Raw genomic sequence first — 243,651 nt, forward strand, 5'->3', positions numbered from 1 at the left:
TTTAGACCACTCATTTCTATATATAAACTAAGGTTTTTGGGTTAATTGATATATACATTTTTATATTCCAAAATGTGCAAGCTTAAAAAGCCTTTATATGGATTAAAGTAGTTTCCACGGCAGTGGTATGAGAAGATGAATGGTTATCTCCTCTCCATCGGTTTTGTGAGTTTCAGCAGATTCTAATGTTTATCTTTGCAAGTCAGGTACGACATATATTTATCTTGCACTCTATGTAGACGATTGTCTACTAGTCGGTCCAACTCGCATAGCTTTGCAGCAGCTCAAGCATGAGCTACAGGCACGATTTAAGATGGCGGATCTTGGATCAGTGAAATATTGTTTGGGGATAAGTTTATATGCAACAGGCAGGCTGGTATCATACAATTATCTCAGCAGAAATATGTTGACGATATCTTGGAGAGGTTTCATCTTGCTGAGTTGAATGAAGGGTCAACTCCTATGGAAGCTGGCCTCCATCTCAGCAAAGATCAAGTCCCACAAACAGTTGAGAAATGCGAGAAGATAAAGCACATACCATGGTTGGCAGCTTGGTCTGCACACAGCCAGATTTGGCTTTTTCAGTGGGAGCAGTGTCCCAGTTTCTCAAGACTCCAGGATTTCCCCATTGGTTGGCAGTCAAACGCATCTTTCGCTACTTGAAGGGGACCTGACATTATGCACTCATGTACTCCAAAGTCCCAGCAGGTATGCAACTGTTTGGCTTCACGGATAGGTGAGGTTGAGCAGCCAGGTTATATTTTTAGTCTCGGCAGCGGCGCTATCACATGGTCCAGTAAGCGACAGTCAACTATAGCGTTATCGTCGACCGAAGCAGAGTGTATGTTGCAGCTACTCAAGCAGCGAAGGAATGTTGCTGGCTACGACAGCTTTTGGACGGCATCGGCTATTCTCAGCTAGCGCCAACGGTTATTTTTGGCGATAACCAGGGTGCTATCGCACTCACCAAGAATCCCAGGTAACATATCCAGGTGCAGTTCCATTATATTCGAGATCAAGTGAACCGAGCTCATCCATTGTGGAACAACAGAGCAGGTTGCAGATATTTTTACCAAGGCATTACCTCCAGGGATTCCAGTGCTGTGGTGCTACTGCAAGCCTTGAGAGCAGCCACGAAGCTCAAGACGTCGTGCTCGCAGCCCTGGGAGTCCAAGCACGAGAAGAGCTCCAGCGCCATCTCTCCCTCTCCACAGTCTGCGTATCCCATCATCAAAGAGTTCCACGAAACCACGTCCCTGTGCCTCATCTCTGATAAGGATGAACAGAGTCTCGTTCATCACAAGAGGCTACAAAGGAACACATACCCCCTTCGATGTCCCCTAACTGCCTACCGCGCCTCTAGAGAGCTCTGGAGAATATGCTATGCCAGCATATTCATATCACTCCCACTCGAGCACTAAGGTGCTCGCTCAAGGAGCTCTCTCACGCCAAGTGCTTCTCAGCTGCGAGGAATCGATCGAGCCAAGCGATCTGTCAGTGGTCAAGAACTGCCTGCTAGATCTCTACGGAAAATGCGGGAGCATGGTCGACGCTCAGATCGTTTTTGATTCGCTGGAGACGAGAAGCTCGCTCAACTGGAGCTCGGTGGTGGCAGGATATGGCCGCAAGGGAGACGCTCACTGGGTTTTAGAGATGTTTGACAATATGAATTGACTGCTTAGGGCTAACTACCTAACTGTTGACCAATATTATTTACAATGAATCAATGTTTTTTTGTTTTCTCCCAACTTTGGAGCACAGACGAGGATGGAGAAGCTACTTCAAACGATCATCCTGGCGAGCCGCGAGAGCTGTCCACCAATTCTCACAAGCTCTTGGATCTCTTCTTGACGATCCGGCGAAGAACCACCAGTCTGGCCCTCCGGATGTCCCTGCTGCAGCGATCGACGTGCTCCTCCAGTTCGTCCAGATCCCGGATGAATGCGCTCTGCCGGCTCTTGAGCTGCTCTACCACCAGATGCATGCCAAAGCCGTCCGCGTGCCTCTGCCCAAACTGTATGCAGTGGACGATCGATTCCATGGAGTTCCTGAGGCTGTTGATGAGCGCTCGTATCGTGTCCATCTCCTTGATCGTCACAAACGTCTTGAAGTTCGCTTCTCTCATCAGATCCCGGCGTGCCTGGAGCTCCTTCTCGTACTTGGTGAGGAAGGACTTGATCCATCTTCCCAGGGTCTCGAGTGGCATCGACGATACCGCTGCCACCGCCCCTACGATCGCTGGGACTGTCATCACCGCCGCCACCACCGCACAGATCACCAGCGCCGCGCAAGTCGCAGCGTAGATGATCGTCGACACCTTCGTCCAGCCGCGGACATACCGCAGCTTCCTGTCCAGCGACTTCTTCTTCGCCTGAAGCTTTCTCTGCAGCTCCATCTGCTTCTGGTAGACGGTCTGGAACTTGTCCATGAACTCGTCCGTGAAGGGGTTGCCGGCGTCCACGTACTGGTTGAGCTCTTTGAGAATTGCCTGGCACTGCTCCTCGTTTGGATCTCCTTCGCTGGGCATCATGTTGATCGCTACCTGGATCGACATCTGGTTCTCCCTGGCCTGTTTGATACACTTGTTGAGCTCCTCGCAAAAGTCTAGCGTAGCCATGCTGTTGTCGAAGTAGTCCTTCACCAGCTCAAACAGCGAGTCGCTTGCCCACACGTCCTTCTTGTAGTTGAGAATTACGTTCACAACCTCCTGGTCGAGCTCTAAAAAGCTGGTGGTCACATCCTTTAACGATTGGAATGAAAGTCCCCTCTCGTCCACCCCGGCCACCATGCTCTGGAGCACCCTCTCTGTTCGTTCCTTGAGCCCATCCCCAAATTTTCTCACGTCTGGATCCATGGCACATACTCTCTCGTACTCGCTGAGATCTATGCTGCTCAAACTTTCTCCCGGCGAGAGTGACCGGCTGCTCTGGTTACCCATTTCTTCTTTTTCCTTGCCCTGTTCTAAATTCCTGTAGGCCTACCAGATTGACAGTTCTAACTACCATCCAATCCCCTCGACTCCAACTCACATTGGCACCTTTTGTGAGAAGGTATGTGCATGAGATTTTCATCCTTACCTCTCACTTTGGTAATAGGCAGGTGCGGCGGTTGATCTCGTGCGCTATGGAATCGGCGCTTGCCACAGCAATGGAATCCCGTTCGATGCAAATGCAGCACCCGATGAGTTGGCCGAGCTTCTGTAAGCTTCTAATTGTTTATTTTTTCTTATTTAAAGCTTGTGTTCTTCACAGCTGGACGGCGAACTCCTGACGAAAGACTCGTAGTATCGAGAACAAAATCATGGACTTGTGCTACCGTTCCTGGTCCATAGCGTTGAGTTGTGTTGTGATCTGGCCCAGATGCTCCTAACTGGATTAAGACTGGTAAGAAGGTTTCCAATATAGTCAGACGAATTTTGAATTTTCTTTTTTTTTTTCCTCTCTCTTTTCCTTTAGATTTTCTTTTTGAGTGACGAGAGCAAACAGTCGCCTTATGGTCTTGGCGACCAGCGAGATTGTCGTAGGGTCGTTGTCCATGGCGATTCTTCCAAACAGAGAACTTCACGTAAGTTTCAATGTTGTTTTCTCATAGTTCTCTCTTTTAAGTTTTACTTTGTCTCACTCGTTTCGGGGAGGATTGCTGTTCTACCCGATCGGATGCTGGATCGTTGAAGCTCCAAAGCTGTAGACCAAGAGCATATGCGCCAAATACCAAGAGTCATGCCTGGCTCACAGGTTCGTCTTTGAGACTTTCACTTGCTAGAATTTCTAGGTGCTGGCAGGACGATCTTTTCAGAACAGTTACGTTGGACGCACAAGTCATCGCCCTCGGAAGTTAGGTCTCGAGAGTTGGAGGGGTTTTGGGAGAGGAAGATCCTTTCGTCGGACTCGAAGCTTTCAGTGTCTTCTCTTCCGGCAAGTTTCTCGGCTGACGCCACGACCAAGTGGCCCGATTTTAGATTCTTTCCAAAGCGGAAGGTGTTTGCGAGAGCATTTTCCGCCGAGGCTCGCGACGTAGCAGTGGAGATGCGAGCGCTCTTGCCGGGAGGCCCAAGCAACTACGATGGTCGAGAGTTCGCCAAGGATATGCTCAAGGGTTTGACAGCGAGGCAATTCGCACAGCTTAGCAAAAGTTTGCGACGACGACGTCTACCACTTCCTCAGCTATGGCGAGCTGGAGGAAGGGCCGGTAAGTCTGGGCGAGCAGCCGCGAGCAGCGCTATCCCAGCACAGCATGGAGTCCCGTGATCAAGAACAGGAGGGATCTCTACTGGCGGAGCTAGACCGAGCATGGCAAGAAGAAAATTTAAGAAGTGGAAGACTGAAAACTTCGCATTCTTCGTCGAGATCCTGGAGAGAACGAGAAAGGACTAAATACTGCTGTGGAACATTCATAAAAGCTTTTGTTCAAGTGTATTGCTCATGCTAGGTGGACTGTCTCAATTAGGGTGTCCCTGCATTCCTCCATGGCTTGAAGGTACTTTGCAACATCTGCAGATGTTGTAAGATCTCCCAGGAAGGTGGGTAAGTAGTGTGTGTGAAAGCTGAGTATTGGGACGTAGACGTGCGATCTTAGACGCTGGTAGACCACGTTGGAGATCTTTGACTTCAAGCCAGCAAAGCTGGTAGAGTTGCTACTCTTGTGGAGTAGACGGTGACTTGACAACATGGAAATGGTGTGCACCAGTTATAGCATAGTGGCACTGTGCGTTTGCATCACTATCCTGTGCTCTGCCTTTGGACCCGTCTATGCATACATGGAAATGCTGAGGGAGAATTGGACATGTGCTGGGACTGATGGCATGGTACAACAGAAGTCCAATTTGTCACTGTAGGTTGATGTGTAGCAAGTATTCTTTAAAACGTGGTTTTACATTGGTCCTCGCAAGCCATCCTTTCAAAGCAAGCTCAAGAGATTGTCATGGCTGGTTGGGCAAGGAGCGCTTCCAAGTGAATTCCCAATCGTGCTGTCTAGGTAATACGGTCGTTCCACCATCTGGTTTAGAGTTCCTTGTGAAGACCAATGGAGTTAGTGATTGCAGTGACCACACATCAGTCCATAGTCTTATGTTTGGTTGTGACTGAATACCTAGTCCCCATGCGTCAAGAGAAGAGTGGTTGTGATCCACATGTTGAAGTGTTGTTTCCTCGCATCCCAACGATAGATGGAGGCATTGTGTGTGCTAGGCAATTGCTTCTCAATGGGTCACATAAGTGGTCCACGTGCACTGGCGGTGGATTTACAGACTCAAATATTTATAGCCCTCAACTTTCTCTCCTCAGTAAAGTTGTGGTGAGAGACCCTTCTTCAAGCCAAAGACAACTATTTGTGTCTTTGCAGTGTTAACAACTAGAAACGTTTATTGACTAACAAGAGCATGCATGGCTTACTCAAATGGAGGCAAAGAGGAGTGGGTCATCCGCATAGAGCAACAGGTGAAGATAAAGGCTAGCCATTTGGATCAAGGAGAGTGATTTGTGTGTAAACAATGTCCTGAGAGTGTTAATGTTAATGCTGACGACACTGGGGGAGAGTGGGCATCCCTGTTTAACTCTTGCATCACTTATGATGGAGACATCTTTGTTAAGCTCTGCTTGGATGTGAGAGTAAAGGTGACAAATGTGAAGCGGTGCTCCAGGGTGTTCAAGGTGTTGGTTAAGCAAATGTCACAACACATTATTGAAAACCTTTTGAAAGTCCACAAAACACGTCGTTTTTTTAGCTCTAGTTTTGTTTAGCAGTGTTCACAAAGTAATCAAGTGATCAATGCAGCTGCATTTGGGCCGAAATCCAGCCTTTCCCCACACTTCTATCCTCATGTCCTCTACCCAAAGTGTAAGGTGGTGCTCGAGAAGCTAAGTGTAGAGTTTTAAAAACACACTACTAACCATGGTACAACATTAGTTGGTAGGTTGAGTTGGATTGCAATACTCCTGTTGATTTTTCTAGTGAGTGATCTTTATTGCAAGATTAGAGTATGACAAGTCTACTTATATCATGAGAGAAAATAACAGTAATAGACGTAAATTGGATCAGTTTCTAGCAATCTTAAGGGCTGTGTAGTATTTAGTTGTACATTGACAAACCATTAACACCTCAAGAAGTAAGCCTTGATGTTAGAGATAGGTTGAGTTGAAATAGTGTTGTCTAAGAAGGCTAGGTAGAGTCGGATCCTTGGCTTGTCATCAGGATGGAGATAGGATGATGGTTCCATGTGTCCCCTTTGGAACAGTTTTTGAAGGGGGAAACTTTTAACCTTTTGTTCTGTTCATCCCTTAAGTGACAGCACTGAAAAATGCTTGAAACCTGTAGAACAAACTAATAAAATAATGCCATGTATAAAAATGGCAATCATCACTACAATTTTATATTAATGACAGCATTTTTCTTAAAATTTTATTAGGGGAGTTTTTTCTTTTAGGGGGAAAAAAGGGGGACACATGGACCCAGATTGAAATTTCATTCTTTTTGATGGTGGTGGGGGTGTTGTAAGCAGGTGGGAGTGGCCTAGGACAGCTTGTGGCAACAACTTGGTGTAGATAAAATGACTAGTCATGAGCCATGGTTGGTGTGATATTGAGTCTAATACGGAAGAGATCATGGTATGGTATGGATCACAGATGGTGATCTCTATAGGAATTGGGATATGAGCAAGGACTTCATATGTAATGTGATAGATAAGCAGGTCTGTTGTGACATAGTGTCTGGCTGGAAGAGATTGTAGAGTGCATCAATGGTCTAACACGATGCATCAACATTTGAGATGCAGCAATGGAGTGAGAAGCATTTTGGCTGTGGTGGCCCTTATTGAGATGGACACTTTGTGGATATGCAAGACATCAACAGCATCATGTGGTCCTGGAGAAAGGCAGAAGTTAGTGTATCCGTATATGGTGTGGAGCATACTTCCAAACCAGGGTAGGGCATGCCTGTAGTAATACAGCCAATGGTGATGAACTGCTATTGGACCGCTCGAATTTCGAATAGATAAGGTGGCGTATCTCCTAATTTAAATGACAGTTGTTGTGTTGTTAACAGTCTTTGTATGTTTGTCCAGAGAGCTCTTGTGGTTGACATTTATCTCTCCCATTGGAAAATATTTATATAAGTTTAAAAAATTATAATCTAAAAGTTATATCAACCGTTTTAGAAAACTAAAACTCCAGTGATCCTTTTCTTCCAAAAGTCTTCAGCCGTATCAGCTAGTAAATGCAGGTTTGTCAGAATATAAAAATACCGAGCATGCTTCTTAATTTTATATTTGTGGGTGGGGTGCCTCCGTGAGGAAGCGTTCCAAAAATTTGGATATGCCGCTATTGTGTGGCCAGCACACGGTATTCTTTAGTAAAAGGCGAAAGAATAATTCGCTTTGCGCTGACCACACGGCCCGTGTATTCAAAAGTTGATCCTTAATCTCTTTATATACACATCCCCAGGCATGAAACCAAGCTCCGGCATGTGGGATATGTCCAAAAGCCCTAGGTCACCGTACACTTTCGTACTGCCCTTATTCTTAGAATTCAAAAGTTTATCAAGTTTGAAATTGCTAGGCCACACAGAACGCGTAGATCGAATCACCGGTCGTGGGAGGCATGTATCCAGATCCAACGAAAGCACACCCGTCGGCCACAGAGAATCCCCCGCCCTGTTTGGCATTTGTCATGCCCCTCCACACAATGCTCCCATTCCTGGCGTCCAGCGCGTAAATGTAACCCGCGTCCTCGAACGATCCAACAAACAACACATCGTTTGCAATGGCCACCGCTCCATAAGCTAGAGCGCCGGTGGGATTTGCCGTGGACCAGCGTATCACTCCAGTGTTGGCATCCATGGCTACCCAGCCGCCCCCCCGAGTGACATTGCTAGATGGGATGAGCGTGAAGTTCAGCCCATCTCTGTTGACGATGTTGGTGTAGATCCTCGTGTTATCAGCGGCAGCTCCCCAGATTGCTCCTCCACTCTTGCTACCAGGTCCAGCAAGCTATAGAACAATCATCGGATTAGTATCATCTCGTATACACTAAGTTTACTTACAGTTTCCCATACGAGTTCTCCAGTTGATCGGTCGTGAGCCCAGACAATGCCGCTCTTCTGGCCCGTGACAACCACATCTCTCCATCTGTTTCTGTGACGAATGGTGACGAGCATTGGAGATTCTCCAAAGTCGTAGTCCGGGCCCGGCTGTGAGGGGCAATTTGGTAGTGGATTTGCCCGGTCGCGGCAAATGAAGGAGAAGACATCGTCGCCACCGAGCCTGTTACACCACCTTATGGCTCCGGTCTCCGTGTCGAGTGCAACCACCGCATCGTCGCAGAGGGTTGCGTTTGATGGAAAGCAACCGGTTCGATTTGCATCGAGGCATGCCTGGACGGACGCTGGAACCGTGTAGAGGTTTCCAGTTGCGATGTAGACGAGGCCTCGCTCTTCGTCAATGGAAGGGCTGCTTCCCCAGATTGCGGCTCCAGAGTAAAGTCCATTTTGCCCGTGGTTGTCCGGAAGCATGCCCGTTTTCCAGATTCGTGCCCCTGTCTTCAGACTGAGCTTTTGAAAGCTCCCTTGGAAGGTGCAGCAAATGGTGTCGTTCACCTCTTGGTCTGACGAGATTCCAACGTAGAAAGCACTGAAAACATATAAACATCAATAGTAATAAGTAATATAAATAGGAAAAATATTTACTCTTTGTTAGCTGTTCCAGACATGGTAATTTTCGCAAGGGGCGTTTCCTCAAGCTCCTGGGAGATCCATACTAGCTTTCCAGTCTCTCTTTCCAACGCGACAACCTTGGCAGGGCCGAGCAATCCAAGGATTACCAGCTCTTTTGTCACTGCCGGAGAAGTTCTCGAGATCACCCCACTCAAGCCTGTGATCTGTGTCAAATTCACCCTCCAGACCAAAGATCCTTGCATAGACACTGCAAAGACAAGCCCACTCCAAGTTGGAACGTAGATCACACCCTTGTAGATGGCTGGAGTCGCCGAGACGAATGGTCCGGTGACAAATCTCCACTTTTGAGCGAGGGTGTGAGCGTTTTGGGGGCTAATCTTGTGCTCCTTCTCCTGGAAGCGCCTGTTGGTGATATCTCCTCCATGGTTTGTCCAATCTCCTTGATCACATTCACATATAGTCTTGAAGAAACACAGTAAGAAATCTAGAAAATCGCTGTGCTACTTACCAGCAGGAAGAAGCAAATCACAAGTGTTATACTAGAACACGCCATTGAACTGATCCATCAAGGAATGGACTTTTATAAAGGAAAATCCAAGTTTGCTACAACCGTCATTGACATTAAAGACGAATAAGATAGAATATAAGTTGACGTTAAAGTCTCATAAACCCTAAATGCATATGCCCTAAAACCCTAAATGCCACTGGATTAGGGTTCTTGGACTATGGCCGCGAAATGGAAGGCGCAGCAGCGGAAGCAGCGATGGCAGCACAGCGCGGTGCTGCTCCCCTCCTCTCTAATCTCTCGCGCCGGCGCGGACGCGAGGATCTCTTCTTTCTGCACGGCTCTGCGCGAGTGGAGCTCGCTGGGAAACACGTTTGATCAGGTATCCGGCGCCAAGCGCCTCGTAGCAGCGCTAGAGGCGGTCGCAGGGGTAGAATCCGAGGCGCTGGCCGTGGCATTGTCGGTGTTCGTGGAGATTTTGTTCCAGGAGGGATCCAGGCCCGTCCACCGCACGATGCTCTCGGCTCTCACGCAATTCCAGCAGTGTCGCGAGGTTCTAGAAGGGATATTCCAGCGGTGTTGTGCGGATTATGGACTGGGGGGCTCGAATGAGAGAAGATTTGCGCTGGTGGCGGTGGGGCTCTCTCTCGCGAGCTTGCCAAAGCCGGGGCTACTCAAGGACGTGGTTCGCAAGTGCTCTACGCTGATAGCTTCCAGCGCAAGCTTCGACGTCCGGGACGTGTTGACGCGGTCGGAGAGTGGTGAGAATGCCACTCCATCGCTCATGGAGGATTGCCAGGACGCCATGTCCACGGTCTACTACATGCTCCAGAACTCGTCCCAGGACTTTGGAAGCCAGGCTTTTGGGGACGTGGTGGTGACTTCGCTGGATGTTTTGCAAAGCTCGCTCATGTCCCGGGACTGCGTGGTAGCAGCGGGGGTTTGCTTGTGTGCTACCGCCCAGATGTCGAGCTCGCGGTCGAGACTGGCGTTGATGCTCGCCGAGGCTCTCTTCCCAGAGGTGAATTCACAGTGTTGTGCCGTGGAAGAGGAGTTTAGCAGGGATAATAGCGAACAAGGCAAGCTAGAGAGCGTGATTCACAGATTACGTCGCTCGACTATGGCCGAGGAGGCCGAGAAGTTCACGGATTTTGGTCGGCTGTGCGTACTTCGAGGACTTCTCACGGCTGCTCCTCGAGAGGTTTTGAATTACTGCCTGCTCAAAAAGGTGACGGTAGAAGAAGATGGTCGAAGAACCTCCAACTTGGTCGTGTGGACGCTTCTATACGATGGGATCTTGCCGGCTCTCTGTGCCGCAACGGAGAGCTCCTTCGACAGCCACTTCAAGTTCCATGTTATGACTGCGCTCCAGATATGTCTACAACAGATCAAGGCGTCGATCTTGGGCAACGTTACAGCAGCCGCGATTGACGAGCTCCGGAGCGTCAAAGGAGCAGCTTTTACTGCTCCAGCGACGCCATTTTCTCCGACGATGACGAGCAGAGTTATGCAGATCATTTGGAACAACTGGGAAGACCCTCTCAATCAGACCGTCCGGCAGGTCCAGATGGTTTTCGACTTACTTGCGGACTTGCAATCTTCGTCAACAAGTGAAGGCGGTGAAACGGCACAGGCACAAAATGGCACGCAGTCTTTTTTGCATCAGATTGCGAACGATCTCCTCACAGTTGGTGGACACCGGAAAGGAAGATATGTTCCTCTGGCTACGTTGGCGTTGCGACTTGGAGCTCAGACGCTGTTGGAGATGTGCCCGGGCCTTCTTTTCCAGACCATTCACGCCATGTCCGATGATGGAGTTTGCTGCGCAGCAAGCTCGTTTTTAAAGTTGTTCCTGGAGCGGCTTCGCGACGAGTGCTGGAACAACGAAGGCGTTACGCAGGGAAGCATACGATTTCGGCAACTTTGGGTTCCTCCGATGGTGGCTGGCGTCGTTGCTGGAAACCCAAGACTTCGGATCAACTTACACACGTACGCACTTTCGGTGGGACTGGAGATTGACAGCGATAGCCTTTTACAGATGCTGGGGTTCGTTTTAGATGGCTTGGCTGTTCGTGAGGTGCCATCATGGGAGGACTTGCGGGGTGCTGCTGGAATGCCAGATTTTTTGACGCAGAACCAACGGGTGGCCTTGTTTGTGTCTCTTATCAAGGTCGCTCGGGGATTAGCTCTGATGGAAAACGAAATCAGGACGTCTGGAAGTGCGTCGGAGATGACGTTTCTGGTGAAAGGTGTGGCCGTTTACGCACCAATATCTCTTCTAGAGCTCGCGCTTACTCATCTCGAAGAAGGTTTACGGGTGGATTCTGCGGAGCTTATTTGCTTGAATCCCAAGACAGCGGTGATGCCTTCACCTTTCGAGCTGCATCTTTTGAGGGTGGCAATGCCTTTGAACATGAGGTGCTCTTCGACAGCTTTCCGGATGAAATGGACGAGTTTGCTCAAGAAGTTTTTCAGCAGAGTTCGGGTGGCGACTGACAGGCAGATGAAACTGGAATCATCAAAGGGTGGCTACAGAAATGGAGAACAGGCTTCTGGAGCTATTCAGAGGAAGCTCGACAGCTCAGTGGTGACGCTCGCAGAGATGCAGGCGTTCATGCAATGGTTGACGCGGCTGCTGGTTTCATCCTTATACCCGTCAGCTCCTTACGAGCGGAAGTACATGGCGATGGAAATACTCAACGTACTACTCGACGTTTGGCCCACGACGGATCAGCTGCAGTCCAAGAAAAACTTCTCGCCGTATGGAAAGGAGCTCTTCTCGGCAGACTACACGATGGTTCTTCTCGGTGCTGTCGTGGATAGCTGGGACCGTCTCAGAGAGAGCGCCTACAAGATACTTTTACGCTATCCGACTCCATTACCGGGCTTAGAAGCACAAGAGAAGGTGGCGGAGGTGTTACAATGGGGAAAAGTTCTTGCGAATAGTCCTCGTGTCAGAGAAAGCGATGCAGGAGCGCTTGTGTTGAGGCTCATATTTCGAAAGTACGTCTGCGAGCTCGGATGGAGAGTTTCACTACATCCAGAAGCTGAGGCTGTGCAGACGAAGCCTGTTTCTGGGGATCAGATTGTTCGCTACATCGAGTCACTCAACGATTGGCTCGAGGCTGGGGTTTTGGAAGGTGAAAGGAACCTCGTAACGGCTTGCAAGCACAGCTTTGTACACGGGGTTCTACTCACGCTCCGTTACACTTTCAGCGAGCTGGATTGGATTTCTGATGGAGTGAGGACCAATGTCGCCGGACTTCGCACGGCCTGTGAAAGGCTTTTTAAGCTCCTGTTGAAGGTTACGTCTCTAGCTCTCTGGGTTGTATCAGTTGATGCTCTCAACCTCAAGGAGAAAGAGTATGAAGGCTTGGACGAAGACGTTGAGGATCTACATGTGTCTGATTCTGATGATATTGAAGGTGATGATGATGGCATTGGTGGAGATGACGATGCTAGCCTTTTGGCTCCACTGGAACAGATGGTTATGGTAGGCTGCTGGCTATCCATGAAAGAGGTACGTGAAAGTTTTTTCTTTCTATTTTTCTTTGCTTAACGTTTTTCAGGTCAGCTTGCTCCTAGGGACTGTTGCACGAGGGGCACCACTACCCGGTTGTAGCTACAACGCTAGGACTGGAAATGGTGTTCTCCAGTCTTTAGAAGAATCGAAGTTTATTATGTTGGAGTCTGCACAGCTTGAAGAAATCGGTCAGCATTTTTTGCAAGTGCTTCTTGCTATGAAGCATAATGGCGCTATTGACAAAACTCGAGTTGGCTTTGTCGCTCTGTGCAATCGTTTACTGCTCTCAAGCGACACAAGGTTAGGTGGTTCGTTCTTCATCAAACTCGGACTAATCTGTGTTTTTACAGGTTAAGCAAGATGCCTGAGATTTGGATGCAGCAACTTATGAAACGGACTGTTCTTAAGGACCAATCGCTCGATGATCTGCTGAGAAGGAGCGCAGGAATTCCGGCGTCGTTTCTCGCGTTGTTTCTTTCGGAACACGACGGTGCGCCGAGAAAGCTTCTTCCCATGGGCTTAAGGTGGCTGATTGACAACATCAAACAATTTCTCAACTCCTCGACCAGTAAAGATGTGGTGCCTGTCGTGCACGCCTTCAACACTCTCAGAGTAACTTTCAACGACACGAACTTATCAACTGATACGTCTGGATTTTGCGCTGAAGCTTTGATAGTTGCCATTAAAGCATTTGCTTCTCCTTATTGGCAAGTCCGGAACAGTGCCACACTCGCTTTCACTGCGCTACTACATCGTATCGTTGGATTTCTAAACGTACACAAGCAGGCTACAGCACGTCGTGCTATTACTGGTTTTGAGTTCTTTAACAGGTATGGTTAGGCTCGTTTCTTGATCTATTACATGTTTCGATTTCAGGTATCCCGCTCTACATCCGTTCCTTCTGGAGGAACTAGAATGTGCTACCATGAACTTACAACAGGGGGTGACGCAAAGCCGGCTTCATCCGAGCCTTGCACCAATTCTGGTGATTCTTTCGCGTCTGAGGCCATCGATTGTCAACACAAGGACGGACGACTGGCTGAGCCCTTCAGCATTCATGCCGTCCGTCGTGCGGTGTGCAACTCAGTGCAATTTAAAGCTCCGAGTTCTCGCATCTCGTGCGTTAGCACCGCTTGTCACCGCGGAGAACCTTTTGAACGTTCTGCTGGAGCTCTGTAGCCAGTTATCGAAGAAGCCAGTGCGTTACAACACCATCCACGGCGTTTTACTGCAGCTATCATCGCTTCTTAAATCCAACTGTACGGAGGTATCCCAGCAGGAACAGCAGGGACAGATCGTGGTGCAGGTTTTCAACAGGATCAAAGAGTGCACACTACTTGGCACGATAAACCGGACATCTTGTTTTATAGTGGTTGCGGCATTTCTTGGAGTTTTACAAGATCTTCTGGAACTGGCTTATCAGTGCCAACAGGTGCCATCAGTGCGGGAAAGCATGCAACAACTCCAGCCGGTACTCTTGCACCTCAGCAGCGAAAGTGTCAGCCATAGCGACAGTTCCGCAAAGCCGTGGGACTCGACGCTTGTGGATTTGAAAGGACTAGCTGCGGATATCTACTTCAGCACAATTCTGCGAGGTTGGCAAACTTCCAACGCTGATATCGCTTCGGGTCAGACGACGGTCTCGAAAACTTTTTATACGACTTTACGAGAAGCGCTGGCTGACAAGATGTACGAGGTTAGACTGGCAACACTGAAGGCGCTAAAGTCATTCTCGACACAAGATTTCGCTGTTGCTTTCACGCAGTTGGACGCGAGAATACTGCATGGCCTGTTAACAGAGCGTTTATATACGGAGCTTCATCCCAGATGCGTGAAGCGCTTATTACAGGTTTTTCTGAGATGGAACCTTCTCGCAGTTGACAACGATCCTCAGCAGGACCCTTTCAAGATATGGAACACGTTACTCGGAATTTACAACACCTCCAAGGTCTCCAAGACAAGGGAATCTGCAGTACGTTGTCTCGGCAATTGCATGCAACACCTTCTCGTCTCAATGAAGGCCGACATGGTGGACAGGGACTTGGACGACTCCGACTGGGAAGTCTTTCGCGGGGTGCTCGAGACATGGAACGATCTGATACGACGCCACAGTGCGGCCAGCGAGCCTGTAAACTTGAGGAGAGCGATTTCTTCGGCAATAATCTCCTCGAGGTGCTTGGAGGAGTCTAAGTGGCTCAGGGAGAATACCAGGATGGTGGCAGTGTCTCCGAGGTTGAAGTGGTACAGGAAAATAGTTCTGAGCGTCTGGTCTGTAACCATCAACCTTTTGGAGGACGAAGACATTGTTCTACGCCAGCAGCTTGCGTTGGCCCTCCAGGACGTCATGGTACCCGTTTTCAAAGCTCCGCATGCTAGCGTTCCAGCTCAAGTGGAGAGGGTGCTGGAAACGAGCCTCGCATTCCTGAGGTTCCAGTTCCAGGAATGCGATTTCTTCTACGACTTTCTTGCTGGGTGGATACTGGGCGACAACAGCTCTCGTTTTGGAGGCCTCCAGAACACAGACCTGGTCCGTAAGCTGTTCGACAAAGAGCTCGATAACCACCACGAGGAGCAGCTACTGGTGGTCCAACTTTGCTGCTCGCACATCGAAAGCTTCCTCGACTCGCCGGAACACTCGACCGAGTTTGTCACAAAATGGCGAGGCAAATTCCTGGACCAGGCAGTGGCTTGTGCAAAGTGGTGTTTGGAGCTCCAGCGATCAACGCACTGGGTCGGAGGCATAACAAACCACCAGGACGTGTTCAAGCACCTATACAGGACCTTGCTCGGATTATTAGTGCTATCAACACCAAAAACCACAGGAAACTCGTCTTTAAGCTCCCTGCAAGCTCTAAAAGGGAGTCTTTTGGAGCTGACATCGCTAAGCGAGGTACCTCTAAGTCCCATGATTTCTAACTTGCTCTCCAGATTACTCCAAGCGGTCGAGCACAGCACCGGCATGAACTTGGTTGCCGATTCTTTCCGAGCTTCCATGCATGACAGCTACTGCCCGGACTTTGAGCCGTTTTTCTTGCTCAAATAGAAGTTTAAGCAACTGTCCAACTTTGTCATCGTGATCCATGTGGGACTGCCAAATTTTTTGACTACGATACAGCTGTGGCAATTTGCCGCTCGCCACGTTTTTGGGATATATCCACTCGTCGTGTCGGCATCATATTACTTCCGTCAAGTTTTATCACACTCGTCGAAAAGTGTGATAAACAGTCGCTTAAGAGCGTCTAAAGATACGCTTATCACGTTACAGTGACGCTATATCTATCTTTTCGTGTCACAGGAGGAGCGAGCGAGCTTGGGACACTACTCGCAGAGTAAGTCCTTCGGCTCTTAATGCGCTGATTGCCGAGTTTTTGTTCTTTTCCAGGTCGATTGATCGAAAAGCCACCATGGTCTATCACAGGAACTTGCTCCAAGTGCAGCCTTCGGAGGCTATATACCAAGATCTGAGGGCCATTGGCACCGCGTCCCGTGATATCGGGATCCAGCTCGCCGCTACCGTTTCTGCGGGGCATTTCGGATTCCTGAGATGGCTTGCAACCATAGCTGCCATGTAAGTCACAAAGGTGTTTTTTCCCTGAGTTCTCACTTGCTTGGATGATCTTGGCTTGCGCAGATTCCTCATTGTTGTGGATAGAACCCACTGGAAGACTGATCTCCTGACCGGGCTGCTGGTGCCTTACATCTGGCTCAACCTTCCTCCAATCCTCTTCGGCTTCTTCAGGTGCTAGTTTTCCAAGTTCTTCTACTTCGGTTCCACGATTTAGTGTGACAGGGGCGAGGTCGGCAAGTGGATTTCCCTCATCACTGTTATTGTCCGTCTCTTCATCCCCCGAAAGTTCCCAGGTACTTGAACCAGAAAAGCTTTCAAGTTTCTCGAGTTTAGAGGGGTTTTTTTTTTTTTTTCTTGTATCCTTCGCAGAGGAAGCGGAGCTGCCCGTGTCACTCATCCTCCTCATCGTCGTTGCTCCAAACCTCCTGGCCGACTCGGTGAGAAACAGCTTAGCTGGGATAATCGTGAGCTTGGCAATCGGCTGCTACCTCCTCGTCCAGCACATCAACAATGCCGGTGGCTTCCGCAAGGCGTTCGCCGCGCAAAACGGCATCCCAAACACCATTGGCATCCTCCTCCTCTTCGTCTCGCCGCTCTGGGAGATCTTCCACCACTACCTCTGAGCTTTGTGTATATAGCCCAGCAAGAGCTCCTCTTGGCTATGCAATAAGCTCTTTGGGTCGATCACTTGATCTCTTTTCTAGCCATCGTTGCTCGAGAGCTTTGATCTGGAAGTATTGCTCGAGACCGGCATGAGCTTCGTTCTCAAAAAAGTCAAACTTGCAAGTTCTTAGCCTCCCACGTTTTAAATGGTTTATGCTCGGGGGTGGAGGAGGGCTCCGTGATTTCGAGTGGCAGAGGCTCTTGAGGCTTGTTGGTGGCTCCAGGGATTTGGAAAGAGCGAGAGAGCTCCATGGCGCCATTCTCGCCTCTCGCAGCGAGCATGATGACAGCAGCCGGGGCACTTTTCTCTCGAATCTGGTGCTCCAAATGTATGGCAAGTGTGGAAGTGTGGAAGACGCGAAGGTGGTGTTCGAGAACACGGCCGCGCGGAACAGCTTCTCGTGGACAATGCTCGTTACTGCATATGCCCAGAATGGGTATGCGTGGGATGCGTATAGATTGCTGGAATTGATGCCGGAGAGAAATGTTTTGAGCTCCACTGCTGTGTTGAAAGCTTTCTCTGGACGCGGGCTTTGGCTTGAAAGCAAGGCCCTCTTTGATCATATGCCCGAAAGGAACGAAATCGCCTGGACTGTCATGGTGGAGGCAAATGCCCAAATGGGGCATTTTCTGGAAGCGAAGAAAGCGTTTGATTTCATGCCACTCCATTGCGTTGTGTCTGCGACAACAATGGTAGCTGCTTTTAGCAAGCACGGTAATGTACCTTCTTGCAAAATGGTTTTCGATGTAATGCGCGAGAGAAACTGCCTGAGCTGGATCACTCTCTCGGATGCATTTGCCGAGAACGGGTATTTTGAGGAATCTCTTTCGGTATTCACAAGCATGCCAGTGTGGGACAAAGTGTCATCAACTGCAATGCTCAAGTCGTGTGTTAAGCACTCTGAGCACGATCTGGCGAAGATGATCTTCGAAACCATGCTCTACAAGGATCACGTTGCGTGGACCACGATGATCATAGCAAATGCCCAAGCGGGGCAAATGCTTGCCGCGAAACACGCTTTCGATTCCATGGAGAAGCGTGATCTTGTCTCGTGGACAGCAATGGTGGCGGCGTTTTGCTCCAACGAAGACATCTCCACCGCGAAAAATCACTTTGATCGAATGCCCAAACACAGTGTCGTTGCGTGGAACGAGCTTGTCAAAGCGACAATCACCGCAGGCATGATCGAGGAGGGGCGGGCGCTCTTCCACCGGATCCCACAGCCGGATTCCTTCTCCTGGACCTCTGCCATCGCCTCGCTCGCGCAGCGCCGCCACTTTGCCGCCGCGGAGGAGCTCTTCGCCGCCATGCCCGAGCAGCTTAAGGATACTGTCGCCCACACGGCGATGCTTCGAGCGCTGCTCTCTTCCGACGCGATCGATCGAGCAAAGGCCGTGTTTGATGCCATGGAGAGGAGAGATGGGGTGGCCTGGGCGACGATGCTCCAGGGATTCGCGCAGAGAGGGGGTGGTAGATTTCTGGAAGATGCCCAGAGAGTGTTCTTGGCGATGCCTTGCAGGAATTCTTTCTCCTACACGACGATGGTGGCGGGGTTTTGCGAGGCCGACCGGATCGAGCAAGCGCAGAGCCTCTTCTGGGCGATGCCGGAGAGGGACGTGGTGGCCTGGACGGTGCTCCTGGCGGCGGTTGGGCAGGCGGATCATCTGCCTCTCTCGCGGGCGATGGAGCTCTTCGATTCCATGCCGGAGAGGAACGTCCTCTCGTGGAATGCTCTGCTGGGCGCTTGCTCGCGCGGCGAGAGGGACCTCGATTGCGCCAGGAGCGTCTTCCTCGCGATGCCGCAACGCGATCGGGGCTCGTGGGTCGCGATGATCGCTGCCGTCGCGCAGCTCGGCGATCTCGAGGAGGCGCGCTCGATCTTCGACGAGGCTCCGGAGCAGGCGTCGGGGGCCTGGGCGGCGATTGTCCAGGGCTACGCGAATCGGGGGCAGCTGAAAGAGGCGAGGAGGATCTTCGAGCAAAGCGCTGCTAGCGATCGATCGCCCATAGCCTGGAACGCCTTGATCGCGGCCTACGCAGAGAATGGCAACCTTGGCGAGGCGAGGGCCCTCTTCGACGAGATGCCGTCGGATTCCCGCGACGCGGCCACGTGGACGGCCATGATCGGCGGGTACGCCCAGCGCGGGAATCTTGAAATGGCGGAAGAGCTCTTGGAGAATATACCGCCGGGGTTTGAAACAATTGGCGCCAAGAACGCAGTGCTCGCCGGGCACGCCCAGATCGGCGCGATGGAGCGAGCTCTGGAAATCTTCCAATCCATGGAAGAGAAGGACGCAGCTAGCTACACGGCAATGGTGGCTGGATTCGCCCGCGCGTCCAATCTCGTCCCCGCGCGCGAGCTCTTCGATCAAACACCCCACAAAGACATCGTCGCCTGGAACACGATCCTCGCAGCTTTTGCCCAGGCTGGGCATCTCTCGCAAGCGCTGGAGATCTTCGACAACATCCCGCGTCCCAATCTCACGTCTTGGAACGCGATCATCGCCGGTTTCGCTCACTCTCACCGCGGCCAATCTGCGCTCCAGCACTTCCACTCAATGCTTCTCCACGGGATCAAAGCCGACGCCACCACCTTCTCGGGAGTTCTTCGCGCTTGCAGCCACACTGGCTTGCTCGAGGAGGCCTCGAGCTACTTCGTGCTACTGGCGAGAGATCTGGGGGTGAGGCCCGGCCGCGAGCAGTACCAGTGGATGGTTGATATCGTGTCGAGGTTGGGCCAGCTCGAGCTCGCGGAGGAGCTCATCAAAGCCATGCCTTTCTTTCCAAACGACGTTGCGTGGGGGTCGCTTCTGACTGCCTGTGGAACCCAGGGGGATTTGGAGCGAGCCAAGAGGATTTCCAGCCACGCTGTGGCTGCCGCCGCGAAGAACTCTGGGAGGTATGTCGCCTTTGCAAACGTTGTTGCCGACCAGAGCTGCTACGCGAATGGAGGTGACTAGAAGCAAAATCCATTTTCTCGTTCGATCTTCGCAGAGACTGGCAAAACGCTTCCATTGTTCTTTAGGCGGTCATTTGGATGATCAGACTCTTGTCTTGGAACTTCGCTCCCTTAACTTTGCCGTGCATTTGCGGCGGGAGCTTGATCACTCTCTTCTGATCTCCGGCATCCAGCAGCAGCTCCGATCGTTTCAGCTGGAAAACAAACCGTTTTCTTTTTCCTTCAGGAAGGAACAGTGGCTTACTTGGGAGAGCTTGACGTCGGCTTTGTCAAATCCTGGCAAGAAACAAGTGACTGTCCCAGACGAGTGATCTAGCGAAACTGGCGGGTTTGAAACCGAGGAGCCATCTCCCCGCAATACTTCGCAAGTTTGTTTGTCGAGGCTCGAAAGAATTTGTTCCCAGCTGGGTGGACTCTCACCGAAGGTTAGTTCTGGAATGGAAGCCACGGCCAGAGAAGAGAAACCTTCTTTCCAAGTTTGAGCTCTGGAGTTCTGGTGGTGGACGACTCCGGCAACGTGAACTCCGGCTTGCACAGCACAACCCCAGTAGCGGAGAGCCGTTTTTTCTGTCAGTTTGCTCCTTGGATCGGTCACAATGTAGCTGGAGAATGTGTTGGGATTGGCAAAGTTCTGCTCAACTCCCTGGAAAACAAAGAAACGAGAAACTTTTAGCTGAAAAGAAATAGAAGATGTGTGTTTTACGTGGAGAACAGTGTTTGCTAGCTCCCAAAGCTCCGAAGTTGATCTTTCAGTCGACAAATCTTCGAGCAGTGAAGCTTCGGCGAGTCTCAAAATGGAAGGAAGTACGACTCTTCCAATATCAGTCTTCTCGGCAATGCTTCTAAACCGATTCATGTACCACCTGCGGATCAAAAGTACGTGAAGGAAAAACTTCCAAAGTTTGGAAAGCTTTTGGCTTACCTTAGTCTTTCAGCACATCCAAACATTCTTAGAGTCTCATCGCTGTTTGGGCCGTCGTAGACGACAACGTCGTACTCGGGCTTGAAAACTTTCGAGCGTTTTGGAAAAAACCGGCGAGCAAAGCCACACAGCTGGTCCAGAACGAACAAAGCCATGATCGAATCCATGCCCGGCAACACGCTCAGCTCCTCACCAGCAACCTTCTCTGTTCCAAACACTTCTCATCATCTCCAGAAAAACAAAAAAACATAACAAGTTCTCGAAAACACAAACAAACCTCCGTCTGAAGAGCTCCTTGGCTGAAACTTATTCGACCGTCCGCTTTCTTGACTTGCTCCAAAGGCTGTGCTAAAATCTGCAAGCGAAAGACCAAAGCCACCTCGACTGAGAAAAACAAAACTATAGAACGCAAACCTTGGTAGTCTCGAGTCGAAGTGCTGTGAGAGATCCATTCTCAAGAATTTTCGTAGGCTGGTGCTTGAGCTGATGACCCAGAAGAAAATCAGCAGTAACATCCTGGGACTGGATCACTAAACACGTCCGAAGGCCAATGCTGGCGTAGAACTAGATAGAGTTCCAAGAGTTACGAGAATTCATGGAAAAGCTATGGTAGTACCTGAGCAGCCAAGACGCTACAAGTTGTCTTGCCAGTTCCTCCTTTCCCAATGAAAGTCACCAGCTTGGGATTTTTCTCCTCCTTTCTCTGCTGCTCTTGTGCCACTGCCCTGCATTGTATCTTTCTCTCTTTTCCTCGCCACACCCAACTCGGGGCCATGGCACAAGCCATGCTATCTTTTCTATCTATCAAATGGACAAAGCTTTAGGTAAGAAGAACTTTATGGCGATGCTTCTTCTCCAGCGGACGAGTCTTTCTCGGTTCCACTTTGCTCCTCCTCCTCGATCATCCATTGGGCGATCCAGATTCAAGGCGTTTGCTGCTGTAAGTTCTTCATTTTCCATCGAGGTGTAGTTTCTTGACGATTTTTTCATTCACTACAGGCAGGAACAAACGTAAAAAAAGCTGATAAGCTGGAGCTCGCGTGTCCTGTTTGCCGCAAATCTTTCAAGAACGATGACCAACCGAAGAACTTTCCAAGATTTGTCTGTGATTGCTGCAAAAAGTCGTACACCAGTACCTCGAGTGGGATCATCGACTTGACAATATCACCGACAACAGTAGCTCCACTCGGAGCTTCGTTTTTCCAGTAAGTTCGTTGCGTTTCTTTTTGTCCAAGTACTAACAGCAGTAGCATAGCGAGTGAAACAGGAACCCGTTGCTGGCATTCGCGTACGACAGAGGCTACCGCGACCTTTTCTGGATCTGGAACTTCCCCGGCTACGATCAAGAGGTTTGTCTCTTCATGCATGGACGTTTATAAGTTTTCTTTGTTCTTTCCTTGGTTTCCTGTTCTCCAGTTTAGAATGGCACAGAAACTCATAGAGCCCGTCGCGCGTGGAGAAACCATCATGGACCTCAGCTGTGCCGGAGGCTGTTTTACTCGACGCTTCCTCGCAAGCAAGAGTTACAAGCGTGTCATCGCGGCCGACTACTCTCAGGAAATGCTCGAGCAATGCCGGGGCTTTCTGGAGAGCGATAGCTTTCTAGACACGAGGTTTGCTATTCATTCCAAAAGTTTCCTTCTTCGTGCTCTTTGGAAAGCGAGTTTCTTAACATTTTTCATGAACAGCGAGTTTGTTCTTTTGAGAGCCGACGCAGGCAGGCTTCCACTTGCAAACTCCAGCGTAGCAGCCGTGCATTCCGGGGCAGCAATCCACTGCTGGCCCGAGCCAATCATAGCGGTACGCACTCCACTTCTCTCATGGTATTGATCTTACATATAAATCATGAAGGTGGCAGAAATATCTCGAGTGCTCCGGCCACAAGGCCTGTTTGTTGGGAGTACTTTCGTGTTTCCAGAACCTCCTCCGCCGATAGATGGAATTATCAATCCTGTTCGCGAGGTGACGAACGACGATATTTTTCTTTCTTTTCGAGCTCTTTCTTCATTTTTTTATTTTTTATTTTGCTTTTTCTTTGTTACTCGTCCGTGGCTTATGGGTGGGATGATACTTCTTTGCAGGCAATCATGCAGCTCCAGGTCCCCTTTAAAGCCTGGACACAAAAGGAGTTGCAGCAACTTGTAGAGGCCAGTGGCTTAATTGATTGGAAGAGCCAGACAAGCGGCCGATACATTCTCTTCTCTGCAACGAAACCAGCCTAAGGTAAATCCAAAACATCTCTTTCTCACTCGCTTGACGCTGTTTCCGGTCGTGTGTGTGAATTCACAGGATTTTCTTCTTTCGTAATCTAGGCTTTTCTTGTTCTTTGTTTCTGTCGAGTTCCTCCGTTGTGAATTTTGCTCGATCTCTCAGAAGGAATGGCACTCGTCCTCCTTAGGAGAAGGATAATAATCAGGCGAGTGTATGGTTTCAAGCAACAAGAACTTTGGTCCTCTAATCATCATTTCGGCTTACATCGTCACACGAGGTTCATAACTACAGGTGCTCGAGAGATGTACCAAGAACAGGAGAATGAACAAGAAGACGATGCGAGGACAACTTTAAAGAGCCTGGCGTGTCCTATATGCTTGCAGCCACTCTGGACATCCAGCAATGAAAGTGTGAGCGTTGAGTACGTGTTCTTCGTCTCTAAATCTCTTGTATCTTTGACGAGAAATCTTCCTTCCAGGAACGCTGCAAGCACTTCCTTCCGGTGTAATGGCTGCCGGAGGAGCTACCACTCCAGCTCCCGCGGGATCATAAACTTGACGATTCCGGGAGCTTGCGGTGTTCCACTCTCAGCGTCGGTGTTTGAGTAAGAGAAGCTAAACCCATCCCGCTCATATCTCTCGTCTCGTGTCTTCTTCTTTTCTCAAGGAATCCGATCGTAGCACGCTTTTACGACAAGAGCTACCGTGACCAGGTCTTTCAGCTCGTTGGATTCCCAGGCTTTGACGAGGAGGTAGAAAGATTACTTCGGGAGAAACGAGATCTGACCTCTTGGTTTTTGCAGTTTACTATGGCACAGGAGATCTTGAGACCATGTTTCGGGAAAGCCATCATGGACTTGAGCTGTGCCGGGGGCACTTTGACGCGAAAGTTCGCAGCCAGCAACGCGTACAAGCTCGTGATTGCGTCGGACTACTCAGAAGCCATGCTCAACGAGTCCTTCCACCTCCTCGCAGGCGATCCAGACATCAACGTCAGGTACTCTTTAAACTCCCTGGCCGTGAAAGCGAGACCGCCATTTGGACTCACGCTCGCCTTTCTCTTTCGAACTTTGATAGCAAAGTCGTGCTCGTCAAGGCCGACGCTGGAAGGCTGCCTTTCACATCCTCCAGCTTAGCGGCTGTTCACACCAGTGCGGCAATTCATTGCTGGCCTCAGCCTCTCCATGCCGTAAGTAGCGATCTAAGTGAGAAAGGAAAAGCTCTCCTTTATTTTCAAGTTCTACTACTTAGTTCTACTCAATGCAGGTGGCCGAGATCGCGAGGCTGCTCCAACCGGGAGGGATCTTCGTAGCGAGCACCTTTCTATTCCCTCTGCCGCCTCCACCGATCGACAAGCTGCTGGAGCCTTTAAGACAGGTTCTTTCGAGTGGTTTCTTTCAAGTTTTTGATCGCAGCAAGCAGGCACTGGGGAGAATGCAATGCCCTCTACGCCTGTGGACGGAGCTGGATTTGCGAGAGATCGCCACAGCCAATGGGCTCATCAACTGGAAGAGCACGCGCCAAGGAGCCTTCGTCTTGTTCTCGGCAACAAAGCCGCTGTAAAAGACATTGGAAACCATAGAATATCCTCGCGCTTTTTAGGGTTCCTCGATTTTTAGGGTTCTTATTAAAGAAGGGGGAAATGCCCAACGGGATTTCGCTGATCGCTGCCAGTCCCGCCGGGGCTGCCACGGCGTCCACTTCCGCGCTGGCCTCCTCTGCGGATCGCGCCAACTCGCGGCTACGGAAGCCATCGCCAGCCCAGGTACTGTCGGATGATTATGATTTCTGCGGTCCCACGGCGGAGGAAGTGGAGGCAGCGTCCAAGGAGCTCGGGAATGTGTTTGCTGGCACGTAAGGATTTCGCAAACTCTTTTTGCGCTTTGCCTTTTACCTTTTGGATAATCTCTTTCGAGCTTACGGACTTTTTCTTGGGTTGATCCAGGAATCCCCATGCTGCGAGCGCTCCAAAAGAAGTCGTGGTCAGCGAAATTGTCCTGAGAGACAACGCTAAAGGATCTTCCTCTTCCAAAGAGGTAGTTTTCAGTGCTGAGAGTGAAAGCCACGCAGAGCAGCAGCGATCAGGAGCTACGGTTGCGCAGTGCGTGGATTTATTTCAACGTAATTCGGATGTACAGGTATCCACCTCTCGCTCATTCTTTCCACTTTCCCATGATTTAATCTTCTTTCTTTTGTGATCCAGGCAGCAGTGATGTCTCTGAGCCGGGACCCCGCGCTGTGGAACGCTTTCGTACGAAACGAGAGAGTCCAAGAGCTGTTACGGGGCAATAGGGAGCGTTTCCTAGCTTTCGCTGGTAAGATTTCCTCTCAGCTTTTGCACTGGGAAGAAGAACTAAGGTTTTCATCTTTGTATTACTTATAGGCGCGGGGCGATCGCTCGAGTTCCTCCATCACCACGAGCAACAGACTAATCCTTTCCTGGTCGCGTTCCACTGGCTCAGGAAGACGCTCTACGATTTGCTAGACTCCTTGGTGGACGTTGTCCACGAGGTGTTTGCATTCGCGGACAGGAAACTCTTTGGTGGTCGCGAGAGTGAGCCTTTGGACAGGAGTCTCAAAGCTTGCATGGTTCTCACGATTCTTCTTTTCTCGCTCGTACTCCTCAACCGGCGGAAGGGATCATGACAAACAGGAACAAAGAAGAAGAAAGTGGAGATTTTCTCTGAAGTTGCATCTTGGTGGGCGTGATGAGATTCTGATATCCTGGTGTTCCAATCATATCTACAACTGGATTGGCTATGTGGATCGATTCTTCCACCCAGCGAAGTTTCTCTGGAAACAACTGGATGATCAATCAGAGCTATTGTCCTTCCCGTTGTGTTGTCCAAAAGAAACTCTATGGAATGGCGTGGAGAAAAAAAACTCCGGCTTGGATGGATCCTAACCGTCAAAACTTTAACCCTTTTTTTTCTCAGGAATTAATCACGCCAATGGCCATGCATGCATCATGGCCGACAATATCAGACGGCCATGATGATGTACCCGGCTGACGGTTGTGATCGAATCGGATCCCCTGCGTATCGTCGGCGCACGTCGGCCTGTCGGGGCTGTAGCCGACATGTGCTGCCCGCGTCAATGATTGCGCTGCCCCCCTGCTACCTGCTGCCCGCCGTGGGATACGCCACGCTACGCTGTACGCCGCGGCGCCAAAATACTTTCCTTTGAGTTTAGAGAATGTGGCAATGGGAATGGAACTCGAGATTGTCTCCTCTTTTGTTTTTTTTTTTCTTGCTTTCATCACTGTTGGTCGTGTGAGCATTTTGAAAAGCACTGGACAGTCGCTATAGATTTTTTCTCGTTCACACAGAGCACGATGCTTTTCCTCGATGACTTTGCCATCCCGCAAAACACTTTGATCTGACAGTAAGCAAAGACAAAGTGGTAGTGAGCACCACAAACACTTTCCCAAGCATCCCGGAAAGCCCCTCCCAGAGTCAATCAATCAATTGAGTTCTTATTAAACACCTTATACTTTCGTGTCACTCGATTCGAGTCAAAGAGCAGTGCCGAGCACCAAGCGCTTCCTCGCTGATTGATTGACAAATCTCTCGATCGATCACTTGGTGTTTATAAAACAAGCTTAGTTTGCTACACGTGGGACGCGGATCGACCCCAATTTGCTATCATGGATCGCCGGATTCCACCGCGCAATAACAAGATTCCTTTTTTTCGCGCAAACAAAATGCAAAACAAGGTTGACCGCAACGTCAACCTCATGCACGTGTGCGATAGCAGCGGATATTCCCGCCACCATGTTTTTAAACGCAAAATTCTCACGGGATATCCGCTCCTAGACGGGGGAGAATGATTGGCGATGGCCCCATTCTTGACCCGGCCATAGCTAAAACACGTGGAATCGTTAAGTTTAGCAATGTGTTTGACTTTATCGGGAGGGTCCGCCGCCAGTTGGCCACCACCGCCACCTTTTCCCATCAATCAATTATAATGGAACAGTGGCTCAAGGGCGGTGGTGGTGGCGCTGTGGTGGTGATCTGGTGGTGGCGCTCTTGAAAGGACAAACGTATTCCTATTGTTATCGCTACTATTACCATGCCTTTTACGGTGTGGATAATTGTGGACAACGACAATGTAGAAATTATTGGACGTCCCAACAAACCTCAATCAAGTCCGCCACGTCAGCAAGGATGGATGGACTTGATGATGCCTAAGGTAGTGGTGGTGATGGATCCATGCAGGGAAGGTATTGTCCCTATCTTTTTTATCACTGCTTTTGCCTCACTCCCTTTGGCTCCAAGCAGCAAAAGATTTAGATAGAGGGCTTTGTAATTCCTTGATTTTCTCCTTCTTACTCGGCCAAGCATTGTCCAAGGTCCCCTATCATCATGAGTGAGATGCTGCAACAATCATTAAACTCATAGGTCAACTTCACTCCATGATATGTTTCTCTATTCCCTTCTATTCGCAAACACTTCAGATTTTCACACTTGTATATATATAGGTGAAGCCCAGAGAAGTTTCCAAGTTTGTTTTTTATTTTGCCCTGACTCCAGGATCAAAAGGAGAGGGGGGAGATGTGAGACTAGTTTGCCCCACACACCAAAACTGTGGCTTGAAATGTGGAGAAGGTTAGGTGCTGGCAAGTGTGGCATCATATTTGTCACCTCACATAAAAGGTGACAAGGGGACCCTTCATAGTTCCTTTAGTGCACCAATCATCCTTACTTGAGAGAGGCCAAATGCATTGCAACTTGCCTGGTGGAAAATCCAGGAAATGTTTCATTTTTCTAATTTACAGAAGCATTATTTATTATAAACCCACCAACGAGCGAGAGCCATGGTTTTCTACCAATCACGACTTTTGTGGAGTCCCTTGGACGTCATACTGGGTTCATGCTCATGCAAGCAAGGGGCAGTGCTTTTACTGGTAAGATTATCCTGTCCTATGATAGATTATAAGCATGGAGTCTCTTTCCTAGGTTGGTTAGATTGATGAGAATTTCGCCAATTAATAGTGTGCCTAATTATCAATCTCCAGGGGATCTAATCAACCAACCGACACTCAGGACTTTGATATATGAATTGAAAGATTAATACGAAGTTAACTCCTCACACGTCAAGAAAAAAAAAGAAAAACGTGGGGCCCAGCAAGAATTTGATCACTGATAAGATTTTAAAGGCTGGATTGGATTGATGCTCTCCGCGTTTAGCGATTGTTGTTGGATGTTGTTGTTGTTGATGGTGGTGGTGGTGTGATCTCAAAGGAACAATCTGGATGTAAGATAATTATATATCAAAATTCTTAACCAGTTTGGAAATATTCGACTCCACCATCATCACGAATAATCACCAACATTTTCCTTCCTTTATTTTCTTTTTCTTTTGGGTCCGCACGTACACCGGACGCGCTCGTATGACGGTCCCCACACGCGCGACAAGACTTTTTATGAATCCCGCCCGTCACGGCGACGTCCTGGTGACGGGCTAGCTATGGTGGTGGTGGTCATCACTACTCATCCATGTATGCCTATGTATATTAGCAAAGCCACGGGGGAGAGAGAGGGTGAGAGAGAGAGAGAGAGAGAGGAGGGCTTTCATTCCTTTCTCTTATACGCAGCACGCTCTTCCCGCTCTTGATCAGTCCCTCTTCTAGACAGATTTTGGTGCTCGAATCTTTCATCTAGATTTGAGCGATCGCGTCGGGCGTGTCTTAGCCCCGATTTGATCCATAGCTTGGAGCGTGTGGAGCAATGAAGCCGGATCATCCAAGCTTGGGATTGAGCATAGATCTGAGCATAAGCGTCCAATCACAGCAGCAGCAAAATGGCTACTTCCCCATGAGGTCAGCGCCCGATGTGGAGGACGCGGAGGGGGAGCGGCGAGGATCCACCATGGATCTCCTCCCCCGCCCCGTGGCCAACAAGCAAAACGCCGGCCTCTTGTGGCAATCCCTCTTCACCAAGTCGAGAAGCGACTCCATCGATTCAAATGGTATACTCATCTTGGGTCTCTAGATGGCTCTCTTGCTCTTACAAGTTCTTGACTTTCCTGGTCTTTGTGATTGATGGCTTTGAACAAACTCTTCGATCATGATACCAAGTTTCTTTGGAACTGTGCTTGCAGGGACAGAGGCTCCTCTTAATTGCAAAGGCCTGGACATGAACCGGGTGCCTTGCTCGGGCGAGAACGAGGATCAAGGTGGTGGTGGTGGTGGTGTGTCTACGTCGTTTCAACTCATGGCGGCCGCGGAGCCGGCCTCGTCGTCGGCGGCGGCGAGGGTGGCGAACCATCAGCAAACCAAGCGGGAGAGGGAGGCGGACGAGGCGGAGCAAATGACTTCTTCCCGCGCCGCCAGCGACGAGGAGGAAGGGGGAACCCGCAAGAAGTTGAGGCTGTCCAAGGAGCAATCAGCGCTGCTCGAGGATAGCTTCCGCGAGCACAGCACTCTCAATCCGGTAAGAGTCTGCATCTTTTCGATCGGGATCACGAAAACTGATGATATCTCTTGTTTTGCTTCCAGAAACAAAAGAACGCACTGGCGAAGCAGCTCAACCTCCGGCCCAGACAAGTGGAAGTTTGGTTCCAAAACCGGAGAGCAAGGTAGGCTTTTGGTTTCTTCTTGATCGCTAGATCTTCGTCTTACATTCGTTTTCACTCGGACAGGACCAAGCTCAAGCAGACCGAGGTGGATTGCGAGCTTCTCAAGAAGTACTGCGAGGGGCTGAGCGAGGAGAACCGGAGGCTTCAGAAGGAGCTCCAGGAGCTTCGAGCCCTCAAAATCTCTCCACCTTGTGTCATCACTCACGACTTTTACATGCCTCTCCCCGCCACCACGCTCACCATGTGTCCCTCCTGCGAGAGACTGGCGTCGTCCATGGACAACGGCAACAACACCGGCAATACCACAACCAAGGTTCCAAGCAAGCCATTGTCAACGAACTTCCAAAGCACAGCAGCCACCACCATGGCCAGATTTGCACAGTCCAGGCCTACACCTTCTCTCTTGCAACCCGTGTGAAACTTCTGACACAACTTTTGGTGTTCAAGAAAAAGGAGAGTCTAGAGCTAGAGTCTACAGCCTCAAGCTTGTGTCTATGTTAGTGTACAGGGATCCAGGAAGAGAGAATTTTTAGAGGAAGAAGGTGCCAGGGAAGATCATATCAATGGTCATCTTGGCTGGTTGGAGGAGATGAACAGTGAAGAGCAAGCCCTTTGGCTTTTCTGTACATTTTTCTTGGCATGAGTCTCCACCTGGGATATTGTGTTATAGTTGCAATTTTGACTAGGCATGGCAACTTCTGCAACTGCAAATGCTAATCTGGAGTGGGAGTGTGAATGAGCTAAAAGGAAAAACAGTTGTGAAGCCCTGCATACACACACACCCCATGCTGGAAGTGTCCTTCGGTTCTTTTTTTTCTGAGTCTTCATTGTATACAGGTGAGATATGTTGTGTGTGTAGACAAACAAGGCCAGCAACCATAATGGCTCATGTCTTGCAAGCAAGATTAGAGCAAAGCAAAGCAAGCAGACAGCAGGATCTCAATCAACCCTTTTCTTTTTTAATTTCTCCAATTTTTTTCTATTCTTGAAAGAATGTATGGGTGCCATTATTGATTGAGTATTTTTGTGTTCAGAGCTACTTGCTGCTGTTGCTGTTGTTCCTGTTTTGTGCATCCTTTCTTTTTGTGGACATGGTTTTTAAACAAGGAGTGATTGGAATAGAAGTGAGTGAGATGTTGAAAGTGATGGCGGCAAGGGGAGCCCTTCCAGCCACACAAGCTGGACTGAGAAAGAGGCAAGAGGCAAGGTCACTGTTCCACCTCTCAAGAGGTGGATCTTCACTGGAGCATTGCATGATTACATAAAACTATGTATTCTAAAGAACCGTATGTATACTTTTAAAACATCAAAACCAACTAGCCAGCCACCTTCTGAATTCTGAAATCTGCTTTTTGCATTCTGCACCTGCACCTGCTGTCTGAAGCAATCTCTCCTCCCCCTGACACATGCACTAGATTGCCCTCATAATTGGCAAAGCATGCATCATGGAGGTGTGGCTACTAGTGTCCTTGCCTGGCCACAGTGCTCACTGGTCACCAGCACCAACAGCAAACATGCATTATTGCACTGCTGCTACCCTTGCTACAGTAGTGATGGGCTCCTCTGGGCGAGTGAGCAGCGTCCGCATCAAAACAGTGCTGCTCGCTTGCTTTTTGCCTGTGGGATTGGCTGCTGGAATTCCTGGGGGAATCTCCCTCACCTTTTTTCCTCTTTCAGCTTGGCTTGACTGGTTGGCTGCTCTTAAATCACTCCAGCACAGCCAGTAGTAGCAGCCCCAGCCTTTGATTGCAATCTGGACTGAATTGGCAAGTGTGCAGGGCGGTGCCAATGTAACCACCGGGATGAGATGTTCTTCTTCTTTCCCCTTGGGCCTGAAAGAGATGTGATGAGATGAAAGGCCTACCAAAATGACAAAAGGATCACTTACTTGGACCCGACGCTCCATCAGCCGGGCCTTGTACCGCAGGGAGTTAAGTGTGAGCATCGTACTGCTCCCCTCCAGCCGCCCCCCTCAGTTACACACGGTGCCTCGTGCAGATTGGATATGATTTCTCGTGGGGCCTCAGCTTTTGGACGGCTCCTCCCTGCACAGATACGACGTGCATGCACCTCCGCTCGCTCGTTAGCAACACCCAGGGCCCAGTGTGTTCCCGCTTCGCGTTCGTCAACTGGCTCGAAAAAAGATCTCTCACAAATCATGGCTGCTATTGCGGGACAATGTACGACTGCCAATGGGTAAGCTCGAACCACTGCACTGAGTGCTCGCTTTGAAAGAACTAGATGCGAAGTGTTACCTCGTGTTTTACTTTTTAGCTGCGTCCGCCGAGGTTGCTTTAGCCTTCCGGCCCTCCAGTACTCCACTATCGACGAGCGAGTTAATTTCGGATTTTGCAACTCGCCGCACGGCTGGATCTTCGCTGTCTCTAAAGGCCGCTACCACTTTTGCACTGCCAGAGAGAATCAAACAGCGTCGATCAGGTCAAACTCAAAATTCAAAATCGATTCCAACCAAAAGGTCCAATCCAAATACCTGTGACCTCGCGCCCATGTTGTGCACCTCCCTTGCAGTGCGAGGCTCCACAGCATTTGCGCAAAAGACTCCGAGCTCCCATCCAACTTATGACAGCTGCTATCCAGAACCAGCCTCCGGATCGTGCGGCTAGCATGGTAGTGCTCCAGCACGTGTTCCTCTTCTGTTTTCTTGTCTTTTGGTAATGCAGCTAGGTCCGCTATTGCTTTATGCACTGATGATATTCCTTCCGGCGTAGCTTTCAACATTATTCCGTCAACGCCACCGCGTGCTACCTGCACCAAGCGCATATACTCAAAAGAAATCGATGACTTCAAAAGCTTACCTCGTAGATGACGTCCTTCCCGAGAGGCGATCGTAACAGCTCCCCTGCGTTGGTCGCACATGCTTCCACTAGCTTCTACACAAGCCGAAAGCCAAGAGCAAACTGAGATACAGTGCATGCCCTCAGCTCTAAAAGAGAAAGTACCTGCGCAAATCCACTTTTCGAAAGCAGCTCGGTTCTTCGTAAGAATGGATCCTTTTTGCTAATGCGCGCACTCTCCGTATTGTCGTCACCATCGTTTACGTCCCCGCATTCATCATCTCCTTTTTCGCTAGTATCGACTGTCGTTTTCGAACTTGAAACTGCACATGCAACCACCTCATCATACAACGCCATCAAAATGAGTTAAGTGGACTTACTAAACTCGACTGGAGACTTGAGTGTCTTCAGCAGCTCCGCAGGAAAATATCTCGGTATATTTGGTGCGAGAAGATGTAGAATTAATCGCTGGCCATACTTTTGCGAACGACAAATATCCCACAAGAAATTTTAAGATGAAGCCTACCTTGTTCACACTTAACTCCCTGATTTCTGTTGCCAATTCTGACATGATAACCTGCACCCACAGAAATTCAAGGTGTGAAAAAACTTCACAACTTGCATACTTGCCTTGGTCACAAGTTCAGTATCGTCAACAACGTCAATTACACTCAGAAGGACCTGCCGATGGAGCCTGTCAAGGACGTACGGCGGATAATAACGAGAAAAACTTACAGCATAACCATGATCGTCGCGAGCAACCTTTAAGACTTGACCCTTCAACGCTTTAATAATCTTCTTCCTTTGCTGTGCACGTGATTTACCAGTCAACAGATTATACAAAGAAAAAGGAACCAAGCTACACGTACTTTTGCAGATCCATGGCGCACACACAGAACACCAAGTTTCGCACCATCTGCTGTGTGGAGCATACGCACGAGAAGAGGTCCCGAAAGTTGGTCAACAATATTACTAACCATACTCTGAACAAAATCGTCATAAGCATGAACAAAAAAGAAGAAAGTTGTTACCATTGGAGCTATACTCAAATATTCGACAAGTACTCGGTGAATAATTGAGTGGTCGACTATTCCTTTCTCTAGTATCGGTTGAATACTTAGTGTCATGTGTTCCAGAACTGTTTTACGTTTGGCAGCCGGTTCATCGGAAAGCATCTCCTTGATCCTGCATATTGAAAGTTTATAGTTCCACACTATGAAAATAGTTCTCTTACCTTCCTTTTGTAATGTTTCTAAACAAGCGGAACTCGGGAGAAAAAAATTCCGATACAAGCTCTTGTTTTTGAGAACCACTGGCAGCGTGATAGGCATGCTCGACAACTACAAAGTCCCACTCTATTATTTCATAGAGTATGTTCCTGAAGCACGTACCAGCTGAGCCAGTCGGATGCCTAAGAAGACGCACAACATTCCCATGCAGAATTGAAAGAAGTTGTTGAAGCTGATCCTTTTTAGCTGCAAATCGACATAGTTGGAAGAAAACACCGTTGATGAAAGTACTCACCATTGTCAATCATCCTCAGTGCAAGGTGACAAGCGTAAGTGTTCAAACACAAATCTAGGAAGCTGGGCCTGAGCTCTTGGAAAACCTCGTTTTTTTCTGCCTCTTGAGAATGTTTGACACAAGACTGCAAAACGCAATCACACAATCACCAGGTACAGAAAATTTTCAAACAATCTACTCACTTGCAAAACACGTGAGCAACTATGAGACATGGCCATTTGCACCATTTTCCCTTTCATCTTCGCCAATGTTTCTGAAACAATCCTGACAAAACAGAGATAATTTTTTCAGCACACTCCAAGCTACCTCGAAACTTTATTATACCTTGATCGATCTTCGGCCTTTATGTTTCTCTGCCTCATTTTCTCCCATAGAGAGACAACGTCCTGAATGCACGCCCAACATTTAATTCGTTTCGCATTGTTTACTACAATGGATCACCTTTTCAATGTCGAAATTTGGTTTTCGCTTCCTTTTCCGGGACTCCAGAAGCTCCTATCAAGATAAGATAAATACATTGAAACATGTATAGAAGGAAGAAAACCTTCTTAGCTTTGCGATCCACAGGTTTCTTCTTGTCGAATTTCTTGTGAATGTCCGAAGGCTTTGCAGCGTCTTCGTTTACCCCCTCGTCTTTCTTAAACGATAGTTTTCGCTTCTTTCTGGAAAAAAGAACTCTTCTAATGAAACAGAACGAAGTTAGCAGCGTACTCACTCTTGCGGTGTTCGTGATTGATCCCCTCCACCGCTACGCTTCTTCTGAAAATGCCCTGATTTTGCAATCGCGACCTTGCTGCCCTTGTTCTTCTCGCCAAATCCCTTGCTCTTCCCTGAATCGCCGCGCTTCTTCTTGCCAGCCGCATTTCTCGGCTTCAATGCCGCAGAAGAAGAAGAAGCGCCATCCTTCTTCTTGTGCGCTGGCTTCGCCATGGCGGCAATCTAAACCTCGCTAGAACCCTAACCCTAACTTTCTGTTGGGGGCAGTTTGGATGTATGAAGAAGAATGCTTGGCAGATCGCTCTGTGTGCTCTGGCGTCGCCTCCAATCCTCCCTCTTTCTTCATGAATCAGGGACGGAATCTCTTCGTTCGGGCCTCCAAAGCCGATCAAGAGAAGGCAGTTCCGTCAGCCGGGAGGACTGGATCCGGCACAGGAGCAGCCGCCGTGACATCCGCCACATCCTCGCGATCGCCTCGTCGCGAGTAATCCGGTCCCTAGGGCCAGCGATCCTCGGCAATCTCGGCCTACAACCAGGCGATGATCTCCGAAATATTTTCCTATTCCTCGATCCACATCTCGCCGATTCCATTCCAGCTCACGGCGCCCGCGCTGGCGCTGCTCCTCGTCTTCCGCACGAATTCTTCGGGCAGGAAAGTGTTTGGATCGAACGTGAACAGGTGTGTGCTTCATCATTGATCGCGGCGATCGGGCCAGGCGAACAGCGCTGCTATTGTAAGAGGGCTTTGGGGTCAACGTTTGGTCAACGTAATGGTCAATGGTGGTCAATGCCACGTTTCTATTTTGCTTGAAGGCCCACATCGACACTGACAAGGCTCTCCAGGAGGAGCTCAAGGGCGTGCTCGATCGGGAAGATCCAGCGCTTGTTTTAGCTGCGACGCATCGACCAATTCTTGTGCTGCTGAGGATCGCCGAGACGATTGGAGCGTGCCAGGGGATGAGCGCTCACAACAAGGCGATCATGGTAAGCAAGTTCTTTCTTTTTTATGATCAATGGCTTCATACTCCCTGGTTGCAGGATCTCAATACCACGCAGCTCCACGACAATCTTGGCGCCTGCGAACGCATTCTACGAACTCCAATTCCGCCATCTTACTCGCACCTCACTTCCAGGATGCTCATCATTTGGCACCTCACGCTGGCGCTGGCGCTGTGGGATTTCTGCCACTGGCTCACCATTCCGGCCACGGGATTTAGCGCCACTGCACTCTTTTGCATCGACGAGGTATGGATTTCTACGCTCTTAACGGTAGGAGTGATAATCGAAGAGCCTTTCTCAATCCTTCCTCTGGGAAGCATTTGCGAGCTGGTCCAGAAAAATGTGGCTGAAATGATTGAAGCTCACGAAGGTATACTGTGGTTCTTGATTTATTCTTCGTGATGACCTTTCTAAGTGCAGAGTGTGATGCCCGGAACGGGCATAGTGCGTAGTCGAAGTTTTCAGCCTGACATACATAGGTACGCTTTTTTATTTTTCTTCCTTCGCCAAGGGACGCGTCGTTTCAGCTGGCATGATGTGCCTTTTCAACCTCATCTAGAAGGCTGGCAGACTTGACAGAAGAAGGAAGAACAAGAACTTTCATGGAAGATTTGTGGAAGCGTTAACACTTTATATTTCCGTCTCCGCACTGCAGAAGCAGTACTTCTCGATGGGGAACGAAAAGAAGCACACGCATTTTGATTGCCTTCTTTTTGGTATGCTGTTTTACAACTACTACAATCCCTTGGATTCGACTTAACAGGCATGGTTGCTTACAGATCTGGATGATACTTTGTATCCTTTCAGCCTCGGTATCGCAGAAGCATGCAGGCAAAATATCGAAGGTATGGTGCTTTAGTAGGCTCTGCTACGTCTCATTGAGCGTGCCATGATACCAGATTTCGTGTCGAGCGTCAAGCCAAGAATGTTTTCTAGTCTGGTAGATTTTTTACCATACGAGTTCAAAATACTTCATTCTCCTTCCTGACGCTATTGCCTTTATTTTTCGTTCCAGAATACATGGTGGATAAACTTGGCATTGATAAGAGTATTGCAACTGATTTGGGCCAGACTTTGTACAGATGCCATGGAACTACAATGGCTGGACTAAGGGTACTGTATTGTAAGCTTGAAATTTACCTCATGACAGGACTTTTACCAGGCAACAGGCTATAACTTTGATTACGATGACTTTCACAAGTGAGAATCGTTTTTGTTTCCGACATAGTTTTACACGGTGTATTTCATATGCAGTTACGTACACGGCAGGCTACCTTATGATCTTTTGAAGCCCAATCCCGAGTTACGAGAGATGCTTCTGAGCATGCCGCAACGCAAATATGTGAGCTTTTAAAAATCTGGTTATTCGTTTCATGTCCTTCGTTACAGGTCTTCACTAACGCGGACAAGAATCATGCGTCTAAAGCTCTACACCGAATGGGCTTAGAAGACTGTTTTGACACCGTCATATGTTTTGAAACAATCATGGGTCACGAGGGGACGGATATGATAAAGAAAGCAACAGGCAAAGATAAGCGCGTTGGGAGGCAGAGCTTGAAAATGGTCGAAAGCTCGACCAGCGTGGCTGTGGTCTGTAAACCCGAAGCAAACAACACGGTGGCCGCGATTATCTGCAAGCCATCGCCAGAGGCTATGAAACGAGCTGTTGAGATCATCAACGTGGACGCTAAACGAGCTGTAAGTCATTTCATAGCTCACTGCGCCTTCTAACGTCTCTGTGAAACCATGCAGCTATTCTTTGATGATTCCCCGCGAAACATTGCAGCAGGAAAAGCTGTGGGTCTTCATACTGTGCTGGTAAGAAAACTTCTTTCCTTTCATTCTGGCTCGAGATATCTGGCTCTCGACTTATCTCGAGCGTTACCTCAGGTTGGCAATGTCACCAAGTGTGAAGGAGCAGACTACGCCATTGCGAACATCGTTGAAGCAAGGAAAGAGGTTCCAATCATCTGGGACTGACTCGCCCTGCTATGAATTCACAGTCTCGAGACTCACAGGAAAACTGTTACAAACTGCAACAGCGTCCCTGTCACGGTCTTATTTCGTCCAAGGACAAACCATAGGGGTTTTACAGATTTCTGGGATGGCTCATCCAGTCTCCACCATGGACAGGCATAGAACGATCCACCTGGGGGCAGTGATAGACAAACGCAGCTACTCGCTTTCCAGCTTCCGTCACGACTTCCACAACATCACGGTCGAATCCTTGGTGCTCCTCGGAGCTGTCACAGTGGTGGAGCAAGCTAGAGAGATCACTGGGGTCGCTAGCAGACACTACGTATCCTTTGACGGCATTTCCAGGCTCGTCCAGGCTTACCGCAGCTTGCCTGATGGAAGAGGCTCCTCTTCCTCGTGAATTGACACAGAACAATCGACCGCCGAGGAGCCAGGCCGCCTCGCCGCGGCTGCTGCTTCCTAGTCGGAGGCGTTGCGGGCCTCCAGCATCGGGGCGGAGGTTGCCGTAGACGAAAACGTGCTGGACCTCCTCGTCCGCCATAGCTAAAACTTATGGCTATAGACAAAACCACTTTATACGCACAAGACTGTTATTATATTTTTTGAAAGGGAGAAGATGCTTAACATACTTAAGTGTCATGCTAGGCTAGGTGGCAAAATTTGGGAACCTTTGGATATGATTAATGGGAGAATGCAAAAGTTATTATTGCTTATGTAAATAGTAAAATAAATCAAATTTCTGTTTATTTATTTTAGAGTTTATGAAACTTCAACATAACAAAGGTTTTGACTAATTATAATTCTCTAAAATTTTAACGATAAATCTTGAACATATAAATCGCAATTTCTTGTAAAATTAAACATACTATTTTTTAAACCTTGTCCTTAATGATAAATAATAGAAAATAATTTTTTATTATTCATAAATTATTAAACATCACCACAATATAATCTACATTTCTGTATATTAATCCTTATTTTTATCAATTTTATGAAAGTCTACATAAATTCTTATAAAATATTTTTATATCATTTAATTTTTTGCTTCACATTTAACAATGATAACCAAAAATATAGTTGCATTTTTCTATAAATATTATAATATTTTACAATCTTTAACTTTCATCTAAATAAATTCATAACACTATCAAATCCTCATATTCAATAAATGATGTCAAACACATTATACTCAATTACTTCAGTTATAGGTTCACTTATATGGAAATAAAACAAATATTTTAGTCACACTTAAATTAAATAATTTAGTTATTTTATAAATTTAAATTTAAAATTTAAAATATTTAGTTGTATAATCTTAATAAATTATAATAAGTTCCTTTTATTTTACTAAAAATGCTTACACACCATTTTTGTCAATAAAATACCTTCTTTATTTTTATTGCTATTAAATTGTTGAAGGCTTGCAAGAATGATGTCATATTTATATCTATAATTTAAATCAATATTTATAATATAAATAAAATATATACATGTTTATATTTATTTTGTATCATTTAAGTATAGTATTAATGATATTGTTGGATAGTATATCATAACAATATAAAATTTATATTTATATATAATTTAATTTTACTTATTGCAACCTTCATATGAAAATTATATCATACTCTACATATGACAAATGAATTTGATAATGGTCTATACTTGAATTTTAATTTAAATCTCATAGCCATGAAACAGGAGAGGGAGGTGATCATCAAAGACTTGCACCATCTCAAATACTATTTAGTATGGGACTCGTCACAGCTAGCTTGTGTCTCGTTTGGGAGTGTTAACGAGCTTAAGGCTTAAACATTTGAACTATAAATTTTGAGATGGAAAAGTAATTTTTATAAATTTTTCCTCTATAATTTATTTAATGTTTGATTATTGAAAATTTAATGTTAAAATAAATTAAATTAATAAAAAAAAACCTTTTCATTATTTTTAAAGTTCATAAGCTTTAAAATAGAAATTAAGTGATAAGATCCAATAAAATAGTTATGTATGACCCAATAATATTAAATTTATTTATGGATAATTTCATAAATTATGGTAGATCATTTTTATTGCCACTATAAGTGCATAATGTGCATATTAATTAGCTCAAAAATCCTAGCTTATATATAAGAGTGAGTGGTTCAAATTGAAATCAGGAAGGATGGAAAGTAATCAGGGTTCTTTGGTGAATGAGTTGAGATCTAAAGGAACATCAAGAAAAGGCACTAGTGGATCTATAGGTAATGCTACTTATTCATTATCTCTATGCCAAACTTCATAAATTTGTGGTCCAACTTGCCGCAACACTTGATATGGTCTTTTCCATTAAGCAAGGAGCCCCTTAGATAAACTATATACTATAAGATTGGGAAAATGGACTAATATTAATTTGTTCACTTTTTACTTTGCAGATAAATGATGGTGGAGTTGTATCATTGTTATTGTCCCACTTGTATATGGTTCAATAGACTTTACTTGGACAAATGGAAGAATGTTTATTAAATATTAATCCTAAGACATAGCATTGCCAGCTCGTGATAATTGTGAAGGTAAACTTAACTCTGTCATCATTATAAAATCATGATCATATAAGAGTTTATTTAGTGAAGCACCAATGGAACTCTATACCCTTGTGACATACAGATAGTAAAGAGATGATAAATAACTATCCAATCCAAATGTTGAAAGTTCACATACTTCATGATTATCCCTTTGAAGATCTGAACAAACCGTTTCACCAAGCTATCTATTTATGGATGATAAGCATTTATGAAAGTGTAGTATATCCTTAACCAAAACATCAAAATATAAAATGCCTCAGCCATAATTGTAGAACCATTATCTGAAAAAATTCACTTTAAATAAAAATATTAGAACACCACTTGATTAAAGAGGAAATACCTAACAACAATTGTTGATGCATTAGAAATAGCACCAACTTTCACCTAATAAGTCAAATAGTTGGAAGCAATAATGATGTACTTATTGCCTACAATTAACCGTAGAAAAAATCCCATCAAATCAAATGCCACCAACTCAAATAAATAGAAAATTATAATTGACTCTAACCATCCTTCATCAATACAAAGGGGAGTATTACACATATATCAGATAATATCATATTGTATCTTTGGCCAATATAAAGACCTATGCAACTTTTTAATCACATGATAATATCCTATATGCTTACATAGAATAAGAGAATCATGGTAAATATAAAGAGAGCATAGAATAAATATTGAAGGCACCACTAACCATAAATGATCATCAAAATCAATCCCAAAAAAAATAAAAAATGTCATCCTCAAAGTGATATTGAAAATGTAAATGCCAAAATGGCAAGTTATCAATAAGTGAGGTAGAATTCTTAACCTTTTACAAAGCTTTTAGATCTATGGCTTAACCTTTTGAGCTTCACAAACCTTGTCAACAGAAGTTAAATGTTACTCTACACCTTATGAACGTTAAACATCAAGTATAACAACCGTTGATGGTACGAAATCCTTGTCTAGAAAATACACAAATACTAAAATAATAAACTTGTCAAGAATAGAAAAGAAAGCAAAGAATGGAAAAGCACTCGAGAAACGGCATTAACATTAGCCATAAAACTCATTAGGCAATAAACAACTTCAAAATTATACATTTGAAGCCTTAGAGCCCACTAAGTAGTATGACCAACCAAGTTCTTCCTCTTCAATAATAAAATAATTGCAACATGATCACCTTCTAGCAATGTCTAAAAACTATACAAATATGCATAAAATTTCTTGAAACCCCAAACTATTGCTAAACATTTATTCTTTGTTGTAGAGTAGTTCACTTTTGCTAGTTATAATGTATAGCTGATGTACATAATAAGATGATATTGATCAAGAACACTCATACTGTCTTGCATTAATATATCCAAAGTATCCATACGCAAAATGAAAGGTTGAGTGTTATCAAGATATGTCAAAACTAAACAAGTTGTCAACAACTTTTTGAGATTAATAAATGCCTATTCACAATCTTTAGACCAGATGAAAGATAATATTAATGACTTCAACAATGCTCGCAATAGTGTAGTGCAATCCAAAAGATGATCAACAAAACAACTGAATATTGCATCTTGCCCAAGAAGCATTGCATATCATTCACACACTTTGGAATAAGTAACTTTAGAACAACCATAAATTTGTCAAGATCAACTTTCAAACCTTTATGAGAAATACAATACGCAATATAAATCATGTCCTTAAACCCAAATACATAGTTTGACTACTTTAGTTTTAAACTAACTTCCTACAATTGATTCAACACCTTCCAAACATCACAGATGTATTCCTCCCACATCCATGTGAGACACAAATCTTAGAGCCCCAAAGGTGGAGCCAAAAGAGTGCCACATGGTAGTGGCCGAAGCAGAAGCCAAATGAACATAACATGTTTGGACTAAAACTTCGACTTGAAAAGTTGAGAGTGGGAGTGGAATTCCCAATGAAGGGCTCGAGGAATGGGCTCAAAGCGAGCAATAAGTGAGTCTTTAGAAAAAGGGACACAAGAGGACCAACACATGACATATGGAAGTGTTGAAATGGACCCGAGATGGAATCCGAGATGGAGTCCGAGATGGACCCGAGATGGACCTGAGATGGACCGGAGATGGAGTTCGAGATGGAGTCCAAGATGGAGTTTGAGATGGAGACCGAAATGGACCCAAGATGGAGTATGAGATGGACCCGAGATCGAGATCGAGTCCAAGTTCGAGACTGAGGCTGAGTCTAAGTCCGAGTTCAAGTCTAAATTCGAATACTAATACAGACTGTTGGGAGAAAGCCCAAAGCAAACAATGATGGAGGTGTGGAAGCACCAACAATGAGTTATAGGACTTGGCAATTATGAGGCAACTAAGCAAAAAGTTGCAAAATAATTGATGAAACTGGTAGAAGGTAACTACCTAAAACTTCTTATTGGGATAAAGAAGTTAGACATACCCTTATAGGGAATGAATTGCTTATGTTGTGATATAGTAAGTCAATGTCGTAAAGGGAATACTCATTGTCAAAGATGCTATCGATGGGACACCCAAACACTCTAGAACACCCAGAGATGGTATTTGGTGTTGTGAGGGCAATAGATAAGGCCCAAAGGACTAAGTTCTTAACAAATGATGGATAGAAAGTGCTATCCAAACACCCAAGGTTGCAAAGACAAGAAAAGTCCGTTTACCTGAACTGTAGCGCATCTTATCTCTCTCCCCTTAAGCCAATTGGAAAAGGGGCAATTGCTTGATGAGAGAGCCCTTAGTGGCTATTTTATCCCCATTTATCTCCCAAATGACAGTATATCCAAATCTCATCCCATGATCCAAGGATCCACGGTGACAGTATATCCAAATCTCATCCCATGATCACATGCGCTACACTCACCCCCCCTTTAGAGATGTCAATGTCCTCATTGACTATTGACTAACAACCCCTACTGAGCCAAGGGGAACCAGCACCTCCATTTCCGCACTCAATCTACCAATCCTTCCATTGTGTAGACTAGCTATTCCATGTGAGGCAACTAGTCATCCACCCGTACCGCAGTCCCACGGTGGATACCTTCGTCCGTGGATACTCCACACAAGAGGAAGGACGTACGCATGGATGCCCAATACGTACGATTTCAAATTTAGGGATAGGAATATACCTTGCTCAAGGGTATATTATACTTTTAAGTAGCCACTAATCAATGGGAATCGAACCCGTGCCATTTGCTCCGATACCAACTGTAGCACACCTTATCTCTCTCCCCTTAAGCCAATTGGAAAAGGGGCAATTGCTTGATGAGAGAGCCCTTAGTGGCTATTTTATCCCCATTTATCTCCCAAGGTTCCAAGGATCCACGGTGACAGTATATCCAAATCTCATCCCATGATCACATCCGTTACACTGAATTAGACAAAGCAAAAAATGGAATTTTGGCAAGGCTAGTGACGAGCATATAAAAGCCCATATGTAGCAACATTAATCCTGGTGTGTGGGATTATAAGGTGAACATTCCTGGATTGAGGAACCACTCCCTAGGCTATTGGGTAGCTTCATCCCCAAGAATACTTGTTAAGGTATGGTAGAAAGTGAAAAGCTATTCTCTTAGTTTGGAGGTGAATAACTGAAGGAAATGTATAAAGCCAAAAGCAAATAGTAAGGGGATAGAACTAAACCATAGGAATTGAAAAGCATAACCAAGGGTGGTTATGTTAGTTGGAAGTGAAGAATCAAGTGGGTGCTCAAGTATGTTATTACTAGTAACCATGGTGCCATGAAGAGTCTAAAGCATGGAATTGTCCATGCTAAACCATATGGCAATTAGAAAGCTTACGAAAGGAAAGGCCTTAGCAAGCTAAAGGATAGAGTTCCTTCAAAGTTCCCAAAGGCAATTCTAAGTAGCATAGTACCTAGAAAAACAAGTGTAAATGGTTCATAGAACGTGCAAAATTAGAGTGGTGCAGCAAAAGCGTGGTCTTAAAGCTTGCCATAAGGCAATGCTATCAAGGTTGGGGAAGTAATTCCCAAGTGTTTAAAGGGATGACTTAGAACGAAAGTCGATGGTCAAGGACTTTCACGCTTATGCATGAAACCATGTTATATTGGTCAAATGATTTGAGCGAGAGTGGCAAGTTAGGGGAACGAATCCCCTAGTTGAAGGTGCTAACTTCAAAAGGGGTGGCCTATGGGGCCAAGCATGGAGGAGTCCATACATGATCATAGACTTGTCAAGTGAGAGGACTTGGCAATTTGGAGGGACTAAGTTCCTAAGTTATGATCTATAGTGCATTTTGGATATAAATTGGTGCACTAGCGTGGGGAGTCACGTCAGGCATCTAGGGTGATGCCGTCCGTAGATATATATATGGAGGTTGAGTTCGAGTCCCAACCCTCTAGTGCTTGGGTTCAAATCCCAAATCACTAGGGCGTGGTGATGGTTTGGAATATGAGGACACTCATTTTTCGGTGGTCATGGACTCTCAGTGAGGAGACTGGTTTGGGCACACCGCCAAGTGAAGGATGCCTTGAAGTCGTGATGCACAGTTAGATTGCTTAGTGTGGCTCGGCATATCTAACTTGAACACTTGGTGCAAGTGGCACTAAGGACATGGTGAATGAGATGGGGACACCCAGTCTCAATTGCTATAGACCCTTAGCCAGAAGGGCTGGCTTGGGTGCACCGCCAAGTGTGGGGGATGCCCCCGGGGTTATGGTGAACAACTTAAAAATCTAGAAGACCTAATACCTATTGGCAAACCTGTTAAGGTGCCAAGGTGTGATCACTAAAACAAGGACAAGGTCCTTGTGAGGTTAAGGGATAAAGTTCCTAGTTCAAAGTGTTCGTTTGAACTATTGATAATGGTGTGGAATGGTCAAGGTGACCAAGTGGGAAGAACACCTAAGGGAAATCATTTGTGACTATGCGATGGCATAGTGAGTCTGAAGAAGGTAGTTTTTATAAGAGACTTAGGGGAGGGTCACAAAGTTGGGCCAGAGATAGAGCCCACAGTAGAAAATCCTAAAGAGACGTACTAGGGGTGAACACCCTCTGGACTTGGCAAAACAAAGTCTTTGCTATGGAACTGAAATGATACTTCGAGAATGGAGGTAGTGATCCGATATTGCTAGGTGCAACAATCAAGGATAGGAGCAAAAGACTAGTGGCTAAAAAAAGAGCCATGAGAATCATGGGAAAGAATCCAAAACGCAAAGTTAGGCCAAGAACACTAATGTGTTAGGTGCTAATGACTTGTGGGAAAAGCAATGTGTTTCCAAGGATGGATCCCCAATTGCTCCGATTTGGCGAAAATGGTAGCTCTAAAGCAAGGAGTAGTAAAGTAGCCAAATGATAGGGATGTGGCAGCCCTAGCACGAATTAGGATAACTAGAACTTAGTGCCAAAGGTCACACAAAATGGGAAAGAGGATGATGGTGCCCTCAAATAGAAAACTTCCAAAGATGGGGAAGTGGAGTTGCACAATATGTGCAATGCAAGGTGTCAGAGACACTTAAGAAATTGACTCTGACAAGTCAAATTTAAAAGTTCCAGAGTGCAAGTTTATATCAATGGGAATTGAGGCTACTCAGGAATGAGTAGTGGAATTGAGTTAGAGAGGGTGTTTCTAACGGGTTTAGCGAGAACTAAACTAATAAAAGTGAGCAAACCACCACAGATGGTTGAGGGAGTCTCTATGTTGGAGAGACTATGCTCCTTAGAGGATGGACAAGGAATGGTGAGCCTTCGGTGTCAAACCATAAACAAATATTGGCTGGGTGCCAAGGATGGAAGTGGTAATACATGCATGTGTTACTTTATAAAGGGGTTTACCGTTCGATGAGGACATCGAACTTCGTCTATAGGTGGTGGAGTTGTGAGATAAAAATCCCTAAGCCCCAAAGTGGAGCTGAAAGGGTGCCATGTGGTAGTGGCTGAAGCAAATGCCAAACAAGCGTAACATGTTTGGACTAAAAGCTCCGACTTGAAAGGTCGAGAGCGAGAGTGGAACTCCCAATGAAATGCTCAAGGAACAAGCACAAAGCGAGCAATAAATGAGTTCGAGATGGACCGAGATGGAGTCCGAGATGGAGTCCAAGATGGACTTGAGATGGAGTCCGAGATGGACCCGAGATGGACTTGAGATGGACCCGAAATGGAGTCCAAGATGGAGTCCGAGATGGACCGAGATGGTGTCTGAAATGGAGTCTGAGCTGGACCCGAGATGGAATCCGAGATGGAGTGCGAGAAGGACCCGAGGTGGAGTCTGAAGTCGAGATCGAGAATGAGACCGAGACCAAGACCGGGACTGAGACCGAGACCGAGGCCGAGGCTGAGACCAAGCCCAAGCCCGAGTCCAAGTTCGAGTTCGAGTCTAAGTCTAAGTCCGAGTTTGAGTCTGAGAGGGTGAAAGCCCAAAGCGTTCGTCTCTCAGACCCTGGGGGGTTTGGTGATCTCCAAAAATATAGTAGGGGGAGGACTCTAGTGGAGCCAATTTGGCCAGGAAAGGCTAGTTTGGCCCACTAGTTTGGCTAGTTTCACTGCAATTGAAGCATATGTTATATCCCATGTTACTAGCAAACTTAACCTTCTTATCCGTGGGTTTGTTCCTTTTCGCTTAACTCCCCTACGTACTTGCTCACTGGCCATCGGATCTGCCTTTCAGAAACCTTACAGACTCATTCTTAGAGAAATTCTTCTTAAATTTCCCTTTGCCATATGTCCCTTTTGGTTGGCCTTTTTGCTAAATGTGAACACTGACCTTGTTGTGTTACCCTTTTGTAGGTTATCATTGAAATGCACCTTAATACCTGCATCCAATGCTTCTTTGTAGTTGGTCGGGTTCCAACGCATCACCTCGCCTCAAGCCCAGGTCTGCAAGCCTAATATAAAGGCATGGAATGCATCTATATCGCCCATGTCCATGACAATGATTCTCTTTGCCATAAACACATTCACATACTCTTGGATGGTTCCCACCTGCTTTAGTTTGCTTAGCTTATCCTTTAGGTGTAAAGTAGCATTCAGCAGAACATAGGTTGCACAGATCGTCACTCTCATCATTTCCCAAGTGGCCACTAGTCCTTCGTTAGCCTCTATTATTTTCCACCAAGACTTAACATTATCTGCCAAGTATGGTTTTGCATATGGGACCTTCTCTAAGCTTGATAACTGCAACTCTTGGAAGTAATCCTTCATATTGTAAAACCAATCCTCCACCACCTTATAGTCGTTCACTCCCTTTAAGATTGGTGGGGGCTTTTGTTTGTACTTGGGAACTAAGGGATTGATTCCACTTCAGTTTATTCGACCTTGTTTGGTTCTACCTCAGTCCCCACCACAGGTTCCATGCCTTCCACTACCAGCCTTTGCATTCTTTGGCTTTTTCTTTCGCTTCTCGTCACACTTTAGTTTGTGTATGAGGGTTTTCAATAGGGTATTGGTCTGTGCCAATTGTTCTTTTAGAATATCCAATCAAGCTTTATATGACCAAACCTCTCCACCAGACTCTTGTTTGGAAGATTCCTCACTGGAGTCCTCCTCATGCAAGGATTCTTCATCTATAGGTTCTTGTTCGACCAGAGGCTCCAGCTCCAAAAGAGGTTCTGTCTTTACTTTGGCTCTTTTACGCCCTGCCTTTGCCATCTCCCAGCAATTTGCCTCTATCCTTCGCTAGAACTGAGGAAAAGGCTCCAATACCAAATTGTAAGCCATAAATTTTTTCTTTTCAATTTGCTAGCTTACCTTATCTATCCAACCACCACAGCCTTAGCCTTAGTTATGTTCCCTTGCCAATGTTCCCACCTATTGTATTAACTCCTACTTGGTCCTACTTGGTTTCAACTACTCACTACATGAGCAATAGAGTGTTAGCCATCCATCCACGAATTCCCAAATCTTTCTCAATCCCCCTCCCCGGGTTAGACTAGACTTAAGGTTCGAATACACTCCCCACAGGCACAAGTAGCCAAGCACACCAAGACACCAGGTTCTTAACATCCCTTGGTACAACAAGACTTGATCATGGGACTCTCTAAATCCTGAGCCTTAGGTGCAACACTTGCTCTAGGACGTGGGGGGAAACACTGTGACATAATGGCCCAGTATGGGTACCCCTACTCCCCCACTTCCATCTCGAAGGGATGCCCCAAGCCCCTAAGAAGGGCGAGGATCAATGAGCCACAAGGTACTCAAGTGGGGCACCACTCCACATGAGCAAGGAGCACTATAGTCGGTTTCCCTTTCAAGTGTGGGAGCTATTCTTGAGCACTTCCTTGGGTGGCCTTTCTAGCACCACCCAAGTCCATGCTCACTCCCACCCAAGGCCCCTTAACCCCAATCTTAACCTCAAGTTAGTTTGAAAACACTACTGGAGAGTTCTTCCAAGATTGGTTCCTGAACCTCACTATCCCTACTATACTTTTGGAACCCCCCTCCCCCCACTTGGGAGACACATACTTTGGGCTTTCAACCCTCAACCTGTATTAGTACTTAAGCTCGATCTTAGACTCGACCTCTATAGCGCACGTGGTTTTTACCCTTTATCCTATGGTGATTTACCATAGGATAACACCATGAAGTGGAACCTAAACCCTCTTTGTGCCACATGTTACATGCCACGTGTCTAAAGGACAGTGGTGCAGAACCCGAGTTTCAGAGCCTTGGGCCAGTGAACGAAGGAACGGTGCCAAACTCCCAATCTTGGAGCCAAGGAGTGACGAAACCGAACCACAGAGCAACTCCCAAGCATATAGCCCAAGGAGCAAAGGGACAGGAGCCTGGAGCGACTTGGAACAGTCCTGGAGCAACCAGCATCCTAATGCTAGGACCAGCACGCAAAACGGAGCCAAACAGAATTTGGCACTATTTCGGCATACCGGTGGCTTAACGTGAGGATATGGGTACTCCACTTGCTAGCATGGAATGGAACTTGGGCTTAGACCCAAGCCTGACGTAGAACAAGGATAGGCTCGCAAGCGGGAGCTAGACTATGCCTAAAGTTGGTCGTCCATGCCCGACCTACCCACTATCCCTATTATACATTTGGAACCCCCCTCCCCCCCCCCCCCCCCCCCTTTGAGGAACACACACTTTGGGCTTTCACCCCAAGCCTCCCTTAGTACCAGGAGTTAGTCTTTGGGACAAGCTCAAAACTTCCTAAATATGGACTGGTGTTAGAATGCGAATTTGGACACGAGATGAACACCATTGTGTTCAGGCCCATTTCTACATTCCGCAGATATGCCAAATGAGCAAATCTAGACACTTTCCATAAATAGCATTTGGGACTGAAATAAGACCAACACAAAAGGCATGATAGCGAGGGTGTTTGGCAGACAAGGTAAGCTATCATCCAGCGATATTGAGGGACCAATCTCAATACGCGAGGGTTTTTGTCAAGCCAGTGCAAGACAGAGCAAAAAAGAACTAACAAGCCGGGCCGAGTATGCTCAGCTAAATAAACACTTAGGAATTCCTTCCTTATGCTTATCCGGCTAAGTACAGATACTAAGCCCAGTTTACTAACACTTGAACAAGAGGGGCCAATAAAGGGAACTAGCAATACCAACCTCCTGTGGCAGTAAGGAAAGAGTGTCCGTAAGGACTGGCCGACAGGTAACTTTCGATACCCGAAGTCACATTCGCGACAGTCTCCCCCTCCTTGGGAAGATTGACGTCCTTGTCGATGCATACTCGAGTCTAGAATACCGCCAAGGAAACAACTCCAGAAAAAGTTCACGGTACTCACACTATGTGAGAAATGCATCGACTTAAATGAGTTAGGAGGCAACCTCTTTGTCTAACGCAGATGCACTACCCACTCAGACACCTTCCGGCCATCACTGACAAGGAAATGACTAATGGAGTCAACCACCCTTGCTGCGCTAGGAGTCACCCAACTTACAAAAGTGTGATACGCCCCTACCCGCAGGTGGCATAGAGAGAGAAGCCAGAGGCCCCAACCCTCCTGAGCAAAGAAACCAAACTTGTCGGTAAGGTTTAGATAGACTACTGTCAACATGCAGTTAGAGTTGTTTACATGGTCACGCCCTTTAAATTTAATAAGGAACATCGACAAAGAGGCGGGTTATGTGACTAGTTGACAGTAGCTACCCCATGACTAGAGATTTCACCATGCACACGAAGTGCCAAAGCTAGTCTACCTATACTGGCCCAAACTTAAAGATCAATATATGGACTATATCAAAGTCATAAAAAATGATATCTTAGAAATTTAATTATTAGTGAATAAAGTGTAGATTAGAACACAAAAGTATTCCAAGTAAGTTATCATTAGATAAATTAGTATTATAGTATAGAAACTACCAAGATCACTATAGTTGGTAAATATAAGATTCACCATTCTACAAAATTCAATAGCTAATATATCATCAAGGAAACGCAATGATAAAACTTAACTACCGAAGGTTGTAGATAGTATGCCAAATAATTTACGAAAGATAACTCAAAGAACACTAAGTATCATTGACTGGTAAGCAAAATGCTCGCGAATGTATTACCCGAAAGAAATAACATCCTAATCTATCAGAACTAACTTGAGCAACAACCAACAGAACATAATGAATGTGGTAAGACCAACAAACACTTAGTCATGCCAACCATTGCACCAGCCAATCTGAAAAAATCCCAGTCAACAATACTAAAGAACTCAAGTTGCCTTAGCAAGCATTAGCAACATCGTGTAAGCCACAAATTTTTCCTTTCCACTTTGCCAGCTTACCTCGCCTATCCGTCCAACACTGCCTTGGCTTTTGCTAAGTTCCCTCGCCAAGGTTCTCACCTATGGTACCAGCTCCTACTTGGTTTCAGCTACTCACTGCACGAGCAACGGAGTGTTAGCCATCCTTCCATGGATTCCCAAATCACTCCCAATCCCCCTCCCTGGGTTAGACTGGACTTAAGGTTTGGCTACACTCCCCACAAGCACAAGCAGCCAAGCACACCAAGCTTCCAGGTTCCTAACATCCCTTGGTACCACAAGACTTGATCATGGGACCCTCTAAATCCCAAGTCTTGAGTGCAACACTTGCTTCGGGATGCCGGGGCGAAACACCGTGGCCTAGCGGCCCGGTATGGGTACCTCTCGCCCCCCACTTCCATCCCGAAGGAAGGCCCAAGCCCCTAGGAAGGGCGAGGACCAATGAGCCGCATGGTACTCAAGTGGGGCACCACTCCACATGAGCCGGGAGCACCGCAATCGGTTTCCCTTTCGGGAGTGGGAGCTGCTCTTGAGCACTTCCTTGGATGGCCCCTCCGGCACCAGCCAAGTCTATGCTCACTCCCACCCAAGGCCCCTCGGTCCCAGTCCCAACCTCAAGTCGGTTTGGAAGCCCAACTAGAGAGTCCCTTCAAAACTGGTTCCTGGACCTCACTATCCCTACTATACTTTTGGAACCCCCTGCAGCCCCCCCCCCCCCCCCCCCCTGGGAGACGCACGCTTTGGGCTTTCACCCCTTGACCCGTATTAGTATTTGGACTTAGTCTCTGGCTCGATCTCGGACCCGATTTCGGATCCGACTTCGGATTCGGGTTCTGACTCGATCACGGACTCGATCTCGGACCCGATCTCGGACCCGACCTCAGACTCGACCTCGGACTCGGTCTTGGACCCGATTTCGGATCTCGGACTCCGTCTCGAACTCGGTCTCGAACTCGGACTCGAACTCGGTCCCCGAGTCGGTCTCGGACTCTATTCCGGACTCTATCTCGAACTCGGTCCTAGAGTCGGTCTTGGACTCGATCCTCGACTTGGTCCCATCCGATGAACTCTTTGTCATTTCGGTCAAGCTTTTGGGGATCCTTTAGCCTACGACATCTCGGGGAGTCGGTTCCTTACAACACCACCACCCATAGAAGAAGTTCGAGGCCCACATCGAACGTCTCGTTTTATCCTACGACTTGTTGTCCATGTCTCCGGGGGCATCCCCCCACTTAGCGGTGTGCCTAAGTTAGCCTCCCCGGCCAAGAGCCCATGACAACGGAATATAGGTGTCCCTATACTCCTCACCTCACCACGCCCTAGTATAGGGTTGGAACTTGAACCCAGCCTTGCTTTACTAGGGGGTTGGGACTCGAACCCAACCTCCGTAGAATACGTCTACAGATTCGACATCCCCGCAGGGAGTCGGGCGTAGTGCCCTACGCCTGGTCGACCTATCCAACCCATGCTAATTAGCTTACCTTTGGCGCGCCTTCGGGTCCCAACATATGCCACTTGCTCAACTTTGCAAATTGATATTTTTAATTGAATTTTGCATAAGTACATAAAATTCTGCCTTGCAGAAATTCCTCCACTAAATCTCGTGCGTTCGCTAGGTTCTCCTCCGGTTCCCATGTTGCTTCGCAGTGTGGAAATCCTTTCCACTTCACATGGAACTCTCTCACCTCGCGTCCTTGTCGCTTGCTCTTGCGCGCATTGAGGATGGCCTCGACTTCGTATTCCTCTTCCCCTTGGATAACCTCAGGTAAAGGTCTCACTTGGTCCTTGCGAAGCGGATCCTCAAAGTACGGCTTGAGTAAGTTCACGTGGAACACTGGGTGCATCTTCCCCATCTCTCGAGGAAGTCGGAGTCGGTAAGCCACTTTACCGATTCGTGCCTCAATTTCATAAGGCCCCGCGAACCTGCTTAAGGAACTCAAGATCAATTCATTTACAGGAATACATGCATCTTTACCTTTGGGTCAACTTTTGGCTGATCCAGCTTGGTAGTCTGAGGTTCTTGGTGTTCAGCCACACCTTCTCCCCAGCTTGGAACTCCACATCCCGACGCTTTTGGTTCGCGTACTTAGTTTGCCTTTGTTGAGCCCGTTCCAAGGAATCCCTCACTAGATTCCAAATGTTGAGTCTTTCCGCCGTGAATGCCTCCACTGCGGGTAACTCTCCATGATACTCGGCCACGCCGAGTTCCACAGGACCTTCAATAGCTCGCCCATTGATGACTTCCCATGGACTCACCCCGATGCTTGAGTGTGGTGAGTTGTTATAACACATTTCCGCAAGTCCCAAATGACTTACCCAGTCGGTCTGGTCTCCCGAGACATAGCATCGCAAATAATCCTCCAACTGCCTATTCACCCTTTCCGTTTGTCCGTCTGTCAAGAAGTGTTAGTGCCATCAATCTTGACTTAATACCCATTACCTGTCTGTGGGTGATAGGCTGTGCTGAATTTCAATTTGGTGCGATACTGTTCTAGGAGTGTCCTCCAGAACCTACTAGTGAAGATCTTATCTCGATCTGAGATAATCTCTTCCGGCCTTCCCCGCACTCGAACCACTTGTTCGAAGAACAGCTTCGCCACACCTTCCGCATCCACGTCCGTTGTGGTGGGTATGAAATGTGCCATCTTTGAAAATCGGTCCACCACCACGAATATCGCATCGAACCCCTCGCTTGGGGGTAGTCCCGTGATGAAGTCCATCGTAAGACATTTCCACGGGCGATCTGGAATTGGGATGCTTTGCAACAAGCCCCCACTAGCCTTAGTCACGGCTTTGACCTGCTGACATGTTGGACATGTCTTTACATAGTCTTGGACGTCCTTAGCCATATCTGGCCAATGGTACTTCCTCTTGAGTAAGCCCATCGTCTTGGGCACTCCGCCGTGTCCCACAAGAGGTCCGTCATGACACTCTTCTAAGGCCACCTTCCTTAGTTCCCCTTCTGGAACATACACCCTCGTTTGCTTGTAATAAATGAGTCCGTTGCGTTCCGCATAGCCCGTTTTCTCTTCCGTTGGCAGCTCACCTCTCTGGTGAGCTTCCCGCGCCTCTAGATTCCTCAGCAACACTTCTTGTGCTAGACCATCGTTCTCATATGCTGTCCGCACATCGTCCCAGAAGGTTGCTGTTGCGCTGGATATTGCCAACTTCAAGCTCGCTTTTCGACTTAGCGCATCCGCCACGATGTTGCTCTTCCCAGGCTTGTACAGAATTTCGCAATCAAACTCGGCCAAGGCATTGGCCCACCGACCTTGTTTCCCTCTTAGGTCGGGCTGTGACAAGAAGTGTTTCGTTGCCACATTGTCCGTGTAAACCTTGAAGTGTCTCCCAAGGTAGTGTCGCCACTCCTTGAGTGCCTTGACCACCGCAAACAATTCCTTCTCATGGGCAGGCCACTTCCGTTGAGCCTTGTCCAGCTTCTTCGAGAAGAACGCTACCGGATGGTTGTCTTGCTTCAGAACTGCGCCCAACGCAAAGTCCGAAGCATCCGTTTCTACCTCAAAGTCCTTACCAAAGTCTGGCAATGCCAATACGGGAGCCTTCCTCAACTTCCCTTTGAGGTGGACGAATGCCGCCTCGCATTCTGCTGTCCATACCATCTTCCCTTTTCCTGTTTGGTCCGTTAAGGGCAGGGCTACTCTCGAATAGTGTCTGATAAACTTTCGATAGTAGTTGCATAGCCCCAGGAACGCCCTCAACTCATGTACATTCGATGGTCGCTCCCATTCCTGGATCGCTTGGACCTTCTCCGGGTCCACCTTGAGCCCGTCCTGGCCCACCACATGCCCGAGAAACTTTACCTCTTGTTGAGCAAAGTCACATTTGCTCTCTTTAGCATACAGCTTGTGTTCCCTTAGTTTCTCAAACACCTTCGCCAAGTGTTCGGCATGCTCTTCTAGCGTCTCGCTATAGATCAGGATGTCGTCGATATAGACGACCACGAAGTGATCCAGATAGGGTACAAAGACGTGGTTCATTAGCGCCGAAAACGTTGCCGGCGCATTACATAGCCCGAAGGGCATCACCAGAAACTCAAAGCTCCCATACCTCGTTCGACAGGTTGTTTTCTCAACATCTTCCTCGGCTACCCTGATCTGGTAGTATCCTGACCTTAGGTCAATCCTCGAGAAGTATTTTGCCTTTCCCAACCTATCGATCAGGTCCTCAATCCTTGGCAAAGGGTACTTGTTCTTCTTTGTATACTTGTTGAGCAAGCGGTAGTCTATGCACATGCGCATAGATCCATCTTTCTTTTTCACAAATAACACCGGCGCCCCATACGGCGACTTGCTCAACCTAACATACCCTTTGTCCACCAACTCCTCTAGTTGGCACTTGAGCTCCTTGAGTTCTTTTTCGTTCAAACGATAAGGGGGACGAACCACTGCCTCAGCACCCTCGACCAGCTCAATCTTATGTTCTATTGGTCGTGCTGGGGGCAGCCCCGCCGGTAGCTCCTCCGGCATGGTATCCTGGAATTGGTCCAACACCCGCTGGATCACTAAAGGCACTTCTTCCGTTCTTGTCTTTTTGTCACTCTTCACCGAGAGTAAGCACAAAAAGGCTGCCTTAGTTCCTTTAGTGAGTTGTCCTCTCGTGGACACCAGGTTTAAGCAGGATTCTTTGGCCTTGCTTTGCCCTACCTTTAGATCCTGGGCTTCCACCCTAGATCTTCTTCCTTGGGCATTCGCCAGTACCACAAGGTTCCTACCTTGTCCATGTAGGGCTACCACGAACCGATTGAACCAATCCATTCCGAAGATCACGTCAAATCCCGCCATGTCCAACACGGTGAAATCCATGTCTACCTTCCATGTCCCTACTTCGACTTTCGCTTGTCGAAGTACCTCATCGGTGCTTTGGCTACCTTGAACAAACTCTATAGTCCTTGGTTCGCCTAGCCGCTGCACCGTTAGTCCGGCTTGCCGGACTATGTCTGCAGCCACAAAATTATCCGAAGCACCCGTGTCAATAAGGATCTTAACAAAGCTACCTCCGAGCTTCCCTCGGAGGGCTAGTAGATGTCGCGAACGACTCTCTACCAAAGTTGCTCGCGTAATGAGTAACTTTGAGTTAGGGACTGGATCACATACCTCATTTTGGACTTCGCCCGACTTGATGGCCATATTGGCTCTGGCCTTCTTCGGGTAGGGACATTCCCTCGAAAAGTGTCCCGCTTCACCGCAGTTATAGCATACGTTGTTTCCCACGCTGCTATATGACTTGACCTTCTTATCCGTGGGTTTGTCTCTTTTCGCTTGACTCCCCCACGTACTTGCTCGCTGGCCACCGGATTTGCCTTTCTAAAATCCCGAGGACTCATTCTTAGAGAAACTCTTCTTGAATTTCCCCCTGCTATATGTTCCCCTCGGTTTGGCCCCTTTGTGAAACGTGGATCCCGACCCCGTCGTGTTCCCCTTTCGCAGGTTATCGTTGAAATGCACCTTGATGGCCGCATCCAACGCTTCCTTGTAGTTGGTCGGGTTCCAGCGCATCACCTCACCGCGAGCCCAGGTTTGCAAACCTGATATAAAGGCATGGAACACATCCATATCCCCCATGTCCGTGACAAGTATCCTCTTTGCCATGAACCCATTCACATATTCCTGGATGGTTCCAGTCTGCTTCAGCCTACTCAGCTCATCTCTCAGATGCAGAGTGGCATTCGGAGGAACGTATGTCGCGCGGATCCTCGCCTTCATCATGTCCCAGGTGGCCACCGGTCCTTCGTTGGCCTCCGTTGTTCTCCACCAAGACTTGGCATTATCTGCCAAGTATGGTTTTGCACATGGGACCTTCTCCGAGCTCGGTAACCGTAACGCTCGGAAGTAGTCCTCCATATTGTAAAACCAATCCTCCACAACCTTATAGTCGTTCACTCCCTTGAACACCGGTGGGGGCTTTGGTTTGTACTTGGGAACTGCCTGAGGGACTGATTCCACTTCGGTCTGTTCGACCTTGTCTGGTTTTGCCTCAGTCCCTGCCGAAGGGTCCGCACCTTCTGCGCTGCCAGCATCCGCAGTCTTTCGCCTTTTCTTCCGCTTCTCGTCACGCTTTAGCTTGCGTACGAGAGTCTCCAGCAGGGCATTGGTCTGCGCCAATTGACCTTCTAGAACGTCCAATCGAGCCTTGGACGACCGAACCTCGCCACCGGACTCCTGTTTGGAAGTTTCCTCACTAGAGTCCTCCTCATGCAAGGATTCCTCATCCATAGCCTCTTGTTCGACCAGAGGCTCCAGCTCTGGCGGAGGTTCTGTCTTCGCCTGGGTTCGCTTACGCCCTGCCCTTGCCATCTCCCAGCAATCCGCCTCTATCCTTTGCTAGAACTGAGGAGAAGGCTCCGATACCAAATTGTAAGCCACAAATTTTTCCTTTCCACTTTGCCAGCTTACCTCGCCTATCCGTCCAACACTGCCTTGGCTTTTGCTAAGTTCCCTCGCCAAGGTTCTCACCTATGGTACCAGCTCCTACTTGGTTTCAGCTACTCACTGCACGAGCAACGGAGTGTTAGCCATCCTTCCATGGATTCCCAAATCACTCCCAATCCCCCTCCCCGGGTTAAACTGGACTTAAGGTTCGGCTACACTCCCCGCAAGCACAAGCAGCCAAGCACACCAAGCTTCCAGGTTCCTAACATCCCTTGGTACCACAAGACTTGATCATAGGACCCTCTAAATCCCAAGTCTTGAGTGCAACACTTGCTTCGGGACGCCGGGGCGAAACACCGTGGCCTAGCGGCCCGGTATGGGTACCTCTCGCCCCCCACTTCCATCCCGAAGGAAGGCCCAAGCCCCTAGGAAGGGCGAGGACCAATGAGCTGCATGGTACTCAAGTGGGGCACCACTCCACATGAGCCGGGAGCACCGCAATCGGTTTCCCTTTCGGGAGTGGGAGCTGCTCTTGAGCACTTCCTTGGATGGCCCCTCCGGCACCAGCCAAGTCCATGCTCACTCCCACCCAAGGCCCCTCGGTCCAGTCCCAACCTCAAGTCGGTTTGGAAGCCCAACTGGAGAGTCCCTTCAAAACTGGTTCCTGGACCTCACTATCCCTACTATACTTTTGGAACCCCCTGCAGCCCCCCCCCCTGGGAGACGCACGCTTTGGGCTTTCACCCCTTGACCCGTATTAGTATTTGGACTTAGTCTCTGGCTCGATCTCGGACCCGATTTCGGATCCGACTTCGGATTCGGGTTCGGACTCGATCACGGACTCGATCTCGGACCCGATCTCGGACCCGACCTCGAACTCGACCTCGGACTCGGTCTTGGACCCGATTTCGAATCTCGGACTCCGTCTCGAACTCGGTCTCGAACTCGGACTCGAACTCGGTCCCCGAGTCGGTCTCGGACTCGATTCCGGACTCTATCTCGAACTCGGTCCTAGAGTCGGTCTTGGACTCGATCCTCGACTTGGTCCTATCCGATGAACTCTTTGTCATTTCGGTCAAGCTTTTGGAGATCCTTTAGCCTACGACATCTCGGGGAGTCGGTTCCTTACACATCGTACTGATGTCTCAAACCCAAGAGACCAATCCAGGGCAAACCACAAAGAACATGTGGTATTGCAAAAAGCTATAAGCCATCAAAAAAAATAACTAACCATCATGAAAGATCATCAATCATCCCATCAATAGAGAAATGCATAATCGTCATTGAAGAAAGAATCCACCATCCTGAAGAATGGCAAATCATTCTAGATCAATGATAATCAAGCAAAACCTTCGACAAGGATAATCAACTATCCTAGATGACAGTCAATCATCATCAACGATTGTTAGATGCAAAAACCAACTTCAATATCAAAACTAAGAGCCAAAATGCCTTCCCCAACAACTTCTAACAAATGGTACATTGAGCATGAAAACTCAAGGAACAAAAAGTTCAAAGAAGCCTATAACTAAGTCGTGCCTAACAATGATCACAAGTCTTGCATGAACTAACTTCAATGCTAAAGAAGAAATTATGGTGCAACCCACAATATCCTCCTCAACACATGTATAAGCCAAACTTCATAATGTGAAAGTTAATGAAGAAAATCTTTGCATCAATCCAAAAGCTAAACATAACAAAGCTATGCTTGATAAGTGATCACCAAAGGATCCTCCATGAATCCATCTTTAGCGAGATGTAACTCACTTCATAACAAGCACAAGAAAAATCATTAATGATTGATATATCCCAACTGAAATTCAATAAGGATTCAATCATTCCAATATCAATCACTAATTCTTCCTCTCATAGAGTTAGTATAGTCCATCTAAATCACTTTTCAAGGAAAAGCCAAAACTCAACCTCTACTAAATAATCTCGCCTAGAATATAACTAACTCAACTTGCCACTTAGTTCGTTTGAACGTCAATACAATTGCTAACTAGCAAATGTATGAATGCCAACAACACAAAGAAGCCAAACAATATTGTCAACAACAAGGTATCACTTCAGTGCCACCAACACCATAACAAATCTAGAAGAAAGCATGAGTGATTCACCACTCAAAGCGCTTTAGCAACTAAGCTAACTAAGGTCGAAGATACCTTAATCAGTATCCGAAACCAACCCTTCAGCAAAACTCAGTTACAGATAACACTTCATCAAGGAGTGATTCACCACGTCCAAGACTCAATGACATCCAACACTATAGACTAGATGTAACCAAATGATATCAACAGAGGTAGAGTCGACATGTCAACATGAAAAACTCATATAAGTCTAATGACACGATCCTTTACAACACCATCCAGTAAAGCAAGCCCATCACTGCTAAATCATCATCGAGCAAAGCAAGTGTCAATAGTTCTCGACTAAGTCTACAAGTAATCACTAGTCACAAAGCAATTAACAATCACCCCTCAACTTGCCTTCACAAGACCCAAACACCAACTCTTGTCATCAAGTTATATACTTGTCCAACATGAATGTGATACCCCAGGTATGAGATAAAAGTTCATAGACAAGCACAAACTAAATGACCACTCGAATCCAACTCAACCGCAATAAGCTCACTAATGCATTTAGCCAATAGCTCTGAACATGCCTTGAAGAGGCTAGCTATGCGTAATCAACATTTAGTCGAAACTAAAGTGAAGACCACGAGATGGACTCATATCGGTATACAACCTCTTTATAGATAAAGCTATAGTATGGGTACCAACATCTCAACCTCAAACAACTAAGTTGGACATCACCATCCTCAACCAAGGCGTAGGGCCATCAAGACCAAATCAAGATCAGTGAGAGCTCACTACTCTTATAAAGTATAACGAAATGCAAGATGCAAACTACCACCAAGCACAATGCTATAGAAGAAAGGCACAAATGTCACCTTTCTTAGAAAAGTGCAATGGCCACTTTTCTACACCAACTCCAGACTCTATCCAACTCAATTGCTTTAGCCCCAAATGTCAGTATCCCTTTCGGGCTGCATCATACAAATTACTTACTAAAGTCTAAGCTAACCAAAGTCAACTCCACCCCTTCACTAGTTTGTACTAGCTTACGAAAACGGAATGGTTTTCAGCAAAGTAATCAACAGATCAGCCATTGGAAAAGCTTAAGAAAATTTACGAAAAATTTCCATCCTAGAGAAAGAATGACTCTCAGTCCAGGAATGCAAACTTTCAAGACTCAACCAACTTCCTCTTACTAACAACTTCACATAGATTCACCTCAATACAAATTCTCATGACCCAATAGTATGCTTAAGCATCGAACATCTTTGCCTATCTAACCGATATCCAATACCGACATTCGCAAAGTGCAAAATGAACATCTAAGGCTTGATCACAAAGACCACATCTTCAAATATCCACATTGCACTAGCACTCTTCTTCAACCACCTTCAAGATCTAATGTGAAGCCAAAACATTAACAAGAAAAATGACATGGAAAATCAAGCTTTAAGGAAAAATTCCTCTTCACTCAAAATAACAATGCCACTTCCACCAACACTAGTGTTAGTGATGTCAATGCCTCAACTACACACTGTCTCCATCCAACAATCTACTCCAAGTGCTAACGGATCAATTGATGAGCTATAACAAATGAATGTTACAACCCTTTTCCAACACCTTATGGGCAAACCCTCAAGAACATGGAACCAACTTAAGTTTAGCATAATAGACCACCATCGAGAATCCAGTCAAAGCTACTACAATACTACTATATGCAAGTAGATTAACTTCACTATCAACTACTTTGGGGTTGATTATCATTTGACCAAGCAACTTCGTAAACACATTGCTCACTATCACATGGATATGATACAAGTATCACAATGACTTGATCATCAATTGAGCAACACCACGAGTAATGCCCATGTCACTACTACAAATGTTTATGTGACTATCAAGTGCTAACTCAATTGGACAAAATGCAACATAAATACCACACTCTACCGATAGAGACTTACAACACCCACCACCACTAACTTTTGTTCACAACATAGACAAGCTTATGCCACTCTCTTTTTGACTAAACTCAAAACTAATCTAACACCAAGCTACTCAAGGAGCAATAGCAAGATTCCCTAGAAAAGAATTGAGCATTGCAACCCAAATCTTCCAATAACAAGCCTAGACAAAATGGTTTAGCACTTCACCACTATCCATCCCATGATTCACCACTAGTAAGACCATCACTTCCAACATGCATCAAGGTAGGGACTCTTGATTGCATAATGTGAACACAGGCAATGAGTCACACCTTGTTGCAAATCATTTCTTCAAGAGGAGAAAATAATTTACGTGTTTGATCCTTCGTCCCTGGTGATTCTCTTTTCAGTTTCATCTTTGACTAAACCTCAAGCTTGCTTTCGCACTACTTTCAGTCCAATCCAAAAAAAATTTAGGAGAGAGCACAACAATAATTACTTGAACCAATAGACTAATCCCTATAATCTTGATTGATCCATTTATAATCATGCCTAGGAAGGATCCACTAGTGCTGTGCTAAATAGCTACGGACCAGCCTATTTGCCACTCACAGCAAACCCAGGGAAGGTTTACTTTCACCTGTGGTACATAGAACAACTCATAGAACCATTGGAACAACTCATGGGACCACCAGTAGGCTAACATTAATCCTGCCAACTCAAAGTGTAACCTTGAGTTGCTAATGTGCCTCACTCACGAGCCCAAGCGCAAACTCGTGTAAACGGAACAACTCAGTCCACCTTATAAGCCCAAGAGCAAACTCACACAAGCTCACATAATATGGAACAAAATCCATACCCAAGGAACAAGTGCGGAGCCTTTACACCCAAACGTGTACCCACTTGGATCATCGTTTTCATCTCTGCATATGCAACGAGACTAGTTGCCCAATCTCATTGGATAGTGCTCGGCGAGAACCTCCTCTGATACCAAATGAAGCGCACATGGTTTTTACCCTTTATCCTATGGTGATTTACCATAGGATAACACCACAAAGCGGAACCTAAACCCTCTTTGTGCCATATGTCACATGCCACATGTCCAAAGAACAGTGGTGCGGAACCTGAGTTTTAGGGCCTTGGGCCACTGAATGAAGGAAAGGTGCCAAACTCCCAAGCTTGGAGCCAAGGAGTGACGGAACTGAACCACGGAGCAACTCCCAAGCATACAGCCCAAGGAGTGAAGGGACAGGAGCCCGGAGTGACTTGGAACAGTCCTGGAGCAACCAGCATCCTAATGCCAGAACCAACATGCAAAACGAAGCCAAACAGAGTTTGGCGCTATTTCGACATACTGGTGGCTTAACGTGAGGATATGGGTACTCCACCAGCTAACATGGAATGGAACTTGGGCTTAGACCCAAGCCTGACGCAGAACAAGGATAGGTACGCAAGCGGGAGCTAGACTATGCCTCAAGTTGGTCAGCCATGCCCAACCTACCCACTAAAGAGTTAAAGAAGTACCTGATCCAGAGACATCGGGAGTGAATGTCTGTGCATTGTCGGGGTGATAGCCACTGCCTCCTTGGGTTAGACTGGACTTAAGGTTCGGCTACACTCCCCGTAGGCACATACAGCCAAGCACACTAAGCCTCCAGATTCCTTCCCTACTATACATTTGGAACCCCTTGTAGCCCCTCCCCCCCCCTGTTGAGGAACAGACGCTTTGGGCTTTCACCCCTTAGTACCAGGAGTTAGTCTCTGGGACAAGCTCAAAACTTACTAAATATGGAATGGCACTAGAATGTGAATTTGGACACGGGATGAACATCATTGTGTTCAGGCCGATCTCTACATTCCGTAGATATGCCAAATGAGCAAATCTGAACACTTTCCATAAATAGCATTTAGGACCGAAATGAGACCAACACAAAGGGCATGATAGCGAGGGTGTTTGGCAGACACGGTAAGCTATCATCCAGCGATATTGAGGGACCAATCTCAATACGCGAGGGTTTTGTCAAGCCAGTGCAAGACAGAGCAAAAAAGAACTAACAAGCCGGGCCGAGTATGCTCAGCTAAATAGACATTTAGGAATTCCTTCCTTATACTTATCCGGCTAAGTACATATACTAAGCCCAATTTACTAACACTTGAACAAGAGGGGCCAATAAAGGGAACCAGCAATACCGACCTCCTGCCATTATGGCAGTAAGGAAAGAGTGTCCGTAAGGACTGGCCGATAGGTAACTTTCGATACCCGAAGTCACATTTGCAACAACCTCGGACCCGATCTTGGACTTGACCTCAGACTCGACCTCGAACTCGGTCTCAGACCCGATCTCGGAACTTGGACTTTGTCTTGAACTCAGTCTCGAACTCAGTCTCAGAGTCGGCCTTAGACTCGATCCCGGACTCTATCTCGAACTCAGTCTCAGAGTCGGTCTTGGACTCGATCTTAGACTCAGTCCCATCCGATGAACTCTTTATCATTTCGGTCATGCTTTCGGGGATCCTTTAGCTTACAACACCTCGGGGAGTTGGTTCCTTACACACAGGTCTGACGAGTAAGTCCCATTGTCCTTTGGGACTTCCTCACCACAGGATGGTATCCTTGGTCACTACACCAAAGGATTACTCCTCTTCCTTTCCACAGTCTAAGATTTTGGGACAATATTTCAAAACACCGTAACCCTACATAAGCCTCATGAGTACTCTCCCCACCTTTTGCCTTTGGGTGCTCTAGTCATGAGACTAGAGCAAGGTTCCATTGAGCCACACTAGGTATCTAAAGAAGTAATACCACCCACACTTGGATTGGGAGCATCAACCATTTGATCTCCCGAGGGAGCTAAAGCTAGCTCTTGAACACTTCACCAAGCTACCCCGCTTGTCTATTCATATTCACTCTAGCTTTGGACTCCTCAATGAATATATCATCACCCAACACATAGGCATAACCTTCCTAGGTCACATTGGCCTTTTTTGGCTAAATTGGCTCCACTAAGGCCTAACCCCCACATTCTCCTTACTATACTTTTGAAACCTTATATAGCCCCCCACTCCCCTAAACGCATGCTTTACCACATGCCTTCCAACTTAGGCTATACCATTTCCATTGGGATTCCCTTGGCAAGGGGTTTTCATGAACCCACTAACGTAACTTCAAGGTATTACACCTTGGTACATTTGGTATCTCCATACCATCAGCTCCACGAGCCTACCTTTATGACACTTGCACTCATGTCTAAGTCTTTTTACCAAGACCAACACAGTCATTTCTCATGCCAACTATCTGTTAGCACTTCATTATAGTGTTATCACACAACTCTGCACCAAAGTTGCTTTCTTCTGGGAACACCTTTCCCACGACTTTAGTATGGCACATTCTACCACCCATGAGATACCCACTATTCTCATACTTGGATCTTATGATCCTCCCCAGCCTCTGTGGGGCATAACACACTTCAATCTAAATGCTTCCATTCGTCCTTTAGGGCCATTCTTTGACTCCACTCAAGTCATTCAGCCTTTTGGACTTTTTTTTTTTAATCCCCCGACCTATAAGGTCTTACTTTTGAGGTGTTAGCTCATTGGAATACAATTTCTTGTATTCATGTCCTACTCACAAGGACCACTATTACAAGTGTTATTCCAACACTTGCCTATTTTTTCGTTCTTTGTGAGCTACCTTCACCCGTTAGGACTATCTGTCCATATGATGAGAATATCGATTCATCCTCTAAGCACACCCCCAACTCCTAAGGTTGTTCCAGCATTTATTCAAGGTAACCCCGGCTACCACTTCAAAGACTTATGTCCTCATCCGTATTTGACCTCCCATGGTCATTAATTCTGGTCTCATATTCATGAGCATCAGCCTCAACTTCAAAAGGGTAATCTTGTGACTCCTTTATCGTTTTGGAGTCTATATCTTCCCTGTGATCCCAACTATAGTTGTTTACCACAACTACATTAGCCAGTTTGCTGAGTCAAACACTCATTTGGATCACATCCTCAACTCAATGAGGAAAACCTTACACTATTCCCAAGATCCCAAAGTCGTTCCATTATTAGTCCTTTTCTATCCACCACTTTACCTACAAGTTCACACGTGAACTGTAGTGGAGAGCCATCTCTTCCCGACTTATTACTCCTCACAAATAGGCCCACTTCTAGGACCTTTTGATGCCCACACCAGTGGTGATATACTTGAGCACCAATAAAAGTCAGACTAAGGAATAGCTCTGATACCAAGTTGTAAGTGACTAATTTTTCCATTCTACTTTAGTCACTTAACCACACCTCCGACCACTTGGAGGAGTCTCATTCACAACCTCCTTAAGTCTAATTCGGGACTTGGGACTTGCTAACCCCGAGAATGGCATCCATGCCACTCATCCCTTGCACTTAGTCCAAGTGCTCCACGTGCCCGGTCCCAAGACCGACACCCTAAGGTACCACCGACATACTAGCCTGTTAAGCTAAGGCCATGCCCCTTCACCTTGGTCACACTGGTGGTCCAACACCACTTGCATCGCAGTCCCGTCTCTCAAGGACTAGGCCATCCGTCCAGGAGTGACCATCCAAGATCCATTCTTTAGCATCCTTAAGATACCTGCAGACATGGGGAATAGCCTTCCCCAATATCCCTTTTACAGTCCCCACCAAGTCCCTTTTCTGCCCATGGCCGTGTTCGCCAACACTGCCATTGGGACAGGGCCCAAAGGCCCAACCACTAAGTGCCACTGTCCTCTGGGACTTCCTCACCACATAACCGTATCATTAGTCATTACACCAGAGGACCACTCCTCTTCTTTTCCATAGTTTGGGACTTTGGGACAACATTTCGAAACACCGTGGCCTTACACAAGCCTCATGGGTACTCTCCCCACCTTCCACCTTTTGGTGCTCTAGCCATGGGCTTAGAGCAAGGTTCCGTTGAGCCATGCCAGGTATCCAAGTAAGTAGTGCCACCCACACTTGGACTGGGAGCATCGACCATTCGATCTCCCGGGGGAACTAGAGTTGGTGCTTGAACACTTCGCCAAGCTACCCTACTTGACAATCCGTATTCACTCTAGCCTTGGACCTCCCAGTGGTTATCCCATCACCCAACACCTAGGTACAGCCTTCTTGGGCCAAATTAGCCTTTCCTAGCTAAACTGGCTCCACTAGAGTCCTCCCCCTACTATACTTTTGAAGCTCACCAAACCCCCCAAGGTCTGGGAGATGAACGCTTTGGGCTTTCACCCTCTCAAACTCGAACTCGGAATTGGACTCGAACTTGGACTCGGACTCGGACTCGGGCTTAGGCTTGGTCTCGGCCTCGGCCTCGGTCTCAGTCTCGGTCCCAGTCTCGACTCCGGACTCCATCTCAGGTCCTTCTCGCACTCCATCTCGGATTCCATCTCGGGTCCATCTTGGACTCCATTTCAAACACCATCTCAGTCCATCTTGGATTCCATCTCGGGTCCATCTCGGACTCCATCTTAGGTCCATCTTGGACTCCATCTCGGACTCCATCTCGGTCCATCTCGGACTCACTTATTGCTCTTCCTTGAGCATTTCATTAAGAGTTCCACTCCCGCTCTCAACCTTTCAAGTCGGAGCTTTTAGTCCAAATATGTTACGCTTGTTTGGCATTCGCTTCGGCCACTACCACGTGGCACCCTTTCGGCTCCACTTTGGGGCTTAGGGATTTTTACCTCACGAAACCATTGTACCACTACAATGCTATCTTTTAAAAATATGTGGGAAACTTACGCAATTGCCAAGTATTATCCCAAGAATAATAGGTAATAATCACCATAAAGTGATTAAACTAGTGGTACACATATAGAAGAATTCCAATTGGACGTGAGGATTGGCAATAAGAATAAAAGTTGTACATAGTATTGTGAATGTCACTATCAATTGAGTCTAAGTTTTTTATTTGCAACTATATAGCTTGCACCAATTACTACTCCAGAGTCAAAGAAGGAAGATGCTACTGCAAAAGAAGAAATTGAAAAAGTTATAAAGAGAGTGAAATCTAGAGTATGAAAAATTTAAATTTAAACCAAAATTCTAAATCCAAGAATTTAGGGATAATCAAGATTGCCCCTCATCTTCTCCAATATAAGTGCATGGAATATGAAAAATAAATACAAAAATCTACACATTAATTAGCCCAAAACAACCCTAACCGCCTATGTACCAAATTGAAATCAATCCAACAGCTATCAAAAACCCTCTATAGTAATATTAGTAGACGGTATTATAGCTATACACTTAGACCTCACACCACTAAATTATTTCATTATTATTATGTATATTTATTATTTTATTTTATTTTAATTTGCTAAATTCTAACATAATTCTTATAAAAAATATTTAAAGATCCACTTGTTCTACATAGGGTTATTATTGTTAAATATAATTATATTTCTTAACTTTATTATAAAGTTATTATTAAAATATTAACATAAAATACTAAAGTATATACTGTCAAGAGCTCATTGTGGAGAGAATGAGATATAATAAAATCACAAAAATACGAAATAATAGAGGAGGAGAAATGGATTTATATTAAACACTCTAAGTATAGAGCCTTCAAAACCTTCAACAAATCCTAGGTATGAGTCTATATTAATCTTAGATCCCTTCCATATGAATAACATATCATTAAAGGTTTAAGGCTCAATTCTTACTATTATAAGAAATAGTGAATATAATCTCTAGTAAATACAAAGATATAGTAAATATGTAACATCATCCCCTTTGATGCTGAACACTAAATAGTAACTAAAGTTGTGTGAAATAAGGCTTAAATGCCTGATAAAAATTTATAATTGGCTTAAAAGTATGAGCAAATTGGAAAATAAATTCCTAAATATAATCTCTAAAAGAGTGACTAAGGCCAAATAATAAGTTTATGATATCAATACTAAGTTGAAATATAAATGGGATCAGAAATGATAATATTTTAATAAAGCACAAAATGAAAGCCCATGAATGGTGAAAGATTGAATCAAAAAATCATTTTAGAGATGCAAAAGAGCATAAAAGAAAAAGGACCCAGACATTAATAATCAAATTTAGTACACGGACATATAGCCTTTTAATAAGCTTAACTATTGATCCATTTCAGAAAGAATGACTAAGTTAGAGAAAATTATCAATTGCACATAAATAAGCAGTTTGAACACAAGAAAAATAATGAGGAACTTTCTTATGAAAAGAATCCCAAGTGGTAACATAATCAATAATAAAATCATTTATAAAACTAGATGGTGAAGCAAATGAATATTACTAACAAGGATAAAGACCATAGTTAACAAAAAATTAGAAATTATGTGTTAAAGAGTGCTGGAAATCATTATAATTTAACTCAATAAAAGGAAGGAGTAAAAGCTAATTATCTTATTAAAAGAAAATAAAAAATCAAAAGTTTGAATAGTATACTTCAATTACTTATCAGATTAAGGATGGTGAGAAGTTGATAATTTGCTTTTGATATAAATGAAAGATGAAAATAAACTAAGACTCTTGATCACTTATTATATTGTTCAATAGTCTATAGAGATGAATAATCTTGTAAATAAGTTTAGCCAATTGTTATTCATCAATAATCATTTGTCATTTAGGAAAATTGGTAGACCACAATAAAAACATTATCAAATCCTTGAGGAAGTGGAAGATTAAATAATATAATTCATAAAGCTAGATTTTTTAAAGCACTAGAGTAAATAAAAGAGGTTAAAGGAGTCTATGTAAAACATGTTAAGGCATTTGGTTTGTTAATGCATATTGTACATACAAAAAAAGTTTTTAGCATACTTGAATAAAATTAATTCTAATGTCTTCTAGACACTTAAATTCCCTATTATTAAGGTTTTATAGCACACTTATAGTGAAGATTTACCCCTCTACAAGATCTATAAGATAATTAAAAGGTTGATATAATGACAAGATGTTAAATCTCCTTTATCAAAAATATCCTCAAATTTAGAATAAGTTTAAGGTAAGAGTGGATTTTTTCCTAATAAATGAAGTTTATGCTAAATGAATAGCAATTACAAAGACAGAATCAAAATTTTAATAACTAATATCTCAAAATTTATAAAAAGAAATATGCTAAATTTGAATTAGAAAATCATGAGAATAATACTTAAAGAAATGGAAACTTTTTCAATCATTAAACCACATCTATTCCACTATTAAATTCACGAGATCAAATCAAGAAATATAAAAAATGATAAAGGTCTTTGAGATAGAGATAATATTTAAGAAAATATTGCAATGAGTCTAAAATGTTATCATTTTTTACCAATTTAATTCATGTTTGATGAGCCCAAAAGAGATTTATTGACCATCCACCACTTCAACACAAGTTAAACGATGTAAAAAAGGATGCCACAATAAAGTGTAAATTTTTAGTCAATGAAATTTTGATTAGAGAAGTTAAACTTAATGAATTCAAATTGATTAATGACCTTTAATCAATTAAAAAGGGAATGCACTTTTGCTTATGACCACTTTCCTTCTATATTTGTTATCCTTAATGCATTTCTTCTTTATGAATCTCTAAATATTTTATTCTTTATGAATCTTTAAACTTTAATTCAAAAGATTGTAGATGATTTGAACTTTTATGGATCATCTATTAAATTTTTAAATTTTTTTTCTGCTTACAATTCATCATGCTTCTTTACAAGTTCATACCCTTGTGAACAAAAGCTGAGAATTGCAGCTCTCCCAAAAGCTTTAACTTTTTTACACCTTACCCCTTAGGTTGAACCCAATTGGAGCAAATTAGATATATTATATATCAATTTTACCATATAATGTGATTCCTTTAATTAATCAATAAAGTCAAATCTAAGACCTCTGTAATATCAAATATAAACTTTTGAATTTGAACTTCTTGTGAGGTCACTCAACTTGGGTACTACTCAAATGTAAAAATAATTAACTCTAAGTATTCTAAAACTTCTAACCAATTGGAAAAGAGAATACAGTTTTTTATAGGTCCTCTCCCTCTAAACCCTTATAGATTGTTTTTCAAATTATTTTCTTTAATTGAATTGAATATTTTCATTCTCTATAAGCCTAATAGCAAGTGCAAGGATAAGGACATTACTCCTATAAGTGATCTATATTGCTATAATATATCCAAAGGTAGTTCTTGATTAGATATTGTTGTTTAGCATTAGAAAGATACTATTAATATGTGACTTCAATCTTGATTGCAATAACATATTACTCATGTGTTGGTTGCTCCAAGACTATGGTCATTAGATGAGGAACAAAAGTTTAATGATGATGTCTCAATCAATATTCTTCTTATTATCAAAATAAATAACAAAAACATTGGTAATCATGAAAGATATTAGATTTAGATAATAAAGCATGAGATCTTTGATATCCTCACAAAGGACAAGGTGGAAATATCCCTTATGAACTACATTGTATTATGAAATATTAATGGTGACCATTTAGAACTCTGATGTTAAACATAGTGCAATTGTTACAAGTTATTAATGGTGATGTGCTCTTGATCAGTATTGTTGAACATGCTAGTGAAGTGTTAAACAAAGAGATCAAAGGTTCTAAAGAATATAGAAAACCAAGAAAGAGGTATCCTAGTAAAATTAATCCCATGAGTTAAAGTAGAAAATTAGTGCTTTGAAGTCTAACTTGGTTGAGGAAGCCACAAAAGTTAGATCATATGTTATTAAATTTTGCTAGCATACTAAAATTTAATTTGAAACCAAGAAGTAGTTGGTGTTCAATAATTTATTGGAGTTATGAGTGAAGTGTTATATTATATTGCTCTAACACTTGATATGACTTCCACACAGTATTAAAATCTGATTGGAGCTAAAAAAAAAGAACCCATTTCTATCTTAAGAAATTTTAAAGTAAATACACAAGTGAAATTAATATACCACAATAACAAAAAATATTTTAATCATAAATAAAATATCTACATGAAAGAGAAGATAATTAATGGAGAAGAAAATACCAAAATAATAATCAAGTAAAATGATAATAAATTATATAATGCTATACAAAAAATATATTTTATGGTACTACATCGTTCTCCCATTTTACTGAAAATTTTAAAAAGATTGAGATTATATATCATGAAAGGATTTACATAGAAGCAACGGTAAGAGTATCAACAAGAGAAAATAAGAAGAAAACAGGATAGAACAGATATTGATATTTTAATTATGATTAAAATCTTTTTTGTTGTATATTAATTTTATTTGTGTATTTACTTTTAAAAGTAAAAGAGAAAGCATCATTTTCAGCTGAATGTCTAATTTGACATCGACAAAATTGTGTTAGACATCAATACATATGGAGCTGACTGCTCTTCTTTGATTAAATGACTGCCCATCTCAAACACTCGGGCTGCTCTGACCGTGTCCCGATGCATTTTACATGCACCGAGTAGAGTTGACCACGCCGTACTATCTGCCTCGTATGGCATATAGTTGACCAAGTCCTCCGCCTCCTCAAGACGTCCACTCCGTCCAAGGAGGTCAACCATGCACACATAGTGGTCCAAGATAGGGAAAAGGTGGTAGTCACCACATATAGAAACGAAGTGATTGATTCCAGTTTTCAGTAATCCCACCGCACTACACGAAGAGAGGATGCTCATAAAAGTGACTTCGTCCGGATGGATGCCCTCTATGTCCATCTTTCCAAAGAAATCAAGGGCTTTCTTGCCCCACCCAGCCTGGGCAAATGCTGAGAGCATGGTGTTCCAAGTAACAAGGTCTCTATCTCCAGCCATCTTCTCAAACATTTCGAGCGCTGCATCCAAATTTCCACACTTGCCATACATGTTGATGATCGAGTTTCCAGCCAGAGTTCCAGCCTCGAGCCTGACTTGGATCATCTCTCCGTGGATCAAGGTGCCCTCTTCCAGCACGGAGCGAGTCGTGCAAGCTTCAAGGATTGCGAGGAAAGTTTGCTGGTTTGCTCGAAACCCTTCCAAGTCCATTGTTGCGAAGAGCCTCATTGATTCCTTTTGTTGATCACGCCGAGCATAAGCTTCGATCATCGCGTTCCAAGACACCACGTCTCTCTCGAGCATCCTATCAAATAAGTGCCGGGCTTCGACTAGATCCCCGCTTTGGGCGTAGGCCGTCACCATGCTCGTCCATGCAACCACGTCCTGGTGGGGCATTTTATCAAACATGGCTCTAGCTTCCACAAGCCGGTCACTTTGAGCGTAGGCCACGACCATCACCGTCCAAGTTACTGTGTCTTTGGAAGGCATTGCGGAAAACACACTTCCAGCCATTTCCAAGTCGCCACGCTCAGCATAACCGGCGATGAGCGTGTTCCAGGACATGTTATTTCTTTGTGGCATTGAATCAAACGTTTCTTTGGCTTGATCTAAATCGCCACTTTGAGCGTATGCTCCCACCATTGTCGTCCATGAGATCACATCTTTCTTGGGCATTTTATTGAAGAACCTTTCCACCGCCTTTATATCTTCTTGTTGGGCATACGCTCCAAGCATAGTGTTCCATGATGCTTCGTCACGAATGGGATTTTTCTCAAAGAAGAGACTTGCCTCTTTGACGAGCCCGTGCTGGACATACCCGGCTAGCATTGCATTCCAAGAAACGGAATCTCTCCGAGGCATTTCATCAAACATCTTTCTTGCCTTGACGAGGCCACCACTTTGGGCATAAGCTGTGATCATAGTGTTCCATGAAGTTACATCCGGCTTTGGCATTTTGTCAAAAAAATCTTGTGCTTGCTCCAGCTTTTTGTGATGAACATAGGCTCCAATGATCGAGTTCCAAGCCATGGTGTTTCGATTTGGCATGGAGTCGAACAACAGCCTTGCTTGATCCAAATCACCTTTCTCCGCGTAAGCAGTAAACATTGCCGTCCACGAGACTGTGTCTTTTACTGGCATCTCATCAAAAACTTTTCGAGCTTCTAAAATATCCCCGTTCTTTGCATATGCTGTGATCATGGTGTTCCACGAGACAACATCCTTGCACGGGTTTAGATCAAACAACTTTCTCGATTCGCAAATATCTCCTTTCTGGGCATATGCAAAGATCATGAAGTTCCAAGAAACTTGGTCTCTCTCCTCCATCTTGTCGAAATAAGTTCTAGCTTCTTGCAGATTTCTTCTTCTCGCAAATGCCTGTACCATGATGTTCCAGGTGACAATGTTCTTTTCCGGCAGGGTTTCAAATATAAAAACCGCTTCCAAAACATACCCATTCCGGGCAACTGCTGCAAGGGCAATGTTCCAAGTAAAAACATTCGGATCCGGCATGTTGGAGACAACAGAACAAGCTTCTTCGAGATTCCCACACCGCCCATACATGTCAACAAGGAGATTGCAAAGATATCTGCTGCCATCTAGTCCCTGGAGAAGGATTTCCCGGTGGAGCTGTGTGGCTTGCGAGAGATTCTTGGAGACTCCACACAATTTTATCACCCGTGCGTAGCGATCGACCACTTCCTTCTCTACATAGGGCCGCTGGGCCTCTTGGCTTCTCGCGCGTCCACTAAGCTTGAGCAGCATATCATGATTTTTTAAAAAGTCGAATATGCCGCCAGTACCTTTAAGATTCTGCCACGTCGGCGAAGTTTTTAGGGCAGACGCATTCCACTGTGAGAGTGAGCTCGGCAAGGCGCGAGGAATTTTGATTTGGGAGGCGCCATTTCTCCATCCAGGTATAGATCCGCGCGCGCTTGAATCCCCAGCGCTCGCGATCGAAATGGGGGCGCTGGCGGTCTCCGGGACCGCGCAGATCAAGCAGCTGTTCGAGGAGCAGCACAAGTACCTGGATTTCTTCTTCGCCAATCTCGACTACGCCCAGATCCAGGCCTTCACGGACCTGTGCCTGGCCGCCGAGGGCGTCGTCTTCTTCTCCGGCGTGGGCAAGAGCGGCTACATCGCCCAGAAAATCTCCCAGACGCTCGTCTCCACGGGCACTAAGTCGGTGTTCCTCAACCCCACGGATGCCTTGCACGGCGACATTGGCATGGTGGGATCCAAGGACTTGGTGGTGTTGCTGAGCAAGAGTGGCGCTACCGAGGAGCTCTTGAGGCTGGTGCCGTGCTTGAGAGCCAGAGGGGCGTTCGTGGTGGGGATCTCTTCGCTGCTAAACTCGCAGCTTAGCCGGGTGTGTGACATGCACGTCCATTTGCCGCTCGAGAGGGAGCTCTGCCCGTTTGATCTCGCGCCGGTGACTTCCACCGCCATCCAGATGCTCTTAGGCGATACGGTGGCGATTGCGCTCATGCAAGCGAAGAATCTGACTAGGGAGGAGTATGCTCTCAATCATCCGGCTGGTCGCATTGGCAAGAGACTCATCTTTCGAGTACGTGATTTCTTCCTTTTCTTTCTCTTTTCTCTTGTTGCTTGGTTTGTAAGTTTGTTTTCGTATCTCGGCTTTCAAAGTTGTTTTTTTTCTCCTCCAAGACTTGGTCTGATTTGTTCGTAGCGTAGCTACTTGGTTACCGGATTTTTATTTGTTTCTGTTTTCTTTTGTCTCTTTTCTCTTTGTTTTGTTGCTTTTTCTCTTCGTTTTTCTGCGTGTTTTTCTTGTTTATATCTTTACCATCGTAGATTGACGGTTTTTTTCCATCATCCATCTCAAGGTTCGAGATGTCATGAAGAAAGGAGACGAACTTCCACTATGCAAGGAAAACGATCTGATAATGGAGCAGCTCTTGGAACTCTCTGCAAAGGGCTGTGGTTGTCTTCTCGTCGTCGACGACAACAGGCAGCTTCTTGGTACCTTTACCGATGGTGATCTCCGTCGAGCACTCAAGTCCAAGAGGGAGGAGGTTTTCAAGCTGACTGTCGGGGAGATGTGCAACAGGTATGCAGGAAACCTCCACGTTGTCATAGCTGTTTTCTTTTTCTTTCTCCAGATCTCCGCGAAAAACAACGGCAAATGCGATGGCTGTCGATGCCATGCAGATAATGGAAGGGCCTCCATCCCCCGTCACATTTCTTCCCGTGGTGGACGAAACTGGCATTGTAATCGGCATCGTTAAGCTTCATGACTTGGTTTCCGCTGGCCTGTGACTTATATACCTTCACACACACACACACACACAGGTTATTTCTCGGTGGCTTCTAGATACTGAGTTTCGAAACTGTGGTTCTCTAGGAAAAGTGCTGCCGGACAATAACACTTGTACTCCATACAACTTCGCTTCTCGGTTTGTAAGTTTTTCTCAGGCGAAGGCGTTTATTCGCTATCATATGGACCACTTCTTAGTACTTACCGGTAAATGAATTTAACTATCCTTCTGCCCTGTTGGCATATTGTTTTCGGCACTCAGATCTGCTGTGGTATGACTTCCGTGTGCCTTCTGATGTTTGTTTTAAAGCTCTCAGGGGCTGCATAACCAGCATGGATTACTCTGGTCGGGAAAGCTCAGTTTCTTTCATTTCCTTTTTTTATTTTCTAAGGCGTGCTGAGAATTCGTGCAGGCAGGCAAGGAAAGAAAAGTCGAAAAGAAAAACTCTCGTGAGAATCTCGTGTTACTTCAGACAAACAAGAGCATGGTGCTCCTGCAAGTTCTTTCAGCTTCACTGGTAAAGCAAGCTAGGTACTCATCAGTTAAATGCTTCAGAACTGATCACTTTCCTCACACAAGAGACAGGGAAGGCGATCAGTTCTCACAATCGGGCTGCTCCCAGGAAGAAAAAGAGAAAAACAAAAACAAAAATAGCAAAACGAAAACGTTGATCCTTCGCAGAAGCGTAAACTGGCGAACGCTCCCCGTTGTAAGGTTTGCAAGAGCTTTTCGCTCCTCGCTCTCTAGCTCTCTACAGTAAATGGACAGCGAGGAAGATCAGTATCGCCAACAGGGTTTTGTGTCATTCTGGACGTACATCAGGATCACCGCTGTCTCGAGTCGCTGTCAACGAGACCTACCAATTGCTCGGCTCAATTCAGGGGGCTGATTGCGATGGAGCTCCGCATTTGTTAATTTGTGAAGACAATGCCAGGTAGTTTGCTCTGGCTCCTGCTGCTGCTGGTTTTAATTCGATTTTTTCTTCCTCTCTTTCACTCTCTTTGTTGCGCTTGCAGTACGATATCAGATTGGTGATCTGTGCCCGGCTAGATCTCCTCCCGAGGACCTGTGCTCGTCGCTCCGCTTTAGCTTTTCTTATAAGATTGTTCTCGGACACTGATCGTGAGGTTTACAGATAAAAAGCCACCGGAGTCGAGAGATTCGCTACGAGAAAGCAAGCTGGTTTCCAGTACCCCTCTCTCAAGATCTCTTTTGGAAGGGACTGTGGAGATATAGCCGTCCATATTCCCATGTTTCAAAGCTTTGGACGCTAGAAACACACACGACGGACAAACAAGCTGTGGCTTAAAAGGGTGGCCTTTTGCATTTTGTACCACCCTCAGAGTAATGGTGAACATGTGCTCGCTGGCTTTCTAAAGTTTTCTCAACACTGACTGGGTGATCGATCGCCCCTCCTTCACACTCCATCGAATTCTTATTTTCATCATCTTCACCATCGGCTTTAGAACAATTCACAATGATTTTGCCTTGTGGGTCGAGGGAGCGAATCATGTTTTGTCTGCTTTATCGCAAAGTATTTTTGATCTCCAGCAGCTGCAGTGTAAAAAGTAAAAACGAAAAACATGCGGGTGAAAAACTTGGATGGTGCACGCGTGTGCTGGAAACGAATCATCAGGACCATTCTCTGCTCTTGGTGTTTTCTTTGTATTGCTTCTTGGGCAGTCAGCCAGGCAGGACCAGCTGCTCCCAGCAATCATTTACTCCCAAAGCAGAGCCAAAGAGAAAATTTGCCAGGTATTGTTTCCTGGGTGATTTGGGAAACTTCAGAGGAGAATTAAGCACACACCAGGACTTCATGAACCAGGTCCCATTCTACAACCTTACACCAGCCAGCAGAAGCAGCTAGCAACTGCGAAACTGACCACTCAGCCCAGATGTTACTGCCATCCAGGAAAACAGAGAAAAAATATGAAAAAATTATGAGGAAGATGAAAAATTGCAGCTTTTCGAGGTGAATGGAGAATTGGCAGCTTTGCCCATAATTTTTTAATCCAATATCTCTGCCTGCTGTCTCTGCAAATTAGTTAGATCACTGTTGCATGCTGTGAAAATTTTGTCTGACCATTTTTCTTGGCTGTGGACTATGACCAGGCCACCTCCATCCCTCTTTATTCCTTGGACAGGATTGAGCTAGCTATGCGGTGGGGCACCAAGCAAGCAATTGCACCATGAGGAGGGAGGAGCAAAAGATTTCCAGAGACAGGCCCAAATTGGCTGTCCAAGGAAAACAAATCTCAACACTCACAAACAAGGTCAACTGTTTTTTATTCACAAACACAACAATGGATGATCTCAAGTCTGGGCTCACACCACCACACCAGCACATTTGAATTGATTTGGTTTTGGGATCTTGTCCCTTTGTGTACTTTTTGTAGAGGATTATATAGTTTGAGAGAAAGCCTAGCTCTAGCTATGCATGTCTTTTCAGACAAATTACTTTGTTTTCCCTAGGGGATGTTTGGAAGCTACCATACCCAAAACATTAGCCTTGATTCAAGGCCAAGAAATGCAAAAACTAAGTGTAAACTTCTCACAACCATGTGGTTGCATATGCCTTGTTTTTAAGGAGAGGATGTAAAATTTTCATGTAAGATTCAATGCGTTTGTTTTGCATGGCTACAAGAAATTTTAATATGCTCTTTGAGAGTGATGGGATTCGATCCCCGGTCGGATCACAAACTAATTAAGTTCGTTACGGGTACTGGGAATCGAACCTCCGAGCTGTTCTCAACGGTCATCTGGTGGCGCCGACCGCCGGTCTGAAGATCCGGTCGGCAAGATTACCCACCGGTCAGCGGCGGCGGGGTTGCCACGCGGGAGAGGTGAAAGGTAAAAAAGAAAAAAAGCAAACCAAAGCAAAGCGAGGAAAGCAAAGCGTGCCCTGGCTTGCTCTAGCACGGGGAGGAAAGCAAACGGGCATATTTCTCTTGCGCTCTAGGCTAGCTCGAGCTCGCGATCTTGATCTTGATCGATATTTCGAGCGCTAATCAGGCGCCGTTGCGCCGATAGATCTGAATTGCGGGGGAAATTCCCGGCTATCGATCGATCCGCGGAGATGCTGAGCTGCGTCGTCGGCCAATGCAGGTGATGGAAGTGCGAGCACGGCGAGTGGAGGAGGCTATGCCGCCCGCCGGCGGTGATCGTAAATGTAAGCGTGAGAGGTTTCTATCATCTCCTTTCCTCTCTTTTCTTGATTTCTTGCTTTCATTCCTCTATCGGTTTCCGATTCATTCATCGCTGTGCCGTGTACTCTGTCCCTCTTTCTCCCAAAGGCGTGAACGAATGTGAAAAAGATTGGAGGCAGTACCAGTGATTATAGCGTAGCTCCTCGTCCTGGTTGCGTATATCCTGTTTCTCGAGAATTTGGTCGAAGTGATCGCTTGATTCTTTCTTTCCTTTTCTTCCTTGCTGGAGCTAAGAACTGGACAAATCCTTTGATTATTCCACCGACAGATTTCCCTCTACGGTACGAAGAGATCGCAAATTTGGGGCATTCGCGCAAGCGGCAGGGGCAGCTGCGGCGGCGATCCTCGTAGCGTCTGGCCAGAAAGTAATGGATGGAACAACACGGTGCTGATTTTCATTGAGTTTGAAGATGCTAAGGAGAAGCCTTGTCGCAAGCGAAGAATACGAATTCGCGAATGGGGGTTCGCGCAGCAGCGGCGTGGAGTGCTGTCCAGGGCCTGGGTTCTTCTGATATAAAATTGGGATTCACGGATTTTCGCCAAGAAAGGTGAGTTCTTCTTCTTGCCGCAAATTTAAAGCTTCTCAATTGTTTCCATCGTGATCTTTCAGAGCAGCTTATGCACCGGAGAGAGTGTCAATGCTGCAAGGTAGAAGTAGGCACACCAGAGTCGGGAGCAAAAACGATGTAAGCTTCTTTTCTTGCTCCTTGCGCGTTTTGCTAGTACTTTTTTTTTTTTTCTCTCTTTTCCTTTTTTTCTTGTTGCCTTCCCGTGATCAGTCGAGATCTGATAATTTTTTCTGTTCGAAGGTCGTTGTCGGGCGAAGGAATGGGCTTAGGGAGCGGAGAATTGAGCTGGAGCAAGATGTATGTCTACGTTCTGGATTCATATGGTTGATATCTTTTGTCGTGTGTTTGTCAGGTCGCAGGGTTGCGAAGGAAGCTGATCCAGGAGGAAAATGTCCACAAGGCACTGCAGCGAGCTTTCAATCGACCAATCGGGGCGATACCCAGAGTTCCACAGTATCTTCCGGCTAAGGTATGCTTCTAGAGTTAAATTTGAGCAAAGGCATTAATATGTTCATTTATTTGCTGCAGACCCGGAAGCTCCTGGCCGAAGTAGCAGTTCTAGAAGAAGAGGTGGTGCGGCTGGAGGACCGTGTACTGTGCTTACAACAGGATTTAACCGATGAAGCCGTCTACACGTCAATGTTCTCTGCACAACAGAAAGCCGATGCAGCGGCCAGCTTGAGGAAAGCCAAGCTGTTTTCGGCCGGAGATAAGCGAGCAGCAGCAGGGAAGAAGGACGTTTTGATCGCACAGCTACTGCCGTCGGTAAGAAAGGATGACCAACAACACCAGCAACAAAAGCAACAGCAGGAAGTGGCTACTGAAAGCGTGAAGAAGAAAGGCTTGCAAGTTCAAAAGGCGTCTATAGCCAACGAGGTATCCAATCCGGATCAAGCCGCGGCCAGGAATTTACACAAGTCTCAGCTGCTCAACTCGAATGGATTCGTGAAAGGTGTCAGGGAGAAGTACTTTGGGATCGGCCCGAACGTTAAGCTATCCGTCATTCAAGAGGAAGAACGTGAGAAGGAGAATCTGCAGCAGCAACAGCTCAAGAAAGCCAATCAGGACGTTGAGACTGTTACATTTTCCAGAGAAGAGACGGACAAGGAACTATTACCAGCAAGCACCACAGCGAAGGTACGTAATTTGTAAGTTTATTCAGGCTCTTTGGTTGAGTGACACGAGTATGGTTTTATTTACAGACCGAACTTCATACAAGTTTTAAGGCTCCAACAGTCTCAGCAAAACCTCCCACTCCTACTGCTTCTGCTGAGAAGTCGAAGCTGAGCGGACCAAACAGGGTCTCTGAAGAGCTGGTGAAGTGCCTGATGGGAATCTACGGAATGATGACGAGACTGTACTCGCTCTCCGATTCGGACGCCTCGTCCGTTATTTCCAGGTCCACATTCTCGAGCTTTAGCTCGCAGACAAAGAGCTCGTCCTCGAGCAGCTACACGACGGCCAAGAACGCCTCGGATTTCTCACTCGAGCTCGACCGTGATCCATATGGAGTCTGCTGCCAAGGATGTCAGTCTCGGGACGTCGGTCCCTACAGGCACTTCCAGAACATTGGTGCCGATTCCTTTGACTACAGCAGGATACCAAACTCGGCATCCTTGTTCCGGAGACTGAGGTGAGGTTGTGATTGTATCTTTTCCAGATACTTAAGTTTTTTTCTTTCTTGCAATCGATGCAGAGTTTTGATAGGCAAGCTGGCGGGGGTCGATCTACAACATATGACTCGACAGCAGAAGCTGGCATTTTGGATTAACGTATACAACGCATGCATGATGCATGTAAGTTTTTGTCCGGCTTCGTGTTTGTCTTGTTTTTAATTCTCGCTTTACACCCGACTCCACTCGCTCACACTTCCGTCATGCTTGTGTAGGCTTTTCTCGAATACGGGATCCCTTGTGGTCCTCATCAAGTTGTTGGGCTTATGCGGAAGGTATGCTTATAGATGTGTGTCTGATCTGCTAATCCCATTTTCATTCATCTCCAGGCAACGCTAAATGTCGGAGGATACACACTCAACGCTCTTGCAATCGAGCACTTTATCCTCCGCCTTCCCTCCCACTCAAAACAAGTAAGCTATTCTCTTTTCTATACCAATCAAGTCACGGCTGATGGATGGATCTTTCTGCTTTGCCAGGCTTTTGTAAAGCTAACAAGTAAAGATAAGGCACACATCCAGAACAACTTGGGACTTGAGTGGCCCGAGCCACTTGTCTGCTTCGCACTTTGCTGCGGTAGCAAGTCTTCACCAGCTGTAAGTTTGTCTTTGTTTTTCTGTCTTAGAAAAAAGGAAAGAAATCACGGAACGTTCTTCCAGGTCCGCGTGTACACGGCTGGCGACGTGGAGAACGAGCTGGAGGCCGCAAAGAAGGAGTACCTCCAGGCGGCGGTGGGAGTGAGCCAGAGCAAAGGCAAAGTCCTCATCCCAAAGCTGCTCGACTGGAACCTGCGGGTGTTTGCGAAGGACAGGGAGTCCCTGGTGGAGTGGATCTGCGACCAGCTCCCGGGCGACCTCCAGCGCGAGCTCCAGAGATGCATCGGCCGCTGCTCGCCATCGCCGCCCCTCCAGGTGATGCCATATGACTTCAACTTTCGTTACTTGTTGACAGCGTAGAAGCAAAAGCCCAGTCCAACGAGAGAGAATCAAACCGGGGAAAGCTCGAGGATTGATCAGCCTGATCAAGTCACTGTGACACAGGACAGAGAAAAAGAAGGAGAGAACCATCGCCGCCGCTGCCTCGCTGCCACCGTCGCCGCCACCTTTGTGTATCTGTACAATATAAATTACTTACTGATCGCCAATATAATGGAGTGAAAAGAGCACTCATTTACTGTCGCGAAGACGAAGAAGTTGCCGTTGCTATCGCCAAAACTGTTAGTGGCATTCATTCAAGAGGGGTCTCGATCGATCTTTCTCACTGGGCATTGACGTTTGTGCTCGGGCAAGGGCCTCATGCTTGCAGCCGAGGCCAGAACATCAAAACAGGGACGTTTTGGGACCTTTTAAAGTGTGATGGTCACCCTGAAGAAATAGAAGCCCAGTACGTAAATCTCACATTGATGGAGAAAAATTGACATTGGGAAGATCCTGGAAGGAATAAAAGCACGACTTACCCCACCGTACGAGTTGAACCACATTTTCCATACATTTCCTCTTGGGACATCTTTTCCAACACACAGTCAGTGATAATAAAATCAATTTGCATCCATTGCATTGTGGTCTCCTCCAGCCCAAAAACATGTAATAATTAGAAGATATTGAGAAATTTGAAGGCCTTCTAGCTAGAAGAGAACATAACCACGATCCACACTAAAGAGTGTCTTGCAATTGAGTGACCTCTCACATCGCGTTTCATACAAAAAACAAAAATTCTAGAACATCAATCTCATCCTCTTTACTTCTCGGACGAATTGGGGCCGCGCTTCTTGCCAAATCCAACAACTGGAAACGAGAGAAGCGTGAGCAAAAGCAAGGAGAAAGAATGAAAGAATGGAGGCTTTTCCAGCTCTCGAGAATGCGATTCTCACTCACCCGCCGTGACGAAGCGCCTGTTGTACTGCTCCCGCTTGTGCGCCCGGCCCTTGGGCTTCTTCTTCTTGTCCTGCTTCTGGACCTTGGGCGTTTGTCCGCGCACCTTGCCCGCCCGGGCCAAAGATCCGTGCACCTTACCTGCGACAAACCACACCAAACTATAGCACCACAGCTCTCAAACCGGCGGCCACTTACTCATCCTCTTCGCGCACGCAAAACCCTCCCTGCCCTAAATTAGCCCTAAGTTTGTGTCCCCGATCGACGGTCCTTATGGAATTGGATTATCGAACGGCCCCTCAATTAATCACATTAGTGTAACCCTAAACCAGAAACCTTTATGAAAATTTCAAACTAAAATATTTGGACCGTCCGGATGGGGAAAGATCTGACGGTGAAACGGCCATAAGGTATAAAAGGTGCTTCATTTAGACCCTAGAAACCCTAATATAAAGGCGAGTTTTGAGCTAGAAGCGGTGAGTTCCATTTTTCTCTCTGGTAAGACGCTAGCGCTATGGCTCGCCACATCGCCGCCACTCCGCCACCGGCGCCGTCGCATCATCAGGCACACAACAGGAGGAGGAGCGCGCCGCCGCCCAAGAGCGAAAAACCATCGCCAAGGAGGGCGTCATCTCCGCCGCCGCCACCGCCGCCGCCTCCAGCAAAGACGGTCAAGCCCAAGTCCCCACCAGCGAAGCCGAGGCACAGCAGCGGCCATCCTCCAGCTACAGGGCCGCCACCTTCTTCCGATACAATCACTTGGCGTCCAAGGAGGTTTGGGCCGCCGCCACCTCCCGCTCACGACACGATAGTATGGCAACCAAGGCCGCCATCGCCGCCTTCGTCACTCGGCTGGAGCTCCTCCACTATTGCTCCCCCTCCGGCATCGTTATCGCCATCAGCAGCGGCAGCTGCAGCGTTTGCGACGCCGCCTGGGCTGCTCGTGGCAGGCATCGTCATGTTCCTGCTTGCTATAGTGGCCATCGTCACCAGCATCTGGATACTCTGCAAGAGGAGGAGAGACAAGGTGGCTGACAGCATTTTGGTGGAGTACGTCGGGAGCAGCCATTTTCCTGGCGATGGCAGCAGCAGCAAGCGAGATTGCATCATACCCTTGAGCGAGATCGAGGATGCACGGCTCAGGGACAAGCTCGGTGCCTTCGTCCGAGAGAAGCAGCAGGAGCATCTTCAACCGTCGCAGCTAAATGCCAGTCCTCCAAGGCGCTTGCCTCCTTCGGCATTTTTCGGCGGTGTCCGCCCCGTGGATCCAATCGTTGGGGCTCCAGTTCAACACCACCTGATGGAGGTGCCAACTTATGAGGACGAGATCCGGGGAAGCACGGTGGAGTATCCTCCGATCTTCCATGGCTTCGCTCCCACGCAGCACGTCCACGAGCTTGCAGATGAGCCGCCAAGAACTTCTGTCTGCCGTCGCGATCCAAGTGCTGCACGTCGAAGCGACTACATCGAGCAGCGTTATCAACGAGACCAAGCCAAGGTTGTGGATCCAGTGTGTCGTCCTGACACCGTGTTCGATCCTGGAGATGATTGGGTTGCTCGGCTGGGGGCAGCAATAGAGAAGCGAGAAGAAATGGAGAAACAGATCCAGAGGATCATCGAGTTTGGGATGAAGAAGCCCCGCGTCAAACACGTCCACCGGTAAGTTTTCGTGCTTGATAGAAAGAACAAGCGACTAATGGAGCTGTTTTTAGGAGCCGTGAGGTGTATAAGCACGTGGCTGCGACAGCCAATTCCGGAACTAGTCTTTGCGTACACGATTCGGACGCCCAGGTAAATACCACTTCCTGAGTTTAGAGATTATAACTTTCGTTTGAACTAGCCTTCCACCTCGGAGGCTAACCTTGAGCTCGGAACGTAGGAACGGAAGGAGGTACGCTTTTCAGTCGTTTTGGATTGATGGTTGGTAGGAAGGATCACAAGCAAAACTCTCGTTTTTTAAACCGGAAAAAAGGAAGAAAAGACGGATGCATAAGCAAAAAGCTCTTGGCATTCATCACTTATTTATTTTAAAAGGATGAAACCATGGGGAAACATGGAATTCCCTTCATCCTTCAGAGGAGACATGACAAAAAACACCATGAGGAGATGACAAACAAAAGACACCATATCAAAGCGACTTTGTAGATTATACAAAGGCTTTTGTTTTAAATGTTTGAGAATATTAGATTTATCTTTTATGGTTTTCAATGTTTGAGAATATTGACAGAATAGTGGAGAATGCAGCTTCTTTTTTTATTCTCACACTCATATTGGAAAACTAGAATTAAAAAGATTCAACTTTGGTCTTGGCCTTAATCTCTTGGGACTTAGATGATGGATTGATCATCAGAGTGCTGCAAAAATGCTTTAAATTTGCTCATGGAACATAAAATTGGGTTATGCCAACTAATCATTTTAGGAACACCTTGGTTGATTTGGAATTGCAAATGGTTTAGTGGATCTAAAACTTTTCTCTTATAACATGTAACGAAGGTCTACAGTTATTACAAAACCATAGGGACAGTCTAGTTCTTATAACTCCAATGCACTGAATTGTGTTATTTCATTTCTTCGTTTCTTGTTTAGCAAGAATTATTGTGTCATTAATATCACCATCCTACCATAAAATCCTATGATTTTCTTCTGCTTCATCCTTAAGTAACCCAATTACGCGTTCTCCTAAATCTCGTAAGTTTATCTCGACGTTAAAGTCGTCAACCTCTCCCACGTCCACTGTTAGACAACTGAAAGGGAACCTTGCAATTTGGTCTTTGTCATAAAATAAGCTTCTTTGCTCTTTGCTGAAATGGCTGAAATTTATTACTTATGGTTGAACCCAATACATCGCTATTTGTACCTGTTCTGATTTCTCTATTACTTTTATGTCTTAACCCCAAGAGAAAGAAGGCCCCCGACTTCTTCCAGTCTGATACTTCCTTTACCAGCGTTTCTCTCATTTTTGTAGGTCACTTCCAGAGATAACTGCGGCTGTCTAGGCAGCCTAACTGACTTAGAAGTGTACAGGATATCAAGCTCCTTTGAAGAGCCATCATACAACTATTTTTTGGAATTTCTTATGATAACCAAATCCATACCTAAGGAATGATTGTGAAGTCATTGCACCCAAATGTATACTCATTTGGATTATCGTTTTCATCTCTACATATACAACAAAACTAATTACCCAATCTCATTAAATAGTACTCATTTTTGCAAATCCAAGCCATGAAATGCTGCCTGTGAGGATAACCTGTTTTCTATCCATCCTACAACCCCTATGAACATCACTATGGTCACCGTAAAGGTAGACAGATCCCAACCTACTGTCCCGCACTGTAACAACGAAGTTTACCTGCCATGGCGATTCAATTGGTGTACACCAAGCCTTGTACGAATCTACACAAATGTTATCAACTACCTTGTAAGGACCTCCATCAATGCCCATCTTCATCCCTGACGAGAGCCTGTCAATTTTGGAAGATGAAAAGCAGTCATCCTTCGCCAGCTGCCCAGACCTAAATAGATCGAGACCTTTTAGATTAGGGCTTAGCTTTCAAAATTTGTAAGAATATTATTTAGAAGATAGTTTGTCGCTCAACTTTGCACGGTGTTTGCCATGAGCATATAGCCCGCGCCAGAGGCATCGTCCTTCGCACGATCCGAGAGCTCAAACGCAACCTTGGCCACCTCCACATTCTTGGATCGAGCGCAAGCCCCCAGCACCGACCTCCACGTAACCTCATTCGCCTCGAGTGGCATCCCCCTCACCATCGCCACCGCTTCATCGATCTCCCCCGCGCGCCCCAGCGAATCGGCCATGCAGTGGTAGTGCTCGATCCTGGCCTCCACCCTCTCCTCCCTGCGCATCTCCTCGAACTTCTCCCGGCACTCGTCCACCAGCCCAGCATGACTGCACGCCGTGAGCACCGAGAGGTAGCTCACCGCGTCTCGTCGCACGCCTTCCTCTCGCATCGCTTCCAGGAGGCCGAGAGCTCGGCTGGTCATTCCCTGGTGGCTGTATCCCGCGAGAAGAGCGTTCCAGGTGACCACGCCCCGGCTTGGCATCGCGTCGAATGCCTGCTGCGCGTCGGCCGGGCTCCCACACTTCGCGTAGCAGCTCACCAGGCAAGTCCCGAGCACCGGATCGCTCTCCATCCCCAGCCGGCATATCTCGCAGTGGAGTAGCTTGACAGCGCTCACGTCCGCCATGGCCTCGCAAGCCTTGAGCCCCGCGGCGAGAGCTTTCACGTCGAGGGCGATGCCTGTGGCTTTCATCCGCTGGAGCATCTCCAAAGCCAGTACGCCATCTCCGGCCGCGGCGTGTCCCTGTATGAGCACTGTCCAGGTCACTACCCCGCGGGAGCTCGAGTCGATCGAGAGGAACGCGCTGCTTGCGTCCGCCATGCTGCCGCACTTCGCGTAGAGATCCACCAGGCAATTTGTAACGAAGGCGAGGTCGTCGGGTTTGAGCCCCGCCTTGGTTGCCAAGGTGTGTATCGCCATACCCCGCTCGAGAGCTTTCGCCTTGAGAAGTTTGCCATCCATTGCAGTCCCTGCTTCCTTCTCCGACAAGCTCAAGCACGCCTGCAGAGCAGCAACGAAGACGGGGCCGTCCAACGAAGCACAGCCGTTTCGATCGACGAGCTGCTCGAACAGGCCAAGAGCCAGCTCCCCTCCATCGCTCTCTGCATAGCCAAGCATCAGCTCAGTCCACGAAGCGAGATCGCGAAGCCTCATCCTCTCGAATACCTTGTTAGCGTCAACGAGGCTTCCACACTCCACGTACATGTGAATCAGCGCGTTTCCAAGCACCAAGGCCGAGCCGAAACCATGTCGCACGGCCTCCGAGTGTAAGAACATCCCCATCTCCAGCGCCGCCACCTTTAGAAGCTGCTTGCCATGATCGACTCGAGATCCATCCTCTTTGGCTGCTACGCCCGTGCAAGCCTTGACTGCCGCTACAAAGCTTCTCGCGTCCGGCCGGGAGTTCGACGCGATCATGCTCGGGAAGAGATCCAGTGCAGCCTCGGCCTCGTTGTTTTCAACGTATCCCAGAATCAAGGCGGTCCAGGAAACCACTGTGTGACGAACCATCCGGTCGAAAACCTTCCGAGCATCAAGCATCGTCCCGAGCTTCCCATACAAGTCCACAAGAGTGTTGGCGACGAACACATCCAGATCAAACCCGAACGAAGCAGCTTGCGAGTGAAGAGCCATGCCTTTCTCCAAAGCAGCAAGCCTCTGCCCATCTTCGGCTACCAGGCCGGAGCAAGCCTTGAGAGCAGCAACAAACGTCCGAGCGCTTGGAGCACAATAGCTCTCCCTTCTCTGCATCCTCTCAAACATCTCTAGCGCCACCTTCTCCTCTCCATTCTCCGCGTAGCCCATGATCAACGAGGTCCACGACACCGCATCCGGGAGCTTGATCTTCTCAAACACCTCTCGAGCAAGCAACATGCTTCCACAGTTGGAGTACATATCCACCAGCGCATTTGAAACGAAGATCCCTGTATCCATCCCAGCTTTCCCAGCTCGCAAGTGGACAGCAATCCCTGCCTTAAGTGCTGCTTCTTTTCTCGGAAGCTCTTCCTGTCCATCACCCTCGAGCTCTTCCTGCTTAGCAACGCTGCTGCAAGCCTTGATTCCAGCCACAAAAGTCCGAGCGTTTGGCTTACAGCCTTCCTCTTGGAGCCTGTAGAAGCACTGCAAAGCCAAGCTTCCCTGTCCATTCTCACTGTATCCATAGACCAGCGTCGTCCAAGTCACCACATTCTGGCAAGCAATTCCCTGGAACACCACCTCGGCGTCCCTGACACTTCCACACCTGAAGTACATGTTTAGCAGCGAGCTCGCAACGTAAATGTCTGAATCCTCCCGGCCACATCTCACGGCCGCTGCGTGAAGTCTTTTGCCTCTCTGTAAATCTCGTGAGCTGCCGCAAGCTCTCAGCTGAGAGACCAAGCTTCCTGTCCTGCCTTCCTCGCTTAAGTTCGCAAGGATGTGGGTCTCTCTGGCTTCACTGTTGTTAAGCATGCTAGAATGAAAGAAAAAATTCGAGGCTTACATCTGATAGTGCCGGCTCATCCTTTCTCTTGGAAGAGAGAAAACATACCAAAATGCCGCGCCATACTCACAGAAACTCGCCTCTCTTCTTTTACCTATAAAGGGCCCTAACTTCTCTCTGCAAAAAACATTAAGAAAAGCTATGAACTGGAAAAACACAACACTACTGGGTTAAGTTTTATTGCGAGTGAAATTTACGGATCCAAAAATTTAGATAAAAATCAAAGCCGCGTACCAGATCGTTTTAGAGGTCCAGAACCAAACGAGCTGGGTCTTCAACCACGTCCTTGACTTGCCGCAAGAAAAGAACCGCCTCTCTGCCGTCGATCAGCCTGTGATCGTATGTCAAAGCAATGTACATCATCGGTCGGATGACTATTTCGTTGCCAATCACCACGGGACGCTTCTGGATGGAATGCATTCCGAGAATAGCAGACTGGAAAAACAAAAACAAAATTCAATGAAAACAAGGTCTTCTGAGATGTGAAGGTCCAAACCTGAGGAGGATTGACAATGGGTGTGCTGATCAAACTGCCGTATACTCCACCGTTGGAGATGGTAAAGCTCCCGCCGGCCATATCATCGATAGTAATGGTTCCGTCGTTTGCTTTCTTCGCGAGCTTGGCAATTGTTTTCTCCACATCTGCAAAGTTCATCTTCTCACAACCCCTGACCACGGGCACCACCAGGCCCTGCACAACGTGGAAAAACAAAATTGGTGTTTTTGAGTCTCCGAGAACATGACAATACCTTTGGAGTTCCAACAGCAATGCTGATGTCGACGTAGTCTCTGTAAATGATGTCATCTCCGTCGATCACAGCGTTTACAACGGGCTGCGCCTGCAAAGCGCTAACAGCAGCCTAAAATGACGTCTGTCAGCAAAAAGAAACTCTTGAATTAAGCAATCCACGCCGAATACCTTGACAAACACCGACATGAACCCAAGCTTTGCTCCATGTTTTTCTTGAAACTCGTCCTTGTACTTTGCACGCAAAGCCATTGCATTTGTCCTGTTTTCATAAAGCCTCCTATAAGCGCTCGACTTAAACAAATACTACTCTTACATGTCAACTTCGTTGAAAGTCGTGAGCAACGCCAAGGTGTTTTGAGCATCTTTTAGACGAGTGGCAATTCTTTTCCTGATGCGCGTCATGGGAACCTGTGGAAAAAATACAATAGTTACTGATGTCCCTAGAGACATATGGGAAAACGCTTACTCGTCGCTCCCTTTCTTTGGGAGGTAGTTGTGGTTCTGTTGAAGGCAGCGGCGGTGAGGACGGTGGCGGCGGCGGCGGCGGCGGTTGCGGAGGAGGTGGAGCTGACTTTGCTGTTGCCTCTTTGGGAGGCGGCGACGGCTTTTCTTCAAACTTTGGTGGTGGCGGCGGTGGAGCGGAAGATTTACCAGAAGTATCCCCTTTCGCAACAAAGGCAATCTTATCGCCCGGCTTCACTGTCGTGCCGACTTTGACAACGATCTGTGGAAGAAGAAAAAAGTATATATATATTTCCACTACCCCAGAAGAAACAAAAGCATAGTACCTCTTTCAAAGTGCCAGCAACAGGACTGCGAACATCGATAGTCACCTAGAGTCCCCATAAGAGCTGCAACGTTAACTTGAATGCAAACAAAATCCAAACCTTTTCGCTCTCTATCTGTGCAATCACATCGTCAACGTTAACAGCATCCCCAACCTCTGTGATATTTGTCAAGGAGGTTAGCTTTCGCCTCACGATAAAAAAAGAGGAAAGGAGTAAAAGCAAGACGTGATACTCACGCTTAGAAAAAGAAGCCAAGCTCCCATCTGAGATCGACTCTCCCATTGAAGGGACGATGATATCACCTTCCCCTGTTGTGTGAGAACAATCAACATCGGCAGAAAAGAGGGGCTCGGCTTTGAAGCTTACCCCCAGCAGCAAATCCCCGTCTCGGGATTTTCTGGAACTCCGATTCCAGTCGATCCAACAACACCACTTTCCTGGTAAAATGCCACACTCACACAAAAGCCGCGAGATTTCCATGACCCATACCTGTTCCATACTTGCGATCGCCGCAAATGCAACGGAGAATCTGGCAAAAGACACACAGAAGAAGCACGATTTCCAGTCAAACCACAGCGCAATCGCGGTCATCAAAGGCGGCGGCGGCGGCGGCGTACCTACACACTCCGTGTGGAGGTAGCTCCTCAGGTGGAGCAAGCACAGGCGCTGCTGCAAACACAGACAGCTCGAGAGAGAATTCGGGGGATCGATCGAAATGCGACAAACCTGAGAGGGATCCCTGGAGGCCGCGGAATACCATCGCAGTAGCGGCGAGCGGCTCCGCGCGAGACGAGCTCGACAGCGCTCCATCAATCAAGACCTAGATCCCAGAGTTAGGGCTTATGCCCGGCGCCCCTAATCCTGTTAGGCCACGTGGAACATAAAGACCAAATGATTAGCTTAAATATATTTGTCTTAACATAGTTCCTACCGTACTGTACGAACAGCTTAACAGCAAAACCTATGATACGAATTTGAGCTTATTAGTAAATGTATTAGTACATTTGGTTTAACAGTACTGATTCAAAAATTTATGGGAGTGTGTTGCTACATTAGAGGAATGACTTGGCTTACATTAGCAAAAAACCAAATAACCATTCTCGTTTGAGACAAAATTATCCAAGGGGAACACTACAGAAATATGGTAGCCTGTCTCATTTAAGCAAAGTCCCGAAAGTATTCCGTTGGAATCCACTAAATACTGCTGGCATGTTTTCCAAAAATCACTCCCAAGAACAAGTTTGCCATTGTCGTTGCCTAGTTTAGAACCTATAGGCAAGTTAGTTTGAAACCACCGTGATGGGGCACAAAATGCCCATAAAACACCAACAAAATTGACTGTAGAATTACTACATGATTTAGAAAATCCATTGCAAGCCTATTAAGAATGAAAGGAAAAGAAAGAAAATAAGATAAAAATCTGGATTATATACCTTGAGTGAAAATAACAAAGCGAAAACCAAAATCACTAACATGTAAACTCTAGCTAATGTTTTAGCATCCATGACCAAATCAATACATTACTAAAACAGCAAAGGTTTCTTAAAATAAATACCACTTTCACTGGCAAACAAAGTTAAAGTCGCCTTGTAATAATCTTTCCCACAATTTACTTTAGGTGTCCTACTACAAAAAGAAACTCCTTTACCTTAAAGTTTATTTGAAAAGAATATGCTACTTTTTAAGGTTTTAGATGATCCTAACCGTACAAAAACTCGACATTCGTCGATGCTGAGAAGGAGCTGCCTCTATTATGATCTGTTTTACCCTGTTGGAACTAACGCGATGAAACCTGGCCGAGTTACTCTTAGAATATCGAGAAAAACGCGGCTCCAGCTTTGAACGGCCAGGATGCGATCTAGGGCTACATATATAGTAAGAATCTAGGGCCCTGGCGGCTAGGGTTTTTGTGCGTGTGTGTCGAAAATGGTAAGTGGAATTCCTCACCGCTTCTGTGCTTGAATCGTGTGCTTCTTCCGCCAGGTTCTCTCCAACGACATCGATCTCTTGCATCCGCCGGCGGAGCTGGAGAAGCGCAAGCACAAACTCAAGCGCCTCGTCCCCACTCCCAATTCCTTCTTCATGGTAACCTTGTAGCCCTTTCCCCTTTCTCCCATAGCGCTAATTCTCGTCTCGCCGCAGGACGTGAAATGCCAGGGATGCTTCAACATCACGACTGTCTTCAGTCACTCGCAGACGGTGGTGTTTTGCAGCAATTGCCAAAACGTTCTATGCCAGCCCACCGGAGGAAAGGCTCGTCTCACAGAAGGCTGCTCCTTCCGGAAGAAGAGCGACTAGAACACCAGCAACGAGGCATCAAAACCAAAGTAACGATGCGTAGAGCACTAGCCGTGTGTGTTTGTTCCCTTCACATGTGTAATAGAAAGTAGCCCAATTTTGCTTCAATGGATTGGGATTTTTCTCGAATTCCTTCTTGAGTTTCTTACAACTGCAAGGATTGTATGAGAAATAGCGAGAAGTTCATTGGTAGCTCTCTTCTTTCCAACTCTTTGAAATGCTAAAAGCTTTTCTAGGTCCATGGAGAGGTGACAAACCATGAAAGAAAATCTACAAAACCCCGAGTACCGTCGTGGAAGATGACGAGCGGCGACTGGAAAGCAATCTTTTTCAGGGCGGCTTTGTTCTCAAAGCGAGAACGTCATAAGTAAGTTCTTTGCTTTTATTTGCATTGGATTTTCAATGAGTTTTCAAAAACCACTGATCAAGGTGGAGCAAGAAATAGTTCCTTGGGTACCGACAGTGCTCCTCACGAGAAAAGAGCCAAAACAGCGTCCTACAGTTGTGCTAGAATTTATACTGAGCTCGTCACTCACTCTGTTGGCGGAATCCTGTAGGGCGAAAAGCATTTAAAAATGCAGTCTTCAAATCGTCCCAATCAGTGAAAGCTGCTCTTGCTGCTGCTGCTCACTCTGCAGCAACATCCTTCAGCGTTGCTGGAAAAAGTCTCAGCCGCAAAGTTTGCTCACTATTGGCTGTGCTCACGTTCTCAAACGTGGTGACATGCTTGTCCAGATCACCAAATGTCACATATGTGGGATACTTCATCGGGCTAGTAACTGCTGATGGTGGTATTGCTGCCATCACGATAACTGATTGCTGCTGGTGGTGTAGTGGCGAACTTTAATAAGGTCCCCACTCTTCCTCCTCAGTCTACTGCGACTTTTGTGGTGTTTTGTCTGAAGAAGAAGCTGGATTGTTTTGCTGGCTCTTCTTAAATCTTGCTTCTCTGTCTTTTTTCTGTTTTTCTGATTTCTCCCTTCTAAGAATATCCTCTACGGCTTTTTCTATTTGTTCTTGTTGTTGTCTCTGGCCACACATGCACAACTTACCACTCTGTGGCTGGAGTTTAGCCTTCCATGCTCAACTTCAATGCTCACGAACGTAGCTCCTGGCTAATGCACCAAACATGACAACTAAAAGTCCAATTAGAACCTTGAACTCATATTCCAAGAGCTACGTAAAAACAAAAGCTTTTATTCTTTTAACAATTCAACTAAGACTTCAGCTAGCAGCCTAATTCACTCTTGCCCACAGTGTGGGCACACTGTACTCATTCACTACTCATTAGATAACCTTGCTTATTTCGCATGTTGTTGCACTTAAATATGCTCCATCACCACATCAGCTCTATGCTGTGCTTCATTGTTCTGCCTCTTTGACTCATGCCAAGCTCCACTTGTCATTCTCCTTCCTTCCTTAACTTCTCTTAGCTTCCTTTTTTTGTCACAAACTCTTAGAATATCCTTGTTTTGAATATTCTCTAGAATCTTGTCACTTATTCACTCCATGACTCACCAACTTTTCAAATATTAAAAAAACAAAAGAAAATGCCATACTTTGCCAATATTTTATCACTGACAAAAATATAAAAAAGTATGAGACAAGGGGGAAAAGCTTCAAGGTCATATATAGTATAATTGCGTTGCAATCAATTTATATTAAGGATATGGTCTAAAACACATTATCCATATTGATTAAAATTCAAACTCAAGTTCTCTTATAAGCACACCTAGGTTTGCCTCATCCCATTTAAATACAAGTGTACAACTGTTGCCATAAAAAATAAAAATTAACCCTACTACTTAATGTAATTGTAGATAGTAACATGTCCATATGGCATCGATGGCACACAGGAGAGAGAGGGCTTTGTCCCACGAGCAAAATATTGGAGGATCATTTGAAACACTTGGAGCTGGTGTTTCAGAAGTTGCATGAATATAAACTGTATACTAAGGAAAGTAAATGTGCTTTTAAACAATTGTGCGTGAACGTTTTTGGACATATAGTTGGTGGTGGCGTAATTGAGGTGGATCCAAAGAAAGTGGAAGCAATAAAGTCTTAAGAAATTCTAACCACTATATCAAATGTTCGTTCCTTTCTTGGTTTAGTGGGATACTATTGCAAGTTTGTCCGCAATTTTGCAAAAATTGCTCTTTCATTTATTGAGTTAACAAATAATAGTATACCGTTTTATTGGACACCAGCTTGTTAGTGTGCTTTTATACCGTTGAAAGAGATCTTGACTACAGAATTCTTAAGATTCTGGATCTTGATAAACCCTTCAAAGTGCATTGTGATGCTGTGTTGCAGCAAGATTGTGATAAAGCAGTTGGTGTTACACTAAGGCAACATAGTTGTCCTGTTGCGTTTTATTCCAAAAAATTGGATGAAACCCAACGAAGATGGCCAATGCATGAGAAAGAGATGTTTATTGTAGTGTCAGCACTGGAACACTAGAGACACTACTTGGGTGGATACACCAATGTTTATACAGATAATAACACACTAAACTACTTTGCTATGCAGCCTAAGCTTATGCCAAAGCAGGCTCATTGGCAAGAGAAGCTTGCTAGATATGATATTGAAATCATCTATAAATCTGGTAAAGACAATATTGTTCCAGATGCATTGAGTTGTCAAGCTCAGTTCTGGGCAATATCAGCAATCAGTTTGGATTGGTTGGAAGACATTCGGGCTTCGTATGGAAGTGATCCATTGGCGAAAGCAGTCTTGCACTATGTGGAGTTGTCGAAACAAAACCCTAGTAGCGAAGTAGCAAAAGTTGCTAGTTGTGCCAACGCAAAACTTCACTTCTCAGTTTAGGATGGGCTTATATTCTATAAACAAGAAAGATTGTATCTTCCCTCTAAAGATCTACAACAGTTGTTTCTATGGGAACATCACAATGTTCCGGCAACAGGACATGGTGGAAAATGCAAGACCCTTGCTTCATTGAAAAGGGATTTTTCTGCTCTGGTATGGAAGGTGATGTAGTGGACTATGTCCATTCCTACCTTATATGCTAGCAATGTAAGTGTAGAACTAAGAAGCAGGTTGGAAAGCCACAGTGCATTCTTACACTAACATGGCCATTTCAAAGTGTGACACTTGATTTCGTCACTTGCTTGCCGAAGTCTAAAGGTTATGATACTTTGATGGTGGTTGTGGATTGGTTGTCAAAGATTGCACACTTCATTCCAACTATGGAAATAGTGAATGTGAAGCAAGTAGCAAAGCTTTTTTTCCATGAAGTAGTGCAGGTTCGTGGTCTTCCTAAAGAGATGATCTTGGATAGAGATTCGAGATTTACAGGGAAATTTTGTGGCACACTGTTTCAGTTGTTTGGTACCAGGTTGAAGTTTAGTATGACTTATCATCCTCAAACTGATGGGCAAACTGAATGTGTGAATGCTCAAGTTAAGGATTATCTACGGTACTATGTCTCAGCAGACCAATGCAACTGGGTTGAGAATTTGGATACAACAAAAATCTATTATAACAACACATTTCACAGCACTATTGACTGTTCTCCATAAAAGATACTACAAAGAAATGCTCGTGAAGTGCCTCAACAAATTGTTGTGCCAAAACCAATGTCTAAAGTGTTGAGCCCAGCCATTGAGACTTATGCGAAGCAACTATGCCAAAGTTGGTCTAGAGCTACTGAGGCGATGGGCAAAGCTTAGGATAGGTATCGACATGATAAGGATTAGCATCGTCGGGATATATCCTATCAAGTGAGAGATCAAGTGTGGCTATCTTCCCAAAACTTGAACATTAAGTGATCTTTGTCTCGGAAGCTATTACCATTGTGTTTAGGCCAATCTCAACATTCTGTAGATATGCTAAATGAGTAAATCTAGACACTTTCCATAAATAGTATTTAGGACTGGAATAAGACTAACACAAAGGGCATGATAATGAGGGTGTTTGGCAGACATGGTAAGCTATCATCTAGCAATATTGAGGGACCAATCTTAATATCGCAGGGGTTCTTGATATTAGCAAGTGCAAGCCAATGACAGAGTTTTTTCAAACCAGGCCGAGTATGCTCAGCAAGAAACACATAGGAGTTCTTACCTAATGTTTATCCGATTTAAGTGCATGGTCAGTGACCAATTTCTCAACTAGCTCAAGTAGGAATTGATAACGAATCTAGCAATACCGACTTCCTGCCGTCATGGCAATAAAGAAAGAGTGTCCGTAAGGACTAGCCAACAGGTAACTTTCGATACCCGAAGTCACATTCGCGATAAATATTATCATGCTCTTTGGCTGCCCACTTGAGCTTGTGAGTAATCTATGTACACATTTTATTATTGCAGTCATTGCAACTCTCACAGCCAAGTAAGGCATTGTAGCGCACGTGATTTTTACCCTTTATCCTATGGTGATTTACCATAGGATAACACCACGAAGCAGAACCTAAACCCTTTTTGTGGCACGTGACAAGTGCAATGTGTCACATGCCACGTGTCCAAAGGACAGTGGTGTGGAACCCGAGGTTCAGGGCCTTGGGCCACTGAACGAAAGAACAGTGCCAAAATCCAAGCATGGAGCCAAGGAGTGATGGAACTGAACCACGGAGCAACTCCCAAGCATATAGCCCAAGGAGCGAAGGGACAAGAGCCTAGAGCGACTTGGAACAGTCTTGGAGCAACCAACATCCTATTGCTAGGACCAGCACGCAAAACGGAGCTAAACGGAGTCTGGCGCTATTTCGGCATACCGATGGCCTAACGTGAGGACATAGTACTCCACCAGCTAGCATGGAATGGAACTTAGGCTTAGACCCAAGCCGGATGCAAAACAAGGACAAGCACACAAGTGGGAGCTAGACTATGCCTCAGGTTGGTCGGCCATGCCCGACCTACCCACTATCCCTACTATACATTTGGAACCCCCCACAGCCCCCCCCCCCCCCTTGAGGAACACACGCTTTGGGCTTTCACCCCAAGCCTCCCTTAGTATCAGGAGTTAGTTTCTGGGACAAGCTCGAAACTTACTAAATATGGAATGTCCTTAGATTGCGAATTTGAACATGGGACGAACACCATTGTGTTCAGGCCGATCTCTACATTCTATAGATATGCCAAATGAGCAAATCTGAACACTTTCCATAAATAGCATTTGGGACCAAAATGAGACTAACACAAATGGCATGATAGTGAGGGTGTTTGGCAGACATGGTAAGCTATTATCTAGCGATATTGAGGGATCAAGCTCAATATTGCGGGGGTTCCCAACACTAGCAAGTGCAAGTCAACATCATGAGTTTCTCATCACCATGTCAAGTCTGCTTGACAAATGACAACTTAGGATTTCCTTCCTTAGTGCCCTTCTGGTCTAAGTGCACATGTGATGACCAGTTTCTCAACTAGCTCAGGTGGAGATTGATAACGAGCCCAGCAATACCAACCTCTTGCCATCATGGTAGTAAGGTAAGAGTGTCCGTAAGGATTGGTCGACAATTAACTTTTGATACCCAAAGTCACATTCACGACAGGCATTTCCCATTGAGACACAACGCTATATCATCCAAGAGCAAATGACCAAGTTGAGAGAACCAATAAGACACTATGCGACACTATGACCAAGCTTTGCAATACAAGTGCCAGCGATTGGGATACCAAAATTCTTGATGCACTATGGGCTTACAAGGTTGCCTACAAGGCAACTATACGGTTCTCACCATTCCAATTGGTTCATGGCTAGGAGGTGATTTTTTCGAGTTGGAAATTCCTTCTTTGCGGATAGTGGTAGCTCACAATTATGACTGGGATGGAGCTATTCAGCAGTGGTTGGAGCAATTGGAGAAGCTGGATGAGACTTGCTGTGAGACACAAAATCCCTAGGCCCCAAAGTGGAGTCGGAAAGGGTGCCACGTGGTAGTGGCTGAAGCGAGAGCCAAACAAGCGTAACACGTTTGGACCAAAAGCTCCGACTTGAAAAGTCAAGAGCGGGAGTGGAACTCCCAAAGAAGTGCTCAAGGAACGAGCACGAAGCGAGCAAAAGGACCAACACATGACACGTGGGAGTCCGAGATGGAGTCCGAAGTGGAGTCCGAGATGGACTCGAGTTGGAGTCCGAAGTGGAGTCCGAGATGGACCCGAGATGGAGTCCGAGATGGAGTCCGAGGTGGACCCGAGATGGACCCAAAATGGAGTCCGAGATGGAGTCCGAGATGGACCCGAGATGGAGTCCGAGATGGAGTCCGAGATGGAGTCCGAGATGGAGTCTGAAGTCGAGACCGAGACCGGGACTGAGACTGAGACCGAGACCGAGACCGAGATCGGGACCGAGACCGAGACCGAGGCCGAGACCGAGCCCGAGCCCGAGTCCGAGTCCGAATCCGAGTCCGAGTCCGAGTCCGAGTCCGGAGCCTGAGAGGGTGAAAGCCCAAAGCGTTCGTCTCCCAGACCCTGGGGGGTTTGGTGAGCTCCAAAAGTATAGTAAGGGGGAGGACTGCAGTGGAGCCAGTTTGGCCAGGAAAGGCCAGTTTGGCCCAGGAAGGCCAGACCCAGTGTTGGGTGATGAACTGACCACTGGGAAGTCCAAGACTAGAGTGAATACGGACCGACAAGTGGGGTAGCTTGGTGAAGTGTTCAAGAGCCGGCTCTAGTTCCCCCGGGAGATCGACTGGCCGATGCTCCCAGTCCAAGTGTGGGTGGCACTACCTACTTGGATACCAGGCGTGGCTCAACGGAACCTCACTCTAAGCCCATGGCTAGAGCACCTAAAGGCGAAAGGCGGGGAGAGTACCCAGGTGGCTCGCGTAAGGCCACGGTGTTCCGAAATGTTGTCCCAAAGGCCTAGACTGTGGAAAGGAAGAGGAGCAGTCCTCTGGGGTAGTGACCAAGGACACAGTCGTGTGGTGAGGAAGTCCCAGAGGACCATGGGACTTAGTGGTCGGGCCTGTGGGCCTCGATCCAGTGGCAGTGTTGGCAAACACGGCCAGGGGCAGAAAGGGACTTGGTAGGAACTGACAAAGGGACTTTGGGGAAGGCGATTCCCCCGGTCTGTGGGCATCCTAAGGATGCTAAGGAGTGGATCCAGGATGACCACTCGTGGACAGATGGCCCAGTCTTGGAGAGCCAAGACTGTGATGCAAGTGGTATTGGACTACCAGTGTGGCAAAGGTGATTGGGCATGGCCTTAGTGTAACGGGCGGCTATGTCGGTGGTACCTTTGAGTGTCGGTCATGGGATCGGACACGTGGAGCACTTGGACCAAGTGCAAATGTTGAGTGGCATGGATGCCATTCTCGGGGCTAGCAAGTCCCAAGTCCTAGATTGGACTTATGGAGGTTGTGAATGAGACTCCTCCAAGTGGTCAGAGGTGTGGTTAAGTGACTAAAGTAGAATGGAAAAATTAGTCGCTAACACTTGCCTCCTTGCTTTCCAAGCTTGTGAAGCTCTTCAACATCAACGCAAAAAGTGGTATGATCATCATTTATGGGCTAAGAGTTTTCAGGTAAGAGATCTTGTGTTGCTATATGAGGGCAAGTATTGGAAGTGTCTAGGCAAACTTAAGATCCTCTAGATTGGGCTTTATCATGTGAAGGCTGTGAATATCAATGGCTCAGTCAAGCTAGAGGATTTTGTTGGTAATCCTTTGCTCACACCTGTGAACAAAGCTCAACTACAGCACTACCAAGTTCCATCTGGAGAGGAGTGCAATGGGGACGGAGCATAATTATCACTAGGGTGATATTGAGGGCTAGAGCCAGCTCAAGAATAAGACTTGGTCGAAGTCAAGAGTTTTTTCCTTCTTTTTTTGGTTATAGTGGGGGAATAAGGGAATATTCAGCTAGAAATAGAGTGAATCCCTTGGTGCCAGAGGTTGATGACAAGGGGATGGCCAATTTCTAGAGATAGCATGCATGTAGAAGGAAGGGAGTGAAATAAAAGAAAAGGTTCTTGGAAGGATGTTTCGTCCAATAGCCTTGGAATGTGTGGAGTGGAGGTTGGCAATGCAACAGTGACTACAATTGTTTGGGGAGCACATTATAGTGAGAATCACTCAAGATCAACCAATCTATGTGAGTTGTCCGACTTGTGAGCAGTGTAAGTAACAAAAGCGAACGACTTAAAAGACGATCCATAAAGGTTCAAATATAGAAGGAAAGGGCCTATGAACAAGAGTGCACCTCATTTTCCAATTGGTTAAGGGTCTTGGGATACTTGGGATTAAGTGTCCTTAGGTTTGAATAATACTGGGTTTAGTGACCTCTCAAGAAGTCCAAATCCAAGAGCTTATATTTGGTATTAAAAGGGTCTCGAGTTCAACTCTATTGATTAGCTTAAAAGAATCACCTCACATGTTGATTGACATCTAGTAGGTCTAATTTGCTCCTAGCTAAGCTCGACCCAAGAGGTAGGGCCTCAAGAGAGTGAGGCTCTCAGGGAAGTTATGGCTCTTATTTTTCGTTCACGAGGGCGTGAACTTGCAAGGAAGCATAGTGGATTATAAGCAACTAAAGGGAACGACTCGAGAGACGATCCATAAGGGTTCAAATATAGAGGGAAAGAAAAATGCACCCCTTTTCCAATTAGTTAAATGTTTTAAAATACGTAAGGTTAAATTTCCTTGGGTTTGAATAGTACTGTGTTGGGTGAACTTGAGAAGTTCAAATCTACAAGCAACCCTAGGTTATGATGTTGGTAAAAGTTCTAGCAAAGGTTACATTAGGATGTTGGTAGAAGTTCTAGCAAAGGTTACAAATAGCCCTAGGTTAGGATGTTGTCAGAGGTTCTAGCAAAGGTCACTAACGAGGCCAAGGATGAAGCTAGGCAATAGTGATTCTCCACGTCGCTGATGTGTTGTTGCAAAAAGAAACATTTAACAAGCAGATTTTTTAAAAATTATGTACATGTAGTGATTAAAACAATTACAAAAAGATCAAGAACAACTAACACCACTTATATATCCATTAATGCCTCCTTCTAATGTTTTTTTAGATCTTAATTTGTAAACCAAAAAACCTTAATTGCCTTCCTTCATAGAGGAGGTCTAGTGTACAACACAAACTATTGTTATTATCAAAAGTTACGAAACAAATATTTTAATTTAAATAAGCAAACAATGCTTTTTACCATAATATAATTTGTGTTGGTCAAGAAGAAAATAAGTAGCTAGGGCATCCATGGCGTGGGCGCACGAGGCCATGAGCCTGGAGGAGCTGATCCAGGTAGCGTCCGCGTTTCTCGATATTCTGGTGCTCGCGTCAGGCTACCAGTCTTCCGGTGCGCCCGTTTTTTGGCATCCTCTGGGCGTGGGCAGGGCAATGCGATGGGCGGCGCTCCTAGAGCGAGCAATGCGGGGGTTTCCAGCCACTGACCAGGGGCGCTCGTCCATGGAGATTCTCGACATGGCGCTGCTGGATCTCATGGACGCCACGCCCCATCCGCCGGGCCTGCCTCAGCTCTCATGCGGGCTACTCTCCACTGCGAGAAACGTCCTTGTAAGTTTCTTGATCCAGGCCTTTGGGATTGGCAACGGGCAGCTCGTCTCGCTCGTGGTGGCGGCCCCCGACACCGATCTCGCGGAGTTTCTCCGGGAGAGAAAGGGAGGATCCTCGGCCAGGAAGCGATCCTTCGATGAGTTTCAGGTTCCCGAGGCGATCACTCTGGAGGTATTGTCGAGAGAGAGAGCAAAGTCGGGCTTGGATCGACTGGGTGAAGGGCTCGAGCGCGTCGAAGAGGAGATAAGTTCAAGCAGGTTGGTGAAAACGCGAGCTATTCCCATTTGGAAGGAAGATGGAACTAGTGATCACCCAGACACCAGTAGAGGAAGCTCTTGCCTTTGCGAGAGATGGTGCCAGGAAGCCATCTCCTACTGGACGTCGGCCAAGACGATCTACAAACTCACGGGAGCCATGACGATCTTCGACGCTGAGATGGAGCTGTGGATCCCGGTTTTGGATTCTTTGCACAGAAAGCCAGTGACTTCCGCGACGCAGGGTGACGAAGTTGTGGAGGTTGCCGAGCTCTGCTTGCTCTATCTTGCCTCTACTGCATGGAAGCTCGTTCTCCGCAAGCTCCTGGCTTCGCTCGTCCCTTCTTCTTCGCAAGCTTCTGAAGGAGGAGCGGTGAGCTTTCGAGAGATTCCACAGCAAAAGCGGGAAGAAGTGGAAAACTATTTCCTTGGATTGCTGCAAGCCAGGCGAGCAATCTGGTGGAAAGTCCCGGCCATCCTCGCGGCGGCGGCAGTGGCGATCAAGAACTCGGGCTTGTCCAGGAGCTACGTCGAGTCCATTGCGATTCACGTCCACTCCAAGGAGAGCTCCGGAATTTGCTTCTGCCATGCTTGCTGCTCAAGGCAGCAGTGCGAGCGATGCCAGGATCTAGTCCACGAGCGAACCTGGTGCGTTTTGCTGCTCAACCAGATGGAAGGGGAATTCCTCCAGCAGCTCAAGAGGCTCTACTTGAGAACTTGCGACTACGAAAACATTCGTCCTGGAGGTACCATAGTTTGGTCCGAGCATTCTTTCTTTCGAGTTTAAGCGGCAAGCCACACGATCGAGCACATACAGTAAGTGTTTGTTTTTCAATCGCTAGAGCTCATGAAGTTCTTAGAACTGCAGGTAACACTCGCCGATCTAAATACCAAGCCAGGATCGAGCAAAGTTCGGAAGAAAACGCCTCAAAATACATTTGAGATTTGCAGCCACTGCGTTTTGACATTTCCGTTTTCTCCAGCTCGGGAAAAATGTTCATACTGAGTGTTCCAAGTGATCTTCGCCCCTGGAGTCGAAAATTGCCAGGAAATCCTTGTCGAAATCGACAACCTTTCAATACCTTCGTAGGATAAAACTTGCACAAGCTCGGCGTCGCCAAATCCAACCAGCTTCAAGTTTGTTCTCCCGTCATCCACTCCGACGATCTTGCATTGACTTGCTGGGATTCCCCGCGGAGTGCAGAGGCAACACTTCGGTGTCGCTCAGATCTTCAAGCTTGAATCCCTCGGTCGTCACCGCCTGGCCAACGATCTTGTCAGCGTTCTCGAGCTTGCACCCCCATAGTCGAACTTGTTCTCATGGACTCCAGGATTTGCTCTAGAGATCTGGACGAAGCACCATGCATTGACTCAAACCGGCGTCCATGACGAGAAACAACCTTAGCTCTGGAGCTTGGTCGGGGAGATGCTCAAACCAGGAATCCATTCCTGAATCCCGCAATTGAAGAGAAATTCCGTTTCCTCGATTCGGGTGGCATTTCGAGGCTCTCACGCGATCCCGTGCTCGTCATCTTGGTCGATTTCCACACTTGGTGCTGGACAGGCTCGTCAACTACAAGGAGCTCACCGGAGCTCGGTATGGAGTGGTGGCCAATCTCGCTTCCTCCTGGCTGTGCAAGAGGGCCGCTCCAGCTTTCCTCCTCCTCTCGCGGTCCCTGGACAATCCCCTCCTGGCGTTTGGCTTTGCGATCGACCGGGCTCGCAGTGATCGTAGCAATCGAGCAAGCTCTTTTTCTCCTTGACGGCCTGTGGAACCTTGGGGAACCTCGTCTGCATGCGGCCTTGAGGTTGACGTGAGGGAACTGCTCTCTAAAAAAGCAGATAATTATGTTTAAAATATTATTATTTTAATTAACTATACAATTGAAGTTGAAAGAAGGTTCTTTGTCATTCTTTCTCAAGCTACTTGGCCCGTGAATCTCCTAGTGCAGTTCCATTGGAAAGACATACTTAAACAAGCCAACAAACCGTTGGAACGGATTAGAACGATTGCAGATTTTTTGCTATATAAGTTTGCTCAGATACGATTTAGAGTGGTATCGTGGCCCGTTTACGTTAAACCTGAGAAAAAAATCCTCCGCTATTAGAGATCGTAGAGGAGCATCAATCAAGGCCTACTTGGTCTCATTGTTTATGAAGATTAGCTTGTTCGATACATACTCCACCATTTTTCGACTTCCTCAGCACAAGTGCAAGTAATCTGAAAGAAAGAACTCATTTGAGCTCTCACAAGACGTGGAAAAAAGCCTTGGAGATGGGTTTAGTGTTGTTGAAATATAATTAATCATTGAGATTGTCACACACAAACTTAGCATATTACCAACATTGAAATCACAGCAATCAATAAATTCTATCAAGAGAATCTCTAAATTGTTTAAAAGAGTTCTAAATAATTTTCTGGTTTTTTACTAGTAGCACCATTCATGTTTAGTATTATTTATTAGTCCAATTGATCAATATGTGATTTAATTAAAAAATTTAAAATTGTTTCTAGAAGAGTATGACTAGAGCTTTATATCAAATTTTTCTTCTAGAAAAAAATTACTTAAGAAAATGCAGGAAGTACATTATGAAGTATAATATAATGTCACTAGTAATAATTAAAAAAATGGCCATTTGTGGCTTGCTTTTATGCGCAGAAATTCCCACTCGTTTATTATTTGTGTGACTAGCAAACTAAAAATAAACTAAAACGATATAAAATATAGCTCTTGAAAGCTTATTTTACGGGACAGCAAGATATAAACATAAGGACAAGTATTTGATAATTTAAATACGTAGAAAAAACCGGGCCTTCATGACCATTCCATTCTATTTGTAAATATTTTATTTGAAATGATCCACCATTTTCAACAGTAATTAAATAATCGGATAAGGAATTTCCTTATATGGAATATTTAAAGTGCACAAAGGAACATTTACGAATTGCTTATAGCCATACTCGAGGTAATTAATAGTGTGGGCAAGCAAGGACATCAGCCAAGGAAAGATAGTCCTTGAGGCGGGAGCTGGTGACTAAGCAGCGGGAGACTTCTTTTAAAAGCAGCTTTCTTCTCCTAGCATTCCACTGGGCAATTTCTAGTAATATTGAGTGCCATTGCAATCTCCAACAAAATTTATTTATTTATTATGTAATTTATGATCACAAGTTCTTTAGTTGCCGGTGAAACCACGACTCTGGAATGGCACGCATGAAACAAGAGGAGCATCCATCGCTGTAGCCAGTCCATCGATTCCACCTGCAATTCCATCCGATAAGTCCTTGAAAGCTTTGTGTCCGAGCTTCATCACGTCCTCCACTAGCATGAGCACCAATTCCTTGGTGACATGCTCCATCGCAAAGACGTGTGAATAGAGGCGTTGCACACCATTGACAACTAGCGTCTCGTTGGAGAGGCTGTACTTGAGCACCAGGTCATGGTTGAGCTGCCGGAAACGAACAGTGAGCGAGAGTGGAGATCGTGCAACCCAGAGATCGAGCTTGAGTTTCTTCCCCAGCTCCGTCATGGTTTTGTAGATGAATCGTGCCATCCCCTGGCACTTCACGGCCTTGTCAATCTGCTGCTTGAGTGTATGCTTGGAGATGTAGCTCCAGTAGAAGACCGCCGAAAGGCCATTCCTGGAGCCAGCAAAGGTGGTGTCTGGAGTGAGTGTAGATCGGATTGCTCGGTGGGTTGATTTGGTACCTGGAAGAGCCACAACTTTCGTCAACGTTTTTCATCAGGTGGCGTAAGAACATCACCTTCTCTTGGACATGAAAAGTCCGCATGGAATTGGCGCACCCATCCACTTGTGCCCGCTCATTGAGATGGAATGCACAGCGTCCAGGCTGAAATCAAACTCGGGCGCGACTTCCACAGCGTCACCATCCTCAAACTTGCAGCCCTCTTCCGCGGCCAGCTTCAGATATGGAATGTAAGCAGCACCGAGTGCGCCATCGACGTGGACCCAAAATCCCGTCCGTACACTCTCCTTGCCGCCGGCGTCGATGACCCGCTTGTCGTGGCCGTAGAACTGGAAGATGGGCATGAGCGCGGCCATGGCCTTAACGACGCTATCATAGGCCCCCTTGAAGGTGGTGCCATAGTTGAGGTTAACGAAGATGGGGTGGCCCCTCCGTGCAAAGAAGAGCACTAGCTCCGCGAGAGACTGGGTGTGGATGGTTCCATCCTCGAGGCCCTCCTCGTACGAGGGGACCTCGTCCGGCCACTTCCCATCTTGGGCGATCGGGCACATCCCGGGGTACTTCTCCTCGCCCACCACTCCGAAAGTGGGGATGCCGATGAGCCGGGTCGCCTTTGCGAACGAGTAGTGCGTGTCCTCCGAATAGAACGCAACCGGCGAGAAGTAGTTCTCACAAAACTCGTCGGAGCATTCTGGGAATGGAGCTGCGCTCCTTGCCTGGCTTGGGGCGGGCTTGGCATTTGGAGGCACGGCTGCTTGGCGATAGACAAGCCGCGGAGCCGCCGCCTTCTTTGTGTCTCCGCCGGATTCCATGAGGAGGATTTTGCCACCGAGGTAGTCTCGGGCATTCCACAGTGCGTACATGTTGCCTTCGGTGGATCCCATGGTGAGGAGGAATCCCCAGTAGCTGTTCCCTTCCTCGTCACCCAGGAGGGCCGATTTATGAGGCCAGTTCGCGTTCCACAGCGACGCGTAGTAGTCGAGCACGGCGCGCTCCATGAACTTGGTGTTGGTGGTGCAAGTACCCTCCACAAATGGGTCCCCAATGTTGTTCACCTGGGATCATAGTAACCACAGATAACAATGACCATGATTATCTACTTACATGCACGTTGAGGAAGTCATTCAGTTCGTCGAAGCTCATCTTCTGGTTGGCCTGGAAGCCCATGAAGTGGGACTGCTGCTGCTTGAGATAGTCGAGCGACTTGTTAAGGGCCTCCTTGCGGGCTTGCAGACGGTTGGACGGATGCTCTTGGAGCTTGCTGTCCCTCAAGCTCGACGCAAGATCAAAGTTGACACCCTCGAGAGCTTTGGGAAGTGGAGGATAGACATAATCGTCAGTGGTGGGAGGGGAAACGCGCTGCGCGGGAGATAGATCACTCATGGAACTCGCCATATTGATGGAAGGATTGATCAAGAACCCGATGCTAAGAGAGAAAAAGGACTAGTGTGTGCTGAGCAATGGAAACTGTTTATATGCAAGATCAACCACGAGAAAAGCGTGGAGCAAAGTTCTAGCTTGAAGGGTCAAGTGTCCCTTTCAAGAAATCAGATAAGTAAAGGATTGGGACCATAAAATTCATTCTTTGATGCCAGCGATGGAAGAATACAAAATCGTAAGGTGTCACCGTATATATTCAAATTGGTATTTTATGATGGTGCAAGGATTACTACAAAGTTGCATTGAAAAATAGCGTTGCACAGAAAATGCAATCTTATTATAATGTTGCAAAATATTGTTTATGTTATAGAGGAGGAATCCCCAGTAGCTGTTCCCTTCCTCGTCACCCAGGAGGTCCCATTTGTGAGTTCGTGTTCCACAACGGTGCGTAGTCTCCACAAATGCATAGTGACCACAGCCAATCAATATCCAGCCAATCATACGATATACTTCCATGCACGTCGAGGAAGTCCTGCAATTCGTCAAAGGTCATCTTCTGGTTGGCCATGAAGTGGGACTGCTGCTGCTTGAGATAGGATCATGCAACTCGCCATGTTGATGGATGGATCGAGAGGAGCCGAATGCTAAGAACGGGAAAGAACTTGTGCTGAGCATGGTTATGGAAACTCGGGGACGTTTATATCCAAGAGTAGTACAGTACGGGACCAAGCACAAAATAAAAGCTTTGTTTTCAAATGTCTTGCTCAACCCACATGTATAATTGTAACCGTATAGAATGGCAAGTTCACTGCGGCATTTTCATCTATGTAATGGAATAGATGGAATAGAGAGGTACGGTCATTTTCTTACCTCTCTATCACAGCGTGCTTTTGTTTTGGCGATGCAGGAGATTTGAGAAACGCTTGGCATTCAGCTTTATCTTTTATGGCTTTCAGAATCTGTGTCATTTCAAGTAATGAGAAGCTTTTGTAGTATTACTGACTTCAGTCCTACACAAGGAACTATACATGGTTAAGGATATACACGTAACCATTATTAAACCTGGGAGAAAGTGAACAAAATCTGTAGCAAAATGCATCCTAGTGGACATTTTCCCTCCTGCCTCCCCATCCAGTATCCTTCTAAGTGAAGCAAGCGCACATCAGCAGAGGTTAGATTTCGGACCGATGACAATAGCAACCAATCGGCTTATCTACAAATTAAAAGCTAAAAATGTTGAAAGTTCCATCATGTTGGCCGGTACTCATACGGCTACATACTCCCAGCAAGCTCACAATGAGACATTCTTTATTTAAAATCCTTTCCTAACTCGTCCAAGAAGTGGAGATGGCGCGGTGGGAACCCTTTTCCTCCACGTCCTAGCGACAGTGTCCACGTCTCTCTGAGGGAATCGCGTTGCTACGCAGGGCTATGTTGGTAACCTTGTTAGATTTTAAAGAAGCATTAGACTTGTTTTGTTGTCCAGATAAAGACTTTAACTCTAAGTGTGTGTGTGTGTACGCAAAATCACATCTATTTGAAGCGGCTAGCAACACAACAAGCTTCACCTCGCTGGGTCCTAGGGCTTGTAGCTCCGAAAAGAGAACGATTAAATTATAACATGCTACCTAAATACTTATTGGTTTGCTTAAACAAACCTATACTAGGATGGTAGTGAATATACCTAGAATATGCTTAGATATTTTAGGATATTCTACCATCTAACGGTTGGTATTCATTTAGATTAATTTGGTATTTATAATTTATAAACATGTTTATAATTTATAAACTTTCCTAAACCCTTTCTAGTATATTCTTTTTTATTCTATCATCTTGTGTTTATAAATTACAAACATGCTTATAATTATAAACTTTATTTTATCAATTAAATTAATAAGTAATAATAAAACTACCATTAAGCCAACCAAGCATTGCTATAGCAATTTATTTTAGACCTCGGATGACCCTTGCTGTAAAACTCGCTGCTGAAGATAGAAATCTCAATTATTTTGGCTTGCCAACCAGAAGATGGACAGGCCAAGTCACCGTTTTCACCACCATAGGATCACCGGCCCAGCTCTTCTCAAATGCCGGCCGAAACTCCTCCAATATGGCCACCCCCTTGTCATGGCGGTCTGTACGGCGGACCACGACCGGAAGTAGGCCAAGAGCTGGCCCAAATTGAGCCGCTTGATCGACTCGAACCGTAACGGCCCCGTACTAGCCTGGCCCGCGACCGGCTCAAACGGGAAGTCGATTGTACGGTAGCCGTTGTCCACGAGCTGCCGCTGTGGCGCCCAGTAGGGCGACGTGGCCGCGTAGAACTCGGTGAGGACGGCGTCCACGTCTGCGTCCACGTGGCAGAGCTGGTAGCACCACGCGGCCAGCACGCCCGGGCGGTCGCCGCCACGGCGGAGCATCGCGCCGACGTGGCCGTAGAAGGCGTCCAGGTCGAACCAGTGGAGGGCCTGCGCGACGGTGACGAGGTCGAGCGAGTGGTCGGGGCCGATCACCGAGTGGAGCTCGTCGCGGGTGATCGATTTGGAAGTCACGGCGTATTTGATGTTTGGGCGCTGCGGGGCTTGCTGGAGCTGCTGGGAGCTCACGTCCGTCGCGATCACTCGATCGAAGATCTCTGCGAGCTAAGAAACCCCCAAAAATTCTAGACAAACCCCGGCTTGGCTTACCTTGATCGCAGCTTGCCCATTTCCAGTGCCCACGTCCCACACGCATCCATGGTGCGTAACCGACGCCAGGAATTCGAAGAGGGAATCCGGATAATCGGGGCGCGCAGCCGCGTAGATCTCCGCCTGGGTATCAAACAGCCCCGCCATGAAGAGCCCTAAAAACTGTAGCGACTTTGACAAGATAGCGCGGATATTCGCAAATTCAAAATGTACCGGGAAAAGTTACATTACTTTTCGTTTTCTCTTTGTTCTTCGTTTTTTTCGGTGTTCCCGTTCTTGCTACTTACGGATTGAGCACGGTTCCATTGGGAAGAACCCGCCTTCTAGTCGATCCTCCTCCTCTCGCCGATGCCGGGCTCGTCCACAAGAATCCATCCCAGTCGGTCGAATGCCAAGTGTTCGTGACGATCAAGTCCGCGCAATCGCCTCCACTCGCATTGCTCCCACCGTTTCCATTCCCTCCTTTGTCCCTGAGATGATCCATGGATGGTGGCTTTTGGAGTAGCAGGAGCTCGGCGTCGTGGCGGAAGGACATGCTCGAGGGGACGTTTACGAGCAAGTCCTGCTCGCCACCGCTGTCGTGGCCCTCCTCCATGAGGTTGTTCTTCACGGGTTTTCGCGCTGGAATCGCCGTGGACTCGGGCAGGAAAGAGGAAGTCGTAGCTCGCCGGGGGCCGGATGATTCCTGGCTTGGTTTCGAGCTGCTTGAAGAGACCCCGTGGTTAAGCTCGTGTTGCTTGTGAGTTCCATGGAGTTTTGAGTCGTCCGTCCCTTCAGAGAGAAAGAAAGAAAAAAAAGAGATGGTTTTGAGTCCTCGAGAGAAACCTTTTCTTACTCTCGATCGCGAGCAGCGACGCATTTCCTGCGCAGGGAGGCTTGAGAAGCTTGTGCTCTTTGCCACACGGTGGCTGCTGTAACGTAAATAGGAGAGAGATGAAAAAAGGAAACGCGACAGTTTGGTTTCACCTCAGCCCGGCGCTTGGAAGTTCGAGCTTGATTTTGAAGCTGAGACAAGCTTTCGGCCCATCCGGACGCTGGCAAGTCCGTGACCGATAGAAGTTGCTGGTAGTGCTGCAAAACGCGAGGACTGGATCCAGCCTCGGGCGAGTCGAACATTCCTTCGGAAAGAAGCCGCTGAAAGTTGGACACTGCCCTCTCGAACTGGGAGCTGCTAAACATGCTGCTCAAGCTGCACGAGAGCACTCTCCACTTAGTTTTCTTTCTCAGATACTAAGAAAGAAAGGAGAAAGCTTTTACCTTTGTGGACAATGCGAGATGTCCACCGAGGAGAGGAACTTTAGAAGCTGGAGTTGCTCTTGATCCGTCAATAGCTCGGTAAACGTATCATCATTAATCACATCCTGTTCAATCGTGTCGAAAGAACAGGTTACAGGAAATCCTTTTAAGAGAATAGAGAAAGCTTGCCTTGAGTTCCAGGAAGTTTAGTGGAGACTGCTTGCTTTGCAGCACATTTCTCTTGTTGTAGGGGAAACTTTCTCTGGAAGACAAGAAGCTTCAAATCATTCCAAAGCTTCATAGAGAAATCTAGACTAGAAAGAGAAAATAAAGAGATACTTACAAGAGCGTTCTACTGGGATTGTAATGAGTCTCGGGTCTTTGGTAGCCGATGGCGAGCTTCTCCTTTCCTCTCAACGGGGCCGAATTGTAGAGCCCGGTACTTTGACTAGGAACCTCACCGAGTTCGTGTGCTCCTCCTCCTCCTCCTCCTCTAGTGCCACTATCGATGAGCAACGAGCTCGCCTCGGACTCGTGCTCCTGCTGCTGGGCGATTTGCTGCGCAGGCTGCCGGATAAAAACACTTCCAAGCCCAATCTCCACCGCTACCAGCGGTGACTTTGTCTCGAACAAAACAACGGCGTCACCATTCTCGGGGCACGTCACCGACGACACCTCTTGCTCCTCGAGCGAGACGAGGTTCCTGGCGATTTTGTCCGAGGAGGCCCGGGATCGGAACATGTTTGTGCGCCTGCGAGATGGAACTGGAGTGTCCCAAGGCGTTCCACGCACTGCATGGACGAAATTCACGAGTTCAGCCGAAGAGAAAACGGTGAAAAACGGTGAAAACCAGTTACCAGGAGCAACGGCCGATCTGTAGAAGGGACCATCGAACGTCGAAACCTCAGAGCCGAGGCTCGATCGCGTGCTGGCATCGTCCTCCGCGCTGGTGGAGAAATACGTGCTGGTTTTCGAGAGAGCGCTCTCCGAGTTTCCATCCGATGGTTCCTTTCTCTTGCGCGAGATGATCGTCTTCTCTGGAGCGGTCCGGTTAGAGTTCCATCTCGCTTTGTCACTCCCAACTCCAAATCCGCCCGAGTGCATTGGCATGTAGTTGATGAGCGTGCCTTTAGTCCGCCACCTCGAGCCACAGGCATTGCACAAAACTGGCTTCTCCGGGGGGCCATTCCGCCACAGTGGAGTTGCTGGAAAGATGGCAAAAACAAAAACACGAAGCAGCACACGAGTAAGTTATAGATCAAAGGGAGCAAACTTTGGAGAGGTTTTTCCACAAGACTTTGTTTCTTCGCTGGCATTTTTGGCAATTACAACCGAGTTTGATTCGATTATGAGACCAGGATACACAGAGAGATAAAAACCATGTCATATATCTTTGCCTTCGAGCTGTTTCGTATCAATCATCGCGGTGATACAAACAAGCAGCAAAAGCACAACGTTCATTACAACGAAGGAAACACGTCAAAGTTTGCAAGCAAGCCAAACAAAGAGTATACAAAGGCAAACCTTGTAGCTTAATGGTGATGGATGAGAACTTACTGGTAATTCCACAGTGGTAGCAAGGGCCCTGCTTCCCCATTCCTCTACTGCTGTGGAGGAGCAGCTCCAAGGGGATTAAACACCTCCCATGCAAAGAACCAACCAAGTGAAGAGGCAGAACAAAGAAAAAAAAAAGAATCACGAAGGAAAGAGGAACAACAGTATGGATAAATAATTCTCTCTCGCGCGGACAAGCAAGCAAGGCCGTGACGGAGAGACCTAAGGAGGAACTACTCAGGCAATTGACAAAAAGGGCAAGGAAAAAAAATCTTTTTTTTTGCTGCTGCTGCGTTCTTCTTCTTCTTTCGCTAAAAAGCTCTGAGACAGTAGAGGAGTTACTTAGCTCTCTCTCCCTGGAGAGCTCTCAAGCTCTTGGTTGCCCTAAGAGCTATTCACCTCACGACCCAGACGAAGAGTAGAGGAAAAAAAAAAAAAAAACAAAGGGGACAAAACCAAGGAAAAGGATAGAACTAGGCGAGATGGAGCTTGTTGGAAAGGCGACCTGATGGGCGAGGAAGAAGAGCCCATTGAGCGTCGCCACCGTCGCCCCCAACAGGGCACGAACAGGGGAGCAGATAGGGCAGTGGCGAGTGTGCGTTTTTGTGTGGTTTGAGCTCACAATTGTGTTGTCACTTTTTTTAGGGTTTTGGTGGGGGTGGGGGCGACCACATTTTATATTTCCTTCCTTTTCCGCGCGGAAAAATTCCCCGCCGTTGGATGCGCTCGTAGATGCTTTTGGCATCTTGACGGATTCGTTTCCTGGCCGGGTGAAAGATTTCGCCGTGGGTAAATGGTGATCTGGGCCAATCGTCGCGCGTGACAGCAAGCAGTCGTCGATGGGCACGTGAGGGCGGGGATCCGACGGTCGGGAACCGGATAAGGTCTCTCTACAGGGCTGAATATTCTCTCCGTACGATAGCGATATCTGGCGGGCTGACGTGGCCGGCGGATGGACGCCACGGCGATGGCGGGTAACTGGGTGGACGGCTGCGATCGCAAGATGCTTGGGGGGACATGGTAGGGGTTTAGAGAGAGAGCTTGTTTGTTTCCTCTTCTTTTTCTTCTTCTTCTTCTTGAGAGGGTTTATAGCGTCTTCTCTCTCTCGATCGCTCGTCTTTGATCCACCATGGGGCTTCTTGACAAGCTGTGGGACGATGTGGTGGCCGGGCCTCAGCCGGATCGAGGCCTGGGAATGCTGCGCAACAAGAATGCCAAGGCGGTCGCCAGGGATCTCACTGGCTTGGATGGTCTCTGGCAGCGTTATTGCGATCGTTTTCTTGCTCACACGGTCGATCTTTGTGGCAGGTGATCCGCTCGGCGCCCCTGGCGCGCGAGACCCGAAATATCGGCGCTCCAGCACCATGGTCACGCAGAGCATCAACATCCGCCCCCCGCCGCTGATCCGATCGGCCAGCTTTGGCGACGAGTCCGCGCCGGCTACCCCGACGGGAGCCGCCTCTAGCGTCGGCTCCCCATCTTCTATGGCTGGATCGCCCGGTAATATCTGCAAGATCTTGCTAGTCCTCGCCTTGTCTCCCACGATTCTTTGCTATCTTGTCTAGATTTTGAGGGAGTCTTTGGAATTTAACTGTGCTCTTCTCGTGAACAGGAACCACGCCCAAAGATAACGTTTGGCGATCGGTGTTCCATCCGGGAGGCGGGCGAGCGCGGGCAGTGGAGCGCCAGGGCTCCGCTCGCTACGACAATGTGACACCAAACTCTCCGTCCGTGTACGACTGGTAAGCCGTCTCTCTCATGATCTTGGTTTCTAGCCTTTGTTCGTCCGAGCTCTAGCTGGTTCCTCTTTCTTTATGCTCTAGTTAGTTCTTGCATGGATTGCTTACAAGCTCTATCTCTTCATGCTTTAGTGCTTCTTGCATGGATTTCTTACAAGCTCTAAGGAACTTTTTTGTTTCTCTAGATAAGATAAGAGTTTAGCAGATTTGGTGTCCATAGATCGTAAGAATCGCTACCAATCACTTCTCATACAGGGTAGTGATCAGTGTCTTGGACACCTGAAGAAAGATCAGAGAGAGCTTCTTCCATGTCGATGGTTGTAGTTTCCGAGTCAGAACTTTTTTCTCATCCTTTTTTGTGTTCCTGGATTTTCAGGATGTACAGCCCCGAGAGCAAGAACAAGTGGCACCACCCGTAAATCACCAGGTGCCATGGCTGCATGCAAGAAGAAAATATCTCATCTATTTAAGAGAGGCGATCGAAAGTCTTAAAAGTTTGGAGTGGTGGTGATTACGAGCAAATACCTGAAGATGATAGAGATAAGTGTAGCTGGCCCTGGGAGGTAGGAGTTGTTTGCGTGGCATTTGCTTCCTTCCTTTCTCTTCTATCACTGTTTGTAAGATTTTTGTACAGGTGTGAATAGTATATCATAGCTGTCAGCTTTTCATGATCAGCAAGCTCGTGTGCAAGATCAGATTTCTTATCCCCCAGTATCCTTCCAAAAACTAGTCTTAGCAAAAAAAAAAAAAAAAAGGGTTTTTGATTTTTGTGTTTTAACAAATTTTTCAGGCTTTCAAGATGCATTTGACGAGATAATAGCCTGTGAGAACCGAGGAGGCAGAGAAGGCGAGAAACGCCAGGAAGGCAAAGGTGACGGAGGCAGTGGATCTTGAGCACAGGTTGGTGCCGGACCCGTTCGAACCGCACACCCCGGAAACGTCGATCAGTGTGGCTGTGGCGGATGCGGCCGAGATCAGGAAGTAAGTGCTCATCTGCCAAAGAAAGATCAACCATGAGAATCAATCTCATCCGCATTGCGTTGGTTTGGACCTGGTCGCAGATGAATGTCGCGTATTGGTACAGGGGAGTCACCCCAGACGAAGACGTGGCGCCGCGGATCACGCACCAAAGCGAGAAACTTAGCTGCGCCAAAGCGTACGCGCATGCCAAAACACCGATGGCCACCGTGTAGCTGCAAAGAAGAGCACTCGCAACTTTGAGTCCGTCGTTCGTTGGTGTGTGCGAGATCGCGCGAGAGAGGGGAGGGAATTGGGGCATTCGCAGAGAATTGGGACATACCTCAAGGATTTGATTGATCCTTGGACGTCGTGAAGGAGATCCGCCATGACCGAGAATGCGATGAGCGAGAAGACGAATTGGAGCACCCGGAGCACCACAATCGCGGGCTTCTTCCAGTAGATCTGGGCCAAGTAGACACGCGACGGGACATAGGGCGATGGGGGAGCATCGAATTTGGTGCTTTGCTGCTGTGATTCTTCCATCGATTGGATTACCAAAATTCCCCTAGCTCGGTCGATCCTAGGCTAGGCAGCGCTGCGTATAAAACCCAGATTTCACCAAGGAAACACCCAAGTTGCCGACTTTGTACGTCGCGCATGCACGATTGTGTGTAGCCGCTCTCCAGGACATGATTAACATGGACACTTGCAAAAGTCCACGACGACGCGGGGGAGAAAAGATTAAATTACCAAACCGCGACATTCTTGAAACCTCTTCTATCACGTTGTCATGGTCCAAAACTTTGCCAAAGGCACCTTCCATTGCAGCTCGCTAAAGTACTGTAGAAAGGTGGAAGTTTCGACATTTGATACCCCACTCTCACTGCCAGTATATATCACCATATTTCGTGTTAATGCTACAAATTTCATACACACCGCCAGAAAGCTTAGGTGGAGATCTTCACCTTCAGCTAGTTGTTTCCTCGAGAAAACATTGATCAAACATCATCTGTTTTAAGTGTAATTATGTCAAGCACGGACAAACTTCTCAGAGCTCAGCTGGCCTCACAAGGGTCTACACTTCAAAGGGATCGAAGATTCATCAGTCCCAGTCGCTCGGAAAAGTGTTCCAATTGTGATCGATCCGAGGAAGGAAGCCTGTTGGACGTTGTGGTTAACTCTTGCTCCCACCTACGAGTTGCAAGTTGCGCTGATTGTCAGCTCCTATTTGCGATCTTTCTCACGGTTGCCGTCGTTCTTGCACGTTTCCGCGGTTAATAATAAGTGCCGCAACAGAAAAGGAAGAAAGAATTTTCTCGCTAGCACGTCGAATGGTCTTCCTCCGGACGTGTGGAAAGAGATCAATTCCGTAAAAGCCACTGCTCAAGAGCTACGTACGGTACGTCAGTAGACAAGTTGATCATTGGCAAGAAATGCTAAGTTGGATTTACGATGCCAAATTCGCTAAAGGACAGACAAACTGCATCATAGCACATTATCCCACGCAGCGAGCAAAAAAAAAAAAGAAGAAGAAATCCTCTTCTTCTTCTCTTTTGTCTGGGTGCCAGAGGGATGATCGAGTGAGGGGCATTTAGGTCATGGGCAGAGGGGGCGGATGCATACCCAGCAAATCCAGGAAGAACAAGAGCTCCTCGCCGCTCTCCTCCAAGCCCGATGGCGATCATCCAGGAGACGATCCGCCACAGACCCAATGCGGTCCGGACGAAATCCAGCAAGCCCAAGTCGAGAATGAGGACGATCCAGCGGTGGAAGCGGCGGTAGCACCATCTTCTCCTCCCGAAACCACCATCAAAGTCTACATTATGTGAGTTTTTTTTTCTTCTCCTTCGATCTTTGATCTCGGTCTAAGATAGAGCGCATTCTCACTCGACGCTTGCTTAGATTCTACTCCATGTATGGTCACGTCGAGGCTCTGGCCAAGAAGATCAAGCAAGGCGTGGATAGCGTGGATGGAGCGGAGGGATTTCTCTTTAGAGTGGCGGAGAACTTGTCACAGGCGGTGTTGGACACGATGCACGCGCCGCCGAAGGATGAGTCCATTCCAACCATCACCGCTGCACAGCTCGTAGCCGCCGACGCCTTTCTCTTTGGATTCCCCACGCGTTACGGTGCCATGGCCGCTCAGATGAAAGCTTTCTTCGATTCTACTGGGAGTTTGTGGCAGCAGCAAAAGCTGGCTGGAAAACCAGCCGGATTCTTCGTGAGCACTGGAACCCAAGGTGGTGGCCAAGAAACGACAGCGTAAGTCAGTCCGAGTTATTTCCATCTTTTGCTTCGAGTGATCTTCTGAACTTATGACTTGCTTCTAGATGGACTGCGATCACTCAACTTGCTCATCACGGCATGGTGTTTATCCCGATCGGCTACACATTTGGTGCTGGAATGTTTAAGCTGGATGATTTGAGGGGTGGCTCCCCATATGGAGCTGGAACTTTTGCTGGTGATGGTTCCAGGCTACCAACACAGACCGAGCTTGAGTTGGCTGAGCACCAAGGGAGATATACAGCAGGAATTGCGAAGAGACTTGTTAATGCAGCAGACTAAAGGAAGAACTAATTCATTTTTATGTACAAATTTGGCCATTAAACTTTCATCTTCCCACATTAAATCTATTCTTAACCTAGTTTAGTTCTAAGGTACGTATTTATTTTTGACAATCGTAAGTCAGGCAGAATAACATCTTTCCTTCTTTTTCTCCCCAGTAGTATCCTTTAACAGGTAGTTAAAGAAATATCTAATCATTCAATTGGTACCAACTCTTGAAATTGGACACAAAAAACATTTTACCAGAATTTGTTCCCTAGCACTCAAGAATTAACTAATTATATGAATCAGACACTAAAGCTTCCATGGTATATGCCACCATATTTCTAGAACGTACTTCAAAAGGCATTCAGCGGAAGACTACACGGCTTGTAGCCTATCGCAATTGAAGGTGTAGCGTTTGCACCTACAATCGAGCAAACGTCAAAGCGAATCAGCTCAAAACACTGCGGTGAGAAAGTAATCGAAGAGCAGCGTGTTGCGCTTCCTTGTGTTTTTATGATGCAGGGACCCAAGCTTGACCTCCAAACCGAACCCTGTCCTCGATCTCTCTTCCCCGGCACAAAAAACAATCACACGCGAGAGAGAGAGAGAGAGAGAGAGAGAGGGAGAGAGATACTTCTCTCTATTTCCTTTGAAGATCGATAGCTCTCGCTCGCCGGATCGCTTTCACAGGTGTCAATTGAATCCACCTATCGCGTGGTGGAGGGTAGCTTGGGGCGTAATTGCAGATCGAATGTCAAGTGCGTGGACACAAACACTCCGGAACTTTTTTGCCGACTTGTACATGCGATCGAATTGTGTTCCCACCTCGTGACCTCCTCAACACTCAACAGGATAAAGCGCTAGCGCTTGATTCTATGCTCTCCTGCTGTGCAGAAGAATGGCTCCCTCCCTGTCTTTCGAGGCGGCAATCTATCGGTCAGCTGGTTCTGGTTCTTCCGGTGGTCGGAACTCGATAGCTTGTTCTTCGCGGCTGGAGACGCACCGGGTTTCGTCCACTCGCCGTCGTGCCTTGTGCTGCGCGCTGGACATAACGCGCGACAATGTTGCCACTGCTGCTGCTACTGCTACTGCCTTTCCACGGATTGGCCATGTCGAGCAGCAGCGGCTTGGGATCCTCCCGTTCTTGGAGAACAAACGAATCCTCATCACTGGAGCTACGGGCTTCCTCGGAAAAGGTGGCGCTGGCGTTCTGCTCGAAACGTCGTGTATCATCTGCTCTCTTTGTTTTTTCCAGTGCTTGTTGAGAAGATCCTGCGTGCGCAGCCGAAAGTGAGCAAGATCTACCTTCTCGTGCACGCTGACAGTCACGAGAAGGCTCGGCAGAGACTCGAGAAGGATGTAAGACGCCTCCCTGCCGGAGTTTTTGTTTCTCTGAATCTGAATTTTCCCTGGCAGATACTGGAGTCGAGGCTGTTTGAGCTGATTCGGGAGGAGTATGGGGCCGACTATCGCCAGTTCATGCTTGAGAAGCTCGTTGCCATCCCCGGAAGCGTGGAGAAGAACGATCTGGGACTCGAGAAGCACACCAAGGAGCAGCTCCTCAGCCAGTTGGACGTTGTGGTTAACTCAGCCGCGACCACCAAGTTCTTTGAAAGGTTGGTTCTTCGCGGCTACGTACCATTCCTGCGCTGATTTTGCAAATTCCCTTTCTTGGCTGTAAGATACGACGTAGCTCTGGCCGTCAACACGAAAGGACCGCTAAACCTGTTGGAGTTTGCAAAGAAGTGCTCACGGTTGCAGTTGTTCCTGCACGTCTCCACTGGTAAGTGCCGGAAGTCGCACACGATTCTCGTTTTGATGCATCTGGGTGACAGCATACTCGAACGGGCTCAGACAAGGAAGAATTTTAGAAAAACCTCTCGCCAGCATGTCGAACGGTATAGCTCCTCCTCTGGACGTGTGGAAGGAGATTGACTCTGTAAGAAACATAAAAGCCACTTCTGAGGAACTAAAAGAGCTGGGAATGCAAAGGTACGCGGTCATTGGGAGGTATTGGCCTTGACTTGTAATGCCGCAGAGCTCAGCTTCACGGGTGGCAAGACACTTACGTTTTCACCAAAGCTATGGGCGAAACGCTCGTCACCCAAAGCAGAGGAGACGTCCCCGTGGTCATTCTTCGCCCGTCGGTGGTGGAAGGAACTTCCGCACAGCCATTTGGAGGCTGGATCCAAGGCACAAGGTACGTGGAGTATTCCCACCTGCATAGCGAGCAAACAATGTGAGCTTACACAGGATGATGGACCCAATGCTTCTTGCCTATGGACTTGGCCACCTGACGGGTTTCTATGCTGATCCGGACTGCGTCCTCGATGTCGTGAGTTGCCATTTTGCTTTGTCACTGCTGTCCGCTGACAAGTTCGTTTGTGACTTGCAGATTCCAGCAGACATGGTTGTGAACTCACTTCTAGCAGCCATGAGCGTTCACGCTGGACGGCCCGGCCTCAGTGTCTATCACGTTGGATCTTCAACAGTGAACCCCTTGACGTTCCGGGAACTAGCAGCGTGTACCGAAGAGTATTTCCAGTCCAATCCAGTCTTGGATGAAAGAGGAAATCCTGTCGAGCGCAGGATGACGTTCTACGACAACAAGTTGGCATTCTCCGTCCATAAGTTTCTCTGCTACAGCCTCCCGATCCATGTAAGACCTCCAAACTTTCTTGCCTTAAATTCTTGTTATTCTTTTCAGGTTGCACGGTTATCTGGCAGCCGCAAGCTTCAAAACTCTGCCAAACGAACCGCTATCCTCGCAGAGAGACTTGATCAGCTCGTAGAAACTTATTCCGCTTACACTTTTTACAAAGGACGGTGAGCTATCTTCTCCGAGATTCAACTGTGTTGTAACAGCTTTGAACCTGCTTACAGGTTTGATATAACGAACACCAAAACACTGTACGAGCAAATGCTGCCCGAAGAAAAAGAAGGTTTTGGCTTTGACATCGGGTCAATCAGATGGAATGAATATATAACGAATGTACACCTACCAGGGCTCCGGAAGAACAACCGGAGTACTTTCAACACAAAATTCCGTTTGATCACCATGAAAGAGTCCATCCAAGGATTATTCGCAGTTTAAAGATCTAATTGGCAGAAGATATTGTCAATACTGTAATGTACGTAACACTTACCAGTTCTTGCTCTCAACTTTTCCTCGTACATGACTGTCTCCTGCCTGAACATCAGCTTCCTCGACCTCCTCAACTTCTTTAGCTTGAGCAAGTTCCTTCTTGATCTGTTCCACATAAAGGTCGCCAACCTTGGGATCGTACCGTGCAGCCCGCTCAAGATACTCCAAGGCTGCAAATTTCTGTCCGTCCTGGCTCAACAAGCTGAAAAAAGAAAAGGAAGAAAGAGTTCAGAGATCAGCGTGTTTGAAAGATAGGTACCTTCCCAAAGTCACAAGGGCCACATTATATTTCTTCCGGGAAGCGCCATCCTGAGGTTCTTCCATGCTAGCCACGCACTTGAGCGCAGCTGTGGCCTCGCCTATTTTACCCTGCAAGAAATATAGTGAATTCGGTAGCCATTGATGGAAAACACCAACCTGCTTGTACAGAGCGATTCCAAGCGCCAAGTAGGCTGAAATTTGAAGCTTATTGTCCTTGGCCTGTTGAACAGATAAACACAGTAAATTGAGACAAGCTACACACGCTTCGGATACAACGACACCTTTGAAGCTGCTTGAGCAAGCAAGTCTGTTGCTTCAGCCCATTCACTGGCGTCTGTATGCAACTTTCCCAATGCGAAATAGGCAGTCGCATTTTCCGGATCTTTTTTCAGAGCAGCCCTGCCAGTTCAACGATGAAAGACACGTGATACCAGATGTCAATCACGAACACTCACTTCAAACATTGGACTGCTGCGTCACGATTTTTGCGAACGACATGTTCCGCAGCGAGCTGCGCAAATTATAAAAGTTCACCACATTCGAACTAAGATAAACTTACCTTTATAAGAGTCTCGCTTTGAGAGGCGCGAGGATCAGCAGAAGCTTTAGGTGCAACCATCACGGGCAAGCCTAATCTTTTTCGAAAATAGCTGCTTCTCAAACATAGTGTCTGAAATCATAAACGTCAAGCGCGAAGAAGCTGAATAAGAATTGCTCGGCTTATACCTGTGCAAGAGAGAACAAAGTGTTCGGGAGCCAGTACATGAAAACACCCTGCAATAAAGCTTGAAGATCAGAACCAAACCAAGCTATAAATACCTGAGGGAAATAAAAACCCGAGATACAGATTGGAATCACACAGAAACGCAGCCACCAGCTGTAGAACTGTTTGAAACATAAGTACGCTGCTCGACAAATAGTTTTCTTACCGAAAGCAAAGATCCCACAATGCCGGGCTTTGGCTCAATACCTTTCAAAGACACCTACTGCACAATCGCTAGATTTGACAATAGCTCCAGTCAAAAATTACCTCGATATGACAAATGTATGCAACGGAAAGTGATATCGGTAAGAGAGCTCCTAAATCTCCACTGACAGGAACAGTTAAGTCTGTAAACCATAGAGCACCACCCTGTGCGGAGAAGGATCAGAAATATTTACAAAGCCAAAGTTGTTACTGACTGTTTCAAATCCAGGGTACTTGTTTATGGCCATGTTTCTGATCGCTAAAGTCCAGGATATGAAAATAGGCACCTGGTGGAGAAAAGAATAAACGTAAATCTTTTTGTTTTCATGAAAATCCTACTAATCTTACTTGAACGAAAAGAGAAGCAAAACACCATGCAGGACTGGGAACTCCAAGCTCCTTTCGTTTCTGAGAATAGAGCTTGAATTGCTCTAACTGCGTGACACCACTCCCAGGAGGAGGAACTGGCGAGGGCACTGGACGTGAAGTGTGAGAAGTGAGATCTCAAAAGGCCAAAATGGAGCTTACATTTTCCAGAGAGTTGCGCGAGCTGGGCAGTCTTTCGTAGCTGGATCACTGTAACAGGGAAAAGGGCCGCCCTCACAGCAATTGTTGATCCCGCAAGGACAATCCACCTGATCAAAAGAAAAGACGTAAAAACGAAATATTTGAAACAAGCACGAGACATTGTCAAGCACATACCAGGGAGCTCCAGTTGCAACGTGAATGCTGTCCAGGAATGTAGCCACAAGGCACACCGGACCTCTAAAGATCGTCCACAAATTACTTGTATCCAGATGAAATGCGTCGCCAATAGCCGGATCCCTCAAGATTTCGGGCGCTACCTGGAATTCCTCATCGGCGCCTGACGAGAACGACCGCATTGGATTCGTAATCGCGGAGGAAGTCGCGATCGGCATCATCCATTGGCGCCTTCGCACCAGCGCGCTCGCCAGGCACCTCGCAGCCATAGCCTAAAACCCTAATCGAAAATTTTGTAAAACCCTAGGATGGGAGAGAGCTACGACGGCACCGCATTGCTACTCGCCATTCTTGGATCTGCCGCTGCCGGATGCGCATGCGCTGTGGTGATTCGCTTCACCGCTGGATTTGTGCTGGCTGTGTGGAGATCAGTAGCATGGATCTTGATCAGGAAGAAATCCAGTGTCGCGAGTCAAGCGAAGAAGCAGCAGCAGCAGCACCATTCTCCTCCGCCGGCTAGAAAGCGGCGAGTTTCTCCCCCTCCCCCTTCTCCTCCTCCTCCTCGTCCTCCAGCGATCCCCGATCAGGAGCTTGGGAAGAAGAAGGCAGCGCCACAGGTGAAGCCCAAGGTAATGTCCAAGAGCTAAGCTATTGAATTTACTTGTAGGATCTTTGGAGAAGGTTTTATTTCTCTTTAGTTAGTGTAGAGACTAATGTCCTTGATTCTCATTTTGCGCAGGCACGGCCTACTCCTCGGCATCGTTTGGAACTCAACGCTATCAAAGGGCATGTCGATGCTATCACAGGCATTGCATTCTCGTCCAACAGTCGTGGCCTTGCTACAGGTAGAAAAAAAAATTCAGTTTTTTCGATGTCTGGAGTATTTGGCATGATTGTTTGATCTTTTTCCAACCAGCCTGTGCTGACAGAGTGGTGCGCATTTTCAAGCTGGATGATCCCACCAGCAAAAACTTGCAGTATGTACCGTTTGGTTTTCCGGTTTTCTTTGTTCTATCTTGCCTTTCGTTTTGCAGTGTTTTGAGGCTCAATGTGCCCCTTGGAACAGTTCCTACTGGGGTAGCCTTTGGAGATGGACAAGGTGCTGCGCAAATTGTGGTGGCTACTCAGGACATCAACGGGTCCGGGCTTCTCATGTTTGGTGCTCCCGAAGGAAAGGGTGCTGCGCAAGCAAGAGAGCAGGGAAAGGTCCCGCCGCCGGAAATAAAATGGAGGAAAACGCAAATCCATGACCGAAGAAACGTGCTAACTTGTGTTGGCGCTCGTTGCGAATATGGAAGTGGTGATGGCGAGAGTGTCTTGATCGCCACTTGTTCTGAAGGTGCGTTTTTTTCTATCTGTGCTGTGGTTGGTTTTCTCACGCTTTTGCATGTTTTTTCCAGGCACCGACATCAAGATTTGGTCAGCAGGGAATGGCACCTGCGTGAAGACTGTAGACACGAACCAGCTTCAGAACACAATGGCTACGATTTCTCCGGACGGCCGCTTCCTTGCCGCTGCCGCTTTCACTGCTGATGTGAAGGTAGGCTTTGTTTCGATTCTGTACGAGGCTCTATTGAACCTTTTCCGGTTTTAGATTTGGGAGATCGTCTATGGAAAAGATGGCCAGGTTCGAGATGTGGTGAAGGTCATGCTGCTGAAGGGCCATAAGGTAACGACGTTATCGTAAACTACGTAATTTGATTCATGGTTTCGTGTGTAGAGCGCTGTCACTTGGACGTGCTTCACATGGGATTCACAGAAGATAATCACAGCGTCGAAAGATGGTTTCATAAGAATTTGGAACATTAACGGTACTAGCAGATCTTTCCATTCTCGTGTTGTACTGAAAGCCTTTTATGCAGTGAGATACCAGATGGATGAAGATCCCAAATGTATCAAAGTCTTCCCGATTCTATCGAGCGACAATGGCTTGTACGAGAAGATCGCCGTGTCCCCGGACGATAAAATTCTCGCTGCCACGCACGGGACAACTCTGACGTGGTTAAGCACTGCCGACGGCCAAGTTCTTGATACAGCAGAGAACGCACACGATGGTAAGTGCGAAGTTCTCGTGAACTCTAGTCGAGATCACTGATTTCTCGAAAACTTTCCAGGTGAAATCACTTGCATTACCTGGGCTCCTCAAAGCGTCTCCACAGGTATATGAATCAATTTGTTAGAGAGGAACGTTTTGTGACGCCTTTCTTTCTTGTTTTCTTGCTAGATCAAGGCAAAGTTTTGATCTTGGCAACCGCGAGCGTGGACAAGAAACTTAAACTCTGGTCGCAGCCCCTTTAAAATTTTGAGCCCGCGAAATTCAAACTGACAGTTGAAATTGACGGCTGAGATTTATAAACTGGTGGCTTTAGCGTTCTCGCTAGGGTTTTTCGATCCCCGGCATGTTCTTGGGCCCTTCCGGCGATTGATCGGCGATTATAGAGGCCGCGGCGGCTTGCGCCTCGAATCCAGGGGGCCGGATGGACGAATCGAAGCTAGGTGAGAAGCTAGACATGCTGGATCATCTAGCTGAGAAGAGGAATGCGCTGCTCAAGGAGAAGCACAAGTGCCTGAGGGACGAAGTATTGCAGCTCAAGGAGCTCTTCACGGCGATGAAGGAGCACAGTGGATCGGATTATGCCGGCATGGGCAAGCGCTTGACAGAGGCCGAGTGCCGTCTAGAAAGGAATGTAGAGATCGGCAGCAACTGCAACGAAGAAGGAATTCGACCGAGTTCCAACAGTGGTGCCGAGAATGGGAATTTCAGCGGGTAAAAATGTTTGCCTCGAGAAAAGTAGGAAAGTCTTACGAGGAGATTGGATGAACAGCTCAAGACTTTGTGATATGCCAGGGCTTTCTGGGTGAAAAAGAAGATGAAAGAGATGGACGAGAACTTGGCACAATTCCAACAATCTCACCATCAGGTTGATTTTTTTTCTCCTCCTTTTTTTTCTTTTCTTGTTTCGACTTTGCATATATGACCTTGTTCTCAGGTTGTCAAGGAAAACAACCTCATAATCGAAGAGCTGGAAATTGCAAAGTGTTTCAATGTCAAGCGGTATGTTATTAGAGTTGTCGTCGATTTTTGTGTAAACTAGTTGTTTTGCAGTTCAGCTGACGCTGCGGACACGAGAGCTCTCGAGCACATTCTCAAGAGCGCCAAGAAAGCATTGCAAGGAAGTGCGAAGGGAAATGATGAAAAAAATGATACAGCCGAAGCTCAACTCCTTGTTGGTGACGCTGTGGCAACAGTGAATGAGTTGAGGAATGAGCTACAGCAGACTGAGCCGCTAAAGCAGGTTGTCGACACAGCTAACGGACATTCTAACGCGACGATTGAGAGATTAAACCACAGGATCAAAGACCTCGAAAGTGAACAGAGCAGGGCGTTTTCCTATGGTATGCTGCTGGTTTAATCTCTTGACTCACGTCTGATGGGTCTTTTTGTGCAGAATTGCGACTAAAAGATGCGCTGCAAACAGTTTCACGACTGTCTGACGAAAATGACGGACTTAAACAGGACCTTAAGTCAGCAGCAAGCAGATACATTGCTGCTGAGAAACAGTTGTTTGAGTCCTTGGACTCTATCAAGGAACTGAAACACGTTGTGAGCGACTTATCAAATCGTCTACGACGACCACAAGGTTGGTTTTTAAGAGTTTGGACATCTGAACGCTTGCTGCTGATAGGATAGGAGGCGATTTATTAGAAGACCGCAAGTCCAGCTCTCTTTTGTGGAAAAAGATTACCGAACTCGAGCGAGAGGTTTCTACAGGTTTATGTCTTATAGTTTTTATGCTCATGAGGTTTGTACTCACCATTTTTACAGGTCAAGACAAGCTGCAAGATGCCATGTCGACGATTGCGCAACTTAAGGCGTCGAAGGCCTCGCTGCTGCGAGCTTTGAACGAGGCAGAGTTGATGAGGCAAATGTACGTGACAGCGAATGACCAGCTGAAACAAGCAAACCAGATAATCGAACAGCTCACAGAAAGACTGAATGAGATTGAGAGCGATCTCAACTCGGAAAGGGACAAAACACGTAATACGCTTCGAGACACAGTGGCCAGCATCGACAGGGTAAACTTTCGACTTAAAAGTTCTCACGCGCTGAGGCTCAAGAACAGCACTGAAATGCCTCCGGAAGCTTCGACGGACATTCTATCCATGATCACCATTCTAAACAGCAGACTCTGTGTCCTCGAGCAGGAGCTGAGCGAGCAAGACTTGAGAAGGAAGGTTGAGAGTCCGACGAGACACAGCAAGCAATATCCCGACTGCTTTATGAAGATCGATGGCTCGCTCGTCCGTCGAGCTCGGGAAGAGTACAAGCTTTTGTGTTCAGGTAAACCAGTTCTCGCATCTTTATTGTTTGTTTTTCAAGTTTTTTCTCTTGCAGAAATAGCTGAGATTGAGTCGAAGAAACAGGCTGCCGCTGCAACACTGAAATCTCTCGACGAAAGTATATATGAAAAACGGAAGGCTCTGCGACAAAGCCAGCGTTCTGTGGAGGTTCACGCTTGTGCTTATCAGTTATGCCATATCACTTCGTTGTCTCTCTTCAGAGGACGCTCTCGGGTCTAGAAAACAACGCAGATGATTCCAAAAAGCTGCCAGAGAGCAAACCAAGCAGCAGTGAAAGAAAACTTCTTGCTGGAGAATCCTCGGGAGCTAAGGTAGTCTGTTGAACCCTCTATACACACGCCTGTGATGCATGGTTTCGTTCCAGGCTAGCAATGCTTGCAAGAGCATACAAACCGAGCATTCACCCCCGGAGAAGGAGCGCCACCTTTCTGGCCATGGCCTTGTGTGGGAGTTTGATCAGAATCGCAAGAGGGTGCAAGTGCCGAGAAAGAAGAAAAGGGACGTTTGTGTCTAATCTAGGGTTGGTGAGTTGTAGCTATGCACGGATAGTTGAAAGCTTATTAAAATACATGCCATACGGCTGGCCTGGCTCGTGCTCCACGCGAAGTGACAGAGTCACTCTTATCGCAGTTGATTGCCACTAACTAATTGGTTTACAAGCTGGTTGGCGACGTGCTGATCCAGTCCGTTCCAAAATGACAGCTCCCAAGTCGATATTAGTGCACTAGTGTAACGCAGCATTTTATATTGTCCCCATAGTTGACAAGAGGAAATCACAAGAGAGCAGAGAGCACAGAGCGGGCGAGAATGGGAGGCGCAGTGTCGAGCGACGCTCAGATCAACGAGGCGTACAAGCGCATGAGCTTCAAGCACCGGATCATTTTCAGAGTGGGAAAGACTTCGTTGCGATTATGGATTTCTCAAAAGACTAATTAGCTTTGCTCTTGTGGTCTTCCTCCTTTGTGATTGATGATACCAGATCGTCCATTTCGTCGACAAACACACGGCGTGGCACAAGCTCCCGCTTGTGTTCTCGCTGTTTTATCTCGACATCCGGAGGACACTCCACCAAAACTACAACTTGAAGTACGTCGGACCTCCAATCTCAGAAGAAGAGAAAAAAGCCGCGCAGGATGACTGCATAGCTCCGCCTTTCCGGAAGAAAAAATCCAGTGGCGAGCACGTCAATGTCAAAAGTGGCGACTATGGATCATTCATTGGGAGAAATGCCTTTGCTCCAGCATCCGGATCCGAGGTCTCTCTTCTCTCTCTCTCTCTCTCTCATGAGATTCGATTTGCGTCGAGCAGGAACTTTTGGATCCACATCCCAGTGTTGTGGCGACCAAATTTCTGTCGAGAAAGGAATCCGAATTCGCGGACACGGGCAAGCAGTTCAACATGATCGCGGCGTCCTGGATCCAGTTTATGATCCACGACTGGGTCGACCACCAGGAAGACACAAAAGAGGTATGATTCGTGTGATCGAAGCCAAGGATTCTTCTCACGGATGATTTTGTTTTCGATCCAGCAAGAGATTGTAGCTCCGGAATCAGTCGCAGCGCAGTGTCCCTTGAAGGAATTTCGGTTCCTCCGCACGAAAGAGGACGAAACGGGCTCGCAAGACATCCCTTTGGGGCATAGGAACATGAGAACATCGTGGTGGTATGAAACTCTTGTAATTGGAGGGAAGTTTCATTTTACATTTTAGGGATGGGAGTGTTCTATACGGGAGCCACGACGGTGCGCTGGCGAGGGTGCGCACTGGCAAAGATGGAAAACTTAAGATCGGCCAAAATGGCCTCCTTGAGCGCGACGATCACGGCGTCGCCATCTCCGGCGATGTCAAGAACACCTGGGCCGGGGTTTCGATTCTCCAGGCGCTTTTCGTCAAGGAGCACAATGCCGTGTGTGACATGCTCAAGGTGCGTGTGCCTCGATCGATCTCTAGCTCTGGATTGCCGCTAAATCGTCGCTCCAGAGGACGCATCCGGAATTCGGGGACGAAGAGCTCTACCTTCATGCGAGATTGGTCGTCGCTGCCGTGATTGCCAAGATTCACACCATCGACTGGACTGTGGAGCTGCTCAAGACGAAAGCGCTCGACATTGGAATGCATGCAAACTGGTGAGCTTTTCTTCTTTACGTCCACCTTTTCTAGCGATTTCGACTGACTTCGAGAGTGCATCCAGGTATGGTTTACTGGGGAAGAGAATCAAGAGCTGGATCGGGCACACTGGATCCTCGCTGCTGAGTGGATTTATTGGAATGAAGGAGCCAATAAACCACGGCGTTCCTTACGCCTTGACGGAGGAGTTTACGTGCGTTTATCGCCTCCATCCTTTGCTACCAGACGACATTGTGCTGAGAGACATCACTGGCAGTGGGGAAGAGAAACAAACCAAGACTCCTCGAGCCACTGGAAAGAGGTACCTCCATCTCTTTTTTTTTAATTTTACCACTCCTGACTAAACTTTTTCTTGTGATCTATAGAATTCCCATGATCGAGCTCATTGGAAGTGAGGGAGAAAAAACGCTGGTAGCATTGGAAACGAGAGAATGATCGCGTCGCTTGGGCATCAAGCTTGTGGAGCGCTCGTTCTTTTCAACTATCCGCAGTGGATGAGGGACCTTCCCCAGACTGGAACCGACGGCATAAACCGCCCGAATCACGTCGACATGGCCGCCCTCGAGAGTAAGTTCTGTTCTTGCCAGACGCTTGTTTTCCTCGATCTTATCTTTGCATCTCTGCACTTTTTGTCCCAGTTTACCGTGATCGCGAAAGAAAAGTTGCAAGATACAATGCCTTTCGGAGAAACATGTTGATGATTCCAATCAAGAAGTGGGAGGATCTCACCGATGACAAACAAACACTCGCCTTGCTGAGGGAGGTATACGGCGAGGACGTGGAGAAGCTCGACTTGCTCGTCGGCTTGCTGGCGGAGAAGAAGATCAAAGGCTTCGCCATTAGCGAGACGTCGTTTTTCATCTTTCTCCTCATGGCCACCAGGTAAAAACTGCTAGAACCAAGTCACAGTTTTAACACATTGCATTGCTTTCCCACAGGAGGCTAGAAGCTGATCGATTCTTTACCTCAAACTTTAACGCCAAGAGCTACACCAAGGAGGGACTGGCGTGGGTGAACAACACCGAGAGCCTCAAAGACGTCCTCCAGAGGCACCACGGCAACTTGGTTGATAAGTGGCTAAACGCACGCAGCGCATTCAGCGTGTGGAGTGCGTGAAAGTTCCCTCGATCTTTCTTGGTTGTGCCAGTAACTTCTCTTCTATCCAGACTCTTTCCTCAAGATATACTTATCTCATACGTCTCATACGTCCACGAACTGTATGTCAAGAGTTTGTGGATCGAGTTGCCAGACGTTGAGAGCCGCGTACTCTTCCAAGCATTGCCTGAGTTGAGCTTCCTTGTACCCCTGGAAATGAAACAAGCATTAAAGAATAAAGAGAGCGGAGAACTTTGGCATCGCAAAACCTTGACGGAGATCTGGTTGAGCACATCTCCATACTTGAGCCTCAAGGTCCTGAGCCTTGCCGATTCGTCGCGAATGATAGTGTATATAGTGGAGATTGGATCCAGCCCGGTCTTTCTCTGGTCGTCCGCATACACCGAGAACTTGGACATTTGCATCAGCCTCAGTGCCTCATCAACGTCGCTCTGGACCACCGTGGTGGAAAACCTGAGACGCGCCAATGCCTGAAGATTTATACTTTAGTACAAAATGAAACCAGCAAAGAACAAAAGAAAACCATCACCTCTGATATTCTCATTATACTGAGCAGAGTCCGTGCGGTAGTGTAAGAATGCGGTGCGTTGCTCTGGGCCTCCTCTTGGCGCAAAGCTGCGTAGGCGCTGGAAATATATTCTGTCAAGGTACGCGGTACAAAAGGGACGACTCTTCTGGCCATGGCGACGTAAGCTCTGCAACAAAAAATCATGAAAAACTATTACCTTACGACAATTGTAGTGGGACCATGTACCTTAACATGGATGGTTCCAGCGGATCGCCAGCAGTAGGAGGCGGTACACCGTGTGTATGCACGTGAAGAACGTGTGTTGCCATTGCAGAGTCTATCTCTCTGTCTGCTCGATCTAGAATGAGCCACATTAAATCGAATCGGGAAAGCAATGCCGGTGGTAAGTTGATATTCTCTGCCGGCGTGCGTCGCATATCATATCGTCCCCTGCCGTTTGCGAAAAGAAAAGATTACAACATATCATTGATCATAAAGAGGATTTACCATGCTGGATTTGCTGCCGCAAGGATAGCGGTCCGAGCATTTAGACTAGTTGTGATGCCAGCTTTGGCAATGCTTACAGTCTGTTGCTCCATCACTTCATGGATAGATGTTCGATCTGTTTCATCCATTTTGTCAAATTCGTCGATAGCACAAATGCCCATATCTGCCAAAACCTTGCCAACAGTTCGATTGTCAGCACAATGCAAACTTTATGAGAAGAAAAGAGAGCATACCAATGCACCGCCTTCAAGGACCATCTCGTTTGTAACGGGGTCTCTGTGCACTGCAGCTGTCAGACCAACACCACTGCTACCCCGACCCGTGGTATAAACTCCCCGAGGAGCGATGGTTACCATGTGTTTCAAAAGTTGACTCTTGGCAACTCCAGGGTCTCCCATCAAACAAACATGCAAATCCCCTCGTATCTAAGACAATTAGCATATGAAGCAAGAAGGAAAGAAACAAACTACGAGAACTTACCTTCATACCATCTTTTAAATGGCGCGTTGGTGCTCCAACAAGAACCAAAAGCAATGCTTTTTTGACATCGTCATGACCAAAAATTTCCGGAGCTATGGAAAAGGATAGCCTGTCATAGATTTGCCCGTCTTGAGCAAGCGCTTCGATTGTGTCTTGCTCAATTCCACTAAGCACATATCTGTAAACAGGCTACTATTATAAACAAGAAAGATAAAAGAGAAACAAAATACAAACTCTTCGTAGCGTTTCTTTGTATGTTTTATGGACATAGCTTCCAGATACGTATCTGCTACGAGTCCTGCACGAATCGCCCGGAAACCGGTAAATGGAACTGGGAGGAAAATCCCAGATATCTCTACCAAGTCTCCAGGCCCGAGCTGCAAGGTCAACATTAAGAGTAGCACAGAAGAAGCCTTGAACTAAACACTACCTGACGAGTCAGTTCACCACGAATATTGATGGTCATGGATCGTGGTATGTGGCCTTTAGGGACATGCTCAGCTAGCTCTTGGATCTTGGCCTGTTGTTTTAAATGGTTAAGCGATTAAGAAAGAAATAAAATCTCTAACTCACCTCTTGGAACTTCAAAAACTTGGATGCTCTGAGCTGAAGTATAAGCCTCCCTTTGACGTTGTTGGTACGACACCTCGTAGAAGGACATTCCAGCAGCGGCATAAACGTGCGGGAAGTAACTTCCTATCAATAAAAAATCAAAATGTAGCCACTTCAATCCAGATGCTCAAACCTGATATATCTCAAACCCGCATTCTTCACATGTGTAGACAGCTACTTGAATCAATGGTTTCACGTCCGAGCAACGAGTAACGATGCCTCTGACCTTGACAAGTTGTCCAATATGAGACGCTCTGACTTCCCTCAGCGCTCGAGGCTTCTCACTGGCGAGAGCTGTAATATGTACTTCACTGCAGGACAAAGGTGAGATCCAGAGAACAAACTCACTACAAAGAAAGAACTCACAAGTATCGTTTGATCTCGGCAGGAAGCGTTTGACGTGGATCCGCATTGTCAGCGTTTTCACTGGGATCATTATTCCTTTGTCGCATGAGCACTTCATAGTCGTCATCCACATCGATAGGCACCGTGGGGTCGGGTAGAATCTCATCTATGGCCTCAGCAAACAATCCAAGGTAGCGCTTTGTGTTGGTCCGAATTCTTTGCACCAGCATCTCAGCGTCAAAATCCTGGAGAAGGCAAAGAGAGACAATAAGAACAAGAAAACGATCAATCGAAAGACATCTTACATTACAAAAGTCATCCAGAGAGATATCCACCGAGCGCAATTTTCTATTGGCGACTTGTTGCTGAGAAAGAATGGAAGAAACGATGAGAAGAACCAAAACAAACTCCTCGCTCGCTTACCAGCATCTCCAGATATTTCATCCGCCCATCGGCATCCACAAAACTCCTGAGCAGATCCTTGCAATGCTCTGGAACAATCCAATCAGCGAATGCTGGCCGAGAATCGACTCTAGAAGACGCACCTTTGTCGGACTTGTAATCTGGAGCCTTGCCGGAGAACCGCGCCGCGCCCTGGGAGCTCCTGGCCGCCATAGCCGAGCACAAAAACCCTAGAGCAAAGTTTTGGCGGGAAACAGCAAAAGTCTCTCTCTCGGGTTATTGTTACCATTATTGGAATATCCCAAAACCGTTCACAAGCAACAAGAGTCCTGGAGTTTTAGAGCTCGCGGCCAAAATCCCCGAGCTCAAAGTTCTTAGAAGCACCAAAAAAACTTCTTTGTTCATCATCGTCACCGAGTTCCAGCAGCCGCCTCCTTTGTCACTTGCTTACTTCTCCTTGGAAACCTTAGCCAAGTTAGCAGCCTTTGCGACCACTTCATCGATTCCTCCAACCATGTAGAAAGATTGCTCTGGCAAATCATCGTACTTGCCATCCAAAACACCCTGCAAAGAATCCAAACTTCAGTCCTTTGCTTGCTAGGAAAATATGAGAAGAGCTTTTGATGTTTACTGACCCGAAAACTCGCGACGTTCTCCTTCAAGTCCACGTACTTTCCAGGGGAGCCTGTGAAAACCTCCGCAACATGGAAAGGCTGGCTCAGGAAACGTTGCATCTTCCGAGCCCGAGCCACGGTGAGCTTGTCGTCTTCGCTGAGCTCGTCCATTCCCAGAATGGCGATGATATCCTGTAAGTTTTTGTAGCTCTGCAACACCTTTTGGACGTCACGAGCGCACTGGTAATGATCCTCTCCAATGACACGAGGAGACAGCATACGAGAGGTTGAGTCAAGAGGATCCACGGCCGGATAGATACCAAGCTCGGAAATCTGCAAAACAAAAGCGAAGGTGTCAAAAGGCTGCAAGATAAGAACAGTGTCGCTGTACCTGGCGTGAAAGCACAGTAGTTGCATCAAGATGAGCGAAAGTCGTCGCTGGAGCAGGATCTGTTAGATCATCAGCAGGCACGTAGATGGCTTGCACTGAGGTGATGGATCCCTTCTTAGTAGTCGTGATTCTTTCTTGTAAACCCCCAAGATCTGTTGCCAGAGTGGGTTGATATCCGACAGCAGAAGGAATTCGTCCCAGCAGAGCAGACACTTCCGAGTTTGCCTGTATGTTTCAAACGAATGAGGGAACATTCCATGTGAAAAAACACAGCACCTGAGTGAAACGGAAAATGTTATCAATAAACAGTAGCACGTCCTGGCCTTCTGCATCACGGAAATACTCTGCCACGGTTAATCCTGTGAGGCCAACGCGAGCACGAGCACCCGGGGGCTCATTCATCTGCCCGTACACCAGCGCACACTTGCTTTCGTTCTAAACCAAGTGAACACAGAACTAGTTAGATAAGAACAATGCAAGGCAATGCTTACTTGCTTGTCACCCAGCTTGATGACACCACTTTCAATCATTTCTTTGTAGAGATCGTTTCCTTCACGAGTGCGTTCCCCGACACCAGCAAACACAGAATAACCACCTGAAAGATCACCAGTGAGCTATGTAGCTTATAAAACCGGTGGCCAGTGTACCGTGAGCCTTAGCAATATTGTTAATAAGCTCCATAATCAGCACTGTCTTCCCGACACCAGCACCCCCAAAAAGTCCGATTTTCCCACCTCGTTGGTATGGTGCAAGAAGATCCACCACCTGGATGAAAGAATGGCTTGTCAACCAGTATAGAAAAATGTACATTTGCATCGTACCTTGATTCCCGTCACCAAAACTTCCTGTTCTGTGGACTGCTCAGTGAAGACTGGAGCCTCTCTATGGATTGGGAGATAATGGTCAGTGACTGCGAAAACAAAAAGTAAAGGTTTTCATTAGAACGAAGCGCTGTAGAGTAACACTTACCAAAATCCCCAATTTCATCGATAGGCTCTCCAATCACGTTCATGATCCTGCCGAGCGTGCACCTCCCAACGGGAATCTAGAGACAATGTCATGCATGACGTAAAGAAACCTACATTGGCGAAATACTTACAGTGATGGGAGCTCCGGTGTTCAAGACCTTCTGCCCCCTCACGAGCCCATCGGTAGTGTCCATGGCGATCGTCCTGACGGTCATATCGCCCAGATGCTGGGCGACCTCGAGCACGACGCGAAAGGAGTGATCCTGGACCTCGAGAGCGTTCAAAATCGATGGCAGCTCCTTGTCAAACTTGACATCCACCACGGCGCCAATCACCTGAGCAATGTAGCCCAGGGCTTCCGGATCCTTCTTCACGGCCGCCGCTGTGGCGTAGGTCCTAGTGCCCAGGCCATGGCCATCGCTACTGAAAGACGAATCCCCAGATGCCCTCCTCGATGCCGGGAGGAGCGCTGAAGAAAAGGAGAGCGACGACAGGCACCTCGCTCGCTGGGACGAAGATTTCCTCGATGCCGCGCGGAGGAGCTGCCCCAGCGCCCGCCTCGACGCCATAGCAGCAATTCGCTCCCAGCTCCAAACCCTAGGGCGTACTTACTTTGGAAATGCGTGGGCTATATCTTGCTCAGAGAAAACCTCCACCGTCCGATGGTAATCCCAGCTAGAATATGCGAAGATGCTCCGTGCAATCAAAGATGGTATATTCCGTCAAACGGCTATTAGGGCTAGGGCATCAATGGAGCACGAAGAGAGGGACGAGGGAGGGAAGCGCGGCAGGAGGAGGAAGAGGAGGCATGAAGAATCCGATTCGAGGAGCAGGAGCAGCGATAGCGGTAGCAGCGAGAGTGAAAATCGCAGGAGCAAGCGTAGGAAGCGGCATCATCGACGAAGAACTAGAGGATCATCTGATAGTAGCTCGTCCGGGGAGGAGAGCGATAGCGACGTTGTGAGTAAGCGCTCACGCAGCCGAGTAAGGCACAAGGAAGAGCGAAGGCACAAGAGCAGGGATAAAGAGAAGAAACGCAAGGATAGGGGGAAGGGGAAGCGAAAGGAGGAGAAGAAGAAGAAGAAGAAGGAGAAGGCCGAGCGCCAGAAGAGTGGGCCTGTGACTGCTTCATGGGGGAAGTATGGACTTATCAAGGAGATCGATATGTGGTGGGTCTATAAATTTTTTTCAATATGTTTCTGGATGGCATTGCGAAGCTTTGTTTATGCGCAGGAACAAGAGGCCGGAATTTAGCGCATGGCTTTCGGAAGTGAAGAAAGTAGGCATTTTCAGAAAAGAAATCGTTTCTTCTTCTTACTGTGTTGCTTGGTTTTCTTACGCAGGTCAATCTGGAGACGCTACCGAATTGGGAGGAGAGACAAATGTTTAAGGAGTACGAATTTTTTCTCATGCGTGCATTCGAATTATGTGAGCATTGAGTTGCATGACCTGTCGCTCTTTGTGGATTTTCTTTCCTTCGAGACAGTGTGCTTTGGAATTTCCTGATGTCGTGGCTTGTTGTTTTACAGGTACATGGAAGATTATAACACTGCAACACTTCCCTCGAAGAAGTCAGTAGTGCTAGAGTCAAGGTTTTTCTTGCTTTTTTTAACGTTGATTTCTTCGTAGGTACTACAATGTTGATAAGTATCACCAGCGAAAGATGTTCAAGGAGTGGAAGAAGGGCGCCAAATACAGATCTGTCGAAGTGGAGCGGACAGAATTCAACGATGAAGAGCAACGAAGGTATTTTGCTCTGATAGGATTTTCCCATCATACACACATTTCTGTTTCAGGCAAGAACTAAAAATGCTGCGGGAGCATGAGAAAGAGGCACACATTGAAGAACTAAAGCACTCGATGAAAACTGGCATGGTGCGTTCAAATAAGTCCATCCGTAAAGATTGTTAAATGATCTCCACTCCTTTGGTAAATCCCGCAGGCACAAGCGATGCGTGAGCAAGCCCAACTTCGTGAGGAAATGCAGTACCAATATCGTCTCGGGAATCTCGAAGTAAGCACCTGTCATTCTTTTGATCTTGTGAAATGTGACGCGAACGTATTGCCAGGCAGCGAATGCGATCCAGAAGCGCCTGGAGCCTGACGCTTTGTAGTACCATATAGAGAGAAAAAACTATCAAATCGAACACAGCCAGAGTTGCATTTTGCTGTTGTACTCCATGGGTACGTTAAGCAAATCTCATTGTGACTGATTCTCGACAATGATTGCGATGAGTATTTAGAGACAGTACCGATCGTCATGAGAGTGTGAAGAAGTGGAGAGCGTTATGCACCCCAGGTTATTTGTATTAATTGGTGCTTAAGTATTGCAACGCTAAAAAAAGTCCTTTGTACTGCAGCTCTACAGCCGAGCCAAAAAATGTTGAGAGACGAGGTCAGAACAAAAGAAAGCTGGATCTGTCCAGCACTGCTTTTGAAGCAATCAGCCCTTTTTAACCTTTTGCCTGCATCAGTTAACGTTTTCTTCCTTTATTTCAAACTACCACTAAAATATTGGTGAGCTTTACAGAGAAAATTCTTCCCCGGCAGTATTTATGGGATTGGAAGAAAGGAGGGAGTGCTTCTTGTTGGTGAGTGACTGAGAGAGAAGAATGGAGCGTTTGTTTGTTGCTGGTTTTGCTCTTTTGCTTGCTGTTAGCTTCGCGCAGGCCAAGCAGCGGCCTCCAACTTTCGACGAGAATTTCTCTGTTATGTGGGCTGACGACCATGTACAAACAACTGGAGAAAATGGGAGCCTTGTGCAGCTAATGCTCGATAGAAACTCTGGTAAGTAACATTCTTTCAATAGTCTACTGATTTTCCTTTACGTTTTCTTTGTAGGATCCGCCTTCTCGACGATAAAAAAGTACCTGTTTGGATTCATCAGCATGAATCTCAAGCTGGTTCCGGGTGATTCAGCCGGAGTTGTCACTGCTTACTACGTAAATCTTCGTCTTTCTCGATGCTTCAACTTTTATTTCCTTTGTTTCGCAGCTATCGTCCGAGACCGACAACCGAGATGAGCTCGACTTCGAGTTCCTTGGCAACCGATCCGGGCAGCCATATACTTTGCAAACCAACGTCTATAGCAATGGAAAGGGAGAGAGGGAGCAGCGGCTGATGCTCTGGTTTGATCCCTCTCAAGACTTCCACGCTTACTCGTTCCTCTGGAACAAGCATCATATTGTGTAAGCTTTCCTTTCATTCATTTGCTCGATCTTATCTCCAAGTCGCAGGTTCTACGTCGACAAGACCCCCGTCCGCGTCCACAGGCTCACAAGCGCCACCCAAGACGTGTTCCTGTCCAAACAGCCAATGCGGCTCATCTCGAGCATCTGGAACGCCGACGGCTGGGCGACGCGCGGTGGAAAAGAGAAGATCGACTGGAGTGGAGCGCCGTTCGTGGCGTCCTACGCCGAATTCACCGTGGATGGATGCGACGAAGGGGACGCTGCGTGCCTCGCAAACACGAGCAGCCCCTGGTGGGATAGGCCGAGTTCGTGGGAGCTGAGCGTTCAAGAAGAGCAAGCGCTGGGCGTGGTGAGATCCAAGTTCTTGATATATGACTACTGCCTAGACACCAACAGGAATCCATCACCTCCTACCGAGTGTAGTGTTAATCCCAAGTAGATCTATCAAAAGTATGTGCCTTCCAAAACCACAGGGTGGTGCTGCTGGGTATGTGGTTTCCAGGGGTTTGAGCATTTGCTCGTGTTATCACTTGGCTGTGGCAACAAAACTGTGACAAGAAAGCCGCGGGATGGTGGGTGACACAGCTAATAACGAATGTGGCCCTCAACGCAAGCTCGGATATGGTGGTCTCGGCGCTTTTTTAGCTCGGGCTGTGCGTAAGAATCCAAATAATGTAGTTTGTTCTTGGATCAGACCTCCAGCAAGTTGAGTATTCGAAGCCGGCCAACCTTGCCGACCTGGTCAACATTAGGAGACAGCTGGTCAAGGAGCCGGTCAAGGGGGTCAACTTTTACAACGGGGAGGCCATTCGCAGGTTTGCACCATTCACTTGCAACCCAGCCGTCTGAAGAGCCCAAGAAACGCAAACTAGTTGATAGGATTTCCAAATATACAATCATGATATAAGATATTTATCTCTTATATGAATATCTTTTATATATATATATATATATATAAAAGATAACACGTACACGCCAACTAAAATACAGAATTACGCAAGGCATCCAATTGCGTATGTATTTGAAAAAGATATAGGTGTCTTGAGATCAATATATCGTCCATGCTGCATGTATCTTATTTTAGAGAAATGTTGCACTGTTGGTTTTCACAGGCACGTCTCGTAAGACGGGCAAATAACAAACACGTCACGGATCCTGAATATATGCATGATCCAATGTTGGCACAACTACACCTGTTTACAATTATCCATCGCACAAGAATTTCATGGAAACAAGCAGAAGGAGGAAGTGCATCTTGAGCATCGATGGAGGTGGAGTGAGGGGTGTTATTCCCGCGACAATTCTTGAGTACCTTGAGGATTGCTTACAGGTTTCTTTGGGAAAATTATCAAAGCAGAGTCATCTTTATTGGCTTTGATCTGATCTCTCTCTGTCAGGAGCTAGATGGTCCTAGTGTCAGGCTCGCGGACTACTTTGACACCATTGCTGGAACCAGCACCGGAGGGATCATCGCCGCAATGCTGGGGACGCCTAGCAAAGACAATCGGCCAATGTTCATGGCGAAAGAGATCACTGGGTTCTACTTTGCGAATGCGCAGAAGATATTCCCGCAGTACTTGTGTGTTCTCCTTGTTCTTTTTCAGATGGAAAAAACTTTCGAGCTCCTAGTAATGAATTCTCACTCTTAACAGTCTCAAAAGCGCTGCTGGACTCTTCGGGCCAAAGTACTCCGAGAAGCCTATGGAGAGCCTCCTCCACGAGTATATTGGAGACTTGAAGATGAGAGACACACTCGTTCCTCTCGTCATTCCAACCTTTGACACTAAACTCCAGCAGCCTGTGTTCTTCACAACTTCAGAGGTTTGCGTCCATGATTTTGTGTTCTGATATTTAAGAAGTTCAAGACTTCCAGGCCAAAACAAACGAATCCAAGAATGCGTTTCTCCGAGATGTTGTCCGGGGCACCACCGCGGCTCCAACTTATCTGCCTCCAAAATATTTCCAGATGCCTACGGGAGTGGAATTCAACCTGGTTGACGGTGGCCTCGCCGCAAACAATCCAGTAATTTTTCATACGGTCTTTAAAGCTCTAGTCCTTTTACTCAACTAATTTCTATCTATGTGAAGACTTTTCTAGCCATTGTTCAAGCTCTGAAGGATTCAGAAGCTCAGGATCCAGGATTGGTAGGCACTAAACTGCTCGAGGTATATAGATAACTATATTTCATTCGTGTTAGCTATTGTGAATTGCTATCAGAGGTTCGAGGAGTTGCTGGTCATATCTCTTGGTTGTGGCGATCAAACCGTGAGCTACACGGCCAAGGAGATAGCAAAATGGGGGGCTCTCGGCTGGGTGGTTCATGAGAACGGGGCTCCAATCATCAACATGCTCTCTAACGCAAGCGCCGACATTGTTGACCACACCATCTCGTCGCTCTTCCGACTTAGTGTGTGCGAGCAGAACTTCCTTCGGATTCAGGTACTAGAAAAGTTCGAGTTTGACAAATGTCGTGGATTTGGAATTTTTCTTTTTGACAGACGCCGGAGCTCGAGGGCAGCATTGCGGAAGTTGACAACTCGAGCTTGGAGAATTTGAAGAAGCTGGCCATGGTTGGGAAAGGCTTGTTGGAACGGCGAGTGCAAATGGTGAATTTGGAAACGGGTACCTGGCAAGATGTTGGGAATGAAACCAACCAAGAAGCCATTAAGAGGATGGCTAACTGGTTATCACAGAATAGAAAAGGCACAAGTTTTTAAAATTCCATTTTAAGATCCGGTTTCTAGCTCTTCATGTGCATTGACACGGTAAGTACAAGCCTCGCCTGAAGATGTTATAAAAATTGAACTACTTACATTTCTAAATCACGCCTCCATGTCGAATGTCAATGACAAACTGTTTCAAGAGAAAATTCAAGCACTTACATAACACTTCCAGTAATCTCTTTGGTCTGATATTGTCTTCCTTGCCTTCAGGAAAACATTAATTTGTTCTCTAGGCTCGTTTCTTGCGTTCGTAGTCAAATCCTGCAAGAGATTTAAAAACCAGATTAGAGAATGAGCAGAGCAAAAGAAAAGCAGAGCAATCCTTGACGAGCCTGACGACACAAGGTCCCACTTCTTGGCCCCGCGTCACAGGAGCAATCTTTTCTCCCGGATAGTTACTTGCTGCACGACTGCATTCTGCGATATCTTTCTCTGTGGTGTTCTCTGCTACGCTCCCATTAATACGCCAGCTGTGGAACAAACTCTCCAAATCCTTGCCACTTCGACGAGAGCTTTCGCTTATAGGCCTCCTCTACCATGACAGAAGCACTCGAAGTTGACGTTTCTGCAGCGAACTATCGTCGGGCCGTCCAAGCGACGCTCCATGCTAGCTCTCGTGCACTCTGCACTCAGATCCCGTTAACAAACAACATATCTCAGATTGAACTCTACCTGGTAAATTTATTTCCCGGAAAACAATCTCAAACTCTTCTGGGCTTTCAATGAAATTTTCCATGTATTCGACCTTGATATTCCTCACAAGAAACGCGTCATGTGTGTTCAAGTCCTGCAAGAAGACACAGTAAATCAAATCACTAAGATTTCACTCCCACACTCACCTATAAAAAATATAAAAACCACTTCATGGTCTCCACCCAGCACTGGCTTTAGCAAATGGTAGCTTCCAGAAGACGCCCAGTACAGCATGTCGTCCGGTCGCCAGTCCGTCAGAGAACTCGAATCTTCTTGCACACATACTGCGGCCACGAAGTTCACAAAGCTCTGCTCGGCATTGATCTGGAGAATGCCAGAAGGCATGCACTCTCGCCATATCTCATATTGCGCCCAAACTCATTCCTCTGATAAGTGGGCGAAGGGGAGTTTTGGCAGAGTGGTAGACCCTGTTGTCTGTAGGCCTCGTTGATCTGTCCACCATAATATATTCGTGTTTGCCCTGGCCATCGGGGCATTGGAGCCACTAGAAGAAGAGGTTGCTCATGGCCCTCGTCGGACAATGGAGCTCCAAAACTGTGGAGTGAAGCTCGACTTTGGAACGAAGACCCGCGAATCTGTCAGTCGAATGCTGAGAGCGTCCATGATCTTTTGATGTCCTGCTAGGAAAGAAGAAAACGGAAAAACGTGAAAAGGCTTGAAGAAAAGAAAATGGTCTACGTACTTGATCGCTCCTGGCTGGGATCCAGAGGCATGTTTCTGGCGCAATCCGGCATTCCGTCCCATCATGATTAGTCTGTTGGATTCGGTAAGAAACTCACTTTTCTTTTCTTCTCATTTGACTCGATTTTTGCAGGTGAAAGACGAGGAAGACGAAGAGGATAATTGGACAGACGAGAAGTTGCATGACTGTATGTTTCTAGACTTCAGTTCCTTCGGTACTGATTCTTTGTCTGCTTTCCAGCGATTGATAAGCTACTCTGCTGCTTCAAGCCTTGACAACACCTCCCAAAGCGTTCGAGTCCAAATCAAACCCCTCCACCACGTTTTCGACGTGACAGAGCCCCTGTGCCAGCTTTTCTCTCGGTAAAAAGGGATCATTGTGTTACCGAGACTAAACTAGCTCAGTCTTTCCGCCAACAAGATGATGGTGTGGAGCTGGAAGATGGAACAACTCTCTCGCCCATTGAAATTCTGGCCACTACATGTCAACAATTTGACTCGTCTCACAAGTATGACAAGTGCTCAACTCAAGGAGCTGGAAGTGTGTCTGTGATTCAGGGAAGGAACTAGCATGCCCCAATCACAACGACCTTTTGAGCAGAGTTGGTCAGGGATCTCATTCTCGAGATTTCCTGTCGGTTTGGGTTAGCAGCAGAGATCCAGAGCCAAGCGGCTTGTATACCCATGCCTTTTGCAGATATCGTAGCGCACCTTATCAACGTGATGCTCGGAGCACGAGAAGTGGTGCAGCTCATCGAGGAAGGACGGGAAGAGGGGCGCGATGCCATGGCGGGCATAGATTTCATGGATGCTGCGCGCCAAATACTTATTACCCACGGTGCTGCGCCATTTGTAGAAGACGCGAACAGCATGGCGTCCGCCCAGAAGAGCTTGCGCCTCTCCTGATGACGCACCAGCCGGTCGCTGCAAATGCACAGCAAAGGAATATCAGGGATTTCCGCTAATTGCCAATAGACGACAGATGTGAGATCAAGTTGGATCACTCTAGATAGCAGACACAGAGAAAGAGTCTTCCAATGGCATTCATGTTAGTTATCTTCAACTGTGCACATTGGTTCTAGATAAGCATACACTAAGGCTGATGCAAATTTTACTAGATCCATAATTATAGCCATATGTATTAGCATTATTAGTGTTTTTTAGATTGGCATTTTCCATTTCCTAGGTGAAGTCTTTCATACTAAGAACATTTTATTTATGCAAGGTTTTGATATTGGGATTTTTCTGTAAAATGAGAAATCATGTAAGTAGTGAAAGGATTTTGTATGAATAAGTTAATGACCTTCAATCCTTACGATGCCGTATATTAATATTAGCGTAGTGGGATTTTGGTAGCCATTGGATTGGTTTCAATCTGGACCACTCGCTCTTGTATATAAGCTAGGGTTTTTGGGTTAATTGATATGCACATTTCTGTATTCCCTTTCTATATTCCATGCACTCACAGAGAAAAATATTATTTAAAAGTCTTAAAGTCCTTAAATGTATAAGTCTCATTTTATGACAAAGCTTGATAAGAATATATATTTTTATATTAATTATCATTTGTTAAATGATGTGATGATCTTGGATATGTACCCTCTTCCTCACATTACCAATTTTCTAAACCTTTTGGAGCAAAGTTGTTAGTTCACTAAATTAGATTTTGTTTTTGGGTACTAATAAGTGTCGATGGCTGAAGAGGATGTTCCCAAAACTATTTTCCATACCCCATTTGGTTTATATAAGTTATTAATGATGTCATTCAAATTGAATAATGCTCCAATAACTTTTTAGTAAATAATAGTGAAATTTTTGTGATATGCTAGAGATGACTGTTGATTTTATTAATTGTATCTTGATCCACTTAGAAGGGATGTAAAAAGAGAATGTCTGTGATGTTTGTAAAATGTTGGATCAGTTGTGAGAAGTTGATTTAAAATTAAAGTGGTCAAATTGTGTGTTTGGATCCAAAACATGACTTAATTTAAGTTTTACATTTCTTATGAAAGTTTGCAAGTGTGAATGATGTGTAATACTTCTTCAGCAAGGTGTAATGTCTTGATTGTTTTATTAATCTCTTTTGATTGTATTGAACTATTGTATACTAAATTATTCATATCATATTTCATCTAGTCTGAGGATTACAAGAGGGCATTTATAAATCTAAAAGAAGTGTTGACAATTTTCTCAATTTTGGTGTATCTTGATTACATTCAACCTTTCATTTTGCATATGGATATTTTTGATATTAGTCTTGAAGATGTATTGATCTTCAACATTATCCCATTGTATACATTAGTTATATATTACAACTAGCGAAAGTGAGCTACTTTATGATAAATGAGTGTTTAATACCATTATCTATGCATTTTTTAAATGAGGATTCTTTGCCATTGGCAGTTGCTATACTTAATGTTTAGTGTCTACAAGATATAGAGCAAGATTTATCTTTTCTTGATGAAGTTCACGAGGCTTAAAAGATTGAGCTATGGATCTAAAGACTTCGAGATGGGTTTGAGGATCTTGCATCACTTGTTAATGACTTGCCATTTTGGCATTTACATTCTCAATATCGCTTTGAAGATAACCTTCTTTATTTTGTAGAGACGAATCCTAATGATCATTTATGGCTGGTGGTGCCTTTTGTCTTTATTCCATGGTTTCTTTATGCCTACCATGATTCTTTTGTTCTATACGGGCATATGGGATATTATTGTGTGACCGAAAAGCTATTCAGGTTTTTCTATTGGTCAAAGATATTACGTGATGTTATTCAGTATGTGCATAGCTGCGTTTGGTGCTAAGTTCGTAATACTCACCCTTGTGTCATGGAAGGATAGTTAGAGTCAATTGCAATTTCCCGTCTATTTGAGTTGGTAGTGTTTGATTTTATAGGACCTTTTCCACGATTGACTACTGGCAATGAATATATTATTATTGTTTTTGATTATTTGATTCATTGGGTGGAAGTTAGTGCTCTTGCTAGCACCTCTACAATTGCTATTGCATACTTCCTTCTCAATCGAGTAGTGTTCCAACATTCTTGTTTGGAGTGGATTCTTTCAGATAATGGTCACATATTTATGGCTAAGGCATTTTATATTTTGACATTTCGGTTGGGGATATACCACACTTTCATGAGTGCTTATCATCCACAATTAAATGGTTTGGTGGAATGACTCATTTGGACATTCAAAGGAATGATCGCGAAGTACATGAACTTTTAGTATTCGGATTGGGATGGTTATTTGCTGTTTCTTCGGTATGCATATGTCATAGGGGTGTAGCGTTCTATTAATGCTTCACCATATAAACTCCTATATGATCATGATCTAATATTACCAACAAAGCTAAGTTTACCTTTGTGATTGCCATGAACTGCCGATGGTAAGTCGTGGGATTAGTATTTGATGAGCATTCTTCCACTTGTTCAAGTAGAGTTTGCCGAACACTTAGGCCGGGTACAAGTGAGATAACAATAGCGCTATAACTCCCATCATTGTCCACTTGCGGAGTACAAAGTGGATGATTTGGTGTTAGTCTGTTTTCCTCATCCTATAATACATGGTTTATCTAAGAGGCTCCTTGCTTAGTGAAAAGGTCCGTATCAGGTGTTGCAGCAAATTTGATCACAAGTTTATAAGGTTCGATATGATGTCTAGCAGGCTGATCCTTTAAAAATTGTGCATATCCAATGGTTGAAATGTTTCGTACAAAGGGATCAAGAGCAACTAATACCACCTACAGATTGGCCAATATCTCCTTTTGACGTTTGTCCAAATCCGGGCCCATCTACAAGAGAACCCTAATGGGCTTTTATTATTTTGAGATGAGCGAATGATGTGAAGTCCAAGTGTATAGCTATGATGCTATATACTAATATTAGTATAGTGGGATTTTGGTAACTGTTAGATTGGTTTTAATTTGGACCACTTGCTTTTGTATATAAGCTAGGGTTTTTGGGCTAATTGATATATACATTTTCTGTATTCCCTTTTTATATTCCATGCACTCACACTTATAATTAATTTTAATTATATTAAATTTCAATACAATATTAATATCTAATTCTTTTTCAATATAAATCTAAAGTTTCATTTGATTTTATTTGGATTTATCTTAAGAAGCATACAATATACAAAATATATTACTTATTAGGGATGAAAGATGTACTAAAAGTTTGACATTGAAGGAATTATGTGCAAGTGTAACTTGGGATCTAGTTGATTGTGATTTTGTAAATTTTCTTGTTTGTAGTATTAATTTTATAACTAATAACTGTATACTCAAGATTACAATATGCTACTTGATGTTGATGCTATTAACTTCCACTTTCAACTCTAATGCCTTTGAATATGTTATTTTTGCCTCCTTTGATCAAGTATTTGTAATTTTTACATGTTTATTGTTTCTTAATTTTGGAACTTTTTGATAAAAGTGTTGAGGTTGAGCTTGTAGTTGTGGCACTAGTCCTCTTCATTCTCTAGTGATATACTTGGGATGGTGTGAATTGATCAATATTATTGGCTCGCTTGTTCATTATTTTCTTTTACAATTTTAAGGTTCCTAATTATTTTTATTGCATATTAAATTCCAAGATCATCTAAAGTTAATCCCATCACTTCTATTAACTTTTGACCAAAAAGTCATATCAATATATGTGTGTGTGTGTTTGATGTGGTAAGAATCCATAACCAAGTTGAAGAAGTCTGATGCCAAGAGCTGATAACTACTCTAAATGATAGAAACAAGAGAAGACAAAGGAAAGAAGGAGAAAAAGTTGAAAAAGTGAAAAGGGAAATGAAGTGTAAAATTTTGGGTTAGAGCATGGGAAAAACTCTAAGTTAAAATTAGACACTCAAGTTGGGAAAAATAACAAAAAGAAAAAACAATAGAAAAACAAAGCATGAATCTAGACTCTAGCCTTGTAAGTCTTCACACCTCCAAGAAATTCCTTGAACATGCCCAACTCATCCTCAAAGTTCTATAGAAGAAAAAGTGGAGTGAATGCATTGAACATGTGGTAGATGATGAAAAAAAAGACCATATCTAATATGATGTAGCAAAATATGTCATTAGGATTTCATGTAGAGCGTGCCATGAACCAAGATGAAGTGGCTTCTATAGCCAAATGCAGCTAAAAGCATGTGGATGTAGAGAGTTTTTTACTCCATTAATGAGGGTCTAGATGCCTATTCTATACAGGCCTAAGTGATTGAAGAAAAGAGTTGGAATGTCTTTAGATTTGTTATGCTATGCTATATCTTTTGTCTTTGACATTCAAAAAGCTTGATTTTTTCTGTGTTGTATTACTAAAGTTTGCTTGATAAAGTGATCTTGGAAGATCCCAAGTACCATGTGGAAATGATGAAAAACTAAGATTAGGTATTTGTGATGATGGAATGCAGTGATTATGAAAGTGAATAGAGTGATGTATGAATGTAAGTGGATGGAAATGAAGAGGAGGATGTGTTGTTAAAAGTGATAGAGACAAGAACCTAGGAACAAAGAGGAAAAGCCGAAAGAATAAGCTCCTAAACAAATGGAGTTAATACCACTCCAAGGCTGAAATCCAACCTTGAGTTTGTGTCTACAAAAGAAGACTGCTTCGAAGGATATGAGAAAAAATTGAAAATAAAGAGGAAAAGAAAAGAAATCTAAAAAACCTAAAGAGAGGAAAAAATTCACCGCTAGTGAAGAAGACGGTGAGTCGAGTTTTTCTTGAGTGTTGTCTTGAAGAAGCTTGCCTCTAGAGGGCAAAGGGAATCCTAAAGAAGGCACTGGATTCTTTTGAAAGTCAAGCTGAAGGTAGGCATGATAATCCAATGCTTGCAATGTCGAGAGAATTTGAGGTCGCAAAAGACATTGATATGAGACTTGGAGCATGATGTTAGGCTATGTTGGCTGCTCTTGGATGGGGAATGTTAATGCTGCTGAAGAGGAGAAAGTCACTTTGAGTGCTTCTAGAAGTTTAGTGGGCGAACAAAGTGTTGATGCTTGGGAAAGCTTCCATGAAATCGAATGTGTTGTGTGGTTGTGGTCAAACTAGATCTCCATGATGAGAATGGTGTCTGTGAAGGCTCCATGATTGAAGACACCATGCTAAGAATCGGAGCTGAAACATGAAGAAATTTGGAGTCATATGACTATGCAAAGCCATGTCAAAGTGGTTGAGTGGGCTTGGAGGTTTTGTCATTAGAACACTAATGACAATTTATTTTGGTTGTGGGCTTTGCTTAAGGCATTTGGGAAGATTCAATTTGCTGAATTAGGCTGCCACTTTGCAACATTTACCACGTTTAGGCATTTGCAATGACTTAAGCATTTTATGTCAATGACAACACATTCACAATCACTTAGAGGATCAATTTGGCAAGGACTAGTCTCCACTTTTAAAGGTAAGTTTTTGCATTTAATATGAGAGCTTGATTTCCATGAGGAAGGATTCATTGAATCTAGAAGATACTTTGCCTAGGGATTTGCAGCAGCCCATAAAGATGGCTAATCTAATCTATATTATATAGCAGAATGTGGATTTATCCCTCTTCACACATGGAGCTTCATCAGCATAGAGTCATAGAGTGGAATTTGAGGTCTTTTGTGACTCAAATGGAATTACAATAAATGTGGGCAAACATAACTACTTTCTTCAATCAATGCATGGATAAGCTTAGATTTGAGCAGAGTCAATCTTGGATACAAAGTAGAAGTGATACACAGAGGTGACAAAGCTTTTTCTCAAGATGTTTGGACAGGAGAAGGATCTCCAATAGCTTCACACCAAAGTTTTTTTCTTTTTGACATCACCCCATGAATCTATTATTGACTATATCTAGTGGTTCAAGCAACATTGGAAGCTATGCCTCACCCAAATCCTAAACCTCATATAGTTGCCACTTTTATCTAGGGACTAAAGCAGCTCATCCAACACAAACTTCTTAAGTGTAAATGTCATTTAGCTTTTAAGTATGCTAAGGGAGGTGATGAGTTTTGCCTCACTCTAGGTGTTTCTCAAGTTGCCCAATCTCCATTTAACCACCTTCTAAAGCATCTAATCACAACAATTTCTTGCCAACTTGCTTCCAGAGTTACGAAAGAGAGAATCCCACAATTGTTGAAATCTGCCATCATAGAACTTTGCCAGTACAAAGGCTTCCTTGAGCATCAATAGCAAGCTTTCTTGCAACAACAACAACAACTCCGCCATTCTTGATGAGCTTAAGGCATTGAGACTCTAGCAAATAGAGATAGCACTAGATGACCCCATTGATGGTATAACCATTATGAGGCAAGTAGACACTTGAAAAAATGGTGTTATCACCTCTATTTAGAGTTTTGACCTCTTATGAGACAAAGAGTCTAAGAGCATTCACTTGTTAATAACTCTACACTTTGGCCACCTCTATATGGATATTAGTAATAGCTCCAACAATGTGCAATTGAAGCCGCTCCATTGACAAAAAAAGGGAAAGGAAATGGCTCTCCACATGAACATCAACAATAAGACACTCATAGCTGTGATTGAGCTCAAAAGAAACATTAGCAAACAGCCCTAGACATCAATGGAGAGCAAGGCTCAATTGTTCCACAAGTCTTAGACCCAACCATCGCATGCAAATTGCCCTTTAAGTTGGCATTTGCTAAATCCTCTATAGTTGATGTTGGACCTTCTCAGCTTGATAGCACATCTTCTGTAGGCTTACATCTCCCATGACTCTAGCATCTTCAACTCTTCTGACAAACATCCTGCAACAAGTATGCACACTTCCATCACCCTTTCACTTGGACAACTTTTGTGATCAATCCCAAGATTTGGATAGCAGCTAGAAACCCTTGCATGTTTATGACAACATATTTTTCATGTTGGTGAGGAGATCCATATCATAGATACCATAGGAACACAAGACCTAGGAGTTTTTATGGCATTGATTACTCTGCAAGATACCATCACAGCATAAGCACTCTTGGATTCGAGTTCAAGAAGTAATATCATCTCATTAACATTGGCAAAGTCTGTTGGGCTCTAGATCCAAAACAATAGAGCCGTCATCCTCAAAACCTTTGGAAATCATACTATGATCCCTTAGGCATATGTTGCCAAGTACCGATATCAATCCAAGGGTTCTCATTGCTGGTGGATTTTATGGTGGTGGACTTTCAGCAAATGAACTCACACTCCCTCACCAATCTTATCATCTTGGGATGCATATAGCACTTCCAAGCCCAATATTAAAACATACTGGAAGAAGAGGATGATGTAAATTAGTGACAAGATCACTACCAACAAGCTTTACAACGGCTGTTCTTTGATGGAGAGGGTTTCTACTCCTACTTCACAGCCTAAGCATACTTTTGTGCCCAAGTGGACTACTTTTCTAGCTGAGTTGGCTGTTGTCTTCCCCGAGCTCCTCAACAATCCATCACTATTGGAAATGGTGGTATTCAACATCCACACTTTTTCTACATCCAACACTACTACTAAACCATCCATATCTATATGTTCTAGTGTTATATAGTCCTTGTCACAATTAGAACTTGCTTCCATGAAAAACTCAACCACAATTTTAGAGATTTATTACATGCTAAAGGTGAGAAAATTTGATTGGACTGTTTTGCTATGGGCACTTCCAGTGGCTCAAGAGGCATTTAGGAGGCTCTTATCCAGCTAGATGCCAATCCTATGCAACTTTTCTCCTTACTCTAGTCTAGAGTGCATGCTCACAAAAGGTGATGATATTCCCCATGTACCACTAGTAGTGACCAACTCCTCAACCTCTTTATTTGAGGACCGAGCTTCTTGGGATTTCACAGCTCTCTCAACAACAACAAATGAGATTCTAGTCAAGCTTGGAGTCAGGGACAACATGAAAGCATGTGAGTGATAACACTATTGGTGTTTTAGCAATCGACTTTCAGTGATTAGGAGATTCTGGGACACTTAGAGACATCAACCTCTATACTCACCACACAAACTCCTTCAACCACACATCTCAAACAACATAGATCACATAGTTCCCAATAAGTGGTGTTTACTCATGCCAAGAAGATCCAGACTTTCCAAAGTCCTTTATTTGGACCATATATCCACCATATTGTTTGCTCTTATTTACTAACTTTGCCTTTCTAGAGCACACTCACAAATCCATGTACTTTATTATGGAACCCCACAAGCTCGATAAACAACACTCTTATGACCACTTAGTCTACTATCTTGGCTCCAAATCTTTATCCTTACTAGAAAGGAGCCTCACTTTAGGATCTAGCTATAGAGAATAATACGGCACATCCCTTAAAGTTGGCGGCAACACAACTCTAACCTCTTTTCTTGAATTTTCTTGAATTTTTCTTTTCTTGAGCCCATCAAATGAATTGGTACATTCTTTCCCTAAAACTTGAGCTTAGAGTGAAGAAAGTTGAGTGTAAAAAATCTAATAAAAACTGAAAGAAAAATTTTGAAACACTTGGAGCTGGTGTTTCAGAAGTTGCGCGAACACAAACTATATGCTAAGGAAAGTAAATGCGCTTTTGGTCAATTGCGCGTAAACTTTCTTAGTCATATAGTTGGTAGTGGTGTAATTGAGGTTGATCCAAGACCATTGTATCAGATGTTCGTTTCTTCCTTGGTTTGGCAGGATACTATTGTAAGTTTGTCCGCAATTTGCAAGAATTGCTCTTCCGTTGACTGAGTTGACAAAGAATAGTATTCTATTTCATTGGACACCAGCTTGTTAGCGTGCTTTTGTATGGTTGAAAGAGATCTTGACTACGGTTCCTGTTCTCAGGATCCCAGACCTTGATAAACCCTTCGAAGTGCATTGTGATGCATTTGACTATGCTATTGGTGCCGTGTTGCAGCAAGATTGTGACAAAGTGGTTGGTGTTATGCTAAGGCAACATGGTTGTCCCGTTGCGTTCTATTCTAAGAAATTGGATGAAACTCAACGAAGATGGCCAACGCATGAGAAAGAGATGTTTGCTATAGTGTCGACCCTAGAACACTGGAGACACTACTTGGGTGGACATACCAAGGTTTATACAGATAGTAACACACTAAGCTACTTTGCTACACAGCCTAAGCTTATGCCAAAGTAGGCTCGTTGGCAAGAGAAGCTTGCTAGATATGATATTGAAATCATATATAAACCAATATTGTTCCGGATGCATTGAGTCGTCAGGCTCAATTCCGGGCAATATCGGCAATCAGTTCAGACTGGTTAGAGGACGTTTGAGCTTCATATGGAAGTGATCCATTGGCGAAAGCAATCTTACTTTGGGCGGAGTTGTCGAAGCAAAACCCTGGTAGCGAAGCAGCGAAAGTTGTTGGTTGAACCAACGTGAAGCTTCACTTCTCAATTCGGGATGGGCTTATATTCTATAAGCAGGAAAGATTGTATCTTCCCTCTAAGGATTTGCAACAGTTATTTCTATGGGAACATCATGATGTTCCGGCAGCGGGACATGGTGGACAGCGAAAGATTCTGGCTTCATTGAAAAAGGGAATTTTCTGGTCTGGTATGGAAGGTGATGTAGCGGATTATGTCCATTTCTGCCCTATATGCCAGCAATGTAAGCTCAGAACTGAGAAGCAGGCTGGAAAGTTGCAGTGCATTCTAGCACCGGCATGGCCATTTCAGAGTATGACACTTGATTTCATCACTTGCTTGCCGAAGTCTAAGGGTTATGATACTTTGATAGTGGTTGTGGATCGGTTGTTGAAGATTGCACACTTTAGCCAACTATGGGAACAGTAAATGCGAAACAAGCAGCAAAGCTCTTTTTCCATGAAGTAGTGCGAGTTCGTGGTCTTCCCGAAGAGATAATCTCAGATAGGGATCAAGGTTTACAGGGAAGTTTTGGGGCACACTATTCCAGCTGTTCAGTACCAAATTGAAGTTTAATACGGCTTATCATCCTCAGACTAATGGGCAGATCGAACGTGTGAATGCTCAAGTTGAGGATTATCTGCATTACTATGTCACGGTGGACTAACGCGACTAGGTTGAGCATTTAGACAATAGAAATTTGTTATAACAACACATTTCATAGCGCTATAGGCTGTTCTCCATGGGAGATGCTGCAAGGGAATGCTCGTGGGGTTCCTCAACAAATTATTGTACCGAAACCAATGGCCAAAATGTTGGTCCCAGCCGTTGAGACTTATGCGGAGCAACTATGCCAAGGTTGGTCTAGAGATATTGAGGTGATGGGTAAAGCTCAGAATAGGTATTGCCGTGATAAGGATCAGCATCGTCGGAATGTATCCTATCAAGTGGGAGATCAAATATGGCTATCTTCCCGAAACTTGAACATTAAGGGTTCTTTGTCTCGGAAGCTCTTGCCGAGGTATATTGGACCCTATCGGGTGTTGAAAAGACTTGGTGATGTATCCTATCAATTGGATATTCCACAAGAGATGTTCAGCCTTCATGATGTGTTTCATGTCAGTTTACTAGCCCCATATGATGAGGATCCTAGCCGCTCTAGGGATGTTCGTCCAGCTCCGGATGTTATTGATGGTGAACCGGAGTATGAGGTTGAGGCCATTCTTTTGTCTCGTAAGGCACGTGGTGGTCGTGCGAAGGAATACCTAGTTAAGTGGAAAGGTTACCCATCTTGTGAATCAACTTGGGAACCTCTGAAGAATCTTACACATGCCCGTAAGCTTGTCACGGAGTATGAGAATAGTAATAAAAAATAGCTTTTGTAAATCTTGTAATAAATCTTGCAAATTAATAAAGTAATATATTTCTATAAATTAAAAGTGTCGTTTCTCTTGTTCGTTCATACTTGGGTCAGTTTTGGCAGGCTGACTTTGGCACTTCAGTGCATGGGTCCAATCCATAACCATGGGGATAACTATTATAGACTGATCACAAGTTCCCACCTCTCTCTCGATGACTCATTTTTGAAAAGGGGCGTGGTTATGTAAACAACTTAATCTACTAGTTTATAGTAGTTGTCTAAATCTTCCCGACGGGGTTGATTTCTTACTCAGGGGAAGTTGGGCCTCTGGCCTTCTCCCTATATCCCTGCAGGTAGGGATGTATCATTCCTTGTAAGCCGAGTGGTACTCGGAGCAGCAAGGGTGGCTAACTCCGTTAGTCATTTCCTTGTCGGTGACGGCTGGAGGGTGTCTGAGTTTTAACATCTTTGGACGTAGAGGAGAGGTCATTCCATAATTCATTTAAGTTGGTGTGTTTCCCACATAGTGTGCTTTCCGTTAACTTTTGGAGTTGTTTCCTTGACGGTTTGCTAGACTCAGGTATACATCAACGAGGACGTCAATCTTCCCTAAGGGGGGGAGAGTGTCGCGAATGTGACTTTAGGTATTGAAAGATACTTGTTGGCTAGTCCTTATGGACACTCTCTCCTTACTACCACAACGGTAGGAGGTCGGTACTGCTGGTTCCCTTTATGGTCTCCGCCCAAGCTAGTTGAGAAACTGGTCAGCACATGTTCACTTAGACCGGAAGGGCACTAAGGAAGGAAATCCTAAGTTGTCATTAAGTTAAACATACTTGACATGGTGACGAGAAACTCATGATGCTGACCTGCACTTGCTAGTGTTGGGAACCCCCGTGATATTGAGACTAGTTCCTCAATATTTGCTAGATGATAGCTTACCGTATCTGCCAAACACCCTCGCTATCACGCCTTTTGTATTGGTCTCATTGCGGTCCCAAGTGTTATTTATGGAAAGTGTCTAGATTAGCTCATTTGGCATATCTACAGAATGTAGAGATTAGTTTGAACACAATGGTATTCGTCCTGTGTCCAAATTTACAATCTAGTGCCATTCCATATTTAGTATGTTTTGGACTTGTCCCAGAGACTAACTCCTGGTACTAAGGGAGGCTTGGGGTGAAAGCCCAAAGCATGTGTTCCTCAAGGGGAGGGGGGGGGGGGGGGTGTTGTTGTAGGGGGTTGGAATGCATGTCCGACCACCTGAAACATTAGTTTGGCTCCCGTTGGGCTGTGTTGCTCTTTGTTCTGCGTCCGGCTTGGGTCTAAACCCAAGCTCCACGCTGCTCTAGTCGGTGGGGTATCCTCCTCCTCGCGTTAGGCCACCAGTATGCCAAAATTGTGCCAGACTCCGTCTGACACCATTTTGCGTGTAGGTGTTGGATATGGGGAGTTGGTGCTCATGGGATTGTATCGGACCCTCGTTTTGTAGCACAACGGGCTTGGAGTTCGGCTCCAAATTCAGGTGCGCTACAATGACTCAATGACATGACTTTAGTGTTTAAGTCTTGTGAAAAACAAGTTGAAAAGTGATTGTTGGTTGCTTTGCAACTAGTGATTGCTTGTAGATTTTGTCGAAGACTGTGACACTTGCTTCACTTGATGATGGTTCAACAATGATGGGCTTGCTTTACTGGATGGTGTTGTGGAGGATCGTGTGATTAGACTTATATGGTTTTCCATGTTAGTATGTTGATTTTACCTCTATTGGTATCATTTGGTTGCATTTAGTTCGTAGTGTTGGATTTCATTGAGTCTTGGACACAGTGAATCACTCCTTGATGAAGTGTTATCTATAATTGAGTATTGTTGAAGAATTAGTCTCGGATATTGACTAAAGTATTTTTGACTTTGGCTAGCTTAGTTGCTAAAGAGCTTTAAATGGTGATTCACTCTTGCTTTTTTCTAGCTTTGTTATGGTGTTGATAGCATTGAAGTGATGCTTTGTCGTTGACATTGTTGATGTTGAGATTTGAGTTAAATGATATGTTTCTCCATAGGATTGATATTGAGTCTCATTAGTCTCAATACAATTAGTGTTTATGCTTGAGCTGTAGCTTTATGTTATTGGCATTTATGCTTTTGCTAGTTAGTAACTGTATTGACGTTCAAATGAACTGAGTGGCAAGTTGAGTTAGTTGTGTTCTAAACGAGATTGTTTAGTAGAGGTTGAGTTTTGGCTTTTCCTTAAAAAGTGATTTAGTCATGGACTATGCTAACTCTATAAGTGGAAGGGTTAGTGATCAATATTGGAATGTTTGAATCCTTTTTAGATTTAAGTTGGGATATATTGATCATGAATGATTCTTCTTATGCTTGTTATGAAATGAGTTACATCTTGCTATAGATGGTTTCATGGAAGATTGTTTAGTGTAAACTTGTTAAGTATAGCTCCATTGTGTTTGGCTTTTGGATTGATGCAGATATGCTCTTTATTAGCTTTGCATTATGAAGTTTAGTTATAGATATGTTGAGGAGGATATTGTGGGTTGCACTATAATTTCTTCTTTAGCATTGAAGTTGATTCATGCGAAACTCGTGATCATTGTTAGGCAAGACTTGGCTATAAACTTCTTCGAGCTTTTGGTTCCTTAAGTTTTTATGCTCATTGTTTCATTTGTTAGAAGTTGTTGGGGAAGGCATTTTTGCTTTTTAGCTTTGATGTTGAAGTTGGTTTTTGCATCGAGCAATCATTGGTGATGATCGACTATCATCTAGGATAGTTGATTATCCTTATCAAAAGGTTTTGCTTGATTATTGTTGATATAGAATGATTTGTTATTCTTCAGGATAGTGGATTCCTTCTTTGACGATGATTCTACATATCTCTTTTGATGGGATGATTAATAATCTTTCATGGTGGTTAATTGTTCTCTTTGATAGCTTTTGGCTTTCCGCAATACTACATGTTCTTTGTGATTTGTTCTGGATTGATCTTTTGGGTTTGAGACATCAATAGGATGTTGCCAATGCTTGCTTGAGCAACTCTGGTTCCTTAGTATTATTGACCAAAATCTATTCAAATTGACTTTTATGATGGTTGGCATGAATGAGTGTTTGTTGGTCTTATTGCATTCATTCTATTCTATTGATTATTGCTTGAGTTAGTTTTGATAGATTGGGATGTTATTTCCTTCGGGTGATACATTCGCGAGCATTATGCTTGTCAATCAATAACTATTAGTTAACTTTAATAGTCAAATAGTATCAATGGAATACTTTTGTGTTCTTATCTAAGATTTATTCACTGATAATTAAGTTTCTAAGATATCGTTGTCTATGACTTTGATATTGTCCATCTTTTGATCTTTGAACTTTGGCCAGTATAGGCAGACTAGCTTCGGCACTTCGTGTGCATGGTAAAATCTTTAGTCATGGGGTAGCTACTGTCAACTGATCACATAACCCGCCTCTCTATCAATGTTTTTTATTCCGTTAAAAGGGCGTGACCGTATAAACAACTCTAACTGCCTATTTATAGTAGTCTATCTAAACCTTACCAACAGGTTTGGTTTCTTTGCTCATGAGGGTTGGGGCCTCTGGCTTCTCTCCCTATGTCCCTGCGGGTAGGGGCATATCACACTTTTGTAAGCTGGGTGACACCTAGAGTAGCAAGGGTGGCTGACTCCGTTGGTCATTTGCTTGTTGGCGACGGTTGAAAGGTGTCTGAGTGGGTAGCGCATCCACGTTAGACAAAGAGGTTGCCTCCTAACTCATTTAAGTTGGTGCATTTCTCACATAGTGTGAATACCGTGAACTTTTTCTAGAGTTGTTTTTTTGATGGTATTCTAGACTCGAGTATGCATCGACAAGGATGTCGATCTTCTCTAAGGGGGGAGAGTGTCGCGAATGTGACTTCAGATATCGAAAGTTACCTATTGACTAGTCCCTAGGGACACTCTTTCCTTACTGTCACAATGACAGGAGGTCAATATTGTTGATTCCCTTTATCAGCCCCTCTTATTCAAGTGTTAGTAATGAGGAATGAGCATGAAGTGATTAATGGATGAGTCTTTAAAAAGTGACACAAGAAGGATTGACAAATGACAAGTGTTGTGATATATGGAAGTGTCGGGATCGAGTTCGAGATGAAGTTTGAGAAGGAGTCTAAGATTAGGGAGCATATATATAGAAGGGTTAGACTCTAGTGGAATTAGTTTGGCAAAAAAAGGCCAATGTGACCCAAAAACACCCACGTGTTGGGTGATGATATAACTACTAAGGACTCTAAGACTAGAGTGAATATGGATAAACAAGTAAGGTATCTTGGTGAAATGTTCAAGAGCTAACTCTAGTTCCTTCAGGAGATTGAATGGTTGATACTCCCAATCTATTACCTACTTGAATACCTAGTGTGGCTCAACAGAACCTTGCTTTAGCCACATGGCTAGGGCATCTAAGGGCTAAAGGTGGGGAAAGTACCCACGAAACTTGTGTAGGGTTGTAGTGTTTCAAAATGTCATCCCAAAACCCTAGACTGTGGAAAGGAAGATGAACAATTCTTTTGGGTAGTGATGAAAGATACAATTAAATGGCAAGGAAGTCACAAAGGTCAATGGGATTTAGTGGTTGGGCCTTCGGGCCTTAACCCTGGTGAACATGGCCATGAATGGAGAAAAACTTGGTGGGGACTAAAGAAAAGATATTGGGAAAGGCTATTCTCTATATCTTCATGTACCTTAAGGATGCTAAGGTGTGATCTTAGGAGGACCACTCATGGACAAATGACTTAGTCTCTAAAAGATGGGACTATGGCATAGGTGATCTAGGACTACTAATGAGGCAAGGGTAAGTGAACATGGCTTTACTGTAACAAGTTGATATATCGATGGTACTTTTGGGGTGTCTGTCATGGGATTGGACATGTGGAGCACTTGGATCAAGTGCAAAAGCTGAGTGGCATAGATGCCATTCACGGGGCTAACATATCCCCAAATTGGGAATATATCTTATGGAGATTATGAGTGAGACTCCTCCAAGTGGTTAAAAGTGTAATTAAGTGACTAAAGAAGAATGGAAAATTTAGTCATTGACATGATGGTCTAGTCTTGAAGAGACAGGACTATGGTATGGATGGTCTTGGATTACCAATGAGACAAAAGTGAATAGATATAGCGTTAGAATAACTGGCTGATATATCAATAGTACCTTTGGGTGTTTATAGTAGGATTAAACATGTGGAGCATTTATACCAAGTGCAAAGGCAAAGTGGCATTATGGGGCTAATAAGTCCCCAAATTGGGAATAAAATTTATCAAGGTTGTGAGATAGACTTTTTTAAGTGGTCAAAAGTATAGTTAAGTAACTAAAGTAGAATGAAAAAATTAGTTGATTACAAAGGGATTTTACTTACACTTTAGACTTGTTAGTTAGTTCAAATATTCATCCAATATTTTATATGAGCAGATGTCATGGATCAATCTATCATCTAGGTCCTAGATATCAATATTGAAAAGGCTAATCCAACAAATATTTTTGCTTAAAGGTTGGTGAAGTCATGTTATAAGACAACTCAAGAATTGTTGATTTAGTGGAATGGCTATTTATGAACAAAACTACATGAGAAACCAAGAATGAACGGAAGAGTGTTTCCAAGTTTTTGTAAAGACTTGAATGACATTGTTGAGGAAGAGGAGAATTAAAGTTTATAGTTATATTGCTATATGATTGAGTTGTTTGTTTTACTTTCATTTTTTTATTTCTCATGCAAGAAAGTTGTATTGCTTTCTTTTTGTCGTGGCTGTTTATTGCAATATTGGTGTTGTCGTTTACATATATTTTTTCCATGGCCATATTGCTTTAGACTCCCTTCATATAAGTCTTGTTTAGCTTCTCGATCTTGCAATTCATGGCTAATTTATGAAGGAGGGGAGAATGACATGAACCACAAGAGAATTCTAAGAATATACTTTGGCATGTGGGATTTAAAGCTAAAAGACCTTAAATGTTAGGAGATTAGCCTTTGTTCATTTCAAAAGTTCTCTGAGTTTGTTCCTTATTCATTTCAAAAATTCTCTCATTGTTTGTTTACCCTATAGTTTTTGGAACCAAAAGAAACTCAACTCACTATTGATAACCCTTTATAGCAAAACTAATAAGCAAGCATTGCCATCCCAAAACTGTTGCCTATTATCTAGAGCATTACTTGAAATAACTCAAGAAAAAAAGAATGATGAAAATGGCTACAAAAAATGTATTGAGCCAAACCATGGAGAAATATACTTAGATGTGTCTACAATTGCTATTGCTTCTATCAATATAACTTATGATCAAAAAGTTTTTTTTTTTTTGCAACCAAATGATAAATATACATTTACCGTTGTCATTACAATCATTTGATGTGATCCAATAGGTCAAAAAACATAAGAGACTAATATACTTCATGATGTCATTTGCTCTAAAATAAGTGTGGGCTATAACTTGGCTTGATTCAATTAAGTAGTAGATACTCTATTTCTTGTGAAGTTTACCTTTTTTATAGGCATACACCTGTCAGATATTCATACACATTACTCATAACAAGTATACATAAAAACAATTCCTTACCATAAAGAAGTGTTTGGCCTCCTTTGATGGTAATGTATTGGTTTTTAATTTCAAATAATTATGAGCCATCTTTGCTCAGCCACAACATATCAAACCTTCACAAGACCAAGGTGCAAAGGTGCATCCGATATAAATATCAACTTGTTGTAACAGCCAATATTGATCTTGTATTGTAAAATGAGGCAAAATATATAGACACTAATGTGGTTGTGGGGGGTGGGGGGGGGGGGGGGGGGATCAGTGAGCACATGGTTTAGGGTTTAGGGTCACCTCTATATTATCTTGTTTACCCATAATCAGATTGCTTTAGTCCACTCCATGATCCAAGCCTAGTGAGCCTCATTTAGGCTTACTCCCATTTTAGAACCATTACTTTGTAGAGGGAGCATTTCAAGAATTCTTAAATGGAAATTGCAACTGTACAATCAAAAAAATTAGAAATGATAGAAAGTACTAAGCATATACTTGTGGAATCACTTCCACTTCTTGCTATAAAATTGAAAAACCTTTCCAGCCACTCTATCCTAAAGTCACTAAAAGGCCTTACATGCAAACAATGTTCTACATTACATTGCAACAAAAGAAACAATTCTTACTAATGATAGTTATTAAAAGTCCTTTGCCAACTCTCCTTAGTCAATATATTTTTTAGAATAGTTCTTCTATCTTCTCCTTACCCTTCTTTTTGTCATTAGGATCTAGCTTAGCATTAAGTTTCACATTTGGCTCGTCACCTTTATGGTTTGCATTTTTGTTTGGGTCTTTGTTCCCATTTGCATCCAGGGGCTCCTCATTCTTAGTCATATCTAGGTTTGGGTCACCGTTCTCAATTATATTATTGCCATCACCACTTGGGTTAATAACATCCTTTGGCTCCCCCTTCTTGTTCACATGTGGACTCCTTGATATTGTTAGCATCCTCTCGCTCCCCGTTTTCAGCTTTATTGTCACTCTCATCTTTAATATTGTGCTTGGAGAACAAAATCACACATTTGCCATGTGTAGTAATTGACGCATAAACTCGAAAGAGTGTGTTTTTAAATGGAATTCCAAGGTACCTAGCAAAAAAGAAATTATAGAAGTAAAAGAAAAAAAAAACTTACATTGCAGCCATCATGCTTTCTTCATTTTTATTATTGTTGAATTGTTGAAAGCTTGCAAGATGATGTCAAATCCCTTTTTCATGATATTATATCTATAATTTTTCCTATCACAAATCATTTTTCCTCTCCACATAACCACTAACAAACAATAATGAACATAGTCTTGCACAATAATAAACAATATTAGCAATACACTATGCAATGCAAAGAATGAAACAAGAATGAGCATGGTGATGCATAGCCATGAGCAATGTTAGTGATGCACTATATGATGTGAGGAATGAAACAAGGATAAACATGGCAAGGCACAACAATGAGAAATATTGGCAATATGCTATGTGATGAAGAATGCTAATTGTAAGAAGAGATTACACACAATCCATGTTTAATATGCCCGATGCAGATGCAAATGTGGATGTGTGTGCACTAGATTGATGCAAATGGAAATGTGGATACTTGTGTAATGAATTGCAGTGGTGAGACTTATTTGGCACTTGATCAACTTTTTAAGAATGTTATGATATTGGCATCCAGAGAATCATTCTTGTTAAACCTTTGCCAAAAATATTGGTGCTTTGGGATTAAGGGGAAAAATATTTTAAGATATTCTTTGCCCTAGGACGAGTTGCCAAAGTGAGAATGCATATCAATTGAAGTGAAGGAATCATTAGTGAATCATTCAATGCCTCTCCAGACGTTGCCCTCTCAGCGTAAGCTACCATTGCTGCTGGCTTGCCAATTCTAGGTTGATGAAATCTATTGTGATCTTGATAGAAGTTGGGGATTTTCATCACAAGCTCGATCCCATCTAGAAGATGGGGATCATCATAACACCAGCAGTAGGAGGCTAACGATTGCATCTTTAGCAAGATCATCCATGGCTATGCCTTGGCATCCAAGGTACTATGATCTCTCATGGATCCATGTTCTTTATAGATTTTCTTTTATTTTCTCTTTGGGAGCTCTATGAGGACAGCATTCTCAACATAAATCCACTGTGCGTGGTTCAAGAATCTCAAATTGGTTAGTATATTCTCTTCAATAAAACGATTACCCCATCTATATAAATACCCTAACTACTCTTATGTAAAAAGAAGCGAATAATAAAGGCCCCAAAACAGTTAATAAACCTGATGAATCACGCAAACTCTAGAACAAAGCCAAAGAAAGGATCACCACCGCCATGACCGTCGTCTTCCCGGCGAGGAATGGCACTGCCGCAGCTTTGACACTGCTCTTAGCAGCAGTCACCGCCGCGGGTTTCTTCCTGCCCGAGCCCCTCCCATCATCGCCCATCCGACGGTAGCGCTCGCAAACCTTGGTACACCGATCGTGCTCGTGGAACCGGCAAGCCGCGCAGCTCGAGCACTCCGTGTCCCGGCTCTGGCCGCAAGCGGCCGCCTCGTAGAACCCATCGCCGCACGTAGCGCAAGGCGAGCAGATCTTACACCCGGTGGTCGCCGCGGTCTCCGTGAGATTGTCCCCAGCCACCACCACCAGAGGCGCGAGCTCAAACTGAGTGGATCGGCACGACGAGCTCTCCACGCACACCCCCTGGCTCGCGTTGAATCCCAGGTCGGGCGGCGCCGCCACTTGATTCCCCCAGCACTCCACGCCTCCGTGATCATCCCGATCCAGCCTCACGCCGCAAGTGTATCGATCCCCGGCGGTGATGAGCGAGAAGGCCACGCCCGCGGGAGCGCTCGACTGGCCGACCGAATCGTCCCCCCAGCACTGCGCCGAGTGGTTGTCGAGCCGGATGCCGCAAGTGTGGAACATCCCCGCGGAGATGGCCGAGAAGGCCACCCCCTCCGGCGGCGAGCACTGGCCGTGATCGTTGGCGCCCCAGCACAGCGCGCGGTGGTCCTTCCGGAGGATGCCACAGACGTGTGTCCGCCCCGCCGCGATGGTGTCGAAGAGGCTGCGCTGGTTGAAGCGGTTGCGCTGGGCGGAATCGTTGTGGTCGCCGGACATCTGGCCCCAGCACACGACCCGGCCCGTGTACTGCGTGAGGCCGCACGAGAAGTAGTCGCCCGCGGTGATGCTGCGCATGGGGATGGTGATCGGGGGCGAGCACTGGCCGAAATCGTTGTTGCCCCAGCAGTCCACCCGGCCCTCGTCGCCCGGGAGGATGCTCTTGTCCCGGATTGCGCAGACGTGCCAGCCGCCGCAGTTGATGGTGGAGTAGCGGACGCCCTGGAAGGCCGCGGGGACGATGCTGCCCGGGGTCTGGCCCCAACACACGGGGTTGTGGCCGTCGAGCGTGAGGCCGCAAGCGAAGTAGGCGCCGCCGGTGAGCGACCAGAGCGAGATGTTGGCGGGCGGGATGGAGGCGTTGTTGATCGCGAATGTGCCCCAGCAGCGTGGATTGCCGGAGCTCGCGTCGATGCCACAGACGGAGAAGCTCTTGACCGGGGAGGAGCCGGATCCCCACAGCGCCGCCATGGTGCTCATGTAGCCGAATGCATGCGCCGCGGAGACGATCGAGAGAAAGATCGCGATCAGGCGCAGGAGGCGGTTGCTGCCGTCGAGATCCATCGCGAGGCACCCTGGGAATGGCGAGAGCGGGATCGAATGGTCAAAATCCGCAAGAAATCCATCAAGATCGAGGCGATTCTAGAGCGGGAGCGATCAAGATCCAGCGAAGACGCAAGAAAGATTCACGCGAAGCATGGAATCGGCAAAGCAGAGCAACGATCGAGTGCCGATGCGATCAAATCGTAGAAAGATCCAGAGGAGAGGCAAGAAAGATTCAATCGAGCAAGGACGCGATCAAGATCCCGAAAAGAGGCAAGAGGAATCCATAATATCACAGGCAGAGCACCGGAGAAGCAGCGATCGACAGGAAAGAACACGCATTGGCTTACCTCGAGCTCCCAGCGATCGCGAACGAAAGCTATCGACGTTCCTGGGGCAAAATATTCGGAGAGAATCAATTTATACCACGGCCACTTTACACGTGGCACTCACGCTCCACGTAAGCATTAGGGCAGACTCGAATATCCGGTTAACGTTGACGAATATCCGTTCTAGGCCTGGGGTTGAAAATGGGGCTCGTGGCGAGCAGCAGTAGCGGCAGCATGGCGGAAGCGAAGAAAGAATCGGCGGAATCGACGAAAGGAACGGCGATGGCGAAGGCAAAGGATCTGGTCGCCAGCAATCCCGTCATGGTTTTCAGGTTCGATCGAATCGAGCGGCCGATCAATCGATTTTGGTTTCATTCTTTTCTTGTGGCAGCAAAAGCTATTGCCCATATTGCGTGAGCGTGAAGAAGCTCCTCGCTAGCCTGGGAGCCAAATTCACCGCGCTGGAGCTCAATGCCGAGAGTAATCTCTAGAAATTTCTTCTTTCTCGCGATTGATCGATTGATTCTGTTTTGGTTTCTAGAGGATGGGGCGGAGATTCAAGCTGCCCTAGCCGAGTGGACCGGTCAGCGCACTGTTCCTAGCGTCTTCATTGGCGGCAAGCATATCGGTGGCTGCGATGGTAAGTTAAAAAAAACTCTAGTTTAAATTCTTGGCGCGTAGCGCTAACGCATCGGCCACTCTTTGTAGACACCACAGCGACTCATCGCAAGGGACAATTGGTTCCTTTGCTCCAAGAGGTTGGAAGCGTGGCGAAAATGTGACGAAGCATTAACTTTTTCTCACTAATGAAAAAACTATTGCGGTGAGCGTGTATTCAGCACGCGACCTTCCCAGCTGAGCTATCCCCGCTTAAGCTTGTAATCAAGTTCTTAGCGCCAAAATTTAGTCGAGTTTTCTTCGAAGGCACTCTTGCGATGAGCGTGGATCGAACACGCGACCTTCAGATCTTCAGTGACGCTCTGCGAGCTGATCTATCCCCGCTTTAAGCTTGTAATCAAGTTCTTAGCGCCAAAATTTAGTCGAGTTTTCTCGAAGCCACTCTTGCGGTGAGCGTGGATCGAACACGCGACCTTCAGATCTTCAGTCGAGCTGATCTATCCCCGCTTTAAGCTTGTAATCAAGTTCTTAGCGCCAAAATTTTAGTCGAGTTTTCCTCGAAGGCACTCTTGCGGTGAGCGTGGATCGAACACGCGACCTTCAGATGCTCTCCGAGCTGATCTATCCCCGCTTAAGCCGCTTAATGTAGTTCTTATTAACGCCAAGATTTAGTCGAGTTTTTCTTCCAAGCCAGCGCTAGCACAGACTTCCACAGCCGCTTGGTCTTTCGCCCTTTAGATTTCTCCAGCTTAAGAACTTTGCTTTCACTGTCCGAGATATCACTTTTGCTGGGAAAGCTTGATCTTTCGTTGGAGCCACTGCTGCTGCTGCTACTATTGGCCCTGGCTCCCTTGTACATGATCCGGCAGCAAATGTGTGACACCAGGAAGAGACGAAGAACAGCTCGGGCTTCTTCCGGATCTTCCACCAGTGGCTGCTGCTCCGGAGCTAGAGCCGGGACGACAAAGTCGAGCAGCATGGAGCCGACTTGTTCTGCCGTGTTGCCGTGCTCGTCCATGAGCGTCACCGCGAAAGTCATGAGCATGTCCCAGAAGCTAGCAGCATCGTTGTCCTGGAACGCTTCTAGTCTCTCCACAGTATCTGTGTTCTTGAGTAAGACCACGAGGAATCCAGCCGGGAGTAGCCTCTCGGGAGGATAAGCTCTCACGAGCTCGCGAATGGCGGCACAGCACAGCCCCGCCCTGGAGTGATCGGACGAGCTCAGCATCTTGAAGAGCCGCTTCTGGCTCTCCCGTGCCGCGGCGATGAGCGTGTAGGCCGAGCTCTGAGCGGTAGTCGTCCAGCTTCCGTCGAGAAGGAGCTCGTCCTCCCAGAAGTTGATCGTGTTGATGAGCGTGCACAGCATGGAGAGCTTCTCCATGGATGTGCCGAGAGCTAGGAGCTCCTCGCTGGGAGGCTGGAAGTCGAGAGCAGCATCGTTGTTGTGCTTGGAATGGTGACGATCATCTTCGACGTGCTCGACCTCGATTTGGTTTTCTCCTGTTCTCGGAGTTTCATGCTGGAGAAGCTCATCCGTTACGAGAGCGTTGAGGGCATCCGAGTCCGTCTCCGAGGGGCTTGTAGAAGAGGATGCCCGATCGCTCGAACTTCGTTTGTGATCTTCATCTTTCTTAGAGTCTTCTTCTAAAGCAGCAAGCCCGGCTTGTGGAGGATCCTCCTCCTCAGAGAAGAGTGAATCTACTCACGAAAGAAACACCATGATCAGTTGACCAGAAGAACAAAAACCAAGAACAAATACCATTTTCTTCTGTTTTAGTGTTCGTTGTTGTCTGATCTTAACTGATAGTAGCATTCGATTTTTCCAGCCCTCGCACGAAATCGCTTCTACCAACTGGTCTAGATGGAAGCCGGGGTGTGAAAGAAGTAGCCGACGCTTTGCATTTAGCCAAAGAAAATGTGCTGGTCTCGCTGGTATCAAGGCTAGCTTTAGTCGACCAAATGTACCGAATGAAAAAGAAGTAAGAACATACCTGTGAGACGAGGCAGTGTCCGATACCAAACGACCACCATCCACATTTCCATTTCCACCCTGCGCAGCAACCTATAATCCAATAATGATCGAAGAAAACAAGCTCACCTGGAAGAGATTCATTCCATTCGCGATTCTGAGTAGCAAATTCGAGCTCATCTCTTGCAGAGCCTTGACGCTGCTCTGATCGTCCTTGAGCTGCAAGCACAATCTCCCAAAGTAGCCTCCAGCGTCCGCGGTTTGCTGATTGAGCAGCTTCCTTGTGCTCTCAAAGAGCTCCCGGGATTGCCTCCTGTGACAAGAGAATTCTCAATCGATTCTATGCCGCTGGAGCGCAGTACTCACAGATTGGCCAGTCGCTGCTGGAAGAAGCGATCGTCCTCCTCCGCCATTCTCCCCTCTTGTTGGATGCGAGGAGCCCTAAATAAACCTAGAGTTTCTTCATGGGAGTTCATGGATTATGGGAGCTCTTGGCGCCAGTGGGGCGGCGCGTGTCGGTGGAGCTCCTCGGCAACAAGAAGCTGGCGATCGGTGAGCTTGTGATTCGCGAGCTTGGGATTTCTCTCCAGCTGTTACAAGTCTTCATCTCTTTGTTTCTAGATGCCAGCATTTGGATCATCCAGTTTCTCAAGGCTATGCGCGATGATCGTGGAGAAGTGATGCGCAATGCGCACCTCCTGGGATTCTTTCGCCGGATTTGCAAGCTCTTGTTCCTCCGCGTCAAGCCTGTGTTTGTCTTCGATGGTGGCACGCCATTCTTGAAGAGGAGGACTGTGATTGCGAGGAGAAGGCAGCGAGAGCAAGCACAGTCGAAAATCCGCAAGACGGCTGAGAAGCTACTGCTGAATCACGTACGTGTGTGAGTTTCATTCTCAGCGTCTCTGACTCTCTTGTTTCATTTTTTCTTGTCGCAGCTAAAAGCAAAGAAGCTCGAGGAACTCGTTCGTGAGGAGCAACCAAATGCTCCAGACCAAGCACGAGCAAATGGAGAAATTCCTTCGAGCTCTTCTCAAGCCAAAACTTCTTCTGACCAAGAAAATGCCGACGCATTGTAAGTTTCCAGTGATTGATGTTCTTGTTTTCTATCGTGGTTTTCATTTTTGTTTCATCTCAGGTTGACAGCTTCTTTAGCAAAAGAGTGGGAGGAAGATGGTGCCATAGACTTGGATTCTGGCTCCGAGGAACAACAACAAATACTCGTAAATCCAACGGCCCTTTAGATCTGTGAGTTTGCTGATCATCATAGTCAGTGTCTATCAGTTCATGTTGATATTTCCATAGCTGTTGTGTTTGTCTTGCCTTGATCGTCGCTGGCTTCCTTCTTGCTTGGGTTTGGAAATTCGTTCTGATCTCGTTATTCTTGTTTTCGGCAGCCTGTGGTTAACGGAAAAGTTGATCCCGAAGTTCTTGCGTCGTTACCGCCATCCATGCAACTTCAACTCTTTGACGAGGTTCGGATCTATACTGTTGCGTGTACGCTCGTTAATCTTACCTTCGCAGATGAGGGAGCAACTTGTTGCAGAAAATCGACAGAAGTTTGAGAAAGTTGCCAAGGTGTGTAAGATTTGACATTCTGTAGTGTGCTAACGATATTTTTTTTCAGGCACCTTCTTCGTTTTCAAAACTTCAGATTGAGGCTTACTTAAAAACAGTAGCCTTTCGCCGGGATATCAATCTCGTGCAAAAAGCGGCTGCGAACATAAGTAAAGATGGTGTTCCGAGCGTTCGAATTGCTTCAGAAGCCAATCGCGAGTATATTTTCTCGACGGAAGCTGGAAAGAAAAAGTATGGCATGTTTTATTCTCATTTTCCTAATAGCCCTTTGCCTTTTGTGGCAGGAGCCAAGATGGGGTGCAAAATGTCGAAGAGACTACTGTGAAGCAGATGTCTAAGGACATAGAAGAAATGGGAGCAGCAGATAGGAGCACTGTTCAGACATATCTCGATAGTAAAGGGAGAAAACGAGTTAGCAGGATCAGGGGAATGGGTGTTCGGATGACTCGTGATTTACAGTGGAACTTATATCTTATGAAAGACAAGGCATCTCAAAGTAAAGAAGACGAAGTGATAGAACTTCCAGCAGACGACGAGAGCTACGCATTTGAAAAACTGGTTTCTGAAGATCAAATAGCTGTTGAAGGAGATGGTGACGAAACCAATGTTTCAGCTGGGCAGACTAGTAGTACAGGAATGAGGGTCTCGTTCGTCGATGATGGCAGCCTCCAGCCCGACGAGCTTTTTGCAAGGTTGGTTTCGGAAAGCCAGCCGGATGAAATTGAATGGGAGGAAGATTACGGAAGTGATGCACGAATATCTTCCGCCAGAGAAGCTCAAGATGAAGCAGGATCTGGCAGTCTTTCTCGTTTTCAAAGAAATGACGTGATTACTGAGACAGGGGCTCAGAACTTCCAGGTTTCGTTTGTGGACGATGGTAACCTTGAGGTTGACGAGACGTTTCAAACTTTGGCTCGTGGTCAGGAGGACGAAGAGATCGACTGGGAAGACGACGGTCACGAGGTGGTGTCAGTCTGTGAACCTGATGCTCGGAAACAGTCTAAGATGATCGGTATTGGAGATTCTGCTTTGAAAACTACCGGTGTCATGGAATTAAACGGGAACAAACAAGCTGAAATTCAAGCAGGTTCTACTGTTCTCAATCAAGGTGAAAGATACGAGCGTACGAAAGACATGCAGGCTGATAGTCACCCTCCTCAAGCTGATAAAGTCCTGCCTGACGCTGAAGAAGTTGAATGGGAGGAAGATGATAATGTCGCACAAAATATTTCCGAGAACACTTCGCTAGTGGACGTTGGCGAGCCAGACGCCACGAAAAGTGAAGAAAACCATCCGCTGGTTTCAAAACCGGACGATGACAAAGGCACTGGAGGGGAAGAAGTTGCACGGAACGTTTCTCCTGGTAAATTGATTGAGCAAAAACCGGACAACAAGGACTCATGCAACATTGAGCATGGAAAGCTTACTGGAGTATCCGACGAACAAGCTCAGATTGAAGAAGCAATTCGTCGAAGCCTAGTGGACTTTGGACTTCAGAAAGCTTTTAAGCCTCTTACCATACAAGAGCCAGACTCTGTGAAGCATGGCGCAGTTCAGGACAAAGAAGAATCTGAGCGCTCACGTAAAGGAAAGGCAGTTCTCGACAACACAATTGAAAAAAAAGCTAATGAGTTGGAAAACACTGAAGTAGTCCTTGATTTGGATCAAAGCAGGAAGGCAACGATGATAACAGAGGATGAAGAACGGTTTCTCGATGCTGAGGACAGAGCAGCTCGGCACGCACGGATCAACGAGGAAAGGGAAAACTTGCTACAAGAAGAAGCGGAGCTTCGAGCAGAGAAAAAGAGAAACGAACGTAATGCGGAGACGGTTACAAATGAAATGTTTGCCGAGTGCCAGGTAGCTTGTTTCATATGGGAGCTAACTCTTATTCTTATTACGTAGGAACTACTTCAACTGTTTGGGATCCCGTATGTGGTAGCACCCATGGAAGCTGAAGCACAATGTGCCTTCATGGATGCAGAAGATCTCGTCGATGGTGTGATTACGGATGATTCGGACGTGTTTCTTTTTGGAGGCCGCAGTGTCTACAAAAACATATTCGATGGCCACAAATACGTCGAAACTTACTACATGAAGGTAAGCTGTCCATTTACTAATTTTTGTGACTCGTTTACTTTTATAGGATGCAGAGTCTGATCTCGGTTTGAATCGAGATAAGCTGATACGGATGGCCATGCTACTTGGCAGTGATTATACCGAAGGAATAAGGTAATATCAATCCGTCAAGTAGTTTTTCTCTCGCGTCAACATTGCTGTGTTTCAGTGGTATAGGAATTGTGAATGCCATCGAGGTTGTGAATGCCTTTCCTGAAGAGGATGGGCTGCAAAAGCTTAGAGACTGGATAGAGTCTCCGGACCTTATGCTCCTTGACAAGGCCCAGGGTGTATCTCGAAAATCGACCAAGAAATCGCAAGATAATCTCGATGGGAGTGATGACGCTGGCGTGGAGCTTGACAAGAGAAAAGAAATATTTATGCACAAACACGTAAGTTTTCTTGCTTTCTTTCGTAAGCAGCATTTCGGTCTTGTTCGTTTAGCGTGCAGTAAGCAAGAACTGGACGATCCCTTCTTCTTTTCCCAGCAAAGCTGTAGTTGAGGCGTATGAATGTCCTCAAGTAGACAAGTCGAAGGAAACCTTTTCGTGGGGTCGGCCTGATCTCGACTTACTTCGGAAGTAAGATATCACGCAATGTTACAACTGGCTTAATGTTTTTAACGTGACACAGGTTTTGCTTTGAAAAATTCGGATGGACAAAGGAAAAAGCCGATGAACTTCTAGTTCCAGTTCTGAAAGAGTACGATCGTCGTGAGGTAAGATCGTACCTATACTTGGCTTGTGATTGCAATATCTTTGATTGCAGACGCAACTACGAATCGATGCGTTCTACAGCTTCAACCAGCGATTCGCGAAGATCCGAAGCAGCAGGATTCAGAAAGCCGTCTCTGGGATAACGGGGCAAACACTGCCGGAGATGATTTATGGTGCCATTCCAGCCACGAAGAAGACAAGGAGGATAAAACCATCGGACGAAAACTCTGCTCCGAAGCCAAGGAAGAGAAAAGCGACAGCTGCTGGGAAAAAAACTGAAGCAGCTCAAAGGACGCCGCGAAAACGTCAAGCAAGAGCCAAAGGTGGAGCCGCAAAGGATACAGAGGCGCAGGTTCCGGAAATCACAACACCCGCAGAACGATCACTGGACGAAACACCTGAAGATGGCGGCGCACGAGAGTTTGTTTCAACGGCGGAAGGATCTCAGTCGGAAGACCGAGAGTTCGTTCCAATGGAGGAGGACATTGCAGCTTTCGAGGCAGCAGAAAAACCGTCGGGAGGAGGAGGATTTATTTTGGAAGATCCAGAGGCTCGAGAGTTTGCTGCTCCGAGAGCACACGCATCAAGTGGAGGAGGATTTATTCTAGAGGACTCGGAAGATCTTCGTGGTCCTACAGAGGAGGACCTCGAAGCTTACGAAGCAGAAGAAATGGGCGAGATGGAAAGAGGTGGAGGATTCATTGCGGAAGATCATCCTGGAGATGGAGAAGTTCGTCGCCAAGAGGAAAATCTGGAAGAGTTTTCCCTGGATCGTCCCGAAGCTCCGGAAGAAGAAGATCGTCGCGAGAAACAATGGAGAGACGAAAGAGATGGTGACGAAGAAAGGCGCGATCCGAGCTTGCTGGCCATTCCAAACTTTCGAAGAAAACGCAAAAGCAACGATTAGTTTTGCTTTAATGTGGCCATTTAATTAAGGGTTTAGGGCTCTCGCCCTAGAGCAGAGGAGTTATGGCGACCTCGGCTTGGACGATGCCGCATTCTTCGTCCTCGTCGCTGCGATGCGTCGTCGATGGCCTCCATCCCAAGAACAAGGTACATAGATTAGGCGCTGCTTGCCGGAGGAGCTTAGTTTTGGCGAGAGCGCGAGAAGAGAGACGAGGGCTTCTCTGTGAGCAGTGGGGTGTTGGAAGCTCTGGCCGTGAGTCGAGGCCGTCGGAGGCTGGATCGCTCCTCTTGGAGCCCGCGGGAGTGTTGCTCCAGCAGCGCATTGTATTCCTCGGATCGCAGGTAGCGAAAGTTTTTACAAATTTTCATTCTCTTTGGACGTTTCTTTTGTTTTTGTTCTTGAAGGTGGATGATGTTTCTGCCGATCTTATCATCAGCCAGTTGCTCCTTCTCGACGCTAAAGATCCAACCAAGGATATCAAAATGTTTATCAACTCGCCCGGTGGCTCAGTTTCAGCTGGTAAGCTGCAAGAATTTTTTTTCGAGAGTTTGGTTCTCCTTCCATCTTCTGGCCAGAGTTTTGGTTCTCTTTTTATCTTCTGGCTAAGCATTTGACAGCTTCCAGGGATGGGAATTTATGATGCTATGAAGCTCTGCCGTGCGGACGTCTCAACTATTTGTTTCGGGCTAGCAGCGTCGATGGGGGCTTTTCTGCTGGCTTCTGGAACAAAAGGAAAGAGATATTGCATGCCAAATGCTCGTGTCATGATCCATCAACCACTGGGAGGTGCCGGCGGTGTGGTAAGTAAAGCTTCCTTTCTCTTAATTTTGAGACTTTTTTAGTCTTTTCGTCGCATGTCTGCTGAGACTTTATATTCGTGTCGCTTGTTAGGCAATCGACGTTGGGATACAAGTGAGAGAGATGATGTACCACAAAGCAAAGCTCAACAAAATCCTGTCTCGCCTAACTGGAAAGTCTGAAGAGCAGGTTGCTTGTATTAGACTTCTATTTGTTCAAATGCCTGAGACTGGAAGATTTTTATTTTGCAGATTGAAGCTGATACGGACAGAGACTACTTCATGAATGCGTGGGAAGCAGTCGACTACGGCCTGGTGGATGGTGTTATTGACGACGGAAAGCCGGGGCTTGTAGCACCAATTGGCGAAGCAAAAGAGCCTCCAAAGACTCGAGTGTCTGACTTCTGGACTATAAAGGACGGCAAAAAGAACAGGCCTTCAGAGGACACACAAGCGGCTTCCGAGAAAGAGAAAGCGGCTGTCTAGTCTAAGCTCGACGAAGGTATCTATCTATTCCTCTCTTTCACATTTTCGGCTCTTGGTCACCAAATACTTTTGTCTAACATTCAGTTTGTAGGTAGGGGCGCTGGAAAGACCGTAAAGGACATCACCGTCTTCCAAGTTAATGGCCGTATGACAGCGTCACATGGTCCTTGAAGCATCTAATTAATTTTAAAAGCTGACGCTCTTAGTTTTTGTACTATGGCTGGTGTAGACGACGACGAGCTCATTCCACTGTCGAGAAAATGGTGTTGGGATTGGGAGAGATACCAATCCGTCCCGCGAGGGATCCTTTAATAAGTCAATCCTCGGCTCTTCAATGTGATGTATTCTATTTCTTCATCTCTCTTTTCGTATCTCTTAAGCTTGTCCTGTTTTTGTCAATGCTTTGCAGGGAATCCGCTCATCAAATGCATGTAACCTCTCGTTTTAGTGTCCGTCTTGTCTCTCAGAGACCATCCCCAGAACTACTTGCGACTTTCGTTGGCTGTCTTTATAAATGCGACCATGTTGACCTCTTCAATTCTGTCACCAACTATAACTCGGAGAACGCAGCAGGATTATCCTCGTGACTAGCAGACGCTTCAAGCGGCTTGTATTGTTCCAGCTTTCTCCCGCTTGAGAAAGCTGGCCGCCGAAGTTACACGACGAAAGGTCTCTGTTTCTTCCTCGGCGAGAATATGCGGCGCCATTTATTGGGAGTAAGCTAAGTCTGGATTTGGTTTTACTAATCACTGTGAAAACACTTATAAAGACGACAGGTGTGCTGTGCGTGAACAATCCTGGCAGTCCTTCCTTTGGGCATTTCTCTTTGCGGACTCTGTGGAGAGAGCAAGAGGAAAGCAACTTGGTATGGGTCCTCTTTGATCCTCTCTGGTACACTTGGGGCGGCTTATTCCTTCGTTTTGCTGCCTCGGAGCGCTACTACCAGCACACTCTATGGCTGCTGCAACGACTGCACCACTCTCGTCCTGGCCGTGGACGTTTCTCGGGAACTACAAGGTCCGTGCTTTAGTTTTTTGCCTTCTGCATATTTTTAGTGGTTGACTGAGTGATGATGGTTTTCTGTGCTTCTCTGTCCAGTATTGGATCTCGGTTCCCTTTGCGGCAAGAGCTCTGTATGCAAACTTCTACAATGCTGCTTACAAGGACACAGATAACTGGTGCTTGCACATTTTTGTTCTGTGCCTGATTCGGTACCAAACATTTTTCTATGCCTCCCTGTTTCAACACTTACATGGGGTAGTCAAGAAGCACCGGGTCAGCGCCTTCAAGATCACATTCGAGCAACTGGATAGAGAGTTCCACTGGTAAGTCAAGATGGCGCTTGCTGCCTTTCTGTGCTGATTGTTCTTTGCTTGTATCCAGGGACAATTTTATCATTCTCCAGGGGCTGATTGCATTAGCAGCGCATTCGTGGGTACCTGGCTTCAGCAATCTTCCCGTTTGGAACTACAAAGGATGGCTTTACGTTGTAATCTTCCACGCGTTGGTCACGGAGCCGTTGTACTACTGGATCCACCGCGCTTTCCACGATGGCCACCTGTTCAAAAATTACCATTCTTTGCACCACGCTTCTGTGAACCCGGAAGTCGCCACAAGTACGTGAATTGTCCTGGCTTTATCCGTAGTGACCACTTTTCTTTCAGCTGGTAACTCGACGTTCCTGGAGCACTTGGTACAGACTGGATTGATAGCTCTACCGCTGCTTGGAGCCGCTGTCATGGGAGCTGCGTCAATTTCTATGTTCTACTTCTACATCCTATCCTACGACGTGCTCAAGATGTATGGCCATTTCAACTGCGAAATTTTCCCGGAGTCACTTTTCCGAGCCTTTCCGCTGCTCAAGCTGGTGGTCTACACGCCGTCGTAAGTTTTCGCTACACCCTTTTTTATTTGGTGCCAAGCTGCATAAGAACTCCAATTTATGCATTTGTCGCGATGTGTTCTCTTTTTGCTTGACTCCGCTTTGCTTTTATGAAGTTTGGTGGGGGTGCGCCTTAACATCACTCCAGTTGCTGGAAGTCATCACGTGCTTTCATTTAGTGACCTTCATTGCATCCTTCTGGCGAGTTGCAAGCATATAGAATGCATTGGGCGGGCCTCGATTTGTTGAGACAGTAATTCTAATTCCCTTCGCGTTACTCTCTTTTCCAGGTATCATTCTCTTCACCACAGCAGTCTCAACTCCAACTTCTGCCTGTTCATGCCAGTTTATGATTATTTGGGGGGCACGATGCATCCCAAGACAGAGGCTCTCTACACGGCACTTCGTAAAGGTTGGTGTGCTGTTTTTCTTAGATTTGATTTTGTCCACGGCGCCAAGATTTTTGAATGTTTGTTTTCATTCCCAGGTCGGAAAGAGGAGGTTCCTCAGTTTATATTTTTGGCGCACATAATTGACTTCATGTCAACGATGCACACGTCGTTTATTTTCAGGTCTCTGGCTGCCGAGCCTTTCGGGCCGAGATGGTTCTTGTGGCCACCTCTGATATTGACAGTCCCACCCATGTTTGCAATGTGGGCCTGGGGGAGAACGATGGTCTACAGCGAGTACTTAGTTGGACGTGTCCATGCTCAAGTTAGAGTTATTCCTCGATATGGTTTCCATGTAAGCTTTTGAGTCCTCTTTGCAGTTTTTAGTGCTAATTGTTTTTTTTCTTCTTCTAGTTTTTCTTGCCGTTTGGTAAGAAGAGTATCAATGGATTCATTGAAGAAGCAATCCTGGAAGCCGATAGATCAGGTGTTAAGGTATTGAGCCTTGCTGCGCTTAACAAGGTATGATACGTCGTCTCTCTTCTTCAAGCATAGAAGCATTGGTTAATATATATTTGCAGAACGAGGAACTTAATGGAGGTGGTGTGCTCTTTTGGAAGAAATACACCAACTTGCGAGTAAAGATAGTCCACGGCAACACACTTACTGCTGCCGTGGTTATCAACGAGCTCCGACCGGATGCGAAGGAAGTGTTTTTGACAGGATCAACGTCTAAGATCGGTCGCGCACTAGCTCTTTACCTTTGCAGGCGAGGAGTTAGAGTTCTGGTACTGTGGCAATTCACGTTTCTTTGTGCTGAATTTCTCGTTGGCATTGCAGATGCTTACGAATTCGAGGGAGCGTTACGAAGCAGTTGTGAAAGATGCCCCTGTCGAGTTCCAAAAGAACTTGGTGCAAGTTACCAAGTATCAAGCGGGACAAAACTGCAAGGTACTTCCGTACTTCGTTTCTTCTTACGAGGCTTTCTCATTCTTTTCTCAAAACAGACGTGGATCGTAGGAAAGTGGATCTTTGCCAAGGACCAAAGCTGGGCTCCTCCTGGTACCTTTTTTCACCAATTTGTCGTGCCACCGGTAGCAGAAATCCGGAAAGACGTTACTTACGGGAAGCTCTCAGGAATGTACTTGCCGAAGAACCATGAAGGCTTGCATTTCTGCGAGGTAAGAGCTTTTTTTGTTGAATCATCTCATCATCTCATTGTTTGTGACAGTTTACAATGCCTCGAGGCGTGGTTCATGCATGCCATGCCGGAGGACTACTCCACGCGTTGGAAGGCTGGGACCATCACGAGATTGGTTCCATCGATATAGAAAACATTGACAAGGTGTGGCAAGCAGCGCTCAGGCAAGGTTTTGCTCCTTACGTATAGGAGAAAGGAAATAAAACAAAAAGAAACAGAAAACGATTCATTGTGTCCGCCACCCGCCGCCGCCGCCGCTATCATCGCCGCCACCGCTACGATTTGCTCGAAAAAGAGAGTGTACATTTTAAACTTTCTTTAAAGCAAAGAACGTTAATCAACACAATATCGTCCAGAAAGAATCAGCACTGCTAATTCTTCGATGGAAATCTTTAGAAGCTCCACATTAGCTCGACAAAACTCCTCCGGAAAACTCCACCATCTGGTGATATAGATCGATTGACATTAGAGTTCTTCTAAATCGCATAAAAGATGCAAACCTGTGGTGGAGGCAGTGACGAGACCCAGTCTGAGGCATGAGTAGGAAGAAGGCCCAGCGAGTTTAGCTGCAAGGAAAACATTTGATCCTATCTTTTGTCTAAAAACTTGTGGAAAAACTTACCTTCCAGAGTCCCATTCCAAGAGCCACCAAATTCATGGCGATGAACAAGAGCTTGGGCATTAGGACGTCCGTTCGAGCATCTTTGTATGGCTCGAAAACTGTGAAAGCAAAGAAAAGAGTCAGAAGAGAAATGGAGATGGCGATAGAAAACTTTGTGACAACCTTTCCCGATTCCTTGAAGAGCACTGATGGGCTGCCAGAGAGCCGAGAATGTAATGCCAATGCTGAACAAATGGACCGTGTTCCCAGCCATCCACATCATGAATCCCATCATAAAGAGATTCCGGAAAGGAGCTTGAGCGATTTCCCATGCTTTCTACACACACGAACACACAGTAAGATCACACAGTAAGAACAAAGAAAGAAAGAAAGCAAACAAAAACTCTAGCAGAAAAAACTCTAGAGAAGAAGAAAGAAGAAAAGAAATGTTACCTGTTGTTTCCACGATGCCTCGACCTTCTCCTTTTGCCTCGCAGCGCTAGCATCTTCCTGCGATCACGCCCCAAAATCCTTCTTTCAGGTCACACAAACCGCGAGATTTTTACACTCACAATCTCTGAAGAAGCGCCTCGTGAGTAGCCCGGCGGATCGGCGACTTCCCTGGACGACGTGCCATCGCCAAAATCAATCGCCCATTTCCGCGCCTTGCTGCCCCTCTCCATTGAGAGAGCTAGGGCAAATCGAAGAACTAGCCTAGAGTTTTGTGAAGTGTTTTAGGGGTTAGGGTTTTTTGGCCACCGGCGCAGCAATGGAGGATTCTCGTCCCGTGGAGGTCGCGACGCCGGCATCGGGCGATGCTACAGGTGCTCTGCTGCAAAATCTAGAGATTTCTGGGCAAGAGAAGCAGCAGCAGCAACCCGATGAGGCGGAGGCGAAGAATCGCAGGAGCAAGAACAAGAGCAAGAAGAAGAAGAAGAACTTCGTGCTGGAGCCTTCCTTTCCCTGGAAGGTAGCGACTGTGAAGAATCGGGGCCGCTGTGCCGTCGCGACGAGGTGAGTGGTTCTACGCATTTTTTCTATTTTCCTTTCGTTGTTTGTGAGTGAGTTTTTTTGGAACTCTCTCAGGGCGATCAAGGCTGGAGAGGTTGTCGTGGCGGAGCAGGCCATAGCATTTGTTCCTCGCGGGCAGTATCGCAAGGCAATCTGCCATGTCTGTGGCGTCAATGTTGCAGAGAATGGCCCAAAGTTCGAGTGCTCCGCGTGTAACTACACGATTTTCTGCGAGGTGAGCTTTTGATTCGCGATCGAGAGCCTTACATTTGTTTGTTTCAGGAGTGCTACAAGCCTCCACAGGGATCACACGAGAATTACTGCGCTGTGTATAGAGAGATCGCCAGCATTGCCAGAGACGAAAACTGCGATGCTGATCTTTTAAGGTTGGTTTTCAACCTTGCATTGAAAAAGGCTGGCACGGCTCAGGCAAGATCGTCTTTTCTACAGTTGGAACTTTTAATCGAGACTCTTCCATTTCAGAACTCGAAAGATGAAACTTGCACAGTAGACGGTGTGATACTCTCTTGTTTCAAAGACGCTCTGGGCTTGGAAACTCACAGGAGCAAAGCTCCATCCAGTTGGCTGGAGGCGGTCCGAAACGGATGCACCCGGCTGCACAAGATTGCTTGCGTGGGAAACGGTGGGAAACTAGCTCCTATATCGTGCAGTATAGGTAAATCGTTTCACATTCTCTATTCAATGCCTAACAGTTACGTTTCTTTCAACCACAGAAGAATTGGAAATGCTGGCCACTCTGATCAACACCAATTCTCATGGTATGGGTGCACAGAATCTACAAAACACGCATGTGGCCCTCGGCCTATTTCCATATGTTTCTATTCTTAACCACTCTTGCCGGTAAGCTCTTGTTTTTATGAATTTTTTTTGGACTGAAACTGATGGTAATTTGTAGGCCAAACTGCTGTTTTGCTTCGGAAGGTTCTGTGATGTACGTGCGAGCAGTCCAAGATATTCCGAAGGGAGCTGAGGTGATCGCCGTTTTTATTCTGCGTTGATTTGGTCTAATCTAGTGCAGCAGCTTTGTCTTTCATACATTAACTTATATGAGTCCCGCCGAGTACGTAAAACACTGTTGGTGGCAACAAAGCATTTCGACTGTACTTGTGACCGCTGCGTAGAGCCTCTGAACACATCCATTGACAGATTTCTTGAGGTAAGCCTGGAATTTAAAATCCTTGTTTGCTAAAGATTATCCTGGCAGGGCTGTGTCTGCCATGTTAGAGGCTGCGGGGGAGTTTTTCTCAGAACGGCAGCTTTGCATGAAGATCAAGCGTCGTCAACTACGTGGGAATGTGATTTGTGTTCGCGGGTCCTGGATCCAGAGTCTATGAGGTTCAAGGATCCTCCTTGGGAAGTGATTGCCAAAGCCGAGGAGAGGCTTGTGGCTGCGGTTCGTATTTACAGCGAACGACGCTTCAAAGAGGCCCGGAAATTACTGGAAAGCTATCTATCTGAGTTCACGGGAAAGCTGGTATGGTGTTCATAAATCTTCGCAAACATAACTGCATTTTCTTTTCAGCACCCTCTTCACGTGTTCCTCTTCGATGCTTTAACTCCACTTATGAACTGCTGCCGAGCGATGGGAGATGCTGAGGAAGGACTGCGCGTTTGTCGTCTCATATTGCAGTGCATGGAAAAGGTCCTACCAGGTCCATCACTCGAGCTTGCGAACTTTTACTTTTGCCTGGGCGAAATGTACCTCGAGAAAGCACAGGCTTCGTCTCCAGTTATTGCAAAGAGATCAAACAAGCAGGTAAATGACTTTCGCTTTTATGTGGAGTCTACAATGTTTATTGGAATGCAGGCTCAGGAAGCTTTTCAACGTGTGAAGAGCATCAGAGGCGTTTGTCTAGGAAAACCAAGTTTGCCTTCGTGAAGCGTAAGAAGATAGTATCGGCGGTGTTCTTTTCGGCAGAAATTTTATATATGTTTCTTTCTTCTAATTCCTTGTTTTCGCAACGCTGCTGAAGCATCAACGAGTGGGTCCCGAAATTGATGAGCAGCTATTTGTTTAGTTGTGCAGGCATAAACAATAGCGATCGTGAAAGTGATGAGACAGGCCTCTTATCTTAAGCTTAATCATTTCAAGATGCAAAGAGCCAGCTTTGGATTGGTAAGTTCATCATTTTCTTTCGAAAGTGACTCAAACTGAGACCGTGTTTCGCAGATTGGAGGCAAGTTGCCGGAAGTGCAAGACTTTAAGCTTAGAGCCGACATGCTGCGTATACGTAGTATGCAAGTGGAGAACATTGTTGGTGGTAAGGCACTCGTCTTTGAGTGCCAGTTAAGCTTTGAAATCGCGTGCACAGCTTTTTAAACTTTGTGGAGAAAAAAGGAGGAGCATTAGAGATGTCGACCACTGTCTGTTTCTGAGGTACTAAGAAAAGCAAATTGTTTTTACAAAAGCTCGTGCTGACCAGATGTTCCACTTCCAGGTCTGCGGAAGATCTTCTTTTTGGCTCGCAGCCGGAATCGAATAGGTACTCCTTTTGTTTTTTTTTTTTTTTTCTCCAGCTGGAAGCTACTGACCAGAAGTGACGGATCCTTCTTCGTGTTCGTCTTCTTCTGGTGAAGAAAGCGCTGTTGGTTATACAGAACTGGCTGACACCTTGTATACACCACGCAACTGTCATTTCGCCCAGTCTTTGCTTCCTTCCTCCGTCGCGGATTCGGTTCTGCCTTGTTGGAACTCGATACATCCAACGAAGAAACTTGCAAGGTACGAAGACTTTCACTCCACCAGCACCAGGATTGAGTTGTAACTGCCTTGCAGATCCGACGACTCCCCGACAACCGAGACCGCGTAAGACGCCGCTGACGACGTAGATGAGAACGAACACGACGCGGAAGGCGGCAGTGCGAGCAGAGGCGACGATGGCGAGAGCCTACCGAGCATTCGTCTCAAGTTCCTCCACCGGCGCTTGGCCGACAGAGACCCACCAGCCGAGGAAGAAGTCGACGGAGAACTAGACAGCGACTTGGAGGTGGCATTCTCGTCCAGATCCAAAACCAGTTGGACCACCTGAACCGATTGCTGCGGCTGGTGCTGGGAATCGCTATCGCCCGACGTAGAACTCGACGAGGAAGAGGAGCTAGAAGAAGATGGCGATGGTGTCGACGACGACGATGAAGGAACTAGATCCGTGGAAGAAGACGTTGGCGGAGAAGTGGTGGTGGCGACGAGATTTAGATCCGGAAGAAGCAGCAGCTCTGGGACGATGCTCTTGGGACATCCAGCGGAGTTGGAGCTGGACAGGAGGCTGGCACGGCACAGGGGACAAGTGGAGTGGCAATGTAGCCACATATCTATACACTCGGTGTGGAAGCTATGGCCGCATTTGGGGAGAGTCCGGCCATGATCGCCCTCCTGGAACTCGCACAGGCAGACCGCGCAGCAATCGAGCTTGATCTTGTCGCTCTCGCGGAAGACGAAGAGGGGGAGCGACTGGATGATGGACTTGTCCACGCCTAGCGCCGGGGAATTGGAGAAGAAGAGGGGGTCCGCGGCCGCCGCCGCCTGGATCTGCTGCTGGATGGCTTGGATCTGCTGGAGGTGGAGGAGGCGGCGGCGGCGCGCGGCGAATTGGGAGCTCTTCCAGAACCACTTGGCGTAGAGGTGGAGCGAGAGGATGAAGAGGATGACCGAGAAGAGGACGACAATGGCGGCAATCATGATCTTGATGTTCACCTGGTAGGGATTGGAGTCGCTGCTGCTGGCGATGGCGCTGGAGCTGCTGCCGCTGGGATCCATTGGCGATTCAACGCCCATTTCTCTCTCCCTCTCGATCGATCGACCGCCAAATGGGAGAAATGGAAGAATGAGAGAGATTGGGAGAAAGGAGTCGACCTAAAATGTCACGACACAGAGCATTGGGCCAAAATTGTCAACTGGCATTTCCAAGGCCTCTCTCGTCCAAGTGTGTTGATTTCTTCGTCGCGGTGACGGGCGGCCCTTCCAATGGCCGGCTCGTCTCGCCTGTCTCGCCCGTCGCGCCACCCACCTGACGGGCCCTGACGAGTCAACATTTCACCGTACGCGCGTGGTTCCCCTGGTGGCCCGGTGGAAAGAGCGCTGGGGTTTTAAAGGCCCACCGGATCGGCGGGAATATGCCCGCGGCACGACGGGCACGTGGACGGGGAAAGCGACGGGCCACACGCGTCCGTACAGGTGGTCAGGCCGTCACACACGAAAGGCGGGTGAAACAGTCAACATGCAGTTAATGTTATTCCTTCCTGGGGGGTGGAATTTGTAAAAATGGGTGGGTAACTAGTCAACGTGGAAGATTGTAGTAGTATAGAGCTGTGTCAGTGAAATAATGTTGGGGTACCATATAGCGAGAAAATGGGACCATGGCTTTTATTTCTATTCCATTCACTGATATGGTTCTACAACGTCTTAGTAGCAGCGATATATTTCATGAAATCTATCAGGGCGAAAGGCCGACAACAGGGAAGACTTTTTGATCAAAGAGATAAGATCTGGAAACCAACGAAACAAAGCAAGCGAGAGAAGCGTTTTAGTCAACAGAAAAAAAAGATCACGTACTAGTTTGCGCTCCATTTTTTCTTGATCCACTGGCTTTACCGATCCATCCAGATCGCCGGCAGGAACTTTTTTCTTCGATCGATATATACGCACACTTTCGTTGTGCACTGCTCGTTTCCATCCATGGCGAATCTCTCTGTCCATGCCACAACGTGGTGGAGCATGGGGATGCTTTATGCTGCAGCTTTGGCCCAGTCCACCACCAGGCAATTGTTTGAGTAGCTTCCTGGAGAAGAGAGGTGACCAAAAGATTTAAGAAACTACTTACTTTGCTCTTGCTCCATCAGTCTTCTGCATTTCTGGAAAGAGAGATAGCATGAAGATTTCGATTCAAACAGACAACTTACTTTACTGAGATCGCTTCACGCAAGGAACCGCACGAAGTGTTCTTTTCGCGAGACTTGGAACACGGCTCTACATTGACCAGCATCAAAAAACATTATAATGTCACAAGACACCGCTCATTGGAGCTTGCTCGCTTGCCTTGGTCGGTCGTGAAATCGGTCGGGAGCGGGAGAGAGGATGCAAGGTTCACCATTTCAATGCTCCATGCCACTTTTCTAGCGTAATTCTTTCACTGTAGGCAAAAATGGAAGAAAAAGGATAAGCATTAGAGCTATTAAATGCAGCCATTTACCGTCCACGTGGATGGAAATAGTCATTTTGTCTCAAACTCTCGGCCCCGATGCCTTCCTCAACATGAGGAATATGTCCCATGTGGAATAATGAGCACTCAAGGGCCCAATATTCGCTTTGGCAGCACCTGTCATATAACACTTGGTGAGCCAGAGAATCAAGGGATATATAAGTGTATGAAGAAAAACAACCAGGAAGGAGGAGGAGAAGCAGAAGAGCCATCCATCCTTACCTCCGACTAACGTCCAATGCAGGGAGTCAAGACCCAGTCGGCAATTTGGCTTCGCGTTGCTTTTCCGTTGGCCTCACTGCTGGCGCTGCTTTTCGTGATCCACCAGCTGCCTCACAAGGTGCTCCTCCGCACATTGATACTGCAGATCCTCCGAACTTAGTGTTGTTTTGAATCAATTGTCTTTTGTGTTTTCGCTTGATTACCTGTTGCTCGGGGACTGTCCTGTCCCCCCCGTTCTGCCTTTTCAGCATTTTCTTCTTCTTTCTTCTCTCTTTCCTTTCCTTCGCTTCTCTTTTCCTGCTTCTGCTCCAGCTGCTGCTCAGATATTCCTCCCATATATTCGTGCTTCTCCAGTGCCTTTGGGGCCGAGAGAGAGAGAGAGAGCAAGGCGGGCGGAGCAGCCGCAAATGGCAGCAGCAGCTGCTGTTGCTGCTGCTGGAGCTGCATGGAAGGCAGCCTCCTCCTCCTCTTCCTCTTCCTTGTTCTGGTCCAGCTGCAGGACAACGCATGTAAGTCGTGGTGTTGTAGCACAGAAACTAGAAGCGAGAGGTAAGGAGACCAAGCTACTCACTCCTGTGATGACTTCTGCGGCTAACTGCTTGTCGGGTGGATCCTTATTTTGTTCCCAGGCCGCGATGATGCTTCCAAAACTACGCCTTCACTGCGTGCAGTGCCGACCGCATCAGTTCCAGGTATAAAAGAGAACTAACTCACCCGGTTGTGCGCTTGCTGCTAACTTAACACTATCTCCAGTTTCATCTCGCGTGCAAACTCCCGGACGGAAGCTTCCAACACCTCGGCAAGTCCCAGAAGTATGTTCTGCAAGATCCCGTAAGGCCGGAGGTCCTGATCGGAATTCTTCTTGGTTTGCAGACAATTCCAGCGACTGATGGCGGACGAAAGTGGGAACTCGTCGAAACCGTAAGAAGCATGTTGAACTCTCTGCACGACGGGGAGATATCCGTGTCAGCCTACGATACGGCTTGGGTGGCACGAGTACCCGCTTTGGATGGCAGCAACACGCCTCAATTTCCCATGTGCCTAAACTGGATCATGAACAATCAGCTCGAGGATGGATCCTGGGGTGATAGAGACTTGTTTCTTACGTATGATCGCATCTGTTCGGCACTGGCATGTGCAATAGCTCTCAAAACCTGGAACACCGGAGACAAGATTGTTCACAAAGGTAAGTAATCACTTTCAGAAGAAACACAAAGACCAACCATCTCATTCTCATTCAGCCCTCGAGTTTATTCGCAAAACTATGCCTAAGATGGAGTTGGAGGACAGTACTCACATGCCAATAGGATTTGAAATTGTGTTTCCGGCAATGATAGAGGAGGCCATGGCACTCGAGCTTGACATCGACTATACAGCGCCCGTGCTCCAAACAATTTATGCTGAAAGGAAGAAGAAACTTGAAAGGTTAGACATAGAAAATGTTCCGAGACAACCTTACTGACGTGATACCCGCACGCAGAATACCCATGAATGTGGTCCAGAACTATCCCACCACTCTCCTGCATTCGTTGGAAGGACTTCATAAGACTATAGACTGGGACAAGGTCATAAAACTGCAGTCACCAGATGGTTCACTGCTCTTCAGCCCCGCCTCCACAGCATGCGCACTGATGCATACGGGAAACGAGAAATGCCTGCAGTACCTGAACAACCTCGTCAAGAGATTCAACTGCGCAGGTAAAGGAATGGTGAAACTTTACCTCCGAGAACTCCTGACGTAAAAACTCTTGTTTCTCGACAGTACCAAATGTATACCCAGTGGATCTGTTTGAGCATCTCTGGATAGTTGACCGCTTACAACGCCTGGGAATCTCTCGCTACTTCACTCAAGAGATTAAATCAGCTCTTGACTACGTGTACAGGTGTGTATGCGTAGTACCACCTATGACAAACACACAACGTGAGAACTTGTAACAGATACTGGACAGACAAAGGAATAGCATGGGCCAGAGGTTCACCTGTTCAAGACGCTGACGATACTTCCATGGCCTTCCGGCTCTTGCGAAGTCACGGATACGACATATCACCAGGTACTCTCCAAGCCATACCCGCTTCTTTCGTCACTTCTCATATCGTACAACACAGACGCCTTTAAAACCTTCCAAGAGGGCGATTCCTTCGTCTGCTTCAGCGGGCAAGCGGGTCAAGCAGTGACAGGAATGTACAACTTGTACCGGGCTTCTCAAGTGATGTTTCCCGGCGAAACAATCCTGGAAGAAGCAGGCTCATTTGCCAGAAAGTTTCTCGAAGGAAAACGCCAGGAGAATCAGCTGTACGACAAGTGGATTATCTCTAAAGATCTGCCAGGAGAGGTATGCGTTAGAGCATGTCACAAAACAAAACTGACCTGTGAACACTTTACAGGTCGAGTTTGCGCTCGACAACCCAATGCATGCTAGATTAGAAAGACTGGCAACAAGAAGATATATCGATCAGTACGCGGCTGACGATGTCTGGATCGGGAAGAGCCTCTACAGGTGAGAATCCTTTCACGGAAATCAACGCTGCCAGCTAACTCCTGTAACTGATACAGGATGCCCTTCGTCAACAATCCAATTTTCCTAGAGCTCGCGAAGGCAGACTTCAACATGTGTCGGGCTCTGCACAGAAAAGAATTTCAGCAACTTGAAAGGTGATGAAAGTATATATGTAAACAAGACATACTCACCCGAAATCCATCACAGGTGGTACGACGAGAGCAGCCTGTCAATGTTCAAAGGATTCTCCCGCAGCAAACTGGAGCAAACGTTCTATTCAGCTGCTGCAACCATCTTCGAGCCGGAGCTCTCACCAGCAAGGCTTATTTGGTCGCAATGCTGGTTCCTATCACTCGGTATTAATGAATACTTTGACTACCAAGGGTCCACCAAAGAACTTGAGGATCTCATAAACAACGTCGAGAGGTAATTCACGCCACAAATTCAATGCCACTCGAGCTCTGACAGCTGATGCACAGGTGGAACGTGAACTCGCTTGGAAACTGCTCGGCCAAAGTGAAAATACTGTTCGTCGAGCTCTATAACATCGTTCAAAACCATAGCAAGCAGGGCTTCTTGTACCAAGGCCGGAGTATAGGAGGGGCGCTGCGAGAAATCGTAAGTGTTTTCGGTGAGAATCGTTGATAAATCTGATCAATATTTGCTTTGGCAGTGGAAAACGTGGCTATCGAGCCTACTGCAGAGAACCAAGTGGAAAATGTCAGACAACTATCCAACTTTGGAGGAATATCTAAAGGCCTCACATTCAAGCATCGAGCCTGCTGTCCGGAGCACTGTGTACTTCGTCGGCGAAACGCTCGCCACCGGAGATTTAAAAGACTCGGCCATTTGCCAAATGATGAACACTGCTTCACGCCTGGTACAAGATACACACACGGACAAGGTAAACCCGAAGAAATAGACGAAATAGGAAATCCCTTACCACCATTCGAGATTTTCCAGGTGGATTCAAGCCTCAACAGTATCACCATCTACCTTGAAGAGAATCCTCAATTAACTGAAAGTGAAGCACTAAGTCAGGTCCAAGCACTTGCGAACAAGAACATGCAGAAGCTTCTGTACGAGACTCTGCAGCCCGGCGCGCTGCCACAAGCTTGCAAGCAGCTCTTTCTCAATGCGGCCAGAATTATGAACGTCTTTCCAGGTACCAATAAAGTACAGGCCAAACTCTCCAACCATGTCAAGAGAGTACTTTCCCAGCCCGTGCTGTAAATAGCTAACAGCCTGACAGAGGAAACATTTGGTGGACTACACAGCCAAGTTCGCGCTAATGTAGCTGTAGAGCAACCATAGAAGAAGCCCAAGTATGCCTTCGGCAATAATGCCTCTGTAAATTCTGAAGGGATCTGCTATCGAGTTTTCAGTTTTACCGACCAGGTCCCGGAAACTCAAGTGTTCCTGACTGTGAAGGAGAGCGTAAACTACTCCGGAGAGATGACCCCTTCCAATAACTCCAACCACAGTCTTGCAGCCCGTAACTGCTTTGCTGCGCTTCAAAGACCACGCCATATACTGTACAACAAAGCTAAGTGTCAAACGACTACATCAAAGGAAAGTGACTATTCTAAAAGAAAGCGCACCAGATCGCGCTCCCAAACGAGGTGTCGCAATAGAGAAGGAAACTGAGAGCTCATAAAGGAATACATGCTTGAAATCACATCGTCGGACTTCATCGACTGCTTAACAAAATCAGAAACAGTAAATTATAATCCATAAAAGCCTTCACCTTCAACGCTGCTTCTGATGCGTCAACATTGGCAAACAGGAATGTCTGCAAGAACGTGTTAGCAAGACGCAGACGCTCCTTCCACGTCAAAGCGCGCCATGCGCGATTCAACTACAGAAACTACACAAAACATTAACAAGCAGCTCCCGGCAAAACTACACTTACAGTGATTTCAATAGGCCGATCACCCAAAACAAGCTGAGCTTCAACTTCTTTCGCTGCTCTTCTTGCAGCCCTGAACTGTAAGCAGCAATCGCCATGAATATCCAGCTTTTACGTCAATGAACTGTCTTACCTCTTCGCCAACTGGCACAGCCGCAGACTTAGAAATCTTTTCTGAAACACTGGCAAGCAGCAATCTCAGAAAAAATGCTGATCTCCCACCTGAGAAAAAAATATGAAATCGAATGGAAGCTATATTTTAAATAAAAGACAGATTACCGAGATTAAAACTACGAGCCAAAGCTGCATTGCGATCCGTGCCTGTCAACGATAAGAAATTCGCGGTGGAATTCGCCATTGACGGATCCAAATACATAATTCCAATCCTGCGGCATCCAAAATCCTCACCCATTGTTTACTAGAGATAGAGTGCTACATGCTTACCTGCTTTTGCAGAGCTCCACAACGACATTATCGGGACGGATTGTCTTGATCGCGCGCTCGACCTGTTGCGCCGAAACCTGGGACACATGAGCAGTCCCGACGAGAATCACCAGCTCCGGCTCACCATTTTCACCCGCATTCACATTCCTCACCGCTACGAGTGATCCCTCGCGCACAATATCAATCAGCTGAGGCCATCGCGTCGCCACGATCTCCTCAGTGTCCATCGACACCGCTTCCCTGTAGCTGAAATCATCCGGCGGACCCGAGATGGAGCACGATTTCGACAATGCGCGGACTGGAATTCCCGATAGCGCCCTGCTTCTTGGCGCTAGAACCCTAGGCGGTGCTACATTGATCATCGCAAAAACCCTACAATGACCTGGGCGCTGCGACCCACGTAAGTCGTACGGACGGTGTGTAGTGGTCGTGGCCGAGGCCCATCTCCACGTGCCCACACGCGGATAGCTTCCCAGTTGCACGGGCAACGCCACGTCAGCGATTCTTATCGCGGCGTGGTTTTACCGGGCAAAGTAAATGCTACTATGTCGCCGAAAATACCTCCCTCCTGCCGCTGCGGCGCCGCATCGTGGAGGTCACATGTTGCGGCGCTCTTCAAAAACTAGCTAGAAAGAAACATTTAGCAAAGTCTTGGCCTAGGTATTTCAGCCTCTTATTTAGGGCGGGAGTGAGAGAGAGAGAGAAGCGTTAGCTAGGGTTTATGCGCGGGTTCTACATTCTAGCGATCTAAAATCACAGGATTCACAGAGAAAAATGCTTTGCATTTGGATAATGCGTCTCGGATGCCCGTCCAGCGCCTTCTCCTTTGCTACCTCTCCAGGTTTGGCGGACAGATTTGCCGTCTGGTGTTCTTGAGCTTGCTCTGGCGATGGCGAGCCCTGTGATTGTCGATCTAGCTAGCGCCGTGCCGATCGTCGAGCCGGCGGCGGAGTCAGAGGACGACGTCATGCCACCGATTATGCAGTTCATGTACTTCCACAAGGCGATTCGAGCGGAATTGGAGAAACTGCACGGCGATGCTCTGCAAATAGCCAAGAGCAGCGACCAGGAGATTAAAGGACTGATCCGGCGCTACCAATTCCTGCGCAGTGTGTATGAACACCATAGTAGCGCAGAAGACGAGGTTCGTTTATTTGTTTTTTTCTACTTTCCATCGGGCTCTTTTCATCTTCTCTATCAGGTAATTTTGCCAGCGCTCGATCTGCGCGTTAAGAACGTCGCGCATTCGTATTCCTTGGAGCATCAAGTGGAGGGCAACCTTTTCGAGCAGCTTTTTGAGCTTCTCAACGCGGTGCTCGCGGTTAAAGACGATGGTTTGAAGGAGAGCATCCGGAATGTTGTGTGCTGCACGGAAGCACTGCTAACGACTCTTGTCCAGCATTTGTGCAAAGAAGAAGAACAAGTATGTGTTGTTTGTTCCTTGTGCTTTTATCTTATCAAAACTCTAACTTGACAGTTTTTCTTTGTCAGGTATTTCCTTTACTTGTGAAGCACTTCACTTATGACGAACAAGCCGCGCTCGTTTGGCAGTTTCTCTGTAGTATACCGGTGAACCTGATGGAATTGTTTCTTCCCTGGCTGGCTTCGTCCCTATCACTGGAAGATCGAGACCAAATGATAGCTTGTATGCGGAGGATTGTACCAAGTGAACACCTTCTCCAACAGGTATGGACTAACTCTATTCTATCACCGGCGTTCAGATATGCTATTGCAGGTGATTTTTGCATGGCTCAAAGGAAGGGAGACTTCGGGCACGAAAATGTCAAGTATGGAACAGGAGGCCTTACAACCGGATGACTTATCAGGAGACCACCAACGCAAATTTCCTATAAACAAATTGCTTTTGTGGAACGATGCTATCAAGAAGGACATGGAGAGGCTCGCGGAGGAGGCTAAACTATTGCGGTCTGCGTCGCCATCTACATTGTCTTCGTTCGTGGACCGGCTGAGGTTTCTGGTCGAAGTGTGTATCTTCCATAGGTATGGTTTTCTATAATGCTTCGAATTTGTTAATTATCTTTTTTGGTCAGTGCTGCGGAAGATAAAGTACTCAGTCCGGCAGTTGGTCAGAGAGCAAACGTTGAAGAAGATAACCAACACCTGGAAATGGTTCAACGTTTAGCGGATGGCATTCTAGCCATTGGACACCTTGAAGGGAAAGCCGATGAGCTTTGTATTGAGGTAGAGTACGTTATTCAAACTATACGGGAGCACTACTTCAACCCGGAGCTCAAGGTATCATCGTGTCTATGTGGTTTCCATGAGCTGACTTCTTTAGTTTCGTGATATAGTTGATTTCTCTCGCTCAAGAGCATTGCACGATTGAGGAGCAACGTGTTCTTTTATACCGAAGCCTAAGAGTTATGCCTTTGAGAATGCTTGAACGAGTTTTACCTTGGTTTGTGGAAATGCAAAGTGACAAAGAAACCAGAGATATGCTACACCATATGTGTCTGGCAGGTAGCTCTATTTATTTTCATGTATTCTATTTTGTGTTGATGTTAACTTTCTTATTGGCATTTTATTATGCAGCACCGGTTTCTGACAAGCACCTTGTTGCTCTCTTTTCCGGCTGGGCATGCAAGGGGTGCCGTCAAAACTCAGACAGTTTCAAGTGTATATATGCCGGGGAAGCACACGAGTGTCCTGTGAAAATGCTGGAGCTTGAGCAGGTCAGCAATGAGGAAAGTACTTCGTCTGCCGGCTCTACAAGGTCAAAGCGCCCTCGAGATGTTGGAGACAGTGAAGGCTCTTCGACGTCTTGCAAAAATGCTGTATTGAAGCAGTGTTGCGTCCCAGGACTGGGAATGAAATGTCCAAACCTTGGGATTTCCAGAGTTCCTGTCCGCAAGCCGCTCAGCTCTCCGAAAAGCTCTTCTTTGGGATGCAGTCTCTTTGGTTGGGGGAAAGTTGACAGCACGTCACCAGTAGAACCAAAGCCGATCGACCATATATTTCAGTTCCACAAAGCCATTCGGAAAGACATGGAGTACTTGGACTTGGAGTCTGCCAAGCTAGACAGTTGTGACGAAACGTTCCTCAGGCAGTTCACTGGACGGTTTCACTTCTTATGGGGTCTCTACAAAGCCCACAGTAACGCCGAAGACGACATCGTTTTTCCAGCCTTGGAAGAGAAAGAAGCTCTTCACAACGTCAGCCACTCGTACTCGTTGGACCATAAACAGGAGCAGCACCTTTTTGAAGAGATTGCGAGATTTCTGGAAGAGTTATCACGTCTCTACATCCCGGATTGCCTGCTCGAGAAATCGGACATCAACGCTATTCGAGAGAAACGGGGAGACTTGGCTCAGAAGCTTCAAGGCATGTGCAAGTCTGTCCGGTGTAGCCTGGATCATCATGTTGCAAGGGAGGAACTTGAACTCTGGCCTCTTTTTGACAGGCATTTCACTTTTGAGGAGCAGGATAGGATAGTTGGTAGAATAGTCGGGACTACAGGTGCAGAGGTTTTACAATCAATGATCCCATGGGTTACGGCGGCTCTCACAGATGGTGAGCAAACTGGGATGATGGAGTCTTGGAGACAAGCTACGAAAAACACGATGTTTGACAAATGGCTGAGCGCGTGGTGGGGAGATAGCTCACTTAAGTCGTCTCCCTCGTCTCCTCCAGCTACAAGGGATCCTTCGACACCACCTTCCGGCTCTAGCGAGTCCTTGCAACTGGTGGCTGATTACTTTGCCAAAGATTCGACAAAGGAGTCTACCGTGCAAGACGACGAAGGGGAGTCGGGCGAGACTCTTGAGCCGGAAGAAACTGGTGACTCTGATACTAAATCTGAAAGCTGCAAAAGTTGCTCAAAGTACGATGCTGCTCAACACTGCTGCATGAGAAGTGACGAGAAGGACAAACCGCAAAAGCTTGAAGCGGACACAGGAAAGTTTAAACCGGGATGGCAGTACATCTTTAGAATGAACCAGAAGGAACTAGAGGCTGCCATCCGTAAGGTTTCTAGTGACAGTTCCCTGGATCCTCGGAGGAAAGCGTACCTTATACAAAATTTGATGACCAGGTTAGCTCCTCCTCAAGTTTTATGTAGCTTGCCTGCTGATTGTCACCATTTCTAATGCTCTCTTTTCTTTTCAGTCGCTGGATTGCCGCTCAGCAGCATTCTTTACAAGAAACAGATACGTCTGGAGACATTCCTGGGCGCAGCCGGTCCTATCATGATCCCGTCAAAGGTATATACGGTTGCGAGCACTACAAAAGGAACTGCAAGATTCGGGCCGCTTGCTGTGGCTCGCTTTTCGTTTGCCGGTTTTGTCATGACAGAGCGAGTGACCATCCCATGAACAGGTACTCTTGTGGTGTTTCGGTTATCAAGCAGATACTCAGCAGTCTCTTGTTTTTTAATAGCAGGCATGAAACGAAGGAAATGCTGTGTATGCAGTGCCTTGAAGTGCAACCAGTCGCAGAATCCTGTCACAATCCTGAATGCTCCGGCTTCAGAATGGCCAGGTATTACTGCAACATTTGCAAGTTCTTCGATGACGACACAAGGTCAGAGCCAGTTTCATACTCGCAGAGAATCGTTTTTCTAATCCTTTGGCTTTCGATCTTTCTCAGGGACATCTATCACTGCCCCTTTTGCAACCTCTGCAGAAAGGGGAAGGGCCTGGGCATCGACTATTTCCATTGCATGACCTGCAATGCGTGCATGCACGTGTCCTTGAAGGACCACAAGTGCAGGGAGAAAGGCCTGGAATCGAACTGTCCGATTTGCCATGACTTTCTCTTCACATCAAGCAGCCCCGTGAAAGCTCTTCCTTGCAATCACTTCATGCACTCCGACTGTTTCCAGGTATCATTTCCAGATTTTCTCATTCACTTCTTGTCTGACAATTTGGAGCGATAGGCATACTCTTGCTGCCACTATACATGTCCCGTCTGTTGCAAATCCTTGGGAGATATGGCGGTAAGTTCTCTATCTCGCTCTCTCGTTGTATTGCGATCGATCGTCTCTTAACACTCGACAATGATCCAGGTTTACTTCGGGATGCTGGACGCTTTGTTGGCGGCTGAGCAACTTCCGGAGGAATACCAGGGCCGCGTCCAGGTGAAAATCTCACAACCAAAGGAAAGTGTGCTCTAATGTTTGGTTGTTCCAGGACATCCTCTGCAACGATTGCGAGCAAAAAGGAACAGCGCCATTCCACTGGCTATACCACAAGTGCCAAAAGTGTGGCTCCTACAACACGAGGACAATCTACGACGGAGGATCTCACAGATGATCCTAAAAGTTTGGAGAGAAAAATGGCCAAATTTTTGAGAAGAAAATAAACGAAAACGACTGTACATTCCAAAGCTATAAATTGAAGCGAATATACTGTGACATGAGTGGATATTCTCCAGAATTATGTCTAGGATTGTGCTAATCTTAGTGTGCCTCAAGAGCCCTAGTTCTAGTCTAGGGTTTTTGTGGTCTCGCAATGGCGGTGTCTTCTTCGACCTCCGGCTCTTCGGAATCGCTGTCGCGGCATCACCACCTCAAGCATCGCCGCAGGAAGCACAGCCGCCGCCACGACGCGAGCTCCGCCGACGGCAGCAGCGGCGCCACCAGCAGCAGCTCCTCCGACAGCGATGCACACAGCGGCGGCGGCCGGATGAGACGCGCGAAGCGAAAGCACCGGTTAGTCCTTCTTTTCTTTGCTTGTAGTGCGTGATTGTTGACCTCGAGCTCTTCGATCCATGGCAGAGGTGATGCTTCGAGCAGCGAGAGTGACACCGATTACGATTCCGAGAAGCGGAAGCGCAGGAAAAAGGAGAAGCTTCACAGATCACACAAGAAGGTCATTTGTTTCCTTTCTGCTTGGTCCCGCTTTGTAAAAATCTCTCTTTGGCTTTCTAGGATGGTTTGAAGGAGAGAAATCACAAGCACAAGAGCAGGAAGCACAAGCGGGAGGTACGATTCTTTTTTTGTTTAGAGCAAGGATTTTGATACGCGTTTGCTGCCTATGCATTGGGCCGTTCCATCATCGGAGCTGTGGTTTGCAACATTGTTTGCCCAACGTATGGCATCATGGGACCTTACTCCTTTGATGCTGCTGTGAATGTGGGGGCTCTTATATTTTTTTTTCCTCTTGGCAACTCTGGAGCTACACGCAGAAATCGAGCGATGAAAGCAATGGTCCCGTGCAATTGTCCAAGGTTTGGTTCTTTTTTTCTTGCGTTTCTGGGATTAAGATATGCTATTCTTCTTGTGGCAACAGTTCCTGGGTCGGACAAAGGACGACGGCGTTCGTCGAAGCGTTGTTTCGGGTAAAAAGGTCCGTCACTGGTTGGTTCTTTCGGTTTTGTGATGTCTGTTTCACTGTGGGGTTCTTGTTTTTCTTTTTCTTTTTTCAGATTCAACTCAAGGTTGAAAAGAGCAAAGAAGACAGAGCTGCGGAGACGAAGCGCAACGAGCTCTTGAAGTTTTTGAATGCTAGCTACGATTGAAAATGGCGAGAAAAGATTCGTTTGGTGTTTTGCTCTCCAAATGTTCTTTTCTTGACTTTGTTCTTATCAAAGAAAAGGGAAACGTTTAGACTCTCAAATCGCCACGCTTTGATCCATTCCGTTTGTCGCTCGTATGTTTGGAAATGTCTTTGCTCGCAAGAACAACGTGCGCCTTTGCATTGGGGCACGCGAATGCTTTCGACGACCCAGATGCGTCCACAGCGATGACGTTGGTGCGTCAGGAAGCTTCCTGGCAGCTGCCCACTCTCTGGACTTTATAAGCCTTTTGATCGCCCCAAGGAGAGCAGAGCTTCCACAATCCATTGCAACAATCTGGGACAAAGGGAGACAGATCAGCGCCAGGAGCTGATTTTCAGATTTTGGAGCTCCAGCCAAGATATGGAAAGTAATCTCCCTCACGAGCAAGGGGCGCAGCAGAGGAATTGCGGAGAGATGGGCGACTTGATCCAGCGGCTGCTCTTCGATTTCGAGCAGCAGATCCAGCAGGAAGAAGAGATCCAGCTCCAGCAGCAACAGAGACTCCACAATCAGCAACAATTCCAGCAACAGCCACACCGAGAAAATCAGCAGCGACAGCAGCAACAGCAGGAAGAAGAGATCCAGCTCCAGCAGCAACAGAGACTCCACAATCAGCAACAATTCCAGCAACAACCACACCGAGAAAATCCGCAGCGGCAGCAGCAACAGCAGGATGAAGGCATGGTCTCCGACCAGGAATCCGGCCTGCAAAACGAGGAGAACTTCTCCCCCATCCGGAGCCGCCACATGATCGCCGAGAGGCAGAGGAGGCGGCGCGAGGCCGAGCTTCTCGCAGCGCTCAAGTCGCTCCTGCCATTCCCCACCAAGGTAAGATATATAGCTCTTTAGATTTCATTTCCTCAGAGCTCTCATCTCCGACCAAACAGAGAGACAAGCTGTCCATCCTTCAAGGCGCGATACGATACGTCCAGGAGCTACGGACGGACTGCGCTGCCAGTCGATCGGAGCGCGGCGAGGATTCCATCACCTCCAAGCAGCAGCAGCAGCAGCAGCAGCAGCAGCAGCAGCAGCAGACGAGCAGCGGCAGCAGCAGCACGAGAATTCGCGTCAGGGTGGAACAAGCGGCGCTCGTCTCCGCGCTGGAGCACATCAAGGCGCTGGGCTACGAGGTTGATTCGATTGAGCTCAACCCGCCACGAACCCATGCGGAGCTGGTGGTGCACCCAATTGTGAGATCGCATTTTCAATCCTTTTTATTCTCGTAGAAATCTTCTTATCTGTTGATACTAGGTTCAACTGAGCTGCACTACCGGACTTCAAGAACTCCTTGACCAGCTATAGTCAATCTTTAGTTGCTACAGTGATTAAGCTAAAATTGGGCATCTTTAAAGAGATGTTTAAGAAAATTATCGTTTACCAGCAGCCTATTAAGTCATGTAAAACCAGGACTATGGAAAGGGTAATGGAGAACGTCGATATCCTTTTGTGGCTCCCGATGCCGATTTTGCTGAAAGCTAGAGCTGTTTGCAAGGCTTGGAAAGAGATTATTGATTACCCATGGTTTATACGCCGTTATGCAGAGATCCATCGCCTCCCATCTTCCTGGCGGAGATCGCTGGCCCTGCTAGCAAAAAATATTTTTACATGCGTTTGGAGGCCTTGATGGAGAAGGTCCCAGAGTCGTCACGCCCTCGTCCGGTGTTTGCGCCAACATCACCCTTTCCAATTGGATTCATATGTATAAAATAAGAGCAAGCCCCGGTTTTTGCCCTAATTCTAACTTCCACCAGCATGGATCTCGACTACGACCCCATCTACTGCGTGGAGCAAATCCAGATCCCTCCCGCGCTCCCCGACATTCTCAAGGGCTTCGCCAAGGAGGCCATCCGATCGCAGCCGCCCTGCCTCCACGAGTTTGCCTGCACTTACTTCCAGCGCCTCCTCGCCACCGCCAAATTGGACGCCACCGCGCCCCCTCCCACGCTCGCCCAAGTAAGCTTTGCGCTTTCTCTCTCCTTTGGTTTCCACTCCTTGCAACTCTCCCAATTGAGATCTCCTCTCCCTGGGTGGCGCTTCTTGGTCTCCCGTTTCTTCCTGTTTCTTGCGAGGAGGTTTTCTAGAGTTTGTTTTCTCTTTGATGTTCCAAAGCATAACTTTGCTAAAATCTCTTTCTTGTGGCTACCTAGCTCCAGGCAGTATGGGTGGATCTCAAGGACACGGAATCCATGAACCCCGAAACTCTCCGCGAGATTTGCGCCTCTCACGGCATTGCCTCGGCCGCCTTCTCCAAAGTCTTCCAGCTTATCGAGTTTCCATCCGACCCCGTCGATCCAAAGGAGATTCTCGTGCTGCTCGTCACCACAACAGCAAAGGTTCTCTTTTCTAAGTTTTTTCTTTCTTTTTTTCTGTAAGAGTTGGGAATGGTGCTCCTTTTGCAACACTGGATCTGACTCTCGGATGGTGTGGATGGAATTTTTTTTTGCTTTTGAAAACAGAGCTTCGTAGCGGTTATTGATGCGCTCTTCAAAGTCTTTGGACACAAAACAGGTGGTAAGATGTCAGTGCCTCTCTTCTTCAAGATTTTGTTCTTTATGGCCAAAAGAGACAGGGACATCTCCCCCCAGACAGTGAGCGACCTCACAAAATCACTGTAAGCTTCTCCTATCAAAACCTTCCAGGTTGACACTTTTTCTTTGTTTTGCGCAGTGCGGACAAAGACTGGGTCTCCTTCGGTGACGTTCGAAGCAGTCCACACATGCAACACTACTTCAATACGAAACCATAGCCACGACGTGACAAATGGAGATCTCTGAAGGACACCTTTGAAGATGAGAGATGCCAAGCTTCTCTTTATGCCGTGCTCGCAACAGAGATCAAATCAAAGACGAGCACAAACTTTGGCAGCTCTAAGAAATGAAAAAGCTTCGCTAGATCATTTCTGGAAATGCAAAAGATGGTGTTCCTGGATTCTCCATGCGACCGCTCGGCGACGAGGAGTGGAAGAGCTGCTCCAGATTGACGGGCTCGATCACCGTCGCGTTCCCGCGCCACAGAGCTTGAGCGTACTGCTCGTGAACTCTCTCGGAGGGATGATAAGGATCCCACCATACGTGGGACGATGGCTCCTCGCAAAGCTCGTAGCTCAGCTCCGGATCCACGCTCTCGATCCCGCAGTGTCCACGGCCGTGGAAAGGCCCTGCTCCGCAGCAAGCTTGTGCGGGTTCCTTGAATCCTGGATTCGCAAAGAAGAGGAAGAGTTTAAGAAGCAACGAGAGGAACTCTAAGATAGAAAAACTCTCGAGGAAAACAAGAAAACTAAGCGAAACCACGAAAAACTTCGAGCGAGAAAGCAAAACAAGTATACGAAAACAAGAAAACTACGAAAGGAAACCACGAACAACGAGAAAAACTTCCAAGAAAACTTAAGAACGAGCAAAGCATCGATCACGTACCGTAAGCTCCAAAGTTATTCTGCCGTTCTTCGAAGAAATCGTAGAAATGCGCGCGGACGATGATGGAGTCGGGATGGATTTGCCGCAACCGCTGGATGGCGAGGCCGAGCGCGTAGTTGTGAGCTTGTCCCAGCGCAGTGGCCGGTTCGTGGCAGCCACCACTGCCATTGACGATCCGCAGAGGTGGTAAGCATCCCAGAGGCCCAACTCCAAACATGACGATCTTTCGGGCTCCCTTGGAGTGGAGAACCTGTTAAGAAACCATAGTGGTATCCAAAGAAACTGGAGAGAGTGATGAAAGCTTGGAGGTTACCTCGATCGCTTTGGTGATATTGGAGACAACCAGGGTGACGAATTGCTCCGGCGTGAAAGCTTGCTGGAGGTGTGGATGGCTGAAGTAGCCGCTCAAGTAGTCATTGCTGCCAATGCTGATGAGATAGACGGCGTTGGAGAGGAACTCCTCGTACTCGACCAGGTTCCTCTCCTTGGAAACGTTGCCGCAGAAGTCCGCAAAGTTTTCCAGCTGCTTGCTAAGCGGAGTTACCTGCGAAGAACTTTGGATGATCCTGGAGGTGTACGGAAGGAGTCACTTACCATTCCTTCGTTGGTGTCATCAAGAGCACCGGCTCCTCCGGATCCAAAGTTGGCTCCTTGAGCTAGAGACGCGTCGGGTTTCGCGTATGACTCCACAACAGGGAAGCCAGCGTACTCGGCTATGACGAAAAAAAAAAAAAAAAGATCATGAGAAGTTCACGAGTAAAAAGAGGAGCATTTCCCGAAAAGCAAAAGGGTCTATAAAGGCAAAAGGAGAAATGCTATCGTAGCTTGAGCTTTTCTCCATGGCCGCTATGAGGCTGAGAACTTTGAAAGAAAGATTATAGACAAGAAAAACTTTGGGAGGAAAAAACGAATTTTTTTTGGAGGAAAGAACTCACTCACCGATGAAATCGATGATAACTCGGCCTTCGGTGAATCGCCCAGTGGCCTGGCCCTGGAATCCCTTGAAGCCATACGGGTAGCGATTGGCCTGGAAGTTGAAAGGCGTGGCGGGCGAGTAGAAATTGGTGCCAGTGTCGACAGTGGAGTCTCCAAACACGATGATGGCTGATGGCTCGCCTCTCGCGATGCCAAGCTCTTGCAAGCCCAGCGCCAAGAGGCAAAGCCAAGCAGCGCCAATCCAATGCCTCCTCGCCATGGACGAAGGAAGAAAAATAGAAAAATTCTTAAAGCGATAGTAGAAAATAGAGGCACGGTTCATTCAAAAAAATGGGACAAAAAACAAATCCTAGCGGAGGAGACGAGATGCCGCTTCACAATCACAAGTGGCCCTCGAAGAAATAGATTTGGGGGAAAATTACGAGAAGTTACCGCTTTAGACACCTTAAGTGATGATCTTACGATGAACTCCGGCATGAGCAATAGATTTCGGTTCTCATCGCGTCGATGGCTGCGTGATCCTGCGTGTATCGCTCAGGCCCCAGATACACGCCACACTTTTCCAGCAGCGCCACGGACGCCGGCTTCCCAAAGCAGGAAGCGTAGAGATTGAGATACTCCAAGTCCTGTCACCATCAAAAAAACGAAGCTTGATTGCCTTTTTTTCTTTCGTGAACTTTGTACCTGGAGTCCACTTAGAACTCTTTCGAGGCGTACTGAAGAAACCGGCTCACTGCTGCCTGGGGTGAAAACTTCCCCGGGATAGAACAAAACGCCATCTCCGGGAGGCAAGCCCCGACGGAAACGTATCTGGAGGAAGACAAAGCACACTTTTTATGGTCAGGCACTGAAAGATGATGCTCTACAAACCTCAGCAGCAGGACAGAGTGATTTCTCGTAGCAATTCGTACCCCAGTAAAGGAATCCCGAGCCTCCTTCTTTCCACGCTCGCCAGAGAACCCCACGGTGTTGCGTACCTCGCATTCCAAGGTGCCAGTTTGGGTGAGGATCAGACGGCCCCATACAAACGTAAGTCCACCATTCCTGAAGACAAGTACAGTGTTTCTATTGAACTCAAGTACGCAGTCAAGACTTTACCTCGCGTTGATCGGGTTGCAATTCCGCTACGATTTCTTTGACCAGGTCCTCGCGACCTCCCAACACCCATTCACTGCGAGACAAAGCATGGATCTTTTTAATGTGTAAAACGTGAAACATTGCTACCTCGTGCAAAATATTTGCGTATGAGGCCGTAGAAACGATGGAACTTTTATAAACGCCTCAAAACTCCCAGGTGGATATTGCACGTCGCTTGGACCTGGTAAAACAGATGCTCGAATCAGTAGAAGACTAGGAAACCAAATACCAGAATAATAAGTCGTTAAAATTCGAGAGTTTGGCGCAATTGACCTGATCTCTTCTGACATTGTTCGGATAAAATCGTATTGGTCCGAGCTCAAAGGCTGCCAAAAAAGTGGCCAGTACAAACGTCAACCCACAGTTGTTCGTTACAATACCTCGTCCCACAAATAAAAATATGACTTCCGCCAGTGCTCTTTTGTGCTTAGAATTTCGATCTCCCTTGTCACGAGATCCTTGACTGCATTGGAGCTGTCACATAGCGTAGCACCTCACAAAGGCATAAACATCGTTAGGCTTACTTGGAAAGAACAGGAGCATAAGGAACAGCATAGGCTGCAAGCCTTGGATCCGAATAGTATTCCTCTGCCTTGACATGGTCAGCTGGAGAATCAACACAAAAAACGTAAGTGAAACACAACGTAACCCACTAGTACCTGGCCAGGGACACGTATAAGCTAGTATACGCATGTTATCACCCCATCTACAAAAATACGGGCTGATTCTGAACTGCAGCAGCCACTGGTAATGCCTATCTAAAGCATTATACCAGCCACTACTCCCATGCTCCACATTAAAGCGGTCTTCAATCACAGTTTCAGAGACCTGGCAATAGATACAAGCTGTAAAGCCTTGAGCAGAAAGGTTCTAAACGTACCCCAAAAACAGCGGGAAGCGTTGGCGTAACAGGTAGAACAAAGTCCCAGACCGTGATACTGATCTTCAGTTTCAGGGAAAGAGATTCTTCATCTATCTCCATCTTTCCATTATGCGCAAGCGCCGGGTGGTCAAGCAGGTGTTGCAAGTCCTGTCTTACTTCTTCAAGCAATTCCATCTAGACAAAAGCGATTACTTGGACAGCAGTTCAAGAGAGATCTTGTACCGGATTCTGTCTTGTATCGTCCATTTTAGCAGCCACATTTTCGACCATCTTCCTGAGCTCCAACTTGTCGCCTTCGTCGACAGAGAACCTACACAGGAACGAGCAAATTAGACACTCGTTGCAGACTTCTAATCGCAACCATGCTACTGACCAACAATGAGATTGAGAGAATTACTCTGCATCCGCCTTGACGGCACTAAAGGTCATCTCGCCTTCGTACACTCCTGGAGTTTGCGACGACGGAACATGCACAGACAACCACAGAGCAGATGTTTCCCTGTTTAATTCAAACCACGGAGAGTAGAAAACTAGGAGAGAAAAATTGGCAGCCTCACTTACCCAGGCAAAAGCGAAACTTGACAAGTTGGCATGCTCACCGGGACGAGAGCATCAGGCACTCCAAGTATAGGAACAACTCGCCGCAAGGAAACGCTCTCCAGCCTAGAAGAACGCTTGAGAATCACCACACGAAAGTAGCTCGATAGCCCACCGATCTCCAGAAGCCGAGACAAAATCTCTGCAGTGCACTTGAACGTGACCGACAGCACCACCGCAAGCCCAAGAGATTTTCGGGCGAAGAGCGATTTGAGCGCTCTCCCGCTCGTTCCTCGCAATCAATAAATTTAACTGCGAACAAGCAAAGCGATCCAATTTTCTTTGCGATCGATCCAAATTGCTGCGCTCAATCGATCCACTGACCTGATCTAGCGCCCGCGGGGGCTCCTGGTGCCCCACCGTGGCCGTGCTCGGCATGCACCACACGCTGAAGAGATCGGACGCCGGATTCTTGGCGATGTCCACGGATCCAGGGCGAGAGACGGCGATGCCGCAATCGCCCCAGCCGTAGCCAGTCCCTCCGCCCGACAGTCCCTCCACTGGAGGCGCTCCAAGATCGGCATTGCTCATGCTTTGCAAACCCTTCTGAGATTTTAGGGTTCTTGGGCTCTTTTAAAAATTTTAACTTAAAGGTGTAAAGTTAGGTTTTGCACATTTTATAAAATTGTAAAAGTTATAAAGTTATAAAATTACCTCTAACATCCACCACCAGAGAACAAATGATAGAAGAAACACATACAACCAAATGATCCAAACCTATTGCAGAAAGCTTATTGACCGCGAAACTTTAGGGCAAAACCATGGGGGACGAGGATTCCTTCTTCCAGATTTTGGAGCGCCTTGGGCTCGATCGGGCCATCCCACTGCTCCTGGCCTGCAAATCCTGGTACGATCTGGTAGCGCGCTTCCTGTCAAGGAATCGAAGCCCTCTGGTCTTCATCACTCGCAGCATCGATCCGGCGCCTAGATTGAGGATCTGGGCTCCTTTCTCCGCCCAAAAGTCTCGCCCGGTGAAGCTCTCGCACTTCCCATTCCCGCACGAATCCGGCGAGAACGGGCTCTAATTCTCCACCGCGCACGGCCTGGTGTGCGCTTGCCTATGGTTCAAGCCCTTCAATGGATTCTTCCTGGGGAATCCGATCACGAACAAGTGGAAGCGCATCCCCGGGCGGGGCACCGCCGCCACATCGAGCTCCTCCTGGCTAGAGTGGGAGCTAGAAAGCCTGGAGATGGACGCGAGCACGGGAGCTTACTCGGTGGCGATCGTCCGTGGGCGATGGAGCGAAGGATTCATCGGCCACGCATTGCAGTACAGCTTGGGCGAGAGACGGTGGCGGAAGGGTGCGTGCCTAGGCGGCCGCGAGCTAGCGGAGAAGCAGAAGCTCCACTTCTCGCCCGGCTATGCGCGCGTCGGGGACTTCGAAGGTTCTACGATCATAGGCTTCTGGGGTGGACGCGGTGGAAGGCTGCGAGAGGGATCACGCCCACCGATCGGATCATCCAGGGGTTCTCCTACAGAGGCAGCAGGGTCTTGGCGACGTCGCTGGAGAGCTCGAGTGGCGGCCATGGTTATGGCGTGTGGATGCTCGATGGGAATCGAGAGAGATGGCTGCTCGTGTCGGAGGCCTGGACGGAAGATCTGTATGGGAAGAGGTGGCCAAAGCTGTCCTTTGCGAGATCTTCCGGGTTCCTGCTGGGCGATGTGATCGTCATGAGCTGCTTTGCGTGGCCTCCGGTTGCGTTTCATATCGGGAGGAGGACGTGGGATTGCTGCGTTGCGGCGGAAGAACTCGATCGCGAGGTTGTGATAACTTCCCCGCTGGAGAAGGATCACTGGCACAATCCGTTTTGCAGCTATGCTTTTCTGCCCAGTTTGACCGCTGGGCCGTGATCTGCGAAGATGAAAAATCATAGCAATTGAAGTAACAAACTTCTAGGATGACAGAGGCCGCGTTACTCTCTGGAGAGCTTCGCTTATATCTTGCTCGCTTGCTCTCGGCAAATCTTTCGCCTGTAAAAGAGAGAAACCATTGGCGTGGTAAAAGAGAAAACTTTGAAAGCTTGCAAACTCACCTCTGCCTTGAGGCTGGCACAAAACGTTCGTTGGTCGGGTGTCCGTGCTTCGACCGTGGAGACGTCGAGGTTGAGCTTGTCCAGGGCCGCGAGGATGTCCAGAAGGATTCCTTGCCGGAAGGAGCACTCGATTTCGAGAGCTGTGAAGTCGTCTTGCATCTGGATCTCGGCTTTGTAGCTGGAGCTGTCCGGTCCCAGCTTGTAAGTTGTGGACATTGGAAAGCTATCCTCTGGCTCCATGTCCACTGCCATGTCCTGCGGCGCTGGCTTCTCTTGCGGATGATCCTGTGGAGGACTGCTTTGAGCTTTCTCGGCTTCAACAGGTACGTCCTGTCCTCTGAGCCTTGCCTCGAGAACTTTGTTCCGTTGCTCGAGATCAGCGACTTGCCTTTGCAGCTGCCTCAGGTACTCAATCGCGTCTCCCAAGATCGACACCTTGTCCATCTACACTACAAGCAAAGCCTCCACGTTTGCAATGAAAGTACAAGCAGAAGAAAACAATTAGCTTACCTTGGTGACAAAAGGAACCATGTTTCGCAGCATCAAAAATCTGTCGTTGAGCTTCTCCCTTCTCCTGCGCTCCAGCATCGCGTGAGCGGTGTTGACATCGTCCTCCTTTCTTGACACTGATTTCGACTGACTATCTCCTCCACTGTCGTTCATTTTGGCAGCCTCCGACTTTTCAGCTGCTGTGTACATGTGAGGAACCCGGAAGAGTACGTTTTTAAGCATTGCCTGGCATTGGCTTTTCACTTGGCTCGATGATATTGAAGCCTGTCTTTGAAACTCTTTCCAGCTCTGGAAAGCACTGCATCTCTCCATTTTCTGTCGTTGCCTAGGCTGCTCGCTGGAAGGACCATCCTGTGAGGAGGGGCGAAGGTCTTGGTGTCCATTCTCACCGCTTTGAGAGCTCGAGATGGACGGCTCCGAAACAGTTGGCTTTGCAAGCTCAACAAAGAAGCTGACAACGTGTTGTACAATGGACGTATCCTCTCGGACCTGTAACGTAAATCCTTCTGAGCGCCTAATTACAGAAAACGAAAGGAGCACGACAAACTTACAAGCTCAGTCGAGCCAAGCTCCAAAACACCCTCGGCCATGGGAATGCACACAACTGTCTGCAAACTAGCAGTTCAGGACTTGATTGACAAACGACAAGGACGTCGGAAATCATTCTTACCTGAATGCACGCAGTCTGGAGCCTCCTCCAATTTGGATATGAAAACAAGACAAAGTCAGGCGTGTGTCCTCTCATGAGCAACAAGTATTTATACCTTTGCCAGTAACGCTCTCGAGAAAACCTTGGTAGTCGCTTCATTAGCTTTGCAAAGCCAGACAGGACGTCCTTTCGAGAAAGCTTGTCCAGGTATTCTACACAAAGAAAATTAAAGTAAGTCTCTAGAGAAGCTATGGTTTCTTTCTAAAGTTCTTTCTTACCCGGTGCCTGGATCAAACGTACACGACATGCAAACCAAGTAGAACCACTCGGTGTCCGTCAAGTCTTCGGGCGAGAGCGCAGCAGTCGGGCGCCGGGTGGCTGTCGAGGACTGGCTACCATCTCCGGACGCTGACAAGTTCTCAAACAGTTCTCGCAGCTGGTCACTTCTCTGTAGGCCGTGTTCTTCCGGGCTCCGTTCTCTGGAAACTATGATCGTCTTCCTCGTTTTCACACTCCCGTTGTAGTATCCATCCGACCAAACAAGCTCCCTGTGATCATGCAAACTTTCCCAATGAGGTTCGTGATCCACAAAAGGTATAAGAAAAGAGAGTGATAGTCTAGCCATAAGGACAAAGAGTTTCTTTACCCTTGTGGAGGTGGACATGGCTTCCAGAAAACAGCATAAGTCCATTGTATACTCTGTACTGCCGCTTGTAGCCTTTGTCTCAGTGTTATCCTCGACTTCTCTCCCATTTCCTTCCTTTTAACAGCCATTCACAGGCCCTGGAATCGATCCAAGAGAAAAATTTCACCAAATCAAAGGAAAAAATGTAGCAAGGAATTCTCCTGTACCTCCACAGGAAAATCCAAGCGCGGCGCTACAGGCGAGTAATTCTGGAGCATAGAATTCCCCCCTTGGATCAATCCCCCTCTCGAAACGCTACAGACCTCGCGAATTGCGATCCAGCGCAATATTCCTTGCCGCGCACGCCAATCCTGCCGAGAATCGCCGATCAGATCGCCTCCAGCTTCCCTATAAGCGCCCCCCACGCGCCATCCATGGCCGTCTGGATTCCCCGAGCATCCATTCCGACGCATCCAAAATCACACATCCCATCCACAGTGTTTTGTTCGTGTGTGAGCGAAGGACCGCCCAGTGTAAAGAGGCTTTGACGAAGGACTGGCCACTTGCCGTCAATGTTGAAGCATCCGACGGCCCCGGTGGCCCGGATCCGACGGCTGCCCGACGAACAACCCGGGAAGCTTCTCGTTGGGAGATTTTGGCAATGTGGCCGGCCATCTTTTCGTGAACGTGTTTTATTTTGGGTGTTAATTCTATGGTCTTTGGGTAGGTAGTGGTGTTTGTTGCCCTCTCTTCCAACCAAGAGAAAAGGTAGAAAAAGAACGAATTAATAGAAAATTAAGCAAAGTACAGGTGAAAATGGACGTTTGGAATTTTCAATACAAGTTGACTTTAATAGGTATGGTATAGAACAAAGGTTGTTATCGGTGATATCATCCGATTGATACCATTGTTCCCTGCCAACCATTTGGAAATTTCCTCACCAATTTGCTCCGGGCTTACGCACGCTGCTGCGACATTTCCCATGAAGGAAAAGAGTGCGCTAAAGATTCGGAAATCTGAAAATATGCATGTATGCTCATATTGTCTTCAGTCTTAGAAGATACCGCAAAATGCCCGGAATGGGCATTGAGATATGATGTTAAGTCCACTTCTCGAGTCTCTTCTTTTGAGCTGTCGCCTTGTCGTCTGTAAGTTTGCACTTGAGATCGAAGGTTTGCCAGCGTTGAACTCATTGTCACAAGAGGCTTATGCTCGAAACGACGAGGTTCTTGTCCACGAGCTCAAAGGTGTACTTCATTATGCGCGGGTCCAGAGCTGTCGTCTCGAATAGCCAACACAGCCTCTGTGTTCCGAGCCCTGGGGTGTTTCGCTTGTAAATCTCGTCGAATTTGTTTTTGATGTATCTGGAAAGCCGGCCGGGGTCTCAAAAATCCGTAACGAGAAAACAGTTAAGTAAAGCTTACTGAAGGGCGTGAGAGATTTTCCTTTCTTGGTCGCCTTGAACTTCATTGTAGTCTCGAAACACCTCGCAAACATTCAGGGGCACCTGCGTAAGGCCTCGGTTGAGTTACTTTCAGTGAAAGCTTAGAACTCACCGAAAGTACTTTCTTCCGAAATATGTCGTATTTGTTTAGAAATACAAGAAACGATGTTTTCTGCAAAGAGGAGGAGATGACGCAACAAAAACACAAAAATGCTTTTAGACAAGTACCTCAAAACTTGGATGCCGAAGGACCGACTCAAAAAGCTCCATCGTTTCAACCATCCGGTTCTTCCCCTCGTCTTCGAAGAGATTCTGATCATATCTGCGAATTGTATTCAGTGAAAGACTGCTTTGGCAGTAGAATTTTAAGTACCCACTCGCTCAATGCAGCGCAGAAGATGACGGCCTTAACCCCGTCGAACAAGTGAAGCCACTTTCTACGTTCGTTTCTCTGGCCTCCCACGTCAAAGACTCTATAGGTGTGTCCGTCGTGCCTGAAAACCAGTATTTCAGTTAACAAGCAACCAAACATATGTTCTCGAGACTTTACTTGAACACTACATCAGCAATTCCGGTTGTCCGCACTCTAGCATGGAGTATGTCTTCCTGAATGAACACTCGCTTCAGAATAGAACAAGAAATGGAAAATGGAAACGCATGCCTCTGTTGGTATGTAGTCAGGTTTTGCTAGCCTGTCCACGCCGCTAAGAAAATATTCTGTACAGTCAGGGAGTTGCAATTCGTTCGCTTTTCGATAAGTTGCCTGTAGAAAACCATTTTTTTTATAAAAAAAAATAAAAAAATTGCATAAGAAACTGTACCTGAATTGCAGGATCACTCCAAATCTGTGCAATTAGATCACTTTCTAGTAAACCTATGGGATGGTAATCCACTCCGTCACCAATTTCCGCGATTCTCTTTCCATGCTCCTAGAACACTCAGATAAAATTCCAAACTGGAGTAAGGTAATCAGGCAGACCATGTTTTCCCGCCTCATCGTGTACTCTCCTGAAACATCCTTCTTCTGCAGATCCAAGCATCCTTCGTAGAGAATCTACACGAGTGATTCCTATCAAAAATCTTGAAGAAAATGCCCAACAATCAATCAGGACAGTGCTAGCTACCTTAATTGCCTGATACACATTCGCGTGTATGACAGGAGTGTAGTTCTTCAGCTCTTCAACACCAAATCCCGTATTGTACAGCAACTTAATCTGCACGAGCAGAAGAAAACTAAGAAAACTTCCAAGTTCTCAGGTTAAAGCCGTTCTAGCAGATGGCACGAACCTGTTTAAAGATGGTTGATTTCCCCGACTCCCCAGAACCTGAGAGATCCAAAACTTATTTCCTGGTCTACAAAAGAGAGCAGAAGTCCACACATACCGAGGAGGAGGAGCTTATACACGTTTTTCTCGATTCGATCCTCTTGCTTGAGCTGCCGGGTTAATTCACGTTCCTACGTCAAACAAAGCCCACGTTACAAAGGAAAAACTATGGTATCTAATACCCGCTCTTCGTCCTCCTCTTGTGCTACTGGTTGGCCTTTGCTACACAGCGACCCCATCCGCGCAGCTATGGCTAGATTCCAAACATCTATTCGCCCAAGCCCTGCAAAGTTCCAGCCAATCGATCGATCAGAGACACGCTATCCTGTAGCTCCGAATAGAAAGCAAGATTTAGCCGCCAGATGCTCTCCCCAGCTCGATCGCCAATGCCTGGATTTTCATCGCGCGCAGCGAGCGAGAGGGAAAATGCTGGCCGGATAGATCGAAAGAAACAGAGCCAGACCTGGAATAGTCGGTGGCAACCAAGCGCTGCGCACGAAGCCCGCCAGGAGCGCCAAGAAATAACCTAAACAAACCTATACGCGAAAGAGGAAATTGCGGGGCGTCGCATGAACAAGTCCGCCTCCATAGCCGAGTACGGACTGGAAAACAAAAATCGGCGCGTACGGACATCCAGTCAAGGTCAAACTGCCGGTAAAAGTATTTAACACAACAGTACGTTGGTTTTTATAAGTAATCCAGTTTAATATAAACACTGTCTCGTTCGTCTCCCTGCTTTAATGGATGGCTTTGATCATCGTCTCGCCATCGCTAACCTTGAGCTCCGAAGGAACCTTTTCCACCTTGAGGACTTTCACCACACCATCGTCCACAAATGCTGACCACCTGCGTAGTTTATTTCTCAAGAATGTCAAAAGCAAATACCGAAAGAGATTTCTCCACCTCTGCGAACGAAGGCCAAGCAGCGCCTTGCTCAAATCACACTCCAAGCCCAGAGATTTGTGGAAGCTACCGTCGAAATCGGCGAAGAACTGGATCTGGGAGCGTTCCAAACTCTTAGAAATAAGCGCACGTAGAGGAGGAGGAAAAAGAAAGCTAACCTTGCCTTTTGCATTCATCTTCTCGGCCCAGGCGTTGATGGTGTAGGGGTCGTTCACCGCGACGCAGATGACGGAGTCGACGCCCTTGGATTTCAGCTGCTCGACGTTCTTGGTGTAGCTGGGGACGTGACCCTTGGTGCAGACACCCGTGAACGCGCCCTGGATGGAAATGGAGTGAATTGTAAGTTACGATCTCTTTTTTCTTCTTCTTCTGTTTAGTTTTGCTTGTTTCCTCGAAGAACAACAAAGACGAAAGAATAACTTACTGGAGTACCGAAGATGACAACACGCTTGTCCTGAAAGACAAAAAAGGGGATAAGAGAACATGAAGAGAACAGGAAACTTCTAAATGTCTAGAGCTAGAAGACTTTGTCTAAGGGATTGATGAGATACTAGCACAAGAACTAGTGAAAGTTCATAGCAAGATTATCGTATTGCTAGCGAATGCAGAATAGCAATACTGACCTTGAAAATCTGGGAGAGCGGCGTTGTGGCGAACTGGGATTCGAGACCCTGGTCCCAGGTCCGCGCTTCCTGTAATGCGAGGTCGGAATCTAAGTCGAGGCTGGAAGAGACTGTGACGACGGACCTCGAGCGCGCGGACAATGTGGATTGGATCCGCAGCGCTCGTTGCCGCATTCCCACAAATGCGCGCGCCATCTTGACCTAATTTAGTCCTGGTTAGGGTAAGAGTGTTAAAATATTTTTAAACATTTTTGTTTAATTATTGTGTTTTGCTTTTTTTTAAAGTGCTATTATAAGGTTTAAGGCATGGGATTTGGATTTTGTATATAAATCAAAGTTTTCTGGCTAATAGAATATGCATATTTCTATATTCTATGTCACTTTAATTTTCCCTAAAAAATGCTTGAATTTGTGTTTTTTGTTGAGATTTAACTCTTGCATTATTATTATATACTCCCTTACATTAGTTTCTTTCTTTCTTCCTCCTTATAAACTCTTGAATTTAAATTTCTTATAAAATTACTTAGATTAGTATTTCTAAAATTAAAGGCATTTAACCCTAAGTATTCTAATATTCTTAACCAATTGAAAAACAAAGGTATACTTTTTCATAAATTGTTTCTCTTTATATTTGAACTTTTATAAATTGTTTTTTGAATTAATTTTTTTTATTTCTTACAATTCACCACACTCTTATACAAATTTATACTCTTGTGAACAAAAACTAAAAGTTGTAACTCTCTTGAGAGTCTTATTTTTTTTATTTTGCTTTATATTTAAACCTTTATAGATCATTTTTTGAGTTTTTTTTTTTCTTTTTTACAATCCATTACATTTCTTTGCAAATTTAAACCCTCGTGAATGGAAGGTGATAAATATAGTTCTCCTAAGAGATTTGCTTTCTTTGTTTCTTTTTATATTTGAATCTTTATGGATCATCTATTAAATCCTTTTTTTTATTATTTACAATCCATCACACTTTTTTATAAATTTATGCCCTCATAAATAGAAGTTGAGAATTTCATCCTCTTGACATCCTACCCTTCAAGATTGAGCCCAACTAGAGTAAATTAAACTTTTAAATGTTAATCTCAATATATGGCATAATTTACTTACTCAACCAGTAAAGTTAAACTCAAAACCTTTTTAATACCAAATATAAGTTCATGAATTTATGCTTCTTAAAAGGTCAGTTAGGCTTAATATTACTCAAATCCAAGAATGCTTAACCCTAAATATTTTAACCATTTGAAAAAAAGTGACTTTCCCTTTATATTTGAAATTAATAGATAATCTATTAAGTCATTCTCTTTGATTATTTACACTCTTTGACTTTAAAGAATTAATTGATGTAGTTATTTAATATTATATGGTTGTAGAAGTAGATAGCGGTGTTCATAGCATGTGTCAAGACCCCCAACAAAATCAAGACTGGAAAATGCAAAAGACAAAGAGAAAAGCTAGTGGAAACAAAAAAGAAGCCTTAGACTGGTGTTGATTCAGATTGTGGAGAAATGGAACAAGGTTAACCTATATATACTATAGGTTGTTGAAGCTCCACCACTCTTGGATCAAGGACGGCATAAATATAGCTGAGGTCGAGGAGGCACCACATCATCATCAGGAATGTGGCTCAAGACTCAGGAATCGTACAGGAAATCAAAGAGTCAGGAATAAGGAAAAGTCTCGAGAGTTAGGAATAGAGAAGTGTCTTGAGAATTAGAAATGTGGTCTGCAGGTCAAGAATCCAGCAAGATTCAAGAATGTGGTATGAATTGGGGGATTCCTAAGAGCATGTAAAGCAACTCTTCATAATTTTGCTACTAATCCTCATGTATCCAAATTTCTTTTATAGGAATATGAAGGTTGATATATATCATTGGTTTGATCATTTTACAGTAATAATGTTTGGCGTTTGTGAAAGTTTCTTATATATTTCCAAAGGATGAGATTATAGTGGTACAATAGTTTAAATGGTATGGATTGGAGTCTTCTCTTAAATGTCTTTAAAATGCATATTTAGACATGCTAATAATTATTATTCTCCTACTAATACACTATAATAAGAATAAACTCAAGGAGACATGATGCTTCTAACAAGGAAAGAAGAAAAAAGAAACTACTTTACTTTGATTAAAATTGTTGTACTGATTTCCTGTAAGCTCAATATTATTATAAGCATTTTAAGTAGTTATTTCTAGAAGCTTAGATTTATTTAGTTTACTATACAGATAATTTATTTCGATTGAAACAAAGATTGAAGGAAATGACTAAAATAGTTAAGTTATTTCAAACTTTGTGCAGCATATTCCATTCTAGAATCTAGATGTGCAAACATAAAGAGCAACAATGAGCCAGATATCTTCTAGGTGTTTGAACCTGACTCATATAGTGCTCGTTGTGGAAGCGTGTTATTGTTGTGATCAAGCATTGTCAGAATACTAGAGCACAAAAAAATGTTTAAAAAGACACTCCTGACAAAAAAGTGTAATAATAAACATAGTAGAATCACAAAAAGAATGATCTGGGTTTTACGTACACTCCTGGAGAAACTGAAAAAACCTCCAAACTCTGTCCAACTCCCACGGGGAAAATTTTTTCCTCTCACAAAATGTAAGCTGCCTTCTCTTTGGAGACGACGGGAAGAAGTTTAGCGAGGATTGGCTCGTAGTGATCGCCACCAGCACCACACCAACCTGCAAACTTCCCGGCTCAGACCATTCAAAGCAAACACACGGAAAAAAGAAACAAGAAAAACGAACCTGTTCCCCTCATAAGTAAGAAAACGGGCGGATGACTGATCTCTTGCCGCGGGGAGTGCGGAAGAAAAAAAATCAAGCCTTCAGAGTTCTCGGCGCTGCCATCTTTCCCATGAACTTGCACCTAAAGCAAGAAAGAGAAAACTTTTAATACCACCAAAGGATGACAAGTGTGATGTTCTTACCACAAACAACTGTCGCTGGAACTCGCTCGCCAGTGCTTGGATGGCGATGTCATCTCCAAAGGCCGCAGCTTTCCCCTCGGCGTTCATCTCCACGCTGAGCAGCCCCTCCTCGGTGTACAGCAAAGTCACAATGTCATACTCGTCCGTGGCCTGACCGGAGATGGACATATACTTCGCCCAGCTGCAAGCGTCGCGCACACGTAGGCAATGCTCGTTGTACACTGATTCTATCGCTGACTCCCTGCAAAGAACAAGAAAAAGGTAGTTTTTCACAGAGGAAACGGAAATAAAAACCTCACCTTGACATGCCAACTTGAATCATCTCCTCGATCTCGGTCTCCAGGGCCTCCCTGTCGGTTTTCTTTGCCAGGAGTTTCACCTCCTGCACGACGTGAACGCCCCAGCCCGTGGACATGTCCGGGGAGTAGAGGTTCTTGATGATCTTGTCCAATCTCTCCTTCTCCTCCGCATCCGCGGCCTCGTAGTCGTCCACAAACCTGCGCACAGTCGCGAGCCGGATCTCCACCGGCGCCTCCTTGAGCTGCATTGCTCGCTGGACCGCCGTGAAAAGGCAGTTCCCATCCGCCTCCACGTCCCCTCCATACTGCAAGCCATACACCTTGGCGACTGGCAAGCTCGGGTGCTGCCAGAAAACTCCCCGGCTCGCAACCTTTTGGAGAACTCCCAGCTGCTGAGCGTCCAGCCCCCCTACGCTGTCCCAAGAACAAGAACAAGGCGGATTTCCTCCACCGGAATCGCAAGAATCGCTGCCGCTTTCCCACTTCCACGACGCCGCCGCCGCCTCCACGGAACAACGCGACGGCGCGACGACGGCGGCAGCGGCGGCAGCGCTACGGCATTGCTGAGCTACCAGTCCCCCTTCCACACCAACGGGCCTTCCCATGGATCGACCAGCGCAGATTACCACTGCCAAAATCCGAGCTTCCTAGCCGCACCGCGCATAGATCCGAGCTGCCAAGACCTAGATCTAGCCCTCCCGGCCTGGGACTAGACAATGCGAGGCCGCATTGGAGCACCGAGCTTACCAGCACCGAGCGCCCGCTTCGCCATTTCCCCCGGCCCTAGGTTAGAATATTCTGCCCGTACTCCCAATTCAGCGAATATCCCCCTCGGGGTGTACGTTGCGGGAATATCCGCCACGGGCATATCCGTTTTGGCGGGAGGAATGTCCACGCGGCATGTTTTTAAAAATTCTTTCGATTCAAATTTAAAACGGGGGCGCCCCGTGTGTGCGTCTTCGTCACAAGAGCTCCAGGAACGACAGATGGGAGTCGCGACGAGCCACGCCATTCTCGAACAGCTGAGGCAGCGACGCGATCCTGGGCAGATTTACCAGAAGATCGCCGGCTGATCCATGCCGGGTGAAGCACTGCTTCACCGAGTCGTGCAAACCACCGCTGCCGCTGCCAAAATCACCGCTGCTGCCGCTGCCAAGGCTTTCATCCATCTTGAGCGATGGCTTCTCGTCCAGCTCGAACAGAACGCCGCTGTTCCTGCCGCCGCTCTCACTGTTGTACGTGACGAAGCTCTTCTCGTCGGAACCGTAGCCTTCGCTGCCGTGGGCCGGATCGGCCGAGCTCCAGTCCGAGACCGAGTAAGTCGCCGGCACCCAGCCATCCTCCACGAACCCGGACATGGAGCTCACTCTAAACAGGCCACGCTCCGGGGACGGCTTGGCGGCGCTGGTCTCCCCGAGTAAGATCTGGGCGATCTCGTTGAGCACCTCCTTGTCGGTGAGAACCAGCACCCGCGGCTTCTGCTCGAGAGTGTCGTCGTCGTCCTCCTCCTCCTCGTCGATCTTGTCACTCGGGGTCGCTGCCACCAAAGCCTGTGAGTCGACACTACGAAGCGGGCACTCCTCTGTATCACTGTCATCGCTACCCCTCGATTCCATCACTGGGAGAAGAAAAACGAAGGAGTTTTGTCTCAGACCCACGCCACTGGACTGCTCGCAACTGCCTTACCTGAGCTTGGAGAGCAGCGGCTTTCTAGCGGCAGTTCTAGCTTCACTCTGGGACACATCAACGGCTGCTCACTCTCCACTTGCTTAGACTTGGAATCACGGGTTACCTCCTGATGCAGCTCATCGTTCGGCGCGGGGCCGGCCAGGGCCTTCAAGCGGGCGTCGCACTGTAGGAGCTTCTCGTAATGCTTGTTGAGGACACCTTCCGGAAACTGCAAGACATGTCGCCTGGAGAGAAAGAAAAGGTGGTGATGAGATTTTGCGTCATTTGTAAGCGAGAGTGATTGATACTAACTTGCATATTGTCGCTTCGCCTCCCGTGAAATCGGAGGTGGCCTCCCACAAGGTGTGCTTGCGCGGTTGCGGGTTGGTCTCCTTGAAGAACAAAGGCGGCCGCGATACCTGTTGGAACATAGAATTAGTTTCTAGTGGAACGTCGCGATGGCGTACCTCGACTTCTAAGATTCCAAGTTGGCCATCTCCGTAGCTGGCTCGGATCGCTGATATATCAGACCATTGAAGCTCAATTTTGCTTTTGAGGCCGGTTTCCAGGACTTCCCAGACAAGTTTACGTTTCGCGTAGTAGCATTTGGCGACCACATCACCCTCGTATCGAGAAACTCGCTGAGAGAAAGCAGAAAAGATCGTAAGCTTCCAACAAGCAAGTCGAGAGCTATCACCGACCTCCCAAGAGCCGATCTTCAGTGTGGAAGCAGGAAAGTTGGACGCCTTGAGTTTGCCTTGGGACTGGTTGGCATTTGGAATACCCGATCGATTGGCTATTCCTTGAGACGACCCATCGTTCAGCAGCGAGTCGCTGCTCCCGCAACCTTGACTAATTGTCATGGAAACGAGATCAAGAAAAGATGGGGTCTTCTTGAGCGTCAAACCCAGCGGACTCGGTTCGTCCAAGGGGTGATACGAGTGAGCCGACACAGTGAAAGGCACTCTCGTCCTCAGCCGACCTTCAAAAGAACTTTCGCCGGACACAGTGGTAGCCCATGTTTTGGTCTGTAGACACAGCACAAAAAAACGAGAATGACCACTTCCACTAGAGTAAAAAAGAATGAAAAAAAAAAGAGAGAAAGGAACTAACCTTGAATGGAAGGTCTGAGAGCTTGTGGCGCTTGGGCCCGGGAGCGAGCTCCAAATCCTCATCGTTGTCACACCTCTTCTGCTGGAAACTAACTCCTACGGGCACCTTGAACTCGCCCCCACTTTTCAATTGCAAGAGCATGTCCCCAATTTTGCCCAAGGCGCCTCGATCTGAGCTCCTCTGCCCGAAATGCAGCCCTTGCCAGCTGAGGCTGCTGCAATTCCCTGTCTCCGGCTCCCCACCGCCGTCCACAAGCCGCTGCACCATAGCCGCCTCGCACAAATCCAGTCGCTTCCTCTAGGATTGATCACACGCTACGCTACCTCATCGCTCCTCCAGGGCCTTGCCAAGATCCACGAAAACCTCGCCGATCTGCGCTCTGATTTACCCAGCCCCAGCCGAGAATCGCGACAGCGGCCGGCGGCGCATCGCCACGTCCAAGAAATCGCAACGCGCCAATGGAAATCCCACCTCGCCGATGCGCGACACAAAACCCTAGCGCTCTCCGCCCAGGAGGAGACTAGAGAAAAAAGGGAAAGAGAAAGAAGGGAATCGCGAGCCCGCCTCTTGCGCCCTGTAAATTATAAAAACAAATGGCGTGCCCGGGCTCTCTCTCTTTTCCCCCTTTTGTTGTTTCTGTTGAATGCGGTGGCCATGTGCCCCATGCCATGCCCATGGGCGAATATGCCCAGTGAATATCCCGGCATTCAATAATTGAGCAGGGGTTTGTGCAACACCGGTACCGACAATGAGCATTTGACACGTGATTCTGAAATGTGGCCCCAAGTTGGCCACCACCGTACCAAAACCACTAACACACCAACATTGCGCTTGGGCCCCATGGCCGATGGCCCCTTTGTCGCCTCTTCACATATTCCTAAAGCCCACGTTTCTCAGAGCTTTCTAAGGGACGTGTCACTGTGGCGAAGCTGCGCAGACGCTTCCAGCCCGCCGGCGAATATGCGCGCCCCATTGACGTCATCGCGATGACGTCACCGCACCGGATGCCGAATGCCATGCCTGCCATGTCATGGATGGGTGCATTCAGTGTCCCCATGGGCGGCTTATCTGAGTGGGAGTACGGACGGATCGCAATGATGACGTGGATGGGCCACCGGGTCATGCATTATGCGCGGATGGCCATGTATGGGTCCCATGCGCGGGGTGCATTGTAACTAGCCCTAGGCTCCCTGTCGTGTACGGCGGATAGAAATGTGGATATTTCGCTAGCAAAATCCGGTGGGATATGATCCGAGTGTGATGGAGCCACGCTGGGCCATGCTCCAAGATCTAGGTTTGTGGCGCACAATGGGCGTGCCAGTCAAGCACAAAGAACTCGAGCTTTGCTTTGCTTGGGTCGATCCATGGCTAGGAAAAATCTTCCAATCTTCCAATTCAAGTATTTACTTGGAAGATTGGAATTTGTCCAAGGACGTTTCTCCTTTGTCAAACGCTTACGCCGCTGGAGTTGTATTTTTTTCGGTCAGGAATGGTCCTGGAAATATACTGGAAACTTCACGGCCGTGAATCGTTTGATTGAAAAAGATGGATTTTTTTCGTCCAGCCTTTGACCTGGATCACAAATAAACGTGTGTTGGGTGATACGACGACCGATCTTCAGTAACTGGAAACGGAAACATCAATAGATTTTTAGAGAGATCATCGCAAGGAAATGTTTCATGCTTACGTTATGTTATGCTTGTCAAAGCAGTAGAGATGAGATCCTTCTATCTTGCGTTTTTCCTGTATTCCCAGGGCTTTACAGGATTTGGAAAATGCCACAGTCCAACGCGTGCTCGTCTTGCCTCTTGCTCCCACTGAAAAAGTTTATAGCTCGATTTAAGCCTGAGAATTTTATCGTATCGTACCTCTGAGAGCTCTGGCCGGTGATCGTACTGAGAGTAGTGCCAGACGCAGCCTCTCTTTAGCAGCTGTTCCTGTGATTGGAGAAACAAACATAAAAACCTTGGGTCGAAAGCGATCAATAAAATACCTGAAGAAATCCGTGGCTAGTGTGCACGTCTGCTACTAAACGACCGTATTGGTCAGCTGTATAGACGTATACTCGTAGCTGCTGGCCTTCGACTAGTTTAATCAGCATTGCTTTGGATTCCGGTCCGTGAGGCATGCTGCTTTCAGGCGCGTCCACGCCCCTGTATTGAAAAAAAAGAAAAGATTTCACGAGAATGATACGATGGCTTACCTCAAGCGAATGCGATACTTGTGAGCAAGAACTTCGCTCCCGCGGCCATCGAACACCCTGCAACGAAGAGATTAGGACTCGTCCAAAACAATCAGCGAGTTCTGCCTGAGAGTAAGAAATCAAACTTGTAGCCTGCATCGAAAATCTGCTGCTGCAACATATCTGCCTTCTTGTAGTCCCTATTTTCTCTCGCTCGGCGTCGCTTTTCTACAGCGTTAAACACCGAGCGTGGCACAGCTCTTTCTTCCCGGTCATCTTTGCTCACGTCCACAAAGACGGTGATGGTGTCACCGTCTGCTACACTGTGACCTTCCACCTGGGACGAGAGCAAACAAAAGATCGAATGCTCGAGAAACGAACAAGGAAAGCGAACTCATATTAAAAAACTTACTGGCAAAGTAGTGAATTCGTATTGTACACCTTTGGGCCAAGTGGGATACAGAGCCTGTGTGGAAGGGTTGGACGGAGTTGGCCCAACAACGGGATGAGACAAGCCATAAAATCGCAAAAGTCCCTTCACCAAGAGTTTCCACACAAGATACACGTAAGTATGGTTTTTAAAGAGAGAGCATTGACTTACTTGGAGATCACTCTTGCGTCGTGTTTGCAAGCTTTGCGTGATCAACTGGGTAGCCTCGGCAGCATTTCTTGGAGGAGGCTGCGAATCCTTCCACGCAGACAACAATTTCTTGTACCTGGGAGCGAGAGCGAATTCCTCTAAGCTTTAAACGCGAATTTTCTTCTCAAAACGCGTACCAGATGACTTGAGTCGCCCTTGTCGCCTGGACGAAGCTCGCTAGGCCTTCAGGGACCTGTGAAACAGCAAAAGATCACGGATTCCACAGCCTAGGAGCGATAGATCTCGCTCTGGCGACAAGATTTCGATCCATACCTCGCCCGTGGCGTCGAAATGGAGAATGTCGCGCGCAAATGCGGCGAATCCCGCCTCGCTCGACGCGCCATAGCCGGCGTGGTGATCGCCGCCCCCGTAGCCAGCGGCGGCCTCGTGAGCTTGCTGCTTGATCGCATCGCACAGGCAAGCGCCAAGCTGCCTCAACGCGTTGCCCATAATTTGGCGGTAATATGAGCTTTGAGAGCTAGGGTTTATCAGTTCCAGGCTTTAGATCTGTGGCGCTGGTGGCGGAATGGCGGCGATCTCGACGGCGCTTGCGGCATTTGCCCGGTATGGCTGCGATCTCGACGGCACTTGGTGCATTTGCCCGGTATGGGGATCACAAGGGAAATCGAATGCAAAGAAGAAGAAAAAGAAGGAAGAAGAAGGAAGGCATGGCAGCGAGCGAAGTTTTGGATGGATTTTCACCAAACGAGTTCCTTGATTCGTGCCATGATTGTGGGGAGTGATTTGCAAGGATAGCAACAACCGGGTTCCATTTTCCAGGTAGTGTTGCGTGCTCTCTACGCTTGCAGCTAAATTCCTTTCTTTTAGTTTTCTAGCAAGGCTTTGCAACGCGTGACAACGACGAGGAGAAGCCGGCAATGTCTCACCCCAGCCCAGCGTTGCTCGTCGGGCATTGTCCATGGTAAGCTTCAAATGGTTTCTTTTTTTCCTAGCTTCGAGTTTTCTCTTCGTAGGTGCAATAGAAAGGACTCGAGTGTGACCGTCGGGATTGCAAACTATAGATGGCGGATCCACAAGGTATGAAAGCTTCGCCTTTCATCTTTCTTTCGTGGCCATCCCTTGTTGAAGTTGTGATTTTTATTTCCTCTTACGTTGCCATGCAGTGCTTGCTCGTCCGCCGGAGCTCTTACTTCGAGCGCGTGCTAGACACGATCGAACAAGACGAGCATTTGCTACCGCCGGGCTTCCCAGGCGGCGCCGCGGCGCTGGATGCGGTGGTGAGCTTCTGCTTCGACTCGCGAGTGCCGGTGATGAGGCCCTGGAACGTCGCTGCGCTGCGGTGTGCCGCCGAGTTCCTTGGCATGGACGAGCGGCGCAGCACGTCAAACTTGAGCAGCAAAGCCGACTCCTACCTCGTCCGCGTCGTGCTGCGAAGCTGGCCTCACACGCTGCTCGTCCTCGCCGACTGCTACAACGCGTTGCTTCCGCTGGCCGAGGAGCTGGGAATCGTCGGAAACTGCTTAGAGGCTCTTGCGACGATGATCGTCACCACCATCGGCAGCAGCAACACCAGTGATGGTGGCGACGATGATAGGACTTGGTGGCTGGAGGATATAGTGCGAATGCCACCTGTTTTCTTCGGGAGGATGGTGAGATGCTTGAGAAGCAAAGGAGTCTGCGAGAGGTTCGTTGGCGAGCTCATTGTCAAGTGGACGGAGATGTGGCTCTTTAGCAGCAGCAGTAACACCAGCGGCGAGAACGACGACAAGAATGACCAGCCGCTAACTCTCACCAAGTCGCCTTCGACGGTTTCATCGCTAACGTCCTCGCTCGATGGTGTGGCAGCTGATCCGGATTGTGCTGAACGGTGCTTGGATTTTGCGCTGGAGAGGATAGTTTCCAACGACGATGGCATGGAACTGGCGAGCTCGAGGACGTGCTCGTATTCTTCGTCCTGCGAGCGGGATCACGAGGAAGATTCGAGGGTGAACGTATCTCCGGATCTCCAACTTAGCTGCAAGCCGAGAGTAAGTCACACGAGCTCGCCGGCTGGGAGTACTACGGCCTTAGAGAAGCTGGAACTTTTGGAAGCCTTGGCTGGGATACTTCCTTACGAGCGGACAGCACTTCCGGTCAGCTTCCTCTTTCTGCTCCTCCGGTATGCCTTTGCGATGGATGCGAGCTCCGAATGCAAGTCTCAGATCGAAACGAGGATCTCCCTGCAGCTGGAGAATGCTACACTCGACGACTTTCTACTGCCGTTCAAGTCGCCCACGAAAGAGAACTGTGAGAGGAACTTGGAGCTGGACAGCATGAAGGCGATCGTAGCTCGGTTTCTCACTCAGCAGCAGCGTAACATTCTGAGCGCCAACAGTGAGCACCTGCTTCTCTGCCGCGGCTCGAGTGGTTCTCCGAATGCTATCCAGCAGCAGCAAACGGTGAGCTCGGTCGCACAGGTTTGGGACCAGTATCTCTCGGAGATTGCATGCGACGGGAAGATCTCTCCTCAGAAGTTCTCCGAGCTGGTGGAAGTTGTCCCTGCCTATGCTCGCGCCAACCACGATCAACTTTACAAGGCTATTCATATGTTCTTAAAGGTATGCTCGTGTTTTCTTGGTCGACTTCGTTGTTTCATGGGGTTTTCGTTTACAGGCACACGTTGATGCGTCCCAGCATGAACGAGCAGCAGTCTGCCGAGCTCTAAACTGCCTGAAGCTGTCACAGGAATCGTGCATTCAGGCCGTCCAGAACGAGCTGATGCCACTCCGGACTATAATCCAAGCTATGTTTATGCAGCAGCTCCAGACCCGCAATGCTATCAACAGTCACCTGCGACCAGGGGGAGGATTACACCGCAGCCCCTCTCCAATCCCGCAGCAGCAGCAGCAAATGCGACTTAACCATTTTTCCGAAAAGGTTGTCATCGAAGGCCTCTTAGAGACCAACACGAGGCTGCAGGGCCTGGAAGAAGCGATGGCTCAGATGAGGAAGAGCTTGAGCGAGTCGTCGGCAACTAGGCTGAGTGACTTATTCGCTTGCAACGACAAAGAGGTGGTGAAAAACACCCGCAACGATCAACACCAGGTCCAGGACAACGCAAGCAGCTGTAGGAGCAGCAGCGCGAGTAGTTCGCAGCGATCGCAAAAGAGCAGCAGTAGCAGCAGCAGCAAGAACTGGAAGAGGAAGTTCTTCCAGAGGCTCACAGGCCCCAGAGGTGGCGGCGGTGGCAGTAGCAAGGGAGTTGCCAGAGTCGCGCGAGTGTTCCAAAAGATGGGAATTTGCCAAGCTGCCAGTAGGAGCTTTCCGGCCAGCAGCTTCACCGAGCTGCCGTACTGCGCATCAGGTGGAGCTCCAGCGCCACCGTCGACGCCGACCGGCTGCATTCCCATTCCTCCGCTGGACACACAAGAGAACAGCACCGCCACCAAAAACTCGAACTCTCCGGCGGTGATGAAGCAGCAAAAGAAGTCGAGCTGGGACGATGGCGAGCTGATGAAGCAACGGCACCAGCGTCACCAGCAACACCACCACAAGAAGCACTCGAGGCAGCACTCGGTTGCTTGACTCCACACACAGGTACTTCTTTTACTTTTACTTTCTTCTCTTCTAAAGTTTTAGATCACAGGACCAAAGTCGACCATAACTTCCGGCAGGTATAAAATAAAAGTTTTTCCTTTATTGTTTTCCGAACATTGTGTTTTCATCTCAGGGTATTGGATGTTTCTTGAACCATTTCGTCAAGTTTCTTTTGGTTCTCTCGTCTTTTATATGGTTAGCTTGCTTTTGCTTTTCTTTCACTGACAAGGCTCCCGTGCTCGATCACGAAAAGCCTTCCAGAATCCGGAGCATCAAACTTTTATATGTTCAACCAGGCTGTGAAACACCTCGTACGTTGCCGTTCTTCACTTGTAGCTATGCTTCCTGTTCGCTCTCTTCTGATCTTTCTCGTCTTGCTTGGAGCAGTATGGTTGATAGAGGCGGAGATCCAAGAGCCGTGCAAGAGCAAGCTCCTCACTCTCCAGTCGTGCTTGCCTTACGTCACGGGCAAGGCCAGCAGTCCCACCTCGGACTGTTGCGGCGCCCTCAAGACTATCCGAGCTGGCGACCCGGTTTGTCTGTGCGAGCTCATCAGCGATGGAGGCTCTTCCTACGTCTCGGGCCTCAACATCACCACTTTGCTCGCTCTACCGGTGATTTGCAGTGTGGATGCCGATGCTTCCAAATGCCCAGGTATCGATCGATCGTAAAAATCACCCAGGAATCTTATGCATTGCTTTCTATTTCTCCAGAGTTGCTGAATGGAGCTCCACCACCAAAAAGTAGCTCTTCGCAAACCATGGTTGTCGCTAGAACGACATGGATACTACTAGTGTCCTTGTTCGTTTAGAAGAAGTTGTGTCAACGTGAACTCTTTGAGCTGATGAAAAAAAAAAAACTTTCGTTTCATCTCAGGATCTTCTTGAGCTTCTCGAGCTCGGTGATCCGCGCGGACATGGCGTTTGTGTGCGTGCGCTGGCCCCGGAGCGGCAAGCCCACCGTGTGGCGGTAGCCGCGGTACGAGCCGATGCTAATGAGCCGCTTGATATCCATCTGGACGGACAGCGCCAGCTCCTTCTCCACCAAGTGGTTCTCGTGGATGTAGTTCATCATCCGGTTGAAGAGCTCGTCCGGGACGCTGTTCATCTTGACATCGTCACCGATGCCAAACACCGCGCAGATCTCCGCGGCTTTCCTCCTGCCCACGCCGTAGATCCTCGGCAGCGCAAACTTGACTGCCTTGTTCATCTTGCGGAGGTCCGCATACGAGGTGGACATGGTTTTTCTTCCGGATGATCCTCCTGGAAGGAGATTGGAAAGACAAAATTACAACCCAAGCATAGAAACGATCTAGTCTTCAGCAGTAAACATCGCAATGCTCGAAAGTTCTAAGAAACAAAGAAGGAGCTCCTAGAATCCAAGACCCATAGCTAGAAACTTGAGAAATACAAGCTCTCACCTGGGTCTACTCCCCGAAGCCCTAAAAGTATGCTCTATGAAATGGGTAAAAGACTATAAGGATATTTTTGGCATATTCGAAAATTCAAAAAAAGAGCAAGCGATATGGATCAAGCTTCGGCCATTGGCTCCGGGCCAGACGAGTCGAACGATGGCGCCGTCGCCACTGGTGTCACCGAGTTAAACAAGATGTCCTTGATCACCTGGAAGAGGAACGCAAGAAAGTTGAGCATAGAAATCCAGAGTTTTGTGTAAGTGGGCTTCGTCCTACCTGAGACATCAACCCGTGAACTTGCTCGACGGTGATCTTCGAGCTGTCCTTGGTGATCTTGGCGAGCTGGGATTCCTCCTGGTAAAAGCACACATAGATTGTCGATTCTAGTCTCTTCTTAGTCTCGACGAACAAACTCACCTCTTTCTTTTTCTGTGAAGGCATGAAAAAGCCTCCCATTCGACCAGAGTGAGCCAGTTGCGTTTCAGTCTGCTCTAGCTTCTCCGCTGCATGAGTAGAACTCGTTGAGAAAAGATAAAACGAAAGTAAGACTACTTGCCAAGGTCAGAGATCTGTCCGGCCACATAGTCTCGACTGCCCAAAAGTGGCGACGAAGAGAGAGTGTTCAGCCAGTATTTGTTCCACAGCAAGTCCAGCAAGTGTGAGTCCAATGAAGACTTGAAATACGTGATGTCCAGAGGGTAGTACTGCACCAACAAAAGAAAAACGAATCAGTGTTGTTGCGACTCAGACATAGAAGAAACAAAGATTATACCTGTTTGCAGTGGACGCCGAAATCCTCGATCTTGTTCAGAGGAATGGTCTGGTACTCGGACGCCGGCTCGTCCGGAGGCTTGTATCCCTGAGGATAAGTCCTAAACGCACCAATCTCCACTTTACCAGCCGAGACAGTCCTTGTGGGATCGATGACAACAGCCAGGAACGGCTCCTGGTACTGCTGGTTGAGAACTTGCGTGGTGACATCAATGCCAGAGAGCCAGCAGCCATAGCCAGGATGCGAGTGGTACCAGCCAACAACATTCTCCAGTCTCCCAATCTGTGAAGAAGAAGGCGGTCAGAACCTAGAAAAGAAACCAAAGAAACCACCTAGAAGAGATGGCGGCAGGATCTAGAAGCTAGAACTCACAAAAAGAACTTCTGAAAATGAGAAGAACTATCTAAGGACACAAGAAAGAACAAGAAGAACTAGAAAGAACAGCTCAGCTAAACGAAAGAGAAAAAAGGATCTAACGTGAGTACCTGCTTGTTGGTCTGTACGTAATCCACCATGTACTCGTAAGCATCGGCCTGGGCATTCACCCTCGTCTCGGTTCCCTCCACGGGAAGAGCAAAGGCGTCCATGACGATGAAAGTATCACCCTCGATCTTGCCTTGCATGATTCCCATCACCTCTAAGGTACCTCCAGACCTGGCGTGGACAACCATCTTGAGCAGCGCCAGGGCCGAGATCTTGACGTTCTTGAAGTAGTGAGGATCGCGAGTCCAGGGCTTTTGCTGCTGGATCGCGCTCTGCGCCGCCTCGTCGTAGGCGTAGATGCTATCGCAGCTATCCACCGCTGCGGCCGCCGGGGCCGAAGAGGACGTACCTAGGCGCGAAGGCGACGAAGACCCGGACGCGGCGTGCTCCATGGGGACGATGTTGTTCTCCAGCTCCCAGCTCTGCCTCGCGATCGAAGAGGACGCATCCATTGCCTCGCGCTGCTCGGATTTCTTCTTCCTCTTGCTCATGTGAAGGAGGAGAGAAAACCCATTAGGGCTTACTAGAAGCAGAGTGATTCTCAAGTATATTCTCAAGCATCCTTTAGATTAAACTTTAGGGTTCTAGTTTTTCAAAAAATGCCTCAAACTAAATTAAAACTATTTCATATTAATTAAAAAAATATAAAAATAAGCTTCACAAAATACAATTTCAGTATCAAATTTTCATTCGAATTAGTTTGAGTTTAGTAGTATTGGAATCAATCTTAATATTAAAACTAGTTTCAATAGTAACTTTTTAACTTTTTCAATTGAATTATGTAAATTCATTGAGGCTTACCAATATATATTTATTGCATGTGTATAAAATAAATTTAATTTTTCTAACATGTAAAAATTGATGTGTGATAATTATATACATTTCACAATTTTTATGTCATATTTCATTATGGTTTCAAATGTTTTATTCTATGCTAAATTTTTAGCTCTGAAATTTTTTAATAATAATTATTAATTTTTAACAAAAAACAAAATGTTATAAGGTTTTTTTTATATAGGATATTTTGTAAATTTTTAAAACTTTAATTAAATATTAATTTAAACATTAACAAACTAGGCGTTATCATAAAAAAAAGTCACTCTCAAAGATATTCTTCTTCAAGCATTTTAGGAATTTTGAGAATCTCACCAAGATCATTTACCTTTAATAAAATTAATACTTCTACTTTATATATAGATGCAATATCTTAATAGCACATTCGCATTAAGTATTATATAAAGTTAAAATAATTTTTAAAAATTAAGTAATTTTATAATATATTCACTAAACAACCTATATATAGTGAAATAAAAGTAAATTAAAATGTTATTATACAATATAATTACTCCTCAATAGTTATATTATCACCCAATACATAGGTATAACCTTCTTTAATCACACTAGCTTTTCCTTGGCTAAATTAGCTATATTAAAGTCTTCCTCTTATTCTTGACAATGTAATTAAACATCCTTTCCAACAAATCTTACATATACAATTAAAGAAATACTATGACAACTCAAAACAAACATTTTGCAAAATTGATACTTGAATTTATGAATTTAAACTTCAAAATTTTTAAATATATAGTTTTCCTTTAAACTTCAAAGAGATATGAATACTCATATAAATATTTTTTCTCATTATAAAATATAGATTTAACTAACTCATAAATAATATATACTAAAATAAATATTAGAGTAGGGTTAAAATAAATTTTCTAATGAATATTTCATTTGAAGCAGCAAGGGAGTTGTATGATATATAAAACATTTTAACAAATTAAAAAAACATAATTTAGAATAATTAATCTATAAATATTTTGAAAAATTAATTATGTGAGGGCCAAGTGTATGGCTACGTGTAAGGAACCGACTCCCCAAGGTGTCGTAGGCTAAAGGATCCTCGAAAGCATAACCGAAATGACAAAGAGTTCATCGGATAGGACCGAGTCGAAGATCGAGTCGAAGACCAACTCTGAGACCAAGTTCGAGATAGAGTCCGGAATCAAGTCCGAGGCCGAATTGGAGACCGAGTTCAAGACCGAGTTTGAGACAAAGTCCGAGATCCAAATCGGGTCCGAGGTCGAGTTCGAAGTCAAGTCCGAGATCGAGTCCGAGGCCGAGTTCGAAGTCGGGTCCGAGATCGAGTCCGAGATCGAATTCTAGACTAAGTCCAAATACTAATATGGGTCAAGGGGTAAAAGCCCAAAGCGTGCATCTCCCGGGGGGGGGGGGGGGGGGGGGCTGCAGGGGGTTCCAAAAGTATAGTAGGGATAGTGAGGTCTAGGAACCAGTCTTGAAGGAATTCTTCAGTGGTGCTTCCAAACTGACTTAAGGTTGAGACTAGGGCCAAGGTGCCTTAGGTGGGAGTGAGCATGGGCTTGGGTGGTGCCGGAGGGGCCACCCAGGGAAGTGCTCAAGAGCAGCTCCCACTCCGGAAAGGGAAACCAACTACGGTGCTCCCGGCTCATGTGGAGTGGTGCCCCACTTGAGTACTTTGTGGCTTATTGGTCCTCGCCCTTCCTAGGGGCTTGGGCCTTCCCTTCAGGATGGAAGTGGGGGGGTAAAGGTACCCATACCAGGCCGTTAGGCCATAGTGTTTTGCCCCGATGTCCTGAAGCAAGCGTTGCACCCAAGGCTTGGGATTTAGAGGGTCCCATGATCAAGTCTTGTTGTACCAAGGGGTGTTAGGAACATGGAGGCTTGGTGTGCTTGGCTACTTGTGCCTACGGGGAGTGTAACCAAACCTTAAGTCCAGTCTAACACTGGGAGGGGGATTAGGAAAGATTTGGGAATCCGTGGATGGATGGGTAACGCTCTGTTGCTCATGTAGTGAGTACCTGAAACCAAGTAGGAGCTAGTACAATAGGCGGGAACCTTGGCAAGGGAACTTAGCACAAGCCAAGGCAGTGTTGGTTGGATAGACGAGGTAAGCTGGCAAATTGGAAAGGAAAAATTTGTGGCTTACAATTTGGTATGGGAACCTCTTCCTCAGTTCTAGCGAAGGATAGAGGCGGATTGTTGGGAGATGGCAAAGGCAGGGTGTAAGCGAACCCAGGCGGAGACGGAACCTCCGCCAGAGCTGGAGCCTCCGGTCGAACAAGAGGCTATGGATGAGGAATCCTTGCATGAGGAGAACTCCAGTGAAGAAACTTCCAAACAGGAGTCCGGTGGCGAGGTTCGGTTGTCCAAGGCTCGATTGGACGTTCTAGAAGGTCAATTGGCACAGACCAATGCCCTGCTAGAGACTCTCCTACGCAAGCTAAAGCGTGACGAGAAGCGGAAGAAAAAGAGAAAGACTGCGGATGCTGGCAGTGTAGAAGGTGCGGACCCTTTGGCAGGGACTGAGGCAAAACCAGACAAGGTTGAACAAACCGAAGTGGAATCAGTCCTTCAAGTAGTTTCCAAGTACAAACCAAAGCCCCCACCGGTCTTCAAGGGAGTGAATGACTATAAGGTGGTGGAGGATTGGTTTTACGATATGGAGGACTACTTCCGAGCGTTGCGGTTACTGAGCTCGGAGAAGGTCCCATGTGCAAAACCATACTTAGCAGATAATGCCAAGTCTTGGTGGAGAATGACAAAGGCCAACAAAGGACCGGTGGCCACTTGGGAAATGATGAAGGTGAGGATCCGCGCGACTTATATTCCTCCAAATGCTACTCTGCATCTAAGGGACGAGTTGAGTAGGCTGAAGCAGAACGGAACCATTCAAGAATATATGAATGGGTTTGTGGCAAAGAGGATACTTGTCATGGACATAGGGGATATGGATGCGTTCCATGCCTTCATATCAGGTTTGCAAATCTGGGCTCGCGGTGAGGTGATGCGTTGGAACCCAACCAACTACAAGGAAGCAGCTGATGCGACCATCAAGGTGCATTTCAACGATAATGTGAGACACAAAATCCCTAGGCCCCAAAGTGGAGCCGAAAGGGTGCCACGTGGTAGTGGCCGAAGCAAAAGCCAAACGAGCGTAACACGTTTGGACTAAAAGGCTCCGACTTGAAAGGTCGAGAGCAAGAGTGGAACTCCCAATGGAGTGCTCAAGGAATGAGCATGAAGCGGGCAATAAGCGAGGCCTCAAAAAGGGACCCAAAAGGACCAACACATCACTCGAGATGGAGTCCGAGATGGACCGAGATGGAGTCCGAGATGGACCCGAGATGGAGTCCGAGATGGACCTGAGACGGAGACCAAGATGGAGTCCGAGATGGAGTCCGAGATGGAGTCCAAGATGGACCCGAGATGGAGTCTGAGATGGACCCGAGATGGAGTCCGAGATGGAGTCTGAGATGGACCGAGACAGAGCCCGAGAATGGAGTCCGAGATGGACCTGAGATGGAGTCCGAGATGGACCGAGACAGAGCCCGAGAATGGAGTCTGAGATGGACCCGAGATGGAGTCCGAGAAGGACCTGAGATGGAGTCCGAGGTCGAGACCGAGACCGGGACGGAGACCGAGATCGAGACTGAGACCGGGACTGAGACCGAGATCGAGACCGAGACCGGGACCGAGACCGAGATCGAGACCAAGACCGGGACCGAGACCGAGGCCGAGGTCGAGCCTGAGTCCGAGTCCGAGTCCGAGTCTGAATCCGAGTCCGAGTCCGAGTCCGAGTCTGAGTCTGAGAGGGTGAAAGCCCAAAGCGTTCGTCTCCCAAACCCTGGGGGGTTTGGTGAGCTCCAAAAGTATAGTGAGGGGGAGGACTGCAGTGGAGCCAGTTTGGCTAGGAAAGGCCAGTTTGGCCCAGGAAGGCCAGACCCAGTGTTGGGTGATGAACTGACCACTGGGAAGTCCAAGACTAGAGTGAATACGGACTGACAAGCGGGGTAGCTTGGTGAAGTATTCAAGAGTCGACTCTAGTTCCCCCGGGAGATCGACTGGCCGATGCTCCTAATCCAAGTGTGGGTGGCACTACCTACTTGGATACCATGCATGGCTCAACGGAACCTCGCTCTAAGCCCATGGCTAGAGCACCTAAAGGCAGAAGGTGGGGAGAGTACCCACGGGGCTCGCATAGGCCCACGGTATTCCAAAATGTTGTCCAGGAGTCCCAAATGGGGGGAAAGGAGGAGGAGCAGTCCTCTAGACTAAGGATACAGTCACATGGTGAGGAAGTCCCAAAGGACCATGGGACTTAGTGGTCGGGCCTGTGGGCCTTGATCTAGTGGCAGTGTCGGCAAACATGGCCATAGACAGAAAAGAGACTTGGTAGGAACTGACAAAGGGATATTGGGGAAGGCTATTCCCCATGTTTGTGGGCATCCTAAGGATGCTAAGGAGTGGATCTTGGATGACCACTCATGGACAGATGGCCCAGTCTTGGAGAGACGGAAATGTGATGCAAGTGGTATTAGACCACTAGTGCGGCAAAGGTGAATGGATATGGCCTTAGCGTAACGGGCCAATATGTCAGTGGTACCTTTGGGTGTCGGTCTTGGGACTGGACACATGGAGCACTTGGACCAAGTGCAAGAAATGAGTGGCATGGATGCCATTCTCGGGACTAGCAGGTCCCAAGTCTTGAATTGGACTTAAGGAGGTTGTGAATGGGACTCCTCCAAGTGGTCAGAGGTGTGGTTAAGTGACTAAAGTAGAATGGAAAAATTAGTCGCTTACAGATAACCTACGAAAGGGGAACACGATGGGGTCGGGGCCCATGTTTAGCAAAGGGGCTAAACCAAGGGGAACGTATAGCAAAGGGAAATTCAAGAAGAGTTTTTCTAAGAATGAGTCCTCGGGGTTTCAGAAAGGCAAATCCAGTGGCCAGCGAGTGAGTACATAGGGGAGTCAAGCAAAAAGAGACAAACCCGCGGATAAGAAGGTCAAGTCGTATAGCAGTGTGGGAAACAACGTATGCTACAACTGCGGTGAGGCGGGACACTTTTCGAGGGAATGTCCTTACCCGAAGAAGGCTAGAGCCAATATGGCCATCAAGTCGGGTGAAGTCCAAACTGAGGTATGTGATTCAGTCCCTAACTCAAAGTTACTCATTACACGAGTAACTTTGGTAGAGAGTCGTTCACGACATCTACTAACCCTCCGAGGGAAGCTCGGAGGTAGCTTTGTTAAGATCATTATTGACACGGGTGCTTCAGATAATTTTGTGGTTGCAGACATAGTCCGGCAAGCTGGACTAACGATGCAGTGGCCAGGCGAACCAAGGACTATAGAGTTTGTTCAAAGTAGCCAAAGCACCAATGAGGTACTTCGACAAGCGAGAGTCGAAGTAGGGACTTGGAAAGTGGACATGGATTTCACTGTGTTAGACATGGTGGGATTTGACGTGATCTTCGGAATGGATTGGTTCAATCGGTTCGTAGTAGCCCTACATGGACAAGGTAGAAACCTTGTGGTACTGGCAAATGCCCAAGGAAGAAGATCTAGGGTGGAGGCCCAAGATCTAAAGGTAGGGCAAAGCAAGGCCAAAGATTCTTGCTTAAATCTGATGTCCACGAGAGGACAACTCACTAAAGGAACTAAGGCAGCATTTTTGTGCTTACTCTCGGTGAAGAGTGACAAAAAGACAAGAACGGAAGAAGTACCTTTAGTGATTTAGCGGGTGTTGGACCAATTCCAAGATACCATGCTGGAGGAACTACCGGCGGGGTTGCCCCCCACATGGCTAATAGAACATAAGATTGAGCTGGTCAAGGGTGCTGAGGTAGTGGTTCATCCCCCCTATCATTTGAACGAAAAAGAACTCGAGGAGCTCAAGTGCCAACTAGAGGAGTTGGTGGACAAAGGGTATGTTAGGTTGAGCAAGTAGCCGTATGGGGTGCCGGTGTTATTTGTGAAAAAGAAAGATGGATCTATGTGCATGTGCATAGACTACCGGTTGCTCAACAAGTATACAAAGTAGAACAAGTACCTTTTGCCAAGGATTGAGGACCTGTTCGATAGGTTGAGAAAGGCAAAATACTTCTCGAGGATTGACCTGAGGTCAAGATACTACCAGATAAGGGTAGCAGAGGAAGATGTCGAGAAGACAACCTGTCGAACTAGGTATGGGAGCTTTGAGTTTCTGGTGATGCCCTTTGGGCTGTGCAATGCGCCGGCAACGTTTTCGGCGTTAATGAACCATATCTTTGTACCCTATCTGGATCACTTGGTGGTCGTCTATATCGACAACATCCTGATCTATAGCAAGACGCTAGAGGAGCATGCCAAACACTTGGCAAAGGTGTTTGAGAAACTAAGGGAACACAAACTGTATGCTAAAGAGAGCAAATATGACTTTGCTCAACAAGAGGTAAAGTTTCTCAGGCATGTGGTGGGCCAAGACGGCTCAAGGTGGACCCGGAGAAGGTCCAAGCGATCCAGGAATGGGAGCGACCATCGAATGTACATGAGTTAAAGGCATTCTTGGGGCTATGCAACTACTACCGAAAGTTTATCAGACACTATTCGAGAGTAGCCTTGCCCTTAACGGACCAAACAAGAAAAGGGAAAATGGTATGGACAGTGGAATGCGAGGCGGCATTCATCCACCTCAAAGGGAAGTTGAGGAAGGCTCCCGTGTTGGCATTACCAGACTTTTGTAAGGACTTTGAGGTAGAAACGGATGCTTCAGACTTTGCATTGGGCACAGTTCTGAAGCAAGACAACCATCCAGTAGCATTCTTCTCAAAGAAGTTGGACAAGGCTCAACGGAAGTGGCCTGCCCATGAGAAGGAATTGTTTGCGGTGGTCAAGGCACTCAAGGAGTGGCGACACTACCTTAGGAGACACTTCAACGTTTACGCGAACAATGTGGCAACGAAACACTTCTTGTCACAGCCCGACCTGAGAGGGAAACAAGGTCGGTGGGCCAATGCCTTGGCCGAATTTGATTGTGAAATTCAGTACAAGCCTGGGAAGAGCAACATCGTGGTGGATGCGCTAAGTCGAAAAGCGAGCTTAAGGTTGGCAATATCCAGCATGACAGCAACCTTTTGGGACGATGTGCGGACAACATATGAGAACGATGGTCTAGCCCAAGAAGTGTTGCTAAGGAATCTAGAAGCACGGGAAGCTCACCAGAAAGGTGAGGTCCTAACGGAAGAGAAAACAGGTTATGCGGAACGCAACGGACTCATCTATTACAAGCAAACAAGGGTGTATGTTCCAAAAGGGGAACTAAGGAAGGTAGCCTTAGAAGAGTGTCATGACGGACTTCTTGTGGGACACGGCGGAGTGCCCAAGACAATGGGCTTACTCAAGAGGAAGTACCATTGGCCAGATAAGGCTTGGCGTGACTCCCCATGCCAGTGCACCAACTTATACTTAAAGCGCGCTACCGATCATAGCTTAGGAACTTAGTTCCTCCACACTGCCCAGTCCTCTCACTTGGTAAGTCTGTGATCATGCATGGACTCCTCCATGCTTGACCTCATGAGCCACCCCCTTTTGAAGTTAGCACCTTCAATTAGGGTATTTGTTCCTCCGACTTGTCAACCTCGCTTAGCAAGTCTCCCGACCACAGTAACATGGTTCATGCATAAGCATGAAAGTCCTTAACCATCAACTTTCATCCAAAGCCATCCTTTTGAACACTCGAGAACTATTTCCCCAACCTTGATAGCTTTACTTTATAGCAAGCTCCAAGACCATACTTCTGTTGTGCCACTTTGATTTCGCGTGTTCTATGAACCATTTATACTTGTCTTTCTGGGTACTAAGCTACCTAGAATTGTCTTTGGGAACTTTGAAGGAACTTTGTCCTTTAGTTTGCTAAAACCTCTCCTTTCGCAAGCTTTCTAATTGCTATATAGTCTAACATGGATAGTTCCATTTTTTTCAGACTTTCTATAGCATCATAGTTGCTACTATTAACACGCTCAAGCACCCACTTGATTCCCCACTCCTAACTTGTATAACCACCCTTGGTTATGCTTTTTGATTCCTATGGTTTGGTTCTATCCCTTTATTACTTGCTTTTTGGCTCCACACATTTCTTTTGGTTATTCTCCTCCAAATTAGGAGGATCAATAGCTTTGCACTTTCTACCATGCATTAGCAAGTATTCTTAGGGATGAACCTACTGAATGGCTTAGAGAGTGGTTCCTTAATCCGGATATGCTCACTTTGTAATCCCATACACCAGGATTAAGATTGCTACATATGGGCCTTTATATGTCTATTGCTAGCCTTGCCAAAATCCCTTTTTGGTTTTGTCCAATTCAAATAGACAGACTTCTCTCGTCTCTACAATCTTAAACACTTGGATAGCATCTCCTATCCATCATTCACTAGGGATTTAATCCCTTGGGCCTTATCTAATGCTCTTATAACACTAGTGTTTTAGAGTGTTTGGGTGTACTAATAATGGCCTTCTTTGACAATGACTATTCCCTTTACGACATTGACTTACTATATCGCAACATAAGTAATTTATCCTCCATAAGGGTATATCTAACTTCCTTATCCCAATAAGAAGTATTGAGTAGTTACCTTCTATCATTTTAATCAATTATTATTTTGCACCTTTTGTTTAGTTGCCTCATAGTGGTCAAGTCCTACAATTCATTACTGGTGCTTCCACACCTCCATCATTATTTGGGTCATCACATTCCAAGTGCATGCTTTCCAGCTTAGGCTATGCCATTCCCATTTCCATTAGGATTCATTTGGGAAGGGGTTCTTATGAACCTGCTAACTTGACCTCAAGGCATCACACTTTAGCACATTCAGTGTCTCCACATGATCGGTTCCACGAGCTTACCTTTATGACACTTATTACTTGTGTTTAGGTCTTTGCCAAGAATAATATCATTGTTTCTCATATCAAATATCTATTAGCACATATCATAGAGTTCACACAACTTTGTATCAAAGTTGTTTTCCTCTGGGAACACTTTTCCCACGACTTAAGTATGGCACCTTTTGCCATCAATAAGTTACCCACTATTCTCATACTTAGATTTTATGATCCTCCCCATCCTTTGTGGGGCTCAACACACCTTAGTCCAAATGTTTTTACCAATCCCTTAGGACTATTCCTTGACTCTACTTGAGTCATCTAGCTTCTTTGGACTTTGCTAATCTGATGACCCACAAAATTCTACTTTTGAGGTGCCAGTTCGCTAGAATACAACTTCTTGTATTCACATCCCACACATAAGGACCATCTTTGCAAGTATTACTCTAACACTTGATTATTTTCCGTTCCCTATAGGCTACCTTTGCCCCTTAGGACTATCCATTCATATGATGAGAATATCAACTCAATCCTCTAAATACACCCCCAACTCCTTGGGTTTGTTCTAGCATTTACAAAAGGTAGCCCCAACTACCATTTTAAGGACTTGTGTCCTCATTGTGGTGGGTATGAAATGTGCCATTTTCGAAAATCAGTCCACCACCACGACTATTGCATCAAACCCCTCTCTTGGGGGGAGTCTCGTGATAAAGTCCATCATAAGACATTTCCACGGACGATCTGGAATTGGGATGCTTTGCAACAAGCCCCCACTAGCCTTAGTCACGGCTTTGACCTGCTAACATGTGGGACATGTCTTTACATAGTCTTGGATCCTGGGTGACACCATCCGTAAATGCATATACAAAGGTTGGGTTCAAGTCTCAACCCTTTAGTGCTTAGGTTCGAGTCCTAAATCACTAGGGTGTGGTGATAGTTTGGAATATGAGGACACTCATATTTTGGTGGTTATGCACTCTCAGTGAGCAGACTGGCTTGGTGTTGTGAATGTAACTTCGGGTATCGAAAGATACTTGTCAACCAATCCTTACGGACACTCTTTTCTTACTGCCATGACAGTAGGAGGTCGATACAGTTGGATCCCTTTGATAGCCCCTCTTGTGCTAGTGGAGTTAACTGGGCATTTCAAGTGTACTTAGACCGGATGAGCATAAGGACAGAATTCCTACATACTATTAGCTAAGCATACTTAGCCCGGTAAGGAGTTCTCGTCTCGTTTTGTCTTGCACTTGCTAGTGATAAGAACCCTCGCATATTGAGACTAGTCCCTCAATATCACTGGATGATAGCTTACTGTGTCTGCCAAACACCCTCGCTATCACGCCCTTTGTGTTGGTCTTATTTCGGTCCCAAAAGCTATTTATGGAAAGTGTCTAGATTAGCTCCTTTGGCATATCTATGGAATGTAGAGATCAATCTAAACACAATGGTGTTCGTCCCGTGTCCAAATTTGCAACTTAGCACCATTCTATATTTAGTAAGTTTCAAGCTTGTCCTAGAGACTAACTCCTGGTACTAAGGGAGGCTTAGGGTGAAAGCCCAAAGCGTATGTTCCTCAAGGGGAAGGGGGGGGGGGGGGGGGGGGGGGGGGGGGTATAGGGGGTATAGGGGGTTCCAAATGTATAGTAAGGATAGTGGTTGGAATGCATGTCTGATCACCTGAGACATTAGTTTGGCTCCTACTAGGCTGTGTCGCTCCTTGTTCTGCGTCTAGCTTGAGTCTAAGCCCAAACTCCATGCTACTCTAGTTGGTGGGGTACCCTCCTCCTCGCGTTAGGCCACCGGTATGCCAAAATTGTGCCAGACTTCGTCTGTCTGACACCATTTTGCGTGTAGGTGCTGGATATGGGGAGTTGGTGCTCATGGGATTGTACTGGACCCACGTTTCGTAGCACAATGGGCTTGGAGTTCAGCTCCAAATTCAGGTGCGCTCACTTGGTATCAGAGGAACTGTCTCAGTGATTGCTATCCAACTTTTGTCGGATTTTCTGACTCAAGTTGCATAGGCAGAGACTTTTCTAGTAAATCCAAAGCGACTTGTGTAGGATTAGTTGGATTGCACCATTCGTTAAGAACGTTATATGCATGTTCAGTTATTGATAGAGGCATGCATGCAATTAGCAAAATGGTGAAGAGGAACTGTGCTGATGATGCTGAAACCTCTAGATGGGCAAATCAAGAGGAGGAAACTCCTACTAGAGATGCTGCGGAAGAGGCTGAGGCTGAGTTAGAAGAGGAAGAGCTAGATGCTACAGCATTGCAATATACAGCTCAGGAAGTTGAGATTGAGAATTTGTGAAAGAAGATTCGCAAATTGAAGAAGGAGAACAAGAAGAGGAAGAAAGAAGCTGAGATAGCTAAACCAGCTAAGCCTAAGCAACCGGATTGCTCCTCAAGTTCTGAGGACGATGAAGTTCTACAGCCAGCCCCGGTTGCACGAGTTTCAAAGTTCAAGCCTTCGAAAATTTCAAAGGCATATGGGACTATTAGGTTTTAGAAGACTAGGTCTACAATATGGAAAATTATTTCATAGCGGCAGACATAGATGATCATACGAAAGTTGCGTGCACGCAATCCTTTCTCACTGATCATGCCAAAACTTGGTGGTGCAAGGTGTGTGCTGAAAAAGGGCAGACTAGAAGTTGGACCAAGATGCGGTCTCGTATCCGTAAGGAATACTTGCCAGATGATCTTGGTCTGAGACTTCGTGCGGAGCTGCAATGGTTAAAGTAGCGAGGGGACCTTATGCATTATGTTAATGCGTTTGCTTAGAAGCACATTATAATTGCAAATATGAGTGATACAGATGCTCAGAATATTTCCTGGAGGGTTTAAGTTCACTTTCTCGTAATGAGATTTTGAAGTTTAAGCCGAAGACGTACCTGGAGTGTAAGGAGGCAGCACAGCAAGTTGCCTTTAGTCACTCGCTCATGGAACAATATCAGCAACTATATGTTGGTAACTCGGATAAAAATAAGAATTCTAGGAATAAACAAGGTGACCGGAAACAGAGGGTGGAAAGCAGGTTCTGCCCTGGAGGCTCACAAGCAATGGTTCACAAAGGTGGTGGTGGTTGGAGACCACCAGCAGCTTCTTCTAGTCCTAGGCCCTTTGTTCCTCCTCCTAGTGGGTACAAGCAGCAGGAACCTGCAAAACCTGCTCCTAGCGGAACGGGTAGTGTGGGTCATTGCTTCCATTGTGGAGAGTCAGGACATAGCTCCTTGGAATGCCCCAACAAGCATAAGACAAAGTCTCGGGTTAATGTCATGAGGGAAGACGGTGGTGGCGAAGCTGAAGGGGTTGACGAGTTGGTCAATGCAGACTATAAGGAAGAGGAGGTGAGTTACTTTCGTTGCTTTCCTCAAGCTTTTCTCACAGTCAATGCAAACACTAATCTGTTGATGTATCTGGTAGGCTTTGTCCGCGGACACCGAATCTGAGTGATGATTGACACGAGAGCTAAGCACAACGTGATATCCGAAGACTTAGTTAAGTTGTTAGGATTGAATGCTGAGCAATTGTCACCTATACACTTCCGGTTTGCGGAAGGTGGGCAAGTAGCCAAAAAGTTTATGAGTGATGTTCCAATAAAAATATCCATGTGGAAAGAAAGAGTGGACTTGGTATTGTTGAAGATACCAGATTTTCAGATGGTGTTTGGTATGGACTTCTTCAACAAACATATAAAAGGGATTTATGGTGCTGGACAAAGTCATATCACATTAAAGTCAGAAGGATGTCCTGATGTGTCCTAGTTGCAAAAGCGCTCCTCAAAGGATTGGGATGCTAAGTTCCTGACTACAAGGGCCGCTCAAAAAGCAGCTAAGAAAGGATGTCGGACCTTTTGGGTTCAAGTGATGGAAGCTGAGGGTATTGATGACTCAATTCGAATCAGCGACAAAGTTGATCTTGTACCAAAGAAGATATTGGAGTTGTTGGCGAGGAATCAAGATATTTTTCCAAAGGATTTACCACCAAAGTTATTCCGGGTTCTAAACCACCTACAAAGGCTCCGTATTGTTTAAACATCAAGGAGATGGTTGAACTCAAGAAGCAACTCATGGAGCTTCTTGATAAAGGTTATATCCGACCAAACAACTCACCTTATGGAGCGCTGGTCCTTTTCGTTATGAAAAAGGATGGAACCATGAGGATGTGTATTGACTATCGGGCACTCAACAAGATCACAGTTAAAAACAGTTATCTTTTGCCTTGCATTGATGACTTGTTTGACTAACTCTTAAAGGCTAAGTATTTTACATGACTTGATTTGTGGTCCAGGTATCATCAGATATGGGTGGCAGATCAGGATGTGGAGAAGACAGCCTTTAAGACTCGATATAGATCTTATGAGTTCTTTGTCATGCCATTTGGGTTATGCAATCCTCCGGCAACGTTCAGCACTATGATGGATAGAATATTCGGAGATTATTTGGACACATTTGTTGTCCTATATATCAACAATGTTCTAGTCTTCAGTAAAACGTTGGAGGATCATTTGAAACATTTAGAGCTGGTGTTTCAGAAGTTGCGCGAACACAAACTATATGCTAAGGAAAGTAAATGTGCTTTTGGTCAATTGCGCGTAAACTTTCTCGGACATATAGTTGGTGGTGGCGTAATTGAAGTCGATCCAAAGAAGGTGGAAGTGGTAAAGTCCTAAGAAATCCCAACCACTATATTAGATGTTCATTCCTTTCTTGGTTTGGTGGGATACTATCGCAAGTTTGTCCACAATTTTGCAAGAATTGCTCTTCCGTTGACTAAGTTGACAAAGAGTAGTATTCCATTTCATTGGAAACCAGCTTGTCAACGTGCTTTTGTACGGTTGAAGGAGATCTTGACTACGGTTCCTATTCTCAGGATCCCAGATCTTGATAAACCCTTCAAAGTGCATTGTGATGCATCTGGCTATGCTATTGGTGCCGTGTTACAGCAAGATTGTGACAAAGCGGTTGGTGTTACGCTAAGGCGACATGGTTGTCCCGTTGCGTTCTATTCCAAAAAATTGAATGAAACTCAATGAAGATAGCCAACGCATGAGAAAGAGATGTTTGCTATAGTGTCAGCCCTGGAACATTGGAGACACTACTTGGGTGGACACACCAAGGTTTATACAAATAGTAACACGCTGAGCTACTTTGATACACAGCCAAAGCTTACGCCGAAGCAAGCTCGTTGGCAAGAGAAGCTTGCTAAATATGATATTGAGATCATATATAAACCTGGTAAAGACAATATTGTTCCAGATGCGTTGAGTCGTCAAGCTCAATTCTGGGCAATATCGGCAATCAGTTTGGACTGGTTAGAAGACGTTCGGGCTTCATATGGAAGTGATCCATTGGTGAAGGCAATCTTATGCCATGTGGGGTTGGTAAAGCAGAGCCATGGTAGCGAAGCAGTGAAAGTTGCTAGTCGCACTAATGCGAAGCTTCACTTCTCAGTTCGGGATGGGCTTATATTCTATAAGTAAGAAATATTGTATCTTTCCTCTAAGGATCTACAACAGTTGTTTCTGCAGGAACATCATGATGTTCCAGCAGCGGGACATGGTGGACAGCGGAAGACTCTAGCTTCATTGATAAAGGGATTTTTCTAGTTTGGTATGGAAGGTGATATAGCGGATTATATCCATTCCTGCCCTATATGCCAACAATGTAAGTGCAGAACTGAAAAACATGCTGGAAAGTTGTAGTGCATTCCAGCACTAACATGGCCATTTCAGAGTGTGACACTTAATTTCATCACTTGTTTGCCGAAGTTTAAGGGTTATGATACTTTGACGGTGGTTGTGGATCGGTTGTCAAAGATTGCACACTTCATTCCAACTGTGGGAACAGTAAATGCGAAATAAACAGCAAAGCTTTTTCTCCATGAAGTAGTGCGGGTTCGTGGTTTTCCTGAAGAGATGATCTCAGATAGAGATTCGAGGTTTACGGGGAAGTTTTGGGGCACGCTGTTCCAGTTTTTTGGTACCAAGTTAAAGTTTAGTACGGCTTATCATCCTCAAACGGATGGGCAGACTGAATGCGTGAATGTTCAAGTTGAGGATTATCTGCGGTACTATGTCGCGGCGGACCAACGCGACTGGGTTGAGCATTTAGACACAGCAGAAATCTGTTATAACAACATATTTCACAGCACTATAGGCTATTCTCCATGGGAGATGCTGCAAGGGAATGCTCATGGGGTTCCTCAACAGATTGTTGTACCAAAACCAATGACTAAAGTGTTGGTCCCAGCCATAGAAACTTATGCAGAGCAGCTACGCCAAGGTTAGTCTAGAGCTACTGAGGCGATGGGCAAAGCTTAAGATAGGTATCGACGTGATACGGATTAGCATCGTCGGGATGTATCCTATCAAGTGGGAGATTAGGTGTGGCTATCTTCCCGAAACTTGAACATTAAGGGATCTTTGTCTCGGAAGCTGTTACTGAGATATGTTGGACTTTATCGGGTGTTAAAACGCATTGGTGATGTATCTTATAGGTTGGATCTTCCTACAGAGATATCCCATGTTTATAATGTATTTCATGCCAATCTCTTAGCTCCTTACACTATGGATGTTGCGCTACGCGGGAAGATTTGTCCGCCACCAAATATTGTGGATGGTGAACCAGAATATAAAGTTGAAGCTATCTTGGATGCTCGGTCTCGAAGACATGCTCGTGCGAAGGAATATTTAATTAAGTGGAAAGGTTACCCATCTTGTGAATCAACTTAGGAACCTCTTAGGAATCTTACACATGCTCATGAGTTTGTCACAGAGTATGAGAATAGTAATAAAAAATAGCTTTTGTAAACCTTGTAATAAATCTTGCAAATTAATAAAATAATATATTTCTATAAATCAAAGTGTCGTTTCTATCATTCCTTAGTACTTGGGTCAGTTTTGGCAAGCTAACTTCGGCACTTCAGTGCATGGGTCCAATCTATAACCATGGGGATAACTATTATAGACTGATCACAAGTCCCTGCCTCTCTCTCGATGACTCACTTTTGAAAAAGGGCGTGATCGTGTAAACAACTTAATTTGCCAGTTGTCTAAATCTTCCCAACGGGGTTGATTTCTTGCTCAGGGGAAGTTGGGCCTCTGGCCTTCTCCCTATGTCCCTACGGGTAGGGATGTATCATTACTTTGTAAGTTGAGTGGTACTCAGAGCAGCAAGGGTGGCTAACTCCGTTAGTCATTTCCTTGTCGATGACAGCCAGAGGGTGTTTGAGTCTCAACGTCTTTGGACGTAGAGGAGATGTCGTTCCATCATTCATTTAAGTTGGTGTTTTTCCCATATAGTGTGCTTTCCGTTAACTTTTGGGGTTTTTTCCTTGACAGTTTGCTAGACTCGGGTATACATCGACGAGGACGTTGATCTTCCCTAAGGGGGGGAGAGTGTCGCGAATGTGACTTCGGGTATCAAAAAATACTTGTCAACCAATCCTTACGGACACTCTTTCCTTACTGCCATAATGGCAGGAAGTCGGTACAGTTGGATCCTTTTGATAGCCCCTCTTGTGCTAGTGGAGTTAACTGAGTATTTTGAGTGTACTTACACCGGACGAGCATAAGGATGGAATTCCTACGTGCTATTAGCTAAGCATACTTAGCTCGGTAAAGAGTTCTCGTCTCATTTTATGTTGC

General features: G+C 46.5%; 62 protein-coding genes, 3 long non-coding RNA genes, 1 other non-coding gene and 1 pseudogene across 98 annotated transcripts; 34 read left to right on the top strand and 33 right to left on the bottom strand.

Moving 5' to 3' along the window:
• Positions 1-1,825: 1,825 nt before the first annotated feature.
• Positions 1,826-2,938, bottom strand: LOC9641463 (UPF0496 protein 1). The gene has a single exon (XM_002960928.1). It carries the CDS (start codon positions 2,936-2,938, stop codon positions 1,826-1,828), a length of 1,113 nt encoding a protein of 370 aa, XP_002960974.1.
• Positions 2,939-7,246: 4,308 nt separating this feature from the next.
• On the bottom strand, positions 7,247-9,217 carry LOC9641465 (polyvinylalcohol dehydrogenase). Its single transcript, XM_002960929.2, has 4 exons — positions 9,173-9,217; positions 8,677-9,125; positions 8,035-8,620; positions 7,247-7,981 (listed from the first exon to the last, which is right to left on the bottom strand). The coding sequence occupies exons 1-4, from the start codon at positions 9,215-9,217 to the stop codon at positions 7,547-7,549; spliced, it is 1,515 nt and encodes a 504-aa protein (XP_002960975.1). The 3' UTR covers positions 7,247-7,546.
• Positions 7,273-7,389, bottom strand: LOC112347335. The gene has a single exon (XR_002992738.1). It is a non-coding gene; the product is annotated as a U5 spliceosomal RNA (small nuclear RNA).
• A 171-nt stretch (positions 9,218-9,388) lies between the features above and the next one.
• On the top strand, positions 9,389-16,581 carry LOC9655827 (thyroid adenoma-associated protein homolog). The gene is made up of 7 exons (XM_024671382.1): positions 9,389-12,689; positions 12,739-12,992; positions 13,043-13,522; positions 13,569-16,021; positions 16,075-16,260; positions 16,324-16,431; positions 16,483-16,581. Exons 1-4 carry the CDS (start codon positions 9,390-9,392, stop codon positions 15,733-15,735), a joined length of 6,201 nt encoding a protein of 2,066 aa, XP_024527150.1. The 5' UTR covers position 9,389; the 3' UTR covers positions 15,736-16,021; positions 16,075-16,260; positions 16,324-16,431; positions 16,483-16,581.
• On the top strand, positions 15,911-17,056 carry LOC9641466 (cold-regulated 413 plasma membrane protein 1). The gene is made up of 5 exons (XM_002960279.2): positions 15,911-16,021; positions 16,075-16,260; positions 16,324-16,431; positions 16,483-16,553; positions 16,630-17,056. The coding sequence occupies exons 2-5, from the start codon at positions 16,097-16,099 to the stop codon at positions 16,881-16,883; spliced, it is 597 nt and encodes a 198-aa protein (XP_002960325.2). The 5' UTR covers positions 15,911-16,021; positions 16,075-16,096; the 3' UTR covers positions 16,884-17,056.
• A 20-nt stretch (positions 17,057-17,076) lies between these two features.
• LOC9655828 (pentatricopeptide repeat-containing protein At4g02750) lies at positions 17,077-19,884 on the top strand. Its single transcript, XM_024672752.1, has one exon. It carries the CDS (start codon positions 17,077-17,079, stop codon positions 19,882-19,884), a length of 2,808 nt encoding a protein of 935 aa, XP_024528520.1.
• A 35-nt stretch (positions 19,885-19,919) lies between these two features.
• Positions 19,920-21,618, bottom strand: LOC9655829 (uncharacterized protein At1g26090, chloroplastic). The gene is made up of 7 exons (XM_002960930.2): positions 21,422-21,618; positions 21,220-21,369; positions 21,083-21,160; positions 20,806-21,005; positions 20,587-20,746; positions 20,128-20,526; positions 19,920-20,077 (listed from the first exon to the last, which is right to left on the bottom strand). Exons 1-7 carry the CDS (start codon positions 21,590-21,592, stop codon positions 19,946-19,948), a joined length of 1,290 nt encoding a protein of 429 aa, XP_002960976.2. The 5' UTR covers positions 21,593-21,618; the 3' UTR covers positions 19,920-19,945.
• On the top strand, positions 21,614-24,621 carry LOC9655830 (uncharacterized methyltransferase At1g78140, chloroplastic). 3 transcript variants are annotated; one of them, XM_024671432.1, is made up of 8 exons: positions 21,614-21,745; positions 21,805-22,010; positions 22,073-22,154; positions 22,222-22,418; positions 22,494-22,605; positions 22,657-22,767; positions 22,887-23,028; positions 23,095-23,210. In XM_024671432.1, the coding sequence occupies exons 1-7, from the start codon at positions 21,614-21,616 to the stop codon at positions 23,025-23,027; spliced, it is 981 nt and encodes a 326-aa protein (XP_024527200.1). In that variant the 3' UTR covers position 23,028; positions 23,095-23,210. The 3 variants fall into 3 exon arrangements, with proteins under 3 accessions (XP_024527200.1, XP_024527191.1, XP_024527196.1); XM_024671423.1 differs by lacking the exons at positions 21,614-21,745; positions 21,805-22,010; positions 22,073-22,154; ... (1 more) ...; positions 22,494-22,605; positions 22,657-22,767 and adding exons at positions 23,495-23,620; positions 23,683-23,767; positions 23,819-24,012; ... (1 more) ...; positions 24,282-24,392; positions 24,438-24,621 and having other exon boundaries at positions 22,914-23,028; positions 23,095-23,437; XM_024671428.1 differs by lacking the exons at positions 21,614-21,745; positions 21,805-22,010; positions 22,073-22,154; ... (3 more) ...; positions 22,887-23,028; positions 23,095-23,210 and adding exons at positions 23,347-23,426; positions 23,495-23,620; positions 23,683-23,767; ... (2 more) ...; positions 24,282-24,392; positions 24,438-24,621.
• A 16-nt stretch (positions 24,622-24,637) lies between these two features.
• LOC112345184 lies at positions 24,638-25,848 on the top strand. Its single transcript, XM_024671479.1, has 4 exons — positions 24,638-24,869; positions 24,961-25,153; positions 25,219-25,330; positions 25,399-25,848. The coding sequence occupies exons 1-4, from the start codon at positions 24,658-24,660 to the stop codon at positions 25,659-25,661; spliced, it is 780 nt and encodes a 259-aa protein (XP_024527247.1). The 5' UTR covers positions 24,638-24,657; the 3' UTR covers positions 25,662-25,848.
• Positions 25,849-28,554: 2,706 nt separating this feature from the next.
• Positions 28,555-30,270, top strand: LOC9641467 (homeobox-leucine zipper protein HOX15). Its single transcript, XM_002960282.2, has 4 exons — positions 28,555-28,985; positions 29,118-29,449; positions 29,515-29,594; positions 29,658-30,270. The coding sequence occupies exons 1-4, from the start codon at positions 28,745-28,747 to the stop codon at positions 30,010-30,012; spliced, it is 1,008 nt and encodes a 335-aa protein (XP_002960328.2). The 5' UTR covers positions 28,555-28,744; the 3' UTR covers positions 30,013-30,270.
• A 525-nt stretch (positions 30,271-30,795) lies between these two features.
• On the bottom strand, positions 30,796-35,091 carry LOC9655832 (pumilio homolog 24). Of its 4 annotated transcripts, none has more exons than XM_024671407.1 (19): positions 34,629-35,091; positions 34,458-34,575; positions 34,355-34,408; positions 34,238-34,299; positions 34,096-34,177; positions 33,914-34,037; positions 33,781-33,864; positions 33,624-33,729; positions 33,259-33,574; positions 33,125-33,196; positions 33,020-33,070; positions 32,916-32,966; positions 32,770-32,866; positions 32,555-32,712; positions 32,411-32,485; positions 32,086-32,360; positions 31,850-32,002; positions 31,483-31,804; positions 30,796-31,426 (listed from the first exon to the last, which is right to left on the bottom strand). In XM_024671407.1, exons 1-17 carry the CDS (start codon positions 34,841-34,843, stop codon positions 31,858-31,860), a joined length of 2,085 nt encoding a protein of 694 aa, XP_024527175.1. In that variant the 5' UTR covers positions 34,844-35,091; the 3' UTR covers positions 30,796-31,426; positions 31,483-31,804; positions 31,850-31,857. The 4 variants fall into 4 exon arrangements, with proteins under 4 accessions (XP_024527175.1, XP_002960977.2, XP_024527180.1 ...); XM_002960931.2 differs by having other exon boundaries at positions 31,483-31,780; positions 34,629-35,090; XM_024671412.1 differs by having other exon boundaries at positions 31,483-32,002; positions 33,259-33,372; positions 33,421-33,574; positions 34,629-35,089.
• A 231-nt stretch (positions 35,092-35,322) lies between these two features.
• Positions 35,323-36,263, top strand: LOC112345188 (UPF0187 protein At3g61320, chloroplastic-like). Of its 5 annotated transcripts, none has more exons than XM_024671497.1 (4): positions 35,323-35,614; positions 35,669-35,999; positions 36,075-36,108; positions 36,157-36,263. In XM_024671497.1, exons 1-4 carry the CDS (start codon positions 35,408-35,410, stop codon positions 36,203-36,205), a joined length of 621 nt encoding a protein of 206 aa, XP_024527265.1. In that variant the 5' UTR covers positions 35,323-35,407; the 3' UTR covers positions 36,206-36,263. The 5 variants fall into 5 exon arrangements, with proteins under 5 accessions (XP_024527265.1, XP_024527272.1, XP_024527278.1 ...); XM_024671504.1 differs by having other exon boundaries at positions 36,050-36,108; positions 36,157-36,214; XM_024671510.1 differs by lacking the exon at positions 36,157-36,263 and having other exon boundaries at positions 35,669-35,875; positions 35,947-35,999; positions 36,050-36,093.
• On the top strand, positions 36,243-37,688 carry LOC9641468 (uncharacterized protein C24B11.05). 5 transcript variants are annotated; one of them, XM_002960283.2, is made up of 8 exons: positions 36,243-36,345; positions 36,409-36,474; positions 36,645-36,742; positions 36,792-36,829; positions 36,884-36,971; positions 37,019-37,327; positions 37,382-37,447; positions 37,520-37,688. In XM_002960283.2, the coding sequence occupies exons 1-8, from the start codon at positions 36,300-36,302 to the stop codon at positions 37,607-37,609; spliced, it is 801 nt and encodes a 266-aa protein (XP_002960329.2). In that variant the 5' UTR covers positions 36,243-36,299; the 3' UTR covers positions 37,610-37,688. The 5 variants fall into 5 exon arrangements, with proteins under 5 accessions (XP_002960329.2, XP_024527237.1, XP_024527218.1 ...); XM_024671450.1 differs by adding an exon at positions 36,529-36,569 and having other exon boundaries at positions 36,310-36,345; positions 37,382-37,688; XM_024671457.1 differs by adding an exon at positions 36,529-36,569 and having other exon boundaries at positions 36,310-36,345; positions 36,799-36,829; positions 37,382-37,688.
• A 30-nt stretch (positions 37,689-37,718) lies between these two features.
• On the bottom strand, positions 37,719-38,147 carry LOC112345635. The gene has a single exon (XM_024672842.1). It carries the CDS (start codon positions 38,145-38,147, stop codon positions 37,719-37,721), a length of 429 nt encoding a protein of 142 aa, XP_024528610.1.
• Positions 38,148-71,535: 33,388 nt separating this feature from the next.
• Positions 71,536-73,782, bottom strand: LOC112345660 (pentatricopeptide repeat-containing protein At4g02750-like). Its single transcript, XM_024672918.1, has one exon. The coding sequence runs from the start codon at positions 73,780-73,782 to the stop codon at positions 71,536-71,538; it is 2,247 nt and encodes a 748-aa protein (XP_024528686.1).
• Positions 73,783-73,859: 77 nt separating this feature from the next.
• Positions 73,860-75,538, top strand: LOC9641469 (probable arabinose 5-phosphate isomerase). The gene is made up of 4 exons (XM_002960284.2): positions 73,860-74,584; positions 74,865-75,088; positions 75,141-75,330; positions 75,383-75,538. The coding sequence occupies exons 1-3, from the start codon at positions 73,979-73,981 to the stop codon at positions 75,295-75,297; spliced, it is 987 nt and encodes a 328-aa protein (XP_002960330.1). The 5' UTR covers positions 73,860-73,978; the 3' UTR covers positions 75,298-75,330; positions 75,383-75,538.
• A 395-nt stretch (positions 75,539-75,933) lies between these two features.
• On the top strand, positions 75,934-76,674 carry LOC112347149. The gene is made up of 3 exons (XR_002992676.1): positions 75,934-76,010; positions 76,054-76,230; positions 76,313-76,674. It is a non-coding gene; the product is annotated as an uncharacterized LOC112347149 (long non-coding RNA).
• Positions 76,675-78,187: 1,513 nt separating this feature from the next.
• LOC9655833 lies at positions 78,188-81,927 on the top strand. Its single transcript, XM_002960285.2, has 12 exons — positions 78,188-78,465; positions 78,771-79,050; positions 79,113-79,188; positions 79,312-79,368; positions 79,424-79,540; positions 79,600-80,208; positions 80,274-80,704; positions 80,768-80,867; positions 80,960-81,019; positions 81,074-81,157; positions 81,224-81,340; positions 81,404-81,927. Exons 2-12 carry the CDS (start codon positions 78,959-78,961, stop codon positions 81,698-81,700), a joined length of 2,040 nt encoding a protein of 679 aa, XP_002960331.2. The 5' UTR covers positions 78,188-78,465; positions 78,771-78,958; the 3' UTR covers positions 81,701-81,927.
• Positions 81,928-82,390: 463 nt separating this feature from the next.
• Positions 82,391-82,872, bottom strand: LOC9655834 (40S ribosomal protein S30). The gene is made up of 3 exons (XM_002960933.2): positions 82,814-82,872; positions 82,619-82,756; positions 82,391-82,528 (listed from the first exon to the last, which is right to left on the bottom strand). The coding sequence occupies exons 1-3, from the start codon at positions 82,815-82,817 to the stop codon at positions 82,482-82,484; spliced, it is 189 nt and encodes a 62-aa protein (XP_002960979.1). The 5' UTR covers positions 82,818-82,872; the 3' UTR covers positions 82,391-82,481.
• A 257-nt stretch (positions 82,873-83,129) lies between these two features.
• Positions 83,130-84,753, top strand: LOC9655835 (BTB/POZ domain-containing protein 7). Its single transcript, XM_024672980.1, has 3 exons — positions 83,130-84,274; positions 84,328-84,406; positions 84,456-84,753. Exons 1-3 carry the CDS (start codon positions 83,130-83,132, stop codon positions 84,492-84,494), a joined length of 1,263 nt encoding a protein of 420 aa, XP_024528748.1. The 3' UTR covers positions 84,495-84,753.
• A 1,374-nt stretch (positions 84,754-86,127) lies between these two features.
• On the bottom strand, positions 86,128-88,784 carry LOC112345479 (pentatricopeptide repeat-containing protein At5g16860-like). Of its 2 annotated transcripts, none has more exons than XM_024672350.1 (2): positions 88,680-88,784; positions 86,128-88,625 (listed from the first exon to the last, which is right to left on the bottom strand). In XM_024672350.1, the coding sequence occupies exons 1-2, from the start codon at positions 88,697-88,699 to the stop codon at positions 86,210-86,212; spliced, it is 2,436 nt and encodes an 811-aa protein (XP_024528118.1). In that variant the 5' UTR covers positions 88,700-88,784; the 3' UTR covers positions 86,128-86,209. The 2 variants fall into 2 exon arrangements, with proteins under 2 accessions (XP_024528118.1, XP_024528124.1); XM_024672356.1 differs by having other exon boundaries at positions 86,128-88,629; positions 88,680-88,776.
• A 39-nt stretch (positions 88,785-88,823) lies between these two features.
• On the bottom strand, positions 88,824-91,072 carry LOC9641470 (dihydrolipoyllysine-residue succinyltransferase component of 2-oxoglutarate dehydrogenase complex 1, mitochondrial). 2 transcript variants are annotated; one of them, XM_024672365.1, is made up of 13 exons: positions 90,945-91,072; positions 90,836-90,884; positions 90,708-90,747; positions 90,585-90,655; positions 90,455-90,526; positions 90,318-90,373; positions 90,219-90,263; positions 89,897-90,154; positions 89,744-89,838; positions 89,599-89,689; positions 89,429-89,539; positions 89,176-89,370; positions 88,824-89,114 (listed from the first exon to the last, which is right to left on the bottom strand). In XM_024672365.1, exons 1-13 carry the CDS (start codon positions 91,026-91,028, stop codon positions 88,923-88,925), a joined length of 1,359 nt encoding a protein of 452 aa, XP_024528133.1. In that variant the 5' UTR covers positions 91,029-91,072; the 3' UTR covers positions 88,824-88,922. The 2 variants fall into 2 exon arrangements, with proteins under 2 accessions (XP_024528133.1, XP_002960980.2); XM_002960934.2 differs by having other exon boundaries at positions 90,836-90,887.
• Positions 91,073-92,088: 1,016 nt separating this feature from the next.
• LOC9655836 (40S ribosomal protein S27-3) lies at positions 92,089-92,645 on the top strand. Its single transcript, XM_002960287.2, has 3 exons — positions 92,089-92,147; positions 92,202-92,303; positions 92,361-92,645. The coding sequence occupies exons 1-3, from the start codon at positions 92,145-92,147 to the stop codon at positions 92,514-92,516; spliced, it is 261 nt and encodes an 86-aa protein (XP_002960333.1). The 5' UTR covers positions 92,089-92,144; the 3' UTR covers positions 92,517-92,645.
• A 9,019-nt stretch (positions 92,646-101,664) lies between these two features.
• Positions 101,665-103,746, top strand: LOC9641471. 2 transcript variants are annotated; one of them, XM_024677503.1, is made up of 2 exons: positions 101,665-103,052; positions 103,097-103,746. In XM_024677503.1, the coding sequence occupies exon 1, from the start codon at positions 101,665-101,667 to the stop codon at positions 103,021-103,023; it is 1,359 nt and encodes a 452-aa protein (XP_024533271.1). In that variant the 3' UTR covers positions 103,024-103,052; positions 103,097-103,746. The 2 variants fall into 2 exon arrangements, with proteins under 2 accessions (XP_024533271.1, XP_024533262.1); XM_024677494.1 differs by having other exon boundaries at positions 103,105-103,746.
• A 1,616-nt stretch (positions 103,747-105,362) lies between these two features.
• On the bottom strand, positions 105,363-107,402 carry LOC9655838 (histidine decarboxylase). The gene is made up of 3 exons (XM_024670300.1): positions 107,047-107,402; positions 106,000-106,997; positions 105,363-105,943 (listed from the first exon to the last, which is right to left on the bottom strand). The coding sequence occupies exons 1-3, from the start codon at positions 107,335-107,337 to the stop codon at positions 105,811-105,813; spliced, it is 1,422 nt and encodes a 473-aa protein (XP_024526068.1). The 5' UTR covers positions 107,338-107,402; the 3' UTR covers positions 105,363-105,810.
• Positions 107,403-109,183: 1,781 nt separating this feature from the next.
• LOC9641472 lies at positions 109,184-110,272 on the bottom strand (annotated as a pseudogene).
• On the bottom strand, positions 110,211-113,422 carry LOC112344832 (GATA transcription factor 27-like). 2 transcript variants are annotated; one of them, XM_024670291.1, is made up of 8 exons: positions 112,803-113,422; positions 112,103-112,450; positions 111,589-112,036; positions 111,435-111,507; positions 111,267-111,370; positions 110,976-111,198; positions 110,845-110,917; positions 110,211-110,780 (listed from the first exon to the last, which is right to left on the bottom strand). In XM_024670291.1, the coding sequence occupies exons 1-8, from the start codon at positions 112,840-112,842 to the stop codon at positions 110,293-110,295; spliced, it is 1,797 nt and encodes a 598-aa protein (XP_024526059.1). In that variant the 5' UTR covers positions 112,843-113,422; the 3' UTR covers positions 110,211-110,292. The 2 variants fall into 2 exon arrangements, with proteins under 2 accessions (XP_024526059.1, XP_024526053.1); XM_024670285.1 differs by having other exon boundaries at positions 110,845-110,920.
• Positions 113,423-113,845: 423 nt separating this feature from the next.
• LOC9641473 (auxin-repressed 12.5 kDa protein) lies at positions 113,846-115,212 on the top strand. The gene is made up of 4 exons (XM_024675230.1): positions 113,846-114,049; positions 114,108-114,299; positions 114,412-114,541; positions 114,915-115,212. The coding sequence occupies exons 1-4, from the start codon at positions 113,929-113,931 to the stop codon at positions 114,955-114,957; spliced, it is 486 nt and encodes a 161-aa protein (XP_024530998.1). The 5' UTR covers positions 113,846-113,928; the 3' UTR covers positions 114,958-115,212.
• Positions 115,213-115,283: 71 nt separating this feature from the next.
• Positions 115,284-116,243, bottom strand: LOC9641474 (CASP-like protein UU1). Its single transcript, XM_002960938.2, has 3 exons — positions 115,839-116,243; positions 115,590-115,731; positions 115,284-115,531 (listed from the first exon to the last, which is right to left on the bottom strand). Exons 1-3 carry the CDS (start codon positions 116,039-116,041, stop codon positions 115,325-115,327), a joined length of 552 nt encoding a protein of 183 aa, XP_002960984.1. The 5' UTR covers positions 116,042-116,243; the 3' UTR covers positions 115,284-115,324.
• Positions 116,244-116,977: 734 nt separating this feature from the next.
• LOC9655839 (probable NAD(P)H dehydrogenase (quinone) FQR1-like 1) lies at positions 116,978-118,151 on the top strand. The gene is made up of 3 exons (XM_002960290.2): positions 116,978-117,323; positions 117,401-117,760; positions 117,829-118,151. Exons 1-3 carry the CDS (start codon positions 117,097-117,099, stop codon positions 118,061-118,063), a joined length of 822 nt encoding a protein of 273 aa, XP_002960336.2. The 5' UTR covers positions 116,978-117,096; the 3' UTR covers positions 118,064-118,151.
• A 589-nt stretch (positions 118,152-118,740) lies between these two features.
• On the top strand, positions 118,741-121,428 carry LOC9641475 (fatty acyl-CoA reductase 2). Of its 2 annotated transcripts, XM_024677601.1 has the most exons (11): positions 118,761-119,244; positions 119,304-119,407; positions 119,465-119,664; positions 119,731-119,831; positions 119,884-120,040; positions 120,087-120,248; positions 120,302-120,383; positions 120,444-120,707; positions 120,756-120,874; positions 120,932-121,179; positions 121,250-121,428. In XM_024677601.1, the coding sequence occupies exons 1-10, from the start codon at positions 118,947-118,949 to the stop codon at positions 121,140-121,142; spliced, it is 1,698 nt and encodes a 565-aa protein (XP_024533369.1). In that variant the 5' UTR covers positions 118,761-118,946; the 3' UTR covers positions 121,143-121,179; positions 121,250-121,428. The 2 variants fall into 2 exon arrangements, with proteins under 2 accessions (XP_002960337.1, XP_024533369.1); XM_002960291.2 differs by having other exon boundaries at positions 118,741-119,244; positions 120,444-120,874.
• Positions 120,973-123,419, bottom strand: LOC112347183 (ALBINO3-like protein 3, mitochondrial). Of its 4 annotated transcripts, none has more exons than XM_024677629.1 (14): positions 123,124-123,419; positions 122,950-123,056; positions 122,770-122,897; positions 122,637-122,708; positions 122,485-122,586; positions 122,384-122,437; positions 122,274-122,339; positions 122,181-122,228; positions 122,014-122,124; positions 121,910-121,965; positions 121,736-121,853; positions 121,611-121,673; positions 121,453-121,562; positions 120,973-121,395 (listed from the first exon to the last, which is right to left on the bottom strand). In XM_024677629.1, the coding sequence occupies exons 1-14, from the start codon at positions 123,390-123,392 to the stop codon at positions 121,191-121,193; spliced, it is 1,509 nt and encodes a 502-aa protein (XP_024533397.1). In that variant the 5' UTR covers positions 123,393-123,419; the 3' UTR covers positions 120,973-121,190. The 4 variants fall into 4 exon arrangements, with proteins under 4 accessions (XP_024533397.1, XP_024533394.1, XP_024533389.1 ...); XM_024677626.1 differs by having other exon boundaries at positions 120,973-121,146; positions 121,195-121,395; positions 121,453-121,673; XM_024677621.1 differs by having other exon boundaries at positions 121,453-121,673.
• On the top strand, positions 123,404-125,514 carry LOC9655840 (uncharacterized WD repeat-containing protein all2124). The gene is made up of 10 exons (XM_002960292.2): positions 123,404-123,752; positions 123,863-123,968; positions 124,040-124,100; positions 124,158-124,462; positions 124,524-124,663; positions 124,718-124,792; positions 124,844-124,934; positions 124,986-125,177; positions 125,238-125,282; positions 125,348-125,514. Exons 1-10 carry the CDS (start codon positions 123,432-123,434, stop codon positions 125,419-125,421), a joined length of 1,410 nt encoding a protein of 469 aa, XP_002960338.2. The 5' UTR covers positions 123,404-123,431; the 3' UTR covers positions 125,422-125,514.
• Positions 125,515-125,570: 56 nt separating this feature from the next.
• On the top strand, positions 125,571-127,592 carry LOC112345736 (filamin-A-interacting protein 1-like). Its single transcript, XM_024673050.1, has 8 exons — positions 125,571-126,044; positions 126,114-126,178; positions 126,230-126,519; positions 126,573-126,764; positions 126,815-126,895; positions 126,950-127,465; positions 127,520-127,548; positions 127,584-127,592. Exons 1-8 carry the CDS (start codon positions 125,994-125,996, stop codon positions 127,590-127,592), a joined length of 1,233 nt encoding a protein of 410 aa, XP_024528818.1. The 5' UTR covers positions 125,571-125,993.
• Positions 127,593-128,238: 646 nt separating this feature from the next.
• On the top strand, positions 128,239-130,973 carry LOC9655841 (alpha-dioxygenase 2). Its single transcript, XM_024677583.1, is given in 11 exon segments — positions 128,239-128,373; positions 128,465-128,740; positions 128,794-128,952; positions 129,014-129,147; positions 129,194-129,407; positions 129,464-129,609; positions 129,675-129,911; positions 129,976-130,010; positions 130,013-130,177; positions 130,249-130,492; positions 130,549-130,973. Coding segments are annotated over 11 exon segments (1,869 nt in total). The 5' UTR covers positions 128,239-128,292; the 3' UTR covers positions 130,727-130,973.
• On the bottom strand, positions 130,780-133,815 carry LOC9655842 (DNA replication licensing factor MCM7). 2 transcript variants are annotated; one of them, XM_024677573.1, is made up of 15 exons: positions 133,724-133,815; positions 133,602-133,669; positions 133,484-133,543; positions 133,200-133,423; positions 132,967-133,144; positions 132,795-132,917; positions 132,652-132,741; positions 132,456-132,598; positions 132,222-132,399; positions 131,975-132,166; positions 131,742-131,914; positions 131,481-131,684; positions 131,256-131,421; positions 130,975-131,196; positions 130,780-130,915 (listed from the first exon to the last, which is right to left on the bottom strand). In XM_024677573.1, exons 1-15 carry the CDS (start codon positions 133,791-133,793, stop codon positions 130,811-130,813), a joined length of 2,196 nt encoding a protein of 731 aa, XP_024533341.1. In that variant the 5' UTR covers positions 133,794-133,815; the 3' UTR covers positions 130,780-130,810. The 2 variants fall into 2 exon arrangements, with proteins under 2 accessions (XP_024533341.1, XP_024533338.1); XM_024677570.1 differs by having other exon boundaries at positions 133,200-133,543.
• A 32-nt stretch (positions 133,816-133,847) lies between these two features.
• On the bottom strand, positions 133,848-136,163 carry LOC9655843 (ATP synthase subunit beta, mitochondrial). Its single transcript, XM_002960940.2, has 9 exons — positions 135,685-136,163; positions 135,555-135,630; positions 135,407-135,495; positions 135,233-135,350; positions 135,077-135,180; positions 134,862-135,020; positions 134,586-134,810; positions 134,216-134,527; positions 133,848-134,144 (listed from the first exon to the last, which is right to left on the bottom strand). Exons 1-9 carry the CDS (start codon positions 136,120-136,122, stop codon positions 134,028-134,030), a joined length of 1,638 nt encoding a protein of 545 aa, XP_002960986.2. The 5' UTR covers positions 136,123-136,163; the 3' UTR covers positions 133,848-134,027.
• Positions 136,164-136,300: 137 nt separating this feature from the next.
• Positions 136,301-137,776, top strand: LOC9641476 (vicilin-like seed storage protein At2g18540). The gene is made up of 8 exons (XM_002960294.2): positions 136,301-136,722; positions 136,787-136,832; positions 136,897-136,946; positions 137,083-137,124; positions 137,183-137,299; positions 137,350-137,428; positions 137,496-137,567; positions 137,623-137,776. The coding sequence occupies exons 1-8, from the start codon at positions 136,304-136,306 to the stop codon at positions 137,665-137,667; spliced, it is 870 nt and encodes a 289-aa protein (XP_002960340.2). The 5' UTR covers positions 136,301-136,303; the 3' UTR covers positions 137,668-137,776.
• On the top strand, positions 137,667-139,214 carry LOC9641477 (probable xyloglucan endotransglucosylase/hydrolase protein 8). Its single transcript, XM_002960295.2, has 5 exons — positions 137,667-137,737; positions 137,797-138,340; positions 138,395-138,495; positions 138,548-138,741; positions 138,790-139,214. The coding sequence occupies exons 2-5, from the start codon at positions 138,166-138,168 to the stop codon at positions 139,181-139,183; spliced, it is 864 nt and encodes a 287-aa protein (XP_002960341.1). The 5' UTR covers positions 137,667-137,737; positions 137,797-138,165; the 3' UTR covers positions 139,184-139,214.
• Positions 139,215-139,313: 99 nt separating this feature from the next.
• Positions 139,314-141,515, top strand: LOC9655844 (patatin-like protein 2). The gene is made up of 9 exons (XM_024673121.1): positions 139,314-139,341; positions 139,439-139,559; positions 139,984-140,074; positions 140,142-140,323; positions 140,397-140,565; positions 140,618-140,767; positions 140,833-140,910; positions 140,963-141,184; positions 141,244-141,515. Exons 1-9 carry the CDS (start codon positions 139,314-139,316, stop codon positions 141,460-141,462), a joined length of 1,260 nt encoding a protein of 419 aa, XP_024528889.1. The 3' UTR covers positions 141,463-141,515.
• Positions 141,516-165,268: 23,753 nt separating this feature from the next.
• On the top strand, positions 165,269-165,985 carry LOC9641478 (glutaredoxin). The gene is made up of 4 exons (XM_002960298.2): positions 165,269-165,435; positions 165,495-165,583; positions 165,645-165,743; positions 165,812-165,985. The coding sequence occupies exons 1-4, from the start codon at positions 165,305-165,307 to the stop codon at positions 165,883-165,885; spliced, it is 393 nt and encodes a 130-aa protein (XP_002960344.2). The 5' UTR covers positions 165,269-165,304; the 3' UTR covers positions 165,886-165,985.
• A 370-nt stretch (positions 165,986-166,355) lies between these two features.
• LOC9641479 lies at positions 166,356-168,126 on the bottom strand. Of its 2 annotated transcripts, none has more exons than XM_024673582.1 (5): positions 168,057-168,126; positions 167,820-168,003; positions 167,713-167,771; positions 167,481-167,650; positions 166,356-167,419 (listed from the first exon to the last, which is right to left on the bottom strand). In XM_024673582.1, the coding sequence occupies exon 5, from the start codon at positions 167,100-167,102 to the stop codon at positions 166,377-166,379; it is 726 nt and encodes a 241-aa protein (XP_024529350.1). In that variant the 5' UTR covers positions 167,103-167,419; positions 167,481-167,650; positions 167,713-167,771; positions 167,820-168,003; positions 168,057-168,126; the 3' UTR covers positions 166,356-166,376. The 2 variants fall into 2 exon arrangements, with proteins under 2 accessions (XP_024529350.1, XP_024529359.1); XM_024673591.1 differs by having other exon boundaries at positions 166,872-167,419; positions 168,057-168,120.
• A 21-nt stretch (positions 168,127-168,147) lies between these two features.
• On the top strand, positions 168,148-173,017 carry LOC9655848 (DNA repair protein UVH3). Its single transcript, XM_002960299.2, has 14 exons — positions 168,148-168,242; positions 168,312-168,562; positions 168,626-168,762; positions 168,826-168,910; positions 169,085-169,162; positions 169,212-169,265; positions 169,315-169,496; positions 169,550-171,125; positions 171,171-171,365; positions 171,412-171,497; positions 171,553-171,775; positions 171,828-171,964; positions 172,017-172,101; positions 172,152-173,017. The coding sequence occupies exons 1-14, from the start codon at positions 168,155-168,157 to the stop codon at positions 173,004-173,006; spliced, it is 4,032 nt and encodes a 1,343-aa protein (XP_002960345.2). The 5' UTR covers positions 168,148-168,154; the 3' UTR covers positions 173,007-173,017.
• A 14-nt stretch (positions 173,018-173,031) lies between these two features.
• LOC9641480 (ATP-dependent Clp protease proteolytic subunit 3, chloroplastic) lies at positions 173,032-174,629 on the top strand. The gene is made up of 6 exons (XM_002960300.2): positions 173,032-173,347; positions 173,411-173,525; positions 173,631-173,806; positions 173,898-173,993; positions 174,056-174,305; positions 174,381-174,629. The coding sequence occupies exons 1-5, from the start codon at positions 173,069-173,071 to the stop codon at positions 174,287-174,289; spliced, it is 900 nt and encodes a 299-aa protein (XP_002960346.2). The 5' UTR covers positions 173,032-173,068; the 3' UTR covers positions 174,290-174,305; positions 174,381-174,629.
• LOC9655849 (protein ECERIFERUM 3) lies at positions 174,539-178,102 on the top strand. 3 transcript variants are annotated; one of them, XM_024673534.1, is made up of 12 exons: positions 174,539-174,625; positions 174,699-175,306; positions 175,388-175,614; positions 175,673-175,905; positions 175,954-176,173; positions 176,462-176,583; positions 176,659-176,915; positions 176,975-177,082; positions 177,142-177,348; positions 177,401-177,511; positions 177,568-177,741; positions 177,792-178,102. In XM_024673534.1, exons 2-12 carry the CDS (start codon positions 175,244-175,246, stop codon positions 177,948-177,950), a joined length of 1,881 nt encoding a protein of 626 aa, XP_024529302.1. In that variant the 5' UTR covers positions 174,539-174,625; positions 174,699-175,243; the 3' UTR covers positions 177,951-178,102. The 3 variants fall into 3 exon arrangements, with proteins under 3 accessions (XP_024529302.1, XP_024529297.1, XP_002960347.1); XM_024673529.1 differs by lacking the exon at positions 174,539-174,625 and having other exon boundaries at positions 174,795-175,005; positions 175,059-175,306; XM_002960301.2 differs by lacking the exon at positions 174,539-174,625 and having other exon boundaries at positions 174,795-175,005; positions 175,066-175,306.
• LOC9655850 (ER membrane protein complex subunit 4) lies at positions 178,063-179,083 on the bottom strand. The gene is made up of 6 exons (XM_002960944.2): positions 178,935-179,083; positions 178,816-178,872; positions 178,546-178,699; positions 178,384-178,481; positions 178,262-178,327; positions 178,063-178,203 (listed from the first exon to the last, which is right to left on the bottom strand). Exons 1-6 carry the CDS (start codon positions 179,043-179,045, stop codon positions 178,168-178,170), a joined length of 522 nt encoding a protein of 173 aa, XP_002960990.1. The 5' UTR covers positions 179,046-179,083; the 3' UTR covers positions 178,063-178,167.
• A 16-nt stretch (positions 179,084-179,099) lies between these two features.
• On the top strand, positions 179,100-181,343 carry LOC9655851 (N-lysine methyltransferase SMYD2-B). Its single transcript, XM_024673547.1, has 10 exons — positions 179,100-179,376; positions 179,449-179,608; positions 179,656-179,802; positions 179,857-180,049; positions 180,108-180,234; positions 180,290-180,365; positions 180,416-180,550; positions 180,599-180,868; positions 180,917-181,150; positions 181,202-181,343. Exons 1-10 carry the CDS (start codon positions 179,132-179,134, stop codon positions 181,271-181,273), a joined length of 1,659 nt encoding a protein of 552 aa, XP_024529315.1. The 5' UTR covers positions 179,100-179,131; the 3' UTR covers positions 181,274-181,343.
• Positions 181,344-181,631: 288 nt separating this feature from the next.
• Positions 181,632-184,361, bottom strand: LOC112345895 (RING-H2 finger protein ATL5-like). Of its 2 annotated transcripts, none has more exons than XM_024673566.1 (3): positions 184,291-184,361; positions 183,944-184,242; positions 181,632-183,876 (listed from the first exon to the last, which is right to left on the bottom strand). In XM_024673566.1, the coding sequence occupies exon 3, from the start codon at positions 183,164-183,166 to the stop codon at positions 182,129-182,131; it is 1,038 nt and encodes a 345-aa protein (XP_024529334.1). In that variant the 5' UTR covers positions 183,167-183,876; positions 183,944-184,242; positions 184,291-184,361; the 3' UTR covers positions 181,632-182,128. The 2 variants fall into 2 exon arrangements, with proteins under 2 accessions (XP_024529334.1, XP_024529338.1); XM_024673570.1 differs by having other exon boundaries at positions 181,632-184,127; positions 184,212-184,242; positions 184,291-184,353.
• Positions 184,362-184,421: 60 nt separating this feature from the next.
• On the bottom strand, positions 184,422-185,087 carry LOC112345905. Its single transcript, XR_002992221.1, has 4 exons — positions 185,015-185,087; positions 184,812-184,950; positions 184,581-184,706; positions 184,422-184,520 (listed from the first exon to the last, which is right to left on the bottom strand). It is a non-coding gene; the product is annotated as an uncharacterized LOC112345905 (long non-coding RNA).
• A 131-nt stretch (positions 185,088-185,218) lies between these two features.
• LOC9655852 (copalyl diphosphate synthase 1) lies at positions 185,219-188,675 on the top strand. The gene is made up of 15 exons (XM_002960304.2): positions 185,219-185,360; positions 185,441-185,503; positions 185,565-185,623; positions 185,685-185,997; positions 186,053-186,236; positions 186,292-186,509; positions 186,574-186,694; positions 186,750-186,862; positions 186,918-187,144; positions 187,197-187,309; positions 187,366-187,464; positions 187,517-187,735; positions 187,789-187,927; positions 187,983-188,213; positions 188,273-188,675. Exons 1-15 carry the CDS (start codon positions 185,219-185,221, stop codon positions 188,540-188,542), a joined length of 2,511 nt encoding a protein of 836 aa, XP_002960350.2. The 3' UTR covers positions 188,543-188,675.
• On the bottom strand, positions 185,275-185,627 carry LOC112345906. The gene is made up of 3 exons (XR_002992222.1): positions 185,526-185,627; positions 185,383-185,472; positions 185,275-185,304 (listed from the first exon to the last, which is right to left on the bottom strand). It is a non-coding gene; the product is annotated as an uncharacterized LOC112345906 (long non-coding RNA).
• Positions 188,446-190,063, bottom strand: LOC9641482 (traB domain-containing protein). 3 transcript variants are annotated; one of them, XM_024673560.1, is made up of 8 exons: positions 189,787-189,914; positions 189,663-189,724; positions 189,498-189,604; positions 189,352-189,440; positions 189,222-189,296; positions 189,057-189,167; positions 188,911-189,006; positions 188,446-188,842 (listed from the first exon to the last, which is right to left on the bottom strand). In XM_024673560.1, the coding sequence occupies exons 1-8, from the start codon at positions 189,799-189,801 to the stop codon at positions 188,579-188,581; spliced, it is 819 nt and encodes a 272-aa protein (XP_024529328.1). In that variant the 5' UTR covers positions 189,802-189,914; the 3' UTR covers positions 188,446-188,578. The 3 variants fall into 3 exon arrangements, with proteins under 3 accessions (XP_024529328.1, XP_024529326.1, XP_024529321.1); XM_024673558.1 differs by having other exon boundaries at positions 189,663-189,739; XM_024673553.1 differs by having other exon boundaries at positions 189,663-190,063.
• Positions 190,064-190,327: 264 nt separating this feature from the next.
• Positions 190,328-195,033, top strand: LOC9655853 (zinc finger protein BRUTUS). 2 transcript variants are annotated; one of them, XM_024672566.1, is made up of 13 exons: positions 190,328-190,806; positions 190,864-191,085; positions 191,154-191,348; positions 191,398-191,663; positions 191,714-191,918; positions 191,975-192,143; positions 192,216-193,713; positions 193,788-193,997; positions 194,058-194,201; positions 194,268-194,502; positions 194,557-194,616; positions 194,686-194,757; positions 194,810-195,033. In XM_024672566.1, the coding sequence occupies exons 1-13, from the start codon at positions 190,552-190,554 to the stop codon at positions 194,930-194,932; spliced, it is 3,654 nt and encodes a 1,217-aa protein (XP_024528334.1). In that variant the 5' UTR covers positions 190,328-190,551; the 3' UTR covers positions 194,933-195,033. The 2 variants fall into 2 exon arrangements, with proteins under 2 accessions (XP_024528334.1, XP_024528341.1); XM_024672573.1 differs by having other exon boundaries at positions 194,061-194,201.
• Positions 195,034-195,096: 63 nt separating this feature from the next.
• LOC9641483 (protein FAM133) lies at positions 195,097-196,237 on the top strand. The gene is made up of 6 exons (XM_002960306.2): positions 195,097-195,330; positions 195,397-195,490; positions 195,550-195,603; positions 195,807-195,848; positions 195,911-195,967; positions 196,047-196,237. The coding sequence occupies exons 1-6, from the start codon at positions 195,131-195,133 to the stop codon at positions 196,137-196,139; spliced, it is 540 nt and encodes a 179-aa protein (XP_002960352.1). The 5' UTR covers positions 195,097-195,130; the 3' UTR covers positions 196,140-196,237.
• A 1,684-nt stretch (positions 196,238-197,921) lies between these two features.
• LOC9655855 (ropporin-1-like protein) lies at positions 197,922-198,947 on the top strand. Its single transcript, XM_024673823.1, has 4 exons — positions 197,922-198,131; positions 198,326-198,511; positions 198,635-198,789; positions 198,846-198,947. Exons 1-4 carry the CDS (start codon positions 197,931-197,933, stop codon positions 198,922-198,924), a joined length of 621 nt encoding a protein of 206 aa, XP_024529591.1. The 5' UTR covers positions 197,922-197,930; the 3' UTR covers positions 198,925-198,947.
• Positions 198,819-200,874, bottom strand: LOC9655856 (GDSL esterase/lipase 4). The gene is made up of 5 exons (XM_002960947.2): positions 200,531-200,874; positions 200,186-200,304; positions 199,905-200,135; positions 199,592-199,841; positions 198,819-199,371 (listed from the first exon to the last, which is right to left on the bottom strand). Exons 1-5 carry the CDS (start codon positions 200,847-200,849, stop codon positions 199,067-199,069), a joined length of 1,224 nt encoding a protein of 407 aa, XP_002960993.2. The 5' UTR covers positions 200,850-200,874; the 3' UTR covers positions 198,819-199,066.
• On the bottom strand, positions 200,827-203,680 carry LOC9655857. Its single transcript, XM_024673805.1, has 15 exons — positions 203,469-203,680; positions 203,260-203,396; positions 203,109-203,210; positions 202,945-203,046; positions 202,770-202,857; positions 202,545-202,721; positions 202,324-202,492; positions 202,189-202,270; positions 202,045-202,138; positions 201,894-201,990; positions 201,752-201,845; positions 201,626-201,698; positions 201,398-201,571; positions 201,212-201,337; positions 200,827-201,153 (listed from the first exon to the last, which is right to left on the bottom strand). Exons 1-15 carry the CDS (start codon positions 203,673-203,675, stop codon positions 200,986-200,988), a joined length of 1,890 nt encoding a protein of 629 aa, XP_024529573.1. The 5' UTR covers positions 203,676-203,680; the 3' UTR covers positions 200,827-200,985.
• Positions 203,681-205,004: 1,324 nt separating this feature from the next.
• On the bottom strand, positions 205,005-207,483 carry LOC9641484 (basic helix-loop-helix protein A). 2 transcript variants are annotated; one of them, XM_024674618.1, is made up of 10 exons: positions 207,286-207,483; positions 207,190-207,231; positions 206,984-207,120; positions 206,616-206,885; positions 206,453-206,549; positions 206,359-206,373; positions 206,240-206,296; positions 205,689-206,177; positions 205,179-205,622; positions 205,005-205,116 (listed from the first exon to the last, which is right to left on the bottom strand). In XM_024674618.1, exons 3-10 carry the CDS (start codon positions 207,109-207,111, stop codon positions 205,039-205,041), a joined length of 1,578 nt encoding a protein of 525 aa, XP_024530386.1. In that variant the 5' UTR covers positions 207,112-207,120; positions 207,190-207,231; positions 207,286-207,483; the 3' UTR covers positions 205,005-205,038. The 2 variants fall into 2 exon arrangements, with proteins under 2 accessions (XP_024530386.1, XP_024530380.1); XM_024674612.1 differs by having other exon boundaries at positions 207,190-207,483.
• A 284-nt stretch (positions 207,484-207,767) lies between these two features.
• On the bottom strand, positions 207,768-210,335 carry LOC9641485 (guanine nucleotide-binding protein alpha-1 subunit). Its single transcript, XM_002960950.2, has 14 exons — positions 210,195-210,335; positions 209,914-210,014; positions 209,790-209,862; positions 209,694-209,731; positions 209,531-209,620; positions 209,386-209,460; positions 209,228-209,335; positions 209,068-209,169; positions 208,957-209,012; positions 208,784-208,900; positions 208,635-208,728; positions 208,519-208,578; positions 208,387-208,469; positions 207,768-208,326 (listed from the first exon to the last, which is right to left on the bottom strand). Exons 2-14 carry the CDS (start codon positions 209,968-209,970, stop codon positions 208,158-208,160), a joined length of 1,122 nt encoding a protein of 373 aa, XP_002960996.1. The 5' UTR covers positions 209,971-210,014; positions 210,195-210,335; the 3' UTR covers positions 207,768-208,157.
• Positions 210,336-210,368: 33 nt separating this feature from the next.
• Positions 210,369-211,461, bottom strand: LOC9641486 (peroxiredoxin-2F, mitochondrial). Its single transcript, XM_002960951.2, has 5 exons — positions 211,258-211,461; positions 211,059-211,088; positions 210,793-210,951; positions 210,635-210,729; positions 210,369-210,577 (listed from the first exon to the last, which is right to left on the bottom strand). The coding sequence occupies exons 1-5, from the start codon at positions 211,450-211,452 to the stop codon at positions 210,469-210,471; spliced, it is 588 nt and encodes a 195-aa protein (XP_002960997.2). The 5' UTR covers positions 211,453-211,461; the 3' UTR covers positions 210,369-210,468.
• Positions 211,462-213,693: 2,232 nt separating this feature from the next.
• On the bottom strand, positions 213,694-215,307 carry LOC9641487. Its single transcript, XM_002960952.3, has 4 exons — positions 214,501-215,307; positions 214,202-214,442; positions 214,020-214,140; positions 213,694-213,953 (listed from the first exon to the last, which is right to left on the bottom strand). The coding sequence occupies exons 1-4, from the start codon at positions 215,103-215,105 to the stop codon at positions 213,862-213,864; spliced, it is 1,059 nt and encodes a 352-aa protein (XP_002960998.2). The 5' UTR covers positions 215,106-215,307; the 3' UTR covers positions 213,694-213,861.
• A 96-nt stretch (positions 215,308-215,403) lies between these two features.
• Positions 215,404-217,881, bottom strand: LOC9641488. Its single transcript, XM_002960953.2, has 6 exons — positions 217,282-217,881; positions 216,870-217,196; positions 216,636-216,809; positions 216,481-216,587; positions 216,187-216,413; positions 215,404-216,118 (listed from the first exon to the last, which is right to left on the bottom strand). Exons 1-6 carry the CDS (start codon positions 217,546-217,548, stop codon positions 215,463-215,465), a joined length of 1,758 nt encoding a protein of 585 aa, XP_002960999.2. The 5' UTR covers positions 217,549-217,881; the 3' UTR covers positions 215,404-215,462.
• Positions 217,882-218,596: 715 nt separating this feature from the next.
• LOC9641489 (uncharacterized 38.1 kDa protein) lies at positions 218,597-220,556 on the bottom strand. Its single transcript, XM_024676728.1, has 10 exons — positions 220,377-220,556; positions 220,241-220,296; positions 220,065-220,179; positions 219,876-219,998; positions 219,610-219,800; positions 219,485-219,541; positions 219,275-219,434; positions 219,150-219,218; positions 218,969-219,098; positions 218,597-218,905 (listed from the first exon to the last, which is right to left on the bottom strand). The coding sequence occupies exons 1-9, from the start codon at positions 220,551-220,553 to the stop codon at positions 219,009-219,011; spliced, it is 1,038 nt and encodes a 345-aa protein (XP_024532496.1). The 5' UTR covers positions 220,554-220,556; the 3' UTR covers positions 218,597-218,905; positions 218,969-219,008.
• A 52-nt stretch (positions 220,557-220,608) lies between these two features.
• Positions 220,609-223,857, top strand: LOC9641490. 2 transcript variants are annotated; one of them, XM_024676674.1, is made up of 7 exons: positions 220,609-220,883; positions 220,932-221,025; positions 221,078-221,141; positions 221,228-222,661; positions 222,717-223,640; positions 223,690-223,717; positions 223,774-223,857. In XM_024676674.1, exons 2-5 carry the CDS (start codon positions 220,982-220,984, stop codon positions 223,626-223,628), a joined length of 2,454 nt encoding a protein of 817 aa, XP_024532442.1. In that variant the 5' UTR covers positions 220,609-220,883; positions 220,932-220,981; the 3' UTR covers positions 223,629-223,640; positions 223,690-223,717; positions 223,774-223,857. The 2 variants fall into 2 exon arrangements, with proteins under 2 accessions (XP_024532442.1, XP_024532444.1); XM_024676676.1 differs by having other exon boundaries at positions 220,940-221,025.
• LOC9641491 (protein YLS3) lies at positions 223,728-224,472 on the top strand. The gene is made up of 4 exons (XM_002960310.2): positions 223,728-223,835; positions 223,894-223,951; positions 224,028-224,294; positions 224,354-224,472. The coding sequence occupies exons 1-4, from the start codon at positions 223,782-223,784 to the stop codon at positions 224,449-224,451; spliced, it is 477 nt and encodes a 158-aa protein (XP_002960356.2). The 5' UTR covers positions 223,728-223,781; the 3' UTR covers positions 224,452-224,472.
• On the bottom strand, positions 224,326-225,093 carry LOC9655858 (ribosomal protein S13, mitochondrial). The gene is made up of 2 exons (XM_002960955.2): positions 225,061-225,093; positions 224,326-224,902 (listed from the first exon to the last, which is right to left on the bottom strand). The coding sequence occupies exon 2, from the start codon at positions 224,877-224,879 to the stop codon at positions 224,508-224,510; it is 372 nt and encodes a 123-aa protein (XP_002961001.2). The 5' UTR covers positions 224,880-224,902; positions 225,061-225,093; the 3' UTR covers positions 224,326-224,507.
• A 4-nt stretch (positions 225,094-225,097) lies between these two features.
• On the bottom strand, positions 225,098-226,827 carry LOC9655859 (COP9 signalosome complex subunit 5a). Of its 2 annotated transcripts, XM_024676704.1 has the most exons (6): positions 226,312-226,827; positions 225,827-226,108; positions 225,611-225,758; positions 225,472-225,557; positions 225,331-225,408; positions 225,098-225,262 (listed from the first exon to the last, which is right to left on the bottom strand). In XM_024676704.1, the coding sequence occupies exons 1-6, from the start codon at positions 226,798-226,800 to the stop codon at positions 225,170-225,172; spliced, it is 1,176 nt and encodes a 391-aa protein (XP_024532472.1). In that variant the 5' UTR covers positions 226,801-226,827; the 3' UTR covers positions 225,098-225,169. The 2 variants fall into 2 exon arrangements, with proteins under 2 accessions (XP_024532472.1, XP_024532465.1); XM_024676697.1 differs by having other exon boundaries at positions 225,112-225,262; positions 225,331-225,557.
• Positions 226,828-243,651: the final 16,824 nt, after the last annotated feature.

This window comes from Selaginella moellendorffii, unplaced genomic scaffold (assembly GCF_000143415.4).
Source record: "Selaginella moellendorffii unplaced genomic scaffold, v1.0 SELMOscaffold_0, whole genome shotgun sequence".
NCBI lineage: Eukaryota > Viridiplantae > Streptophyta > Lycopodiopsida > Selaginellales > Selaginellaceae > Selaginella > Selaginella moellendorffii.

Coding starts and splice junctions, on each gene's coding strand:
- LOC9641463 (XM_002960928.1), bottom strand. CDS start 2,938: ATGGGTAACCAGAGCAGCCGGTCACTCTCGCCGGGAGAAAGTTTGAGC.
- LOC9641465 (XM_002960929.2), bottom strand. CDS start 9,217: ATGGCGTGTTCTAGTATAACACTTGTGATTTGCTTCTTCCTGCTG. Junction 8,621..8,676: donor TCTGGAACAGCTAACAAAGA/GTAAATATTTTT, acceptor ATATGTTTTCAG/TGCTTTCTACGTTGGAATCT. Junction 7,982..8,034: donor GAGAACTCGTATGGGAAACT/GTAAGTAAACTT, acceptor ATTGTTCTATAG/CTTGCTGGACCTGGTAGCAA.
- LOC9655827 (XM_024671382.1), top strand. CDS start 9,390: ATGGCCGCGAAATGGAAGGCGCAGCAGCGGAAGCAGCGATGGCAGCAC. Junction 12,993..13,042: donor CTGCTCTCAAGCGACACAAG/GTTAGGTGGTTC, acceptor GTGTTTTTACAG/GTTAAGCAAGATGCCTGAGA. Junction 13,523..13,568: donor GGTTTTGAGTTCTTTAACAG/GTATGGTTAGGC, acceptor TTTCGATTTCAG/GTATCCCGCTCTACATCCGT.
- LOC9641466 (XM_002960279.2), top strand. CDS start 16,097: ATGGTCTATCACAGGAACTTGCTCCAAGTGCAGCCTTCGGAGGCTATA. Junction 16,261..16,323: donor CTTGCAACCATAGCTGCCAT/GTAAGTCACAAA, acceptor TGGCTTGCGCAG/ATTCCTCATTGTTGTGGATA. Junction 16,554..16,629: donor CATCCCCCGAAAGTTCCCAG/GTACTTGAACCA, acceptor TATCCTTCGCAG/AGGAAGCGGAGCTGCCCGTG.
- LOC9655828 (XM_024672752.1), top strand. CDS start 17,077: ATGCTCGGGGGTGGAGGAGGGCTCCGTGATTTCGAGTGGCAGAGGCTC.
- LOC9655829 (XM_002960930.2), bottom strand. CDS start 21,592: ATGGCTTGTGCCATGGCCCCGAGTTGGGTGTGGCGAGGAAAAGAGAGA. Junction 20,527..20,586: donor TAGCAAACACTGTTCTCCAC/GTAAAACACACA, acceptor TTTGTTTTCCAG/GGAGTTGAGCAGAACTTTGC. Junction 20,078..20,127: donor CCGACGTCAAGCTCTCCCAA/GTAAGCCACTGT, acceptor TTTGTTTTCCAG/CTGAAACGATCGGAGCTGCT.
- LOC9655830 (XM_024671423.1), top strand. CDS start 23,184: ATGGCACTCGTCCTCCTTAGGAGAAGGATAATAATCAGGCGAGTGTAT. Junction 24,013..24,092: donor GATCCAGACATCAACGTCAG/GTACTCTTTAAA, acceptor GAACTTTGATAG/CAAAGTCGTGCTCGTCAAGG. Junction 24,393..24,437: donor TGCTGGAGCCTTTAAGACAG/GTTCTTTCGAGT, acceptor CGCAGCAAGCAG/GCACTGGGGAGAATGCAATG.
- LOC112345184 (XM_024671479.1), top strand. CDS start 24,658: ATGCCCAACGGGATTTCGCTGATCGCTGCCAGTCCCGCCGGGGCTGCC. Junction 24,870..24,960: donor GGGAATGTGTTTGCTGGCAC/GTAAGGATTTCG, acceptor GGGTTGATCCAG/GAATCCCCATGCTGCGAGCG. Junction 25,331..25,398: donor GCGTTTCCTAGCTTTCGCTG/GTAAGATTTCCT, acceptor TATTACTTATAG/GCGCGGGGCGATCGCTCGAG.
- LOC9641467 (XM_002960282.2), top strand. CDS start 28,745: ATGAAGCCGGATCATCCAAGCTTGGGATTGAGCATAGATCTGAGCATA. Junction 29,450..29,514: donor AGCACAGCACTCTCAATCCG/GTAAGAGTCTGC, acceptor TTTTGCTTCCAG/AAACAAAAGAACGCACTGGC. Junction 29,595..29,657: donor TTCCAAAACCGGAGAGCAAG/GTAGGCTTTTGG, acceptor TCACTCGGACAG/GACCAAGCTCAAGCAGACCG.
- LOC9655832 (XM_024671407.1), bottom strand. CDS start 34,843: ATGGCGAAGCCAGCGCACAAGAAGAAGGATGGCGCTTCTTCTTCTTCT. Junction 34,178..34,237: donor AAGGCCGAAGATCGATCAAG/GTATAATAAAGT, acceptor CTGTTTTGTCAG/GATTGTTTCAGAAACATTGG. Junction 33,575..33,623: donor AGAAACATTACAAAAGGAAG/GTAAGAGAACTA, acceptor TTCAATATGCAG/GATCAAGGAGATGCTTTCCG.
- LOC112345188 (XM_024671489.1), top strand. CDS start 35,408: ATGGTGGTCAATGCCACGTTTCTATTTTGCTTGAAGGCCCACATCGAC. Junction 35,615..35,668: donor CTCACAACAAGGCGATCATG/GTAAGCAAGTTC, acceptor CCCTGGTTGCAG/GATCTCAATACCACGCAGCT. Junction 36,000..36,074: donor AATGATTGAAGCTCACGAAG/GTATACTGTGGT, acceptor GAACGGGCATAG/TGCGTAGTCGAAGTTTTCAG.
- LOC9641468 (XM_024671469.1), top strand. CDS start 36,300: ATGGGGAACGAAAAGAAGCACACGCATTTTGATTGCCTTCTTTTTG. Junction 36,475..36,644: donor ATGCAGGCAAAATATCGAAG/GTATGGTGCTTT, acceptor TTTTCGTTCCAG/AATACATGGTGGATAAACTT. Junction 36,830..36,883: donor GATTACGATGACTTTCACAA/GTGAGAATCGTT, acceptor TTTCATATGCAG/TTACGTACACGGCAGGCTAC.
- LOC112345635 (XM_024672842.1), bottom strand. CDS start 38,147: ATGGCGGACGAGGAGGTCCAGCACGTTTTCGTCTACGGCAACCTCCGC.
- LOC112345660 (XM_024672918.1), bottom strand. CDS start 73,782: ATGCTGCTCAAGCTTAGTGGACGCGCGAGAAGCCAAGAGGCCCAGCGG.
- LOC9641469 (XM_002960284.2), top strand. CDS start 73,979: ATGGGGGCGCTGGCGGTCTCCGGGACCGCGCAGATCAAGCAGCTGTTC. Junction 74,585..74,864: donor GCAAGAGACTCATCTTTCGA/GTACGTGATTTC, acceptor ATCCATCTCAAG/GTTCGAGATGTCATGAAGAA. Junction 75,089..75,140: donor GTCGGGGAGATGTGCAACAG/GTATGCAGGAAA, acceptor TTCTTTCTCCAG/ATCTCCGCGAAAAACAACGG.
- LOC9655833 (XM_002960285.2), top strand. CDS start 78,959: ATGGGGGTTCGCGCAGCAGCGGCGTGGAGTGCTGTCCAGGGCCTGGGT. Junction 80,705..80,767: donor TCCTTGTTCCGGAGACTGAG/GTGAGGTTGTGA, acceptor CAATCGATGCAG/AGTTTTGATAGGCAAGCTGG. Junction 81,158..81,223: donor TTCCCTCCCACTCAAAACAA/GTAAGCTATTCT, acceptor CTGCTTTGCCAG/GCTTTTGTAAAGCTAACAAG.
- LOC9655834 (XM_002960933.2), bottom strand. Junction 82,529..82,618: donor CAGGCGCTTCGTCACGGCGG/GTGAGTGAGAAT, acceptor TCTCGTTTCCAG/TTGTTGGATTTGGCAAGAAG.
- LOC9655835 (XM_024672980.1), top strand. CDS start 83,130: ATGGCTCGCCACATCGCCGCCACTCCGCCACCGGCGCCGTCGCATCAT. Junction 84,275..84,327: donor CGCGTCAAACACGTCCACCG/GTAAGTTTTCGT, acceptor AGCTGTTTTTAG/GAGCCGTGAGGTGTATAAGC. Junction 84,407..84,455: donor TACACGATTCGGACGCCCAG/GTAAATACCACT, acceptor CGTTTGAACTAG/CCTTCCACCTCGGAGGCTAA.
- LOC112345479 (XM_024672350.1), bottom strand. CDS start 88,699: ATGAGCCGGCACTATCAGAT. Junction 88,626..88,679: donor ATGAGCCGGCACTATCAGAT/GTAAGCCTCGAA, acceptor CAGTGAAGCCAG/AGAGACCCACATCCTTGCGA.
- LOC9641470 (XM_002960934.2), bottom strand. CDS start 91,028: ATGGAGCGCTGTCGAGCTCGTCTCGCGCGGAGCCGCTCGCCGCTACTG. Junction 90,888..90,944: donor CCTCCAGGGATCCCTCTCAG/GTTTGTCGCATT, acceptor CTGTGTTTGCAG/CAGCGCCTGTGCTTGCTCCA. Junction 89,115..89,175: donor CCATTGTCAATCCTCCTCAG/GTTTGGACCTTC, acceptor TTGTTTTTCCAG/TCTGCTATTCTCGGAATGCA.
- LOC9655836 (XM_002960287.2), top strand. Junction 92,304..92,360: donor CTCCCAATTCCTTCTTCATG/GTAACCTTGTAG, acceptor GTCTCGCCGCAG/GACGTGAAATGCCAGGGATG.
- LOC9641471 (XM_024677503.1), top strand. CDS start 101,665: ATGGCGTGGGCGCACGAGGCCATGAGCCTGGAGGAGCTGATCCAGGTA.
- LOC9655838 (XM_024670300.1), bottom strand. CDS start 107,337: ATGGCGAGTTCCATGAGTGATCTATCTCCCGCGCAGCGCGTTTCCCCT. Junction 106,998..107,046: donor ATGACTTCCTCAACGTGCAT/GTAAGTAGATAA, acceptor CTATGATCCCAG/GTGAACAACATTGGGGACCC. Junction 105,944..105,999: donor CTTTTCATGTCCAAGAGAAG/GTGATGTTCTTA, acceptor TGGCTCTTCCAG/GTACCAAATCAACCCACCGA.
- LOC112344832 (XM_024670285.1), bottom strand. CDS start 112,842: ATGGGGAAGCAGGGCCCTTGCTACCACTGTGGAATTACCA. Junction 112,451..112,802: donor CTACCACTGTGGAATTACCA/GTAAGTTCTCAT, acceptor CCATCTTTCCAG/CAACTCCACTGTGGCGGAAT. Junction 111,199..111,266: donor ATCTCGCATTGTCCACAAAG/GTAAAAGCTTTC, acceptor GCTCTCGTGCAG/CTTGAGCAGCATGTTTAGCA.
- LOC9641473 (XM_024675230.1), top strand. CDS start 113,929: ATGGGGCTTCTTGACAAGCTGTGGGACGATGTGGTGGCCGGGCCTCAG. Junction 114,050..114,107: donor GGATCTCACTGGCTTGGATG/GTCTCTGGCAGC, acceptor TCTTTGTGGCAG/GTGATCCGCTCGGCGCCCCT. Junction 114,542..114,914: donor TCTCCGTCCGTGTACGACTG/GTAAGCCGTCTC, acceptor CTGGATTTTCAG/GATGTACAGCCCCGAGAGCA.
- LOC9641474 (XM_002960938.2), bottom strand. CDS start 116,041: ATGGAAGAATCACAGCAGCAAAGCACCAAATTCGATGCTCCCCCATCG. Junction 115,732..115,838: donor GGATCAATCAAATCCTTGAG/GTATGTCCCAAT, acceptor TCTTCTTTGCAG/CTACACGGTGGCCATCGGTG. Junction 115,532..115,589: donor CGACATTCATCTGCGACCAG/GTCCAAACCAAC, acceptor TTTCTTTGGCAG/ATGAGCACTTACTTCCTGAT.
- LOC9655839 (XM_002960290.2), top strand. CDS start 117,097: ATGGGCAGAGGGGGCGGATGCATACCCAGCAAATCCAGGAAGAACAAG. Junction 117,324..117,400: donor ACCATCAAAGTCTACATTAT/GTGAGTTTTTTT, acceptor ACGCTTGCTTAG/ATTCTACTCCATGTATGGTC. Junction 117,761..117,828: donor GGTGGCCAAGAAACGACAGC/GTAAGTCAGTCC, acceptor ACTTGCTTCTAG/ATGGACTGCGATCACTCAAC.
- LOC9641475 (XM_002960291.2), top strand. CDS start 118,947: ATGGCTCCCTCCCTGTCTTTCGAGGCGGCAATCTATCGGTCAGCTGGT. Junction 119,245..119,303: donor TACGGGCTTCCTCGGAAAAG/GTGGCGCTGGCG, acceptor TGTTTTTTCCAG/TGCTTGTTGAGAAGATCCTG. Junction 120,875..120,931: donor TACACTTTTTACAAAGGACG/GTGAGCTATCTT, acceptor ACCTGCTTACAG/GTTTGATATAACGAACACCA.
- LOC112347183 (XM_024677621.1), bottom strand. CDS start 123,392: ATGGCTGCGAGGTGCCTGGCGAGCGCGCTGGTGCGAAGGCGCCAATGG. Junction 122,709..122,769: donor TTGCTTCTCTTTTCGTTCAA/GTAAGATTAGTA, acceptor TTTCTCCACCAG/GTGCCTATTTTCATATCCTG. Junction 121,966..122,013: donor AAAGCGAGACTCTTATAAAG/GTAAGTTTATCT, acceptor TAATTTGCGCAG/CTCGCTGCGGAACATGTCGT.
- LOC9655840 (XM_002960292.2), top strand. CDS start 123,432: ATGGGAGAGAGCTACGACGGCACCGCATTGCTACTCGCCATTCTTGGA. Junction 124,463..124,523: donor GATCGCCACTTGTTCTGAAG/GTGCGTTTTTTT, acceptor TGTTTTTTCCAG/GCACCGACATCAAGATTTGG. Junction 124,935..124,985: donor AAGAATTTGGAACATTAACG/GTACTAGCAGAT, acceptor CCTTTTATGCAG/TGAGATACCAGATGGATGAA.
- LOC112345736 (XM_024673050.1), top strand. CDS start 125,994: ATGAAAGAGATGGACGAGAACTTGGCACAATTCCAACAATCTCACCAT. Junction 126,179..126,229: donor AAGTGTTTCAATGTCAAGCG/GTATGTTATTAG, acceptor GTTGTTTTGCAG/TTCAGCTGACGCTGCGGACA. Junction 127,466..127,519: donor GTACAAGCTTTTGTGTTCAG/GTAAACCAGTTC, acceptor TTTCTCTTGCAG/AAATAGCTGAGATTGAGTCG.
- LOC9655842 (XM_024677570.1), bottom strand. CDS start 133,793: ATGGCGGCCAGGAGCTCCCAGGGCGCGGCGCGGTTCTCCGGCAAGGCT. Junction 132,742..132,794: donor AGTTTTTGAAGTTCCAAGAG/GTGAGTTAGAGA, acceptor TTAAAACAACAG/GCCAAGATCCAAGAGCTAGC. Junction 132,167..132,221: donor ATTTAAAAGATGGTATGAAG/GTAAGTTCTCGT, acceptor TAATTGTCTTAG/ATACGAGGGGATTTGCATGT.
- LOC9655843 (XM_002960940.2), bottom strand. CDS start 136,122: ATGGCGTCGAGGCGGGCGCTGGGGCAGCTCCTCCGCGCGGCATCGAGG. Junction 135,351..135,406: donor TTTTGGTGACGGGAATCAAG/GTACGATGCAAA, acceptor TCTTTCATCCAG/GTGGTGGATCTTCTTGCACC. Junction 134,145..134,215: donor AGAACGTCGCGAGTTTTCGG/GTCAGTAAACAT, acceptor GATTCTTTGCAG/GGTGTTTTGGATGGCAAGTA.
- LOC9641476 (XM_002960294.2), top strand. CDS start 136,304: ATGGAGCACGAAGAGAGGGACGAGGGAGGGAAGCGCGGCAGGAGGAGG. Junction 137,300..137,349: donor AACGATGAAGAGCAACGAAG/GTATTTTGCTCT, acceptor TTTCTGTTTCAG/GCAAGAACTAAAAATGCTGC. Junction 137,568..137,622: donor ATCGTCTCGGGAATCTCGAA/GTAAGCACCTGT, acceptor ACGTATTGCCAG/GCAGCGAATGCGATCCAGAA.
- LOC9641477 (XM_002960295.2), top strand. CDS start 138,166: ATGGAGCGTTTGTTTGTTGCTGGTTTTGCTCTTTTGCTTGCTGTTAGC. Junction 138,341..138,394: donor AATGCTCGATAGAAACTCTG/GTAAGTAACATT, acceptor TTTTCTTTGTAG/GATCCGCCTTCTCGACGATA. Junction 138,742..138,789: donor TGGAACAAGCATCATATTGT/GTAAGCTTTCCT, acceptor TCCAAGTCGCAG/GTTCTACGTCGACAAGACCC.
- LOC9655844 (XM_024673121.1), top strand. CDS start 139,314: ATGGTGGGTGACACAGCTAATAACGAAT. Junction 139,560..139,983: donor AACGGGGAGGCCATTCGCAG/GTTTGCACCATT, acceptor GGAAACAAGCAG/AAGGAGGAAGTGCATCTTGA. Junction 140,324..140,396: donor AAGATATTCCCGCAGTACTT/GTGTGTTCTCCT, acceptor CACTCTTAACAG/TCTCAAAAGCGCTGCTGGAC.
- LOC9641478 (XM_002960298.2), top strand. CDS start 165,305: ATGGGGCTCGTGGCGAGCAGCAGTAGCGGCAGCATGGCGGAAGCGAAG. Junction 165,436..165,494: donor AATCCCGTCATGGTTTTCAG/GTTCGATCGAAT, acceptor TTCTTGTGGCAG/CAAAAGCTATTGCCCATATT. Junction 165,744..165,811: donor GCATATCGGTGGCTGCGATG/GTAAGTTAAAAA, acceptor CACTCTTTGTAG/ACACCACAGCGACTCATCGC.
- LOC9641479 (XM_024673582.1), bottom strand. CDS start 167,102: ATGGAGAAGCTCTCCATGCTGTGCACGCTCATCAACACGATCAACTTC.
- LOC9655848 (XM_002960299.2), top strand. CDS start 168,155: ATGGGAGTTCATGGATTATGGGAGCTCTTGGCGCCAGTGGGGCGGCGC. Junction 168,911..169,084: donor AGGAACAACAACAAATACTC/GTAAATCCAACG, acceptor TGTTTTCGGCAG/CCTGTGGTTAACGGAAAAGT. Junction 169,497..169,549: donor ACGGAAGCTGGAAAGAAAAA/GTATGGCATGTT, acceptor CTTTTGTGGCAG/GAGCCAAGATGGGGTGCAAA.
- LOC9641480 (XM_002960300.2), top strand. CDS start 173,069: ATGGCGACCTCGGCTTGGACGATGCCGCATTCTTCGTCCTCGTCGCTG. Junction 173,526..173,630: donor CGGTGGCTCAGTTTCAGCTG/GTAAGCTGCAAG, acceptor GACAGCTTCCAG/GGATGGGAATTTATGATGCT. Junction 173,994..174,055: donor CTGGAAAGTCTGAAGAGCAG/GTTGCTTGTATT, acceptor TTTATTTTGCAG/ATTGAAGCTGATACGGACAG.
- LOC9655849 (XM_024673534.1), top strand. CDS start 175,244: ATGGCTGCTGCAACGACTGCACCACTCTCGTCCTGGCCGTGGACGTTT. Junction 175,307..175,387: donor CGTTTCTCGGGAACTACAAG/GTCCGTGCTTTA, acceptor TTCTCTGTCCAG/TATTGGATCTCGGTTCCCTT. Junction 175,615..175,672: donor CTGGATAGAGAGTTCCACTG/GTAAGTCAAGAT, acceptor GCTTGTATCCAG/GGACAATTTTATCATTCTCC.
- LOC9655850 (XM_002960944.2), bottom strand. CDS start 179,045: ATGGAGAGGGGCAGCAAGGCGCGGAAATGGGCGATTGATTTTGGCGAT. Junction 178,873..178,934: donor GAGGCGCTTCTTCAGAGATT/GTGAGTGTAAAA, acceptor GCGTGATCGCAG/GAAGATGCTAGCGCTGCGAG. Junction 178,700..178,815: donor AGGCATCGTGGAAACAACAG/GTAACATTTCTT, acceptor TCGTGTGTGTAG/AAAGCATGGGAAATCGCTCA.
- LOC9655851 (XM_024673547.1), top strand. CDS start 179,132: ATGGAGGATTCTCGTCCCGTGGAGGTCGCGACGCCGGCATCGGGCGAT. Junction 179,609..179,655: donor ACTACACGATTTTCTGCGAG/GTGAGCTTTTGA, acceptor TGTTTGTTTCAG/GAGTGCTACAAGCCTCCACA. Junction 180,551..180,598: donor CCATTGACAGATTTCTTGAG/GTAAGCCTGGAA, acceptor TTATCCTGGCAG/GGCTGTGTCTGCCATGTTAG.
- LOC112345895 (XM_024673566.1), bottom strand. CDS start 183,166: ATGGGCGTTGAATCGCCAATGGATCCCAGCGGCAGCAGCTCCAGCGCC.
- LOC9655852 (XM_002960304.2), top strand. CDS start 185,219: ATGGCAGCAGCAGCTGCTGTTGCTGCTGCTGGAGCTGCATGGAAGGCA. Junction 187,928..187,982: donor GAGGGGCGCTGCGAGAAATC/GTAAGTGTTTTC, acceptor TTGCTTTGGCAG/TGGAAAACGTGGCTATCGAG. Junction 188,214..188,272: donor AAGATACACACACGGACAAG/GTAAACCCGAAG, acceptor GAGATTTTCCAG/GTGGATTCAAGCCTCAACAG.
- LOC9641482 (XM_024673553.1), bottom strand. CDS start 190,024: ATGATCAATGTAGCACCGCCTAGGGTTCTAGCGCCAAGAAGCAGGGCG. Junction 189,297..189,351: donor CTGTGCCAGTTGGCGAAGAG/GTAAGACAGTTC, acceptor TGCTGCTTACAG/TTCAGGGCTGCAAGAAGAGC. Junction 189,168..189,221: donor ATCGGCCTATTGAAATCACT/GTAAGTGTAGTT, acceptor TAGTTTCTGTAG/TTGAATCGCGCATGGCGCGC.
- LOC9655853 (XM_024672566.1), top strand. CDS start 190,552: ATGGCGAGCCCTGTGATTGTCGATCTAGCTAGCGCCGTGCCGATCGTC. Junction 191,086..191,153: donor TGTGCAAAGAAGAAGAACAA/GTATGTGTTGTT, acceptor TTTCTTTGTCAG/GTATTTCCTTTACTTGTGAA. Junction 192,144..192,215: donor ACACCATATGTGTCTGGCAG/GTAGCTCTATTT, acceptor TTTATTATGCAG/CACCGGTTTCTGACAAGCAC.
- LOC9641483 (XM_002960306.2), top strand. CDS start 195,131: ATGGCGGTGTCTTCTTCGACCTCCGGCTCTTCGGAATCGCTGTCGCGG. Junction 195,849..195,910: donor GTCCCGTGCAATTGTCCAAG/GTTTGGTTCTTT, acceptor TTGTGGCAACAG/TTCCTGGGTCGGACAAAGGA. Junction 195,968..196,046: donor GCGTTGTTTCGGGTAAAAAG/GTCCGTCACTGG, acceptor TTCTTTTTTCAG/ATTCAACTCAAGGTTGAAAA.
- LOC9655855 (XM_024673823.1), top strand. CDS start 197,931: ATGGATCTCGACTACGACCCCATCTACTGCGTGGAGCAAATCCAGATC. Junction 198,132..198,325: donor CCCCTCCCACGCTCGCCCAA/GTAAGCTTTGCG, acceptor GTGGCTACCTAG/CTCCAGGCAGTATGGGTGGA. Junction 198,512..198,634: donor TCGTCACCACAACAGCAAAG/GTTCTCTTTTCT, acceptor TTTTGAAAACAG/AGCTTCGTAGCGGTTATTGA.
- LOC9655856 (XM_002960947.2), bottom strand. CDS start 200,849: ATGAACCGTGCCTCTATTTTCTACTATCGCTTTAAGAATTTTTCTATT. Junction 200,305..200,530: donor AGTTATCATCGATTTCATCG/GTGAGTGAGTTC, acceptor TTTTCGTCATAG/CCGAGTACGCTGGCTTCCCT. Junction 200,136..200,185: donor ATGACACCAACGAAGGAATG/GTAAGTGACTCC, acceptor AGTTCTTCGCAG/GTAACTCCGCTTAGCAAGCA.
- LOC9655857 (XM_024673805.1), bottom strand. CDS start 203,675: ATGAGCAATGCCGATCTTGGAGCGCCTCCAGTGGAGGGACTGTCGGGC. Junction 203,211..203,259: donor GTCTCGGCTTCTGGAGATCG/GTGGGCTATCGA, acceptor GCGTTCTTCTAG/GCTGGAGAGCGTTTCCTTGC. Junction 202,858..202,944: donor GCCGTCAAGGCGGATGCAGA/GTAATTCTCTCA, acceptor GTTCCTGTGTAG/GTTCTCTGTCGACGAAGGCG.
- LOC9641484 (XM_024674618.1), bottom strand. CDS start 207,111: ATGGCTGTTAAAAGGAAGGAAATGGGAGAGAAGTCGAGGATAACACTG. Junction 206,886..206,983: donor CCATGTCCACCTCCACAAGG/GTAAAGAAACTC, acceptor GCATGATCACAG/GGAGCTTGTTTGGTCGGATG. Junction 206,178..206,239: donor AGCTTGGCTCGACTGAGCTT/GTAAGTTTGTCG, acceptor TTTACGTTACAG/GTCCGAGAGGATACGTCCAT.
- LOC9641485 (XM_002960950.2), bottom strand. CDS start 209,970: ATGGGGTCGCTGTGTAGCAAAGGCCAACCAGTAGCACAAGAGGAGGAC. Junction 209,621..209,693: donor AATCAACCATCTTTAAACAG/GTTCGTGCCATC, acceptor CTGCTCGTGCAG/ATTAAGTTGCTGTACAATAC. Junction 209,336..209,385: donor CGATGAGGCGGGAAAACATG/GTCTGCCTGATT, acceptor TGAGTGTTCTAG/GAGCATGGAAAGAGAATCGC.
- LOC9641486 (XM_002960951.2), bottom strand. CDS start 211,452: ATGGCGCGCGCATTTGTGGGAATGCGGCAACGAGCGCTGCGGATCCAA. Junction 211,089..211,257: donor CGCTCTCCCAGATTTTCAAG/GTCAGTATTGCT, acceptor TTTGTCTTTCAG/GACAAGCGTGTTGTCATCTT. Junction 210,578..210,634: donor CTTGGCCTTCGTTCGCAGAG/GTGGAGAAATCT, acceptor TAAACTACGCAG/GTGGTCAGCATTTGTGGACG.
- LOC9641487 (XM_002960952.3), bottom strand. CDS start 215,105: ATGGGAAGGCCCGTTGGTGTGGAAGGGGGACTGGTAGCTCAGCAATGC. Junction 214,443..214,500: donor ATTCAAGTTGGCATGTCAAG/GTGAGGTTTTTA, acceptor TGTTCTTTGCAG/GGAGTCAGCGATAGAATCAG. Junction 213,954..214,019: donor CTTACTTATGAGGGGAACAG/GTTCGTTTTTCT, acceptor GGAAGTTTGCAG/GTTGGTGTGGTGCTGGTGGC.
- LOC9641488 (XM_002960953.2), bottom strand. CDS start 217,548: ATGGTGCAGCGGCTTGTGGACGGCGGTGGGGAGCCGGAGACAGGGAAT. Junction 216,810..216,869: donor TGAAGATCGGCTCTTGGGAG/GTCGGTGATAGC, acceptor GCTTTCTCTCAG/CGAGTTTCTCGATACGAGGG. Junction 216,414..216,480: donor GGCGAAGCGACAATATGCAA/GTTAGTATCAAT, acceptor CTTTCTCTCCAG/GCGACATGTCTTGCAGTTTC.
- LOC9641489 (XM_024676728.1), bottom strand. CDS start 220,553: ATGGGCAACGCGTTGAGGCAGCTTGGCGCTTGCCTGTGCGATGCGATC. Junction 219,542..219,609: donor ATTTTCGATGCAGGCTACAA/GTTTGATTTCTT, acceptor TCTTCGTTGCAG/GGTGTTCGATGGCCGCGGGA. Junction 219,099..219,149: donor ACCGGCCAGAGCTCTCAGAG/GTACGATACGAT, acceptor AAACTTTTTCAG/TGGGAGCAAGAGGCAAGACG.
- LOC9641490 (XM_024676674.1), top strand. CDS start 220,982: ATGTCTCACCCCAGCCCAGCGTTGCTCGTCGGGCATTGTCCATG. Junction 221,026..221,077: donor CTCGTCGGGCATTGTCCATG/GTAAGCTTCAAA, acceptor TTCTCTTCGTAG/GTGCAATAGAAAGGACTCGA. Junction 222,662..222,716: donor CTATTCATATGTTCTTAAAG/GTATGCTCGTGT, acceptor TTTCGTTTACAG/GCACACGTTGATGCGTCCCA.
- LOC9641491 (XM_002960310.2), top strand. CDS start 223,782: ATGTTTCTTGAACCATTTCGTCAAGTTTCTTTTGGTTCTCTCGTCTTT. Junction 223,952..224,027: donor ACCAGGCTGTGAAACACCTC/GTACGTTGCCGT, acceptor TGCTTGGAGCAG/TATGGTTGATAGAGGCGGAG. Junction 224,295..224,353: donor CGATGCTTCCAAATGCCCAG/GTATCGATCGAT, acceptor CTATTTCTCCAG/AGTTGCTGAATGGAGCTCCA.
- LOC9655858 (XM_002960955.2), bottom strand. CDS start 224,879: ATGTCCACCTCGTATGCGGACCTCCGCAAGATGAACAAGGCAGTCAAG.
- LOC9655859 (XM_024676697.1), bottom strand. CDS start 226,800: ATGAGCAAGAGGAAGAAGAAATCCGAGCAGCGCGAGGCAATGGATGCG. Junction 225,759..225,826: donor TCGGCGTCCACTGCAAACAG/GTATAATCTTTG, acceptor TTGTTGGTGCAG/TACTACCCTCTGGACATCAC. Junction 225,263..225,330: donor TTCACGGGTTGATGTCTCAG/GTAGGACGAAGC, acceptor TTCCTCTTCCAG/GTGATCAAGGACATCTTGTT.